General features: G+C 42.2%; 4 protein-coding genes and 1 long non-coding RNA gene across 6 annotated transcripts in view; 4 read left to right on the forward strand and 1 right to left on the reverse strand.

Moving 5' to 3' along the window:
* Positions 1–25,267: 25,267 nt before the first annotated feature.
* si:dkey-33m11.6 (uncharacterized protein LOC555986 homolog) lies at positions 25,268–27,141 on the forward strand. The gene is made up of 2 exons (XM_034166991.1): positions 25,268–25,858; positions 26,412–27,141. Exons 1-2 carry the CDS (start codon positions 25,690–25,692, stop codon positions 26,483–26,485), a joined length of 243 nt encoding a protein of 80 aa, XP_034022882.1. The 5' UTR covers positions 25,268–25,689; the 3' UTR covers positions 26,486–27,141.
* A 13,133-nt stretch (positions 27,142–40,274) lies between these two features.
* On the forward strand, positions 40,275–47,755 carry LOC117507960. Its single transcript, XR_004559908.1, has 3 exons — positions 40,275–40,680; positions 44,897–44,899; positions 47,744–47,755. It is a non-coding gene; the product is annotated as an uncharacterized LOC117507960 (long non-coding RNA).
* A 46,749-nt stretch (positions 47,756–94,504) lies between these two features.
* On the forward strand, positions 94,505–147,006 carry LOC117507183 (ATP-dependent RNA helicase DDX19B). 2 transcript variants are annotated; one of them, XM_034166992.1, is made up of 12 exons: positions 94,505–94,692; positions 95,049–95,088; positions 101,778–101,870; positions 101,998–102,133; positions 104,557–104,649; positions 114,619–114,721; positions 116,124–116,238; positions 121,166–121,343; positions 122,185–122,422; positions 122,622–122,784; positions 143,207–143,398; positions 146,512–147,006. In XM_034166992.1, exons 1-12 carry the CDS (start codon positions 94,636–94,638, stop codon positions 146,571–146,573), a joined length of 1,470 nt encoding a protein of 489 aa, XP_034022883.1. In that variant the 5' UTR covers positions 94,505–94,635; the 3' UTR covers positions 146,574–147,006. The 2 variants fall into 2 exon arrangements, with proteins under 2 accessions (XP_034022883.1, XP_034022884.1); XM_034166993.1 differs by having other exon boundaries at positions 101,778–101,864.
* Positions 147,007–157,204: 10,198 nt separating this feature from the next.
* On the reverse strand, positions 157,205–215,341 carry pusl1 (pseudouridine synthase like 1). The gene is made up of 8 exons (XM_034166994.1): positions 215,104–215,341; positions 212,182–212,248; positions 191,553–191,740; positions 181,065–181,214; positions 174,232–174,402; positions 163,364–163,418; positions 162,963–163,125; positions 157,205–157,643 (listed from the first exon to the last, which is right to left on the reverse strand). The coding sequence occupies exons 1-8, from the start codon at positions 215,157–215,159 to the stop codon at positions 157,579–157,581; spliced, it is 915 nt and encodes a 304-aa protein (XP_034022885.1). The 5' UTR covers positions 215,160–215,341; the 3' UTR covers positions 157,205–157,578.
* Positions 215,342–230,960: 15,619 nt separating this feature from the next.
* Positions 230,961–288,358, forward strand: part of acap3b (ArfGAP with coiled-coil, ankyrin repeat and PH domains 3b) — a 202,674-nt gene continuing 145,276 nt past the window's right edge. Inside the window, 1 exon segment of the mRNA XM_034166998.1 lies at positions 230,961–231,201. Within this exon segment, the coding sequence (XP_034022889.1) occupies positions 231,155–231,201 (47 nt within the window). The 5' untranslated portion in view covers positions 230,961–231,154.

Consider the following 288,358-nt stretch of genomic DNA (forward strand, 5'->3'; position numbering starts at 1 on the left):
GGTGGGTGCATAACGCGTGTATCAGGCAGATTTGGGCCATGTCCAAGTCCATTTCACTATAGGTGTTGCATTAAAATGAACACAAAGCTGGGCATTGTGTACAAGGGGCTTTGATTTATTTTGTATCTTAGTCATGGGTATTGTTTTTTATGGCCATAACATAAATTCAACCAGAGTAGCACCTGTTGCTGCGTTTCAGGCACAAATGTGTCAAGTGCTTGTGGCATTGTGGTTAAGGTGCACTCACTAAGAAGACGCATTCTGGTGAGGAACTAGATCTGCATGGACAGAGCACGTGGAATCAGCTGTAAAAATGCTGGATGTTGCTTTGACAGTTGGATTAACAAAAAAGTGAATATTGCATTTGTTGCATCCACTCAGTGTGACACGTGTTATCTGACCAGTGTCCATGGCTATGCACTTGCATGCAAATTTATTTTATTTTATTACAATTGTTTCAAAAATAAAAGAAATGTATACTCACCAAACGTACCGCAAGACAATATGAAGTTTTAAAAAAGTCGACCCTTCCGTATAAGACAATAAAAAGGTGCTTTTGTAAGAGATGCCAACTGACGTAAATCCACAAATTACTGTTTACACCGCTATATCCATCCCGGCGCGCGCAATACATGCTGGGATAGTGTCTTCTCTCTTACGTCACAGCAACGTCCCAGATGTGATGACAGTTTTGCGGAGGGCCAAATTTTAGATGTAAATTTATCATTTTTTAAACAAAGATTTTTCCGTTGAATGACAGATATGGGCTTGGAGATTTACTTTACTACATTCAGAAGGATCTTATGTGTAAATCTAAGTCATTTTTGGTCCAAAGATCTAACTGCATTTATTTCAAAGCAGGTCTACTTGTTTAATCAACCATATCATAGTGTTCAATCAGCTATCTCATGGTGTTAAATCAAGCTGATCAATTCTAGAGTTCATTGATTTAACACTATGATAGAGATTAATTTACATTAGGCCCTAATGTCAATTCATCTCTATTATACTGTTAATTCCCTGATGATTAGTGAGTTGATTTAACACTGTTTGCAGTAGGACGATATGTACTCAATGCAGAGAACATTTTACTCTGGAAAATTTGCCCTCTATTTTTCAACTTAGACAAAATGCAGTTTTTGTGGGGTGATACAATTTTGTCAAGTCAAGCCTGGGAGCATACACTGCCAGAACTGTCAGAACTGCCACCACAGAACTGGTCTGCATCCTGAATGGCAACCATCCAGGCAGACAACCATCCATCCCCACCTCCCCAAAGTAACCTTCTATCTCCTGCAGGTAGGTCTACTCCAGCCACTGGGATTCTCAAGACTGGGGCACCTGCGTGCTGGATCATGCACAGAGAAATGTGCAAGATGACCAAAATGTCAAAAGGTGATATTCCTCATCCTCAGTCAAATCACAACATAAATGGCACCAAGGCTCTTCATAAGGATAAGGTCTAAACCTGCCCACCCCCTGCGCAAGCACAATGGCAACAGTGATCAGGAAAAATTCCCTCTGGTGTTGTTGTTTATTTTTTTATTTATTGTAGAAAGAAACCTCAAGCAGACCAGGCTCAGACGGGTGACCATCTGTGTTGGCCACACTACCAATAACCATCAAAAAATCAAGTAAAGCAAAACCAAGAATTGTCACTTGTGTAAAGACAGAGGTGATAGAACTAAGCATCTAGGTACTTATAAAGTCCAGTGGTCATATTAACCATTTGTCAAACAATTAAGCGGGAACACATTTTAGTCTCTATATTTTGCAATATGCCATCAACTTGATTTGAAATTTACTTTCTGCAAAATAGGACTGATTGTTCTTGAGGGCAGGTGGTCCTTCTATTTTACACAAAAATCCCCACCCCATCAATCCCGACCCCATTATCTGAAATCCACATAGACTAAAGAGATGTATACACACACACACACACACCTGGATAGATTCATTTTAATAATCTGAACCATAACATGACAGACATAGCTGTACCTGAAGTAAGGTTCAAACTGTATGTCACACTCTTACTCAGACAGTGAGTTTCTTGTCATTGTCTCAGTGGCCTCAACAGCAAGCTCAGTGCATCCGCTAACTTGAAGTGATTTTATTTAGTGAGCAGATGGTCCCAGCAGATGTCTAAAAACAAACATCCATCCTTCTATGGATAGGTAAACGTCAGAAAGATGTTGACCAATCATGACGTAAAGTAAACCTGTATACAGGCCACAAGGAAGTCAGATATCACACGGACACGGTCGAGATGCCTGACCTCAGCTCTGCATCACTATGTGGGTATTTGTGTGCATGTGGTGTGTGATCTCATCTCAGTGTCACAGCGGAGCACTGCGGAGTATGCAGTCGACTCTGGCTGGGACTCCGCGGCGCTGCAAAGTGTATTTGTTAACGGTCTATCGGAGGCATTAAAGGACGAACTGGAGGTCCGTGATTCACCAGAATTACTGGACCAATTCATCTCATTAGCTATCCGTATTGATAACCGGCTGAGGGGGCATCGGCGAGAGAAAAGTCGGAAGGCTGACCGGAGTGCTGCCGCTCGGATCCCTCCGCGGTCTGGACCGGGCCCTTCTTTCCCAAGCTCCACTGCTGTGTCTATTCCCAGACCTCCAGCTCCCCCTGCTGATGAGCCTATGTAGCTCGGCAGGGCCAAATTATTACCACAGGAGCGCCAGTGGAGACTGGAGGCTGGGGAATGTTTATATTGTGCTGCCACTGGCCACATCCGCAGTTCTTGTCCCGTGCGGCCAAAAACCAACGCTCATCCTTAGACTCCGGGCTAAGGATGAGCCAGATAACATTCACGGGTGTTCAATCCGGACGCACCCAAATCCCGGGTACTCTTTTGTTTAATGACCGTTCTTTATCTATTCCTGCACTATTTGACACTGGGGCAGAAGGGAATTTTTTGGATTGCAAGGTTGTAATCAATTCTTGCATCCCGGTGGTGGCATTGGACACGCCCCTTTCAGTGCATGCTTTAGACGGCACTCCCCTTCCTGCTATAACACATCAAACCGAACCGGTCACTCTAGTGGTATCTGGGAACCACCGTGAGACAATCCAGTTCTTTGTGTTTTCTTCCATGTCCCCCCTGGTTTTAGGTCATTCTTGGGTTATCAAACACAATCCCCGGATTGATTGGCCGACGGGGTCTGTCATACAGTGGAGCGAGGCCTGCCACCGTGAGTGTCTTCGATCATCCATTCCGCCCAGTGTTAAGGTCAGGGAGGAGGTCACTTCACCTCCTGATCTATCTGTAGTCCCCATAGAGTATCACGATCTTGCTGAGGTGTTCAGCAAGGATCGTGCTCTGTCACTCCCCCCGCACCGTCCTTATGACTGTGCCATTGACTTACTTCCGGGCGCCAAGTATCCAGTCAGTCGACTCTACAATCTGTCGCACCCGGAACATGAGGCAATGGAGACCTATATCCAGGACTCCTTGTCTGCTGGGCTGATACGTCACTCGTCGTCCCCTCTGGGGGCAGGCTTCTTTTTTGTCGGGAAGAAGGATGGTACTCTGCACCCCTGCATTGACTTCCCGGGGTTGTATGCCATAACGGTCCACAATTGGTACCCACTCCCCCTTTCAGATTCTGCATTCAGTCCCCTGCAGGGGGCCTCAATTCTTTCCAAATTAGACCTCAGAAACGCCTATCACCTGGTCCGGGTCAGGGACAGTGATGACTGGAAGACTGCCTTCAACACTCCTGTCGGACATTTTGAATATCTGGTCATGCCTTTCGGTCTCACAAACGCTCCCGCCACCTTCCAAGCTCTAGTCAATGATGTCCTTCGGGACTTCCTCAACCGGTTTGTTTTCGTCTATCTTGACGATATCCTCATTTTTCTCCAACTCTCTGTGAACACATCAAGCACGTGCGCTTAGTACTCCAGCGGTTGTTGGAGAACCGGTTGTTTGTGAAGGCCCAGAAATGTGAATTCCATCAGTCAACTATTCCTTCCTTGGCTTCATTATTTCTCCCAACTCAGTTAAGCCAGATCCCAGTAAAGTCACAGCTGTAACTCAATGGCCAGTTCCGACATCCCGAAAACAGTTACAACAGTTTCTTGGTTTTGCTCATTTCTATCACAGATTCATTCGAAACTTCAGTATTGTTGCCTCACCTCTCACAGCACTCACTTTCCCTAAGGTCCCGTTTCAGTGGTCCGCCTCAGCTGACAGAGCCTTCCGGGACCTTAAACACTGGTTCTCCACAGCACCTATCTTGCTCCATCCTGATCCAGACGCCAGTTTGTTGTGGAGGTTGATGCCTCCAATTCCGGTATTGGTGCTGTCCTGTCTCAGCGGTCCACCACAGACAACAAACTCCATCCTTGTGCTTTCTTCTACTGCCGGCTGACCCCTGCGGAGAGGAACTATGATGTTGGGAACCAGGAACTTCTGGCAGTGAAGGAGGCTCTGGCAGAATGGAGACACTGGCTGGAGGGGCCGCAGTTCCATTCACTGTTTGGACAGACCACAAAAAACTGGAATACATAAAAACAGCCAAACGTCTCAATTCCTGTCAGTCCAGGTGGTCCTTGTTTTTTGAAAGCTTCAACTTCAACCTTATCTACCGACCCAGAACCAAGAATGGAAAACCTGATGCCTTATCCCGCCAGTTCGAACTAACAGATCCCCCCTCCACGTCGGACCCAATCCTGCCTCGTTCCATGGTCGTGGGGGGCCCTTACCTGGGATGTTGAGAGAGTCATCCGGGAGACTTTGGACAGACATCCAGATCCTGGAGGAGGACCTCCCGGGTGGCTTTTTGTTCCGCCAGAAGCTCGATTGGAAGTCCTCACCTTCTGCCATGCATCTAAGCTCGCCTACCATCCTAGGGTTTCCCGAACTATAGACCTGGTACGTCGTCGCTTCTGGTGGCCCTCAGTCCAGGCAGACGTGTGTGCCTACGTTCAAGTTTGTACCATCTGTGCCAGGGGCAAGTCTCTTCATCGTCCACCTGCTGGGTTTCTTCAACCGCTTACCATGCTAAGCCGCCCCTGGTCCCACGTCTGCCTGGACTTTGTCACAGGACTACCTCCGTCCCAGGGTAACACCGTGGTCCTCATGATCGTGGATCGGTTTTCCAAGGCGGCACACTTTGTGGCTCTGCCGGTGATTCCAACGGCCCAGGAGACTGCTGACCTCCTAGTCCACCACGTGGTGCGGTTGCATGGCATACCCTCGGATGTGGTGTCGGAAAGAGGTCCCCAATTCACCTCTCAGGTCTGGAGGAGCTTCTGTGTGGCACTTGGGGCCTCGGTAAGCCTTTCCTCCGGTTACCATCCACAGAGCAATGGTCAGGTGGAACGGGCCAACCAGGACCTGGAATCCACCCTGAGGTGTGTCTCATCCTCCCACCCGACTGAATGGAGCACCCACCTTCCTTGGATTAAATACACTCACAATTTTCAGGTCTCCTCAGCTACTGGACTTACTCCGTTCGAAGTGTCACTTGGCTATCAACCTCCCCTGTTCCCTCTACAGGAAGCGGACATAGCGGTACCATCAGTTCAGGCCCACCTCAGGCGTTGCAGTTGGGTGTGGAGGACAGCCCGTTCCACCCTTCTGCGGGCTAAGGAGAGGATGGAACGTCATGCCAACCATCACCACGCCCTGGCCCCTGTCTACCAGCCCGGGCAGGAGGTGTGGCTCTCTTCGCGGGACATTCCTCTACAGACTGAGTCCCCCAAGCTCACTCCTCGCTACATTGGTCCATTTGTGGTTGATCGGGTGGTCAACCCTACCTCTGTGCATCTCCGTCTGCCTTGTTCCCTGCAGATCCACCCGGTCTTCCACGTGTCCCAACTCAAGCCTGTCTGCTCCAGTCCACTGTGTCCACCAGCTCCACTGCCTCATCCTGCCCAGATTGTCGACGGTCATCCAGCCTGGACAGTCAACAAGATCTTGGATGTTCATCGGCGCGGTTGGTGTTTCCAATATCTGGTGGACTGGGAGGGTAATGGGCCTGAAGAATGCTCCTGGGTCAAGCAGAGCCTCATCTTGGACCCTTCCCTCCTCTGGAACTTCTACCGGGAGCATCCTGATCGGCCCGGTAGGTCGCCTGGGGGCTCCCATTGAGGGGGGGGGGGGGGGGTACTGTTGTGTGTCGCCCTGGTTCCTGCTCCTCTGCTCTCTCTCTCTCTCTCTCTCTCTCTCTCTCTCTCTCTCTCTCTCTCTCTCTCTCACTTCCAGGTGGCATTCCTTGTGGAGCTGATGAGCACACCTGTCTGCAATCAACCTGCCTCCATAAAAACCCTGGTCCAACGGCTCATCGGCGCCAGAAACTCAGTATTCACGACTTGTGACACCGCTCTCCTTCAGCTCCACTGGGGGGCCACCTGGACCATGGATAATGCAAAATTCCACACCTTGGAACTCCACCTGCACACCGGATCCACTTGGGTTGCGACCACCGGTTTCCACCGCAACGCAGGCCGGGTCTCCACTCTGCTAACCTCCAAAACTGTACTCACCATTCACACTGCATTTGTTCTTGTACAGTCTTTGTACAATAGATCTGGTTTTCTTTATCCATTCAGCCTCCCTGCTTTGGAGTCTAACCCAGGTGTTTGGGGATCAAATCCATAACATATATCACAATATAAGACACACATTACATAGCTGGTTTTCAGGATTATAGTCTGTATATGTATCAGCATATATAATAATTTTTGAAGAAATCTTTATAATCAGTGTTTTTCATTATATTCTAAGTTGATTCACTGTGCCCCATGAATTAGAGTCCGGGGCACAGTGAATCAAAAATTTTTAAATCAATTTTAAACACCTGTAAATTACACTTGGGGAGACATAAATAACACAGCCTTATAAATAATAACTTTCTGTATTAAATCCACAATAGAATGACCTAAACCTATGCATTATGTGTTTATGCTGCCACAAAACATTTCTGATCCACTGTGCCCCGACTTCCCCTAAACATGTTTACAGCGTGGTACAAAAGCAGCCAGTCCACTCTGTGTAAGCCTGAGCCCGTCTCAGAAACTAAGCAGTGTGGGGCCTGGGGATGGGAGACCTCTTTGGAACACCAGGGGCTGTGTGTGTTTCTCCAGGTAAAACTAGAGTTGCATCAGGAAGGCAGTAAATCTTGTGCCAAATACCAATGCGGATCTTGCTGTATCCGCTGTGGCGACCCCAAACAAATAGGGGGAGCCGAAAGGACAACAACAGCCTGGTGCAAAAAATGATTAAGGTCTCTACAAATTGTTTCTGCCTCCATGACAACTGTATAGGGGTGATTTTTTTTTCCAATTTCTTTTTTAAAGACATTTTAAGCCATAATATATTGTAAATTTGGAGGCGTGGTAACTTTGAGTGACAACGGCTAAGACCAGCAATCCCTCTTGTCTTCAGCTCATTGTCCGCTTGAATCGGCTGGTAGTGGAGACTGTGTGTGTGTCATTTGGCAGTATTTTATTACAAACACCTGGAATAATATGGCTTGTTGTGCAATGAAATGTCCTAACAGATCACTGCAGATGTCTCTGTTGCAGTATTTCCTCTCAGTGAAACGCTTGTTGGATTTAATATTGTATGCTAATAGTGTTAGCACTTTCAGCAGCTGTCGATAGCATCACCCGTTAGCTCCACTTAATGCATGATTACTAAGAAAATACCTGGCTCATAGCTTTTAATGTCTACAACAAATTATACCAATGGAAGAACCACCGTGCATTCCACAACAATATGAGTTAATAAAAACCTGAACCGACATTAGGTGGCTCAGCGATCCCAGCAGTCATTGGGCAAGAGGTGGGATACACCCTGGACAGGTCACCAGTCTACTGCACAGCTGACACACATAGACAAACAGACACAGTGTGTACTTGAAACATACTATGCCAGTCTCGTGTGCAAACCATGTCAGAATAGTATCTTTGTTTCTGCAAGTTTGTATTTTTAGCAGCATTGACTTGTTTACAACACCTGTTTCTTGTTTGTCACATTCTGAATTTTCTGGGACTGCATTTGCCCAGATTTGAAACCAAAAATAGTTGCCTCTAGGGACTAGTGTCTACACATAAGTATCAATGGACCATATGCCAATTTACTAAATTCTGAAAGTTAGAAAAGGAAATCAGAAAAGCTATCTGGGACCTCAGAAAGCCCATCTGCAATTATTGCTTGATCTCCAAAATCAGTCTATGCAAGCGAAATTATGTTCAGTATGAGTGTTGTCATTAGTGCCACTTCGAAAATTAAATTCATGATAAGTAATTTATCCTAAACAATGATCTGTTGTTTTTTCAAACTTATGCAAAAACAAATCTTGAGAAAAAAATACAGTATGCGATAGTCAATAATTACTAAGAGCCTGTTCTTTCATATTTATGAATACATTTTACCACATTGGAGTTGTTGTTTTTTTTTTAAATGAGAACTCAACCTATCATTCTTTTTGAATTCTACACATGTGGTGATACCTTTTTTACACCAGGATGTTAATAAAATCAATGCTGGCTATTCTCAGAATCAAGTACTTATAGCCACAGTTTCAAATTGTAAAAGTCAAATGGTGTCCACTTTATGGTCTTCTCAAAACATTAAAATTACTGTTCTGGATGCTCAGAATGCATCTGAGCTTATCTAGAAACCGTTGGCTTCTGCGGGCCTCGCACTTTGTCCCTCCCAATTTCCAGTTCTAAATTGCGCCCTTGGTAAATGTGATTTATTTGTTTTTTGTTTTATTTTTAATAAATTTGCAAAACTCTCATAAAAACGTTTTTTACATTGTCATTATGGGATATTTTGTGTAGAATTTTGAGGGGGAAAAATTAATTTAATCCATTTTGGAACAAGGCTGTAACATAAAAAAATGTGAGAAAAAGGGCAGCACTGTGAATACTTTCTGGATGCACGGTAGCTAACTATTTCCAACATCATTTCTTTTTACATGTCAGCCCAGCCATCAAACACAGACTAAGACAAGCATTTATATGGTACATGGCACAATATTTACCTCCTGTGCTTGGAAAGGGAACTTGCCTGCCGCTGGTGACTTTCTCTCCAGCATTTAAAAGACATGCATGATGTTCAGGGAAAGACAGGAATGAACTCAAGATCAAAATATTTAAAGCAGAAAATATTTTAATTTGTAATGACCCCCCCCCCCCACACACACACACACACACACACTTGCACCCAGCAGGGCTATTCATCAGTTACCATTATTTAAAAAAAACATAAACACAAAAGAAATTAATTAATTAATTTTCAGGTTTTGTTTTTGTTTCTCGCAACATATCCTTTGTTGCTCATTTTCATTCCTTGAACCAGTTCAAAGCCTCGGTGCTTAGTGCAACATTACTACTTAATAGTAGCAACATAAAACTAACAAGAGGTGCTGTATATACATTGTATCATATATTGCAAAACAGTTTCAGTGCATTCTTTTTTTCTTTTTTTTTTTACATATTGGCATATACCCTTGGTGCACAATAAATACATTTCGCTGGCACCTCTCCCCAGGCAGGACACAGGGGTGGGTGAAGGCAAGGTGTGTCGGGTGTCTGGGTGGGGCTACAACAATGTGGGTAGAAGCCAGGCTCCCTTCACTTTGAGGACGTCACTGTGCCCACTGTTTCCACTGCATGGTCATTTTGTCATCTCTTCACTGGCTTCCTGTCCCTGTGAGATCTTAAGGTTCTGCTACTAACCTATAAAATTATTCACGGACTGGCACCTCCCTACCTAGCTGACCTAATTAAACCTTACGTACAGCCCCGGCTTTGCATTCTCAAGGTGCAGGTCATAGAGCTTTCTCTTATCGTGTCCCTGTTCTGTGGAATGATCTCCCTATGTCAATAAAACAGTCAGATTTTGTAGAGACTTTCAAGTCCAGACTTAAGACGCACTTATTTTTCCTCTCATATGGCTTGCATACTGGCATAGTATGTTTCTATGCTTTTTCTCTTTTAATTAATTTTATTAGGAAATGGAGCGTGCCGCGGTCTCAACTTTATCTAAATTCTGGGTCTTTTAGTGAAGCTTAGGGCGAGTTGCTGGCGATCACCTTAGTATTTCTTCTGTTTTTCTTGTTGCTTAATGCTGACAAATTATGCTGTATTTGTTGCCTTTCCGATTCTTGATTCTGCTTTTTTCTTTTCTCTCTGTTTAAGGTGCAGCTCCATCCAGAGATGGGTGTGGTATCTGTTCCAGAAACCGTCCTGTGCACTGGTAACATTTCCTGTATTTTCATTTTGTGAATTGTTTTGTAATTTGTGTCTATATCATGGCCCAAGCAGAGGGTCACCCCTTTGAGTCTGGTCTGCTTGAGGTTTCTTCCTCAGAGGGAGTTTTTCCTTACCACTGTTGCTCTGGGGGTTAGTAAGGTTGGACCTTACTTGTGTGAAGCGCCTTGGGGCAACTCTGTTGTGATTTGGCGCTATATAAATGAAAATAAATTGAAATTGATGGTGCACCGGCAGGGAGTCGTTCAACGGAAACATCACCTCAAATATGATCTGTGCTGGCCACAGTGCTGGTGGAAAGGATGCATGCAAGGTACAGATGAGGAAAAAATGCTTCACATGCGTCCTTTTATTTATGTTAAGCATTTACTTTGAACAGCTTTAGCTGCAAGGTTAGACGGTGGTGTGCATTTAGTGTTCCCCAAACTGCCTTCAAGTGATAAACAAGAATAATTGATCCTCAAAATGTCATGAAGTCCATTTTGAAATAATAATAAATTCCCTGGGTGCCGGCCTTTGATTGCAGGCGTATAACAAATAGCACAAGATTATCATCTCTCCATCAGCTCACATTAGAACAAAACAATAACATATGGGATGACAGAGAATTCATCATGTCACTGTTGGCTCAGCCATTTGCTTTTATTAAGCAGAGCTGGTGGACCACCCTTAAGACTTTGATTTTACAAAGGTGCAAAAAAGCAAATGTGAGCCAGCATCATTTCTGAAAACTTTACAGTCATTTAATTTATTTTTGGTTATTTCTATCATAAAATTATTATTTATTTATCTCAAACCTGAGTGTGAGAAAAACATTCCCATTCAGTGTGTAATATAGAATGTCTTGGCTTAGGTCCTACAGAGCTGAATGATTAATTAAAAAAAAAAAAATATATATATATATTCATTGGGGCTGGTGTTTATATTGTTTTTGAATCATATATTAAATAAAGCTGATGAAATTTTCTACTTTTCACTATTATTGTTCAGAGGTTTTTCTACTGAAACCCAAGTCTTTTTTCTAACTACCAGGCCTACTGACTAATGGGCCTTCTAAAAATAAGGTGGGCACCATGTTTTCCTGGTTTGTACACACACTTTAGCCATTCCTGAGTTCCAGGTAGTTTTTATCCTTTGTTCCTTGGTTTTGGACTTTGTTACTTTGTGGTTTCCCTTTTAGTTTGGTATTTAGTAATGGTGTGTTTTAGTTTCTACCCCCCCCCACAACCGAGTTCTTTGTGGTTTGTGTAACTCTGTCTCTGTCAGTTCCTGTGTGTGTGTGTGTCTTTGTCACCTGTTCTCCCTCACAGCTGTTTCACATCCCAAATCACACCACCTGTCACTTGTCTAGTCGTCTGTCACAATTTAGTACTTCACTGTTCCCCCTTGCCTGCGACCTGATCCCAAATAAGCAGTTGAAGGTGTGTGTGTGTATGTGGTGTGCGCGCACGCATGCATGTGTTTGTGTGTGCACGTGCGCACCCCCCTCCCCCTTGTGTTTGTTGGATTATTTTGATTGCTACACTTTGATTCCTGCTGTTTGGCACCTGTGCTCCTGTGGCACCTCTGCCTGCTGTATATATCGGTAGTGTTGGTGAGATGAAGCTTCATAGAGCGTTGAAGCTTTCCAGCAAATTGGTTCACAAAAGGGTTCATTTTTAGAGGCTTCGTGTGCACATATTACCTGATGGCCAAAGTGTGTAAAACAGACAGCTGTGATCTTAATGGACATGTTGCACAGAATTCATAACAACTAAGATTTAGACTGTTAGTGACCATCCGATGATACACCAGGATTACTTTGTGAACTTCTGTGACCGATCTAAGGCATACAGCATTCCCAACAAACAGCTACGGAGACTCCCGAAAACAGAGTACTCGTGAGTACTTGTTTTTTTCTGAGTGTTTTTGACAGCATTTACGTAGCTTTGAGGAAATGTCACAACGCAATGTTGAATGGAATGTAGCTGCTAACATTAAGAATGGAGCCGCAGATTAATTGCAAAGTTTACATAAGTGTGATGTCGCGTTATGATGACTTGTTTTGAAGTGATAACTTAATTTTGATGCAGTCACAGTAAAAGCAGCAGCTGCTCTCCACTGTGAGAAGACTTAGTGTGCGTATATGTCCACCATGAACGCAGCCTGTTAAAAACAGTCTCTGCTAGAGGCTCAACTTTGTGCATGCTTATAAGTGCTGTCGTCAACATAACTGAAAAATCTAAGAAATACATCTGTGTTATCAGGCAGCCTGATAAACAGTGGAAAGTCCCGCATGCACATTCATGGTGGTAGCTATAATGGTGTTAAGGGCCCCTTCACACATAACACAATTGAGGCAGAATAGTGCACAAAGGAGGAGTAAATGGCACTCGTGGGAACTCGAACACCTCGTACAGCAGTCGCCACATTTGGGCACAACACATGCACTCTATAGTCGCATGCCGTTGGTGCCTGAAACCCAGTTGAACGGTGGGCATGATGAGGTTGCACTGCCATCTGATCATGTTTTTTCACTCTTTTCGGCCAGTTTCTGCTTCTTTTGCCCAACAGAGAACAGACTCCACACACATCGAGATCCAAAATCCAACAAACTCTCTCAAAGTAAAATAAAATTAACCAAGCCTACCAGCTCCACTGATGACCACAAAATACAAAAGGAAAAAACAGAACAGGGCACTCATCCACTTGTAGAATGATTTCCAAGATTAAATATGTAAAGTCCACACCATCAAAGACGTTGTCACACAAGGATCATGCACAATAGCCAACCAGAGAATAATGTCCAGGTCCACACCATCAAAGACATTGTCACACACGGATCACACACAATTGCCAGCCGGAGAATAATGTCCAGGTTGTCACCATCAAAAAAGTCGGGACTGGCACTGTCACACATGGATGATACACGCTCGCCAGCCGGAGAACCATGTCCAGGTTCACGCCAACCTCCTGTGGACAGATGTCCTCCATGGTTCTGCTGTGTTTAAGCCCACCTCTGTGCATAAGGGCTGACCATGGCCACCAGCATGAGAAGTTTTCCCATTGAGGTCCTGATTTAGAAGAAGAAGAAAAAGGATAATCCCAGCTGGTGTGGACAAGTGTGTCCAGCCCACTGACCATGAGCCACAGCTGCTGGACTCTCTTGGCCAATTCCAAAAGCAGCCCTCTCTCTGATCATCTCCGTTTTCATGGTGTGCTTCCATGGTAGCTCTGCCATCAGCTCCTCACAAAGTTCTCCCATGATTCTGGCACATTAGATAGAAAGCCCATTATCCCTTGAAAATAACATATTCCAACTTTTTCTAATGTAACAAATACTGTTATGTGTCGGACGCAGCTCGGAGAACCGACCAGCGTTTGAAGGACCCAGTATGAAATAAGCAGAGCACGGTACAAAGGCTAACTGAATTTAATACATAACAGTGATCAAAAGAATAATAAAAGGTGCGGTCTGGCGTGGTGCGCTCCCAGCAGCGCTAATGGTCCGGAGCCAGAAGCTGTTTCGGACCCAAGGACCCCGCCGACACCCCCCAGGTGGCCGCAACAACCGAGTCTGTGAAAGAAGGAACCATTATGTGAGTCCACACTCTACACACAGAACACTTAAAGGTGTACAAACAGCAAACACTTCCTGGCTTGATTACTGATCAGCTTCCAACCTGCAGGCATGGAACATCTCGTTCACAAATCACCACCGCAGTGGAAGCTGATACATGACTAACATACAGCTCAATACAATAAGGTGTGAGGGACACCACATTTACTGACTGTATAACTGTTAGTCACAAAATCCAACGTACCTCAGGAAGTGTGCTGACGAGCGTGAGACCTCACCCTCTCCTCTTTCACAGACCGTGCATCAAACCTGGACATTCTCAGCGTCCGCTGCTGATGAGATGGCTCCCAAGACGACGATCTCACCCATCTGGTCACAAGGTCGAGTCTCTGGCAAATGCACACTGTGCACTTCAGTCTTAAATGCCAACATACTCCAATCCCTCCAGATGCACCTCAGCTGTGAGTCCTGACGAGTCGCAGGTAATCAGGGTGAAGTCCTAACAGCCTCAGCAACACAGCCACTCAGTCCCAAATGCACGCCACCTGGGAGGAAACACAAAAGGCAAACAAACCAGCAGCCAGGCCCCCCCAGCCATACAACAAAATACATCTGCATGTTCAGGCAGCCTGTAAAAACAGTGTTGTTGTGACTTTCCACATGCGCATTCATTGCGGCAGTAAAATAGCATCTTGCAACACAGAGCAGAGTCAGCACACAATAGGATCCAAAATCCAACAGACTCTCAAAAAATTAAGAGTTTCGGGGTGAAGTGTATTGCCACCACTTTCAAATGAAAGCAAAGAAGTTTCATTAACGAATGTGGCAGGGTTCGTTTCACTCTGTCTGTCTTGGGATGTTTCTGCGTTTGCTAAAATGTATGTCACACGCTGAGAAATGGCAAGAAATGCCAAGTAAGACATTTTCCGGAAATGCACCTCTGACTCGTCGAGCAAGAGGGATAATTAGCAATAAGAAATATCAGCAACTACTAATTATACTTTGATGTTGTATTGCTGACTGGGACATGCGTGCAACATGTTCTTTAATCATCCAATTTATGATGCTCTGTATTTTGTGTCAGTTGTGGCTGTTGGGAGTGACTCTAAATAATGAAAAGAATTTTGACCATATAATTTGTTTATATCAATATAATGTATTTTCTAGTGAGTATATTATGATGATCCTATATCATGTACTTTTATAATAAACTGAAATTGTTTTGTGCACGTGTCCTATGTGTGTAAACCAATCATTTGGTCAAAATTGTCTTGTGGTATACTCATATAATATAATGGATATACACTAAAAGTCGTCTAAACCATCATCATATAAACCGGACATTCGCACTCATCAGACAAAAGCAAAAGTCCCAATGCTTTTATATGGTTTTCTCTGTAATAAACACTGTATATACAGAATTTTGCATAATGGATTTTTAGGGCAGTACAGTGGCTTAGTGGTTAGCACTGTTGCCTCACAGTGAGAAGGTCGTGTGTTCAATACCCAGGGCCTTTCTGTGTGGAGTTTGCATGTTTTCCCCATGTTTGCGTGGGTTTCCTCTGGGTGCTCCGGTTTCCTCCCACATCCAAAGACATGCGGGTTAGTTGGCAATTGAGAAATTGTCCTTTAGAAATTGTCCTTAGGTGTGCGTGTGGGTGTGTCTGTGTTTGTTTGTCTGTTTGTGGCCCTGTGACAGACTGGTGTCCTGTCCTGGGTGTACCCCGCCTCACGCCCTATGACTGCTGGGATAGGATCCAGCCCCCCGCGACCCTTGATTGGACTAAGCGGTAGAAGATGGATGGATTTTTGTTCACATAGGATAAAGTGTCCCATCCCATCGCAATGTATTTCCACTTAAAAAAACCCTCTGCATATACTGGACAGAGCAGTCTGGACATGCCCAATAATACTCACTCATCTTCAACCGCTTATCGGGGTTCAGGTCGCGGGGCAACAGCTCCAGCAGGGGACCCCAGACTTCCCTTTCCCGTGCCACATTGACCACCTCTGACTTGTGATCCCGAGGTGTTCCCAGGCATGTGTGGAGATATAATCTCTCCACCTAATCCTTTCTAAACTGGGGTCTCCTGCCAGATGGACGTGCCTAGAACACCTCCCTTGGGAGGCACCTAGGTGGCATCCTTACCAGATGCCCGAACCACCTCAGCTGGCTCCTTTCAATGCGAAGGAGCAGCGACTCTACTCCGAGCTCCCCACGGATGACCGAACGTCTTACCCTATCTCTAAGGGAGACACCAGCCACCCTCCTGAGGAAACCCATTTTGGTCACTTGTACCCGCGATCTAGTTGTTTCGGCCATGACCCAACACTCATGACCATAGGTGAGAGTAGGAATGAAGATTGACCAGTAGATTGAGAGCTTCGCCTTTTGGATCAGCTCCCTTTTTGTCACAACAGCATACCAGAGCGAATACAATACCACCCCTGCTGCACCGATTCTCCAGCAAATCTCACGCTCCATTGTCCCCTCACTCACAAGACCCCGAGGTACTTGAACTCCTTCACTTGGGACAAGGCCGTATTCTCTACCCGGAGTAGGCAATCCATCAGTTTCCTGCTGAGGACCATGGCCTCAGATTTAGAGGTGCTGATCCTCATCCCTGCCGCTTCACACTTGACTGTGAACCGATCCAGTGAGTGTTGGAGGTTACCAGCCGATGAAGCCAACAGGACCACATCATCTGCAAAAAGCAGTGATGACACCCTGAGCCCACCAAACTGGAAACCCTCCTCCCCCTGACTACGCCTCGATATCCTGTCCATGAATATCACAAACAGGATTGGTGACAAGGCGCAGCCCTGGTGGAGGCCAACCTCCACCGGAAATGAGTCCGACTTACTGCCGAGCACCCGAACACAGCTCTCGCTTTGCGAGTACAGAGATTGGATGGCCCTGAGAAGGGACCCCCAGTAATAGAGGTATGAAATGCCATTCAGCCCTGACACTCATCGATTTGAGTACAGTCGGTACCATATTTCTGTGATGAAAAGACCAGGCATTTATTTTTTTCAAACCGTACTCAGACACAGACGTAAACGAGGTAGGGCGTAATTAAAGGCTGGTGATTATTAATAAAATACTGCTTGCTTCCACTGTAATATGGTGTTTTAATATGGTGTGACGCTACGCGTGCTCTGATTGGCTGATTATCAGATATTTTCCCATATCCAGACCGGTTACCATGACAATCAGTCCACAACGTGTATTTTAGCCAGGAAGCTAAAAACACAATTAGAAAAATGAAGCCAGACATGACATACTCAGACATACTGTTGTGTGGGCCGCCAGAAGATGAGGTACTGCTGGCCCACCACCAGAGGGCGCCCTGCCTGAAGTGCGGGCTTCAGGCACGAGAGGGCGCTGCCGCCTACAGGAACAGCCGAGGTGACAGCTGTCACTCATCAACTATGACAGCTGTCACCGATCATCTGCATCTCACCTGGGATAAAAGCAGGATGACACCTCCACCACATTGCTGAGATATCGACTTCTGCGAGAGGTAACATTCTCAGCCTTAATCTGTGCCGTACTGCACTGTGTGTTTCTGATCTTTGTACAGGAGGTTTCAGTCGTTTGTGTCAGCGGGAAGCTGAGCTGGTCGGTAACGGCAGGGTGACGGATCGCACCCTTCACGATCAGTGAGACAAGTGACTGTTCAGGTTCTGTAAAAGACTGTGTTCATATTTTCGGAGGTAGAGGTGGAATTCCCACCATTATTGTTACGGGGTGTACACACACCCACACTTGACTGTCTTTGTTCTCCGCCAGCAGTACCAGATCCGACACGCTGAGACGGTGGCCACCTGGGGACTTCGGGACTTGGCGGCTCCAGTATCCCTCGGGTTCGGTGGCGGTGGAAATCGTGTGGTTCCGGTTCGTCTCCAGACGGGCGTTTCCTATCGTCGAGCCTGCCCACACGACACCTTCATTAATTGACTTGTATTCATTCTGTAATCTGCTGTGTGTGGTTGTGACATTCACAACAGTAAAGTGTTCTAATTTAACTCCCTCTATTGTCCGTTCATTTACGCCCCCTGTTGTGGGTCCGTGTCACTACACTTTCCCAACACATACTCCATAAATATCTAAACAGCATCTGAAAAAACACAGATTTAAAGCATCTCTTAGCAAGTTCTTCATGGACATGAAGTGAACAGGTCTGACTACGAGCCGTCAGCAGCTTTCATATTCAGGTGATTCTGTAAGTTTGCATAGCCTTATAATAAACAAATGATTAACCTCGCTTGCTCGGTCTGTACGGGGATATCAGACCTCCGTGTTTTTTGCAAAAACCTCACTAACACTCAGTTCGTACTGACAACACGTTGGTCTGATATTTCCCCGTACAGACCGAGCAAGCAAAGTTAATAATCCTTTAAATTTTCACACATATCCCTGGGTGTGACAAACCAAAGAGCTTTAGATCACAACCCTCTGCGAGCTTGTGAACCCTCCCCACAGCCTGACATGCACCTGCTCAATCAGAGACCACAAAAGGCTGTGATTTGTTACGTTTCCACTTTCACTCCTTCCTCTCCTGTCGTATTTTAAAAGTTTTTGCAGTGTGCCCGCTGTTTACATTTCAATCATGGATCAATTACATTTTGCAGAGAAGTCCACAAATATGACCAACTTCACAACACAAAGTCAGAAAAACACACTCAAATGACTTGTAATTCATGGAGGAAATTGTACTTACCCTTGGTTTGGAGGTTGATGATTTTATAAAAAAAGGAGGAGCATGTTGATAGACAGATTAATCCAGACAAAGCTGCTGTTCAAACTGCAATAAGGCAGGATGGAGAACTTTAAAAAGTCACGTGCATGTCTACATCTTTGCATGGCCACAGAGCTGGAGAAGCATAAGTCAGGCTTTAGGATTTTAAGGTACCAGTCCACAGCAGACTTAGAAAAAGAGTTGCTTGTCCAAATGTAATCTTTTTAATGAACATAGTGCCCAGCGCTTGTTTACGGCAGGTGTTTATTTTTTTCAGACGAAGTTTTGACCTGGTCATTAAATGAGGCAAGTCCAGATTCAAGGTCAGGTTTTTAATCAAGGAAATGTGTAAGCCTAATTGGAGCTGGGGATTCCCCGTAGATCATTCGGCGCCGCCTGACTGTAATAATCCGTTACATACATCTAAAATGGAGTGGTCATGTAGTACAGATGTCTGATGAACGCCTCCCCAAACAAACCTTCAGTTCCCAACTCATGGACGGCAAGCGTTCAAGAGGAGGCCAGAAGAAACATTTCAAAGACATCTTGAAAGCAAACCTCAAGAAATGCAACACTGGTTTCACAAACTGGGAGGAAATAGCAAGAAACAGACCTCTCTGGAGAACCACCATCAGAGAAGGAATGGTGACCTTTGAGTCCAAAACATCCACATAGTTGGAAGAAAAAGAAAACAACGTAAAGAGTGCCAACAAATACCTCAACATGCATTTCCTCCTGGAACCACATGCCCGCACTGCCACCGATCCTTCCAAGCTAGGATTGGCCTTATCATTCACCTATAGACCCATTAGTGACAATATCCGAAGACTGTCATCCTTGACCCAGAGGGACTGCCACGATGACAACGACGTACATCTAGCAGATTTTGTCTGTTTCATATGTTTAACAGATTTTGTCCATTTTATACATATAACGGATTTTGATTGTAACAGACAAAATTCGCTGGTCCACCTGAATCCATTGTATGCCAGTTTTACTGTATACATGTGTGGTGTCATTCTGGAAAAAGGCATCGGTTTAAAGGACATGTCACACCGAAATAATAACAATTAATATTTAGGCTGTTAGTGACCATCCGATGATCCATCGGGATTACTTTGTGCACTTCCATGACCGGTTGCAAAGTGTACTCTGAAATGTGCACTTTTACTTTATTGGGGGGGGGGGCGGGGGTCTGGGGGGTAAGAAAACCAGTCAGTATCTGGTGTGACCACCAACTGCCTCATGCAGTCCAATACATCTTCTTCACATAGAGTTGATCAGCAGATAGATGCCATCAAATGTTAGCATTTGCTCACTCAAGTCAGTTACAACGACGAACTGCAGTCAGGTCAAGACCCTAATGAGGGCGACGAGCATGCAGATGAGCTTCCCTGAGATGGTTTTTGACAATTTGTGCAGAAATCCTTTGATTCTGTAAACTGACTGTTGCAGCAGCTGTCCAGGTGGCTGGTCTCAGATGATCTTGGAGGTGAACATATTGGATGTGCAGGTCCTGGGCTGGTGTGGTTACACATGGTCTGCGGTTGTGAGGCCGGTTGGATATACTGCCAAATACTCTGAAATGCCTTTATAAATGGCTTAGGGTAGAGAAATGAACATTCAATTCACGGCCAACAGCTCTGGTGGACATTCCTGCAGTCAGCATGCCAATTGCACTCTCCATCAAAACTTGCGACATCTGTGGTATTGTGCGGTGTGATAAAACTGAACATTTCAGAACGGCCTTTTATTGTGGCCAGCCTAAGGCACACCTGCATATCATGCTGTCTCATCAGGATCTTGATATGCCACACCTGTAAGGTGGGATGGATTATTTCAGAAAAGGAGAAGTGCTCACTAACACAGATTCAGACAGATTTGTGAACAGTATTTGAGAGAAATAGGTCTTTTGTGCATGTAGAAAATGTTTTAGCACTGGGAGCAAAAACAAAAGTGTTGCGTTTATATTTTTGTTCAGTGTATAAATCTGTGTCATCATGTTGCCTGTGAAAAACAGTGTCACAGAGACATTCCACATCCAAGTACAAAGCAGCATGTGTGTTTAATCACCACAGCCACGAGGCTTCATAACATCATCGATAACATCATAGATAACGTCACAAGTCTGAAATGATACAAGCCTCGAAATGCGCATCGCGGAAACACTCGCTGGATTACTCAACCCATGCTGCGAAGCATGGAGGAAGACAGCATAATGTCATTGTTGCGTGATTGTCATGGCAACAGCTGCACCATTTCCCAGTTGGTGAATGTGTGTGTTTCACACATGCTTTCACATGGTTGGGGAGTTAGCAACAGAAATGGAGAGTTTTCTTTTGGAAATTGAGCTACCAGTACCAGGATAATTTTGGTTGTGAGACGTTAGCAAACAGCATGTCATCACGATCATGTTATTTTTGTTTTCTTGCAGTAAGAGAGTTTGTTAGTGAGTTTTTGAGGCAAATGGGCTTCAGACATGCCCCAGCAGACAGCCCGAGGCAAGTGAACACCTGGACATTCAGAACCAGGCTGGAAGAGGAGCAGGAAGGAGTTGAACAGAGAGAGAGCGTCTCATCGGTCAGGCCTTTGGGTGACGCAAAGGATGTGAGCAGAGATGCACAGCCCATAACAGACCGTAACAGTGGCAGAGAGCGGCAGCATTTGGAGGAACGGTGCTTAATCAGACATGTCTCACAAAAACAATGCACAAAGGATATTATTATTATTATTGTTTTTCCTTTACACGAGGAACTGTGGCAATGGTACCAACCCCTACATGCTCCAGGGATCGGTAAGGTTAGACCTTACCTGTGTGAAGTGCCTTGAGGCAACTTTGTTGTGATTTGGCACTATATAAATGAAAATAAATTAAAATTGAAATTGACAGTAACTTCAGCTTATGAACCAGTGAAGACAAGTGTCGTGGGCCACCTCAGTGAAAAAAGGTACGTTATTGAGGAACGAATAAAAAATGTACGGCATGAAATGGTGGACGATTCTCATTTCTTGCCTGCAGCAACAGAGAAGTACGGAAGCGTATTGCATTAACTGGATAAAAAAAAAATGGACCGCTGATCTCGTAATTACGAGAAGATCTCATAATTACAAGATCAGGATCTCGTAATTACGAGATCAGGCTATTTTTATTTATTTATTGTGTGTGTGTGTGTGTAATCGCTTCTGTACAATGTGCTTCTGTAGCGGCTGAACTCTGCGTTGTGTTGTTTTGACTTCGCCATTTGCTCCCCTCGGGACGCAAACTCACAATCTCCGGCATGGGAGTCAGACTCTCTAACCAGACGGCTAAAAAGCAGGGCTCTGGCCTTGTGACCAGAGAATCCTTTTGAGCTGTTGGGAGTGAGTTTTTATTAACTACATCTGCACAGCAACACTGGCCCCTGTTATAGTTCCGTACTTTCAGTCCCTCAGTAAAGACAAGCGTGAGAATTCCCGAGTCATAATTGAAAATCTGCCAATTTGTAACCTCCAACACTGCACTGTGATCCACACCACAGTGTATTCTAAATGTGGATTTCCCCCTAAACTATTCCTGGATGAATGAAACTCCTCCAGTGAGGCGGGGCACGGGACCCACAGACTGGCATGCACCCGAATGGGAGTGAGCCCCGCTTTGTCCATCAGTGGTCGGTGGGGCTGTGTGAGTGAAAGCTAGAAGATGTCCCGTGGTCCTCCCTGGACATTCATCCAGGAGCACTTCAGGGAAAAATCCACACTTTGTGTGTGATTGCAGTGTGTTATCATCAGCTGAGCTCAGCCCGCTTCTTTACTGAGGGACTGGAAGAACAGAAGTATATACATAAAACAATTTAGACACCTGATCTTTTCTCACAATTACAAGATCCTGATCTCGTAATTACAAGAGCTTTTCTCATAATTATGAGATCTTTTCTCGTAATTACGAGATGAGTGGTCTTTTTTTTTTTTTTATCCAGTGAATGCAATATGCTTCCGCAGAGAAGAGTCCCGGTTAGCGACTTTAATCAGCAGAAAGCTGAGTCATAATTGGTATCTTTAAATGGCCTTGACAGAGGTTGATGAATAAACTGTAGACCCGCTGCTTTTGATTAGAGATTTGGCTTCTAATTCTGCACGTCTGAACGAAAGCTTGAAATCTGAGTTGTACTTTTCAAACTTGTACTACACTACATTTGTTTTATGAGTGAGAGCGTCTAACCCATTAAATGTGAGTGGCGTTTTTACAAACAGGCGACAGTGTTACTTTGTGCTTCGCACAAAATTGTTGTCAATTGCTTTAGGCCCTAATTTTTTTAATTGGCTGTACATGCAGTGACACAGCTCCATATCAATTGAACTGCTACAAAACAGAGAAGTTTGTTGTGTTTTCACTCACTAAAAAATGGAAACTGCTTTGCTATGCGGGTCACTTGACCAATGTCCCAGGTGTCTGACTTAATGTATCGACACAACGTAACATCACTACATATTCCTCCATGTTTGTTGACTGGACTTCAGTGTCTGGTAAATAAATTGCCTTTTTCTTTACATCTTGTGTGGTCACTGTCTGAAAATTTGCGTACCATCTGATACCGTTCATAACAAGTCAATGTATGCTTGTTCTTTGAGAAACAGCAGACAGCTCACACCTTGGAGGAGGATGAGTTTGTCTGACTCTCTGGAAGGTTCCAAACCTCTCAATGGGCACTCTGTGTCTGGTCCTGATAAGAATGCTGATGTTGAGAAAAGGTTCACTCAAACGTTTCCACAGTTTAACTCCACAGATATTTCCATAGATTAACTCCACAACACTTTGACTTACTATTGGTGGTTTGGTCTTGGCCAAGGAAAGGGCATCAACACCAGGTGTCACCATCTGAAAAATGTTTCTGCTTGATAGCTTGACATCAATTTCAAACGTGGTATGTATTTGTCTTATAGAGGGGAAGACCATTGATTAATATAATTTTTTTTTCTGTTTTTTGCACTTCTCTAATATGACACTTCTAATTCTCAAATTGTTGACTTATGTTACCAGCACTTTTTGTTGACATTATATACTACCATAATTTGTAATAAATTAAGTCAAAGTGTACTGTGACCATTTTTTTGTAACCAGGTTTCTATAACAACTTTGATTAAAATACCATTATTTCCAAAGGCCAAGTTAATTTTCTTAAACCACTAAAGGAATAAAAAATAAAATAAAAAATTTGAATCCAATTATCATAAATAAATAAAAAAAACAACAACACATTTTTAAGTAGTTGACGTGTTTATGGCCGTCTTGTGAAAACTAATCCTGGTAAACTCATGGTCCACACAGGCTCCTGAATACAACTGACATTGAACTGAAGTTAATTGTACTGCAGGCGAAAATGTCTGATTTCTTCCCCTTTTATGTCCTTGTCTGTGAAGTGATATAAGTTCCTCAGAGAATGTCTATTTCAAGATTTAATACCTGCCCCCTTTATGTAGAGCAGTTTTAGAGCATAATCCTTTTGTGTAGCAGAAGACTTTATGTAAACATCACAGGCAGTTGTGGAGCAAGTCTTTAAATAGCAATGTCACAATGAAAAAAGAATCCTGCTTTCAAAATTTTACTTGAGTACAGACAAATGCATTTAAAGTATTGGCAAATGCCTGCACTATGAAACAGACAAGTGTCCAATTTCTTATTTATTAGTATTACTGATGCATTATTGTAACCCAGAATTTAAGTGTTACTTTGTGAAAAATCAGTTTTAACTACTTTTAACAGTGGGAATTCATCCTAATCTAAGAATTCCAGTTATTTGAAAGAAAAATCCCTGCTTAAACTGAATTTAGGATCAAAACAGCTCATCGTGGACTTTAACTGGGTGTCCAAATGGGAACTCTTGCTTGCTCTTTGAGGCATGCTCACTGGGCTGATCTGTCCAGAGGTGTCCTCATACCTACTCTTGGAAGAGGCAGCAGCTTTTTTTCCCATTTAAAGTACAGGCACTCTTAGAGTCATTTCTTAGAGTCCCAGAAATATTTGCTTTTTGACGTGCATCATGTCCATTTGTGTGAGGTGTTTTGTTGCCTACAAATTTCAGTGTTTGTTTGTAAGACACCTGGTATAGTGGTTACAAACAAATGTGTAATATTACCCCTTTAATAGTATTGATGAACTATTGCAATGTGGTGCTATAGTTTTACTACCTTTGCTATAGTTTATAACAACTATTATCATCATCATCCACACAGGAACCGATTTTATTCAAAAACCTGTAACTAAAATACAGAACCATAGGGTCTCTGGTACTTTTATCTCAAATATCCAACATGCATAAAAAAAATGTTGGAGATGTGCGCCATGGGTATAAAAAAAACCCACGGCACTATGAGAACGCTGCCATCGTCTGGTGAGCTCCGAGTCTGTCGATGCGCCGCAATTCAACAAACCGCAGAAGCCGTCAAACCTTCAGGCTGCTTTGAAGGTTTGACGTCTCCAACTCGTCCAGGTTGCGGCGCGCATGCACCTGATCTTCCCAAAGATCATCTGATCGAACTGTCGATTATGTGCCATCGCTGAGCGTCAAATCGCCGCGTCGTCTGATTGCGCTCAGATCGCGGAGACCGGAGCAGCGTTTGCGCACCACCGCTCCAGCTGGAAGCTTCTTCTTCCAGCTGCGCCAGAGAAGCTCCGCGCAGCTCCCTTGCCAGGTCTCCCCGGGATCCGTGTTTTGCATCGTTCCTCAATTTGCATTTCTTCCTCAGATTTTCCGTGCGACGGGGTTCAGCCGCTTGAAACCAGCGGGCGCTCCACTGCTGTACTGTGCGTGAGCCTCCATTTCCAAAGCAGCGCGCGCAGAGAGAGAAAGAGAGAGAGAGAAGAGAGAGAGGCAGGGAGAAAATAAAGAAAGAAAAACACTTCTGGAAATTCAGAATCATGTTACCGAAGCTCCGCGAACGAGGAAACTGAGGACATTTTTTTTTATTTAATCTCATCTGTGTTGCTGCACGCGCGGAGGCAGACACGTGTCTTCGGGGTAAACAGAAAGGGCTCGAGATCGTCTCATCGCTACTTCCCTTCCTCCCTTTTCCCTCCCTTTTTGTTGGTTTTTAAACAACAAACACCGAGCTTGGCGACCAGCTCGTCTCCATTCGTGCGCCTTGGTGATAAAGACGCATTTGGAGATGTCGGAAGTGTTGCCTTTCAACGAGGAAAAAATGAGTCATTATGGAAACGAGGGCGACGAGGGACATCTTTCCTTCACCTGTCGTCTTCAAGACACCAACAACTTCTTCAACGGCTCACAGAACAAACGCCCGCCGAAACTCGGACAGATCGGCAGGAGCAAACGGGGTAATTATGAAGCCGTTTTCCCTTTGTGTGGTGTTGAACGCGCACACGGGGGAACGTAATGAAAAGATTGCCTCCACCGCTGTCTTGGCATGATCTTCAGTAGAGAGCTAAAGGTGGCACGAATAGCCTGTTCATGCATGCGTGTAGGATGTGTAGGGTTTTAAATATTCCATTGGCATTGCAACACGAGTTGGATGCGCAGTGCACACAGTTAAATACCGTCTGAACGCTGCACAAGAGTTGGACTGGATGTTTCCTGCACCTCAGAATGGCTTGATAAGAGATGATGTACCACTATAGGATTTGTGCTTGTCATTCTTGAAATTGAGCTTGATATGCAGGCATACATTATGTGCACACATCATGCATGGCAGGATTTAAATCTGCAAGAAGACCCAATATGCACACGTATTTTTCATGTTTTTTAATGCTTTCATGCATGCACTCGCTCCCAGTGCTTGATGTCGATGAATTTTCAAGACGCCATACCCAGATGACCCCCCCCCCCATTGCATCCACCCCCATCATTAACTCTCTCCCCTATCATCCACAGTTGTGATTGACGATGAGAATGGCGATGATGAAGCACTGAAAAATGGAACAGAGAAGACTTCAGCAGAGGCTTAGAGCGAGCGGCTCGCCGCCCCCTCTGAAAAGACACTGTCAAAAAATTTTTTTGTTTTGTTGTTTTTTAATGGCGATATTTACCAGTTTTAATCCAAAGACACTGTATATAAGCACTTTCTCTCATGTGGCAGCAAGCAGCACCTCCACACCCTCCTCCTCTCCAAGTCAGTCATAGCCATCCAGGTGACACGCACTGGCAGTGACGGGAGACGGCAGCGAAAGAGACCCCCAAAGGTGGACACTCCCCACCCACCGAATACACACCTACGTAAACATGCACACAGACACGATCACAAAGATTTTGCCATAAATCCTAAAGTTGGGGGTGGGGTGGAGAGGAAGGATGTGATGCTGTCGAATCGCAGAAATCAGGGACAGGATGCAGAAATCTTACTGAAAACGTAAAGCACACGCTCGTCCTGTAATCTTCTCAAACATCATTCTTTCTTGCTCTTCATTTTGATTGAAGGCGAACCGAATTTGTAAATACGGGAACAGTAGCCCTTATTTTCTTGCACAAAGTGGGAAGCAGTAAACAGGTTTGTATTCTGTATTGATGACTATTTATTGATCCTTTGGAATATGTCTTTTACAGCGATTTAAGACGAGAGGGTAGTGTTTTTGTACGCAGGGAAAACTTTGAGCAAATGAGCGGTTATGTTTGTTGTTTACGTTAAATAGTGTTGGCTCAGTGTTGCCTGAGGGTTATTTATTTTATTTAATTTTTTTCCGTTTTTTTACTTTGCATTTATATACAGCGTACTTCCCACCTGTTTGTAAGCTTCCCAGGCTTTCACCTGGATTGGTTGATACTGTAACTTGACTGTACACACCTTATTGATTAACTATTTATATCACATTGTACATTATCGTCTGTGCCAAATTCCACAAGGGATAATACTCTAAGCGGACAATTTGTTCTGTTCTCTCGCTCTCTCTCTCTCTTTCTCTCTCTCTCTCTCTCTCTCAATTTATACATTTACTCATATGACCGAGTTGATTTATTGATTTGCCATTTTTAGGGCTCTTTCTTGAAAACACTGAAATACCAACTCATGCATGGCAAATATGAAATCATGCATGCACAACAGAAGCTCTGAAACTTGTGTATTCTTCAAGCACCTCGTATACAGCTTTGAATGACAAACCTCGAGAAAACAATCTTAAATCTGCGTCGTACTGTACGATTCACTGATTTGTACAGCGGCCTAATATCTTGTAATAAAGACAATGACAAAGTGTGTTTCAGTGTTTTGTGTTACAGTAAGAAATTATGTCAAATTTTTTTCACAGTTTAAATCTTTTGTTTCAAGAGAATAAGATATAACTTGGTCGGCTTTGCTCATGTTGCATATCCATATTTTTTTCTTTGATTCTTATTGGATTCACTATTTGTCTGCCAAGGCAGGCCAAGCCAGTACTCTCCAATGTGAGAGAGAGTAACATGTTATTCCTCAGAAACATCTGATATGGAAGCAGGCAGAAATGTAAAGGCAGATGAGCAAGTATTTGCATCCGCATTTTGTCTGAATTTGCTTACAGAAGAACAGAGGCACTCAGCCCGGATGGCTGCATGACAATCTGTAGCCTCGGAGGACTCCTGTGTATCTCGGGTGACACTTTAGGTACCTTAAGGCCGCTTCTTCCAGATTGCCATAAGTTTGCACGTGCAATCTCAACTCCCCTCTTTAATGAAGTCCTGAGTTTAATTCTATTGGCAGGGATGTAAATGGTGCAGGGGGCACCGAAGCATGAGGAACACTGATGAGACGTGACATTTCCAGCTCTGCCGTGGTGACTAAATGATTCATGTTCTGTGATGAGCCTCTGTCAACGTGCACCATCTTAAACCCGAACTGCCAGAATGAGTGCTTTGAATGCATATATGCCACAAATACAAGCGCACTGTGCTTGTTTCAGCTCCGACTGCGGGCTAGAATAACATATTCCTCGTCTCTCTCCTTTCCCAGCCTTGACAGACATGAAAGAGGGAGCCTGGGCCGGGTACCATGGTAACAGATGCACCTTACGCTCAATGCGTGCTGCGGTGGGTTTGGTGCAGAATAGTCTTCCTTGAGCCTCAGCTTGATACCATCACTGTCTTTAATGGAATGTTCTCCACTCTGTTATCTCTTGACCTCCTATTCACTCAGCGGCGTGACTGCATTATCGTGCCAAAATAGTCCCTTCTTCCAAGACGGCAGTCAACCATGACGACGGCGCCTGCTGCAGTAACAGCCTGTCCCCACATGTACGGTAATAGCCTACTGTACATTACATTTAGGGAGTCAGGGTTTAAGATTTTCATCCAGTGAAAGCGTGATGCCATTGGACCAGGCTCAATGCAGGATTACATGGGAAACTGAGAAAAATCATGAAGAAATGTGATTCTGATATTGTGAGGCTCATGTTGTTTTGGGTTTCTTGAGGATATTTCAGATGTGTGGAATGTGTTTTAACAGCTCATAAGCTATGGGGTCACATTAGTGCCAAAAGGCACTGTCGCGATAACTCAGAGGAAAACTGCACCCCAAGTGAAGGAAAAGGTGGTGCAAGTGAAGAGGAATATGTGATCAGTGCACTAAACAACCACAAGAACCACTCCGCTCTCTCGAAGTTGATTTCTGTTCACACAAAGTGGATTTCTGCTCTCTCGCACAAAAGTTTTGGCATAATGGGGGAGGGAACCAGAGTCGGTACTGGCTCTGCTGTGATTGGTCATTTGTGAAGAGTGGAATTTGATTGACAGCCCTCCTTTCAGAAAGCCCAGGAAAGTGAACTCCAAGTCCCGGAAGAAGACGACATCACCACTTCATTTTCAAACTCCACTGCTAAGCAGCAATTTTTTTCAACTGGGTTAACCTGGATTGAATTTGACTATTTGCAATGAATGAAAATAGTGGCTTTAGTAGAGTTTCGTTTCGGCAGACAAGGATGAATTCCTTGCATGAAAATAGGCTAAAGGGGTTAAAGAGAGATATGACAAAACATTGAAATTTGTAAAAGCCCAAAGGTTCCCAAACCTACACTGTATATAATTGACCTTCGACTATGACCTTTGGCAAAAGCAGCAATTTTGATTTTAACTTGAGCCAGATTACCCAAACATAATTTTTTTAAAATAGCATCATACCATCTGAAGTTGAATTTACAGTCAAACCTTCAAAAAAGTTGTACAGAAATGAATGGATTATGAATTATAGCACATTTCAGACCATTTCCCATCAACCATCAACTTTACCAAACTCAAGTTGCTGGTATTGGTTTTGTACACGTAACTTTTCCAGCATTTCCAAAGGTCAGGTCTGGGAATGCGTGCTGGTGCTATACATCTCCACATGGCTGAACTACCAACCCGGTCTCATGGCAGTTCATGGCGGCATTACAAAAAGTATATTAGTCTATGGGTTCATGATGGGGACACGAAAATGGGGTGCTGTTTGTGTTGGGGGAGAGGGAACAATTTCATTTCATGACGGTGTCATGAAATCTTGGGTGATGGGGGGATTAGTGGAGGGTAGACACTAACGCTATGGTTAGAGTTAGGAGAAGTGGAAGATTATAAATAGCAAAATTAAAAAAAAACATTTCACGAAAATCAGGTGCTTCTTGTGGTGGGGCATGAAAAAATACGTGAGAGTGGGCTGGAACTTCCGTGGGTCCTGGATGGCAACCATCTAAATCAACAGTTGGTCCATCCCTACTTCCCAAAAATAGCCATCTACAGTTGTGGTCAGAAGTTTACATACACCCATCAAGGGCACAAATGTCATGTTAATTTGAACAGTTCTTTTGCCAGGGGGGAATGATTGTACAGCATACATCATTAATGACTTTAAAAAAGAAGAATTGGATGTACAAGTGTTCCAGTGATGCAGGACAAAACACTTGCTACTTTTTATTTATTTATTTATTGTTCCATAATGGGCATAAAAAATAAAAAGAAGCCAAAAGGACATAATTTTACTGACATTACAATTGAGATGACTGTGTCAGGATTTGGGTTTTGTTTGCTTTTATTTCTTTGCTTTGGTTTGTTTGTTCAGTTACTTTTTATTTAGTCTCTTGCTGGGGTTTTTCCTGTTTGGGTCTGTCTGACCCTTTCTCTCTTGTCTGTCTCTGCTGACTCTTGGTGGTGGGTGTTTCCCTCTGGCCACACCCTCTTTCTGGAGCATTCCACACACACCTGCTCTCAATCTGCACCTCATCACTTGGGCGCTTATACGAGGTCTGTCAATAAAGTATAGGTCTTTTTTATTTTTTTCAAAAACTATATGGATTTCATTCATATGTTTTTACGTCAGACATGCTTGAACCCTCGAGCGCATGCATGAGTTTTTCCACGCCTGTCGGTGACGTCATTCGCCTGTGAGCACTCCTTGTGGGAGGAGTCGTCCAGCCCCTCGTCAGAATTCCTTTGTCTGAGAAGTTGCTGAGAGACTGGCGCTTTGTTTGATCAAAATTTTTTCTAAACCTGTGAGACACATCGAAGTGGACACGGTTCGAAAAATTAAGCTGGTTTTCGGTGAAAATTTTAACGGCTGATGAGAGATTTTGAGGTGATACTGTCGCTTTAAGGACTTCCAACACAGCGGGACGTCGCGCAGCGCTCCGAGGCGCCGTCGTCAGCCTGTTTCAATAGAGCCTGAAATGTGGAGGTTTTCAGCTTGAAAACTGACACTGTTGGTCAGAAGCTCAGCAAGCTTCTGGCTGCAGCTACTGTGAAAGCACATAATTTTGTTTTAGCATTTTATTTGAAATATCTGTAATAATGTGGATTGTTGTGTGGTTATTTCTCTGAATGGATTAAATTCAATTCATTGTATGTATACAGTGACCAATCACAATAATGCTGCCTCAAGGCTCTTCACACGGGTGAGGTCTAACGTTACGGACCATACGATTTTTGTGCACAGGTATTTGCATCAAGTTAAGCTGTTGTGTGATGTAATTATGGATGTTAATGGTGTTTGCATTCGTAGCTGCTGTTGGTAGCTTCGTGAAATTAGGTCGTTAATCCAGGATTACTGAATTTTTAATGCCAACACAAAGGAAAACCATTATGAGAACCACCACTCCCCCACCAAAAAATATGATTTAATAAATGACAGGTGTGTGCTTTTCCAAATCATGTTTAATCAACTGAATTTGCCCCAGCTGGACTCCAATTAAGCTGCAGAAACATCTCAAGGATGATCAGTAGAAACAGGATGTACCTGAGCTCAATTTTGAGCTTCATGATAAAAGCTGTGAATACTTATGTACATGTGATTTCTTAGGTTTTTGTTATTATTATTTTTAATAAATTTGCAAAAAGCAATAAAAAAAACAGTTTTCACATGGTCATTATGTGGTAGAGTCTCCGATTCTACCAGGCCAACTGTACTCCGATCTCTACTAGTACAGTTTCTGATAGAAGATTCTACTAGTAGAATTCTGTATGTATATACAAGGTTGGGGTGGATTACTTTGAAAGAATACATGTGGATTACATGTATATATGTACATACATTTGGATTACTTGTACTCTGATTACTTTTAGATTACATTTCAAAGTAATCCTACCCAACCCTGTGTGTGTGTATATATATATCCATCCATCCATTTTCTTCCGCTTTATCTGGAGTCGGGTCGCGGGGGCAGCAGCTCAAGCAAAGCCGGCCAGACCTCCCGATCCACACACACCTCCCCCAGCTCCTCCGGGAAAACCCCAAGGCGTTCCCAAGCCAGCCGAGAGATGTAGTCCCTCCAGCGTATCCTGGGTCTTCCCCGGGGCCTCCTCCCAGTGAGACGTGCCCGGAACACCTCTCCAGCGAGGCGTCCAGGGGGCATCTGGAAAAGATGCCCGAGCCACCTCAACTGACTCCTTTCGACGTGTAGGAGCAGCGGCTCGACTCCGAGCTCCTCCCGAGTGACTGAGCTCCTCACCCTATCTCTAAGGGAGCACCCAGCCACCCTGCGGAGGAAACTCATCTCGGCCGCTTGTACTCGCGATCTCGTTCTTTCGGTCATAAGCCAAATCTCATGACCATAGGTGAGGATCGGAACGTAGATCGATCGGTAAATCGAGAGCTTTGCCCCCCTACTCAGCTCTCTCTTCACCACGACGGTCCGATACAGCGACCGCATCACTGCAGATGCTGCACCGATCCGTCTATCGATCTCACACTCCATTCGTCCCTCACTCGTGAACGAGACCCCGAGATACTTAAACTCCTCCACTTGAGGCAAGGACACTTCACAGACCTGAAGAGGGCAAAGCACCTTTTTCCAGTCCAGAACCATGGCCTCGGATTTGGAGGTGCTGATTTTCATCCTGGATGCTTCACACTCGGCTGCAAACTGCCCCAGTGCACGCTGAAGGTCCTGATTTGACGAAGCCAACAGAACCACATCGTCCGCAAACAGCAGAGATGAGATTTTGTGGTTCCCAAACCAGACCCCCTCTACACCCTGGCTGTGCCTAGAAATTCTGTCCATAAAAATAATGAACAGAACCGGTGACAAAGGGCAGCCCTGGCGGAGGCCAACGTGCACTGGAAACAGGTTTGACTTACTACCGGCAATGCGAACCAAGCTCCTGCTGCGGCCATAGAGGGACCGGATAGCCCTTAGCAAAGGACCCCGGACCCCATACTCCCGGAGCACTCCCCACAGGGTGCCCCAAGGGACACGGTCGAATGCCTTCTCCAGATCCACAAAACACATGTGGACTGGTTGGGCGAACTCCCATGAACCCTCAAGCACCCGATGGAGCGTGTAGAGCTGGTCCAGTGTGCCGCGACCAGGACAAAAACCACACTGCTCCTCCTGAATCTGAGGTTCGACCATCGGTCGAATTCTCCTCTCCAGTACTCTGGAATAGACCTTACAGGGGAGGCTGAGGAGTGTGATCCCCCTATAGTTGGAACACACCCTCTGGTCCCCCTTCTTAAACAGAGGGAGCACCACCCCGGTCTGCCAATCCAGAGGCACTGTCCCCGATCGCCACGCGATGTTGCAGAGGCGTGTCCGCCAAGACAGTCCCACAACATACAGAGACTTAAGGTACTCAGGACGGATTTCATCCACCCCAGAAGCCTTGCCACCGAGGAGCTTTCTAACCACCTTGGTGACTTCGGCCTGGGTAATGGATGAGTCTGCCTCTGAGTCCCCAGTCTCTGCTTCCTCTTTGGAAGACATGACGATCGGATTGAGGAGATCCTCGAAGTACTCCTTCCACCGCCCGACAACATCCCCAGTCAGGGTCAACAGCTCCCCACCCGCACTGTAAACAGTGCTTGTGGAGAGCTGCTTCCGCCTCCTGAGGCGTTGGACAGTTTGCCAGAATCTCTTCGAGGCCGACCAATAGTCCTCCTCCATGGCCTCCCCGAACTCCTCCCAGACCTGAGTTTTTGCCTCTGTGACTGCACGGGCTGCGGCACGCTTGGCCTGTCGGTACCTGTCAGCTGCCTCTGGGATCCCACCTACCAACAAAGATAAGTAGGACTCCTTCTTCAGCTTGACGGCATCCCTTACTTCCAGTGTCCACCACCGGGTTCGGGGATTGCCGTCGCGACAGGCACCAGAGACCTTGTGACCACAATTATGAGCGGCCGCATCGACAATGGAGGTGGAGAACATGGTCCACTTGGACTCCATGTCTCCAACCTCCCCCGGGATCTGGGAGAAGCTCTCCCGGAGGTGAGAGTTGAAGACCTCGCTGACAGAGGGTTCCGCCAGTCGTTCCCAGCAGACCCTCACGATACGTTTGGGCCTGCCAGGTCTGACCGGCTTCCTCCCCTCCCAGTGGATCCAACTCACCACCAGGTGGTGATCGGTCGACAGCTCTGCCCCTCTCTTCACTCGAGTGTACAAGACACGTGGCCAAAGGTCAGATGATACGACTACAAAGTCGATCATCGACCTCCGGCTCAGGGTGTCCTGGTGCCACGTGCACTTATGGACACCCTTGTGCTCGAACATGGTGTTCGTGATGGACAAACTGTGACTAGCACAGAAGTCCAACAACTGAACACCACTTGGGTTCAGATCGGGGAGGCCATGCTTCCCGATCACCCCCCTCCAGGTCTCACTGTCACTGCCCACGTGGGCGTTGAAATCCCCCAGGAGAACAATGGAGTCCCCAGTCGGAGTGCTATCTAGTACCCCTCCCAGGGACTCCAGGAAGGTCGGGTACTCTGCACTGCTGCTTGGCCCATAGGCCGAGACAATGGTGAGAGACCTGTCCCCAACCCGAAGGCGTAGGGACACGACCCTCTTGTTCACCGGAGTGAACTCCAACACATGGCGACTGAGCTGGGGAGCAATAAGCAATGCGACCCCAGCTCTCCGCCTCTCCCCATGGGCAACGCCAGAAAAATGAAGTGTCCAGCCCCTCTCCTGGAGTTGGGTACCAGAGCCCAAGCTGTGAGTGGAGGTGAGCCCGACTATCTTTAGTTGGTATCTCTCAACCTCCCACACAAGCTCAGGATCCTTCCCCCACAGCGTGGTGACATTCCACGTCCCAACAGCCAGGGGCTGTGAGCATGGACCGGGCCGCCGGGCCACCCGCCCTAGACCGCCACCCAATCCTCTCTGCACCCGACCCCCATGGCCCCCTCTGCAGGTGGTGAACCCACAGGAGGATATATATATATATATATATATATATCCTCCTGAAAACAAATGAATCAATAAATAAATGGTAAATCCCAGCTCCCATTAAAAGCAGATATCCATGCTTGGAATTTAAAGTTGCACATCCACACACCACATGCACAATTCAAAGTACAGAACTGTGTACATCCATGATCCATGTGCACAATCTAAAATATATGACCATCTATGTCCACGCTTCCTATGCACAATCCAAAATATAAAACCGTTCTTGTCCATACTCAACATGCACAGGCCAAATCTTAGAACTGTGCATGTCTATGCTCCATGTGGACAATCCAAATTATACAGTGCAACTGGAAAATATTCACAGTGCTTCACTTTTTCCACATTTTCTTATGTTACAGCCTTTTTCTAAAATTAATGAAATAATTTTTTTTACCTCAAAATTCTACACACAATACCCTATAATGACAATGTGAAAAGTTTTTTTTTTAGGTTTTTGCAAGTTTATTAAAACAAACAAACAGAAACAAATAATCACATATACATAAGTATTCACAGTCTTTGCCATGAAGCTAAAAACTGAGCTCAGATGAATCCTGTTTCCACTGATCATTCTTGAGATGTTTCTACAGCTTAATTGGCGCTGAATGGACATGATTTGGAAAGGCACACCTATCTACATATGAGGTGTCACAGTTGACAGTGTATGTCAGAGCACAAACCAAGCATGAAGTCAAACCTCTGAGACAGGATTGTCTTGAGACGCAGATCTCTGGAGAGATCTGAAAATAGCTGTGCTACAACACTCCCCATCCAAACTGATGGAGCTTGAGAGGTGCTGCAAAGAGGAATGGAAAAAAATTGCCCAAAGGTTGGTGCGTCAAGCTTGTGGCATCATATTCAAGAAGACTTGTAGGCCAGTCAATCTAGCTCATTTAAGGTGTGAACATTGAAAAAATTGCAGCAGAATTTATTTTGGCAGGATATGGACCATAACATATTAAAAATTTACAAAAATAATTTTGGTAGAAATAGGTCAACGATGGTCAACTTTAAAGATGGGCACATGTTCTTGCCAACCCAGTGTTGCTTAGTTTTGTCTGATAATTCTTCAATGTAAAGCAAGATACCAAGATAAAACCCCCTTTGTTCTGATGAAATAAACACAGGCTACACTGTGATATCCTTCTTTTTTTCAAGTTTTTCATTCTGGATGACTTACAGTATAGTGCATATTACACCCATGAATTGTGTGTGTTTTTTTTTTTGTTTTTTTGTTTGGCACTGCGCTTCACAACTATCCTGTGATTAAAAATTCTAAATAATTTTGGTAATTATCAGTTGCGGCCCACCTGGAATAAAATTAAACTTCCTAAATAAAGTCAAATGCAAGTTCTAAAGTGAAAAATCTCCTTCTATAGGGAATTTAAAAAAATATATATCCATAGTGTACAATTTGACATACTTGCTATAATGAACTGATCACTAATCAGTCTTTACCCATCCATTAATGTTTGATCAGTGATTTCCAGTTATGTTTTTACCTCTAGTAATAATCGTTTAAAATGAATATTTAATACCCTCATACATTTATCACAGTCAAAAGTATCAGAGGAAGTAGAATGTGAAGTGCTGCATGCTCTTTCCAGTAGGTCACTAAGGTAAGTTGCATTTCATTTCTCCTCATTGAGTTATTAACCTTTTAGCACCTCATAGTTCAGTCCAGCTGGTGGTGCCATCTCAGCCAGTTGAAACAAAGCATGCTTAACTTCAAAGAGCTAGAGTCTATGGAGGTCAGCGCCCCGACTGCAAATGTCGATATTCTGTGGGAAATGTCACTCATTCTTCATCCATCCAGGCCAGCATGGTCCGACATGATGCAATCAGTGCACAAAGGTTCTATCCTGGAAAATCCACAATCCTCTTCCTACCAATAATAGACATGGACCCAAGTAATCCAATTTGTGCCTATTCGACACTATGCTACATCAGTGACCAAACAAAGCAAGACAGTGTGACTCCTGTCGTTAACATTTGACCAGCCCTTTTAGTACAAGGCAACAGCCATACTAGAAAAGGAACCCCAGTTTGAGTTCTTTGAAAGCTGTCATTCTGAGAATTTGTGGATTCCCCATTCAGATGAGCTTCTTGGGGTCAATAGGTCATCTCATGGCTGGCTCTGGCTTGCATATGCAGAGAACACTGTTAGGCATATGCTTGGTGGTAAGGCCACAGCAAGAGCCTTTCGAGGACATCTGATAGTATATGCAGCGCTGAGTGCAATTCTATTTGCCAGTGCATACAGTATTTCATTGCCAAGACAGGAGGAAGGTCAAGATGCAATCTCTGATTCAGATAATAAAATCTTGAATGACGATTTGATGGAAGCACAAAGGCCATTGAAGGATCTGCTCAAAGGCAGTACGGAGTCCGTTCATGATGTCTTGTCCTCTCAAGCCTTCTCAAGACTTGATGCAAGAATGGAAGGAATAAAGGCTGTATTACTGACCAGAGGACAGCGACACTTTGGATACAGCACATGGACATGGTTAAGGTTCTCATGAGATTCGTCAAAGTGATCGCTACTGGGGTGGCCTTGTAACAGATCTTGTGATTAACAAGTGCACATGAGGAGTGCAAAGACATGTGGAGGGCTCACCCGAGGAAGAGGCATGGATGAAATTCAACGGTTCGTGTGGACACTCAATGCCAGCATGCTCAGAAGTCAAATTTGCAATGCAGGAAATGACTGGTGGCCGATTCTGCACAAGTGGAATGCCTTATGCATCAGACGGTTTAGAGACAGGGTTGCTAAGAGCTCAAAATATGTAGAAGCCAAGTCCTTACCCCCCACACAGACAGCCACCAAATTTCACAGCCTCCAGGAGTTTTATCAAGTTCTGGAGTGGAAGGGTGAAAACCAGCTGAAACCAGAGGAATGAGGATAGAACATCAAGGGCAATCAGTTGCAGCCACTCAGTACCGATCTCCCACCTGCCCCAACAAAGCTCTTGGCTGTGATAAAGTGTAACTGAAAGTCTGGTTGCAACACCGCAAAATGTTCCTGCAAGAAACATTCAATTGATTGTTCATCCTTGTGTGGTGACTGCAAAGGCATGACTTGCAGCAGTTCTCCCCAGGCAGACTTGGAGGAGTCAGACAGTGAAGAATCGATAGAATAGCTTGCAATCAGTGCACCTCGGCATGCAGAAGGCTCAAAGGCAGATACTTCGCATTGCATCTTAATTTTTTCCAAATGCATTTGATTCATACACATTTAGACTTGGTTTACACATTGCATTTTGATCCTGTCCAAGGTACAGAAGGTACCGTAATTCCTAGAGCGCACCTGAATATAAGCCGCACCCACCAATTTTAAAAAGAGAAAACAATTGTACATAAATAGGCCGCATTTGTCTATAAGTCGCAGGTCTCCGCATTGTAACTTGAGATATTTACACAGAAAGATGTTAGACAGAAAGATTTTTTAACTTTTAATTAAATACGTACCGTAAATGCTTTTTTCCCTTAAGAAGTTACATATAAATATTGACGGGAATGTCATCCAGCGCGCAGGATGTTGTGCGGCGTCTCTGCTGCACACGGAGAACTGAGTAATTTTAACTTTTTTTTTTCTTTGTGGATCATGGAGTCTGTGGGAAATGAGATGTTAATGAGGTGCTGTGACTTTTTCAACTTGTGGTGCAAAGACATAGACCCGGTGGGGGGGGGGGTCCGCTGACTGATCTGACAGAGCAACTCTAGCGCAAAGTGCCAGAGAAGGACTTTTCTTCAGCCACAACAAGGAATTAAAGTATGATGAATCCACTAAAACGAACAGGTAAGACCTTATATTTACTCAGCCCAGTCTCCCGTCACAAAATTATTAAAATTTTCATGACGGGGTTTGTTTTAAACTCACTATTACTAACCCTATTCCTACCCCCAACCATAACCCTACTCTTTCCCCTAACCCTAACCATAACCACCCCCAAAATCTATAAAATACTTATGCTTATGAGATTCAAATCCAAAGGTCTTTTACAGCAAACACTGGTATTAAACTGGATAAACCACTACAAGAAATAAAGAGCATTTGTCTTGTCAAAGAATGGAAACGTATGAAAACCAAGAAAATCTATCATGTTCAGATATATTATGCTTCAATTAAAACATGATATGCTTAAATTAAAAAAAGCTTATAAGAATTCTGTAACCATAGCAAATACTGATATAAAGTTGGTTTCATTGTAATTACTGCCTAACTGTTAATGATTTTTCAAAGATTTGTTGGATAGCGAGATATGGACAGCTGGCTGACATTGCCCCACTTCCACCAACTTGATTTTGGTAAACTTTTGATATATCATTGAAGAGGTACCCCTGAACAATATCCAAGTGCAAAAAATTCTGTTACAATTTCTTCTATGTTAAACCCTAGATTGACTGGCCTATTGAGGTTGTAATTGCTGCCAAAAGTGCATCAACAAAGTATTGAGAAAAGGCTGTGAATACTTATGTGCATGCGATTTCTTTTTTTTTTTTTTTTTTATTAATTTGCAAAAATTACCCCCCCCCCCCCCCCCCCCAAAAAAAAAAAAGAAATTGTGAGTAGAATTTTGAGGGGGAAAAAAATTTACTCCATTTTGGAATAAGGCTGAAACATTACAAAATGTGGAAAAAGGTGAAGCGCTGTGAATACTTTCCAGATGCACCATAGCAAAGTGCACATCTCCACTCCAGGTGCACAATCAAATTTATGACTGCACGTCAATACTCTGTGTGCACAGTCCAAATTATTGCCGGTTTGGAGAAATGAGCAGTGACGATGTGTGAGCTGAGATTTATCAGATCGCATCTTTTGTCAGTCTGCTTGAATTCCTCTTTGGTGTTATTTTTCTTGCACGTGTCTTTAACAAATATTTTCTTGGTGTCAGAGTGAGACTGCACCTCCCTCGTCCTTGACAGTCTCATTGTGCATGCTGTGAAAGCTTAAATCCAGAAAGAGAGGAGGGGTTTTGTTTAGCGTGAATTAACCCATTCTACCGCTCATCCTGGTAACATCTCAAACACGTGCTTCCAGGTATGTGTACAGATGAGTCTCATATGTTATCTGTTACACAAAGCCTCATAACAAAATACATTGCTGAATCATGCTGTAATCACAGTGATGCAGCAGATGCTGCTTACCTCAGCATGATGAGAGAAGATGAATTTCAACCACGTATCTGGGATGGGAGTCCCTAAAGCTGCTGAGCAGGGGCTTAAAATGCTATTTTATAATGAATGCATTTTTACACTGAATCATCTGCTCTTTGAATCGCGGTTTACTTCTGTCTTGAGGACTAATAAAAGGTAAATCACTGATAATTTGAAAGGAGGTGGGAAGGAGACAAGATCTGGACAGCTGTTTAGTTACATAAGATGGTGTACAAGTGGAGATGAGGAAGAAGAGGAGCAACGTGAAGATGAGCAAGAAATCTACAGAGGAATGAGGGAGAAGAGAGCATCCACGGGTCATTGCAAAGACACAGCTGGAGCTCAGGTTCGACACCCTTGCTTCCCCCGTCCATGGCAAAATATACCACACAGTGAAAGACGAAGTAAGCAGTCTTGAGCTAAATAAATCCATTGCTTCAGAATGTTATACGAGGTCTGTGAGAAAAGTATCCGACCTTTTTATTTTATGCAAAAAATATATGGATTTGATTCATATGTTTTTACGCCAGCCAAACTTGAACCTTCGTGCGCATGCGTGAGTTTTTCCACGCCTGTCGGTTGCGTCATTCGCCTGTGGGCAGGCTTTGAGTGAGCACTGGTCCACCCCTCTCATCGTTGTTTCATTGCGAGGAAATGGCGTAATGATTTGGGCTTTTTTTCCATCAGAATTTTTTCAGAAACTGTTAGAGACAGGCAGCTGGAAACCATTCGAAAAATTTATCTGGCTTTCGGGGAAAATTTTACGGGCTTCACAGAGATTAAGGACTGTTACTACAGCTTTAAGGACGCTCCACAATGGCGCATGGCGCGCTGCGCTCCGAGCCGCCATCGAGAGGCAGAAACCACCACATCTTTTCTAAACGGATGGCTGTGTGGAGCCGTGACCGTCGTGTGCAATTTCTCTGGTTATCACAAGAGCTGGACATCAGCCATTTTCCGGCAGATTTCACTTTTAACAAGAGATTTTGTCATGGAAAGCCGCGCGGAGGCTTTGCGCGTCACGACTGATTTGCTGATGAAGCGAGACAAAGAAACACCTCAGTTTCGGAGTATTAGAGGACAAGTTGGGACATGCCTATCTCGGCTTTCAGTGCTTACCAGTCGAGTGAGTATAAGAGAAATTGTGGAGAGCTGGGCTTGAAAATGTTCAGGAAATGATTCATTGTTTTGACAAGCTCAAAGCATTACATAAAACAATTATTTCAGAAAATGATTAATTATTTTCTCATAGCAGGAAGTAAACACTTCCTTCAGAAATTATTGTGTCTCTGTAGTATGAGCATTGGACAACCAATCTGTAGACCAGGGTTTGACTCCAGGTGCATACACTTCATTTTACTTGTCTATGACTTTGGAAAACACATTTCATCTGCATTGTCCCAGTCCATCAACCTGTAAATGGCTCCTGGCCTTAGCCTGAGATGGACCGGTGTCTAGTGTAGACTCTCCTCTGCTTCATGCTATGGTATCCAGGGTATACAGGATTAGGTCCCGCCTGATGAACCTCAAGGACGTTGGTCTCTCTCTGTTTGTCTCACTCAAAAATAATTCACCGCTTTAAAATACTTACTTCAGAGACTGCTTCATCGCCTCAACGCCTTCATATAAGGAAAAGGGGTTGGCAGAAAAGGAATTTAGACAGCAGAAGTCATGAAAAAAGCAGACAGTAGTACAACAAGATGTGGCAAAGGGTTAGGGCCCCTTCACACATAACACGATTGAAGTCGACTAGCGCACAAAGGAGGAATTGCATGCCATTTGTGAAAAATTGTAGCTGCCTCCAATGTCTTGTACACGTGTCGCTACAACTATTTGAGCACACCAGCATCTGGCAGGTGTCGGCCAAATTCCAGGTGACACACAAACATCTAACACTGCTCGTTTGACACTTAGAAAATGTGCGGCCATTCACACTATCATCACAAAAACAGCAGACAATCACTGTTGAGCTGGATGTGAAATTTGGCAAAGTGCCCCATGACTATGGAGTTGCAAAAAGCCACACACATGGTGCATGTGTCTGGCATGTGTGCGTGTGTGTTGTTCCCCCCTTCCCTGCTAAACACATGTGGCGTATGTAATGCCCCCCCCACTCCCCCTACACATGTGGGGGGGAGCGGGGGGAACACTAAAGGAGAAAACAACTTATAAAGATGAGCCAGAAAGAGGCACTAAGTACTACACTCCATCCTACATCTACAGGAGTTGTTATACATACGTAGTTACTAAACCTCACTCCCCAACAGCCCAAAAGAATTCTCTGGTCACAAGGTCAAAGCCCTGGGTTTTAGCCTTTAGTCTGACTTCCATGCCGAGGATCGTGAGTTCATGTCCCGAGGGGAGCGAATGGGCGGAGTCATAACAACACAATGCAGAGTACATCCGCTACAGTGGTGCCATGTACTCGGATGGGAGTGAGCTTAGGGGGGTGAGTGTAACAGAAGCCAGCAGGAGTTGCTGTACATATGTACTTAGTAAACCTCACTTCCCAACAGCTCAAAAGAATTCTCTGGTCACAAGGCCAGAGCCCTGGGTTTTAGTCTTCTGGTTAGAGAGCCCAACATACATACCGAGGATCATGAGTTCACGTCTTGAGGGGAGCGAATGGGCGGAGTCATAACAACACAATGCAGAGAACATTTGCTACATACATACGCAATTACATAACAAATAACAAAAAATAATGATCACGTAAGAGAGAGTGACACGTTGGTGTGTGTGCTGGACAGACGGGGGTGTGTCCGCCAACTGTAGCTGCTGTTGAGATCTCTGGTTTTGGACATCCCAGCTGGGGAACACGTACCGTATTTGGACGGACGTGACCTAACAACTGTCCACTGTGACGCGCGTGTGTCTACTTGCTATCCTCACGTGGACATACATAAAAGTGGCATGTATTTTTTCCCCACAGCAGCTGCGCGATGTGGTTACACATGCTCCAGCTCCTTGCACTGTGTTCCCGCTGTGAAGGTTTCATGCATGCTCATGCAAAAAAACCGTCACAGTGGGATTGTTCACTCCTGGTGACCACATGTCCCTTCCGACGTCAGCTCGATGTTTTCATGGTTTACTCATATGAGCTGTGATGCCGTGTTTTGCCCTGATTTGTACTTATTCGTACTATGTGTGAAGGGGCCCTAAGGAAAGGTCATATAACAAGCTGCATGTAAAGTTGAACACTAAAGGAGAAAACAACTTATAAAGATGAACCAGAAAGAGGTACTGAGCTGGTAAGGATGTGCAGGAGATTAGTCTGATAAATTTAAAAAAACGCAGATGGAAATGTGTTAACTAGATAGATAGATAGCTTTTATTATCATTGTCATTACAACAACGAGATTTCCGCACTCACATTCCACAGACAAACAGCAATTAATCCACAATTATTACTTGTTTACTGTAATATTGGCACACATCAGAATTAGGACAACACATATACATTTGACATTGTTTATGTGCACTAAACTTGAAACAGTCCATTTTTCAAATTGAGGCGATGTGAGTGTGTTGGTAGAGTCGCGCCGCCTGCCAGCTTGAGAGGAACGGGGGCCTGCCACGGGGGGCAGGAAGAGAGGTAAAAGGAGTAACTGGAGCATGCTTCAGTCCATGTGTAAGTCAGTTATTGTCTTTGTGGGTTGAGATAAGAATGGAGCTGAATAATCTCACCAAGGCCTGAATAAATTCCTCTGGAGGTAAACAGTGGGCAGTTGACCTTGAGGCTAGATAAGCCTGAAGTGTTGTAGCTGAGGAGTGAAAAACACTTTTTAACAGTCCCACTTGAACAACCAAATCCCAATTATGAATTAAGAATATTCCCAATTATGAATTAAGGATGTTCACCGGCCTCCGAAACCTTCAGCTTCAACTGCAAGGCACGCATCAGCTCCAAGGTGTCATCCAATTTGCGTCTGAGTTCAAGAGTCAACACAGTCTGAGAATGCACTGCCTTGCCAACCTCGTTAATCAGGATGGACAAGTGAGGGCCCGTGCTTCTTGATGCCACCGTCTTGCCAATTTTCCGGTAGATCAGGGCAGCACATAAGCCAAAAAGTTCCAGCCCTGCTGCTATGAGACCAAAAATGAATAAATCCTCAACATCCTCAATGGAGAAAGGCACCAAGCATGCAACACGCCAAGACCCCCAGGAGTCGAGGACATAGCCCGCAGGATACGTTCCATCTGGGCAGGTAGGATCCCCCGGTCCTGACCTTCTTGTAGAAAAAATGGTATCAATAGCATTCAGAGACCAGCTGATCAATTCCATGGTTAATCCAATAGTAGTCCAATAGATCCAGAATCCAATATAGTTTTGAGGAATTCACAGTCTGGTGAAGTAGGGACTTGAAGGTTAAAGGCAGAGAGATAAGGGAGAGTGGAGGAGATGCGACTGCCCTCGTTGGAGTCCCAAGCTGTTTTAGTAGGCAAAGTGTTTTGATAATGTGGAGAGAATACTTTGAGTAGCTGGTGAATGAAGAAAATGAGAGGAAGAGATGGTTAGATGATGTGGAAAAGTAAACCAGGAAGTGCAACAGATTAGTAGGGATGACGTAAAGGCAGCTATAAAGAGGATGGAGAGTGGAAAGGCAGTTAGTCCAGATGACAAACCACTGGAGACATGACAATGTTTAGGAGATGGCAGTGGAGAACCAGAATGTTTAATAATATCTTGGAAAATAACAGGATGGCTAATGAGTGGAGAAGAGTAATGTTCCAGATTTAAAAAAAAAAAAAAAGTGATATACAGATGATATACACAGCTTTAGTAAAGACAGAAGCATAAAGTTAATCAGCCAAGACATGGAGTTATTGGAAAGAGCAGTGAAGCTAAGCTTAGAAAAGAGGTGAAGATTTTCAAGGAATATTGTTTCATGCTTAGAAAGAGCACTATACATGCAATGTTTGCTCTAAGAGTGCTGATGGAGAAATCTAGAGAAGGCCAGAAGGAGTTGTGTGATGTGGTTGTGGATTTAGAGAAATATCATGACAGGGTGCCCAGAGAAGAGTTGTGGTATTGTATGAGGAAGTCTGGAGTGGCAGAAACATCTGGTGCAGGATATGTGCAAGAACAGTGTGACAGCAGTAAGATGCACAGTAGGAATGACGAATGTGTTCAAGGTGGAGGTTATATTACATTAAGGATCAGCTCTGACAGCTTTTTTGTTTGCAATGGTGATTGACAGGTTGATGGATGAGATCATGATCTGTAGTGAGAAGTTAGAGTAGGCTGAGACTAGCTTGGAGAGATGAAGATGCTGTTGAGAGATGGAGTCCATGTGTGTGAATGAGGGGAACCTGGTGGAATCGTGCAGTTACAAGGAGTACAGGTGATAAAGGTAGATGAGTTTAAATACTTGGGTTCCACTGTCTAAAGTGTAATGGAGAGTGTGGTGGAGAGGTGGATAAGAAAGTGTAGGCAGGGTGAGGTGGGTGGAGAAAGGTGGCCAGCTGTGATGTTTGACAAAAGGGAATTTACAAGAGTGAAAGTGGAAGTTTAAAAGACCGCAGTGAGACCAGCTATGTTAGACGGACAAGGGTAGTGTGAACAAAAAGACAGGAAACAGAGCTGGAGATGTGTACTCTTCTTTGGGAGTGACAAGGATGGACATTTTTAGGAATGAGTGTATCAGAGGGACACCACAGGTGGGATGCTTTGGAGACAAAGTCAGAGAGATGAGATTGAGATGGTTTGGGCATTTACAGAGAGACCCATCGAGAAGGATGCTGAGGATGGAGGCACCAGACAGGAGAAGAGGGAAACCAAAGAGGAGGTTTATGGATGTGGTGAGGGAGGACATGCAGGTGGTTGATGTGACAGATGAAGATGCAGAGGACAGGGTTGAGCTGGAGACGGATGATCTGCTGCATTGACCCCAAAAAGGAGAAGCCAAGAGAAGAAGAAGTTCTATCCTCATAACAGTAAGTGAAGTTGTTTCAGAAAATGATTTTGATGTGCCCAACTCACTAAATTAAGCCATTGCATTAAAAAACAACAATTGTTCTGTCACCTTCAAATTGAGTGCTTCCACTCTTGACTTGGCTCACCTTCAAATTCCTCAATGAAACAACTGTTTCAGAAAATTATTCATGATTTTACATGTCATGGACAGGATTTCAGTTTGCAGTCGGGGTGTCCAGTTTGGTGACCACAGAATTGCATCTCTACTTTTTGTGGATGATGTGGTTCTATTGGTTTCATGAGACAGTGACATTCGATGCACACTGGGGAGGTTTGAGGCCAACAGTGAAGTGACTGGAATGAGGACCAGCACTTTCAAATCTGAGACGTTGGTCCTTTGTCGATAAAAGGTGGATGGTCCCCAATGGGTCATGGGAGAGCTATTGTCTCAAATGGAGGCGTTCAAGTATCTCAGGATCTTGTTCATGAGTGGGCGTAAGACGGAGTGTGACATGTTGATTTCATACTCCATCCAGATGGATTGGGGTTGCATCTAAGGTCCTACAGATGCTGTACTTGACCACTGGAACTGAGCTAGAAGGCTAGATTCTTGGTTGACCTAATGTCCAAAAGAAAGAGATCATTGATACAAACCATTCCCCCATCAGTTATATGAGCTTACTCTCAGGGGCAGAATGGAGTCCATTTTTTGAGTTGTGTTTTGTATATGGGGTCAAGGTCAAGGTCAAAATGAAGGTCAAAGTTCAAAATAACACACTTTAATGTAAATTCACTGGGAATTTAGATAGTAGATAGGCATATTTCAATGAGAAAATGGCAAACAGCCTTAAACAGTACACAATAAACAGTGGTTGTCACAATCCTCATTATTCCTCAATGCTCCTCTTCATCGTCATTGTCATCTACACCTAGCTCCTCTTCATTGTCTTCGGTGTCCATCTGATTTTTTGTGAATTGACTACAACTTGCAACGCTTCCCTCACACTTTAAATAGTTTGTGCATGAAAGTCCTGCATGGAAGCAGCTGCAACGTGCCCCACTGCATGCCTTGTCCTCTGCACTGCAGCTGCAGCTCACTACATCCAGGAGCGCTTGGGGAGCAACTGGCACTGTTGATATGGTCACTATGATGGTTGAGCCTTTGATACGCCAACTCAAAGTTGCACAGGTAGCAACCAGTGTAAGTCAACTCTCCTGACTATATAGAACACATTTCCATGAAAACATTTTGAGTAATTAACACTGCAGGGTCCCATATAGGACATATAGGGTTAGCAAACCGACTAGAGGTAGAGGGGTTGGCCAAGGACAGGGAAGTGATGAGCTGTTTTATCTGCTGCAGAAAATGAGTGAATGAATGCATTCATTCATTATTCGTTAATGAATTTCATATGTCCAACCAAGGGTGTAGCACCAAATTCTGGGCCCTATAGGTACTAGCCATCTTGAAGCCCCCCCACTGTTATGTTCTCTTTTATTAATGGAAACACCAAATTTCTAATGCGTAGTCAAACCAGTTCTAAATCATGTATGCCTTAGATCACACCTGGGAGTCAGAGCCCTTTTTAAAGTTGGGGGAGCATTATTGAGTTGGGGGGCCTGGAGGACCAAATTGCACCATGTTCTAGAAAAATGGTGCAGTTTGGTGCATTCCCGTGTATGTTAACAGACATATACCCCAGTGTTAACTTGACTACAAATTAGGATTAGGGTTACCTATACAAGATCTACAGTCACAGAAAAATATCTAATTTAACACAATTTTCCAAAATAAGTAATTAAATAAAAGTAAGTGTAATTCATGGCTTAACAGTGTGTAATTCCCTTTGTGAAGGAAAAAAATACATAATACAATATTCTATAATCAAAACATTAAAGAACAGATTATTCATCTTATAGTCAATGTTATTCATTAAACGCAGTCAATATTAATAACAGACTTTCAGAATATTACTTCCTTAACCTACAACTTGTAAAGTAAAGTAAGTCCCTTCGGCTGCTCCCTTGTTTTGCACTCGGGGTCGCCACAGCAAATCCAAGGTGGATCTGCATGTTGAACTGGCACAGGTTTTATGCCAGATGCCCTTCCTGACGCAACTCCACATTGCATGAAGAAATGTGGCAAGGGGTGAAACCAAGCACACTAACCACTTGGCCACCACCCCGTGGACTGTGTGTCCAGTGGGGAGAGAGGAGAGATGAGCAGAGCTGCGGCTGCTTGGTGACATTCATTTAGATTATGTTTTAGTTATTTCGCCACCAAAACCGGCATGGTTTTATCGTGTATTTCCCTTTTAAACTGTGAAGTTTGTATGTCCTCAGTGCTGATATTAACAAGTTTCCAGCATGCGCGTTAAGCTAGTTTTCAAGCTCACCTCTCTTCTAAAAGAATTTGGTTTTCAGCTGCCTTCTCTCATTTAGTTTTCTTTCCCTGCCCTTTTCTCCCTTCTTTTTTGAAATCCGGACTTTGATTTTTTTTTTTTTTTTTTAGGAAAGACATGTCTTATTTCAGCCTAAACTCCTCTCCTCATGCTGTCAGATCACGTTTGGGATGTGTGTGTGTGTGTGTGTGTGTGTGTGTGTGTGTGTGTGTGTGTGTGTGTGTGTGTGTGTGTGTGTGTGTGTGTGTGTGTGTGTGTGTGTGTGTGTGTGTGTGTGTGTGTGTGTGTGTGTGGCAGCGTACCGCCTGTGGGCCTGGACCAAACCATTGTACTGTGCAGGGGTGGGAAGGGCCCTCAGAGATCTTTCAATATTATTGTTGGAGCAGAATTATGTTTCGCATCATTTATACATGCATTCTAATTATAATCTTTTACAACATGAATTGTATGGACATTAACCCTCTGGGGTCTGAGGGCATTTTTTTGGACAGTTCACTCACCTGGCATAAATGTTTTATTATTGCTGTTAACAGCTCTCCCTGCATCCCACAATCAAGTTTTATGTCTCTTTTTTTCAGGACAATCCATGCTTTCAGAATATATATATGTTTTTGTTGTGTTTTATAAGTGTAATAAAGGTTTACAATCAAAAATAAGCAAGGAAAAAATAAAGCGAAAAATAATTTTCCACACACATTTATTCAAAACACACAGCAAACTATAATAAACAACTGTTTTGACACTTTATAAAGGTAATTTGAGGTCTTGTGTGAAAGTTTGTACACAAATGCACATTTTGAACAATATATACAAAATGGACTATGTGTTTTGTTATTTTGATATGGTAAACAGTGCTTTACGCAGAGAAAGCAACATGGTTATCCAGTAACATTCACATGCAAACTGGTGGAGCATCCTGATAGTTATACACTCTTTGTTTGAGCACGTGAGATTGTCATCAGAGGCTCACCGTCTGTTCCTGCTTTCGCTGATCACTGTGCGTAATGGCGCAGGGTGCACTGAGTATGTGCTAATAGTATGTACTCATTGGAGCACCCAGGGGGCTATTCAAATGGGCCAACTAGTAACACATCACTCCTGAAAATGACCTTTGGCTTTTCACGTGAGGTTAATCTGCCCTACGATTGGATTTTGGAAAACCACGTGCCGGTGAACCAATTCCGATTGGACACTCACATTGCGCACGTCATCACACAGCTTCTGTGAGGAGTACAAAGATGGCCGATGGCTGGCTCGAAAGTCGAGAGTTAACTTTTCAGCAGAAAGAAAGTAAGTTTCTATCTCATATCATTAAAAGTTATTTATAATTTAGTAAAGCTTGGTCTTAGCCGTCATATACGATGGTGTCGACCCCAGAGGTTTAATAACATGCAACACAAAAATGTATTTAATGCTCTGGGCCCTGGGTACATAGTATCCTTTACACACACCCCCCCCCCCCCCCCCACCCCAGTCCGACGCACCTGTGTCCAACACACTAAATCTTAAGTAATAATAAATTGTTTTGATCCACTTGAAACATTAAATGTTACATTTTTAATAAAATGTTTTATTTTACCACGCTCAAACCAAAAAAAACCCCCCAAAAACAATAAAATAAAATCAGAAAATAATCATTTCAACAGGCAAAAAACACCAACTTCAGCAAAGTGATTCATTGTTTGACACATATGAAACACCAAATAATTCTGAAAATACCTTTGAATTGCTTCAGATAAGGATTCACTGTTGCAAAACATTTGACCACAGTGACTCACACTGTGGGAAACCATGCCCTCAAAGCTCCTTGTTGTCTGCACACACGCGCGCACACACACATACACACCCAACAGCTGCTCCTGAATTGCTGTTCGATGTGACCTTTGTGCCGTTAGCAGGGGAAATACCTCACCTACGACTCTTTGGGAAAATCACCTCTTCTTTTTGTTCGACTTGACACAGTATAATTGCATCACAAGCACATCAATGCAACATGTTTGTTTTATTGTCACGCATGTGCAGACTTGTGCATGTTGTGTGTATTTGTGAATACTCTGGGAAAGTGTGCAGGGGTCAAACCCATCATGCCTTCCTTTACTGAGTGAGAGGAGAAAAATTAACACTTGAATGATTTACATTTTGCCCCTGTACCCTCCACACACACACACACACACACACACACACACACACACACACACACACACACACACACACACACACACACACACACACACACACACACACACACACACACACACACACACACACACACACACGTGCGCACACACAACACACAAACACAAATACATAAGTAATACCACAAAATCTGCTATGAGGGGAAAGTTTACTTTGGCTGCAGCTAAATCGTCGCTGCAGATGACGTCAATCTTTCAAGTGAGTTCCCTCTCAGATCCTGCTCCACCTTTTGTTCATCCCTGCCGAATCCCATCCAAAATCTGTGAATAGGCACATTTACTTGCATGCGTATTTCTGCAAAATGGAGATATGAAGTGTGGACAGGGAGATAGAAATGAACAGATATGCAACAACAAAAGATGAGGACCAACATTAAACGGGAGAAGAGCTCGAGGAGGGAGGAAGGACGGCAGATTGGGCAGGAAGCAGGAGAGCAAGGAAAGGTGATGATGAGATAAGAGTGAGAGATAGCCAGGAGAGGAGGGGAAAAAGAGAGGGATAAACAAAGTGAGAGTAGAGGAAGAGAGAGAGAGAGGCTCAATATGATGAAATAAATGCTGGGGAGAAACAGTTCAGACCCACCACATGGTTACTATAGCAACCACTCTCCAGTCTCTCTCTCTCTCTCTCTCTCTCTCTCTCTCTCTCTCTTTCTCTCTCTCTCTCTTTCTCTCTCTGCTTTGTTGCTGCTGTGGAGGGAAACCACGGCTGAGAGACAGCTTGTTCCATTTTGGTGCAGTGGCATCGTAAAGCCTCGTAGCCACACTTGCCTAAATACTTCTGCAGGATGGTGCTTTTTTTTACGCTGATTTTGTGTCACGTAGCTGAAATTTGTACAAAAACCCCACATGTTATCAAATGCAGTGTTCCTTCCAATGGTATATTCCGCAGCAAACGATTACAGGGCGGTGCACCAGCACAGGTCATGAACAGTCCAAATAAACACGTTTACCTATAACCTTGCCTTGTACACAGGCGTTTTTCCAGAGCGTTCAATGCACTGTGAAGCATGCAAACGAATGTTCTCCTCAAGCTCTGCAGCCTCAGTTACAAACACAAAATGGGCATTGAATGCCACCATCCTGATCATATTTGCCACTATTAAAAACCCCATACATGATCATGCATGCTAGTGAAAGCACGTGCACACATATACACACACACATTCAAAGTGGGATGCACAACAAAGGAAAGTACTCGTGGGCCCCCAAGCTAATCTCATGCATGGAGATCATTTTCTAAAACAGAACAAAATGGTGGGCCATCTCTCTGTGGCAGAGTGGGCCTCTGCAGGGGCCCCGGGGCGGGATGGCATGTAACTGTGTACGTGTGCCTCCTGAATAAAAGATGCTGACCTATATGGAAATCTGCCATTGGTTACTCAATGTGGCCTGCAGTTGTGATTGGCTCATACCCAAACACAAAATATGACTATGTAATCAATGAAGAACAGAAGTGGTTTTGTATGAATGTGTGTTGTTTGATTTTCATATGCAAACTATAATGCATGCAATGAATATTTTCATTTCTCAGAAAGCATCACATACAAGCAACACACATGCTACAGCCCTAGCACATACAATAACCTTTAAATAGGAAGTTTATAATTTGATAAGGATGCACATTCCTGAGTGGTCCAGCAGGTGGCAGTGTTCAGCACGTGATGTCTTCCTTTCTATACAGACTCCTGAACAACGTTCCAAAACATTGGTGTTTCAAAATATTTTGCATCAGTGTTTCCAGTTTTTTGTGAGTAATTTGCAGTACTGTTGAAAACCTTTGGTATCATCCTCATTCATATGCTCTATTCATTATTAATTCCGGTTCTACTTTCCAGTTCTGTTGTGTATTTCATCACATTATGTTTATGTGAGGATTATGTTTCTCCCTACAGTTTGTAGTTCAGCTTAATGAAGGTGGTCACTCATCCAGAAGGTGGCACACGTCTATGGGGTATCACATTGGCTTTTTCAATTGATCTGGTGTGTCAAAATTCACTCCATCTTAAAAAACTATATTCTTGTTATATGTCCTTTTAGATTGCAACCGTACAAGATGATAGCATTGATTGATTTTGACTTGTTGTTTACACAAGCTGGCTGGGATGGACAAATTCACCTGCACATTCTCTCACTAACATCTACATTTTTCTATACAAACCCTCTGCTGTTACCATTGTTGGAAACATTGTTTCAAGGGGTCAAGTTGTGCTCATTTTCAGAAAGCATCTTAAAAACAATAAAATATTAACCCCCTGGGGCCGATGCCGTCATATACGATGGCTAAGACCAAGCTTTACTAAATTATAAATAACTGTTTAATGATATGAGATAGAAACTTACTTTTTTTTGCTGAAAAGTTAACTCCGCGGACTTTCGAGCCAGCCATCGGCCATCTTTGTATTCCTCATAGAAGCTGTGTGATGACGTGCGCAATGTGAGTGTCCAATTGGAATTGGTTCACCGTCACATGGTTTTCCAAAATCCAATCGTAGGGCAGATTCATCTCACATGAAAAGCCAAAGATTGTTTTCAGGAGTGATATGTTATTAGTTGGCCTGTTTGAATAGCCCCCTGGGTGCTCCAATGAGTACATACTATTGGGTCCAATGTGCCCTGCGCCATTATGCACAGCGATCAGTGAAATCAGATGGAGCAGATGGAGAGCCTCTGATGACAATCTCACATGCTCAAACAAAGAGTGTGTAACTATCAGAATTGCTCCACTAGTTTGCATGTGAATGTTACTAGATAACTCTGTTGCTTTCTGTTTATGATATGTTTAAATACGTTTCCATTAAGTGTATTTTCAATTCGCTTAAGGAAAAAAATATACAGCGAGGGACTGTCGCATTAATGTAAAATAAGCCTTTTTAAGCTTAAATTTTACTCATTACAGGAGAATTTCTACATGTGCTTATGGTTTAAAGCTGTCTAACATGTAATCCTGACAGATGTATATGAAACTGCAAAATATTGATTGATCACAATTTTGCACGATACTGCCCCTTTAATGTGTCACACTTGTGTTAATATACTCACTGAACATTGTGCCTGTACGTATCACAGTCTTGTGTTGTCCTCTCCCAGGCCCACGTTTAATAAGAATCCCTTTTATTTAACCCCCAGGGTTTTATCCTGCATACATTTTCAAAGCAGGAGAGGCATTTTTAAGTTGTTCCATCATCAGCTACCATTACACAGCTCAGTGATGCAGACTCGATTCATGCAATGTGCCAGTGCTGCGCCACATGGGACTAAACATAGTACATATGTCTGCAGGTCTGTGAGCATGAATGAGCCTCGCTGAAAGGGTGTTTTGTATCAACACTGTACTGAGCCCTCCTACATTATTGATATGCAATCTGACTGCCTGCCATCAATAAATTATTAAGGAATTGAAAATTGTTGAGCCGAGACTTGACAGCTTTGAATGTGTTTGGCTTTGGTAGATGAATGAACACAGCTGCGTGGCTCATCGATGACTGCAGAAATCCAAACTGCATTATTGAGTCCAAAACCTGCTTAATCTGCCTCTTAATTTTCTAAAGACTTGCGGCTGTTTAGCACCGACCACGTGTTACATAACAATCCAGCTGTTTATTGAGTGAGCTGGAAGGGGGTTGAAGGTGGTGGTGGGGTGGGGGTGTGAGTGCTGGGTTTTCCCTGGAGAAGGAGTGGAGGCTGGAATCAGGTGCTTACACATGTCTGTCTATGTCTGTCGAAAAATGTGTTAAATCCTGGATAGTCCCACGTCTTCATATTTTCCACATTGGTCAGTGCTGGTCAGAATAATTTGACTGAGAAGATGATCCATCCTCCCTGTCATCCAATGGAGTTTGCACTTGTCTCTCTAAATCAAAAGCACACATTTCTTTTCGTCTGGCGATCGTTAAATATTCCTCGTGGCAACTGTGTCATTATAGGGCAGCACAGTCTCATTTGAACCCTACGTCATATCTCGGGATTTGACCACTTATGGTGACAGCCGTTCCCGTTGCGCAATATACAGTAGTGTTCAGAATAATAGTAGTGCTATGTGACTAAAAAGATTAATCCAGGTTTTGAGTATATTTCTTATTGTTACATGGGAAACAAGGTACCAGTAGATTCTCACAAATCCAACAAGACCAAGCATTCATGATATGCACACTCTTAAGGCTATGAAATTGGGCTATTAGTAAAAAAAGTAGAAAAGGGGGTGTTCACAATAATAGTCGCATCTGCTGTTGACGCCACAAACTCAAAACTGTTATGTTCAAACTGCTTTTTTAGCAATCCTGTGAATCACTAAATTAGTATTTAGTTGTATAACCACAGTTTTTCATGATTTCTTCACATCTACAAGGCATTAACTTTGTTGGTTTGGAACCAAGATTTTGCTCGTTTACTAGTGTTCATGGGGTCATTGTCTTGTTGAAACACCCATTTCAAGGGCATGTCCTTTTCAGCATAAGACCTCTTCAAGTATTTTGACATATCCAAACTGATCCATGATACCTGGTATGTGATATATAGGCCCAACACCATAGTAGGAGAAACATGCCCATATCATGATGCTTGCACCACCATGCTTCACTGTCTTCACTGTGAACTGTGGCTTGAATTCAGAGTTTGGGGGTCGTCTCACAAACTGTCTGCGGCCCTTGGACCCAAAAAGAACAATTTTACTCTCATCAGTCACAAAATATTACTCCATTTCTCTTTAGGCTAGTTGATGTGTTCTTTGGCAAATTGTAACCTCTTCTGCACATGTCTTTTATTTAACAGAGGGACTTTGCAGGGGCGTCTGGCAAATAAATTAGCTTCACACAGGCGTCTTCTAACTGTCACAGCACTTACAGGTAACTCCAGACTGTCTTTGATCATCCTGGAGCTGATCAATGGGTGAGCCTTTGCCATTGTGGTTATTCTTCTATCCATTTTGATGGTTGTTTTCCATTTTCTTCCACGGGTCTCTGGTTTTTTTTGTCCATTTTAAAGCATTGGAGATCATTGTAGATGAACAGCCTATAATATTTTGCACCTGCGTATAAGTTTTCCCCTCTCCAATCAACTTTTTAATCACACTACGCTGTTCTTCTGAACAATGTCTTGAACGTCCCATTTTCCTCAGGCTGTCAAAGAGAAAAGCATGTTCAACAGATGCTGGCTTCATCCTTAAATAGGGGACACCTGATTCACACCTATTTGTTCCACACAATTGACAAACTCACTGACTGAATGCCACACTACTATTATTGTGAACACCCCCTTTTCTACTTTTTTTTTTACTAATAGCCCAATTCCATAGCCTTAAGAGTGTGCATATCATGAATGCTTGGTCTTGTTGGATTTGTGAGAATCTACTGGTACCTTGTTTCCCATGTAACAATAAGAAATATACTCAAAACCTGGATTAATCTTTTTAGTCACATAGCACTACTATTATTCAAATCAAATCAAATCAAATCAATTTTATTTATATAGCGCCAAATCACAACAAACAGTTGCCCCAAGGCGCTTCATATTGTAAGGCAAAAGCCATACAATAATTACAGAAAAACCCCAACGGTCAAAACAACCCCCTATGAGCAAGCACTTGGCGACAGTGGGAAGGAAAAATTATTCTGAACACTACTGTATACACAGCATAACTTCAGATTGGAAAATGGTGTACTGTTTTGTTTTAGGCTGCAATCACAGAAGCGGTCACAAAAAGTGCAGTTTTTTCAGTTCCAAGTGGAGAAATGAAGACGAGGTGAGTGGAAGACGTCGTGTCAGTAAGTGTTAGCCTACACAGCTAACCAGAGCAGCTGCGTTCTCTCACCTGCAAAACCGCCTCAACATGTTTGAGCTCAGGGTCATAAACAAACCGCAACACATGTCCATTGCATCTTGACTTTTTCTTTGTATTTTCACTTTCTTTGCATGTAATTTGCCCAAAATTTCAAAGAAAGTGCACTGTTTTTGTCCCGGCCCTCAAACAAGACTGCGCTGTCCAATAGAAGCATTTAAATGTCATGTCAATCCCATGTGTCATTGGCACCCATTCACCTACCACTACACCTGCATCCTGTTTCAAGGCATGGGGTAGGGTGAAAATATTCCCCCAAGAACATCACAACTATACCGTTATATATCATCATGCATCATATAAAAAAGATAAAAAAGGAAACATACACTCAACAAAAATATAAACGCAACACTTTTGGTTTTGCTCCCATTTTGTATGAGATGAACTCAAAGATCTAAAACTTTTTCAACATACACAATATCACCATTTCCCTCAAATATTGTTCACAAACCAGTCTAAATCTGTGATAGTGAGCACTTCTCCTTTGCTGAGATAATCCATCCCACCTCACAGGTGTGCCATATCAAGATGCTGATTAGACACCATGATTAGTGCACAGGTGTGCCTTAGACTGCCCACAATAAAAGGCCACTCTGAAAGGTGCAGTTTTATCACACAGCACAATGCCACAGATGTCGCAAGATTTGAGGGAGCGTGCAGTTGGCATGCTGACAGCAGGAATGTCAACCAGAGCTGTTGCTCGTGTATTGAATGTTCATTTCTCTACCATAAGCCGTCTCCAAAGGCGTTTCAGAGAATTTGGCAGTACATCCAACCAGCCTCACAACCGCAGACCACGTGTAACCACACCAGCCCAGGACCTCCACATCCAGCATGTTCACCTCCAAGATTGTCTGAGACCAGCCACTCAGACAGCTGCTGAAACAATCGGTTTGCATAACCAAAGAATTTCTGCACAAACTGTCAGAAACTGTCTCAGGGAAGCTCATCTGCATGCTCGTCGTCCTCATCGGGGTCTCGACCTGACTCCAGTTTGTCGTCGTAACCGACTTGAGTGGGCAAATGCTCACATTCGCTGGCGTTTGGCACATTGGAGAGGTGTTCTCTTCACGGATGAATCCCGGTTCACACTGTCCAGGGCAGATGGCAGACAACGTGTGTGGCGTTGTGTGGGTGAGCGGTTTTCTGATGTCAATGTTGTGGATCGAGTGGCCCATGGTGGCGGTGGGGTTATGGTATGGGCAGGCCTCTGTTATGGACGAAGAACACAGGTGCATTTTATTGATGGCATTTTGAATGCACAGAGATACCGTGACAAGATCCTGAGACCCATTGTTGTGCCATACATCCAAGAACATCACCTCATGTTGCAGCAGGATAATGCACGGCCCCATGTTGCAAGGATCTGTACACAATTCTTGGAAGCTGAAAATGTCCCAGTTCTTGCATGGCCAGCATACTCACCGGACATGTCACCCATTGAGCATGTTTGGGATGCTCTGGACCAGTGTATATGACAGCGTATACCAGTTCCTGCCAATATGCAGCAGTATGGCACAGCCATTGAAGAGGAGTGGACCAACATTCCACAGGCCACAATTGACAACCTGATCAACTCTATGCGAAGGAGATGTGTTGCACTGCATGAGGCAAATGGTGGTCACACCAGATACTGACTGGTATCCCCCCCAATAAAACAAAACTGCACCTTTCAGAGTGGCCTTTTATTGTGGACAGTCTAAGGCACACCTGTGCACTAATCATGGTGTCTAATCAGCATCTTGGTATGGCACACCTGTGAGGTGGGATGGATTATCTCAGCAAAGGAGAAGTGCTCACTATCACAGATTTAGACTGGTTTGTGAACAATATTTGAGGGAAATGGTGATATTGCATATGTGGAAAAAGTTTTAGATCTTTGAGTTCATCTCATACAAAATGGGAGCAAAACCAAAAGTGTTGCGTTTATATTTTTTTGAGTGTACATGTAAAAATTTGGAGCTGTCATGCAAATCAGCAATAATGATGTAATGTTAATGTTACCAAACTTAATGATTTTTTTAAACTTGTTTTTCTGGGGGAAAAATGAGGGGTGGGGGGTGAAAATAAGATATACGGGCACATTGTTATTTAAAATCCTTATTACCCGCCCCAACAAAGTTTGAGGAGGTTACAGTGAGGCAAAACAGTATTTGACCCACTATCGATTTTGCAAGTTTTCCCACCTACAAAGAATGGAGAGGTCTGTAATTTTATCATAGGTACACTTCAACCGTGAGGGACAGAATCTAAAAAAAAAAAAAAAAAAAAAAAACTCAGAAAATCACATTGTTTGAATTTTAAATAATGATTTGCATATTTAAATCTAAATCCAGCACTTTTCCCCTCAGTGTGTGCAACATGTACAGTGGGGCAAAAAAGTATTTAGTCAGCCCCTGATTGTGCAATTTCTCCTTCTTAGAAAGATGAGAGAGGTCTGTAATTTTCATCATAGGTACACTTCAATTATGAGAGACAAAATAAGAAACATTTCCAGGAAATCACATTTTAAAAGAATTTCTTTGTAAATTATGCTGGAAAAATAAGTATTTGGTCAATAACAAAAATTCAACTCAGTACTTTCTAACATAATCTTTGTTGGCAATGACAGAGGTCAAACGTTTCCTGTAAGTCTTCACCAGGTTTGCACACGCTGTAGTTGGTATTTTGGCCCATTCCTCCATGCCGATCTCCTCTAGAGCAGTGATGTTTTGGGCTGTCGCTGGGCACGGACTTTCAACTCCCTCAACAAATTTTCTATGGGGTTGAGGTCTGGAGACTGGCTCGGCCACTCCAGGACGTTGAAATGCTTTTTACGGAGCCACTCCTTTGTTACCTGAGCAGTGTGTTTGGGATCATTGTCATGCTAGAAGATCCAGCCATGTTGCATCTTCAGTCTTCTCACTGATGGAAGGAGGTTTTGACTTAAAATGTCACGATACATGGCCACGTTCATTCTTCCCTTAACACGGATCAGTCGTCCTGTCCCCTTTGCATAAAAACAACCCCAAAGCATGATGTTTCCACCCCCATGCTTCACAGTAGATATGGTGTTCTTGGAATGCAACTCAGCATTCTTCTTCCTCCAAACACGAAAATGTTTGGAGGAAGAAGAATGAAAAGAAATGTTCTATTTTGGCTTCATCTGACCACATGATATTCTCCGAATCCTGTTCTGGATCATCCATATGCTCTCTGGCAAACTTCAGATGAGCCTGGACACATACTGGCTTATGCAGGGGGACACGCCTGGCACTGCAGGATTTGAGTCCCTCTCTGCTTGGGTGTGTAGCCTTTGTTACTTTGGTCCCAGCTCTCTGCAGGTCATTCATCAGGTCCCTCCGTGTAGTTCTGGTATTTTTGTTCACCGTTCTCATGATCATTTTGATCCCATGGGGTGACATCTCGTGTGGAGCCCCAGATCGAGGGAGATTATCAATGGTCTTCTATGTCTACCATTTTCTTACAATTGCTCCCACAGTTGATTTATTCACACCAACCTGCTTGACTATTGTAGATTCACTCTTCCCAGCCTGGTGCACATCTACAATTTTGTTCCTGGTGTCCTTCGACAGCTCTTTGGTCTTGGCCATGGTTGAGTTTGGAGTCTGACTGAGGCTGTGGATAGATGTCTTTTATACAGATAACGAGTTCCAACAGGTGCCATTAATACAGGTAACAGGTGGATGACAGAAGAGCTTCTTAAAGAAGAAGTTACAGGTCTGTGAGAGCCAGAAATCTTGCTTGTTTGTGGGTGACCAAATACTTATTTTCCACCATAATTTACAAATAAATTCTTTAAAAATCCTACAATGTGATTTCCTGGAATTTTTTCTTATTTTGTCTCTCACAGTTGAAGTGTACCTATGAAGAAAATTACAGGCCTCTCTCATCTTTCTAATTAGGAGAACTTGCACAATCAGGGACTGACTAAATACTTTTTTACCCCACTGTATGTTACACATAAGTAAATGTAACAGTCAGCCAAATTCCTTTTTTTGAGTGAAGCCACTCCTGAACCAGAGACAATGTCAGAAGCATCTGACCTGAGCTCAGGAGAAAAAGAACTGGACTGTTGATCAGTGATCCGATGTCCTCTTTTGAGAAGAATTTCATGTGGAAATTTAATGTGAAATGCAAGAATTTTGCATTTCATTTGGAAATCAAAGTCCCAATGTCTGGAGGAAGAGTGCAGAGGTACAGAATCCAAGTTGCTTGAATTCTAGTGTGAAGTTTCCCCAATCAGTGATGATCTGTCATGTCACCTGCTGTGTCATCCACCATGTTTTATAAGTGCAAAGTCAACACAGCTGTCCACCAGGAGATGAGCACTTCATGCATCTGTCTGCAGACAACATTTATGGAGATGTTGATTTCCTTTTCCAACAGGAACTGGCACCTGCCCACATTGATAAAACTACTAGTAAGTGGTTTGTTGACCATAGTATTACTAGACTTGATTGCCCAGTCAGCTGGCCTGACCTGAACCCCACAGAGAATCTATGGTGTATTGTCAAGATGAAGATGAGATACACCAGACCCAACAACATAGATGAGCTATAAGGTGCTATCAAAGCATCCTGGGCTTTGATAACACCTCAGCACTGCTACGGGCTGATCGCCTACACACCACATAATTCATTCAAAAGGAGCCCCAACCAATTACTGAGGCACAAATGAACATATTTTTCAGATGTTTGACAGTTCTGTGTTTTAAATCCTTTCTTTAGACAGATCTCACAAAATATTCTAACAATTTGAGATAGCCATTTTGTATTTATTGGAGTTGTAGGCTTCAATTATCAAAATAAAAATTTTGGAGAAATGAGCTATTTTAGCTAACCGATAAACATTGGCTGCTGTGCTGCAATGCACCATGGGAGTTCGGGCTTTTGAGGTTTTAAATGTTGTTATTGTAGTTTATGTCAGTTTAACAGTGCTGTTAGTGTTCTTGATTCATTGTGTTTTTGTAGCTCAATTGGTTTAGTGAATTTAGATAAGTCTCATGTTGCTCTTACCATGAGTGACTTAAGTTTCCTGTTGGTACCATGAGTGAAATGTTTAGTGGTTTTAATGTCTTCAGCCACTATCTTTGTTTGTCCAGTTAAAACCACCTGCTTATAGCAGCTGTGCGTGTGTGCATGCAGGGGTGTCGGAGCGGGGGAGTAAAGGGTACTATGTGCCCAGAGCATGGAGGCGGGGGGCAAAAAAACTGGCATTAAATACATTTTAGTGTCGCATGTTATTACTGTCCATACAATTCATGTTGTAAAAGAATATAATTAGAATGAATGTGTAAATGTTGCAAAACATAATTCTGCTCTAACAGTAATATTGAAAGATCTCTGAGGGCCCTTCCCACCCTGCACAGTTGTACAATGGTTTAGTCCAGGCACACAGGTGGCACACTGCCACACACACACACACACACACACACACATCCCAAACGGGAAAGAGGAGGTGTTTAGTAGTGCTGAACCAACTAATCAATTAAATCGATTATTAAAATAGTTGTCAACTAATTTAGTCATCAATTAGTTGTTAAATAACTTTGTTTTACTGCAAATGTTTTGTTTCTTCCATATAAAACAACTGTTTCTGCAGCGCAGCTTTACTTTGAATCTTGAACCAATTGAAGCAGTGATTCGTAGATCAAAGCAGTGCTTCGATCGGGTGCTTTGTTGATTCAGTGTTTTATTTCGCTTAATCTTAATTTTTCCCTACTAAAACCCCAAAGAGCACATGTCTGTGAGTAATATTGACCTTTTTATGTTAATGTGTCTTGTTATGGTCTTCTGAAACAGTTGATAGATGTATTTTATAACTTAAAAACGGGACCGACGCTAACGTGTTAGCATGTCTATGGCGTTTTCATTCTTAAAGTTAGCATTAAGCTTTTGCAGCTGTCAGCACATTTGTTTTCTGTATAATCATTCATGGCTCAGCGTTTGTTGTCGTAAAAGAGTCAAATGTAATACAAATTGTAATATTTTATTCATCCATTCCATCCATCCATTTTCTTCCGCTTTATCCGGAGTCGGGTCGCGGGGGCAGCAGCTCAAGCAAAGCCGCCCAGACCTCCCGATCCACACACACCTCCCCCAGCTCCTCTGGCAGCCCAAGGCAGCCGAGAGATGTAGTCCCTCCAGCGTGTCCTGGGTCTTCCCTGGGCCTCCTCCCAATGGGATGTACCCGGAACACCTCTCCAGCGAGGCGTCCAGGGGGCATCCGGAAAAGATGCCCAAGCCACCTCAACTGACTCCTTTCGATGTGGAGGAGCAGCGGCTCGACTCCGAGCCCCTCCCGAGTGACGGAGCTCTATGAATATGAATATTTTATTCATTTATTTCTATATCAATAATAACACTATGTAACAAATTTTTATTTTTGTTTTGTTCCTGGGTACACAGTGTGTTTTCCGAACCTGTTATGCCTTCAATAAATAGAAAATAGCTGTTATTCCACAGAAACTTTGCTTCTGAGATCAGGACAATGATATTTTGAAATTTGTCTGTTTTCAAGAATATTCTCGATTCGCCTTCACTACTACTGAGTAGTCTTCTAGAATATTCTTCAACTGCTAGAACTGTCCAGAATTTTCTAGAAGTTTCCAGAATTATCTAGAAATTTCAAGAAAATTTTAGAACTTTCTAGAACGTTAAAAAAATAAAATTAAAGTTTGTGCTGAATGTAGTCATTTTTCCATAGACTTTAGACATAAGCAGTTGAAATATAATACATTGAAGCCAGGAACAAAAATTGTGTTACACAGTGTAATGATAGCAACAACAACAATAATAGTAATAATAATAACTAATAATGCCACAATACAGTTTTAGAGAAACATACTAAAAGAATCTGATAAAACAAAACAGAAAAGATTAAACCAACTAACAATGAAAATAAATAAATAAATAAATAACTGTTTCCTGTGAACACCTAGTGACTCTTAATCCTCCACTTCATCCCTGTTTTATTTAAGTTTAATGACAATTTGTTTTGGTCAAACCACATCTAAGTTGTGTTTTTACACAAGAAAAAAAATAAAATGCAGTAAACTGCACATTTGTGTCTTTTTTCATGAAAATATGTTTTTAAAGATCACATATTACACTTTAGTCAGGCCTTTAAAATAGTTTTGTGGACTCTTGCTGTAATATGTTGTCAGTGGTTGAGATAGTTTCTGTAGGCATCTAAAAATGCTCATAATCGTGTTAAACCTGACTATTGAACAACTGAAGTCGTACATCAAGCAAGAATGGGTAAGAATTCCACCTACAAAGCTTCAACAATTAGTGTCCTCAGTTCCCAAATGCTTATTGAGTGTTGTTAGAAGGAAAGGTGATGTAACACAGTGATAAACATACCACTGTCCCAGCTTTTTTAAAACGGGTTGCAGGCATCCATTTCAAAATGAGCAAATATTTGCACAAAAACAATAAAGTTTATCAGTTTGAGCATTAAATATCTTGTCTTTGTGGTGTATTCAATTAAATATAAGCTGTTGAGGATTTGCAAATCATTGTATTCTGTTTTTATTTACATTTTACACAACGTCCCAACTTCAGTGGAACTGAGGTTGTATTTCCACGTGAGGACAGCAGGCAGAGACACGCACCTCATGGAGGTATGTTGTCAGTTCATGTGCTTCCAAACACGGAATGTGTTCTCAAGCTGGGATGTCTAGGAGCAGAGATCTTTACAGTCGTGGCTGTGAGCAGACACCCCCCTTGTCCCTTCAGCGTGTAGACCAATGTGTCACTCTCTGTGTTACGTGGTCATTCATTTTCGTTATTTGTTATGCAATTGCATATGTCGGTATTGTGGTAATTATTTATATATCTGTCCTGGTGGTGGTTTCTGTGTTTGTCATTGTGCACTGAGCCTTCATCCAGCTGTCAGTGTGCTGTGATTCGCTGACAGGCCCCTCCCCGTGCTGAGTGCGATCAGACCTCGCTGTCTGGCCCCCATGTGATCAGATCTGTACATACATATAAGCATTTTATGCAAGTGTGCCCCCCGGCATGCCAGATGTGTTGGGGTGGGTGGGTGTGACACACGCACACACGTGCGAGACACATGCACCACATGTGTGTGGCTTTTTGCAACTCCACAGTTGTGGGGCACTTAGACAAAATTTCACATCCAGCTTGACAGTGATTGTCTGCTGACTGTTTTTGTGATGCTAGTGCAAATGGCCACACATTTTCTAAGTGCCAAGCGAGTGGTGTTAGATGTTTGTGTGCGTCAACTGGAATTTCTCCGACACCTGCTGTGAGAGGGTTTGATGGGCTCACACAGCGCACACTCTGTCTTTCAGCCGCTGGTGTGTGCAAATAGTTGTAGCAACAGGTGTACGAGGCAGCTATGATTGTACACGTATTACACACGATTCCTGCTTCATGTGCACTTCATGTGCAATTGGACCACATTCACATTATGTGTGAAGGGCCCGTTAACATTGTCAGTCAACAAAGCGATCTCCACTCTCGCTTTAGATTGCAGCAAGTACCAGCACTTCTCACACTCATCGCTTGTACATAATTACCTGCATGGAGAGTGAACATAACATTAAGCTAATTAATATACTATAATAATCAGTATGTGAATGAGTTACATTCATACATTTTTAAGCTGTGTAACAATTTATTAAATTTTTCTGAGTTTCACCATCATTGTAGCAGGAGGAGTATTCTCCGTCTTTCCCCTGATAGCCATTTGGTTCATCCAGTCCTCGCTAGGGGCGCACTTTAAAAGGAGTAGTACCTTAGTGGGTGTGCCCCTTCCTGGTTTGGTATGGCATTGGGCAGGCGTTCTTAGCCGCTCCACTTTCACCACCTGGTTGTTTGCCTCACTCCCGGTGCAGGTATGTAGCAGTGCTGTGCTGCGTATCAACCTTATTGTTTTGGTGCTTGTTGTTAATAATTTAATTCTGCAGCACGTCATCATGCAGCGAGCGGCCAGCCTCCTCCTGTGTGCTATCTGGGTACGCGCCTCGTTTTCTGCAGTTTAGAGGACAGGAAATCTGTGCTATCGTGTTGTGGGGAAACGTAATCTGCAGGTCGTTACGATGGCGTCAGCAGCTGTGGCGCTCCTCCCCCCCCTTCCTTCCTGTGACCAAGTGGTTTTCTTATTGATTCCTGGGGTGGACGGCGGCTCGGGATTGGCTGCATAGGACCGCTGCTGCTTTGCCGTATTTGGTTTTAGTGTGTGTTCTCTGACCGTGCTAACGTTAGCATACCTCCGGGTGGCTAACTCAGAGACCCGCAATGTATAACCAGGTCTCTTTGTGTAGTAGCCCTGGCGGGTGTTCGGACCAGAGTTTATTAATTTTATTTTATCTTTTCTCTTTTAACTGTATGTGTGTTTTCTTTTAATATTAGCTGATATGTTTTTCTTGTGCCTAGTTGTTTGTGGTTAATTTTAAATACTTTTTTTGTGAGCCATGTTTCATTTGAGGGATTGTCTTGATTTCTTTTATTATTTGTTTTTCAGTTGTTGGGCGACTGTGGTGGTGTAGGGCCCCAGGGTGTTGGATCCCTTGATTTTGGTGTGTTGTGCTTCACCCATCCTGCCGGATTGGACTCTCACAGTGTGATTGTGGTGTGTGTGTCACGTGTGACTGGGGTGCTTATCTTTTTCTTTAGGGACCATCACTGCTGGTGCCTCCTTCTCACCGGTAAGCCCTCGTTGTTGGTCAATCCCTCAATGTTTTGCGAGCATGTGTTAATTATGTTTAACCACAATACAATTTGTCCATTTTTAAATATTTGGAAATAAAACTGTAAATTATTGTAATTGGGGTCACGTCTCTGCTTGTCTTTCTTACCCTAGTTTGAGAATCTCTTTTTTTTGTTGGTGACCTGTACGGGTCGCCACAATCTGGCGTCACAAACAGGATTATCAGAAGGTGGGAGCAGAGACTTGTGTTCCTCAGTTTGTGTTTTTTTGTTTTGTTTAGTATTGTTTTGAGGAAAAGCAGCAGTGGGTTCACAATCGGTGAAGTATCACCATTTTTTTTTCCTCTCTCTTTTTGGTTAAGTTGTAGCCATGGAGGAACAGTTGTAGGAATTAAGAGAGTTAGTCGCTCAGTTGAAGGCAGATAATGAGGGGTTGCGACAGGAGCAGTTCGGTCGAGGGAAGAGTGGGAAGATCCAGATGAAATCATTGCAGTGTTGCAGGAGTTGTATGGTTGTTGTGATTCTTATGTTGCTCTGCAGGAAGCGTTCTTCTCCCGATGACAACAAGAAGGGGAAACGTTGCAAGAGTTTTCGTTAGCATTGATGCGTCTAATGGTGTCTGTTAAATGGCGGACTCCGGGCGACATGCCTAATGCTGACGTTCTGCTCCGCGATCAATTTGTAGAGCATGTTAGTGATGGCTCCCTCCGCCGGGAGTTGAAACAATATGTGCGCAGGCAGCCTACTGCTACATTGCTTGAGGTTCGGGGTGAGGCAATTCGGTGGGAATGGGAGGGCCTGCCTGGGGGTTCTCGGGGTCATAGTTCTTCTGTCCCTTCACTGCTTGGCTTTCAGTATGGCGTCAACGGTGGCCCCACAGTTGATCCATCTTATGGGTCCGAGCTAACTGAGATGAGGGAGATGCTCAGACTCCAGCAGGAGCAGCTTAATCAGCTCACCCAGAGCATCTCCCAGTTACGCAGCTCTCGTCAGCGTAGTCGCTCCCATCGTGGCCCTCTTATCTGTAATAGATGTCAGCAACCCGATCACTTTGCTAGGGAGTGTGATGGGGTTCGTGTAGCCTCAGGCACTTGGTTTTCTCCTGCTGCATGGACGACCAGCCGGCAGGCCCATTCTGTTGAACCGGCGGAAAACTAGTTCCTGCCGAACTGCAGAGCCACAGTTCGGAGGATGTAGCCACAGGTTCAAAGTTTGCCGTCGGCAATTCTGAAGTTGCTAAACTGGTGTCATCTTGTCCCCATTTAGCTGTGAGCATGGGTGAAGTCAGTGTCTCTTGCTTAGTGGATACTGGCTCTATGGTCTCTACAATCTCCTTCAATATTTTAAGCCATGGGGTGAGGAGAGGCTTCAGTCTTGCCAATGGCTTCAACTCAGAGCAGCCAATGGCCTGGCTATCCCCTATATTGGTAATTTGGAGCTTCCAGTTGAGCTTTGTGGCAAGCTGATGCCGCAGTGTGCGGTCCTTGTGGTCCAGGATCCTCCTGGTAGTGTATCAGTGCCAGCTCCCGGTGTTTTGGGGATGAACATCTTACGCAAGTGCTACCAGGAGCTGTTTGGCCAACATGGCCCTGCATTGTTTGATTTGCCATCTGTGTTTGAGGCCCCCGAAGCAGTTGTGCAGGCGCTACATTCATACCATCAGGCTAGTGTGCCAACCTGTTGGTCTGCCTCTGGTGAGGTCAAGGTGTGTGGCGGGAGGATGTGGCGAATTCCTGGTGGGGTAATGCGGATTGTTGCAGCAACCTGTTCTGGACATTACTCAGGTACTGCTGCATTGTTAGAGCCTTTGGAATCTGGTCTCCCTGCTGGACTACTTGCCTCACCAGCTCTGGTTCGGGTCGTGGGGACAGCCTACATTCCTATAGTGAATGTAGGTTCTACCGAGGCACTGCTTTATCCTCGTATAGTAGTTGGCAGCCTAACTGAGGTAGACGTTGTGAGTCTCCCTGCTGGGGTCACAGAAGTACCATCTAACGTGGCCACAGTCTCATCTCAGTTGGCTTCCACTTCTGTTCTTGAGCAGATTGCCTCCCTTCCCTTGGCTTCCTTGTCTGCTGAAGATCAGTGTATGGTCAGAGCTCTCCTCATAAAGTATGCTTCTGTATTCGCTGCTCATGATGGTGACCTTGGTTGTACCAACTTGATCACCCATGACATCCCTTTGTTGGATGATGCTCCCGTTCGGCAGCGTTACAGGCGTATTCCTCCCTCTGAATATGAGGTAGTAAAAGCACACATAAACCAATTGCTGGAGGCTCAGGTGATTCGGGAGAGCAGCAGTCCATATGCTTCCCCCATTCTCCTTGTTAAAAAGAAGGATGGCAGCCTCTGTATGTGTGTGGACTACAGGCAGTTGAACAGTAAAACCAGGAAGGATGCTTTCCCTCTGCCTCATATTGAGGAGTCTTTGGATGCTCTGACCGGGGCTCGCTGGTTTTCGACTATGGACCTTGCTAGTGGGTATAATCAGGTTCCGGTTGCAGAGGGAGATCGAGCCAAAACGGCGTTTTGTACACCATTCGGCTTGTTTGAGTGGAATCGTATGCCCTTCAGGCTCTGTAATGCTCCGAGCACCTTCCAGAGATTGATGCAGAGGCTTTTTGGTGATCAACAATGCCAGTCATTGCTGCTTTACCTGGATAATATTGTGGTCTTCTCTTCTACTGTTGATCAACACCTGCAAAGGTTGGAGGTGGTGCTCGGGCGGTTACAGCGAGAGGGCCTTAAAGCAAGCTTTCCAAATGCTCCTTTTTCAGAGGGAAGTGTGTTATTTGGGGCATGTGATTTCTGATAGGGGTGTTGCTACAGACCCTAGTAAGGTCGAAGTGGTGGCTAATTGGCCGCCTCCCACCACAATTTCCGAACTGCGGTCATTTCTGGGTTTTGCCAGCTATTACCGCTGGTTTGTGGAAGGCTTTGCCAAGTTGGCAGCACCCTTACACAGATTGGTGGCTGGGCTGGGAGGAAAAAGGTCTAGAAATAGATCACATACCGTGGTTGAGCACTGGTCTGATGAGTGTCATCAGAGTTTTGAGTCATTGAAGACCAAACTCACCACTGCGCCTGTGCTGGCTTACGCCGACTTTTCCCTTCCTTTCATCTTGGAGGTTGACGCAAGCTATGGCGGGTTGGGGGCAGTACTGTCACAGCAGCAGAATGGCCAGATTAGGCCGATCGCTTATGCCAGCAGAGGTCTACGGCCCTTTACAGCAGATATTGCAGCCTAGTGCAGCGGAAGCAATTCAGGGTGCTGTTGTGGCTCTGCCTCATTATGCTCCCCAGGATCTCTCCCAACTTCAACAGGCCGACCCGGTTATTCAAGAACTTTTGGCTTTTTGGGTGCAGAAGTGGCGTCCAACTTATGTGGAGTGCAAACAACTCTCCCACCCTGCCTTGGTTCTGCTTCATCAGTGGGACCGCTTGGTGGAGAAGGGGGGCATGTTGTATCAGCGGGCCTTCCGCCCTGATGGTACCGAGGGGGTGTTGCAGTTGATGTTGCCTGCAGCATTAAAAGAAGAGGTACTAACTGAAGTACACCAGAGACATGACCATCAGGGTGTTGAAAGGACCTTGGAGTTACTGTGTTTACGCTGTTACTGGCCAGGCATGTCCGCTGACGTGGCGCAGTGGTGCCAGTCCTGTGATAGGTGCCAGGTTGCCAAAAACACTCAACCAGCCGCTCTTAGCTTTATGGGGCACCTGCTTGCATCTCGGCCAAATGAGATCTTGGCCATGGATTTTACGGTACTGGAACCTACTGCTACGGGTCTTGAGAACGTCCTCGTCATGATGGATGTCTTTAGTAAATACACTCTGGCCATTCCTACCCATGACCAACGTGCATCTACTGTGGCACAAGTGTTGATCACAGAATGGTTTTGTAAGTTTGGGGTTCCCGCTCATATTCACTCTGATCAGGGTTGTAATTTTGAGAGGTTACTGATCCAGCAGCTTTGCAGTCTTTATGGCGTTGAAAAGTCCCGTACAATGCCATATCACCCAGCTGGCAACGGGCAGTGTGAGCGGTTTAATCGAACCCTCCACAACCTGCTGCATACTTTGCCTGCCTCTCGGAAACATGAGTGGCTCTCCTGCCTACCGCAACTCCTTTATTCGTATAACACCACCCCCCATCAGTCAACAGGTGAATCTCCATTCTTCTTAATGTTTAGACAAGAGCCTAGGCTCCCAGTTGACTTTTTGTTGGGCCGTGTCCAAAGTCCAGTTCGTGGTGGTGTTTCGGAATGGATTCAGGAGCACCAAGCCCGGTTGCGGATGGCAATTGAGGGTGCCAGAGAGAAGTTGAGGTTGGTAACAGAGCGTCGAGGAAACAACTACAATCGACGGGTCCAGGATGTTCCTCTGCACGAGGGGCAGTTGGTGTTGTTGCGGGACTGTAGTGCAAAGGGCCGTAATAAAATTCAGGATTTTTGGAGTTCGGTTTTGTATCTGGTTCTGAAAGCACCAAACGACGGGGGCTCTGTGTATACTATTGCCCCTGCGGAAGATCACTCCAAAATTAAAACGGTCCACAGAACCCTGTTGAAGGCGGCGGCTGGAGTTGGTACCCCTGCGGACCCTGGTCCCCTTTCTCCCGAAGGAGAACTTCTGGAAGAGGAACCCTCAGAAAGTGATTTGTTTGTGGTGACTCGTGAAACTTGTCATGGGACTCCTAGTCGCATGGTGGCAGTGATTCCAAGCACCTCACCGTTGCGGGGTGGTGCAGTTCCTCTAGGGCAGGTGTTAGTTTCTCCTGCCTCTGAGGTGACTGATTTGCCGCCTGCACCTTTGGCAAGTTCACAAACCGCTCCTTTGAATGCCAGTGGGGGAGTAGTTAGGCGAACTGCATGGCCAGCACTCCAATAGGTACCACCTGCCTAGGCCCGTGGGCCAGGTGGTGGATGGAGTGGTGGGTGGTTCTGGCCCGGTGTCCAATGCGATGATTGCACTTTTCAGACCTTGGGACTAGTTTAGGTGGAATCGATGCATCGTCGGGGCGACGATGAAAAAGGCGGGGGTAGAATGTAGCAGGAGGAGTATTCTCCATCTTTCCCCTGACAGCCATTTGGTTCATCCAATCCTCACTAGGGGCGCACTTTAAAAGGAGTAGTACCTTAGTGGGTGTGCCCCTTCCTGGTTTGATATGGCATTGGGCAGGCGTTCTTAGCCGCTCCACTTTCACCACCTGGTTGTTTGCCTCACTCCCGGTGCAGGTATGTAGCAGTGCTGTGCTGCGTATCAACCTTATTGTCTTGGTGCTTGTTGTTAATGATTTAATTCTGCAGCACGTCATCATGCAGCGAGCGGCCAGCCTCCTCCTGTGTGCTATCTGGGTACGCGCCTCGTTTTCTGCAGTTTAGCGGACAGTAAATCTGTGCTATCATGTTGTGGGGAAACTTAATCTGCAGGTCGTTACGGTGGCGTCAGCAGCTGTGGTGCCCCCCCCCTGTGACCAAGTGGTTTTCTTATTGATTCCTGGGGTGGACGGCGGCTCGGGATTGGCTGCATAGGACCGCTGCTGCTTTGCCGTATTTGGTTTTAGTGTGTGTTCTCTGACTGTACTAATGTTAGCATACCTCCGGGTGGCTAACTCAGACACCCGCAATATATAACCAGGTCTCTTTGTGTAGGAGCCCTGGTGGGTGTTCGGACCAGAGTTTATTAATTTTATTTTATCTTTTCTCTTTTAACTGTATGTATGTTTTCTTTTAATATTAGCTGATATGTTTTTCTTGTGCCTAGTTGTTTGTGGTTAATTTTAAATACTTTTTTTTTGTGAGCCATGTTTCATTTTAGGGATTGTCTTGATTTCTTTTATTATTTGTTTTTCAGTTGTTGGGCGACCGTGGTGGTGTGGGGCCCAGGGTGTTGGATCCCTTGATTTTGGTGTGTTGTGCTTCACCCACCCTGCCGGATTGGACTCTCACAGTGTGATTGTGGTGTGTGTGTCACGTGTGACTGGGGTGCTTATCTTTTTCTTTAGGGACCATCACTGCTGGTGCCTCCTTCTCACCGGTAAGCCCTCGCTGTCGGTCAGTCCCTCAATGTTTTGCGAGCATGTGTTAATTATGTTTAAAGTAGATCTGCATTGAAATAAATGTGGTCAGATTTCAGAAAGAAATAGCTGATATGTATTTATAAGACCCTTGTGAATGCAGTAAAGTAAATCTGTAAGCCCAAATTTGTAATTCAGCGGAGAAATCTTCGTTTAAAAATGACAAATTTGCAGCTAAAATTTAGCCCTCTGTGAAAACAGTTTGTACAGCCGTATCATTTCCATGACGTCAGGGACAAGACGACGCGCTCCCGCCTTCAGTCCGATCCCGTATTGAAATTGATTTTATCTGTTAGTAATGTTACTTATACACGTCCTGGTTTCAACATCCAAAAGTAAGCTGCAATGAATGTGAGATACAGATGTGTGCTCAGATCAGCAACGACATCGACAGCGGGCGCCGTTCTTCCTCTCCTGCTCTCTGCCTCCGCTGCACTTATTAAGTCTGCGGGCTCGTTATCGAGCTCGTTAACCGCCGACGCGGGCCACTCACACCGCCCGTGTCTGCTTTGCAGCCGGTGTTGTGTCAGATTCAGCGCACAACACCGGCATCACCTCTCTGTCTACTGAATGGAGCTGCAGCACACTTGGCACAAGTCCTGAGATTACGCTCGCTGTTTTAATGCAAAGCGGCCGGTACACCTGTTGCTGCAAGGACAGACTTCTTGCTGCAAAATCCACAGCACCGCACGTCTCAGCAATCGGAGCCCCAGAGCTCCATGGACGCTGAGAGAGGTTTATATATTTTTAATGACTGGGATTCTTTGCGGGTCTCGCCTCCATATCCCGCGATGGTACCAGAGGCAAAAGACAGTAGATTTTCATTGCGACACCACTCAATCAAACGGGCGTATGAAAAAGCCCCCCAAAATAATTTTCAAGCACAAATAAAAGAAATGTGTACTCACCAAACGTGCCGCAAGACAATATGAAGTTTGAAAAAAAGTAGATCCTTCCGTATAAGACAAGAAAAAGGTGCAGATGCAAACTGACGTAAATCCACAAATTACAATTGGCGCAATGCATGCTGGGAGAGGGTCTTGTCCGTGACATCTCGGCAGCGTCCATGATTAGAGGGACAATTTGCGGAGGGCTAAATGTTAGCTGTAAATTTGTCATTTTCAAATGAAGATTTCTCCGTTGAATGACAGATCTGGGCTTGCAGATTTACTTTACTACATTCAGAAGGATCTCATGTGTAAATGTAAGTCATTTTTTGTTCAAAAAATCTGACTGCATTTTTTTCGATGCAGGTCTCCTTTAACCACAATATAATTTGTCCATTTTTAAATATTTGGAAATAAAACTGTAAATTATTGTAATTGGGGTCACGTCTCTGCTTGTCTTTCTTATCCTAGTTTGAGAATCTCTTTTTTTTTGTTGGTGACCTGTAGGGGTTGCCACATCATGACAAATGATTTTCACGATTACACATTTTTTAATGCAGTTTAGATTGGATGATCTGTTGATTTTACTGTCCATTCATAACTAGGAGCGCGGAGCATATTTGTTTTTTCTCCTTCTCTTTTTGTGACAACCAATCACAGGTCTTAGAAGACTGTGTCATACCTAGCAACGGGGTCAACCACACCTCCTCACAAAGATAAAAGTTTCTGTCCACTCCTTGCTCAGAGTTGCTCTCAGACACTTTCTGGATCACTCTTAGGCTAAAGATATCTTTAGGGTAAGTTGGGAGCTCTCTGAGAGGACTCTGAGATTTTGTCAATACAGGCCAGGGATTTTCCCAATTTTCAAAGATTTTTCCTGACTTTGTCCTATGACCTCAAAAATATCCTATGAGGATATGAAGCTTCAATTAAAAAAAAAATCAGAATGATATATGAAAAATTGTGGGCTCCAGGCTGTTCACAAACAAACAAACAAACGAACATGGGGGGAAAACATAACCTCCTCCAACTTTGTTGGTGGCGATAAAACTGAGAGTGATTGAAGCACTTTTGATTGCAATATAATGCAGAATGTACACCAAATGGGCTTTTCAATATTAAATGCAAATGTCCACGAAATCCATAATCCAGATCAGATCCGGATCAAACTTTGTCAGGCGATAGTGAGCGCCAGTCTGCACCTTACTTTGAAAAATAAGAGTGTTTGGGGAACATTGAATTAATCTGGATCAGATCAGAACTTTGTTTTTTGATAGAGATATGAATTTTTGAAAATTTGTTCAAGGTTAAAGCTAGAAATTTTTCCAATTTTCCAAGATTTTTCCTGACTTTGACCTTTGACCTGTGACCTTGAAAATGGAATCAGTTCTTGCCTACCAGGTTATGAATCTTCAGTAAAAATTTCATCACGATCTATGAAAAATTGTGTACTCCAGGCTGTTCACAAACAAACAAAACAAACAGAGAAACATACAGAGAAATGGTGTGAAACATATCCTCCTCCAACTTTGTTGGTGTAGATAATAAATAAATACAAGGTGATTTATTTATAAACTGCAAATGCAAACTGTGTGTTTTAAAGAGGAACAATGGGCCACACACTTGACTTACCGATATACAAATATCCCATATCCATCCATTTTCTGTACTCAATCCAATCAAGGGTCACAGGGAGATTGAAGCCTATCCCAGCAGTCATAGGGCAAGGGGCGTGGTACACACCAGTCTATCGCAGGGCCACATATAGACAGACAAACACATTCATGCATACACACACACACACACACACACACACACACACACACACACACACACACACACACACACACACACACACACACACACACACACACACACATGGTCAAGTTACCAGTCCACCTAACCAACATGTTTATGGAAGTGGGAGGAAAGAGCACCCGGAGGGAACCCACACAAACCCTGGGAGAACATGCAAATCCCACATACTGTAGAAAGGCCCAGACGGAAAGTGATTCCAGGACCTTTTTGCTGTGAGGCAACAGTGCTAACCACTAATTCACTGTGCCGCTCCCATAGTCATCAGCTTTTCATTATTTTTAAAAAGTTTAAATGTGTCATACATGATTTTTTTTTATCACCTGTCTAAAACAAATGCATAATTTTAAGGTGAAAGGTGACCACACATTCCACAAATTTATGTTCATTTGGAAATATTACTGTTTGCAATTTCTAATCATTTCCCAAAGCTTTTAGTATCAGTAAACATGTTAAAATGTTTGTGAGTGCACATGATTCACTGCTATTAGACTAATGACATAAACGGTTGTTACTCACTAGAATTAAAAAAAGAAGAACAACTGTTAAATAAGCTGCTACTCTGATGATTCATACATATTAGTCATCATTAAAGTGAATATTGAAATTTTCCTGACAGGAGTTATTTATTTGTGATGTGTTCAGAAAACAAGCTGTTTGTGCATAAAATGCAGAATAAACAGCAACAGTGACAGAAGTTTTAAGAAGATTACACATGTACTGTACAGTAAATGTATTTTAGGAATAAAAGTTATGCCACTGAGCCACAAGAAGGGAAACAACACTTTCAGGATGATGCACTGAAGTTATTTTACAGTCTGTGACTGATATTACTGTTCTTATTTTAATCAGGCAGCTGCTTGTAAAACAGGCCTATAAAACATGAGCTGGAGCCCCAAGTCTGACAACAACAAAGCCATTCCCTCCACATTGAAATTCCTTGGTGATGTCCACTCTGCACCAGCAGCCTCTTGAGCTAAACCTCAGGAATACCAACCAGCTGTTCAGCCTCATACCCCTCTCTTTCCTTTATTTTTACCTTCCATAATCCTTTCTTTCTCCATTACACCCTCCCTGTTTGACAGAAAACAAGTGCTGCATCACATTTGAATTTTGGCATGAACGTGGTTCTTCTTTCTCAATTGTTAAAGATGCACGGAGTGTACAGTGCTTGCAAAAGATCACGGTATGAATCTCAATGACTCGAATGGAGAAGTAAATGGGAAGTGTGGTGAGAATGTGTGTTTCATCTCTTGTTCCCCTTAGTCTTTGTCTGTCTCTCATCTACAGTGAGGAAAATAATTATTTGAACACCCTGCAATTTTGCAAGTTCTCCCACTTAGAAATCATGGAGGGGTCTGAAATTTTCATCTTCAGTGCATGTCAACTGTGAGAGACATAATCTAATAAAAATCCGGAAATCACAATGTATGATTTTTTAATAATTTATTTGTATGTTACTGCTGCAAATAAGTAATTCAGCACCTGTGAAAATCAATGTTAATATTTGGTACAGTAGTCTTTGTTTGCAATTACAGAGGTCAAACGTTTCCTGTAGTTCTTGACCAGGTTTTCACACACTGCAGCAGGGATTTTGGTCCACTCCTCCATGCAGATCTTCTCCAAATCTTTCAGGTTTGGAGTTTCAGCTCCCTCCAAATATTTTCTATTGAGTTCAGGTCTGGAGACTGGCCAGGCCACTCCAGGACCTTGAAATGCTTCTTACGGAGCCCCTCCTTAGTTGCCCTGGCTGTGTGTTTGGGGTCATTGTCATGCTGGAAGACCCAGCCATGACCCATCTTCAGTGCTCTTACTGAGGGAAGGAGGTTGTTTGCCAAAATCTCGCAATACATGACTCCATCCATCCTCCCTTCAAAAAGGTGCAGTCGTCCTTTGCAGAAGAGCACCTCTAGAGTATGATGTTTCCACCCCCATGCTTCACGGTTGGGATGGTTTTCTTGGGGTTGTTCTCATCCTCTAAACATGGTAAGTGGAGTTGATTCCAAAAAGCTCTATTCTGGTCTCATCTGACCACATGACCTTCTCACATGCCTCCTCTGGATCATCCAGATGGTCACTGGTGAACTTCAAACGGGCCTGGACATGTGCTGGCTTGAGCAGGGGGACCTTGCTGCCCTGCAGGATTTTAAACCATGACAGCATCATGTGTTACTAATGTAATCTTTGTGACTGTGGTCCCAACTCTCTTCAGGTCATTGACCAGGTCCTCCTGTGTAGTTCTGAGCTTTCTCAGAATCATCCTTACCCCACAAAGTGAGATCTTGCATGGAATCCCAGACCGAGGGAGATTGACAGTCATCTTGTGTTTCTTCCACTTTCTAATAAATAATCATAACAGTTGTTGTCTTCTACCAAGCTGCTTGCCTGTTGTCCTGTAGTCCATCCCAGCCTTGTGCAGGTCTACAGTTTTGTCCCTGGTGTCTTTAGACAGCTCTTTGGTCTTGGCTATGGTGGACAGGTTGGAGTGTGATTGATTGAGTGTGTGAACAGGTGTCTTTTATACAGGTAACAAGTTCAAACAGGTGCAATTAATACAGGTAAAGAGTGCAGAATAAGAGGGCTTCTTAAAGAAAAACTAACAGGTCTGTGTGGGCCAGAATTCTTGCTGGTTGGTAGGGGATCAAATACTTATTTGCAGTAGTAACATACAAATAAATTATTAAAAAATCATACATTGTGATTTCTAGATTTTTTTTTTTTTTAAGATTATGTCTCTCACAGTGGACGTGCACTTAAGGTGAAAATTTCAGACCCCTCCATGATTTCTAAGTGGGAGAACTTGCAAAATCGCAGGGTGTTCAAATACTTATTTTCCTCACTGTATGTGACTCAAGCATCGGCATTTACCAGATGTGTTTCCCTTTGATTCTGATTAATTAGGCTGAGGTGATGGTGAGTGAATTCTGACGTGACGAAGCAAGAAAGGGAAGACAGACACTCCAAGTGCTGCCTCCCATTACACTCAGTGTTAACAAACATGGAACAACATTCTTCTAGGTTGTTGAAAGATCCCACAAAAAAAGAAAACAAAAGTGTATTGGGCCATGTTTTCCTTGACCTTTGACTCCAAAAATCTAATCACCTCTAGATATATATCCAAATAATATTCTCACCAGGTTTGAAGGAAATCCATTAAGCCAGTTTTGAGTTATCTTGTTCACAGACAGACACACCAGTGAAAACAATACCCTACTCACTGCTTCATCGAACCGCAGGGTAAAAAGCTTTGTGCTAGGAATGTGATGTAATGAATTACAAACTGGTGGCAAAGAATATGACGTAGTTCTAGAACAGTTACTTCTGAACCATTTTCAAAACCTCATTGTAGGGTCTCTTTCATGGTAGAGAAACTGTTTGCTGAAAGGGTGAGCAATTGCAGATCAATTGCACATAAGCTTTCCGGGACATGGCCTGTCATTGCAAACAGAGCCACATATAAATTAAAAGAACACTCTTCCATGTTTAAAGCAGCACAGTGCTTAATACTTACAGAAAATGCAGCAAACTGTGGGCTAAGGTCTACACTCTACTGTGAATTAGTCATTGACATGAAAGCCTTTCAGCTTTCAGTGTTTTATACAGTGCCCTCCAAAAGTATTGGGCCGCTTGATATTTCACATATTTTAGTTTGTTTATACCATTTCAAATACAAATAGTAAATCAGGCTTCTCAATATGAAATTTCTAAAATTATCTTCTTAAACTAAAACTCAAAGAAAATCTCTACAAATTGACATAAATAAATTATAAAAGCCAAGATGATGGGTTGCATAAGTAATGGAACGCTTTGGTATAACAGCTGTACATAATCTGTTTTACTGCTAGTTTTCTTCAGATAAGTCAGGGGATGGATACATGAACATTTCCAAGTCTGAATATGTCTTGGACTTTATTTTTATCATGAGGAAATACAAACATTATGGCACTCTATGGTAAATCTGTGTGGAGTAGACAGTTCTCAAAAACTGAGTGACTGTGCAAGAAGGAGAAGAGTGAGGAAAGCCACCAAGACACCCAGACAACCCAGAAGAAATTATAGGCTTCTGTGACTGTGATTGGAGAAATTGTGCACAGTGCATGTTTTGCATTTTGTATCACCACTTATGATGACCTCTATACCTATCTTCCTCTATATTACTTGATGTAAGCTTAGATTTGATGTTTTGATGAAAGAAAATCCATAGATGTTGACACTGTGTCACTTGGTATGCTGTTGCAAATTGTACATAATGCTAAAAATACTACTTTTCTTTTTGATCCATTACAAACTAAACTATTTAAAGGAATAACATCAAAACAGCGAAACTGACGTTCTCTCAACACAAAACAGCTGTTTTGGACAAGGAGCCAAAACAACTTTAGGAAGTGGAGAAAGTAGTCCAGAAGTAAACCATTTACAAAAACCAAGACAAGTTACATGATTGTAGTCAGTTTCATAAATGTTCTGAACAATTCTAGGAAAATTAATGAATTTGTAAAGAACAATGAAGTAATGTCAGAAAAAAAACTGATGTCACAGTAGCAAAACTTCTTTTGACAGGTCTTTTTTCCAGTTAATTGTGGAATTTTTTTGTTAATTTACTGTCTTATCTATAAATTGTTTAGGTGCTTGTTATCATGTACACACTATTAATTTTATTATTATTATTATTATTGTTGTTGTTGTTGCTGTTGTTTTATTTTATTATTACTTCTATTTTGTCATTTGATTTTTAAATGGACCACAACGGAAATAAGTTTTTTTCACTTTCTTGTGTCATCCATGTATTTTTAGCGTATTTACATACATTTATTTATATTATGTACACATTTTTCATGAGCTGAACTCAAAGATCTAAAACATTTTCTATATACCCAAAGACCTATTTCTCGCAAATATTGTTCACAAATCTGTCTAAATCTTTGTGTTAGTGAGCACTGTCTGTCAAACTCCCTGAAATGTCAAATTCCCTGAAACGCCTTTGGAGATGGCTTATTGTAGAGAAATGAACATTCAGTTCATGGGCAACAGCTCTGGTGGACATTCCTGCAGTCAGCATGCCAATTGCATGCTCCCTCAAAATTTGCATCATCTGCGGCATTGTGCTGTGTGATAAAACTGAACATTTTAGAGTGGCCTTTTATTGCAGCCAGCTTAAGGCACACCTGTGCAATAATCATGCTGTCTAATCAGCATCTTGATATGCCACACCTGTGAGGTGGGATGGATTATCTCAGCAAAAGAGAAGTGCTCACTAACATTGATTTAGACAGATTTCTGAACAATATTTGAGAGAAATAGGTATTTTGTGGATATAGAAAATGCTTTAGATATTCAAGTTCAGCTCATGAAAAAGTGGAGCAAAAACAAAAGTGTTGCATTTATATTTGTTCAGTGTACTTACATTAAATTTACTAACTAAAATCAAACATGCACTCACACTTGTAATATAAAGATGATTTAGTGCCCCCTGCTGGAATGGTGTGTGAGTCCAGAATGTAGTTAGCAACGTCCATTGTTCACTGTTGTTAATTAATATCCATAGTTTCTACAAAAATATTAGTCCTATCAACGTTCCGTTTTGCCAGCATTCATCCTTGACCCAAAATACATAAGCATACCAAACAGCAAATGTCAGCTGCCCTCAGTTTCTTTGTGATCGAAGTTACACGCACGCATGCAAACATGCACAGAGCTTTTTGTCTTTTCCTCATTCTGCCGTAAGCGGGTGCTTGTATTTTTAGACAGGTAGAAACAGAGATGTGGCAGAAGACACCAAACACAATATACTTTTCAGTCATGGTACCTGCAACATGAAACTTAACTCACTTATGGTAATGGCAACATGAGACTTATCTAAACTGACTAAACCAATTGAACTACAACAACAGAATAAATGATGACACTAATAATACTGTTAACTAACATGAACCACAATAACAGAATTTAAAACCCCAAACTCCCAAAGTGCACTGCAGTGCAACGTCCATTGTTTACTGGTTAGCTAAAATTGCCAATTTCTCCAAAAATATTTGTCCTATCATCTTTCCATTTTTGCAGCATTCATCTTTGACACAAAATACATAAGCTCTCCCCGGTTTTTGCATGCTCAAACCCATACACACGCAAGCATGCACACAGAGGACACTTGGCTATTATATAAATGTGTGGTTTACATTCATAAGTCATAGTAAATATGTTGATAAATGTATTTGTTGGTAAATGTGTAAATGTGTTGGTAAATGTGTGACTTTAGAAGCATGTGCATCCGAGCCGGATGTCCAGCCAGTGTTTTCTTGTCTGTGCGCCATCCTTTAACTAGGACTGGCTGTTTTCCCAGCTGAAGAACAAGCCCACCACCTAGTGGTAGCTTAAGTAAACAAACATATGGTTACGTTTATAGGCTACTGTACAGAGTTTATAGTTTGTTAAATATATTTGTTTTAATCCAGGAGTGTGGAGTTGTTCTGCCTACTACAAAAAACTCTTTCACATTTGTAAATTAAATATGAATCCACTCTAACAGTTTGGAGCCAGTATGAAATAAACATGGTTGTGTGTTAGTAAAAGGATTCATTTTGGACAGACCTGATCAAATCTCAAGGTCATACAGAACCATATTTTATGATATCACTGATTCAAAAAGAATACATTGACATGACTTGGTGTCCAAAATGTAAGGTGTGTGCGTTACACTGCAAGTGTCCATTCTAGTGAGAGACACATACAACCAAGACTGCTGGATACCACCTTCATCTCCTGCCAAACAGTGATGCTTGCACATTTTCTGTGGCTACCTGGAGTACTGCCAACCCTCACGGCACCAAGCAGCACAATGCCACCAGGTTGTGAGCCTTATAATGCAGGCCACATCACTCAAACATAAAACTGAAGCCTCCTTCTGAGACTTTGACCAAATCCAGGTTGACACTATCTCAAGGAACACCCACTAGACCTAGATGTCAAGGGAAGTCAGTCATGGATTGCCCAAGAAAGGCACAGCAGCCAGTCTGCACTGGCAACACAACATACTGTTAGATGTTAGATCATCCATACATGCCATGTTGATATCTTATGTAGTTACGACATGGCTGCTCCATTTATCTAAAGATTTCAGAGGACACTCTGGGCCTTTTTAACCCCGGGGGATTAAAACTATCACTCAGGCTGAGTTGTGATGTTTTTGACACAGAGTGAAATGTTACTGTGGCTCAGTCCTCTTCCAAGATCATCAGCCACATCCCAGAAATTTCAGTGATTCTTCATTGTTAACAAATTGGGCCATTTCTGTATGTTGTCCGTGGAATCACCTTTCACCCAGAGAACCAAGGTCCAACCTGCTGTGTTAGTCTGGTTTCTAAATGCTGACGTTACATCACATCTTCTGATAAATGCATGAAGAGTTTGAGGAAATTGTGCACTACGTGCATAAATATTGACAGTACTGTACATTTATGTACACGAAGAACTCTTTCATGATGTCTGACAGTGTTTCTTCAGTTTCACACACACAAAATATCCTTTTCCATTGTGACTGCTCTACTTTGATATTGCTCTGTTCTGTCATCATTGGTGTTTGAAAGGAGTCCTTATGTGGCAATACAAAGGCTTGCGGGCTGTCTTTTCCAAATTCTCTGGAGACCTCAAACCTTAGTTTTACTCTTTCAGTTGCTATGGATACCTCTTGCAAGGCAGCTGATTGGATGCAGCAATAAACTCGGATCTTTCAAGCTTTTGACAAACACCTCTAAAGTGTTGATGTAAAAGTCTCCTCGTGTCCTCTTTCTGACACAAAATGGTCTCACGTGCTTGCATACACCCACCAGAATAAGCTGGACTGACACACAAACAAACAGTGACACTGAACGGTGGACGGCAGCGTAACAGAGATCAATGTCATCTCCTTCAGCACAATCCCAAACCACTGTCATCATCTATCTGTCTATCCCGGTGGAAGAAGGGAAGTGTGTGAAATCAATTGTGCATTCATTAAGGAGCAGGCAGCCAAAGCAGTCACACTTCAGAGGTGACCCAGAGTCCAACTCTGTGGTCCTTGGTGGAGGCCAGCTCTGGTTAATAACCTGGATCCACTTAAGGACTTGACAGGGCTACAAAGTTTGCTTGATAAAAACAACATTGTGACAGCACTGCTGGCTACAGTATGAGTGGAGCAAGACAAAAGGATGAAAACAAGTAAGACAATGACAAAGAAATGTTTTCAGCTGGAATTCTTATTTTAGTACTGTGGACGAGCCCTCCCAGATGTCACATTGCGACATTAATGACTTCTCATTTTGGCAGCAGATGGTGCAATAGATGATCCAATGATTGCTATAAGATTAGTGAAAAGGCCATAAAAACTGGCTGTGACAATGACACACCATGATGGTATGTGCTGCCAAAAGTTAAAAATGTTCAACTTTTCTAAGGACAAATGAAATTTTGATTTACCTTCACTGACAGCCAAAGACATGGTGATTTTCCACCTACCCTGAATGATATTATATAGATGTGAATACTGCCATGTACCACGGTCCTGACCAAGCAGCCAACAACCAGAAGCAGTGACCTTGTTCTGGAACAAAGTGTACAGTGTTTTGATTTACTAACAATGTGAAGTCTTTTATTTCATGATTTGGACTTTTGAACCAATTGTGGGACGTTTCAGCCACATCTGATACCAGTACTCAGCTTATTGGTCTCTCCAGACTGAATTGCCACAGCTTTTAATCCATGAGCCAGGTGAGAATTTGGTACTACATGAGGGCAACAAACAAAACCTGCTTTATTTTAGTTGTCCACCCATAAACACTCTGTACACCTTTCCAGTAGTTACATTTTTTACATTTTTATGTGGACTTTCCATATCCACAGCTTAAATTTTCCACAGTTGATATAAAATTGTAATCACAATATAAATAAACACAAATCTTTCCTGTGATTTGTCAGACATGCATATATATATATATATATATATATATATATATATATATATATATATATATATATATATATATATACACACACGAGATCTGTCCAAAAAGTAACGGACCTTTTTATTTTTTGCAAAAACCATATGGATTTGAATCACGTGTGATTGCATCAGCCAAGCTTGAACCTTCGTGCGCATGCGTGAGTTTTTTCACGCCTGTCGGTTGCGTCATTCGCCTGTGAGCAGGCTTTGTGGAAGGAGTGGTCCAGCCCCCTCGTCAGATTTTCATTGTCTAAGAAGTTGCTGAGAGACTGGCGCTGTGCTTCATGAAAATTTTTTCAAGAACTGTGAGGCACATCCGAGTGGAGACCATTCGAGAAATTCAGCTGTGTTTTTCTTTTTCCACAGGAAAAACACCTCCGTGTTGATAACCACTTGTAAAATCCAGGCGGCTTTTGGTGGCTTTCAGTTGAGTGAGTATCTGAGAAATTGTTTAACAGCAGGGCATGTTCCAACTTGTCCTTAAGGCTTCCAACGGAGGTGCTTTTCCTGTGGCGGGCGCACCGCGCCGCCTGCGAGCCGACGTGCCAATCCGTCCGCACGTCTTTCATTAAAAAAAATCTCCTTTAACAGTGGAATGTCCGGATAAACTGCTGATTCCGACCTCTTCTGAAAGTTCTCTGTTCTCTCACGACGTCCTGGGTCAACAGAGGCTTAAATTTTGAGGTTTTCAGCTTGAAATAGGATGACGATGTCGCCTCAGAGCGCTGCGTGACGTCCCGCTCCGTGGGAAGTCCTTACAGCGATAGAAACAATCCAAAATCTCTCATCAGCCGTTAAAATTTTCACCAAAAACCAGCTGAATTTCTCGAATGGTGTCCACTCGGATGTGCCTCACAGTTTTTGAAAAAATTTTGATCAAGCACAGCGCCAGTCTCTCAGCAACTTCTCAGACAAAGGAATTCCGACGAGGGGGCTGGACCACTCCTTCCACAAGGCGTGCTCACAGGCCAATGACATCACCTACAGGCGTGAAAAAACTCTCGCGTGCCCACGAGGGTTCAAGCTTGGCTGATGTAATCACACGTGATTCAAATCCATATGGTTTTTTAAAAAATAATAAGGTCGGATACTTTTCTCACATACCTCGTAGATGGCTTTCAGCGACGATTTTATGGGGATTACACAGATTAAGGAGTGCTCCAGCCGGTTTAAAGACCGCCCACAGCGAAGGAACTCCTCCGCGACGTGCGGAGTTCCTCCGCACTTCTGTCTCAATGTGCCGAAAAGTGCTGATGTCCACGTCTTCCACAATTCCTGTGCTAGTCAGCACTTTTTTGGCACATTGAGACAGACGTGCGGAGGAATTCGCGCGTTGGGATGGAGCCGCATGGCGCAAAGCAAGGCCGTGATGAAGCCTCACAGGACATGTTCTGGCATGTCCAGCTCATCCACAATTTCTCGGATAGTCACACGACTGAAAAGCCACCGAAAGCCGTCTGAAAGCCATCTGAAAGCCGTCCTGTGAGACCAACACTGAGGTGCTTTTGTCCCGCGCCATTTGCTGCTCTGTGGCACATTCCTCCGCTCCTCTTTCTATGACAAAAACTCCTGTAACAGTGGAATGTGGCGAAAAAGTGCTGATGTTCACGTCTTCTGCCATTTCTGTGGAAGTCAGACGACGTCCCGGATCAACACAGCCTTCACTTTGGAAATGATCTGGTCGTTTCAGCCTGTTGATCGCCGCTCGGAGTGCAGCGCGCTCTCAGCCGCTGTGGGTGGTCTTTAAACTCCTTAATTTGTGTGATCCCCATAAAATCGTCCCTGAAAGCCACCTGAATTTTCCGAATGGTGTCCACCTGGAGGTCTCTCACAGTTTCTGGAAAAATTTGATGCAGCAAAGCTCCAAATCGTTCAGACATTTTACTCGCAATAAAAATCTGACGAGGGGGGTGGACCACTGCTCACACAAAGCCTGCTCACAGGCGAATGACGCAACCGACAGGCGTGAAAAAACTCATGCATGCGCACGAAGGTTCAAGCTTGGCTGATGCAATCACACGTGATTCAAATCCATATGGTTTTTGCAAAAAATCAAAAGGTCGGATAGTTTTCTAACAGACCTCATATACAACCCCTGGCAATAATTATGGAATCACCGGCCTCGGAGGATGTTCATTCAGTTGTTTAATTTTGTAGAAAAAAAGCAGATCACAGACATGACACAAACCTAAAGTCATTTCAAATGGCAACTTTCTGGCTTTAAGAAACACTATAAGAAATCAGGAAAAATAAATGTGGCAGTCAGTAACGGTTACTTTTTTAGACCAAGCAGAGGGAAAAAAATATGGACTCACTCAATTCTGAGAAATAAATTATGGAATCGCCCTGTAAATTTTCATCCCCAAAACTAACACCTGCATCAAATCAGATCTGCTCGTTAGTCTGCATCTAAAAAGGAGTGATCACACCTTGGAGAGCTGTTGCATCAAGTGGACTGACATGAATCATGGCTCCAACACGAAAGATGTCAATTGAAACAAAGGAGAGGATTATCAAACTCTTAAAAGAGGGTAAATCAATCAATCAATCAACTTTTTTCTTATATAGCGCCAAATCACAACAAACAGTTACGCAATGTTGCAAAAGATGCTGGTTGTTCACAGTCAGCTGTGTCTAAACTCTGGACCAAATACAAACAACATGGGAAGGTTGTTAAAGGCAAACATACTGGTAGACCAAGGAAGACATCAAAGTGTCAAGACAGAAAACTTAAAGCAATATGTCTCAAAAATGGAAAATGCTCAGCAAAACAAATGAGGAACGAATGGGAGGAAACTGGAGTCAACATCTGTGACCGAACTGTAAGAAACCGCCTAAAGGAAATGGGATTTAATACAGAAAAGCTAAACGAAAGCCATCGTTAACACCTAAACAGAAAAAAACAAGGTTACAATGGGCTAAGTAAAAGCAATCGTGGACTGTGGATGACTGGATGAAAGTCATATTCAGTGATGAATCTCGAATCTGCATTGGGCAAGGTGATGATGCTGGAACTTTTGTTTGGTGCCATTCCAATGAGATTTATAAAGATGACTGCCTGAAGAGAACATGTAAATTTCCACAGTCACTGATGATATGGGGCTGCATGTCAGGTAAAGGCACTGGGGAGATGGCTGTCATTACATCATCAATAAATGCACAAGTTTACGTTGATATTTTGGACACTTTTCTTATCCCATCAATTGAAAGGATGTTTGGGGATGATGAAATCATTTTTCAAGATGATAATGCATCTTGCCATAGAGCAAAAATTGTGAAAACATTCCTTGCAAAAAGACACATAGGGTCAGTGTCATGGCCTGCAAATAGTCCGGATCTTAATCCAATTGAAAATCTTTGGTGGAAGTTGAAGAAAATGGTCCATGACAAGGCTCCAACCTGCAAAGCTGATCTGGCAACAGCAATCAGAGAAAGTTGGAGCCAGATTGATAAAGAGTACTGTTTGTCACTCATTAAGTCCATGCCTCAGAGACTGCAAGTTGTTATAAAAGCCAGAGGTGGTGCAACAAAATACTAGTGATGTGTTGGAGCGTTCTTTTGTTTTTCATGATTCCATAATTTTTTCCTCAGAACTGAGTGATTCCATATTTTTTTCCCTCTGCTTGGTCTAAAAAAGTAACCGTTACTGACTGCCACAATTTTTTTTCCTGATTTCTTATAGTGTTTCTTAAAGCCAGAAAGTTGCCATTTGAAATGACTTTAGTTTTGTCTCATGTCTGTGATCTGCTTTTTTTCTACAAAATTAAACAACTGAATGAACATCCTCCAAGGCCGGTACACACACAGACACACTCATCTTCAATCGCTTAGTTCAATCAAAGGTCACAGGGGGCTGGAGCCTATCCCAGCAGTCATAGAGCACGAGGCGGGGTACACCCAGGACAGGACACCAGTCTGTCACAGGGCCACAAACAGACACATTCACACCCACTTGCACACCTATCGACAATTTAAAGATTCCAGTCCACCTAACCCGCATAGCTGAGTTACCTGTTCTATGCACAGGTAATAAAGAAGAATTTTAGCCTTGTCATTGTATATTTCATGTCACTTTAGTTAAGGTGTAGTAAGTTACATTGCATTGTGTGTATGTTGTCATCATTAATTTTAATAAAAGGTGATTAATTTTGATAAAAGGTGATAGCATGTCATATCACTGCAATGCTCTGGCATGATGTACACAGCAGGTACAATTTAATTGAAAAAAACGTGTCTTAAGTTGCAGGTTGTGATCTAATATATGAGGTTGACCGTGTGTGTGTTTGCACATGTACAGCCATTTGCTGAAAGTCCTGCTATACGGAACCATAATGCAATTGAATATCCTTTATTGTGTATTGTTGTATTGGGTATTTGGATGTTTTCTTGCTGAAAAAGTCTGGATGGGGTAGCCCTTCTATTTAAAGTGTGAAGCCACATTATGTGTGGTGCAAATATTTGCCGGATCACTTTGCCCGGTTCTGGATCACGACACTCTGTGTCACTTTGGGGGCATTCCTGGCATCTGGCTGGAGCCCTTCTGCAGAATGATACACACTGTGCCCGAGAATGTGTTTTGGACACAAAATGATAGAAATTATACTTATTAAATGAGAATTTACTTAGTTTTGAAAGGCACTGTTATACGTTTTTACAAGCAAAAAAATGAAGTGTTTTTAAATACCTTCAAACCTGCATTATTTGGTCCATATATGGTCAGTAAAAAGTTGCTAAATTGAAATACGTTTATTGAGATTCTATATTATTTCTGAAAAAGCATAAATGTGCTGTGTTGCAAGAGCTCTCATAACAAAAGAACTTATTTCTCTATAGTACTACACTGTATATAACTGGAAACAGCATGTATCCACCATTCAACCTCCATGAACAAAATAATGCTTAATGATAATAATGCTAAGCTTTTAACTCAGTGAAATGGGTCAGGATAGCACAAGATGCCCCAACTTGCTATCATTTCGCACCTTATATTGTTAGAGATGGAGAGCAAAGGAGGGTTTTAAATGTGTGGAGGTGAGATTTCTCCCGAATTAAAAAGTAAAAAAATCGACAAGAGGGTGGGTGACTCCTCACTGAAAGACTGCCCACAGGCGAATGACGTAACCGACATGCGTGAAAAAACTCTTGCATGCCCACGAGGGTTCAAGCATGTCTGATGTAATCACATGTGATTCAAATCCATATGGTTTTTGAAAAAAATAATAAGGTCGGATACTTTTCTAATAGACCTCGTACAGAGAAGGCCAGAAAGAGTTACATTGTGTGTTTTGTGGACTTCGAAAAAGCTTATGACAGGGTGCCAAGAGAAGAGCTGTGGTATTGTATGAGGAAGTCTGGAGTGGCAGAGAAGTATGTTAGGGTAGTGCAGGACATGTACAAGAATAGTGTGACAGCAGTGAGATGCGCAGTCAGGTGGAGGTGGGATTACACCAAGGATCAGTTCTGAGCCCTTTCTTGTTTGCAGTGGTTATGGACAGGTTGACGGATGAGATCAGACAGGAGTCCCCATGGACTATGATGTTTGCAGATGACATTGTGATCTGTAATGAGAGTAGAGAGCAAGTTGAGTCTAGTCTGGAGAGGTGGAGATATGCTTTGGAGAGAAGGGGAATGAAAGTCAGTAGAAGCAACACTGAGTACATGTGTGTGAATGGGAGGGACCCCAGTGGAATAGTGCGGGTTACAAGGAGTAGAAATGGTGAAAGTAGATGAGTTTAAATATTTGGGGTCAACTGTTCAGCGTAATGGAGAGTGTGGTAGAGAGGTGAAGAAGAGAGTGCAGGCAGGGTGGAGTGGGTGGAGAAAGGTGGCAGGAGTGATTTGCGACCGAAGAATATCAGCAAGAGTGAAGGGGAAAGTTTACAAGACAGTAGTAAGACCAGCTATGTTGTACGGCTTAGAGACGGTGGCACTAACAAAAAGACAGGAAGCAGAGCTGGAGGTGGCAGAGCTGAAAATGTTGAGATTCTCTTTGGGAGTAACAAGAATGGACAAGATTAGGAATGAACATATCAGAGGGACAGCTCAGGTGGGACAGTTTGGAGACAAAGTCAGAGAGGCGCGATTGAGATGGTTTGGACATGTGCAGAGGAGGGACCCAGGGTATACAGGGAGAAGGATGCTGAGGATGGAGCCACCAGGCAGGAGGAGAAGAGGGAGGCCAAAGAGGAGGTTTATGGATGTGTAGAAGGAGGACATGCAGGTGGTTGGTGTGACAGAGGAAGATACAGAGGACAGGGTGAGATGGAAACGATTGATCTGCTGTGGCGACCCCTAACGGGAACAGCCGAAAGACAAAGAAGAAGAAGAAGAAGAAGTGAGATACATATTTGGAATGCCCTGTTCAAATTTGGTGACAATCCATTAAATTTGGTTTCTGTTATTGTTGATTGAATAAATTACATTTTTGTAAGGTAACCTCTTTTTTTCCATTGCCTAATCAGAACATCTAGTTTGTCGAAACAATGCTATTTACTGCTTTTTATATAGGAATGATGAAATTATTGTTGTGCAGATTTCCACCAGTATTGTTGTGTGGGCCGCTGAAGAGGAGGTACTGCTGGCCCACCACCACAAGATGGCGCCCTGCTTGAAGTGCGGGCTTCAGGCACGAGAGGGCGTCGGAGCAACCAGGAGTGACAGCTGTCACTCATCATCCGTACCAGCTGTCACTCATCCACTACTCATCACCACCACCATAAAGGCCGGACTGCAACTCCACCTCCCCGCCGAGAAATCAGCTACCATTCAGGTACTTTTCTCTGCTGACTCAAAACGTTGAGTAATAATCTGAACTTCTTTTGCAGCCGTTATCCTGTGGTGTTTGCCTTATCTGTGGGATTGGCGTTTGGTGTGATCAGCGACGGCTTCGCTTCACACTCCAATCAGATAAGTGGTTATACAGGAGCTGCACGAGTGTGTGATTGGAGGTGGAGGCTCTCCCTCCTTTACTGAACACTGACTGTGGGATTACTGAGTGTGCGAACTCACACTCATCAGGACTGTCTCTGTTTTCTACCAGCAGTACCGGGTCTGACTGCTGAAGACAGCGGCCACCTGGGGCGCAGGGCTTGGCGGCTCCGGTGTTCTTCAGCTCCGTTGGTGGTGGAAGCTGTGTGGGGATCCAGCTCTTCTCTCGCCAGGCGTCTTCTATCGTCGAGCCTGCCCACACGTCACCTGGTGTATGATTGACAGTCCACCATATTGTTATTGTCTGTACGTCGTTGTGCGATTCACAACATTAAATTGCTACTTTTGGCTTATCCATTGTCCGTTCATTACCACCCCTGTTGTGGGTCCGTGTCACGTCACTTTCACAACAAGTATACCTCTACATAAGCCAAAGACAACCTAAAATTAAAGCTGAAAATTAAAATTACACCAAAATTAAGATTTGTATCTAACTACTGCTCTATGTGATTACACTACTACTGCTATAATAAGTGTATCTATATAGATGACTAGATATAATATTTATACTCTTGCATTCCTCTGTTAAGGTGATAACATTTTTTTTTTTTACATTTTTTGTAAAATATTTCCTCTGTGTGGTCCCAGTCTTGCACTGTTGGAACATACAATAATAGACCAACACCAGCATAAGAATTCAAAAAATAAACCCATGGACAAATACGTAGTGTCTAGTGGCACATAGCAAGAGAAGGGATTGAATAGTCACCCCCCCACTCTTTTTTAAAATTTGGCCAAATTAGTGGCCAATAACTCACATGGCCCAAAAGATAAGAAAAGAACAGACAGACATGGTTGGAACTATATATACGGAACTACTGTCTTTAGCGCGGACATTCTACCCGGTCCCATTATTACGTGCAATGATTCTGTCGATTCTCCTGGCGGTTTTCAACAAAGCTTTTTGAGCAGGTAAACCTTTTGAAGAACTGGGAAACACTTTTCTGGAAGAACAGTCTGCAAGAAACTAAACAAGTCTAGCTGACCTGACTCAACCTACTTGAATGCCATGATCCACATAACGTGACTCATGATTTTCGCCGACTACGAAGCAGGTTTCAAAAAGTTCACCAGCTCGAAGCATTTAACTTTATTTTGTTCGGCGCCATCTACTGACTGATACCTGGTATTGCAAGGGCTTCCCAAACCTTTAAAAATGACTGAACGAATATTGTCAGTCATTATTCAACCTTTATACATCAAAATCAATTTTCTGAAATTGACATGCACTGACTCACTAACTACCTTCTCCCGTGGAAAGGTGTACCGAGTGTTAATAAGTCATCTATTGGCTATACATAAGCAAATACCCAGCAACATTCGTGATACAAGTGTCATATTTGAGATCGAGAGCTCTTTCACAAGGGAGACCTGGACAACTATAAAGTTTCCAATTCACCTACCACAGTAACTTGGAAATTAAACCAAAATATCTATTAATAGTTTAGAATTTCAGCTTTAGTTTAAAAAAATGTTTTAATCTTTTAGGAAGTAAAAGTACTCCTGTTTATATACAGTCCTGTATGTTTTTTGGAGTCCATAAGTAATTGGGAAAACTGAACATAAGGATTACTGTTAACACAAACCTTCACTTTTACAGACGCCTTTCTGTAGACAAGTCAGGAAATGTAAGTCCCTCCGGCTGCTCTCTTGTTTTCACTCAGGGTTACCACAGAAAATCCAAGGTGAATGTTGAATTGGCACATGTTTTACGCCGGATGCCCTACGCAACCCCAAATTACATGGTGGCAGAGGTGGGGTTTTGAACCGGGAACCTTCCTCACTGAAACCACTGAAACCACTTGGATATATGAAATTTACAGCAAACAAACTGAATTGTATTGTAAAAAAAAACACACACAAAAAGACCATTATTACAGTGGGGGAAATAAGTATTTGATCCACTGTCAGTTTTGCAGGTTTTCCCACCTACAAAGAAAGGAGAGGTCTATCATTTTTATCTTAGGTACACGTCAACTGTGAGAGACAGAATCTAAAAGAAAAATCCAGAAAATCATATTATATGATTTTTAAATAATTAATTTGCATGAACTTAAGTTAGTCCATGCAAGGGCATAGCTTATGTACAGCTAGCTACACGTTAGTTACTGTGCTTTGCTTATTCAGTGATACAGACATTGTTTATAATGTAGCAATGTATGTGTATACATGCTGGATGGATTTCAGAATGGCTATCTTATAGACTGTCATATATTTCCTGTACATTTATGTACATTTTCATGTACATTTTGATTAAGCTGAAAACTGAAGATTACCAATAAAGAGGGCACTTGTTTTCCCATCAGGCCTCTTTGTTAGATGTTGGTACCAGGTTTAATTTGAAGTTCCAATGAAGACCTTTCATTTGAGACCAACAAAACAAAAATCAAAAGATGCCCACATGCCCAAAAGGGGGCGCCAAAGGAACATATTTGGTAAAAATAGCCGGAAAAGGGTTAATTTTGGGCAAAATCTGAGGACATTGTGGTGTTGTTATTTACATCCCAAGGAAGCCTAACATTAGTACTACCAACATGCCAAACACCATTTTTTATATGACAAGGCAAATATGGTTAAATGTCAAAGTCAGCACACTTTCGGAACATTATTTGGTAATTAATGGCGTGGCCCCCAGGGGGTTAATTTCTTCAACTGGACATTTTACATAAACTTTAAGACAGAATAAACAAATTTTGAAAATATCAAGTTAATATCTTTTCTAGTTTTTGATTTATGGCCAATAAACATGGTCACAAACGGAACACAGAGGGTTCACACAGACACGCCCCCTTTTTAAAACCTCCATAGAATCTAAAGAAACAAAATATTGAGCTGTCGCCAAGACCATTCTTCTTCTCTTAGCATGAGCTACAAAATATATCAAAACCAGGCAATTCTAAAACCATAAAACTGGGATCTTTGGTGATTTCATATGGGATGACCCTTTGGTAAGGGGCAGTAAACTACATAAAGAGCCGGGAGAAATTACATGACACTTACTTTAACACAGATGTGATCTTTCAAAAGTATAAGTTGACATTCACACTTCCCTTGACACATGCGTTCAGTAAATAATTATAATTTTATAGTTTTGGTGTCTATGAATGGCCTTTTTTTGTCTATGAATTTTGCACATCGTATCTATAAATTACCACCAGATACCCAAAATAACTCTGAAAGCTTCTGGGGCTGTGATAGGAGAAACTGTACAACTTTATAAAATAAATATATATAAATATATAAATAGTACAACTTTTATCTGTTGCGTCCCCTGTTAAATTTTCCAATTTTTAAAGAAAATTCTTCTGTATGGCAAGTCAAGCTTTATAATTTATGCTAAAGAAAGGTCAACAAGTCAACTACCATTAAAAATATAAAACGTTTTTACAGGGTTTCTCCCCCACGACGCCGTAAAGGTTCGTTTAGCGGTGGTCACGTGGGTTTTGCGCGAGCGTGTTTTCACTAGTTCAGAGACTGGTGACACTGTGTCGAGCAGCATCGATCAGACTGTTTATGTTAGAGTTGCTGCTTCATTTATTACGAGAAGTTATACACCAGTAAAGTTGAACTCTCCCACAATGGCTACAGACTCTTGGGCCCAGGCAGTGGACGAGCAAGAAGCCGCGGCAGAATCGGTAACATGAACTTACTCAGCGTTAGCTAGCGTTTTGTGTTAGCATGTGTGCAGTGTACATTGGCCTTTTTTAAACGTTGCGCTGTTAACGATATTTGGCCGTTGGACCTTCGTTAATACATTGGCCCGTTATATTTACTTAAGGTACGATATGTTTCCGGAGGATTAAATTAGTTGTGATAGCTGTTTGGTTTGGAGACTAAAGTGCCGGCTGGCCATGAGTTAGCTGGAGGTGCTGCCTGCTTTAGCAGTTAGCTCGCCAGCATGCTACTGCTTCAGTAAGCTCCAAAATGGCGTCACTCACTGATAAATCTTGTCACTTCAAACAGTTCTGTAAATCTTTTGTACTCGTTACAGATCAGTAGCCTTCACATAAAAGACGAGCCAAAGGAAAAGGGTGAGTACTTAAACTTGTAACAAGCAATACTGCGAATATATTTATTAATGTTAAAGTATAATTAATATTTTAGTATTAAAATGTGTAGGCACTGGCTACAGGTAAGGGAGATGGAATGCCATTGATTTGCCAATCATCATTGCGTGACAACCCCCGTGCTGTCAGATTGGTTAACCCCAGCATTAACTCTGTGGTGTTATTGTACTCTGAACACCGGGGGAAAGAGATTAGTTCCGATTCAGGAAAAGTGCAACAGAACAGCCAATCATATTGGATTTACAAGTTGCAAACTTGCTGTTCCGAAGCCCACGTGGTAAGGTACTTCACACACTGTCGGTTTTTAATGCAGTTGTGCCTGCGGGATCGAAGGTCACTGGCATTGGTTTTCGGCCTTGCCGCTTACATGTAAAGAGCTCCAGATTCTCTGAATCTTCTGATTATATTATGGACTGTAGATGGTGGAATCCCAAAATTCCTTGCAGTTGAACATTGAGAAATGTTGTTCTTAACCTGTTTATGCCCAGATTTTTATTTTTATAAGTGGAAAAAGTTGCATTAGTACCTTTTTGAGATTTATTTTTTTTGTGAGTTGAAAATGACAGCGATACACTTCAGCAACAATTGTTGCCAGTGGGGCAAAATGGTTTGAACTGTTGGACAATTTTTTTTCACGCAGTTGTTCACAAAGTGGTCATCCTTTCCCATCTTTGCTTATGAACGGCTGAGCCTTTTGGGGATGCTCCTTTTAAACCCAATCATGACATTCATCTGTTTCCAGTTAACCTGTTCACCTGTGGAATGTTCCAAACAGGTGTTCTTTGAGTATTCATCAACTTTCCCAGTCTTTTGTTGCCCCGTCCCAGCTTTTTTGAAATGTGTTGCAGGCATCTATTTCAAAATGAGCAAATATTTACACAAAAAAGTCTGTCAGTTTGAACATTAAATATCTTGTCTTTGCAGTGTGTTCAGTTGAATATAGGTTGAAGAGGAATTGCAAATCATTGCATTCTGTTTTATTTACATTTCACACAACATCCCAACTTCATTGGAATTGGGGTTGTACAATGTTGTCACGCATATTAGTCAGAGCACAACATAGTGTCACAATTTTATCAGTACTTGATACTGAAGACTGCTTAGCTTCGTTTTGCAAACTGTATAATTCTCACAGAATACTCTTCAGTATCCATTCAATTTCTATACAGCCTTACTTCAATTAAGGGTCAGTCACGGGGGTGGGGGTTTGCTGGAGCCTATCTTAGCAGTCATAGGTTGTTGTAGACAGGGTACACCCCAAACAGGATGCCAGTCTGTCGCAGGGCCATATATAGACAAACGCATTCTTGCTTGCGCACACACACCTATGGGCAATTTAAAGTTTCAAATCCATGTAACCTGCATGCCTTTGGATGCGAGGAGAAGCCGGAGCACCTGGAGGGAACCCACGCAAACATGGGGAGAACATACAAACTCCACACAGAAAGACCCCAGGTGGGAAGCGATCCCATGACCTTCTTGCTGTGAGGCAACAGTAGGGATGGGTATCGAGAAACGGTTCTTTTTGGGTATTAAGAAATGATTCGATCCACCAACATCAGTAACCTTTTTACTTAACGATTCCCTTAACGGTCCTTCAGAGTGGCCATTGTTTTGGGGGGTGTTTTTCAGGAAATTTATAATTTCTCTACATTAATTACAGACCCTGCAGCGGGTCTGTAATCAACTTTTCTGCAGCGCGGCTTTGCTTTGAACCTTGAACCAATCGAAGCAGTGCTTCGATCATTGCTTTGTTGATTAATTTTTTCTTTCACTTTCCCCCGCTAAAACCCTAAAGAGCATATGGCTGTGAATATTATTTACCTCTTATGTTAAACCGACCTGTTATGGTCTTATGAAACAGTTGATAGATGTATTTTATTACTTAAAAATGGGACCTATATTAACACATTAGCATGTCTATGGCATTTTCAATGTTAAAATTAGCATTAAGCAGTTGCAGCTGTCAAGCGTTTGTTGTAAAAGAGTCAAATGTATTACAAATACAAACAAAACATTTTTAAAATTTATTTTTGTTTATATATTAATAATAGCATGCACAACAATAATAGTAATAATAACTAATCTAATAATTATATACAATTTTAGTGAAAGAGACAAAGAACCTGAATAAAAACAACAGAAACTAGGACTGCAAGCAGTCATATATGGGCCCTCGTTCCGTGTAACCGCCTACCCAGGCCGACGCGTCCCCTTGTGACCAGATGTGGGCATGTGCGTACAGGGGCAACCACTCATCCCACAGTTCAAATTTCAAGCAAATCACACAATGCATGAAGGAGTTATGACATGTTGATGGTTCATCCACTAGGGGGCACTCAGAGCACAAACAGAGGGGGCACGTGTGTTGAGGGGCCAACTGTGATCACACGTGAAGTTTCAAGTCAATCAGGCAAAGCATGAAGGAGTTATGACTTGATGCTCCATGGCGAAGGGCCAAAATGGCGGTGCCATAGCGGCCACACCTTTCAACATAGAGAAAAGCTTTCGATAACTTTTGATCAGTATCATCTGTGGATACTGTGAAAGGAATTTGAAGTGCATTGGACAAAATTCCTAGGAGGAGTTTGTTCAAAAACAATGTGTGGAAATCACGCCAAAATGAGAAGAAAATTCAAAATGGCAGACTTCCTGTTTGGAGTAGACACATGGTGCAATAGATTTTTTTTTTTTGTACGTCTAAGCAAGTCACACGTGTACCAATTTTCTTCTCCCTACTCCAAAAAAACCCCTATGGGGAGGGGTTTTTGAAAGTTTCAAGGGGGCGCTATTGAGGCATTTTGCCTCGCCCATGGGTGAAGCCCCTATGAATTGTAAGAGGTTGTCGTGCTTGACCTGTGTATCAATTTTCATGACGATATGACAAAATTAAAGCCGTCAAAAGGAAGAACGTGATTTCATGGCGAAGGGTTGATATTCGGCACGCTACCACACGGACGCCGTTACTCGTAACTTCACGGTGATCATCGCCTACGTTCACCAACTTGTTCTGCATGTTTTAGAAGTGGAATGAAGTTGATTGGATTAACTATGTTACGTCAGGACCTGTTTAAGTATAATGTTCCATGGCGAAGGGTCAAAATGGTGGCGCCATAGCGGCCACACCCTTCAACATAGAGAAAAGCTTTCGATAACTTTTGATCAGTATCGTCTCTGGATGATCTGGAAGAAATTTGAAGTGCATTGGACAAAGTCCCTAGGAGTTCGTTCAAATACAATGCGTGGAAATCATGGCAAAATGACAAGAAAATTCAAAATGGCCGACTTCCTGTTTGGAGTAGACCAATGGTGCAAGAGACTTTTTTTGTACGTCTATGCAAGTCACACGTGTACCAGTTTTCATCTCCCTACTCCAAAAAAAACCCCTATAGGGAGGGGTTTTTGAAAGATTCAAGGGGGCGCTATTGAGGCATTTTGCCCCGCCCATGGGCAATGCCCCTATGAATTGTAAGAGGTAGTTGTGCTTGACCTGTGTATCAATTTTCATGACAATATGACAAAATTAAAGCCATCAAAAGGAAGAACCTAATTTCATGGGGAAGGGGCGAAATTCACCACACCGCCACACGGACACTGTTGCTCGTAACTTCACGGCACTCATCGCCTATGTTCACCAACTTGTTCTGCATGTTTTAGAAGTGGAATGACATTGATTGGTTTAACTATGTGACATCAGGACCTGTTAAAGTAAAAATAGGACATTTTCTGTTACCACCGGAGGGCGCTATGGCGGAGGTGGGAAGTTAATAAATGCAGACATCAGGGCGGAGCTGTCATCATGTCCAGCAAGTTTGAAGGATCTACGATGAAGTATGTGGGCGTGACAGCTGTTCGAAGTGAAACAGCGTGCTCCGAAAAGCTTGCCAAAGTTTGATGAACCCTAGCAGCCACGCCTTTTGACCTAATTACATTCTTTTGATAACTTGTGATCACCATGGGGTCATGATAATGTTGACCAAATTTGAAGACGATCGGATGAAATCCCTAGGACGAGTTCGTTCAAATGTAAGTAGTGGAAATGGGCAAAAATGTCAAAAATTAGCTCAAAATCGAAACTTAAAATCAAAATGGCTGACTTCCTGTTGACATTTCACTATGACGGTAACAGACTTTTTTTTGTGCGTCCCAGCATGGTAAATATGTGTACCGAATTTCGTGAGGCTACGACGAAAAAACCCCTATGCGGAGGGTTTTTTGAACATTTCTAGGGGGCGCTATTTCGCGATTTCGCTGCGACCTTGTGCGCGACACCCAAAATATCGAATTTTGGATCCGGCCGGACGACTTTGCAAAGTTTTAGTTTTTGAGCATGGGAAGAGGCCGAAATTTGGATTTCAAAAGTGGCAAGAATAATAATAATAATACTAATAATAATAAACAGCGCAATTACAATAGAGTCCTCGTAGGACGTTGTCCTACTCGGGCCCGAAATATAAAACCAACTAACAATGAACATACATAAATACATACATACAGAAATAAATAACTGTTTCCTGTGAAGACCTAGTGACTCTTACACCTCCTTTTCATCCCTGTCTTATTTAAGTTTAATGACAGTTTGTTTCGGTCAAGCCATATTTTCAATGTGTTAATTTCTTCAGTGATTTCCTCCAGAACTATTTGCCAAGCTAGAAAACTGCTGCATCCTAGTAAGAGCAGAATACTACTGGAATGAATTTGAATAAGGAAAGTTGGGTTTTTTTCCTTACTAAAATGGATGCTGCACTCACTGCAGTTTGTCTGGAATGGCCCCAGATTGCATTTCAGAGCTTCTAGAATTCAAACATTTTCGTGCACGTGGTGTTGGGGGGTAATTTTGGGTTTCAGCTTTTTTTGTTTTTCACCACTTTCATCCCTGAATATGTGAAATCGTGAGTCACTTTTGTGTGGATTAAAGTTACCAACTGGGACTCCTGTCTTGTTGCGAGAAAGAAACGAGAATCGTCCTCCGTTCTGTTCACACAGCTCCAAATGCTGCATGGTTCTCTGATGAGTCAGGTTAGAACGATAGAGTCCAGTCGGAATTAATAACTTCAAAGTGAAACGCCGTTTTGTTTATTTTTATTTATGTCCAGAGATCAAGGATACAGTGACCAATTTCATGTTTATTTACTTTAAGACTCAATGAAATACATAGAAAACCTGTAAAGCCTACTTTTAGTACAAAATTCACAAGAGGTATCGATAAGGGAATCAATAAGGAATCGGATCGATAAGTAGAATCGATAATGGCATCGATATTGATTAAAATCTTATCAATACCCATCCCTAGGCAACAGTGCTAACCACTAAGCCACCATACTGTCACTCTTTAGTATGGTGTATTTTTTTCAAGCATATCCATAATGAGCTGAGCTCATTTTGCGCTGAGCACCCGGTGTTGCCCAAATAAATGTCCCATATATTCCAAGTTTTTCTTTAATTAGATGCATACCTGTTATGAGGTGAGTTGAGCACGCATAAGTGTGAATAGATTTTGGTTCTCACAACTTGAGCTGAACTTAGTCATTTTTCAGACTGGCCGATGAAAGAACCACTTTTTTTTTTTGTGTGTGTGTGAACAGGATCTTCAGATAGGGTGTAAATTTTCCTTTTCGGGCGTCTTCTGTTGTTTGCGTAACAGTGAATAACAAAACAACTCTTTGGCATCCCGAAGATTCCTGATTTCGTACAATTTTGCTCGTCAAAGATTAAAAATAAACAGGTAAACCTCCTGCAGCTGCACTGCTTGTGCATCTTTGTTTTCCCCAACCACAATATACCCATCATTTGTTTACCTCCATAATGTGCTTCGTGACATCATGCCAGCTTCGAGGATAGACAGCATTTATTGATCTGGTTTTGGCAGTATGGTGCCATGCACACTGAGCAGTCAGCAGAATTACCTTTTCATAAATTTTTACTTGTATGTAGTGTTTGGTGGCAGGTTTTAGGCAATAAATTTATCTGGTGGGTCTTTGTTTGACGTTTGTCTCAGTATGGCTGTGGGTCACAAAGGCTTGGCAGTCCCTCTCCCAAGATGAGTGATGAAATTATGGTGGAAAGAAGCTTGATGTCCCAAGCCATAAGTTAGCTGCAGGCACTGTGGTTTCCTGAAGTGATGTACTGGAAATGCATTTCGCTCTGATCTTGAAATTTTCAACTTCCAACTTGCAGTGGAACACAACATATCCCTATTTCCATGAGACCTGAAATTCTCCCTGCACCTCCTGTGTATGGAAACATTTGTTGTAGCTCTGTACTTCTCATATTGTACTTGTAGAATTCATGGCTTGGAATGCGTCCTCCATACCTGTAGCCACCTTGTATTATTTAATATTATCATTTTGTGGTACTGTGGAATAGTGGTTAACAACCTTGCCAAACAGTTAGAAATTCCAGCAATTCCTGGTTCCTTTCTGTGTGGGATCTGCATGTTTGTCAGTGTTTCATTGGGATTCCTCCAGGTACTCCAGTTTCCATACATCAGAACATTCCACTCCATCAAAACATGCTCATTAGCTGTGTGACTTGATGTGAAACTCAGATAACTGAAACATATGAGGAATCTGATGTAAATACACTCAGTCTGTTTCTTGTCAGTATGCTGTGGTCAGAATATCCTGAATAAAGATATTCAATTATTATTTTAGCCACTTCTGTGATCACGACAGACTTGGGCACTGCAGCTGTGACATCAGAAGTTGGAGGAAGCAAGGCTTCAGAAGAGGATGAAAAAGGTGATGGAGTGTGTCTGTTGCATTAATGAAATCTATGCGCTTTATTTCAATGGATGAATGGTGTCGTTTGTTTTCTTTGTGACACCTGCTTCCCCTGTGACTTCCATTACTAAAATATAATTTGTTTTTCCAGAGGACAAAGCGGCCCAGTCATTGTTGAATAAACTGATTCGGAGTAATCTTGTCGACAATACTAATCAAGTGGAGGTTCTCCAGAAGGATCCGAACTCCCCACTTTACTCTGTCAAGTCATTTGAGGAGTTACACCTGTGAGTTTTTAGTCTGTCTGTCTCATGCTTTGTATGACTGTAGAGCAGTGGTTTTCAAACTGGGGGGCGCCAGAGTTCTTTGATTGCAGACCCTGCACTGGGTCTGTAATTAACCGCTTCTGCAGTGGCTGTTTTTGAATCTAGAACCAACGAAGCAGTGCTCCGACCCACTGCTTCATTGCGACCCATTGCTTCGCCACTTTAAAGAAGCGGCATGTCCACTTCTTAACCCCTCTCAAAGCCATTTAAAATGTCAGTTTTGTGCGGATTAAAGTCACTAACTGGGGCTCTTGTTGCAGGCAAGAAAAAAGAATCGGCCTCCGTTCTGTTCGCACAGCTCCAAACGCTGCTCCGCTCTCTGCCGAGTCAAGTTAGAGCCCGACCGGAATTAATAACTTCAACGCGAATCGCTGTGTTAAATCAAATTACACCTTTTCCCAAATGATTGTAACACAGACAGCAAACTACAACAGACTAAAAAGTTTTTTCCTCCCAAAATGAGACGTCCTGCGTTCTTTATGAATTACATTGATGTTGACTTGCAGCACAGCTGGTTGCAAGAGCTCAGCTCAGAGGTATGGAGTGATGTTCATGCCATTAATGTCTGAAAAGAAATGCTTTTGACAGAAACTACAGATTTTGTTTTATGTCCAGAGATCAAGGATCCAGTGACCAATTTCATATTTATATACTTTAAGGTTCAATAAAATGTTGACATAGAAAACCTGTAAAGCCTACTTTTAGTACACAGAAAATTCACAGGAGGTATTGATAAGGGAATTGAGAAGGAATCGGATCCATAAACGGAATCAATAATGGCATTGATATCGATCAAATCTTATCAATACCTACCCCTGAAGTTGAATTAATATTATTTATGTTAAAATGTGTTAGTTATGTCAAAGACATTTAATAACAGAGATGTTGAAGTGTTTCAAAAAATATGTTTAAACTATGACAAAAGGTAAAAATAGAAGAATAGTTCTTTAAATACACATTTAAAATGTTTGAAAAGGGTGTAAATTGTGTGAAAGAATAGAAAGTTGTTTAAAATGTTTACAAAGGCTGTAAAAGGTGTAAAAGCATAGGCAGTTCCTTAAAAATGCACAAATACTTTAAAAATGTGTTTTAAGATGTGTAAAAGAAACACACAAAGATGTTGAAATTGTGTGTATGTGTGTCGGGGGAGTGCAGCTATTCATTTGTACTCTAACGGGGGACCTTGAAAACCCCTGCAGTAGAATATAGGGTGTCTCAAAAAAATGTACCCAAAAGTATTTTGACAGCACAGAAAAAAGTCAGTAATATCAGACATTTTCTGCATAACCATGTGGCCGAAGTATGTAATTTTTCTCCCCAATGCAGTTTTTAGTTCAGCCTTCCATTTTTTAAAAATGTTTTAACCCTTTATCTTTTACACCACATGATCAGTGTAACCTCCTCATCTGAAGTTTCCTAAGAAACAAATCATCTGTCTCCAGTTTTCTGGAAAACCACCCATCAGATTCAAGTCTCCTTGCCACTTGCTGGGGAGTTAGTTTGCTCCGAGACTGTGGAAAGAGATGCAAGTCAGCCCTTAGGATGAGTTGAACAGAACTCAACAATTTTTGTTCTCTGAATTAGGGTCGACTGTGGCATTTTTCCTGAACTTTAATGTCTTGCAAACAAACTTTAGGGTTCCTGAAATGAGAAAAACACCATTATTTCCCAGTAAAACCCTTTCCTGGTATTCATATTTCAGAGTACTTTTGGGTACTTTTTTTTTTTTTTTTTTTTTTTTGGGACACCCTATATGTTGTGAGAAATGTGTTCAGTAGACTTCTTTCAAGGATGAAACCTCTACACAATAAATAATGTTGCTCTTCTGTACAACTAGGATATCTTTGCTAGTGATCAACAGATAAAGATTTATTTCTTTGAATTGTTACAGTGTATCAGTAAAAGGGGTGGTGACCAAACAGTTAAATGTGCTTGTTTCCAGTGTGGAAGGTTCCCTGTTCAAGGCTACCTCTGCCCTTTCTCCATGTAATGTGGTGTTGCGTCAGGAACGACATCCAGTGTAAAACCTGGACCACCTTAATTTTCCTGATGCAACTGTAAATAACATGGATAATGTGCACAGGTGTTCTTGAACCGGCAACCTTCTGCTTTGGAAGTAAACAAGAATGAAACTTTGGACTGACTTTGCACGCTGTGTGTACATGGAGTGGGACACAACCCAAATGTACTTGTGCGGTAGTGTGTGAGCTGTAGATTATCAAGATATGGCCCAAAGTGTGGTGGTGGGATTTGTTGTATCAGTTATCGAAGGGTGTGTGCGTGCAACCCCACCAAAATGTCTGTATTTGGAAAAAGTGTCGCATGGCACTTATGACTTAATTCACACGGCAAAAGGTGTGACATCTATTTTTATGTGTTCACAGAAAACCTCAACTTCTTCAGGGGGTATATGGCATGGGTTTCAATCGACCATCTAAAATTCAGGAGACTGCCTTACCCATGATGCTGGCTGAACCGTGAGTTCTTTTCTTAAGCATACATGTTTTTGAGACTCTGAATGTGGCTTAAATCCTCGTGTGTCTATTGCTTTCAAAAATCTCAACTTTTAAGTGTTAAGATTTAAATATAATTACTTACTTGATTGTAATTCTTTTTATTTAATTCTTCTGCATGCTGTCATGAAAGTGGGCATGATTCAACATTGACTTGTCAGCTTACCAGCCTAGAGCAAAGAAACAAAAAATAAATAAATCCCCTCCCCCCCTTCCAAAATCAGTTATGTCTGGTTTTAATTTGGGAATATAATCTTTTTTTTTTCCCCAATTCAGCTTATTTGTACAGCACCATTTACCAAGTACCTGTAAGGCACTTCACATGAGTAAGGGTTGGAGCTTAACCCTTTTTTTTTTTTTTCTCTTGAACATAGTGAATATTAAGTGATAAAAGAATTCCGGTGTTTGAGGGGAAAATGTGGAAATTAGCAAAATCAAGCATAGATTGAAGCAAATTGTTGTCAGAGTTGTTCCTGTTGGCCATTTTGATGTTTACTGGCCCTGGCAGCCAATCGCAAGGCTTGGGTCAAAGCAGTGCACAATGCTAACCTCCCATTAGTTGGCGTGCCATATAACTAGTGATGAAAGTTTCTGGGTTATTTTTGTTTTCCTGGCGTGCATCAGATTTAATCTGTGGTTTTATTTCATGATGTTAGTGTCTGTAAAATTGTTTGGAAACGTCTCACTTTTTAACGTCCGGATCCAAGACCAAAGAATTAATGTTGTCACAGTGGCCTTTTATTGTGGCCAGCCTAAGGCACACCTGTGTAATAATCATGCTGTGTAATCAGCATCTCGATATGCCACACCTGTGCCGTGGGATGGATTATTTCTGCGAAGAAGTGCTCACTAACACAGATTTAGACCGATTTAACAATATTTGAGAGAAATAGGTTTTTTTGTGTATATAGAAAATCTATTAGATCTTTGATTTCTCGTTTAGCTCACGAGAAATGGGAGCAAAAGTGTTGCCTTTATATTTTTGTTCATTATACGTTTATTGATGCTGTCCATTGATTGGCTGAAAAACTGAAAGCTGCAATCCTCATGCGAACAGTTTAAACTTTCAAATATTAAAACCATTCACACGGAGTAAATATAAAGTCTTAATCTTACATGTTTGTTTCCATTGGATTCATCATCACAGCCTGATGAAAACGTATCCACATAAAATGTCCTTTTTTTTTCTTTTCTTTTTTTTTTTTTTTTGGAAAACATCTGAATATACTTTAATTCTTTGTCGTGGTGAAGAAGCATAGCAATTTAAAGCAAGTCCCTCTGTGGCTTTTCTGCTCCGGGTGCGTTTTTCAGCCTGAACCAGAAGATGCCATCTCTTTGTGCCACAGGAAGACACAACTTATTTTAAAAGTTGAAAAAGTTACAGCACTTCATTCATTCACATCAGCATTTACCACAAACTTCATTTGACTCTTCAGCAGTCTGCACACAATGAGATTAAATCTCATGATCTACCATGACAAAAAAAAAAAGTTAAATTACTCTGTTTTACCTCCGTGTGGAAGAGTCGGGGCCGCATGACAGCGTATGGACACTTGATAACGTGCTTATCAATATTAAATATTCCACCTGCCAAACAAAAGTGTACTGCCGGTGGTAGAAACACAAACCAAGCCAGACTTAACTGTTCTGACACATATCATACCATGCAGTATCATCATACTGGCAGGGACCACTCAGTGAAAACGGGGCTGTTCAGCATACGCTAGCTAAATTGTTGAGGCGTGACAGGGCCCTAACTCTTTGAGCTTATGTCATGTTTCAAAATCTGTCCGGGAAGAATTTACTTCAAATTTTTCTCATGCAAACTCGAGCCTGCTAAGTCTGCATTTTATGGGTCTTCTGGACACAGGTTTCTGAAGTATTGGGATGAAAAAAATCAGAAACATAATGGCAGGTTTCACAATTTTGACAAAGGGGACACCCTCTTGTCATGACGGCATAAAGAACAAGTATAAATGCCAGTAGTTAGAGGAAAAAGACAAGAATGCATATATACGAGGTCTATTAGAGAAGTATCTGACCTTATTATTTTTTTCAAAAACCATATGGCTTTGAATCACGTATGATTGCGTCAGACAAGCTTGAACCCTCGTGCGCATGCGTGACTTTTTCCACGCCTGTCGGTTGCGTCATTCGCCTGTGAGCAGGCTTTGAGTGAGGAGTGGTCCAGCCCCCTCGGCGGATTTTCATTGTCAGGAAATGGCGGAATGATTTGGGCTTTTTTCCATCAGAATTTTTTCAGAAACTGTTAGAGACTGGCAGCTGGAAACCATTCGAAAAATTTATCTGGCTTTCGGGGAAAATTTTTACGGGCTTCACAGAGAAGAAGGACTGCTACTACAGCTTGAAGGACGGATTTAACGACACTCGGCGCGTCGCGCTCCGTGCCGCCATCGAGAGTCACAAACCACCGGATCATTTCTAAACGGATGGCTCTGTGGATCCGAGACCGTCGTGTGCACTTTCTCTGGTTATCACAAGAGCTGGACATCAGCCATTTGGAAATGGATGGATGGAATGGAAAAAAAAAAAATGGATGGATGGGAAAAAAAGCCCAAATCATTCCGCCATTTCCTGACAGTGAAAATCCGCCGAGGGGGTGGACCACTGCTCACAGGCGAATGATGCAACCGACAGGCACGGAAAAACTCACGCATGCGCACGAGGGTTCAAGCTTGTCTGACGCAATCACACGTGATTCAAATCCATATGGGTTTTGAAAAAATAATAAGGTCGGATACTTTTCTAATAGACCTCGTGTGTATATGTGTGTGTGTGTGTGTATGTATATGTGTGTGTGTGTATGTATATGTGTATTAGGGGTGTCGGAAAAAATCGATTCACATTTATTCCGATTCTGAATCGATCCAAAATGTCCAAGAATCGATTTAAAAAGCATTTTTTTTAAACATTTTCTTGCTTACTCGCTGCGTGTACTGTTTGTCAGGCAACGGCTTCTGTACTACAGCCTCCCTGCGAGGGGGGTGGTCTGGCGTGCTTCAGACACTCTTGAGCTGCAGAGTTCAGTGGCTGTAGCTTAGCATGGCGGACGAAGAGCTAATTCAAATTCAGATGTCTTTGCTGAAGGCAAATGTTTGGGCGCATTTTGGATTTTATTATTTGCTGCGTAAGAAGGAGCTTGATATGACTTATGCAGTGTGCAAAATGAAAGTCAAGTACTTCGGAAACACTTCAACTCCGAAGCCCACATGCTACGCTATGACCCGGAACTAAAAGGAGCGGAGCAGCGGTATCTGCTGACTACTGACCAGCGCTTCGCTAAACTGCCAGCCAACTCCAAACGCGCAAAGCAGATAAGTAAATTTACATCTGGAATCACTTGATTAACCTTGTAAAGCTGCATTTTCTTAAACATAAACATTTTTAAGTAATATAACTATTTCTCAGAGCTCTTTGAATCGAATCGTCACCCCAAGAATCGGAATCGAATTGAATTGTGAGTTGTTGAGCGATTCACATCCCTAATATATACGAGGTCTGTTAGAAAAGTATCCGACCTTTTTATTTTTTTCAAAAACTATATGGATTTGAATCACGTGTGATTGCATCAGCCAAGCTTGAACCTTCGTGCGCATGCGTGAGTTTTTTCACGCCTGTCGGTTGTGTCATTTGCCTGTGAGCAGTGGTCCACCCTCTCGTCGTTTTTTTATTGCAAATAAATGTCTGAACAGTTTGGAGCTTTGCTGCATCAATTTTTTTTCCAGAAACTGTGAGAGACCTCCAGGTGGACACCGTTCGGAAAATAATATGGCTTTCAGGGACGATTTTGTTGGGATTACACAGATTAAGGAGTGTTATTGCTGCTTTAAGGATGGCCCACAGCGTCTGAGAGCACGCCGCGCTCCTAGCGCTGATCGACAGGCTCAAACCCCACTGAAACAACCAGATCATTTCCAACGTGAAGGCTTTGTTGATCCGGGACGTCATCTGACTTTCACAAAAATGCAGGAGACGTGGACATCAGCTCTTTTTCGGCACATTCCAATGTTACAGGAGTTTTTTTCATGGAAAGAAAAGTGGAGGATTGCGCCACCGTGCCGCTCATGGCGCGGGACAAAACCACCTCCGTGTTGGTCTCACAGGACGGCTTTCAGGTGGCTTTCAGACGGCTTCTGGTTGCTTTTCAGTCGTGTGATTATCCGAGAAATTGAGCATGAGCTGGACATGCCCCAACATGTCCTGTGAGGCTTCATCATGGTGTTGCTTTGCGCCATGCGGTTCCATCGCGATGCGCGGAACTCCTCCGCTTTTCTTTCCATGAAAAAAACTCCTGTAACAGTGGAATGTGCCGTTCATTTCTAAACTGGACGCTGTCTTGATCCAGTATGTCATCTGACTAGCACAGGAATTGCTGAAGACGTGGACTTAAGCACTTTTTCGGCACATTGAGACAGACGTGCAGAGGAGTTCCGCGCGTCGCGGTGGAGCCGCATGGCTCAAAGCAATGCGGTGATGAAGCCTCACAGGACATGTTGGGGCATGTCCAGCTCATGTTCAATTTCTCGTATAGTCACACAACTGAAAAGCAACCAGAAGCCGTCTGAAAGCCATCTCAAAGCCGTCCTGTGAGACCAACACGGAGGTGGTTTTGTCCCGCGCCATGAGCGGCAATCCTCCGCTTTTCTTTCCATGAAAAAAAACTCCTGTAACAGTGGAATGTGCCGAAAAAGTGCTGATGTCCACGTCTCCTGCCTTTTTGTGAAAGTCAGACGACGTCCCGGATCAACAAAGCCTTCACGCTGGAAATGATCTGGTTGTTTCAGCGGGGTTTGAGCCTGTCGATCGGCGTTCGGAGCGCTCTCAGGCGCTGTGGGCCGTCCTTAAAATGGCAGTAACACTTCTTAATCTGTGTAATCCCCACAAAATCGTCCCTGAAAGCCATATTAATTTTCCGAACGGTGTCCACCTGGAGGTCTCTCACAGTTTCTGGAAACAAATTGATGTAGCAAAGCTCCAAATCGTTCAGACATTTATTCGCAATAAAAAAACGACGAGAGGGGTGGACCACTGCTCACACAAAGCCTGCTCACAGGCGAATGACGCAACCGACAGGCATGAAAAAACTCACGCATGCGCACGAAGGTTCAAGCTTGGCTCATGCAATCACATGTGATTCAAATCCATATGGTTTTTGAAAAAAAATAAAAAGGTCGGATACTTTTCTAACAGACCTCGCATGTATGTATGCATTCTTGTCAAATTCCCTTTCTTACCGTGATCACTCCAGACAGGGAGAGGAATCTCCAGGCCCCAAGGCCAACCCAAACACACCTGCACACTCAGCCAGGGGCGTGGACAGGGAACAGCTTTGGTGTGTGTGCACTCAATTCCACAATCAGTGGGATGCACAAACAGAAGGCGCCTGGATTCATGCGCATGCACACCTCGATACTTCTGAATTTTTTTGTGCTTACACCAGCCTCTGGGTTGTGGTGTACACCATGTTTCTGTAGGAAATCCATGCAAGTCTTTGTACATGACTCTCCGATATCTGGTGGGCACCAGTCCGAAGGGCACCCACCAAATACCATGCAGCACCACCACTGGATGCACTTAAGCATCCACTTTTCAAGCACCACATGGTATACCCTTCAAAGTGGCACCCACCACATTCCTGGTCACCTCCGTCAGACAAAGGGGTCTGGGCCCTTGGTCTATATGGGCATAAATGTAACAAGAATGATTGTTGCATAATATGACCTAAAGCATAGTGTTAAAGCACTTGCAGCCACAGCATAACTATATATATATATACATATACACTAAGCTACTATATATGCTCTCAGCTACTAAGAAGCTGATTTTGACTTTAAACACCGCCGAAGCTTCTGATGGAACCAACGGAGATCATAAACCCAAACAGCCAATGAGCCAGCGCTTCTTTGTGTGCTCTGCTCCCTGCTGTAGGAGAATGTCATTTACCCTGACAGGATACAGTGATGCTGCGATGAGGCAGAGGTCTTGAAATGGAAAGCAGGTTTGAATTATGGTTTTGCGTTAAAAATAAAATGATTCCGGATAGAATAACTACATTAATGTAAATGTACAAAGTGATATATAACATATCTGTTAATTTTAAAATAATGTACTAATTCTGAAGATTTGAACATTAACACACCAAAGGGATTATGGGTAAACTAAGCCTCCGCTCATACTGATTGCTTGATTCATTCATTCTATGTAAAAACCAACACAAGTGAATCAATGTAATGTGTTGGTGTTTACAAATAAATTTGCTTTTGTAAAATGTCATTTTTTTCATTTGTATTAAAAAAAAAAAAAAAAAGAAGAAATTTTCAAGATCCCGCTAGACAGAGCCTAAGCGCACGCATGATGACATCACAACTCTATCTGGTTAGGGAGACAAGGTTTCTTTCAATAACAAGAACTGTCAAACTTTCTAGTGTGTTGGAATTGTGTGGCGATAGGAATCCCCTTTTGAATGCTTGAATAATGATGTCAGTCGCACAAAGAAATCAAATAATAGTGAAAACATGTTCGGTGCGGTGTTGTAACAGATCAATCAGTTGCTCTGTGAGGCGTCATAACATCAAGCCTGGCTCACATGGCAAGATAATTAGGCAGGTATCGGACCCGATCTTCCACTTCCGACAATCTTAAGGACGCCACGACAATCGTGATGACGCTGAATATAATCTTATCCAATATTCCTGCTGTGTGTGGTTTGTAAGAGCGCTCTTATCTGCTCAGAAGGACGTGAGGAGCTAAATGTGGCATGCAGCCATTCAGAAAGCGAGGTGCATGACCTTTGAATGTTCGTGTGTGAAATCTGTTTGTGTGTGTTTTTACAGCTAAACCTGTGAGATCTATGATTTGTTTTTATCTCCATGCGTGGGGTCTCTCAGTTTTGGAAACCTACAGATAATTTTAAAATCCTGCGGTCGACAACACTGTGATATAACCAGTTGCCAGTAGATGGCAGTGTTCTATGCATTTTGACGCCGGGTATATCACACGGCCTGAATCACAATTTCGGCTTTTAGAAAAGCAATCTCGGCTTCTTGTGGTATTTTTACATAAAACAAACACAATAACAACGTCTATAAACCCATAAAATATATTCACGAGAGTTTTAGGCACAATATTCAAAGAGTTTAATGCTGTTGTTCGTGTGGAGCCTGATCAGAGTGTCTCAAATGCATTTCTCCTGTTCTGAACTTTTACCCATAATGCACTGCGCACACACACCATGTCCACACCACAACCTTCAAAATTAGTGCATTACTTTAAAACTAAAACATTTATCTGATATTTTCACTTTAAATTTCAGGCGTGACATTAATTTAAATAACTTGTCCGAAATTAGTTTGGTTAAAATTCTAACCATAAGTTAAAACTGTATGCCTCTGGATGACTTGGGTGCTATTGCCAGCGTATTAGTATGGAGTCAAAAGAAATTAGTTTTTTTTTTTTTATTCTGGAACCAGCTCTTCTCTGTTTGTAGAGGATAGAACTGCGCATCTATTACAAAAAACTACATCTGCAAAAATGTTAGCAGTCTAAAAATTATCGGACCAAAACCTATCGGAAGATAATTTGTCAGATGATGGTTTTATATATACACACACACACACACACACTAGCTCATTCACCTGTTCTGCGCACGGGTAATCGAGAAGAATTTTAGCCATGTCATTGTATATTTCATGTCACTTTATTTAAGGTGTAGAAAGTTGCATTGCGTTGTATGTATGTTGTCATTCATTTTCATAGAACAATTTGCGACATTCATGAGACTCAAGTGAATGATGATAAAAGGTGATAGCATGTCACATCACTGCAATGCTGTGGGATATGTAATGTTTTTAGTGTCTCTGCAGATGTTTCCCCAGTTCTATTACATTTCATCCGTTTAGCACTTGGGGTTTTTTGACCTAATGCCCCTCACTTCTTGGGAGGCATATCAACAGTCTGCATGCTGTACACAGCGGGTATATTTTAAGTAAAAGAATGTGGCTTAACTCGCACACTGGCCCATTCGGATTCTACTTAGTCCACCCTAGCCAGCCGCTACCACATAGTAAGTAAAGTGTGATGCTTACTACCTGACCTGAGTACCATGTCAACTGTGTAAAATAAGGGCTCCAGTGAGCATGTTGTGATTCTAATGTAAGGCTGACCATGTGTGTGTTTGCATATGTGCACTTTGAATATAAGGGCCCTAGTAATCTCCCCCTTTGCCCCAGTTACCATAGCAAGTTTGGTGTCGATTACTTTATTAATGTGGCTGTGCATAGTGAACACACGCGCACTGTCAGCTTTGTGTGTGTGTGTGTGTGTGTGTGTGTGTGTGTGTGTGTGTGTGTGTGTGTGTGTGTGTGTGTGTGTCTTCCTATGTCAGGAAAACAGACCAAGGAGGTAAAAAGATATTTATATTATAAGACAACAAATGTTGGCATAATGTACTTTTTATATTTGTTAGGTCAGGGTCTAGCCACATAAGAAATGGTTTTGCTTGAGCCCTCACCTCTATTTTTACATGAAATGAAAAAGTGAATAAATGAATTTAGTATCTTTCAATATAAGCAGTATTTGTATTTTAAATGTAAGAAAGTGTATTTCAATTGATTACTTTGAATATTATCAGTTATCAAGTTGTTCACAATGAAAATGGCTTTATACACCCTTCAGAAAACCATACACCCTGTGTTATGGAGGCAGTGAGAGCAATCGCGGTAATGCTGACTGGCGTCACGTACAATTCTTTCCGCCGTTCAATTCTTTCTGCCTCACTTAGGAAACAGCGCTTGGAACTTTAGGTGGATGGATGATGAAAGAAGCAAAACACCTTTGCAATTTACGTCAATATTTTGATGAATTTTTGATGATTTCTTCATTTACAGCAGCTTCATGAAACAAATGTACTCGAATGATTATCAGCACGACGGTGAGCTTACAGGCTAACCTCTGCTAACACTAGAAGACAGTTGCCAGTTATGGCTTCTGAAACAAGGGAGAAAAAAAAAGAAACCACAGTTCAGCTGAAGCAATAGTGGACGTACGTGACACCGGTGGGAAATACACACGTGGAACAAGAGGTGAAGCTCTTAACAGACAGAATATTTTACGTCCACTATTGCTTCAGCTGAACGGTGCTGTTTCTTCTTTTTTTTTCTTCCGTACTAATAATCATTCGAGTACATTTATTTAATGTAGCTGCTGTAAATGAAGAAATTCATCAAAATATCGACATAAATTGCGAAGGTGTTTTGCTTCTTTCATCATCCATCCACCTCAGGTTCCAAGCGCTGTTTTCTCAGCGAGGTGGAAAGAATTGTACGTGACACCTGACTGGCTGATTATACTCGGGTGGTATGAAAAATATTACCCGTCCACAGCAGTATGTCATTCTGTTTGAATTGTCATTTCCTTTACTGTGGACTTTTCTTAGCCACAATGTTTTTTTTTTTATTGATGACAGGTAGCACAATACAAGTTGTGTGAAAAAAACTTGTCTCTGGTGTGGAAAAATTGAACTAACCTAACAATTTTTTTTTTTTTTTTAGATTTTTTTTTTTTTTTTTGGCTGGGTAAATAGACCTGAAATTGCACCAGAATGCATCTGAGATTTCAAATATTTCTGTGGGAGAATCCCCAGATCCCTCACCAGGAGCTTTGGGCCTCTGACCCTTGCCAAAAAGTTTTTTTTTTGTTATTTTTTTCTTTGTGGCCCACTTTCATGACTGATTTTTCTAAAGTGCTTCATAAGTACATTTAATTTGAACGTCACAAAGCACAATACAAAGGGGACACTAAAACACAGCATTTCTCAAAGCTGTTGTCTGGTTTTGTGAAGGTCTAATTTAACCAGTATGTGGTACTAGGTAGACATTGACCCAATGCCTGCACTCTTATGCTCCATTTCTCTAGTGCACAGAATCTCATTGCCCAGTCGCAGTCAGGAACGGGGAAAACGGCAGCCTTTGTTCTGGCTATGCTCAGCCACGTAGATCCTAACCACAACTATCCTCAGGTATGATTTTGATGTTCCTTTGCTGGAACTTGTGTCTATTTATTTATTTGGTTTAAGGGAAATGTTAAAGGCCATATCACACTCCAATCAACAATATCTTAAAAAAAATACACCAGATTATGAATAATTACTTGCAACTCTTTAACTTGTGTGATTCCTGATATAGCTGATAAAAATAAAATTAGCCACAGTCTCAAAAATACACACAGATTCAGAGCTGTTTTTAACCATAAAAGTGAAGTAACATAAGGTGCTGAGAATTACATGCCTGAAGGTCACTCCACCTGCGTTCAGGTACAGTCTACTTCATGATTTACTCCAGTTCACACAGTCAATCTGAGTTGTTTTTTTTGTCCCCAAATGTAATATGGTTTTAATAGCACTTTAATGTGGTTTTTAATATGGCTCCATCAGCTTATCGGGTGGAGAGGTTTGTGTGTCCCTTTGAACCTGAGTGCTGTGTTGTCTGGAGCCTTGACAGTGCATGTCAGAGCACAAACTAAGCATGAAGTCAAAGGAATTGTATTTGGGATTACCTTAACATCTGTTTATCCAGAAGTATTAAAATAATGTGTAGGTTAAAGCTGTTCTATGATGGTTGATCACTTGATCAACTTTGAAAGGCAAATGCCTGTCTACATATAAGGTCCCACAGTTGACAGTGCACATCAGAGCACAAACCAAGCATGAAGTCAAAGGAATTGTCTTTAGACCTCTGAGACAGGATTGTCTTGAGGTACAAATCTGGGGAGGGATACAGAAACATTTCTGCTGCTTTGAATGTACCAATGAGCACAGTACCCTCCGTCAACTATAAGTGGAGGAAGTTCGGATCCACCAGGACTCTTTGTAGAGCTGTGTGCACATTTAAACTGAGTGATCGGGGGAGAAGGGCTTTTGTCAGGGAGGTGACCAAGAGCCCGATGGTCACTCTGTCAGAGCTCCAGCATTCCTTTGTGGAGAGAGTAGAACCTTCCAGAAGGACAAACATCTGAGCTCTGATTATATGCCCAGACCTGCGAAATGCATATCAAAGTGACACCACTTGTGGTTAGTATGTTCCCTGTTTTGCATGTGGTAACACGCCAAGGTGTGCACATTGGTGTTTCCTGTCAGGACCCCTGCATGGGTAATGGGAAATGTTTGTTCCTGCTATGCATATGACAAACTGTCTCAGCCCCTGTGATGTTTTCCTGTTAGGGCTCCTGTGCAGTTAATGGGCGGGGACAGGCTGTGATAAAAGCTTTTGAATTGTGTGAAAGAAAAACACGCCGTTGCGTTGTCGAAATGGGAAATTGTTCCTTTTTTTTTTTTTCATCTCACAATTTCCAACATGCACTGTATGTTAGACTTTTCCTTCTTTGTAGATTTACACCATTCTCATTACCTTCTTCTTTTTTAGTGCCTGTGTGTGTCACCCACATATGAGTTGGCACTTCAAACTGGTAAAGTTATAGAGCAGATGGGCAAATATTACCCTGAGGTGAAGCTCATTTATGCTATCAGAGGGAATAAGTGTAAGTCATCTTCATTTTCTAAATTGTTAATTTTTATTTCTTGAGATTTTCACATTTTGTTGTCTCTTTGATTACACTACACAAGCTTTTCCAATGATGAAATAAAGCCTTGGTCCCACCAAATAAAGCCATGAATAATGAGCCACGTATAGATTTGTCAGTGACTATTCGAATAATGAGCCATGTATAAATCTATCACGTATCAACTACAAAGGAGCCTTTATGTGCCTCACATGTGCCAGGTATCAGCCTCTGAGTCGCAACTGACCTGTCATTTGAGCCCTGTCCAGCCTCGAATGGCTCGTGACGCTGCATATGATCCACGTCAAGCCACATGATCCATGTAGCGCCATGTAAAACGACGTTGGTGCACGTTTAGGCATGGGTTTGGTCCAACCCTCCACCCTTGGTCCCTTTTTAAAGTGTGAGTTTTCAATTCACAGCATCCATTCGAGATGTCACATTTTTTTAAACGCATTCCAAAAAAAGACATTCCATTTTGGCATGAATGTCACTCCATCCCTCTGATCTGAGCTCAGCCTGCTGCTGCACATCAGCACAGGACGTCTCATTTTGGGAGGAAAAAAATATTTTGATCAATTGCAGTTTGTATTACAACGTTTGGAAAGAGGTGTCATTTGATTTAAACAGTGTTTCGCTTTGAAGTTATTTATTCCGACTGAACTCGGTTTTTCTCCCAACAAGACAGGAGCCCCCCCCCCCCCCCCCCCCCCCCCACACACACACACACACCACCCGCATGAAAATGTTTGAATTCTAGGAGCTCTGAAATGCAATCTGGGGCTATTCCAGACAATAAACTGCAGTGAGTGCAGCATCCATTTTGGTGAGAAAAAACCCAACTTTCCTTATTCAAATTCATTCCAGTAGTGTTCTGCTCTTACTAGGATGCAGCAGTTTTCTAGCTCGGCAGATAGTTCTGGAGGAAATCACTGAAGAAATGAACACATTGAAAATATGGTTTGACCGAAACAAATTGTCATTAAACTTAAATAAAACAAGGGATGAAGTGGAGATGTAAGAGTCACTAGGTCTTCACAGGACATGGTTATTTCTATATTTATTTATGTTCATTGTTAGTTGGTTTTATCTTTCTGTTGTGTTTTATCAGGTTCTTTTTGTCTTTCTCTAAAATTGTATTATAGCATTATTAATTACTATTAATGCTGTTGTTGTTGCAGTTACCATTATTATTAATATATAAATAAAAATAAATGTAAAAAATATTACAATTTTTAATACATTAGTCTCTTTTATGACAGCAAATGCTGAGCCATTAATTATTATGCAGAAAACAAATGCATGCAAACGTGCTGAGATACAAACACCTTAATGCTAACTTCAACATTGAAAAAGCCATAGACATGCTAATGTTTTAGCATCTGTCCCATTTTTAAGTTATAAAATACATCCATCAACTGTTTCAGAAGAGGTCAGTTTAACATAAAAAAGGTAAATATTACTCAGACATATCTTCTTTAGGGTTTTAACGGGGAAAATTTTAAGATAAAGCGAAATAAAACAAAGAACCAATGAAGCAGCAGATCGAAGCATTGCTTCAAGGTTCAAAGCTGCGCTACTGAAAGGGTTGTTTACTGACCCACTGCAGGGTCTGTAATCAACGTAGAGAAATGATCATTTTCCAAACAAACACCCCCAAAACAACGGCCACTCTCAAGGACCGATAAGGGAATCGTGAATCAAAAAGGCTTTTGATGTCGGTGGATCGAATCATTTCTTAACAATACCCGAAAAGAACCGGTTCTCGATACCCATCCCTAGTCCAGTCGGTGTGCACATCCGTGAGCCAGGCTGCAGTTCACCTGTGTTCGAGTCATTAAATGCGCTTCTTCTCACTGGAATTATTTCTTCTGTGGCATAGTCATTTTGACATCAGTGATCCAACTTTTAACTTTGTGTTCATCCGTTACTGTCTGCAAAATCACACTTTTGCATGCTCGCGTTCTGCATAAATGCTTTTCTTGAGTGCCATTCATTGCGCCAGTGTGCACACAGCGGCACTCAGGGTTCTAGCTAGCGCAGACTTGCGTTACGGCCCGTTACGCTATAATTTGGGACCATTACGCTTAATTTCAATGCAGCGTAACGGGTCTGTAATCAACCGTTTGACTCCAGTTTGAAGTGTGAATCAATGAAACAATGCTTCCATTCAATGGCTCATGGCTCTTTGATTCGCTGCTCTTCAGAAGTAGTAAGTCCACTTCTTAACCCTTCTCAAAGCCATTAAAATATCATGAGTCACTTTTGTGTGTATTAAAGTCACTAACTGGGACTCTTGTCTTGTTGTAGTCAACAAACGAGAATCCTCCGTTCCGTTGGCACAGCGCCAAATGCTGTGCGGCTCTCTACTGAGACAGTCTGCTCGGAATTAATAACTTCAAAACGAATTGCCGCTTTTAATAGAATGACACCTCTTTACAAACGTTGCAATACAGACGAGAAACTACAATCGACTAAAACATTTTTTCCTCCCAAAATGAGACGTCTTGCATTCTTTATGAACCTGATGTGCAGCACAGCTGCAAGAACTCAGCTCATAGGTATGGAAAGACATTCATGCCAATAATAATGTCTGAAAGGAAATGCTTTTGACAAAAACTAACAGATTTTATTTCTGTTCATGTCCTGAGATCAAGGATCCACCATGTAGAGTTTATTATGTCCAGCGTTTAAGGATCCAGTAACCAATTTCATATTTATTTACTTTAAGACTCAGTAAAATGTTGTTCAATTTACCGTATTTTCCGTACTATTATTTGCACCGGAGTATAAGTCACACCAGCCACTTTATCCATTGTAAAGAAAAATAAACCATAATTAAATCGCACTGGAATATAAGTCGCATGGACATACAGGTATGTTAACATGAAAAGTTCAGATGATAATACTGTGACGGCTACAGTTTTCGGATGCATATTTCACCAGTCGCAACTTGTAATCTGCAGAGTATGATTTTCTTTTTGGTGGCATTTTTTCAGGCCTTCTCCGTTGTCTTGTTAAGTTATCAGTAATGTTGAAATTTTTATTTTTCTATGGTAGTCAGAAGCTGCAGGAACAGTCACACAAGCCTTGAGTGCCCTCTCGTGAGCTGCATTTTACCTACAGATATGTTTGTATTTTGTGGACCACATTGCAAGCCGAACCATAACCCGCACCATCGCTGAACGGTTCTTTTCTAACATATTACCCGCTGTGGACCATAGTACACACCAGGTGTCTGCTGCCGATGTTCGTGCAGCACCTACCTGCACAGCTCATGACCTCCCTGTGGTGTGGATGCCAGCTCCTTCCAAGTGCAGACACTAATCCTCCGCCGTCGCTTACCCATTGCTCCCACGCAGCTCTCAGCGTCAACTTAAACACTCTGCTCACACTGATATCCAAAGGTTGAAGCTGTTTTGTTAGCCTTCCCGGAGTAACAGCAAGCACCGTGTTCATCTGCTTCACACGCTGTTTCACAATCATTGTGTGGGTGAGGTGAGGAATACGCGTCCAATGTTCTGTTCTCTGATTGGTTATCACGACCAACGTGACCTATAGGGCGGCCACCATACTACAGTGCCCATGATGCATTGTATTTCCGTTTCCGGTGGCCATTTTAAAACATAGAGCGACTCTGTAACGTAAAATTGTTTTATTACGGTAAATTAATTGAGAATCTACTGGTATATTTTTCATTTATAAGTCGCTCTGGAGTATAGGTCGCACCCCCGGCCAAAACATGTAAAAAAAGTGCGACTTATAGTTCGAAAAATACGGTAATCAGTTTATAAAGCGCCAAATTACAACAAAAGCCGTCTCAAGGTGCCTCATGCAGAACAGTTCAACATAAAAAATTTAAATAAATAAATACGGAAAAATAAAAAAATTCAAATACCTAATTAAAAACAGAAGTAAAACAGTAAAACATAGCAAAAAAAAACTATTCGTAAGAAAGAGAATAAAAATAACTCAGAATGATATTGCCCACTCAAACTTCCCCAGCTTTCTGGACACGATGAAGGGACTTGGGCTGTCGTACCTGGCTTTTCCCCTTTTGGGTACCCCTAGAATGGCCAATTTTTAGCTTAAATTTTCAAAAGCTCCCCTCCCCTCGGTCGCTTTGCTCTCTCCACATTACCACTAAGCTAAAATTTTATCCTAGTTAGAACCCTGGCGGCACTCATTTGATCCATTATAGAAAGATGTTAAATCTGTCATAAACATACTTTTACAACTGCTTATAAAGAAGGAATGAACATGCAACTGTTTTACCAAGCTATTAGAATAAAAACATTAGAAATGACCTTTTTACGCTGTTTCAAATATGTTCTCCACTTCATGGAGCAGGAGAGAGGGTTAAAAAGGGTCCACTTGTAACGGTCCTCTGATTCCTGAAGCGATTAGAGGTGTTTTCAGCATCCAAACTCTGACAGAAAATGATTAATCCGCTACAAAATAATAATTTTATATGCAGCGTCCAGTGCACAAAGCAGGTGGGATTGTCACGACGAAGTGCGCGAGAGGGCGGAGCCAAAATAGCCTGTCCAGTCCTCGTAGCCACCAGTTGCTAGGATAATGGCCTTTTAACAGCCACGTCCTCACTACAAACATGCTTCTAAAATCCTTGTTTGTCCTTGTAGTACCCCGTACACGAACTGTCCCACACTTTTTTTTTGTTTGCTAAATTTTGAACTTCTTGAAATTAGCACCATGCTCAGAGATAAGCCTCGTTAGCCAAATAATCTGCCTCTAAGAGCCACTGTTCTCCCACCATTGTTGAATAACTGGACTCACACCAGGAAAAAAAAAAGCTACGTGGCTCATTCATCGTTCATTATTCAGTAGGACCGGGGCTTCTGGCCATTTGTAAATTTGTTTTTTTTTTTCCCTCCCCTTTCCCCAGTGCAGAAGGGAATGAAACTGCAGGAACATATAGTTATTGGTACGCCTGGTACCATGCTGGACTGGTGCTGCAAGTTCAAATTCATAGACCCCAAGAAGATTAAAGTATTTGTGCTGGATGAAGCTGACGTCATGATCGCCACGCAGGGTCATCAGGACCAGAGTATCCGTATTCAAAGGTCAGAATAACATCAGCACTGCAAACAATCCTTTTCACACATTTGATTCACAAGTGATTGAATAATTATTACAATCTTCAAAATATTCGGGAAAAACAGATCAAACCATGTCGTGTTGAATTTTGCATGGTGAAATGCATGGATTCACCCAGACCAATAACAAAATGTGGAGGAAACTAAATGCAAGGAGGCCAAAAGAATGCACAGGGCATAAAAATTAAACCTTTAATTCAGCATGGAGTTACAGCATATGCATAAGTTAGTACATTTGTGGCTGTTTGATGTACCACACTGTCACTGCAGATTTTGGCAACATTCATCTAAAGGTGACACAACCATTCCTACCATTCCTGTGAGAACATAGAAGGCAGCTTAACAAGAACTTATTGCTGACATGGCTGTCATCAACAAAATATGACTGATACTGTGTTCAGGCATGGGCCAGTTAGAGATTTTGACAGTTTAGCAACTGTAGGCAGAAATACAATGGTACGTGGTATTGGCTGTTGTATACCTATCTCCATGGATGCCTTATTTAATTGTATTGTAATATAATGAGGTAGTATAAAACAGGCATGTGGAAATTTATGGATTTCCAATGATTGCGGATGATGCTGTTCTTCTGCTTGATAATGACAATGGAGGTGGAGTGTGAGCACGCAGGATTTTTCATCCTGAAATGTAGCACTTGTAACATCTAGTGGTAGAGAAATCATTCATAGCACCTTAGTGTGTGTGCGTGTGAGAGAGAGACACATATATGCAGCTTCATATTTTCACCATTTTACCCATTCCTAAAATACAAACCGTTGGTCTTTCACTCTCTTCTCTGATGATTTAGGTTGCTGCCTAAAAACTGCCAGATGTTGCTGTTTTCAGCCACCTTTGAAGAGTCTGTTTGGAGCTTTGCAGAGAGAATTGTTCCCGACCCCAATATCATTAAGCTGAAGAGAGAAGAGGAGACTCTGGACACTATCAAACAGTATTATGTGTTGTGCAACAGCAAAGAGGAGAAGTTTCATGCCCTGTGCAACATTTACGGAGCCATCACAATCGCTCAGGCCATGATTTTCTGCCATGTAAGTTTGCTATGTGGGGGTATTCGGCCAGGAATTTTCTTTTTCTGTTTTCTTTCCTTCCAGTTCATCCAGGCATTCTGTAAACCTTTCATATTTACTTGTTGGCCTGGCCCTGACCTCTCACAATTATGACTGGAAGAGTATGCATTTTCTGATTGCCTTTCTGTTTAACCCTGTATGTATGTATTGTGTCCTCAAGACGAGGAAGACTGCAGGTTGGCTGGCAGGGGAGCTGTCCAGAGAAGGCCATCAGGTGGCATTGCTGAGTGGAGAGATGCAAGTGGAGCAAAGGGCTGCTGTTATAGAGCGCTTCAGAGAAGGAAAAGAGAAAGTCCTAGTCACCACAAATGTTTGTGCAAGAGGTAAGCACTCTCCTAATAGCATGTTGTCATATAACTTTCATATCAGTTTTCATGTACAGTTCAAAATAATAGCAGTGTCAGCATTTTTCTTTTATGACCTTTATTGCACCTTTACAGATTGCCCTGGCAGGTTGAAGGCAGCAAATGTACATGTTGGTTGTAGTGCATTTCTCTTTTAAAATCTGAGTAAAATGGGTCATTCGAGCCTTCTTCAGAAGAACGGCGTACGTTGATAAAAAAGTTGATTGAAACATATAAAGAAGTGCAGACAATGATAGGCTGGTCAGCTGAAATTACCTTAGATGCTTTAAAATGGCAACCAAAACCAGAAAGACATGGAAGAAAACTGAAAACAGTCACTCAGATTTGGGATTGGCCAATACCGTTAAGGGCTGATAACGATTATGGACAAGGTTCAGAGGTCGAGGCCGATAATTGCCTGCAGTAAAAAGTCTTAACAGAAAATGTTCTTTAGATGTTTTGCAGCATATGCTTAATTCACACAACCTTTCAACATGATCTTCACACAAAGTGCAAGGAGCTAAAACTAACATTATTATGAAGTTGAATGAATACATATAGCTAACACAGCTCCAGCTTGCACACTGCCTTCAAGGATGAAAAATGTCCGCTTTTTTGGCAGATTTCTGTTTTTTTTTTTTTTTTCCTTCTTCTTAAGTCACCTGGGTCTTTTTTGAGATTGTGTTCTCCAGGAACCATTCAGTATTTTTTCATCAGGCACCTTGTTGGGCAAAGGGGTTCTCAGAGACGTTGGTGCACTCAGTCCCTTTTAGATTGATGACTGTCTGCGTTTGTGATAAAGGTGGGTTATAATGGTCCGTTAACGATCGTTAATTTGTTCTTAATACATATGACAAACTGTAAAGGTACCCTGACACTTGCATGACTTTGATCTGCGCACTTGCACACACTTCGTGACAGTCCCACCCGCTGTGTTCCCAGCTGGATGCTGATGCTTTGATCCACTGGACGCTGCATATATGGGGAAAAAATTTTTTTTTGTCGCGGCTTAACCATTTTCTCTGAGTTGGCTGTTGAAAACACCTGTAATTGCTTCTGGAATCACCGAAGACCGTTTCATTTCCCATCCCCCCCCCCCCCGCTTAAGTGGAGAACGCATTGCCACAGTCCAAAATGATTTGTGATGTTTATATTGTCTCTGCTTTGAGACAGCACAGCCTTTTTTGTGATCACTGTAACACACAAACAGGGCATCCGTTTTCCGGATCCCAGCAGTCGCACTAATGTATCGCTTCAACATTCGGACAGGACACAGGGAACCTGAGACAGATAATCCTGGATCAGAATGCGGGGCATACACAGCCAAGGAAACTGACTGGTTAACGTGAAAGTTTGAAATTCTCTTGGGTAAGAAGGATGGCTTAGGCCACTGCGTAACTCCAGATCCATCAGAATTCCATTGCAAACAGTCCTCAGCGACTAACAGGGCATGGAGCTCTCTGACCCGCTTAGCCGAAGATAGTGCAGGTAGAAAGGCAGTCTTCACTGACACCCATTTAAAATAAGCACTTTCAACTGGTTCGAAAGGGGATAAGCTTAAACTCTCCAGGATTAGTGAAATGTCCCAAGAAGGTATGCATGCAAGCCTTGGAGACTGCAAACGTAGAGCACCTTTGAAAAAACGACACACTAAGAAATGTGAACCCACTGACTGGCCGTCAACGTAGACATGCCCGGCAGAGATTGCAGCAACATAAACCTTCAAGGTAGCAACAGAAAGTCCTTTCTCCAGCAGTTTTTGTAACTATTTGAGTAGAATAGGCACAGGAAAATGCTCCGCGTCTAGCTTTTGGTTCTCTCACCACTACGCAAACAGCTTCCATCTGTTGGCATACAAAGCCCTGGTAGAAGCAGCACGTGAGTTAAGGATAGTCTGAACAACAGCCCGGTCACAAGAACTTAACAAGGAGTCCGGCCCTTCAACGGCCACACATGCAGTCTAAGGCGTTCTGGGTGAGAGTGCCAAATTCTCCCCTGTAGCTGTGACAACAAATCCTTCCTCTCCGGGAGAGCCCAAGGTTCCCACTCGAGGAGTTTGTAAATCACGGGAAACCAGATCCTCCCCGGCCAGAACGGAGCAACCAGCACCACCCTGTGGCTGCTCTGGTCTATCCTGTGCAGTGTCGACATTAGCAGTGGGAGAGGAGGGAAGGCATAAAGGAGGCAGTCCGGCCACGGGTGAGCCAATGCATCCTGCCCCAGCTGGCTGTCTGGTTCCAAGAGAGAGTACCACCGTGGGCAATGTGTCGAGGTGCTTGAAGCGAAGAGGTCCACTTCCGCTAGATCATCTGGACCACAATCGGGTTCAGTCTCCACTCTCCCGGTGGTGGTTTCTGTCTGGAGAGTAAATCCGCAGCACTGTTGTGTACGCCGGGCTGATGAACTGCTCTGACACTTTGAAGGCGAGGCAATGCCCATAGGAGAAGCCTCCGACCTTCTGCCAATGAGTGATTGGACCTGGTGCCCCCCTGATGGTTTATGTGGTAGACTGTAGATGTGTTGTCCGACCGGACAAGAACATGTCTTCCTCTCAGGGCCGGGAGGAAATGCTTGAGAGCCAGTCGCACAGCGCGAAGCTCCAGCACATTTATGTGTTGAAGTTTCTCATGAGGACTCCAGACACCCCTCACCATCCTGTGATTCCACACAGCCCCCCAACCTTTGAGTGATGCATCTGTAACAACCACCTCTCGACGAGAAGGGACGGAGCCTAGAGGGACACCCTTGCAGATGAAGTCCACTTTCCCCCAGGGTCTGAGGTGCAGAAGGCACTGGTTGGAGAGTCGTACAATCCTGTGCTGCTGCATCTTTGAGTTGAGGCCTAGGTTGTTAATCCAAGTCTGTCGGGGACGCAAGAACAGAAGCCCCAAAGGTACCACTAGCGACATTGCAATCAGTTTGCCAATCAACCGGAGCAGCAAACCAAAAGGCAGTGTCACAGCCCGTTGAATGTGTGAGACAAAACAAATTACATCGTCCACTCTCTGTGGGGATGGTGATGCAGTCATAGTTGGGGAGTTGATGGCAATGCCTATAAATGTCGTTTGTTGACTGGGAACAAGAGAACTCTTTGCAAAATTCACTGAGTCCTAACTGAGAGACATGGTTCAGTAGAAGAGCTGTGTCATGCGCCTGCTCCTGAGTCGGAATGCAGACAAGCCAATTGTCTAAGTAGGGTAGAATTCTTAATCCATGAGCTTGCAGTGGGGCTAATGCTGCAGCCATACATCATGTAAATGTACGAGGGGCGAGAGAGAGGCCGAAAGGAAGCACCCTGAACTGGTATGCCTGACCCTCAAAAGCAAAGCGGAGAAACTGCCTGTGACGAGGCGCCACTGGCACATGGAAATAGGCGTCCTTTAAGTCGACACTTGTGAACCAGTCTCCTGGTGTGATAGCTTGAAGGACGTCTACTATGCGGAGCATGTGAAACTGCAGCATCTTGAGATAATGATTCAGACGTCGGAGATCAAGGATAGAACGAAAGCTGCCATCCTTCTTTGGAACAAGGGAGGAAATTGAATAGAACCCCCTGAGCTGGTCTGAACTGTGAACTGGCTCTATGGCTCCCTTCTCCAGGAGTTCCAAAATCTCCCGCTGTAGGGTGGCAGACTGCACCGGGTCGGAAACAACAGTCATCCTCACACCATTGAACTTTGGAGGACAACATCTGAACTGAATTCTGTAACCCTCGAACAAGGTTGAAATGACCCATGGGTCTTGAACTTGAGCCTCCCAGTGGCTGAGATGATTTAGAGAAAAATGGCTGGGGGCCAAACGTTGGCAGTCAGGCCCGACCACCTCTGCCTCGCATCCCTGAGGACCTCTGGGTGCGATTACTGGAAGCTCTGAGAAACCGTTCAGTTCTCGGAGGTCTGCCCGTAGGCTCCCGAAAGGCAGGCCACTGGGAGAGCTAGCCCTCAACTGCGAAGGCACGTGTAGCTCTGGGAGCAGGCGGGAGCCTGGATGTAGAGTGAAAAGCTGTAGCACGTCTGACTGGCTGAGGCCTGGAAGGCCGACGTAGGTCAACAAACTGTCGCCGAGATTTACTAGCCTCAACAGCACGCTCCAAAGTTTGTTGGGCCACAGGTCCAAATACTTGGCCTGGAAGAACCGGCAGTGAACAGAGTGTACTTTTGCAGGATTCGGACAGTGGGGACTGCGCAAGCCACATCTGACGTCTAGTGATGGTAAGGGTTGACATCAGTCTGCCAAGCTCTCTGGACATATAAGCAAAAGTTTGGAGTGAGGCATCGCTAAGACTTTCAGTAGCATCATCAACCTCTGCTTCCCTCAAAGACTCTTGAGAGGGCAAGGGCTAAATGTGACAGTGAGTTGCCTAGGCGACCAATGCGAGCAGCTGTGTCATAGTTTGTCAAGTGACCTTACACTGATGTCATGGGCAGTGGACATCCGGCCGAGCAGCATCAACCGGAGCCACAACCAGGTTTGCAATAATGCTGTCAACGGCGGGCATACGGTTCAGACCATACTGCGCCGAATCACACACAGAGCTCTGCAGTCCTGCGATAGATGGGTCAATGATTTGGGGTCTGCCCAACATTGGTGGAGCTCCTCGATATATGGTTACGAAACTGGAATGTTGAACTCGGGTTTCTGAGTGACTTTGAAAAAGGTACTTGAAGTGGTGGTTTCCGCAGGGGGATTGTTGACCCCAAGCCTGGATGAAGCCAATTGAACAGCTTGCTTGACAAAGGATAGTCCAGGTCCGGTTTGCGGCAGTGACTCTGCCTCAGAGGTGTGAGAGCCCACTAATGAATGGCTTGGAGAGAGACCCCTCTCATCCTGATCCTCCACACAGTTTGTGTCACTTGTTATGTACAAGGAATCAGTAGCAGCAATAGACATGACATCTTCCTGCTGAGTAACTACATTGGTCTGATCAGCCTCAGTATGGACAACAGGAACTGTTACGGCGTCCCTAGGATGTTGATTCCGAAGCAAACACTTAATCTGAGCAAACTCAGAAGTCAACGTTTCGACCTTTTCGGCCAAAGCATGGTCATGAGTAACCTTCTTAGCAGAAGGTCCCTGCATGTGGGTGTTTACGGTGCACAGCCGTAGACTTGACATGAGGCACGGAGAGTGAAGCACTCACAGCGTAAAAACTAATACAAGGCACGGAGTGTGAAGCACTCACAGTCCAAGTGCTAAGTCGCTTACAGCAACGACAACACTAGCTGCTAGCGGAGCTGTTGAACTTAGCAAAATGGCGGCAGCGCAGACGGAAGTACTTCAAGGAGTGCGAGGAATGCGAGAATGTAGAAAAGAAGCGAGCGCTGGGTGCGCCTGGCATATAAAGATAACCAGTGACGTCACCCAGGTCACATCCATTGGCGTGACTTTGTTGGTATATATTCTTGATCTCTCTGTGCTTGCGCACATGTAGTTATCCAAGTGCTAAAGCACCGCCCTCTGGCGTTTAGGAGGAATGAAATAGAACTGCACATTTGTGTGTTTTTTTTTTCATGAAAATATCTTATTAAAGATCACATATTACACTTTAGTCAGGCCTTTAAAATACTTTGGTGGACTCCTGCTGTAATATGTTGTCAGTGGTTGAGATACGGATGGAGTGGTTGAGGACGGATGGCGCGTGAGATCGATAGACGGATCGGTGCAGCATCTGCAGTGATGTGGTCGCTGTATCAGACCGTAGTGGTGAAGAGAGCTGAGTAGGGGGGCAAAGCTCTCGATTTACCGATCGATCTACGTTCCGATCCTCACCTATGGTCATGAGATTTGGCTCATGACCGAAAGAATGAGATCGTGAGTACAAGCAGCCGAGATGAATTTACTCTGCAGGGTGGCTGGGCGCTCCCTTAGAGATAGGGTGAGGAGTTCGGTCACTCGGGAGGAGCTCGGAGTCGAGCCGCTGGTCCTCCACATCGAAAGGAGTCACTTGAGGTGGCTCGGGCATCTTTTCCGGATGCCCCCTGGACGCTTCGCTGGAGAGGTGTTCCGGGCACGTCCCATTGGGAGGAGACCCCGGGGAAGACCCAGGACATGCTGGAGGGACTACATCTCTCGGCTGGCTTGGGAACGCCTTGGGGTTCCCCCGGAGGAGCTGGGGGAGGTGTGTGTGGATTGGGAGGTCTGGGCGGCTTTGCTTGAGCTGCTGCCCCCGCGACCCGACTCCGGATAAAGCGAAAGAAAATGGATGGATGGTTGAGATAGTTGCTGTAGGCATCTAAAAATGCTCATAATCGGCTTAAACCTGATGGAAATCTCTTTGTGGTGTGTCGGTGATGTATGTATGTGCAAAATAAAACAAAACACTATTCCAAATATGTTTTTGACAAGAATATAACATCATAACTTTGTTACAAGGTCAAACGTTGATGTTGCGTGATAAAGGTCTTTTAATAATAACTCAAAGAAATAATGGCAAAACTCACATGTAAGTAAAAAAAAAAAAAAAAGATTAATCGAAAAAATAATCGACCGATTAATCGATTACTAAAATAATCGTTAGTTGCAGCCCTAGTTTGTTTTACGAGTGAGCATTTTATCTATTAAATGTGCAAAGCCAGTTTTGAGTTTCTCAGTGTGCATGCGTTTTCAAAACGGGTGACAGTGTTACTTTTTGCACAGCAAAACAATGTTGCCAGTTGCTTTAGGCCTTAATTTTGTATTTTATTGACTGTACAGCCAGCAACACAGCACCCTTTTGGCACATTTACTGGAATAGAACTGATCGAAATACCACAGAAGACAAAGAATTTTTACTTGACAGTTTGAAGCTAGTTTTCTCTGTTTCAGAGTGCTTCATACCCATTAAAATTCAGTAGAATATACAAAATTTGACATGCTCTTTTTAAAAAATTCAGGAAAGCACCCCCAGACCCCCCATAATCAATAATGTGCTTTTACTTCACAGTTTGAAGTGAGTTTCATTTGTTTGAGGGCTTCATACCCATGAAAATTCACCAGAAGATACAAAATTTGACTTGGTATTTTAAAAAATTTCTGGGGGAGATCCCCCAGACCCCCCCCCCCCCCCCAATCAGTATTGTGTTTTTACTTAACAGTTTGAAGTGAGTTTTCTTTGTTTCGGGGGGCTTCATATCCATTAAAATTCACCAGAATATACAAAATTTGACTTGCTCTTTAAAAAAAAAAAAAAAAAAAATCCTGGGGGAGATCCCCCAGACCCCCCCCCCATAATCAATACTGTTATTACTTCACAGTTTGAAGTAGGACTGGGCGATTTGGCCTAAAAAATCGCAGATTTTTACAGAAAAAATTAGATTTTCGATTTATTTATTCCCCCCCCCCTACTTTTTAAAAGAAAACAATTAGTACAAATGACAGAGATACCTCAAAACAAGTTTTGCTTTTATTCTATCAAAAACTTAAAACTAACCCCTACTTACCTCCTGGAATTGAAGCGCCAGCTGTTCTTTTGATTTAAAAATACTGTTGGGTAAATGATTCCACCAGAGTAAGCTGGTTTTTAGTGGGAGTTTGCGCTCCTGTTCCCCTCATAAAGTGTAGCATTTCTCCCATGCATCTGGATTCCTCTGTTTTAGATACTGGAATAAGTTTGTTGTGCGGCTGCATTTTGTTGTGATGGGCTTTCAGGGTTCGCCTCAGAAATTTTTAGTATAGCAGTGCTGTTGGAAATTATCACCCGAGGCGGCGCGTTGTGAGTCATTTTGACTGGTTTTATATGCATTGAAAGCAAGAATAATAGACAAAAAGACACTTGTTATAATATCAAAATTATTTTTTGCATGTTTCTGTCTAAATTAATAAAATAACATTGAAAAGTTTAAAAACACATTAATATTTGATGGACATATCATTTGCTCTCCTCTTTAAAAATGACACACTGTACCTTTAATCCAGTCAGACAGGCAGTGTTTTTCTGTCATGTTGACAGTTTAGTTTTTTCTTTTTAACATTTCTGAGTGGGATTGCATACTTTTTAAAAAACAATATAACCCCTAATTGCCTTGTTTGTACAAGAGCTAAACCTGGACTGATTGTCAAATCAGAATAAAATTTATTGCAAAGTAAGTTCTCACAAGTAATTTGATCTGGTGTCATTGGTGCATAAACAATAATAAAAAAGAAGACACTTCTGTAAGAAGTAAATTTTGCTCTCATAAAGATGAAATCCTGGATGGAAAAACTTTCTGAATCAGTTTTTCACACTTTACTGTTTCACTGAACTGTGTGGTGAAGATGATCATTGATTAAAATTGCTTCACTGTGTTTTTTTTGTTTTTGTTTTTAGTGTGGAGCCTCTGGTCACACTCTCTCTCTCTCTCGTTGTGGGGGAACGAGAGAGTCTGCACTCTAGCACCGTCTTTGCGGCTTATTTGAGCAAACTTTGGAAACATGAAAGCTTTCATCTGTAAAATAAAGCCTTAATAGCTATGTAGGTAGAAGGAGCTGTTTTTGTTGAAAGACTTTGACGGCGTTTTTGTTCTCTCACTCTGAGCTGCAGCGCTGTGACTCTGCTCTGCTCGGCTGGCTACCGGTGGACTTGCAGACAGCAGTCCGATCAGCACAAACAGAGTGGCTGGATTAAACAAAAATACAACAGCACTACGCCGTTGTTCCATGGTCTGGGGAGAACCGTGTCTTTAGACAAACTTTGCAGCGTCCAGTCACTTGTTCCATGTCTGTCATAGCAATCTCAAACCACTGACGAAACTCGCTCTCCATTAGCGGTTAGCCATCTTTGTTATTGTGTGAAGGAAATGGGACGGGGAGGGAGGAGCTACAGAAGGTCCTGGGGACAAAAAGGTGCGCCGCTGCAAGAGGAGAAAAAAACTCGAATTTTTTATTTTTAAAATCGTCCACAACAAATAATTAATAGATATCAATATATCGCCCAGGCCTAGTTTGAAGTGAGTTTTATTTGTTTCAGAGGGCTTCATACCATTAAAATTCACCAGCATACACAAAACTTTACTTGCTCTTATGAAAATGTTCTGGGGGAGCACCCCCAGACCCCCCGAATCAAGACTACACCCCGCCTCCCACCACCCTTTTATGTACCTTTATGTTCAGGTTTTGCATTCTTTTTATGCTTTGTCTCTCTATCCTTAGAGGCTATTTAAAATAGATTTGTATAATGTGTTTGTTGTATTTATTGAGGAAAAAAGTGGGTGCCCCCACTACGCCACATTTTAGGGAATTGCTGGCATTGATTTTTGCCACAAAAAAAAAACTTCAGTCAGATGAAAATTTATTGCTTTAACCCATGATTTATTCAACCGTCATTGGAGAATGGTGGCTCTGGGAGGCTCTTAGAAGCAGTATCTTCAGTTAGAGGCTCGTCTCTGACCGTGGCTCTAATTTCAAAATGTACCAAATTTGGCAACAACAGCGTAGGGCGGTTTGTGTACGAGTTACTACGATGACTAACAAGGATTATAGAGGCATGTTTGTGGTGCGGACGACGCTGCTAAAAGCCCATTGTCCAAGCACCTGGCAGCTATGAGGGACCAGAGAGGCTACTTTTGGAGTGGCTGCCCTCTTGTGCACACAGGTCCACCTGCTCTGTGCACCGGACCCTGTATATAAAATAATAATTTTGTAGGGGATTAATCATTTTCTGTCAAACGTTGGATGTTGAAAACACCTCTAATCGCTGGCCTGTTTATCGCATACCGGGGATCATGGGTCAATTTGAATACATCAAAATACTTGGCGGTCATGTTGCGTTATGCCAAAGAGGAAATGTGCTTGATATTGGACAACCCCAAACACACCAGCAAGCAAGCAGCATCTTGGTTCCGGACCAACAAGATTGAAGTTATGCAGTGGCCAACCCAATCCCGTGACCTTAATCCAATTGAAAACTTGTGAGCTGACATCAAAAATGTCATTTCTGAGGCGAAGAAATAGCTTGGGACTCCGAAGAGGGCGGTCGCATCGCCTCCACTCTTCCTTATCTCTCTTCTCTGCCTTTGACCTTCAATAATAATAATAATAATTTATTAATTTATAAAGCGCCAAATCACGAGTAATCGCCTCAAGGTGCTTCACAACATTTAAAAGCAGAATAAAATGAAATAAGATTAAAACACAATAAAAAAAAATTTAACCATAAAAAGGTAAAAGAAATAAAATAAATACAACGAATAAAAAAAAAATATAAAATACTAATGATAAAACAGGGAGAACAAATGTGTCTTCAGCCTGGCTTTAAAAGTCTCCACAGAGTCCGACTGTTGTATCAGCACAGGCAGATCATTCCACTGAGCTGGGGCGCGGTGATAAAAAGCTCTGTAACCCGCTGACTTTTTCTTCACCCTCGGGACACACAATAGTCCTGCACTCTGTGAACGCAGAACCCTAGCCGGCACATAGGACTCAACCAGGCCGGCCAGATAGGAGGGTGCCAGTCCATGAACAGTTTTATAGGCCAATAGTAATACTTTAAAATCCGATCTCAGAGAGACTGGAAGCCAGTGAAGGGATGCCAGAACCGGCGTAATATGGTCAAACCTTCTGCTTTGTGTCAGAAGTCTGGCAGCAGCATTTTGAACCAGTTGAAGACCCCTGATGCTGGACTGTGGTAAACCAGAAAACAAAGCATTACAATAGTCCAATCTAGAAGAAACAAAAGCATGAATCAGAGTCTCAGCATCAGCCATAGACAGGATGGGACGAATCTTTGCTATATTTCTTAAATGAAAGAAGGCAATCCTTGTAATGTCCCTAATGTGGAGGTCAAAGGACAGCGTAGGCTCAAAAATGACCCCAATGTTCCTCACTTTCAGTATGATGTATAACACATGAACCTAGGCTAAGCGCTAGCTGATCAAATTGATGTCCATGTCTTGCTGGACCAAGAACCATCATTTCAGTCTTATCAGAGTTCAAAAGTAGAAAGTTGTTAGACATCCAACTTCTCACTGCTGCGAGACAGTCCTGTAAAGATTTTATGTGGACAGTATTTCCAGCAGCTATCGGCATATACAACTGAGTGTCATCAGCATAGCAATGAAAAGCAACCCCAAAACGCCGCAAAATGTTCCCAAGAGGTGCCATATACAGGGAAAAAAGCAGGGGGGACCCAGAACGGATCCCTGCGGAACCCCGAACTTCATGCCCCTAAAATCAGAGGTAGTGTCGCTGCACAAAACACAGTGGGAACGACCAGACAGATAAGACGTCAACCACGCAAGAGCAGTTCCAGTAATCCCGAAACAGTTTTCCAGCCTATCAAGTAGAATATGATGATCAGTGGTGTCAAAGGCAGCACTGAGATCCAGCAACACCAATACTGTAGTAGTATCCGAGTCCATTGCTCGCAGAAGATCATTAACTACTTTAATAAGTGCTGTTTCTGTGGAGTGATGTTTTCTAAAAGCAGACTGCAGTGGCTCAAAAAGGTCATTCTCAGTAAGATACAAACCCTGGCAGAAATTATGGAATCACCGGCCTCGGAGGATGTTCATTCAGTTGTTTAATTTTGTAGAAAAAAAGCAGATCACAGACATGACACAAAACTAAAGTCATTTCAAATGGCAACTTTCTGGCTTTAAGAAACACTATATGAAATCAGGAAAAAAAATTGTGGCAGACAGTAACGGTTACTTTTTTAGACCAAGCAGAGGGAAAAAAATATGGACTCACTCAATTCTGAGGAATAAATTATGGAATCACCCTGTAAATTTTCATCCCCAGAACTAACACCTGTATCAAATCAGATCTGCTCGTTAGTCTGCATCTAAAAAGGAGTGATCACACCTTGGAGAGCTGTTGCACCAAGTGGACTGACAAACCATGGCTCCAACACGAGAGATGTGGACCAAATACAAACAACATGGGAATGTTGTTAAAGGCAAACATACTGGTAGACCAAGGAAGACATCAAAGCGTCAAGACAGAAAACTTAAAGCAATATGTCTCAAAAATGGAAAATGCACAACAAAACAAATGAGGAACGAATGGAAGGAAACTGGAGTCAAAGTCTGTGACCGAACTGTAAGAAACCGCCTAAAGGAAATGGGATTTACATACAGAAAAGCTAGGGAAAAAAATATGGAATCACTCAATTCTGAGGAAAAAATTAAATTTTCATCCCCAAAACTAACACCTGCATCAAATCAGATCTGCTCATTAGTCTGCATCTAAAAAGGAGTGATCACACCTTGGAGAGCTGTTGCACCAAGTGGACTGACATGAATCATGGCTCCAACATCAGAGATGCAAATTGAAACAAAGGAGAGGATTATCAAACTCTTAAAAGAGGGTAAATCATCACGCAGTGTTGCAAAAGATGTTGGTTGTTCACAGTCAGCTGTGTCTAAACTCTGGACCAAATACAAACAACATGGGAAGGTTGTTAAAGGCAAACATACTGATAGACCAATGAAGACATCAAAGCATCAAGACAGAAAACTTAAAGCAGTATGTCTCAAAAATCGAAAATGCACAACAAAACAAATGAGGAACAAATGGGAGGAAACTGGAGTCAACGTCTGTGACCGAACTCTAAGAAACCGCCTAAAGGAAATGGGATTTACATACAAAAAAGCTAAACGAAAGCCATCATTAACACCTAAACAGAAAAAAAACAAGGTTACAATGGGCTAAGGAAAAGCAGCCGTGGACTGTGGATGACTGGATGAAAGTCATATTCAGTGATGAATCTCGAATCTGCATTGGGCAAGGTGATGATGCTGGAACTTTTGTTTGGTGCCATTCCAATGAGATTTATAAAGATGACTGCCAGAAGAGAACATGTAAATTTCCACAGTCATTGATGATATGGGGCTGCATGTCAGGTAAAGGCACTGGGGAGATGGCTGTCATTACATCATCAATAAATGCACAAGTTTACGTTGATATTTTGGACACTTTTCTTATCCCATCAATTGAAAGGATGTTTGGGGATGATGAAATCACTTTTCAAGATGATAATGCATCTTGCCATAGAGCAAAAACTGTGAAAACATTCCTTGCAAAAAGACACATAGGGTCAATGTCATGGCCTGCAAATAGTCCGGATCTTAATCCAATTGAAAATCTTTGGTGGAAGTTGAAGAAAATGGTCCATGACAAGGCTCCAACCTGCAAAGATGATCTGGCAACAGCAATCAGAGAAAGTTGGAGCCAGATTGATGAAGAGTACTGTTTGTCACTCATTAAGTCCATGCCTCAGAGACTGCAAGCTGTTATAAAAGCCAGATGTGGTGCAACAAAATACTAGTGATGTGTTGGAGCGTTCTTTTGTTTTTCATGATTCCATAATTTTTTCCTCAGAATTGAGTGATTCCATATTTTTTTTCCCTCTGCTTGGTCTAATAAAGTAACTGTTACTAACTGCCACAATTTTTTTTCTTGATTTCTTACAGTGTTTCTTAAAGCCAGAAAGTTGCCATTTGAAATGAGTTTAGTTTTGTGTCATGTCTGTGATCTGCTTTTTTTTTTTCTACAAAATTAAACAACTGAATGAACATCCTCCGAGGCCGGTGATTCCATAATTTTTGCCAGGGGTTGTAGTCCACAGGTGAAACCACCTTTTCCAGAATTTTAGAGCAGAATGATAGATTTGATATTGGCCTATAATTTTTCAATACACCAGGATCAAGATTAGATTTCTTGAGTAGTGGTTTAACCACTGCAGATTTAAAACAATTTGGAACAGATCCAGAGTTTAGAGAAAGATTAACAATTTCCAGCACAGTCGGCCCAAGAATGGGCCAAAGATCCTTAAACAATTTTGTTGGTATAGGATCGAATAAACAAGTTGTGCTTTTAGTAGACATCACAAGTTTCGTCAGCACACCTATTGAGATAATATCAAATTCTGTGATTCTAGGTAGCACCTCAGTGGTAGTCCCCAGCTCAGTAGCTGGATACAATGACTGGACCAAAGTATGCTGAGATGTGCTCAACCTAATATCTTCTATTTTCTTTTCGAAATAGTCCAGAAAGTCCTGTGCTGAAAAAGGAGAGTGACCAACAGGTGGCTGTCCATGAATAAGAAATGCCACTGTATCAAACAAAAACTTTGAATTATGCTTGTTTTTGTTTATCAATTCAGAGTAATAGGCCTGCTTCATAGCCAATAAAGCATGCTTATAATCTAAAATAGCTTCACGCCATGCAAGGTGGAACACTTCTAGTTTGGAACTAGAATTTCCGTTCCAACCCTCTAGCCTTCTGCCTAAGTTCTTCTGTCTTCAAGTCCCTACTTCACCAGACTGTGAATTCCTCAAATTATATTGGATTCTGGATCTATTGGACTACTATTGGATTAACCATGGACTTGATCAGCTGGTCTCTGAAAGCTATTGACACCATTTTTTCTACAAGAAGGTCCGGACCGGGGGATCCTACCTGCCCAGATGGAACATATCCTGCGGGCTATGTCCTCGACTCCTGGAGTTCCTGGCGTGTGGCATGCTTGGCACCTTTCTCCATTGAGGACGCCGAGGATTTATTCATTTTTTGTCTCATAGTAGCAGGGCTGGTACTTTTTGGCTTATGTGCTGCCCTGAACTACTGGAAAATTGGCAAGACGGCGGCATCAAGAACCACGGCTCCTCGCTTGTCTGTCATGATTAAGGTTGGCAAGGCAGTGCATTCTCAGACTGCGATGACTCTTAAACTCAGACGCAAATTGGATGACATCTTGGAGCAGATGCGTGCCTTGCAGTTGAAGCTGAAGATTTCAGAGGACGGTGAATATTGTTAATTCATAATTGGGATTTGGTTATGCAAGTGGAACTGTTAAAAAGTGATTTCACTGCTGTGACAATAACATTACAAGCTTATCAAGCCTGGAGGTAAATTGCCCTACTGTCTCCTCCAGAGGGATTTGTTTTGGCCTGGGGAACATTGGCTGTTTCTTATCTCATCTCACAAAGACAAACTTTTTCACAGGACTGAAGCATGTTCCATTCCCTTCTCCCACCCCCTCCCTCCCTATCAACACCTCCCCTCTCTGGCACCCGCCAGTGTCATTCCTTCCCCCTTCGGCGGGTGGTGCAGTTTTCGCTGCAGCCCACGTCTCCCCCCAAGCTGTGGGCAGCACATCTCAGGGTTGCTGCGTGGCCTTCACCCACTTGCCTCAATTTGGATAATGGACTTCTTCAAACTTAGTGCACATAAACAATGTCAAATGTGTATGTGTTGCCTTTAATTCTGATGTGTGCCATTATTACGGTAAACAAGTAATAATTGTGGACTAATTGCTGTCTGAGGTAACTTAATTTACTAACTTTAATTCATTTGAAAGCTTGACTCTTAGTCTTGTCCATCCTCATTTATTTATCATCTCTTGTCCACCTGGTCGTTACTGTGAGTTTCTTTGTGATTTTTCAGACCTTTTGTCTGACTTAGTGCTTAGTTCAGATAAGATAATTATAGTGGGTGATTTTAACATCCACATAGATGCTGAGAATGACAGCCTCAACACTGCATTTAATCTATTATTAGACTCAGTTGGCTTCGCTCAAAATGTAAATGAGCACACCCACCACCTTAGCCACACTTTAGATCTTGTTCTGACATATGGCATAGAAATTGAAGACTTAACAGTATTCCCTGAAAACCCCTTTTTGTCTGATCATTTCTTAATAACATTTACTTTAATGGACTACCCAGCAGTGGGGAATAATTTCATTACATAACAGTAGAAGTCTTTCTGAAAGCGCTGTAACTAGGTTTAAGGATATGATTCCTTTATGTTCTTCAATGCCATATACCAACACAGTGCAGAGTAGCTACCTAAACTCTGTGAGTGAGATAGATTATCTCGTCAGTAGCTTTACATCCTCATGGAGCACAACTTTGGATGCTGTAGCTCCTCCGAAAAAGAGCCTTAAATCAGAAGTTCCTGACCCACAAACTCGCAGCTTAAAGCAGATAACCAGAGGAAATGGCGTCCCACTAATTTAGAAGATCTTCATTTAGCCTGGAAAAAGTCTGTTGCTCTATATAAAAGCCCTCCGTAAAACTAGGACATCTTACTAATCATCACTAATTGAAGAAAATAAGAACAACCCCAGGTTTCTTTTCAGCACTGTAGCCAGGCTGACAAAGAGTCAGAGCTCTATTGAGCCGAGTATTCCTTTAACTTTAACTAGTAATGACTTCATGACTTTCTTTGCAAATAAAATTTTAACTATTAGAGAAAAAATTATTCATAACCATCCCAAAGACATATCTTTATGTTCGACTGCTTTCAGTAATGCTGGTATTTGGTTAGACTCTTTCTCTCCGATTGTTCTGTCTGAGTTACTTTCATTAGTCACTTCCTCCAAACCATCAACATGTCTATTAGACCCCATTCCTACCAGGCTGCTCAAGGAAGCCCTACCATTAATTAATGCTTCGATCTTAAATATGATCAATCTATCTTTATTAGTTGGCTATGTACCACAGGCTTTTAAGGTGGCAGTAATTAAACCATTACTTAAAAAGCCATCACTTGACCCAGCTATCTTAGCTAATTATAGGCCAATCTCCAACCTTCCTTTTCTCTCAAAAATTCTTGAAAGGGTAGTTGTAAAACAGCTAACTGATCATCTGCAGAGGAATGGTCTATTTGAAGAGTCAGTCAGGTTTCAGAATTCATCATAGTACAGAAACAGCATTAGTGAAGGTTACAAATGATCTTCTTATGGCCTCAGACAGTGGACTCATCTCTGTGCTTGTCCTGTTAGACCTCAGTGCTGCTTTTGATACTGTTGACCATAAAATTTTATTACAGAGATTAGAGCATGCCATAGGTATTAAATGCACTGCGCTGCGGTGGTTTGAATCATATTTATCTAATAGATTACAATTTGTTCATGTAAATGGGGAGTCTTCTACACGGACTAAGGTTAATTATGGAGTTCCACAAGGTTCTGTGCTAGGACCAATTTTATTCACTTTATACATGCTTCTCTTAGGCAGTGTTATTAGAAAGCATTGCTTAAATTTTCATTGTTATGCAGATGATACCCAGCTTTGTCTATCCATGAAGCCAGAGGACACACACCAATTAGTTAAACTGCAGGAATGTCTTACAGACATTAAGACATGGATGACCTCTAATTTCCTGCTTTTAAATTCAGATAAAACTGAAGTTATTGTACTTGGCCCCACAAATCTTAGAAACATGGTGTCTAACCAGATCCTTACTCTGGATGGCATTACCCTGACCTCCAGTAATACTGTGAGAAATCTTGGAGTCATTTTTGATCAGGATATGTCCTTCAATGCGCATATTAAGCAAATATGTAGGACTGCTTTTTTGCATTTGCGCAATACATTTTTTTTTTTTTTTTTGCCTTCTTGCTCTTGGTCGGGACGGTCGCATTTTTCTCTCCTCCTCCCTCCCCAACTTTCCTGCTACTGTAGTGTGTTTTGTCTGTGAGGCTGCCAGCCCTGCTCCTCTGGAAAACGGCAAAATGGATCTGATCAAGTGGTCTCTGAACGCAATTGATACTTTTTTTTTTTTTCACAAGGCACTCGGGAGAGGAGGACCCGACCTGTCCTGCCGGGACACATGTGGCGGGTTACGTGATGGGCAGCTGGCGGAGGTGGCAAGTCGTGCCTGTACACGTTGTCTGTGGAGGACGTTGAAGATGTTTACTTATTTGGAGCTGTGGTGACCAGGTTTCTGCTGTGTGGAGCGGCCACAGCACTGGTTTACCGGAAAAGTAAGAAGGTGGAGGCGGCATTAATTGGCCCGTCCAGGCTGCCCCACATGATTGATTCGATTGGAAGGGCAGTGTCAGCTCAGTCGACGGGTGTCAACCGCACATTGGAATCCATCTCGGGGAGAATGGCTGCACTGGAAAACCGCTTTGATCGTCTGTAAGACCACATCTCTTCTCTATTCAGATGTATTGGGAGCCACTCTGAAGCTTCAGACTGTGGAATCTGCCAGGCATCTGTTAATCTGGATATCTATTTGGTTTCCAAACACCAGCTGTCCTTCAAGGCCGCTGGGATAAAATCCTCCCCCCGAAGAACACTCCTGATAGCCTCGTTCCTCGTCTCCCCCGCCTCCTTGTCTTCCGCTGCCTCCCTCCCTTCCCAGTCTTGAGATGTTGACTGTGGGACCTTGAGACTCTGGTGGACTGATTCAGGACTGGGATTCTTTTTATTATCAGGTTGTTCTAAAAGTTCCCTGAAAAGCCTTTAGTTAATTCAAAATGCTGGAGCTAGAGTACTGAGAGGGACTAGAAGGAGAGAGCATATCTCACCCATATTGGCCTCTCTTCATTGGCTTCCTGTTAATTCCAGAATAGAATTTAAAATTCTTCTTCTTACTTATAAGGTTTTGAATAATCAGGTCCCATCTTATCTTAGGGACCTCATAGTACCATATCACCCCAATAGAGCAGACTCGGACTGCAGGCTTACTTGTAGTTCCTAGGGTTTGTAAGAGTAGAATGGGAGGCAGAGCCTTCAGCTTTCAGGCTCCTCTCCTGTGGAACCAGCTCCCAATTTGGATTAGGGAGACAGACACCCTCTCTACTTTTAAGATTAAGCTTAAAACTTTCCTTTTTGAAAAAGCTTATAGTTAGGGCTGGATCAGGTGACCCTGAACCATCCCTTAGTTATGCTGCTATAGACTTAGACTGCTGGGGGGTTCCCATGATGCACCCAGTGTTTCTTTTTATTCACCTCTTTTTGCTCTGTATGCACCACTCTGCTTTTAATCATTGGTGATTGATCTCTGCTCTCTTCCACAGCATGTCTTTTTCCTGGTTCTCTCCCTCAGCCACAACCAGTCCCAGCAGAAGACTGCCCCTCCCTGAGCCTGGTTCTGCTGGAGGTTTCTTCCTGTTAAAAGGGAGTTTTCCTTCCCACTGTCGCCAAGTGCTTGCTCATAGGGGGTCGTTTTGACCATTGGGGTTTTTCTGTAATTATTGTATGGCTTTTGCCTTACAATATAAAGCGCCTTGGGGCAACTGTTTGTTGTGCTTTGGCGCTATATAAATAAAATTGATTTGATTTAACTGGAGTGTAAACATGATTTCTCCACTGTGAGATCAATAAAGTATATCTAACCCAAGAAATGTAGAGGAATTGTGGAATGTTATACAAATAATGAATGTTTGAGTTCAGTTGTATGAATATTTCATGAGGTGAAAGCTGGAACATTTCAACATACCAGCCAAAAATCACATCAGCGTTTCATGTGAACAGGTCTTCGTGCATCCAGATTACAGCGGAGTGGATTTTGTGTGTATGTTACAGCAGTTAGCTCAATCAAATCATCGTGTCATTGTCTCCCACCCCCCATGTGCGCGCACATAGGCATGCCACCGGCTCAGTCAACTGTATGTCCTCAGTGCAGTGAAAAAAATCACGTTAGAAATGAGTCCAGCTTTTTTTTTTTTTCCTCTCTCTCTCTTTCCTCTCTTCCTGCTAACAGACAGCAGAGTGGATTTGTTGTGTGTGTGTGTCACAAGAATTAGCAGTGTCAGTTAGCTCAGTCACATGTCTTGGGAGAGTCGTCGTCCCCCCTGCATGCGCATGCACGCATACAACCTGGTCGGCGCTTGTGCGTGCGTATAGTACCAAAAAAGACTATGTCCTCAGTGCAGCGAAGAAAAAAATCACGTCAGAAATGAGTCCATCTTTTTTTCTCTCTTCCTGCTACCAGGCAGCACAGTGGATTTGTTTTGTGTGTGCGCGCACAAGTATCTGTGTGCAGAGTGCAATGGTACAAACATATGGAACCAAATTTACACTCTAAATGGAACCCAGCCGCACTCAAAATGCACTACAACACAAATGGGATGAATTAATCCATGTCATGTGACTTACAAAGCACCAATCAATGACAAGGATCCACTCGCCATCATATAAATCCAATCATCCTGGGCTGGAATACTTGTTCACAGGTGACAGAAATTGGTCAAGTCCATGCAACACAGATGTGAAGCAGTTCTCAGAAACAGTGGTTATGCACCTAAATTATAGTTCAGCTATTCATAGGAAAGCTACGTCTTCAAGCATTTTTCAATTCATACAGTAATTTTTTTTTATAAAAATGCACACACAGTGAACTTGATTGTTTCTTCATGTTTTGATTTGAAATAGAATGTGCAGTGTTGCTGATGCATTTGCATGTATGTAAATAAAAGCTATTGTATGGATTTACTTTTTTTTAAACACACAGCTATTATTTTGAACGTAACTGTTTGCTCAACACTGTGCTTTACAGTGTAGATTGTTAATGAGCCACAGCATGCTGGCAAAGCAACCAAGTGCTTCTGAACGCAAGGAAATGGAAAATTCTAGAATGACCATATCACTCACCTGACCCCATCTCAAGAGAGCATGTTTTCACTTACTGTCCAAATACTTGTGTACCTGACTTGACTGTACACTACTTTTGTCATAACACTGTCTTGTCCACTTGTGTTAACTTTAGGTATTGATGTCGAGCAGGTTTCTGTGGTGATCAACTTTGACTTGCCAGTAGACAAGGATGGGAACCCAGATAATGAGACATACCTACACAGGATTGGTCGCACAGGTCGATTTGGAAAAAGAGGACTGGCTGTTAACATGGTTGATAGCAAGATGAGCATGAACATCCTGAATAGGATCCAAGAGCACTTCAGTAAGTCCGATTACAGTGACAAAAATTTCTGCGTCGTACATATCAGATCATTTGAACATGGCACATTCATTTGTTACTACCTCCGCCAACGAAGTTGGAGGATGTTATGTCTTCACTCCTGTTTCCTTGTGAAGCCTGGAGCCCACAATTTTCCATATATGTTATTAAATTTTTACTTTCATATCATAGGCAAAAACTGATTCAATTTTCAAGGTCAAAGAGCAAAGTCAGGAACAATCTTGGAAAATTGAAAAAATCTGTATACTTTAACATTGAGCGATGCTCTAGTTTTGATTGTAATCAGACCCTTCATTTCACGACCATGAGTCTTCTGCAGCGTAGTTTCCAAGAATTTGACAGTACATCCAACTGGCCTTGCAACCGAACACCACATTTAACCACACCAGCCCTGGTTTGACTTCTATTCTTTTTGAAGCTATTTCTCCTCTCAAATCACAGCCACCTTCTCTTTCCATAAATAGGTTTTGTATATTTTTTGGCAGTAAATTGTTTCTCGTTTTGTACATGATTTGTGATGTTCTAAATTTTACCAAATCTGTAAGTTTCAAGACATTTGCTTTTAGAAATAGTGGGTTGGTATGTTCTCTGTATCCCACTTTATTAATTATCCTTAATATTCTTTTCTGTAATATGCATAGTGGCTGCAGGCTGCTTTTGTAGTTATTTCCCCATACTTCCACACTGTAAGACAGATATGGTAAAAATAATGAACAGTAGAGTATGTGTAAGGCTTTGTAGTCCAGTATGTATTTTGTCTTGCCCAGAATTGCAGTGAATTTTGCCAGTTTTGAGCTGATGTTGTTTACGAGGTTTCCAGCTGATTTTGCTGTCTGTGATTACTCCAAGAAATTTATTTAGCTATACTCTTTGTGTATATTGTTTAAAATCAGGTTTATTTGAACATTTGTGGGATTTCTTCCAAACATCATCTTTGTTTTCCTCTAAATTCAATAATTTGTTTTTGTTGAACCATAATTTAACTTTATTAATTTGTCATGATCAACTCCAAAATCTGCTGCAAACCTCTCCCAGAAGAAAAAAAAAATATTTGTATCATCTGAAAACAATACAAATCTCAGTAACTTTGAAACATTACGTAATATCATTTATGTATAAAATAAACGGCTTAGGTCCTAATATTCATATCAAATCAAATAAATTTTATTTATATAGCGCCAAATCACAACATACAGCTGCCCCAAGGTGCCTTATATTGTAAGGCAAAGCCATACAATAATTACGGAAAAAACCCCAACGGTTCAAAACGACCCCTGTGAGCAAGCACTTGGCGACAGTGGGAAGGAAAACTCCCTTTTAACAGGAAGAAACCTCCAGCAGAACCAGGCTCAGGGAGGGGTAGTCTTCTGCTGGGACTGGTTGGGGCTGAGGGAGAGAACCAGGAAAAGACAGTGCTGTGGAGGGGAGCAGAGATCAGTCACTAATGATTAAATGCAGAGTGGTGCATACAGAGCAGATTGACTCTTGTGGTATCCTTGTGTGAGAATAGCCACCCAGAAAGCTGATGCAACAGTTGATTGCATAACAAGAATTTCTGCACAAACTGTCAAACTGTTTCAGGGAAGCTCATCTGGAATTGTTGTGCTCCTCATGGGCTTCTTGACCTGACTGCATATCGCAACAGAGTTGACTAAGCAAATGCTCCACCTTTTGACATGATGTAGCTTTTGGACAAGTGGAAACAAATCCTGGCTTACACTGTAGAAGAAAGAAACGACTGCTATAAGCTATGGACAGTGAACACAGGCAATTATTGATGGCAGTTTGAATGCACAGACACTGTGACGAAATCCTGACACCAATTGGGGTGTCGTTCAGTCACTGCCATCACCACCATCACCCTCATGGTTGCACCATAATGCACGGCCCCATGTGGCAAAGATCTGTGCACAATACCTGGAGATGAAAATGTCCCGGTTTTTGTGTGGGCCTGCATACTGGCCAGACATGTCACCTTTTTGAACATGTTTGAGGTGTATGGGTTCGACTTGTTGCAGTTCCTGCCAATATCAAGTACTGTTGCACATCCATGTTAGCTTCACGTTTGGGAGCTCATGGTGGTGACACATCCACCAGACTAGGGAGTTGTTTTTGGACCTGGGTGGCAACATTCCAAGCAGACATCTAGTCCATCTCAATCTCTTGAAATTATTCTATGTGCTGCAACTGTGACTGAAACGCAGCGAAGCAGAGAGCCAACGAAGCAGCGTGTTGGAGCATTGCTTCAAGCAGAGCCACTGTAACATAAAGAAATGATCGTTTTCCCCCGATGAACAGCTGCTCTGAAGGACCAATAAGGGAATCGTTAGCAAAAAGACTATTGATGTCAGTGGAGACGACTCATTTCTTAACGATTCTTGAAAAGTACTGGGTTTCAATACCCAACCCTACACCTTAGGTCACTGATTAGGCTCTCAGCCATACAGTAAGAAAGCACCAGGACCCTCATTCTCTTGCAAAGGTTTTGGCATTGCCAAACAACTCTGCTCACCAACCTCATGACCACATAAGCTCTTACTAGGCATCACTTAAACTCAGATACCCAGGACCCAGACACATGACTCACACTGCTGCGATAAGCAACAGCATGGACAAACGTTCTGCGACCGCAGTCTAAAAAACTTGATTCATTCTGTGCAAAGCAGATGTTTCATTGTCTGAGGTAACTGGCCGTCATGTACAGTAGTTCTGTGCCTAACAGCCTGTTTGTTGTTGTTTTCCTTTTTTTTTTTCTTTTTTTTTTTTGTACCCACTCTGAGGCACATCTGTTTAACAGTCATGGTAATTAATCAACATCTGTTGATATGACACCCTGTTTAATTCAGATTGATTGTTTTGTGACGTGATTATGGTGAAGTGTTAAGTAAAACAAATTTCAAGGAAACCTAACTTTGTTTGAGCATGTTAGTAACTCTAAGATCCTAAACTGAAAAGCGGGAGTGAAATAAGTTTTGTTTTTTGTTGTTTTTTTGTTCTTATGTGTTTGTAATTAGCAAGAGATTAACATAAATTAGTCCAAAACTCTAACATCCTTTGATAATTTGTTTTTGTTTTTTTTTTCTTCCTTCATACAGATAAAAAAATTGAAAAACTAGATACGGACGATTTGGAGGAAATTGAAAAAATTACCAGCTAAGGATGATGGTCTGACCACACAGGATGCTGATCCAACTTCCTTCCCCTCTCTACATGGACTTCAAGCTGAAATGTTTTATGCTTTCATTTTGTTTTAATAGTCAGAAAAAAGTACAAAACTCCAACCATGCTTATGTTACATGTGGATTGTTTTCTCTGACATTTAAAGTCTATGGACATACCCATTTCACTCTTTGTACTTCTGAATAAAGTCAAAGTATGTTGCTTTTTAATATGTTGCCACAGATGCCGGGGGGATACGACTTAATTATTAGACATAGGTGGACATGCTTTTCTGTGACTTTTTAAAATATTTTGGATATTGATAGAAATGCTATATGGTAAGTAATTTTATTGTTTATGTAAATTCTAACACTAGTAAGAACCCAAATGTGTCTGCTGCAACTAATGATCGCAGCAGTTTTTTTATATTTTTAAAATTTACGGCTCCCAAAATTTTTACAAAGGGTGACATTGGGTATGGTGCACTGAGTGTTAGTTGAAGCGATGTTACTGAGATGATGTTGGATTAAAAGGGTCTATGCAAACTATCAAAACATTCGTCATATGTCAAAAACAAATGGTGAATTAACCTCAATGTTAGCATCAGGGTGTATAGCCATTACCAATGGCTGCCAAATGATTGTAGAATATTCTTAAGTCGTTGACATTTAGGTGTTTTTTAACCACATATTCACAAGTCATTCACAGGCATGATTTTAAGTCATTATGAGGCCAGCTGTGGCACTACTGATGAGCATCAAGTGTTTGTAAAAACTTTTTTTTTAAACAATGTGACCATGTAGTTGTGATCTTTTTCACTTTGTCTCATCTTATACAGTACAATCTTTCAGTCGGGGTCCCCAGTTTGATTCCAGTTCAACTTCATTCTCCATTTGTTATGGATTAACTGAAAATTTACACAATGCCTTCCTCAAGTGCATTTTATATATATATATATATATATATATATATATATATACACCACACACGATTTTATTATAGATATTCAAAGACATTGGATTAAAATACTAACACTTGAAATTTTGATTATATTCAGTATAATGAGTGATGTGTGATTTATAGTCTGAAACCAAATGCTGAATTGACCATAGGACCTAGGCCAATGAGATGATTTCACTGTGTATGTTGAACATGGATGTATGGATACAAACATGTACTTGTGTACATATTTTAAAATGGACATAATGTGACTGGATTCTTGTTTGCAGCTTCTAAGAAGTGCAAAAACATTCCTATATGGGTCAATTTTGAGAAGATGTGGCACTTCGAACACATGGAATTGAAATCTGTTTCAGTGACAGCTGGTGTGTGTCATTGATAAATCAGTCTATTAATGGTAGCGATGGTCCGTCTGACCCTTCTACAAACCTCATCTGACTCCTGCTGGCGTTGAGAAGAATGCCTGTAGAAGTACAGTTTTATTGGACTATTTATGGACAACTTACCTGTACTTCAAATCTCAAGTGGATGCAGCCAAATTGCAAGCAGCTCACCATCTACTAGAATGGTCTGAGAACTTGGGTAAAGAAGCAGTCTACTTATGCAGTTGTATTTGGACTTTTGGATGTATACATCATAAAGGAGTGTGTGCACTTTGTTGTGTAATACCGCAGTGCAAGATCCATGGACACCCACATATAGCTATTGTGGCTAGAGAACATAACACTTGTCCACATGTATGCAGTGATTGGTAACTAATAACTGACCAATTTCTAGTTCACAAATGTATACACTCATACTTTCTATTAGGCCAGGGGTAGGCAACCTGTTCCAAAAAGAGCCATGAGGGTGCATGTTTTCTTTGCAGCCACTGACTCCACCAGGTGATTTCACTGATTAACTGATTCCATCTGCTCAAAGTGATATTAATCAGTAAAATCAGCTGGTGGAGTCAGTGGCTGCAAAGAAAACCTGCACCCTCATGGCTCTTTCTGGAACAGGTTGCCTACCCCTGTACTAGGCTTATTGGAAGGGTCTGTTGCGTAGACTTTGATATGGTCAAAGTGTGTGTGCATGTGCATACCGTATCCATGGATACAGTATACAATCAAAACCAATTAAATAACCTGCTCGCCTATCTTTTCCTGTGTGGGTATATTAAATGTCCATTTAAAGGGAACCTGTGGCCCCAAATTTCATTTACTTTATAAAAGGAAAATGCTATAAAAACAATGTTTGTGGTTTCTTTGCATGCAACAGTATATAAAGATAAGTTTTACGTAAATTTCAGGACATGGTTCTAATGTTGAAATGTGTTTTGTTCTTGTCTACACACTTTATGGTGTACTAGAACGTTGACCCATGGGGAACTACAGGTGCTAAGATGTGGTCATTTGTACTGTATACAGACTGCTGAGTTTTGGGGAAAAGCTGTTATGCAACATTTTTGATGTATTGACAGAAAATTTCTTGGCTTTTATGAAAGGTCATTGAAGGTTAAATTTTCAGTTGTGTTCAAGTTCATAAAAATGAATTTTTTTTCCCTCATCGGCAAGTATTTTCTAAGCTGCCTAACCAGTACAATATTCCATGTTAAATTACAAATAAATTTGATTACGTCTGCCAAGGATGTAATAAAATCGGTAATTTTACTGTTAGTAGGATTACGTCCAAAACCTACTCCAGAGATTTTGTTGAAATTTTCACCACAGCTGTATATTAAGCCATGAAGACTCTTAAATTTTGGAGGTGATCCAGATTCTGGATCAAGTTTCACTTTATATAAGGCCTTGAATTTATATAAACTACTTCACGGATTATCACCAAATTTGCACCACAGATATTAGGCCACGAAACATTTCATTAAATTTTTGGAGGTGATCCGTGTCCACTGACCAAATGGTACTCCCCTAAAAATCAGTCCGCCCTGCCTTCACTGCACATGCCTCATTCGGAGCATCGGCAACAGTTCACCGATTATCACCTCATTTCTGCTTAAAACTGCACTCTTAATCATCTATATCAGCGACAGATATCTGAAGGTTTTGTACAATTTTCACAAATTCAGCATTATTTCATAGTAAAAGATGAGAGACCGATCACAGGGCATAGCAGCACGTGAGTCTGACGTGCCGCTGCGCCTAAGTCATTTCGGAGCATCAGTAGCGAAAGATGCAAATATCTAGTTTCTGCTTAAAATTGACTTTAGAATGACTTAAGAAGTTTTGTCATCTGATGATTAATAATCACGTTTTTCCCTTTCATCGCTTTGGGTGTAGAGCGTCAGACTCAGTCACAGACGCATGCACAGTGAAGGCAGGGCACGCCAATTTTTAGAGGGGACCGTTCGGTCAGCGACACCAGATCCGGATTCTTACTCAGCATTTCAGTTTTAGGCTTTGAAGGATTATCAATCAATCAACTTTTTTCTTGTATAGCGCCAAATCACAACAAACAGTTGCCCCAAGGCGCTCCACATTGCAAGGCAAGGCCATACAATAATTATAATGTATAATTACATCAAAACCGCTTCACGGATTCTCAACAAATTTGCACCATATATAGATATTAGTATAGGGAAGACTCCAATGTATCTTGGAGGTGATCCAGATCCAGGCTCAGGATTTAACTTTATAGGCTTTTTAGTTTTGATTACATCAAAACTACTTCACAGAGTCTCACCAAATTTGCACCACAAATGTGTATTTTGCCATGGAAGATGACACTGAGTTTGTAGGTGATCCAGATGGCGGATGTCAGAAATCGCCGCTTGCTCTTGCATTTGCACTGTGACAGTGTTCACAATATATTTAAAAAATAATAAAAAGTTTTTGGCCTGTGTGAGACATTGTTGAGACAAAATTCTGCTGTTTTGTCCGGAGTATGAACAAGTTAATTCTGGGTTTGGGGTCACATGCATATAGAAAATGTCAGAATTTGAATCTGATTCTGGGATGTTAGAGGCTGGACAGAGATGAACAACCTCACAGGCTTTTATTTTGAAATACAGGCTCTTCTTTCAGTTTCAGTTTCAGTCAGGTTTTAGAATTCATCATAGTACAGAAACAGCATTAGTGAAGGTTACAATGATCTTCTTATGGCTTCGGACAGTGGACTTATCTCTGTGCTTGTTCTGTTGGACCTCAGTGCTGCTTTTGATACTGTTGACCATAAAATTTTATTACAGAGATTAGAGCATGTCATAGGTATTAAGGCATTGCGCTGCGGTGGTTTGAATCATATTTGTCTAATAGATTACAGTTTGTTCATGTAAATGGGGAATCTTCTTCACAGACTAAAGTTAATTATGGAGTTCCACAAGGTTCTGTGCTAGGACCAATTTATTCACTTTATACATGCTTCCCTTGGGCAGTATTATTAGACGGTATTGCTTAAATTTTCATTGGTACGCAGATGATACCCAGCTTTATCTATCCATGAAGCCAGAGGATACGCACCAATTAGCTAAACTGCAGGATTGTCTTACAGACATAAAGACATGGATGACCTCTAATTTCCTGCTTTTAAACTCAGATAAAACTGAAGTATTGTACTTGGCCCCACAAATCTTAGAAGCATGGTGTCTACCAGATCGTTACTCTGGATGGCATTTCCCTGATCTCTAGTAATACTGTGAGAAATCTTGGAGTTATTTTGATCAGGATATGTCATTCAAAGCGCATATTAAACAAATATGTGGACTGCCTTTTTGCATTTACGCAATATCTCTAAATCAGAAAGGTCTTGTCTCAGAGTGATGCGGAAAAACTAATCATGCATTTATTTCCTCTAGGCTGGACTATTGTAATTCATTATTATCAGTTGTCCTAAAAGTTCCCTAAAAAGCCTTCAGTTGTTCAGAATGCTGCAGCTAGAGTATTGACGGGGACTAGCAGGAGAGAGCATATCTCACCCGTGTTGGCCTCCCTCATTGGCTTCCTGTTAATGCTAGAAAGAATTTAAAATTCTTCTTCTTACTTATAAGGTTTTGAATAATCAGGTCCCTCTTATCTTAGGGACTCGTAGTACCATATACCCCATTAGAGCGCTTCGCTCTCAGGACTGCGGGCTTACTTGTGTTCCTAGGTTTGTAAGAGTAGAATGGGAGGCAGAGCCTTCAGCTTTCAGGCTCCTCTCCTGTGGAACCAGCTCCCATTCAGATCAGGGAGACAGATACCCTCTCTACTTTTAAGATTAGGCTTAAAACTTTCCTTTTCGCTAAGGCTTATAGTTAGGGCTGGATCGGGTGACCCTGGACCATCCCTTGGTTAGGTTGCTTTAGACGGAGACTGTGTTTCATAATTATTGTATGGCCTTGCCTTGCAATGTGGAGCGCCTTGGGGCAACTGTTTGTTGTGATTTGGCGCTATACAAGAAAAAAGTTGATTGATTGATTGATTCTTAAGGAAGTGTGACAATAAACAGACTTGTTTTCAATAATTACTGCTTCCTCAAAAAATATTGGTCTGATCACATTGCTGTTTTCATCACTTGAATTCTCATTAAAAAAAAAAATACAGAAGTATGCTAAAGGACAAAAGTCAGCTCTTTCTGGATTTCAACTTATGTTCTGGATACACAACACAGCAGCCACTTCTCTTTTATTATATGTACTACAAACAGTATCAGATGGCCGATAAGTCTCAAGAATCAAACATTGGGGGAAAGACCGTCAACTTCAGCTAATATGTCCAGAAATAAATAAAATACATTTTATATAATCAGATAAAATGTCCAAAGCAACAACAAACCGCCAACATTTTACACAAGTTGGGGATGCATACATGAAAATTATCTTGTAAAGTTTCACAGGCATCTGGCTGGAGAAAAGGCACAGTGCAACTTCACAGCAGAGTCGAGCATTCAAGAACTTTTAACACAAGAAAAATCTAGATTCAAGTCTACCATGAAATTGCTGCTGAAACTTGACATCACATGAAGAAAATTAATGTTCTGCTCCATTATGAAACTATACGAGGTCTGTCCAAAAAGTATCAGACCTTGTATTTTTGCAAAAACCATATGGATTTGAATCACGTGTGATTGCATGAGCCAAGCTGAACCTTCGTGCGCATGCGTGAGTTTTTTCACGCCTGTCGGTTGCGTCATTCGCCTGTGAGCAGGCTTTGTGTGAGCAGTGGTCCACACCCTCTCGTCGGATTTTTATTTGCGAATAAATGTCTGATTCCTCCGCACGTCTGTCTCAATGTGCCGAAAAAGTGCTGATGTCCACGTCTTCCGCAATTCCTGTGCTAGTCAGACGACATACCGGATCAAGACAGCGTCCAGTTAGAAATGAACAGCACATTCCACTGTTACAGGAGTTTTTGGTCATGGAAAGAGGAGCGGAGGAATTCCGCGCGTCGCGGCAGAGCCACATGGTGCAAAGCAACGCGGTGATGAACCTCACAGGACATGTTGGGCATGTCCAGCTCATGCACAATTTCTCGGATACTCACACAACTGAAAAGCAACCGGAAGCCGTCTGAAAACCATCTGAAAGCCGTCCTGTGAGACCACACGGAGGTGGTTTTGTCCCGCGCCATGAGCGGCACGGTGGTGCAATCCTCCACTTCTCTTTCCATGAAAAAAAACTCCAACAGTAGATGGTGCCGAAAAAGTCTTGATGTCCACGCCTTCTGCCTTTTTTGTGAAAGTCAGACGACGTCCCGGATCAACAAAGCCTTCACGTTGGAAATGATCTGGTTGTTGCAGCAGGGTTTGAGCCTGTCGATCGGCACTCGGAGCGCGCAGCGCTCTCAGACGCTTTGGGGCGGTCTTTAAACCGGCTGGAGCACTCCTTAATCTGGTGTAATCCCCATAAAATCGCGCTGAAAGCAATCTAAATTTTCCGAATGGTGTCCACCTGGAGGTCTCTCACAGTTTCTGGAAAAATTTGATGCAGCAAAGCTCCAAATCGTTCACACATTTATTCGCAATAAAAATCCGACGAGACGGGTGGACCACTGCTCACACAAAGCCTGCTCACAGGCGAATGACGCAACCGACAGGCGTGAAAAAACTCACCGCATGTGCACGAAGGTTCAAGCTTGGCTAATGCAATCACACGTGATTCAAATCCATATGGTTTTTGCAAAAAATAAAAAGGTCCGATATTTTTTGGACAGACCTCGCATATCTGGTACCACAACAGGTAAAAGTTGCATATTTGTCCATATCTCCCAATCAGTACTGGTCATGTTGTTGGTGTCATGGTGGCTTTCCCTCACTAGTCTCTTGTTGGTTCCTCAGTAACTCAGTATTTTGAGAAGTACTCAAGTCAGATTTTACCATACAGTGTGTACTATTTATGACTGATGAAAATAAGGTCCACGAAAATCAGCGACTTGACATGTTCATGTATCCATTACGAGTTTGCCTTAAAAAAAAACAACAACAAAAGTACTGATCAACTGTCAACTAACAGAGGCCCAGTGGAAGACCCAGGACATGCTGGAGGGGTTATATTTCCCAACTGGTTTAAGAATGCCCCGGGATCCCCCGAGAAGAAATGCAGGACTTGGCTGGGGATATGGAAGTATGGATGAGCTGCTTGGTCAGTTGCCACCACGTCCAGGACCCAGGTAAGCACCAAAAAAAATAAATGAATCAAAAGACACTGTCATGCAAGCATTTCTATCCATTTTCTATCCATCCATCCATCCATCCATCCATCTTCTTCCGCTTTATCCGGAGTCGGGTCGCAGGGGCAGCAGCTCAAGCAAAGCCGCCCAGACCTCCCGATCCACACACACCTCCTCCAGCTCCTCCGGGGGAACCCCAAGGCGTTCCCAAGCCAGCCGAGAGATGTAGTCCCCTCCAGCGTGTCCTGGGTCTTCCACGGGGCCTCCTCCCAGTGGGAGCTGCCTGGAACACCTCTCAGCGAGGAGTCCAGGGGGCATCCGGAAAAGATGCCCGAGCCACCTCACCTGACTCCTTTCGACGTGGAGGCGCAGCGGCTCGACTCCGAGCTCCTCCCAAGTGACCGAGCTCCTCACCCTATCTCTAAGGGAGCGCCCAGCCACCCTGCGGAGGAACTCATCTCGGCCTCTTGTACTCGCGATCTCGTTCTTTCGGTCATGAGCCAAATCTCATGACCATAGGTGAGGATCGGAACGTAGATCGATCGGTAAATTGAGAGCTTTGCCCCCGTACTCAGCTCTCTCTTCAACCACGACGGTCCGATACAGCAACCGCATCACTGCAGATGCTGCACCGATCCGTTATCGATCTCACGCTCCATCCGTCCATCACTTGTGAAACAAGACCCCGAGATACTTAAACTCCTCCACTTGAGGCAAGGACACTCCACCCGACCTGAAGAGGGCAAAGCACCTTTTTCCGGTCGAGAACCATGGCCTCAGATTGGAGGTACTGATTCTCATCCCGGACGCTTCACACTCAGCTGCAAACCGCCCCAGTGCACACTGAAGGTCCTGATTTGACGAAGCCAACAGAACCACATCGTCCGCAAACAGCAGAGACGAGATTCTGTGGTTCCCAACCAGACCCCCTCTACACCCTGGCTACGCCTAGAAATTCTGTCCAAAAAATAATGAACAGAACCGGTGACAAAGGGCAGCCCTGGCGGGAGGCCACGTGCACGGAAACAGGTTTGACTTACTACCGGCAATGCGAACCAAGCTCCTGCTGCGGTTGTACAGGACCCGATAGTCTTAGCAAAGGACCCCCGGACCCCGTACTCCCGGAGCACTCCCCACAGGGTGTGCCGAGGGACACGGTCGAATGCCTTCTCCAGATCCACAAAACACATGTGGACTTGTTGGGAAAACTCCCATGAACCCTCGAGCACCCGATGGAGCGTGTAGAGCTGGTCAGTGTGCCGCGGACCAGTACGAAAACCACACTGCTCCTCCTGAATCCGAGGTTCGAGCATCGGTTGAATTCTCCTCTCCAGTACTCTGGAATAGACCTTACCGGGGAGGCTGAGGAGTGTGATCCCCCTATAGTTGGAACACACCCTCCGGTCCCCCTCTTAAACAGAGGGACCACCACTCCGGTCCTGCCAATCCAGAGGCACTGTCCCCGATCGCCACGCGATGTTGCAGAGGCGTGTCAGCCAAGACAGCCCCATAACATCCAGAGACTTAAGGTACTCAGGACAGATTTCATCCACCCCAGGAGCCATGCCACCGAGGAGCTTTCTAACCACCTCGGTGACTTCAGCCTGGGTAATGGACGAGTCTGCCTCCAAGTCCCCAGTCTGCTTCCTCTTTGGATGACGTGACAATGGGATTGAGGAGATCCTCGAAGTACTCCTTCCACCGCCCGACAACATCCCCAGTCAGGGTCAACAGCTCCCCACCCGGACCGTAAACAGTGCTGGTGGAGAGCTGCTTGCGCCTCCTGAGGCGTCGGACGGTTTGCCAGAATCTCTTCGAGGCCGACCGATAGTCCTCCTCCATAGCCTCCCCGACCTCCTCCCAGACCCGAGTTTTTGCCTCTGCGACCGGCACGGGCTGCGGCACGCTTGGCCTGCCGGTACCTGTCAGCTGGCCTCTGGGGTCCCACCTACCAACAAAGATAAATAGGACTCCTTCAGCTTGATGGCATCCCTTACTTCCGGTGTCCACCACCGGGTTCGGGGATTGCCGCCGCGACTGGCAACCAGAGACCTTGCGACCACAGCTACGAGCAGCGCATCTACAATGGAGGTGAGAAACTGGTCCACTCGGACTCCATGTCCTCCAACCTCCCCCGGGATCTGGGAAGCTCTCCCGGAGGTGGAGTTTAAGACCTCGCTGACAGAGGGTTCCGCCAGTTTTCCCAGCGACCCTCCTATATGTTTGGGCCTGCCAGGTTTACCCGGCTGCCTACCCTCCAGTGGATCCAACTCACCACCAGGTGGTGATCAGTCGACAGCTCTGCCCCTCTCTTCATTCGAGTGTCCGAGACACGTGGCCGAAGGTCAGACGATACGACTACAAAGTCGATCATCGACGTCCGGCTCAGGGTGTCCTGGTGCCACGTGCACTTATGGACACCCTTGTGCTCCAAACATGGTGTTCGTGATGGACAAACTGTGACTAGCACAGAAGTCCAACAACTGAACACCACTCCGGGTTCAGATCAGGGAGGCGTGCTTCCCGATCACCCCCTCCAGGTCTCACTGTCGCCGCCCACGTGGGCGTTGAAATCCCCCAGGAGAACAATGGAGTCCCCAGTCGGAGCGCTATCTAGTACCCCTCCCAGGGACTTCAGGAAGGTCGGGTACTCTGCACTGCTGCTCGGCCCATAGGCCGAGACAACGGTGAGAGGCCTGTCCCCGACCCGAAGGCGTAGGGACGCGACCCTCTCGTTCACCGGAGTGAACTCCAACACTTGGCGACTGAGCTGGGGAGCAATAAGCAATGCGACCCCAGCTCTCCGCCTCTCCCCGTGGGCGACGCCAGAAAAATGAAGCGTCCAGCACCTCTCCAGGAGTTGGGTACCAGAGCCCAAGCTGTGCGTGGAGGTGAGCCCGACTATCTCTAGTCGTTATCTCTCAACCTCCCGCACAAGCTCAGGCTCCTTCCCCCCTAGCGAGGTGACATTCCATGTCCCAACAGCCAGGGGCTGTGAGCATGGACCGGGCTGCCGGGCCACCCGCCCTCGACCGCCACCCAATACTCTCTGCACCCGACCCCCATGGCCCCCTCTGCAGGTGGTGAACCCACAGGAGTACTATCCATTTTAGTACTTAGATATATACAATTATTTTTTGTTTGTTATTCACTAAGTTTTGGACATTTTATTAAATGTTCTGAATATACAAAATTTATCTGCATTTATTTCTAATCAGATTTTTAATTCTGTATTTAACATTCAGAAGTACAATTCATTCTGACCAGCACTGTAGACAATAAAAGAACACTGCATAAGGTTAAAGAACAACCTCCTGGATTGTTGAAAATACTCATTTCTCCTTTAAACGTATTTGAATGTTTGTCACTGCTGATGTCAGTTACACTATCACCAAGAATTATTTGGTGACATCCACAGACCTCCCATGATAACTGAAAGTACAGTATTTCAAGCAGCACTCAATCTTCTAAGTTTCCACTGGAGGTGAGCTGATCCTCTGAGGACTGTTGTGAAAGCTGCAAGTCTGTGAAGACAGATGAGAAGATGTAGTGACCCTGAGATACCCACATACATTCAGAAGGAAACACGAAAATACAACCCCTGGCAAAAATTATGGAATCACCGGCCTCGGAGGATGTTCATTCATTGTTTAATTTTGTAGAAAAAAAGCAGATCACAGACATGACACAAAACTAAAGTCATTTCAAATGGCAACTTTCTGGCTTTAAGAAACACTATAAGAAATCAGGAAAAAAATTGTGGCAGTCAGTAATGGTTACTTTTTTTTAGACCAAGCAGAGGGGCAAAATATGGAATCACTCAATTCTGAGGAAAAAATTATGGAATCATGAAAAACAAAGAACGCTCCAACACATCACTAGTATTTTGTTGCACACCTCTGGTTTTATAACAGCTTGCAGTCCTCTGAGGCATGGACTTAATGAGTGACAAACTACTCTTCATCAATCTGGCTCCAACATTCTCTGAATGCTGTTGCCAGATCAGCTTTGCAGGTGGAGCCTTGTCATGGACCATTTTCTTCAACTTCCACCAAAGAGTTTCAATTGGATTAAGATCTGGACTATTTGCAGGCCATGACATTGACCCTATGTGTCTTTTTGCAAGGAATGTTTTCACAGTTTTTGCTCTATGGCAAGATGCATTATCATCTTGAAAAATGATTTCATCATCCCCAAACATCATTTCAATTGATGGGATAAGAAAAGTGTCCAAAATATCAACGTGAACATGTGCATTTATTGGTGAGGTGATGACAGCCATCTCCCCAGTGCCTTTACCTGACATGCAGCCCCATATCATCAATGACTGTGGAAATTTACATGTTCTCTTCAGGCAGTCATCTTTATAAATCTCATTGGAACGGCACCAACAAAAGTTCCAGCATCATCACCTTGCCCAATTCAGATTCGATGATTCATCACTGAATATGACTTTCAGCCAGTCATCCACAGTCCACGACTGCTTTTCCTTAGCCCATTGTAACCTTTTTTTTTCTGTTTAGGTGTTAATGATGGCTTTTCGTTTAGCTTTTCTGTATGTAAATCCCATTCCCTTTAGGCGGTTTCCTTACAGTTCGGTCACAGACTGTGACTCCAGTTTCCTCCCGATTCGTTCCTCATTTGTTTTGTTGTGCATTTTCGATTTTAAGACATATTTGCTTTTAAGTTTTCTGTCTTGACGCTTTGATGTCTTCCTTGGTCTACCAGTATGTTTGCCTTTAACAACCTTCCCATGTTGTTTGTATTTGGTCGCAGAGTTTAGACACAGCTGACTGTGAACAACCAACATCTTTTGCAACATTGCGTGATGATTTACCCTCTTTTAAGAGTTTGATAATCCTCTCCTTTGTTTCAATTGACATCTCTCGTGTTGCCAGCCATGATTCATGTCAGTCCACTTGGTGCAAAGCTCTCCAAGGTGTGATCACTCCTTTTTAGATGCAGACTACGAGCAGATGTGATTTGATGCAGGTGTTAGTTTTGGGGATGAAAATTTACAGGGTGATTCATAAGTTATTCCTCAGAATTGAGTGAGTCATATTTTTTCCCTCTGCTTGGTCTAAAAAAGTAACCGTTACTGACTGCCACAATTTTTTTCCTGATTTCTTATAGTGTTTCTTAAAGCCAGAAAGTTGCCATTTGAAATGACTTTAGTTTTGTGTCATGTCTGTGATCTGCTTTTTTTCTACAAAATTAAACAACTGAATGAACATCCTCTGAGGCCGGTGATTCCATAATTATTGCCAAGGGTTGTAAGCACAAAAACAACCATTTCTGCCACAGCTGTAGAGAAACTGACATTGTCTACACTTGCTACCTCTGCATCCTATGCATTTCATTTCAGTTTTAGGTTGCACACAGATTCTACAGTTTTGAAAGGGCACAACTGTACCTATTACATCTGCAACTGTGCTTTTCAAACTCTACATCTTAGTGCTGTCTTTGATATGTTTGATTCTGTCTCTGAAGAAGAGGACTTCAGTCACAGGTGTCACTGTGTAATGTAATTAATGTTTGAACTTGCAAACAGAACTTTCATGGTTAAATTCTCCCATGCAGAGAGCCACAGGGCTCCATCCTCGGCCCACTTTGCTTATCCATCTGCATTTTTCTATTTTACACCAAGTCTGTTAGTCACAGTTAGGCTGAAAACACCCAACTCCATCTTTTAAATTAAGTCATCCAACAAATTTATGCTTTAATACCAACCTTAAACACACATCTCAAAATTTCCTCCAATGTATTAAAGCCAAACATAAAGATCTCATCCCTCTGCTCTGACTCCAGATCTCCAAGAAATTAGTTCAAATGTCTACCTTTGTTAAACCCGATACCAACAACTTTTTTTTAAAAACTGTCTTCAGGTTTGACCAATCAGTGGATCTTTCATACCCAGTTTTGTTTAGCATGGGAGCCTTAAAGACTTTTGTTGTTGTTTTTATCTTTTGGTTTTTGTTTTTTTTTTTTGGGGGGGGGGGGGGGTTGTCGTCATACATACATTTACTGCCTCATATCTGGATTACTGCTCGTCTGTACCTGTAGGAATAAATGAACGTTCTTAGCCATCAATCATTCCATGTTTTTGTCCACACTCTGCAGCTTTCGGCTGACTTAAAGAAATCCCATGCCCTTGTCGCAGACCAAACAGTCCACCACTAAAAATCGGTCCGCCTTTTGTATCTGCACATGCGTCATTTCGAACCACAGCAGCAAGTCTGAGATGGAGTCTCTTTACCCAAAGCAATCAAATGGATTAATGTGATTATTAGCCATCAGATGATAAAGCAAAACCTCTTAAATCACTCTAAACTCAGCATTACAATAGTCCAATCTTGAGAAACAATACATGTATCAAAGTCTTAGCATCAGCCATAGACCGGATGAGAGAAAACTTTGCTACATTTCGCCAAATGGAAGAAGTAGTCCTCATAATGTCTCTAATGTGGAGGTCAAAAGACAACGTCGGACTTGAAGATGTTTATATTAAGACCAGGGGTGTCCAAGAAGGTTGTATCTAGATTATAACGTGTTAGTTTTCTTTTTTAAAAAAGAAATATCCTACATTGTATAAAACCTGTTGGCCTCAATAAAGATAAAATAATAATAATAATAATAATAATAATACAAAAAAGACTAGGGGTGTCACAGATCACAAAAGCCACGGTTCAGATCAGATACATTTTTTAAGCCACAGATCGGATCATTTTTGGATTCAAAAAAAAGAAAGAAAAAAGAAACACTACTTTGCTTTTCTTTTTAAAATTAACTTGAGTAATGATAATAAGGAACGTCTGTCTGTGGTACTAAATGAAGACAAGATGTTAAATGTTTTACAAAATATTTTTTAAAAACTTATTTTAAATTGCAATATGAACTATATAAGTGAATTAAAAAATAGTCTCTCTCAGAAATAGCCAGGATGAGAGGTGGGGTACACCCTGGACTCTTGACACCAGCCTATTTTGGCCAATGTCAATGAATTGAGATTGTCAAAGCTGTTTCTAGCATAGTACATGCTAACGTGTTCAGTAGACCTAGAAAGTATTCACAGCGCTTAACTTTTTCCACATTTTGTTATCTTACAGCCCTATCCAAAATGGGATGAAATTCATTTTATTTACTCTAAATTCTACACACAATACCCCATAATGACTCCATACTTTTTTTTGAGAATTTTGCAAATTTATTAAAAATGAAAAATTAAGAAATCACATGGTCATAAGTATTCACACCCTTTGTCATGAAGCTATAACTTGAACTCAGGTGTATTCTGTTTCCACTGGTCATCTTTGAGATGTTTCTACAGCTTAATTGGAGTCCACCTGGGGCAAATTCAGTTGATTGGACATGATTTGGAAAGGCACATGCCTGTCTACATATAAGGTCCCATAGTTGACAGTGCATGTCAGAGCACAAACCAAGGATGATGTCAAAGGAATTGTCTCTAGACCTCTGAGACAGGACTGACTTGAGGCACAAATCTGGGAAAGGGTACAGAAACATTTCTGCTGATTTGACAGTCCCAATGAGCACAGTGGCCTCCATCATCCATAAATGGAAGAAGTTCAGATCCACCAGGACTCTTCCTAGAGTTGGCCGCTCATCTAAACTGAGGGATCAGGGAAGAAGAGGCTTAGTCAGGGAGGTGACCAAGAACCCAATGGTCACTCTGTCAGAGCTCCAGCATCACTCTGTGGAGAGAGAACCTTCCAGAAGGACAACCATCTCTGCAGCAATCCACCAATCAGGCCTGTATGGCAGAGTAGCCAGACAGAAGCCACTCCTTAGTAAAAGGCACATGGCAGCCCACCTGGAGTTTGCTAAAAGGTACCTGAAGGACTCCGAGACCATGAAAAACAAAATTCTCTAGTCTGATGAGACAAAGACTGAACTCTTTGATGTGAATGCCAGGCATCATGTTTGGAGGAAACCAGGCACCATCCCTACAGTGAAGCATGGTGGTGGCAGCATCATGCTGTGGGGATGTCTATCAGCAGCAGGAACTGTGAATCTAGTCAGGATTGAGGGAAAGATGAATGCAGCAATGTACAGAATTCCTGGATGAAAACCTGCTCCAGAGCCGCTCTTCCTCAGACTGGGTGATGGTTCATCTTTCAGCAGTGCAATGACAATGACAAAGCGCACAGACAAGATATCAAAGGAGTGGCTTCAGGACAACTCTGTGAATGTCCTTGAGTGGCCTAGCCAGAGCCCAGACCTGAATCAGATTGAACATCTCTGGAAGGATCTGAAAATGGCTGTGCACCGACGCTCCCCATCCAACCTGATGGAGCTTGAGAGGTGCTGCAAAGAGGAATGGGGCAAAACTGCCCAAAGATAGGCACACAAAGCTTGTGGCATCATATTCAAGAAGACTTGAGGCTGGAATTGCTGCCAAAGGTGCATCAACAAAGTACTGAGCAAAGGGTGTGAATACTTACGTACGTGACTTCTTGCTTTTTTCTTTTTTTTTTATTTGCCAAAATTCCCCCAAAAAACTCCACTTTTTCATGCTGTTATTATGGTGTTTTGTGACTAGAATTTTGAAGAAAAAAATTACTCCATTTTGACATAAAGTTGTAACATAAAATGTGGAAAAAGTGAAGTGCTGTGAATACTTCCTGGATGCACAGTACTATTATCTTTCGTTTAATCGCATCAAGTCATAGTTTTCAAGTTCAATTGTGCTACAGTGTTTGGGTTTTGTTTATTCATTTCTCACCATCACAGAAGGTATGTCAGTGTAGCAGTTTATTTTAGACTTTTGTGAGGTTTGTTTTAGTATGACACCTTAGAGCAGATATTTTCTTTCAGCCACTCACCTGACTCTCTGTACTCCACCCGGGTGAGGAAGAGACCACGAGGTGGTGCAGTCATCCACGAGGGGTACATCATAGAGTCCCGAGCGTCCAGTAGCGACTTCAGTTGTGGCACTGAGTATGTTTGCAGACCAACTGCCACAATGGCCCCCACCATTCTACGCACCTGGAAAGACATTTTCCACTTTATGCCAAGGGTAACACTTTACAGGTGGGGAAAAAGACCACACAACAAAATAATCTGTATACAACATTTAAACCTTAAGCACAACATAGATTTTCAAACTATAAGCAACAGGTGGCAGTATTTTTTCAGATTTAACTGTAACACAAACCTACACAAACCAGAAACCTACACACACTGCAAGTTGTTGTTTTAAAAAACAGACAATAAAATAATGAACCTGCTTATAGAGAAAGGATCGGCTTTTAAACGTCAGCTCCCAAAAAGGAACATCTCTGGAAGAGAGAGAGAGAGATAAATGTTTTTTGTTTTGTTTTTTTTAAACCAAGCAAATAAAGCAGATGAATCCATCATAAATCCAAACATAAATCCTAACATGTATTTATTTCAAATTTATTTGAAATACAAATGATGATATTGGCAGATGTAACCAGTTTTGGAGGGCAATTAAAAAAAAAAAAAGCCTGCTCCTGTCTTATATCCTATCTGATCTTTATTATTTCTCTTTTGCTCGCAGACAGAGCTGCAAGCTTATGTGCCATTCATCTTAATTCCAGACATCAGATAGAGCTGAGGATTCTCCTCATGCACAAATTAGTTTAAATGTCACACGCTATATGTGGCCTCACAGCTCCGGCCCAATATCATTATATGCAATGTCATAGACAATATCAGTCTACTCCCCCCCCCACACACACACACACACACACATTCAGCTCTGGTCTTTTCCTGGCGCAGCATTCATATCACAGCAGACATTTTTCAAGGCTGATCAACCTTAACTTTTGGGGAGGAATGGGTGAACTGGGCAGAAAGGCACATTTTAAGAAGTGGGTCAAATGCAAATTTGACTCAGCACTTGTCTGATTACATGTGACATGCGAGACGTACAGAGACAGACTAACACAGCGGTGATGTGAGCGCTGGGTGAGGGAAACTTACGAATGGAAGAGATTGAGTCATGTTTCACCATCACACACATCTGTCAGACTGTCTACTCTGTGCCCAACATCTTCAGTAGACAGACAGAAACACGGGCGCGCGAACACATTTTGCTATACTTACGAGGACGCTCACCAACAACCACTTTTTTGTTTACCCTCATCAAAAACTGTAACAATCATAACTATGTGCCAAAATAAACCAATACACAATTCTATCCTTCATGTACCACGTAAAAATTATTTTCTTTGGCTCTACTATAATTTTCCCTCCGGGTGCTCCAGCTTCCTCCCTCATTCAAAGACATTGGGGTTGTGCAACAAGAATTATGCCAAAACCTTGTTGATGGCTACCAATTCCAATGAAGTTGGGACGTTGTGTAAAATGTAAATAAAACCAGAATACAATCATTTGCAAATCCTCTTCAACCTAAATTCAACTGAATACACCACAAAGACAAGATTTTTAATGTTCAAACTGATAAACTTTATTGTTTTTGTGCAAATATTAGCTCATTTTGAAATGGATGCCTGTAACACATTTCAAAAAACCTGGGACAGTGGCATGTTTACCACTGTGTTACATCACCTTTCCTTCTAACAACACTCAATAAGCATTTGGGAACTGAGGACACTAACTGTGAGTGTCATGACTGGGGATAAAAGGAACATCCCCAAAAGGCTCAGCCGTTCACAAGCAAAGATGGGGCGAGGATCACTACTTTGTGAACAACTGCGTGAAAAAATGGAGATGTATGTCAATGAACATTTGACAAAGAAAAATGCAGACACAGCAAGACAAGCCAGAATCCTTCGGAAACAAAAGAAAATACAAGCAACCTGGACAAGGAATTGTAAAGTGTGGATCAAATTAAATGGAACTCCAGAGGAAGAGAAAGTCATGATGGTAAGGGAGCTTTCTGACTTGGATAACTTTAAGTAGTGGTTCCCTTGGGAAGAAAATGTTTCCAAATGACTTTTTATCATTTACATTGAGTGACCTTACTTTTTTGACTTACTTTTCCTTTTTTTCTTGTTATGGGGCAAACTCCAACAAATCATCTTTCAGGTTTATGTCACGCAATTAGACTTCACCCAGCTCCATTTTTCTGTCTGTGGATTGTAATTATTATATGATGTCAATGAACCTTTTTCAATTTACCTCTGCACAGGAGCTCAATTTGAACATTTTAGATTATACTGAATATAGATTTCATAATATTGACCATAATATTGACCCGGATTGTTTTTTCTCAATAACATTATTCATCTTGTAAATATTTTACCGAGGAACAATTTAAGGCTTATTCTTTGACAAATAGGACATTTTCAGTTATACACTTTTATAGTAGGAGTCTCTCTATGAACATTCCAAAAATTCAGGACTGTTTAAAAATATCTAACAAAGATTTTTCAGTTATTGCAATTACTGAGACATGGTTAAAAGATGACCAAGAGCTTGAGGGATATGATTTTTCACCATAAATAGGATGAATAAATGGGGCAGGGGCATTGCACTTTATGTTAGATCAAATCAGCAGTGTGAAATTGTTAAAAAATATGTCATTTTCCTTGGAAAATGTTATGGAATGTGTTACAGTTGAAATTAAATGTGAAAAAGCAAAAAAATATAATTATAAGCTAAATGGTAAATGGACTGCATTTATATAGCGCTTTTCCATCTGCATCAGACGCTCAAAGTGCTTTACAATTTACTTGTATGTCAGGGTGCTGCCATACAAGGCGCTCACTACACACTGGGAGCAATAGAGGATTAAAGGCCTTGCCCAAGGGCCCTTAGTGATTTTCCAGTCAGGCAGGGATTTGAACCCATGATCTTCTGGACTCAAGCCCAACACCTTAACCACTAGACCATCACCTCTCCTGTGTTTATAGAGCTCCTAGTTCAAACATTAATATTTTTGAGGATAAACCGATGGAAGTGTATACCACACTTAAAAGCAATAAGCTTCTATTTGTTTGCAAAGACTTCAATATAGATTTTTTAAATCCACAGTCAATCACAAATAATGGAATTCATAAATTCTGTATTTTGTGTGGGACTGTATCCAATAATTACACATCCAAGCAGGGTAACTATGAACACAGCAACAGTTATTGATAATATATTAACAAACGTTACTGTAGGGAACTTAATGGGTGGATTACTTCTTAGTGATGTCAGTGATCATTTGCCAGTTTTTGCTGCCTTTAATTCATCAACAGATAAAAATGTTCATCATGAAACTAGTAATTTAATAAGGAAAATAACTGATGCAACTATTGAAATCTTAGAATGGACTTAATGCATCAAAACTGGTATGACATTTATATTGAGGACATAGACAAATCATATGAATCATTTACCTCTATTATTTCCAGTTTATATGATAACACGGCTCATTTGTGCCTAAAGTTGGTAACGAACAAATGGAGATCACAAAGGGGCTACTGAATGAGTGTAAAAAGAAACATTTATTGTATAAGCAATTTATAAAATTCAGAAACTAAGGGTGCTGAAAGTAAACGTAAGATATACAGAAACAAATAACTAACATTATGAGATCTTGTAACAAGCATATTATAGTGATTTATTAGAAAAAATAAAGCCAATATGAAAGGAACTTTCAGCTTTTGAATGAAATCATCAAAAACAAAAAAGTTGTTAAAGACTATCCAGCTTATTTTTACACAACTACAGATACAATCATTAAGGAAAGACAGAATAGAACTACCTCACTGGCTTTAACTGACTTTTTTGAACAAATAACAAATGCAGTTGAGAATAAGCAGTACACAGTATGAGTTTTCTTTGATTTACAGAAAGCTTTTGAAACCATAGACCATACCTTACTATTGGATCAATTGCAGAAGTATGGTATCAGGGGACTGGCCCATGACTGGATAGGTATCTATCTACAAAACAGGTATCAGTGTGTCCATATTGGGGGGATAAACTCAGAATTTTTGAAGATTACATGTGGTGTGCCTCAAGGTTCAGTCCTTGGTCCATTGTTGTTTCTTTTATATATTAATGATGTTTGATTTCTAAATCCCTGAATTGTATTTTATTTCCTGATGTGTTTTATTATGTATTTTATTTGATGATGTATGACTGTGTTCTATAGTGGGGACCATTTGGGACAGCTTTTGGACATGGTGGAGAAGGAATTGCAGAAATTTAAACAATGGTTCGATTTAAATAAAATATCACTTCATCTTGGTAAAACAAAGTGTATTATATTTGGAAATAAGCCCAGTAATTTAAGTAGAAATGTATTATTACAGGATGCTGAAACTGAAATTGTAACTGAAACAAAATTTCTTGGAGTTATCATTGATGATAAATTAAGATGGAAAACACACATAAATTATATTAAATCCAAATGTCAAAAGCCATTGCAATCCTGTATAAAGCCCAAGATTCCTCCCTCAATAGTCATTAATCACGTTACATTATTCATTAATAGTTCCACATATGACATAATGTGTTGAGGTTTGGGGAACACTTGTAAAACAATCACTAATTCAATATTTTTATTGTAAAAGAAAACCATAAGAATTATCAGTATTATACCTTACTGTGAACTGACAAACCCACTATTTATTTGTTTGAATATTCTGAAATTCAGGGACATAGTTGATTATATTACAATACAAACCATGTATAAAGCAAAAACAAACTTCTAACTCAACATGTCCAAAATCTGTTTAAAATGAAGGACTCCAGTTATAATTTGAGAGGAACATTATTATTTGATAAATTAAATACTCAAACTACTGTAAAAAGTCAGTGTGTTTCTGTAAAAGGTGTAAACATTTGGAACATCTGTCCTGAACATATAAATTACGCTCCACTCTTGTCAAGCAACCCAGTCCAGTCGAAGACTCAAGCTTCTCTACTATGGAAACCACCTGGACAACTGAGAGCCTACACAGAAGCTTTAAAAGACTTTATAAAGAGAATATAATCTCTCGTTACAGTATGGACAATTAAGTTTATTGATTTGGTATTATTTCCTTTGGATTGTGCATTACATATATATATATATATATATATATATAGGTATGAAGTAAAAGGGGTGGGTGTATATAAGCTTTTGCTTCTGCCTACACCCTTTCAGCCACATGTGTTACTGTAAAATCCTTTATTTTTTTGATATGGAGTTTGTGTGCTGAATAAATCATTCATTCATTCAAAATAGTCCAACAGTTTAAGAACAATGTTTCTCATGTTCAACTGCAAGGAATTTAGGGATTCCATCATCTACAGTCCATAATATAATCAGAAGATTCAGAGAATCTGGAGAACTTTCTACATGTAAGCAGCAAGGCTGAAAACCTTGAATGCTCATGACCTTCGATCCCTCAGGTGACACTGCATTAAAAATCGACATTGTGTAAAGGATCTTACTGCGTGGGCTCAGGAACACTTCAGAAAACCATTGTCAGTTAACACAGTTCATCTCTACTTCTACAAGTGCAAGTTAAAACTCTACCATGGAAAGCGAAAGCTATACATCAACAACATCCAGAAATGCCGCCGCCTTCTCTGGGCCCGAGCTCATTTGAAATGTCAATCAATCAATCAATTTTATTTATATAGCGCCAATCACAACAAACAGTTGCCCCAAGGCGCTTTATATTGTAAGGCAAGGCCATACAATAATTACGTAAAAACCCCAACGGTCAAAACGACCCCCTGTGAGCAAGCACTTGGCGACAGTGGGAAGGAAAAACTCCCTTTTAACAGGAAGAAACCTCCAGCAGAACCAGGCTCAGGGAGGGGCAGTCTTCTGCTGGGACTGGTTGGGGCTGAGGGAGAGAACCAGGAAAAAGACATGCTGTGGAGGGGAGCAGAGATCAATCACTAATGATTAAATGCAGATGTACAGACGCAAAGTGGAAAAGTGTGCTGTGGTCTGATCAGTCTACATTTCAAATTGTTTTTGGAAATACTGGATGTCGTGTCCTCCGGACAAAAAAGGAAAATGACTACTGTTACCAGCATAAAGTTCAAAAGCCAGGGTGGGTGATTATCCTGGCTTTATTTTCTTTCTTATGTGTGAATGCAGTCTTCCACTCTGAGTTGTACCGCTCACAGTCCAGGTACGTCTATTCATTTTGTCACATTGAACATAACAGGCATGGGAGGTCCCACTAAAAGATCTCTGGTGTTCAGTCACCTTAAATGACTCAACTTTGAGATTTTTTTTTTTTCGTTTGTTTTCTAAAAGGAGACCCACCTTAGATTGAAAGACCATCACAGACTCAAATTTCCATGGGTTGAAGAGGTGTACTATTCCACTGATGTATAAGAAGGTGCTATTAGTAAATGTTTAGGCACCTAATTTTGATGATACTGCATTTGCCAATAAATACTCAATTCTTAATTTTAGGAGGTGACGTAACCTGTGTTTTAGGCCCAGTGTTAGCTCGTTCTAATCCCCGATCTTCCTCTTTATTAGCCATGTCTAAGTCTTTTGCTGAGTTTATGGCTACAATGTCTTGGTGGATCCTTGGAGATGTCACAATCCTTTTGTTAAGACGTTTTCCTTTTCTCTCCAGCGCATCAATCTCTCAAGGATTATTTTTTCACAGATTATCTCAACTCACAGGTTGTTTCATTTGACTGCTCAAGTATTCCTATATCTGATCATGTGCCACTCTCTCTGGATATTGAGCTATCCACATATAGTGAGGCAAATAAGTATTTGATCCAGTGGCAATTTCGCAAGTTTTCCCACCTACAAAGAATGGACAGGTCTGTAAATTTATCTTAGTACACTTCAACTGTGAGAGACAGAATCTAAAAAAAAAAAACAAAATCTGAAAATCACATTGTATGATTTTTAAATAATTTCCATTTTATTGCATGAATTAAGTATTTGATCACCTAACAATGCACAAGAATTCTGGCTCTCACAGACCTAATCTGCACTCTTTACCTGTATTAACTGCACCTGTTTGAACACCTTACCTGTATAAAAGACACCTGTCCACACACTCAATCAATCACACTCCAACCTGTCCACCATGGCCAAGACCAAAGAGCTGTCTAAGGACACCAGGGACAAAATTGTAGACCTGCACAAGGCTGGGATGGGCTACAGGACAAAAGGCAAGCAGCTTGGTGAGAAGGCAGCAACTGTTGGCATAATTATAAGAAAATGGAAGAAACACAAGATGACTGTCAATCTTCCTCGGTCTGGGGCTCCATGCAAGTTCTCGCCTCATGGGGTAAAGATGATTCTGAGAAAGCCCAGAACTACATGGGAGGACCTGGTCAATGACCTGAAGAAAGCTGGGACCACAGTTGCATTAGTAACACACGACGTCGTCATGGTTTAAAATCCTGCAGGGGACGCAATGTCCTCCTGCTCAAGCCAGCACATGTCCAGGCCTATTTGAAGTTCACCAGTGGCCATCTGGATGATACAGAGGAGGCATGGGAGAAGGTATTGTGGTCATATGAGACCAAAATTTAGCTATCTGGCATCAACTCCACTCGCCGTGTTTGGAGGATGAGAGCAACCCCAAGAACACTGTCCCAACCGTGAAGCATAGGGGTGGAAACATCATTTTTGGGGGTGCTTTTCTGCAAAGGGGACAGGACAACTGCACCGTATTCAAGGGAGGATGGATGGGGTCATGTGTCGTGAGATTTTGGCAACAACCTCCTTCCCTCACTTGGTCAAGAACGAGAGGAAACATCTGACCTCTGTAACTGCAAACAAAAGTTCTGTACAAGTGCAGGATCCTGATACAGGATCCAGATCATTTCATTCAATCAAGATGTCAGATCAAGGTGACAGAGTTTTAGCTTCCCTAGCAAGAAGATTTCTACAACTTGAGTCTCATACTGAAGTTGTGAGACATCAAGAAGTTAGTGAAGAGGACACTCATGACTTAACAGAAAGACATAAGAACATTCCATAATTTACATATCTACATGATTTATCTGCATTATTTGTTCTACATGACTCGTGTATGATTATTCTTTAACTATTTTGATGATTACATAGATCAGACCTACTGTGTTATGCTATTCATTATTAGAACAATGCTGGATGAACATTGTTGGTGTAGTGAGTAAATGAGTTGTTATTAAATAGAGTTGACAATAATTATATGGTTCTTGTTCTTTATTTTTGTTGTAATATGAGATAAATATCTTATTGCATGTCTGTTTATGTATCACGCCCTTCGTATCTGTATCAGCCCAAGTCTGAAGGACTGCTGCCGCTGCTCCTTCACACTGAAAGGAACCAGCTGAGGTGGTTCAGGCATCTGGTAAGGATGCCCCCTGGACGCCTCCCTAGGGAGGTGGTGTTCCAGGCACGTCGACAAGGTAGAGAGATTATATCTCCACACTGGCCTGGGAACGCCTCGGGATCCCCCAGTCAGAGGTGGTCAATATGGCCCAGGAAAGGGAAGTCTGGGGTCCCGTGCTGGAGCTGTTGCCCCCGTGACCCGATCCCGAATAAGCAGTTGAAGATGAGTGATGAGTGAGTGTGTATAACAACACGATTTCTGAAATATTCCATCTTTAAGTAACACCTTCTTCTCTTTCTCTCTTTTTAAACGTTAGAGTGTTTGTTGAAAGCTGGTAGCCTACATCATGGGTTAAAGCAATACATTTTCATGTGACTGAAATTTTTTCCTGGCAAAAATCAATGTCAGCAATTCCCTAAAATGTGGCATAGTGGGAGCACACACTCTTTTTTTCCTCAATAAATACAATAAACATTATACAGTATACAAATCTATTCTAAATAGCCTCTAAGGAGAGACAGACAAAGCATAAAAAGAATGCAAAACCTGAGCATAAAGGTACATAAAAGGATGGTGGGGGCGGGGTGTAGTCTTGATTCTGGGGAGTCTGGGGGATCTCCCCCAGAACATTTTTAAAAGCGCAAGTCAAATTTTGTATATTCTGGTGAATTTTAATGGGTATGAAGCCCTCTGAAACAACAAAAACTCACTTCAAACTGTTAAGTAAAAACACAGTATTGATTATGGGGGTCTGGGGGATCTCACCAAGAAAATTTTTAAAACAGCAAGTCAAATTTTGTATATTCTAGTGAATTTTAATGGGTATGAAGCCCTCTAAAACAAAGAAAACTTACTTCAAACTGTCAAGTAAAAATTCTTTGTCTTCTGTAGTATTTTGATCCGTTCCATTCCGGTAAATGCGCCAAAAGGGTGCAGTGTTGCTGGGTGTACAGTCAATAAAATACCAAATTAGGGCTTAAAGCAATTGAACATATTGTTCTGCTGTGCACAAAGTAACACCGTCAGCCGTTTTGAAAACACATGCGCACAGAGAAATTCAAAACTGGCTTATTCACATTTAATCCTTCCCACTGTCGCCAAGTGCTTGCTCACAGGGGGTCGTTTTGACCGTTGGGGTTTTTCTGTAATTATTGTATGGCTTTTGCCTTACAATATAAAGCGCCTTGGGGCAACTGTTTGTTGTGATTTGGCGCTATATAAATAAAATTGATTTGATTTTAATCGGTAAAATGCTCTCACTTGTAAAACAAACTAGGGCTGCAACTAACGATTATTTTAGTAATCGATTAATCGGTTGATTATTTTTTCAATTAATCTTTTTTTTTTTTTTTTTTTTTACTTACATGGGAGTTTTGCCATTATTTCTTTAAGGCCTTTATCACGCAAACATCAACGTTTGACCTTGTAACAAAGTTATGATGTTATATTCTCGTCAAAAACATACCTGGAGTAGTGGTTTGTTTTATTTTGCACATACATCACCAACACATCACAAAGAGATTTCCATCAGGTTTAACCCAATTATGAGCATTTTTAGATGCCTACAGCAACTATCTCAACCACTGACAACATATTACAGCAAGAGTCCACAAAAGTTTTTTAAAGGCCTGACTAGTGTAATATGTGGTCTTTAATAAGATATTTTCATGAAAAAAGACACAAATGTGCAATTTACTGCATTTAATTTTTTTCTTATGTAAAAACACAGCTTAGATATGGTTTGACCACAACAAATTGTCATTAAACTTAAAACAGGGATGAAGTGGAGGTGTAAGAGTCACTAGGTGTTCACAGGAAACAGTTATTTCTATATTTATTTATTTTCATTGTTAGTTGATTTTATCTTTTCTATTTTGTTTTATCAGGTTCTTTTTGTCTGTTTCTCTAAAACAGTAAGTAAGTCCCTTCGGCTGCTCCCTTGTTTGCACTCGGGGTCGCCACAGCAAATCCATGGTGGATCTGCATGTTGAATTGGCACAGGTTTTACACCGGATGCCCTTCCTGACGCAACTCCACATTACATGGAGATATGTGGCAGGGGTGGGATTTGAATCCGGAACCTTCTGCAATGAAACCAAGTGCATTAACCACTTGGCCACCACCCCTGCTGTTTCTCTAAAACTGTATTGTGGAATTATTAGTTATTATTACTATTATTGTTGTTGCTATTATTATTATTAATATATACATAAAAACAAATAAATAAAATATTACAATTTGTAATACATTTGACTCTTTTACAGCTTAATGCTAACTTTAACACTGAAAACGCCACAGACATGCTAACGCGTTAGCATCAGTCCTATTTTTAAGTTATAAAATACATCTATCAACTGTTTCAGAAGACCATAACAGGTCGGTTTAACATAAAAATGTAAAATATTACTCACAGATATATGCTCTTTAGGGTTTTAGCGGGGAAAAATTATGATAAAACTAAATAAAACAAAGAACCGAAGCAGCAGATTGAAGCACTGCTTCATTGCTTCAAAGCAAAGCCACACCCTGCTCTATTTGGGGAAGGTCTGCCAATGTTCCCATGAAGACAGGGAGGAGAAGGACCGTGGCTCATGGCAAGCAGTAAACAGAGCGGAGAGGAATGAAAATTCATACAGTCCCTTCCTCTGCGGTGCTGCGCCATCCACGCTGACATTGCTGCTGCTTTGATGAGCGCAGAATGGGATGTTGCTTTGACAATGAGAGTATCATATTTCGGTCCCAAAACATGCATGACACCATGTGTGCGCGTGTATGTGTGGTTAAATTTTCCAAATGATGGAAATTTGTCGTGGTGATGGAGAACTTTAACCCATGGCCTACATAAGATGCCAAATTCCAACATTAAGTCTACCTGTGGAAGTGTATGCGTGCAAAGGAGCTTCCTGGCTGTAAGCTCACCACATCCATTGTCTTAACAGGGCTTTTCAAAGCCATTTTAGAATCAGGTGCCCTGAAACTGCTGAAGTCATGAGTCCCAAGCAGCAGGGCGGCAGCCTCGTGCATGGCTCCAAAATCGAGCTTCCTGATGAGAAACAGAAAGAGGAATTTTTGCAAACTGTTATGGTCCATGTTCTGGTGTTCTGATTCTACATTTATACTTATTCATCATCTTCTCTTCGTGTACATCAATGTGTCCTATGTGATAAATATTTCTCGCACATTAGTCCATAGTTGCCACCATGTTGTTTACTTCTAGTGTTTTCTTTCCGTCTTCCCTTAGTGCATGTTTCCTGTTAGTCATTCTTTACGCTTACTTTGGCATATGCTCTCTGTCTACTTCCTATTTATAGGCTTTCAGATTCAAGTGCATTTTGGTTTCCTCTCTAATTGTTTCAAACACTATTTAACATCCACAATTCCTTCACTCAAGTGCCAGTTTGTCTGGCTCTAATGCCTGCTTTCACGCATTCCTTTCTCATATTTGATTTACACTTGATGACTAAGGACACCTCCCATTGACAATTTTTGGCTCTGATTCCAAAATTGAGGGAATCAGGCCCAATTTTTTTAAAACAACAGGCAAAATTTGTATTACATACTATTTCATAGCCACATTTCTCTATGTAATGTGGAGTTGCATCAGGAAGTACATCCGGTGTAAAACTTATGCCAACTCAACATGCAGCCCCACCTTAGATCTGCTGTGGTGACCCCGAGTGAAAAGGGAGAAGCGGAAGGGACTTACTTTTTTACTGTTTTATATCCACTTACATGCGAGTGTAACCGATCATTGCCAATCACCTGAATATGTACGATTCCCATTAAATTCTTCCACAGGAGTCGGACTGTGGCTGCCTACTGCTCCTAGTGATTGGACTGTGTCTACAACCCCTGGCAAAAATTATGGAATCACCAGCCTCGGAGGCTGTTCATTCACTTGTTTAATTTTGTAGAAAAAAGCAGATCACAGACATGACACAAAACTAAAGTCATTTCAAATGGCAACTTGTCTCAGAGTGATGCTGAAAACTAATTCATGCATTTATTTCCTCTAGGCTGGACTACTGTAATTTATTATTATCAGGTTGTCCTAAAAGTTCCCTGAAAAGCCTTCAGTTAATTCAAATTGCTGCAGCTAGAGTACTGACAGGGACTAGAAGGAGAGAGCAAATCTCATCCATATTGGCCTCTCTTCATTGGCTTCCTGTTAATTCTAGAATAGAATTTAAAATTCTTCTTCTTACTTATAAGGTTTTGAATAATCAGGTCCCATCTTATCTTAGGGACCTCGTAGTACCATATCACCCCAATAGAGCGCTTCGCTCTCAGACTGCAGGCTTACTTGTAGTTCCTAGGGTTTGTAAGAGTAGAATGGGAGGCAGAGCCTTCAGCTTTCAGGCTCCTCTCCTGTAGAACCAGCTCCCAATTCAGATCAGGGAGACAGACACCCTCTCTACTTTTAAGATTAGGCTTAAAACTTTCCTTTTTGCTAAAGCTTATAGTTAGGGCTGGATCAGGTGACCCTGAACCATCCCTTAGTTATGCTGCTATAGACTTAGACTGCTGGGGGGTTCCCATGATGCACCCAGTGTTTCTTTTTATTCACCTCTTTTTGCTCTGTATGCACCACTCTGCTTTTAATCATTGGTGATTGATCTCTGCTCTCTTCCACAGCATGTCTTTTTCCTGGTTCTCTCCCTCAGCCCCAACCAGTCCCAGCAGAAGACTGCCCCTCCCTGAGCCTGGTTCTGCTGGAGGTTTCTTCCTGTTAAAAGGGAGTTTTTCCTTCCCACTGTTGCCAAGTGCTTGCTCACAGGGGGTCGTTTTGACCGTTGGGGTTTTTCCGTAATTATTGTATGGCCTTGCCTTACAATATAAAGCACCTTGGGGCAACTGTTTGTTGTGATGTGGCGCTATATAAATAAAATTCATTTGATTTGAACTTTCTGGCTTTAAGAAACACTATGAGAAATCAGGAAAAAAAATTTTGGCAGTCAGGAATCACTCAATTCTGAGGAAAAAATTATGGAATCATGAAAAACAAAAGAATGCTCCAACACATCACTAGTATTTTGTTGCACCACCTCTGGCTTTTATAACAGCTTGCAGTCTCTGAGGCATGGACTTAATGAGTGACAAACAGTACTCTTCATCAATCTGGCTCCAACTTTCTCTGATAACTGTTGCCAGATCAGCTTTGCAGGTTGGAGCCTTGTCATGGACCATTTTCTTCAACTTCCACCAAAGATTTTCAATTGGATTAAGATCCGGACTATTTGCAGGCCATGACATTGACCCTATGTGTCTTTTTGCAAGGAATGTTTTCACAGTTTGTACTCTATGGCAAGATGCATTATCATCTTGAAAAATGATTTCATCATCCCCAAACATCCTTTCAATTGATGGGATAAGAAAAGTGTCCAAAATATCAACATAAACTTGTGCATTTATTGATGATGTAATGACAGCCATCTCCCCAGTGCCTTTACCTGACATGCAGCCCCATATCATCAATGACTGTGTAAAATTTACATGTTCTCTTCAGGCAGTCATCTTTATAAATCTCATTGGAACGGCACCAAACAAAAGTTCCAGCATCATCACCTTGCCCAATTCAGATTCGAGATTCATCACTGAATATGACTTTCATCCAGTCATCCACAGTCCACGACTGCTTTTCCTTAGCCCACTGTAACCTTGTTTTTTTCTGTTTAGGTGTTAATGATGGCTTTCGTTTAGCTTTTCTGTATGTAAATCCCATTTCCTTTAGGCGGTTTCTTACAGTTCGGTCACAGACGTTGACTCCAGTTTCCTTCCATTCGTTCCTCATTTGTTTTGTTGTGCATTTTCGATTTTTGAGACATATTGCTTTAAGTTTTCTGTCTTGACGCTTTGATGTCTTCCTTGGTCTACCAGTATGTTTGCCTTTAACAACATTCCCATGTTGTTTGTATTTGGTCCACATCTCTCGTGTTGGAGCCATGATTCATGTCAGTCCACTTGGTGCAACAGCTCTCCAAGGTGTGATCACTCCTTTTTAGATGCAGACTAACGAGCAGATCTGATTTGATACAGGTGTTAGTTTTGGGGATGAAAATTTACAGGGTGATTCCATAATTTATTCCTCAGAATTGAGTGAGTCCATATTTTTTTCCCTCTGCTTGGTCTAAAAAAGTAACCGTTACTGTCTGCCACAATTTTTTTTCCTGATTTCATATAGTGTTTCTTAAAGCCAGAAAGTTGCCATTTGAAATGACTTTAGTTTTGTGTCATGTCTGTGATCTGCTTTTTTTCTACAAAATTAAACAACTGAATGAACATCCTCCGAGGCCGGTGATTCCATAATTTTTGCCAGGGGTTGTAGTTGTAATTAGGATGGGTTAAATGTAGAAGACAAATTTTGTTGTATGTATGTACAATGACAATAAAGGCTCTATTCTATTCTAAATGATTTGTGCATGCACTGTGACATGAGCAATCATTTCCCCCAAAAGCAAAAAAAAAAAAAACGCAAATCAGTCTTCTGTTGAAGAGATGCTTTTCATGGGTTCCATGTTGTGGAAGCTCAGAAGAGGCTTCTGCACATTGTACCTGATTGACCACTTTCACTAACTTTTACACATTATACCAATGTTCACTAAGATTATTCATGGTTTGTGAATCACGGTTTATGCCCATATCATCAATTTTTTATGTTTAAAACTTTTACTGCTCACAATGTTTTAAATAATGGGGTTTTAAATAATAACATTTAAAACCCCAAACCCCAATGGTGTATTGCAGCTCAACATCCATTGTTTTTTGGTTAATCAAAATTGCTAATTTCTCCAAAAGGTTTAGTCATATCAACTTTCCATTTTCACAGTGTTCATCCTTGACCCAAAATACATAAGCATACCAAAAGGCAAATATCCGCTCTGCCCGGTTTTTGTGTGATTAAATTTTTATGCGCCGTGAGGCGGGGCATATAGCATCCGGGTTGTCCATCCATCCGTCCTTCCGTCTGTCGGGCCGCAATTCGTTCGCCGCAACATAGCTCGGCACCTATTGCTCGCAGAAACTTCATATTTTGTGGGTACATGCCTTGGAGGAGTACTTCGCATGGGTTCGAAGGCCGGGGACCTTGACCTACTTTTCAAGGTCACCAATGGTCACAACTGTCAAATCCTTCACCACAACACTGCTTAGCACCCACTGCTCGCAGAAACTTCATATTTGGTCAGTACATGCTTTGGAGGAGTACTTTGCATGGGTTTGAAGGTCGGTGGCCTTTACTACTTTTCAAGGTCACCAATGGTCACAACTGGCAAATCCTTTGCCGCAACGTAGCTCAGCACCTATTGCTCACGCTCACAGAAACTTCATATTTGATGGGTACATGCCTTGGAGGAGTACTTCGCATGGGTTCGAAGGTCGGTGGCCTTGACCTACTTTTCAAGGTCACCAATGGTCACAATTGTGAAATCCTTTGCCTGAAATTTGTTCGCCACAATGTACCTCGGCACCTATTGATTGCAAAAACTTCATATTTGGTGGGTACATGCCTTAGAGGAGTACTTCGCATGGGTTTGAAAGCTGGTGACCTTGACCTACTTTAAAAAATTACCAATAGTTGCATTTGTTTGAAGGCTACAGACTTTTTATGGTCCCTATGCCACATCCTCTAAATAAATAAAATGTCAATCTCCAATTTTCCACTGTGTATCCCAGTTTACATCAAACACATGAGGGTTCAACCAAATACCTACCCCACACAAGTACATATTACTGCACTTTACATGGAAAATAGTACTGCGCGCGGGGCATTTCGTGACGAATGTCTCTAGTTTCAGTTTATTTTCATTTATATAGCGCCAAATCACAACAATGTTGCCTCAAGGCGCTTCACACAAGTAAAGACTAACTTTACCAACTCCCAGTGATGAAAGCCATACACACGCACACACATGCACAAAGACGTCACTTGGCTATTATAATATACATAACAGTAATAATAATTAATAAGTCCCTTCGGCTACTCCTTTGTTTATTGCACTCGGGGTCACCACAGCAAGTCTGAGGTGGATCTGCATGTTGAATTGGCACAAGTTTTACATCTGACGCCATTCCTGACGCAACTCCACATTACATGGAGGAATGTGGCAGGGGTGGGGTTTGAACTGGGAACCTTCCACACTGAAACCAAGTGCACTAACCACTTGGCCACCACCCCCTCCTAGTAATAATAATAATGATAATAATAATAGTGTGTATCTGACAACAAGAACCTAAACCATTTATAAATACATTAAGACAGTGACTTAACATTAAAAATTATGGAATTAACAGAAAAGGGTAGAGTTCTTCCTCTAAAAACTGTTGAGGATTAAGGTTCTAAAAACATTCTGGACTCACACACCATTCCAAGTCATTATACAAACTTTGCATAATTTATTACCACTCTTGAAAAATGTCAGCTACCTATTTTATAAACACTACCCAATCTAGAGGCCGTGGATCCCCACAGGTAACACGTTAGTGTGTATATATACAGGGTGGGCCAATAAAATGTTACCGCTTTTTGATTGTACATGAGTTTTTGAAATGAGAACTTATTCGAAAATTTTATTTGCAGACTTGTAACAGAAGCATCAAATTAACATTTGATACCAAAGGTTTCCCACTTTGTCTCTTGTTTTCCACACAGTTCAATAATTGATGACATGTTCAATCCACGCTCCTCTTCTTTGGATTACAGCTGCAACACGAACACTGACGTTTGTGATGACATTGCTACACATCTCAAGAGGGATTCTCTGAATTTTTTTCATTTTCAGGAATTATATTCCTGAAAATGAAAAAGAAATCTTTGTTATTTTGGAAATTGTACGAATTAAAAAAGTGGTAACATTTTATTGGCCCACCCTGTATGTGTGTGTGTGTATATAAACAATGGTAGATTTCATTATCCAGCACACCACTTTCCACTAAACAAAATAATGTGCTGCACAAACATGCCAGTCTCATTTTTAATTATGCAAAAAATACATTTGTTGCACATTGCATATGTTGCACTTAATGCTCTAATGATTTTCATCTTTTTTTTCACTTGCTCCAAAGAAATAAGATTTCATGAGTAACTCTGCATTAAAAAAAGTTAATATTACAATTTATGTGCAGTGGAAAAGATGTAGGAGAATGATGAAGATGGAGCAGAGGATCAAAATTAAAACAGACTGATGCTGCTGAGGAGCGATGCTCAGTGGGCGGCAGGATGAGATGGATGCTCAAATATAGAAAAAAAAGCAAGGCAGATGGAAAGAGAATAAAACAGGAACATGCGTGGGTGTTGTGAATCTGTATTAAGCCTGCATCTTATCTTGTCTTACTCTACTGCCCCCCCACAAAAAAAATTACTTTGAAAGGAGGAAAATGCTCACACAGCACAAAAGAACATCATTGCTCTGTCTTTACGTACATTGCAATGGTTTGTTTCACAATGTCTGCACAATTAAAACACTGTTTGACTGGCCCTAATTTGCAGCTCTCAAATGGCCTGTGTGGTTATTTGGTTCCTCAAGGCTCAGCACACACTGATTGTGTGTGTGTCTTCCTCCTTGTGCTGATCTATGGTGTTTTATTTAAAGAAAGAAATCAAGAAGCACATACGCCACACACACTTGTCAGTGCAGACGACTGCTGGGTAATGATGTGAGGGGTGGTGAACAGTGGGAGGAGGATGCGTGTGCCGAGATGATGACTCACAGACTGTGGAGGTTCCAGCACAGATCTCTTTCTGTGACAGGCAGCAGAGTGGGGTGGGAGATTCCCAGAGCGAGGCGGTAGACGTAGGTGCGAGACTGGGCACGGAATCGAGCATGGAAATCATCTGGAACACGTTGAGCACGGGTGACCCTGGATTTTTTTTTTTTTTTTTAAGGGAAATAGACGGGGGTGGATCAGTGGAAAGACTGACATGGCCTCAGGTCTGAACAGCCTGAAAATTGAATTGTGCATCTAAATTCTTATGCACTTATTTCTTTTTATAGCACTCATAAATACAACAGCTGAGTAGCCTACGTTCATCCTCAGCTCTGCTGTATAATCTGAATAAAAGAGGAATAAGTTCTTTAATATAATCAGAAAAAAATGATATAAAATCTTTGAATTCTGGTGAAAATTTAGGGGAAGAAAGCCAACAGCAGGAACCTAAACCATCCTCCTTTCTCTCGTCTTGGGGTAAGGATATTCTAATTAGATCTCTGGCTATGCGCACACCACTACAAAATACCACCCCAAATCAGAAAAAGTTGGGACAGTATGGAAAATGAAAGAAAAAAAATATACAGTGATAATTACATTTACTGTGACTTCTCTTTCATTTCACAATATGAACCATACATATTAAATGTTTTGTGTCGTCAACTTCGTTTCACTTGTTAATATACAATACATCCATTCCTGCAATGGGGCAGCGCAGTGTTGTTTGAACCCCTGCGTGATATCGCGGGATTTGACCACTTCCAGGAACAGCCTGCCAGTGCACAACACAAACACAGCATCACTTCACACAGAAAAATGATGTTCCGTTTTATTTTCACTGCAATTACTAAAGCAGTGGTGAAAAGTGCAGTTCTTTTCGGTTCACAGTGGAGACGGGAAGACAAGGCAAATGGGAGAAGTTGTGTCGGTAAGTTTTAGTGAAATTTAATGTGAATTATGATAATGGGGCTGTCCCTGGAAGTACAATTTTTGCGTCACATGCTCTTTCATTTAACCCCTTCATCGCCCACCCTCAAATGAGACTACGGTGCCCAATTCAAGTCCATAATGCAATCCAAAAAAGGAGACATTTAGGGCTAGTAATGAGATTTTAAAAAATAATGGTGCTCTTTCAAACAGGTGAAGTCAACAGGTGATTGCAATCACGATTTGGTACAAAAGCAGTATCCGCAAAAGGCTAAGGATCTTCAGTTTGTCAGCAAATATGTAAGAAAATGTTTGAAATGTTTTGAAGCACTGTTCCTCAAAGAAAGATTGAAAGGGATTGGAATATTTCTCAATCTACAGGACATAATATCATTATATGATTCAAGTAATCTGAAGGAATTTTAGTGCGTAAAGGGCAGGGTGCAATACTAAGATGAACACCTGTAATTTCTGATCACTCAGAAAGCACTGCATCAAGGACCATCATTCATTAATAGTTGATATAACCACATGGACAAGGGATTACTTTAGAAAACCTTTGTCAAACACTACACCATAGAGTTACATTCACAAGTGCCACTTAAAACTTTACTGTGCAAAAACACATTTTATGGTAACCTTGTCCAGAAGTGGTGTTGATTTCTCTGGGCTCTGAGGCATCTAGGTTAAATTACCACACAATGTAAATGTGCACTGACGTCAGTGGAATTAATATTCCAGATCTGTTTTTTTTTATACGTAATAAGAATGGATGCCGTGTGCTGAGGACCAAAGACAAAAAGAACCATCCACTTGGTTATCAGCAATTTCAAAAACCACGGTCTGTCACAGTATGAGGGTATGTGAGTGTCCTTGGCAAATAAATGCCAGTTATACTTCTGTCATGGCAGCATTAATGCAGAAACACATACTGACATTTTGACTCTTAAAGTCTTTTTTCTTGTTTGGTTCTTGTAAAATGTTGTAAGTCAGTATTATCCCACTAGCTGATTGTCTGGGCAGGGGGAAGATGAAAAACTGTCCAGTGGTTCAGCATGTGGCACGAGATTCCCCAGTCCCAGTTCCAGAAACAGCACCTCAGGCAGAGACAAATAGAGCAGAAACCGTTGGCTGGAACAGTACCTAAGGCATCAGTTCCCAGCAGTAAACCAACAGAGGAGCACAGAGGGTACCAAAGTGGTCATCGGCAGCTAGCCCTTTGCTTGACAACAGACCAAAAGTATAGATAAAGTGAGGCTGAGACCTGTTCAATTGTTAACACAATTTAAAAGGAGAGGAAAACTGGTTTGTTACTATGCAAGTACACTAGTCATAGGGAAAACAAATGAGTCTTTAATCAAGACGTGACTGATTCCAGAGAATCAGGCTGTTTTATCTCAGCAGGCATATCGTTTTGCATAACATGCGCACAGTAAGAGAAAGCTCCGGCCTGCTGACTTCTTTTTAACCTTAGGGACACATAATAATCCTGTGTCCTAAGAACGCAGAACCCAGACTGGTATGTAGGTTTAACTGGGTCGGCCAGATAGGGACACTCAAGTCAGTCAAGGATTTTGAAAGTTCCTAACAAAACCTTAAAATTAGATCTCACAGATAAAGGAAGCCAGTGAAGGAAGGCCAGAATTGGAGCAAAATGTCAAACTTTCTGCTTCTAAACAAAGTTCAAACAACAGCATTTAGAACCAGTTAAGACTTCTAATATGGTAAACCAGAGAATAGGATATTGTAGAAATCCAATCTAGAAGCGATAAAAACATGGTTCACAGTCTCTGCATCAGCCGTAGACAGGACAGGATGAAACCTTGCAATATTACTGAGGTCAAAGAAAACAGTTCTGTAATGTGTATGTCAAAGGAAAGTATAGAATCAAAGATTACCCCAAGGTTTTTCACTGTGCCACTGGGCCAATAAAATGTTACCACTTTTTGATCGTACACCAGTTTTTGAAATGAGAACTTATTCAAATTTTATTTACAGACTTGTAACAGAAGCATCAAATTAACATTTGATACCAAAGGTTTCCCACATTCTCTCTTGTTTTCCACACAGTTCAATAATTGATGACATGTTCAATCCACATTCCTCTTCTTTGGATTACAGCTGCAACACGCACATTGAAGTTTGTGATGACACTGCCACACATCTCAAGAGGGATTCTCCGAATTTCCTTTTCATCCCTCTGCTTCTGTTACAAGTCTGTAAATAAAATTTTCAAATAAATTCTCATTTCAAAAACTTGTGTACGATCAAAAAGTGGTAACATTTTATTGGCCCACCCTGTATAACACAGGAGTCTAGGGTTAGCATTAGATGGTCAAACTGATGCCTGGTCTTGCAGGACCAAAGACCGTAATCTTGGTCTTGTACGAATTTAAAAGAAAGACATTGCTCAGCATCCAGTTTTTCACTGAAACCAGGGAATCCCCTAAAGTCTTAGTGTGCGTGATATTACCTGCAGATATCAGCATGTACAACTGACTGTCATCAGTTTAACAGTGAAAAGTAATCCCAAAAGTTGCAGCACCTGCCTGTGATGCTATATAGAAGGAGATAAGCAAGGGGTCTAAAACAGACCATTGTGGAACTCCATATTTCATTGGAACAAGATTTAAAATGATGCTATTTTACAGGACACACTGAAAGCAACTCGTTAAGTAGGATGTCAACCACAGAAGGACATTACCTGCAATCCCAAAGTGGTTCTCAAGCCTATCCAGGAGTATACAATCATCCACCAAGTCAACCGCAGGGCTGAGATCTAACAATAGTAGCACCATAGTGGAGAAAAAGTCCATTGCAAGCAGGAGGTCATTCATCACTGAAAAAAGCGCTATTTCCATGGAACAGTGTATTCCAAAAGCAGACTACAGTGCCTCAAAGAGGTTATTCTCAGTAAGATGGCCATATGCTACGGTGAAGCCACTTTTTCAAGGATTTTTGAGCATAAGATAGGTTCAATATCTGTCTATAGTTTTTCAGCAAACCCAAGTCCAGGTTAGGTTTCTTAAGAATTGGATTAATAACTGCAGAGTTAAAACATTTAAGAACGGGACCCAAGGCTAATGACAGGTGAATAATTATCAACACAGTCAGCCCAAGTGTAGCCCACAGGTCCTTAAACACTTTAGTCAGTAGCGTGTAAGCAAGACAGGTTTGCACTTTTAGCGGAAGGTTCAAGTTTCATCAGCATACCCAGAAGAACAGTATCAAATTCAGTAAGTCTCGGCATACTATCAGAGATGGCACCCGCATTAGTAGCAGGCTCTAGTGATAGAACTAGAGCATGCTGAGATTGTTGTGAAAGTGTAATGACACGGACCTACAACAGGGGGCGTAAATGAACGGACAACAGATGAGCCAAAAATACAACACTTTACTGTTGTGAAGCGTGCACAACGAAATACAGACAAATACAGAATTTGGACAGAGTCAAATGTACTAAGGTGACGTGTGGGCAGGCTCGAGGATAGAAGACGTCCGTCCAGAGAAGAGCCGGATCCCACACGATTTCCACTGCCACCGAACCCAGAGAATACTGGAGCCGCCAAGTTCCGAGTCCCCAGGTGGCCACCGTCTCCGGCTGTCGGATCTGGTACTGCTAGCAGGAAGCAGAAACAGTTATGTGTGGGTGTGTGTACACCCAGCAAATACAAGCAGCGACAGTTTCTTAATGGTGGGTAAGACACCTCCACCTCCAAAACAGGAACACAATAACGAGTACAGTAGCACCTACTGAATACGGCTGAGAATATACCTCCAAAGGCAAACGATATCTCGGCAGCGGGGTGGAGATGTCTTCCTGCTTATATGGAGTGGCTGACGAGTTGATGATTGGTGACAGCTATCAGGAGTTAATGAGTGACAGCTGTCACTCTCGGCTGTCCTGTGAGGCGGCAGCGCCCTCTCGTGCCTGAAGCCCGCACTCCAGGCAGGGCGCCCTCTGAATGGTGGGCCAGCAGTACCTCCTCTTCAGCGGCCCACACAACAGAGATACTGTATACCTGACCTGATGTCATCTATTTTTTCTTCAAAATAAACTAAGAATCCTGAGCAGTAAGTGCAGAGTGGCTTGCAAGTGACTGTCCTTGAATACGTTTAGCCACAGTGTCAGACAAGAACTCTGAATTATGTGTTGGGGTTTGGTTCTTTTGGTTCATCTGGTTAAATGTCCTGAGTCCAGATCCAGATCACCTCTCCTCTCTGCAAACCAACACCTGCTGTTACGCTTCTAAATAAAACAAAGGCTCTTTAAAGAGCAACTATTTTATTATTTTAAAAAGCTGTTTCCTTTTATATGCCAACATTAAATGAATGAATCATTGAACATGTCTACAAAGTCAAAGTTCAGTCAAAGACATTTACACAGGCAGAAGAAGCTCTGCCCCTATTATGCATAATTTTAAAACATTCACAATCACGAGTCAAATTCATATTTTAGAAATTACTTGTCCTGATCACAACATTAAAAGCAATCACATACTGTGAGGATGTAATTAAAATTTGAAATGACTCAAATAAAAAAATTATTTCATTGTGAGGTTTATATCACACTGAGAAATCCTAATTAACAAACACACTGAAGTTCCTAAATGTTTCAAATTTGCAGTGATTAAACCATTATTTAAGAAATCTAATATTGACCCTACTGTATTGAAAAACTATAGGCCAATATCAAATCTATCATTTTGCTCTAAAATTCTGGCAAAAGTGGTTTCACGGCAGCTCGTGGACCACCTAACTGAGAATAATCTTTTTGAGCCACTGCAGTCTGCTTTTAGAAAAATATCATTCCACAGAGACAGCTCTCACGAACGTGGTGAATGATCTTCTGCTTGCAATGGATTCAGACACCACTACGGTTCCAATGCTGTTAGGTCTCAGTGCTGCGTTTCATACCATGGATCATCATATTCTACTCGATAGAGTGGAGAATCGTTTTGGGATTAGTGGGAGTCCCCTTGTGTGGTTGACGTCATACCTGACCAGTCGCTCTCACTGTGTTTTGTACAATAATACTACCTCTAACCTTAGTGACATGAAATTTTGGGTTCCACAGGGGTCCGTCTTAGGATCTCTGCTTTTCTCCCTTTATACAGCACCCCTTGGGCACATATTGCGGTGGTTTGGGACTACCTTTCACTGAAATACTTAGAAGATTGCCTTGCATCAGTGAGAAGCTTGATGTCTAGCAACTTTCTACTTTTAAACTCCGATAAGACTGAAATGATGGTTCTTGGTCCAGTGAGACAATGGCATCAATTTGACCAGCTAACACTTAGCCTAGGCTCATGTGTCATGCATCACACTGACAAAGTGCGGAACCTTGGGGTAATTTTTGATCCTAAATTGTCCTTTGATCTCCACATTAGAGATATTACGAGGGCTGCTTTCTTCCACCTGTGAAATATAGTGAAGAATCATCCCATCCTGTCTATGGCTGATGCTGAGACCCTGATTCATGTGTTTGTCTCTTCTCGAATGGACTACTGCAATGTTCTATTTTCTGGTTTACCGAAGTCCAGCATTACGGGTTTCCAATTGGTTCAAAATGCTGCTGCCAGACTTTTGACATGAAGCAGAAAGTTTGACCACATTACACCCATTCTGGCATCTCTTCACTGGCTTCCTGTCCCTGTGAGATCAGATTTTAAGGTTCTGCTACAAGCCTATAAAACTGTTCACCGAGTGGCACCTCCCTACCTAGCTGACCTAATTAAACCCTACATACCGGCCCGGGTTTTGCGTTTTCAGGGTGCACGACTACTTTTTGTCCCTAGGGTGAATAAAAACTCTTTTGGTCACAGAGCTTTCTCTTATCGTGCCCCTGTTCTGTGGAATGATCTCCCTGCATCAATAAAACAGTCAGATTCTGTCGAGACTACAGTCAGATTCTGTTGAGACTTTCAAGTCCAGCATTAAGACACATTTATTTTCTCTGTTGTATGCCTAACATACTGGCATAGTATGTTGCTACGCTTTTTACTTTTTTAAATTAATTTTATTAGGAAATGGAGTGGGCCGCAGCCTCAATTTTATTTATTTATATTCTGGGTTTTAATGGCCCAATCACACAGCACACGATGATTCCTGAATGAAGGGAAAAAGTCACAAATCAATGAGAAAAGGTGGACAAAAGAGCTTTATCACAGAATAGCCTGTGAAGCAAGAGTGCAAAAGGGACGAAAGAGGAACTAAACAAAACTGAAGCTAACGATCTTGACGCTTTTAAACGAAATGTGCCTGAAGCCACAGCTGGAGCAGTGTGTGTCTGCATCTCTGAGGGCTATGAGCGCTATGAGCTCCATCCCAGCGCCGAGTCCTGGAGAAACTGCAAACAGAAGCTGTGGAGATCTGTGTGCACATCAGTGGATCATCTGCTCTCGTTCCTCGTCCCGAACAAAAGAGGGATCATCTCCTTCATCATCAGAATCCTCACTGTCTGTCGACACACTGCATGCTCCGTTTTGCTCCAATTTAAAAAAAAAAAAAAAAAAACTGTGGTGTGCTGTGGTCACTGCTGTATCACTGTATTACGTTACTAAGCCATATATATATATATATATATATATTAGATTTAGAACAGAAAACTGTCAAAACAGGGAATAGATATAAGTGTAAAGATGACTGAATATATCAGAGCAGTAAATTTATCAATGTGAACACACATTGACTCCCCATGTGCGATTATTCCAAGAGCTGCAGCTGATCCACAACATGAATTCTGCCTTACAGAACAGCTCTTTATATAATCTTTTGAATTATCTACTTGTTGCCACATGTACATAAGGGCTGGATTGTCATTCCTACACTCATATTGTTATATTTAATAAAAAAATAATAAGCACACACAGGGGCTGCAGCTGTCGCTGCGTTGATGTACCGTCAGAAATTACACAACTTTTTTGTTGTTTCAAATTTAGCAGTTGCTTGTGGCAAAATAATTAACTGTATCAACACAAAAGATTAATTCTGGCCTATATAAGGTACCTGAGCCCATTGAGGCTGACTTTTCCCTGTAATTTCTGATGGTACATGAATGCAGCAGCAGTAGCAGCGCTCACAAACCGGCTTCTGCACTGTGTGAAAACATTCAGCCGGTCGAACGAAGTCAAACTAAACAATAACGTTACAATAACTAAACAAACGATTTAAAAATGTCAAGAATGACAGCAAAAGGAAACATGGACGAATTGAGGTTTTCGTTGCCCTTCGTTTAAATTTTTCAACAGTTTAAAAATCCTGACGAAGCGCCAGCTGCAGGAACGAAGTTGCGCAAAGGTTAAATGATGCCAACAAAAGTCCAGATTTCTTGTTTGTCAGGGCTTTGCTGCCCTTCATTAAGTGCCGTTTGACTGGGCCATTAGAGAAGCTTAGGGCTAGTGGACGGCGATCACCTTAGTATTTCTTTTGTTCTTCTTGTTGCTTAATGTTGACAAATTATACTGTATTTTTGTCTTTCTGATGTGTGATTGTTTTTTTCTCTATGTTTGAGGTGCAGCTCCACACAGAGATGGGTGTGGTGTCTGTTTCTGAAACTCTCCTGTCCTGTGCACTGGTAACATTTCCTGTATATTAGTTTTATGAATTGTTTTGTAATTTGTGTTGGTAGCATAGCCCAAGAATGTAAACATGTAGCATGCTGTGCACACCCAGAATCCACAAAGATTTCTTTAAAAGTTCAGTTTTGTGAAAAATAGTGATTTTACATGAGAGGAAGCGATGTGTGGCGCAATTTTCAACCTGACTGAAACTGCACCAGAATGGTCAAGACCTGACCGGACAATGGCATTCAGCGACAGATCAAAGGGTCTGGAACACTGATAAACACTGTAAAAGGGGTACACTCAGTCAGAAAAAAAAAAAAACTCTCCTTTTCCCGTTTGGCAGTGTGTCGCCCAAATCGCCCTTATGAACAACCCGCCCCTGTTTGCAGATAAGATGGTGGTGAATTCCCCAGTAGGGTGAAGGCTGGCTGGTATCAGCAAGCCACAGTGACTCCAGAAAGAGGGCCAGTTATCAATAAATCTAAATCCTTGCTGCCTATACAACTTCACCAGCCCCCTATTTAATGATGTCAGCCTGCTATATACCTTATCATTCCCCCAAGAGGGGAAGGGACCAAAGAGAACTCTTCAATGCCAACACATCTTTCTAGCAAGATCACAGGTCCTCTGTATGTACATGTTTGTGACCTCAAATTGTCGCATCCTAAAGCACTGACGCTGACATGAATAACAATGTGACTATATCTAGTGTCATGTTCCTCAATCTGTCTGTCCTTATGTGATGTCAGCACCCGAAGATGAGAGACAATGTCTGATGTTCTGGCCCTAGGTATACATTTAACATCAGCTGGCATGTCTAGTCTAACTTTGCGGGTGATGGAATCCCCATCACTCGCGCATGCCGTTTCAGCCTGGGGATGGAGGTTGCCTGTAAGCTGGGAGGGCTATCAACAGGCATCAGTAGAGCAGAAAAATGGTTCACAGTCAGTATAGGTGAATGTGAATCAGGCACCACAACTGGACAGCAAGCTTTACAGGCTTTTTTTTCCATCTCCCCATACTCTGTAGCAGGCATGCAAGCCACCCAGACACTAAGCTCGTCTAGTGTGCCTATAACATCTAACTCCACAGAACAAAGAAGTTACTCTAGCTTATGGACACAACCACAGATATAATAGATAGGCAAGTGTTAAATGCATGCTCTGCGCTTGTAATGACTGTCGATTCTCATCAAGTAATAAACTGTAACTGCTTGTCACCTTCATTTGTGGCTAATCTGACCACAGCGTTACTCTAATGGGGGGGGGGGGTCCTCTGTAAGCAAGAGGAAATCAACCACCACAGCAAGAAATTCTTGCTTATATTTCGTGGAAATCACTGCATGATTGCTCTGTAAGAAGGGTAAATCACGTGTACCGCCTACCAGAAACAGAGTTGGAGTGTATTTTAAGCAAAGGAGAATGAAGTGTTTTTAAAATGAGCACCATGGCAGCACTGAGTGCTGCCTGTGATTGCTTCATCCTTATGAAACAGAGCAAGACTGAAGCGCTGTCAGATATACAAAATGTACTATTTCATAGAAAAAAATGTACCAGGTGAACTGACAAGTGTATTTCTGCAGAATATTTCTAACACATATGCTGATCAAATAAATGTAACGTGCACCTGCCCTACTGAAACAGCGGTGGCAACCCACCACCACAAAATGTACGAGTATAATGAGGAAACACTACAATAAGAACTTTTTTGTTTTTACTTTTTGATTTGAAAAACTGGTTTCCACAATTCAATAAAATGCCATGTTGGAAGTAATCCTGACCCGCTGCTCTAATTCCAATTTACACATTCTGATATATGAAAACAATGGTAAGTACGATAAAACACAAATCAATTCTCTAACCTGTGTTTCAATAGGTGAATTAAAATGAAAACCACCTATTATACAGTGTTGTACTAGTAGTTCATGAAGTAGTCCAGTTTTTTTTTCCAACACCAAATTATTGTGGTCAAATGACTTTGAAGAGCACAGCAGACTTACTGGATTTGCTCTGATGCAAGATGGTAATTAAGAGCCTCTACAAGAATCTCTTCAGTAAACAGGGGCTTGTCATTCCCACACTGGAGGTCAAAGTGGGCAGTGTTACAGATAGCATGGACACCTTTGTCTGTTCTGCTGGAGACTCTCAGAAAAAGGGGGGTTACTGGTTTCAGCCTCATTATGGCTTCCTGCAGACAGACAGAAACTTGAGTTCTGTGACCAAGACCACAAAATCATAACCCTTCATACTGTCCACTGTCATACTCATTGCTTTAATGGTGGTAGTATTTTTTTGTGATTAAATACATGAAGTGAGAAATGGTCAAACTCTGTACATTAATTGACAAATATGATGTATTCAAAAACAAAAAATCCAGTTATTCCAGCTTGAAGACATCAGACCAGAATTTTTTCCATGATGCACATCTTCCTATGATGAGTGATCATTGTTTGAAGTTTCATTGAAATATACCAAAAGCATTAGTAGGCATGGCTCTTACAAGACTCATGGACAGATGGGCTGACATGCAGATGAACAGAGCAATTCCCAGTGATGGGCAGAGCTAACATTAAATTAAGTTTGATATGCAACCCCAATTTCAATGAAGTTGGGACGTTGTGAAAAATGTAAATAAAAACAGAATACAATGATTTGCAAATCCTATTCAACCTATATTCAATTGAATACACCACAAAGACAAGATATTTAATGTTCAAACTGATAAACTTTATTGTTTTTGTGCAAATATTTGCTCATTTTGAAATGGATGTCTGCAACATGTTTCAAAAAAGCTGGGACAGTGGTATGTTTACCACTGTGTTACATCACCTTTCCTTCTAACAACACTGAATAAACATTTGGGGACTGAGGACACTAATTGTTGAAGCTTTGTAGGCGGAATTCTTTCCCATTCTTGCTTGATGTACGACTTCAGTTGTTCAACAGTCCGTGGTCTCTGTTGTCGTATTTTGTGCTTCATAATGCACCACACATTTTCAATGGGTGACAGGTTTGGCCTGCAGGCAGGCCAGTCTAGTACCTGTACTCTTTTACTATGAAGCCACACTGTTGCAACACGTGCAGAATGTGGCTTGGCATTTTCTTGCTGAAATAAACACGGACGTCCCTGAAAAAGACATTGCTTGGATGGCAGCATCTGTTGCTCCAAAACCTGGATGTACCTTTCAACACTGATGGTGCCATCACAGATGTGTAAGTTGCCCATGCCATGGGCACTAACACACCCCCATACCATCACAGATGCTGGCTTTTGAACTTTGCGCTGGTAACAATCTGGATGGTCTTTTTCCTCTTTTGTCCGGTGGACACAACGTCCATGATTTCCAAAAAGAATCTGAAATGTGGACTCATCAGACCACAGCAGACTTTTCCACTTTGCGTCTGTCCATTTCAAATGAGCTCGGGCGGCAGCGTTTCTGGATGTTGTTGATGTATGGCTTTCACTTTGCATGGGAGTTTTAACTTGCACTTGTAGATGTAGCGACGAACTGTGTTAACTGACAATGGTTTTCTGAAGTGTTCCTGAGCCCACGCGGCAAGATCCTTTACACAATGATCTTGGTTTTTAATGCATTGCCGCCTAAGGGGTCGAATGTCACAGGCACAGGTTATTACCTAGATTTACAGAATTTGATAGTATCTCACAAGGCATGCTGACGAAACTCGTAATGTCAACAAAAACCACAACCTGTTTATTTGATCCTATATCAAACAAAACTGTTTAAGGACCTGTGGCCCACTCTTGGGCCGACTGTGGTGGAACTGATTACTCTTTCTTTAACTTCTGGATCTGTTCCTAAATGTTTTGTTGGGAAAGTGTAGGGACACGGACCCACAACAGGGGGCGCAAATGAACGGACAATGGAGGAAGTCAAATAACAATGCTTTACTGTTGTGAAACACGCACAACAAACACAACCGATTACAATGTCAAAGAATAAGCCGAATTCCAACGGTGTCGTGTGGGCAGGCTCGAAGATAGGAGACGTCTGTCCAAGTCGAACCGGAACCACCCGATTTCCTCCGCCACCGAACCCCGGGAATACTGGAGCCGCCAAGTCCCGAACTCCCAGGTGGCCACTGCCTCCGCTCGTCGGATCCGGTACTGCTGGCGAGGAACAGAAACAGTCAGATGTGGGTGCGTCTGCACCGAGCAGCACGTAGGGTAGAAACACCACCTCCACCTCTCGTCAGAAAAATACTGTAGTGTAGGAATGTGAGTACTTATCCAATAAAGTCCAATACAGTCTCCAGCTGTCCTACACACAAGCAACAAAGTATTACTGTCAAGACGATAATACAATTGGCTGAGTACGTTACCTCCTTGGTAGAGCGATATCTCGGCAAAGAGGTGGAGATGACGTCTTGCTGATATACTGATGCTGATCAGATGAGTGGTGACAGCTGTCATAGGTGATGAGCGTCAGCCGTCACCCCGGCTACTCCTGTTAGGCGGCAGCGCCCTCTGGTGCCTGGAGCCCGCACTCCAGGCAGGGTGCCCTCTGGTGGTGGTGGGCCAGCAGTACCTCCTCTTCTGGCGGCCCACACAACATGTTTCAAATCTGCAGTGATTAAACCATTACTTAAGTAACTGCCGGTAATCTCGTCCACATAAAATCCTTAGAAGATTGCCTTGCAGCAGTAAGAAGTTCGATGTCTAGAAACTTCCTACTTTTAAACTCTGATAAGACTGAAATGATGGTTCTTGGTCCAGTGAGACATCTGCATTAATTTGACCAGTTAACACTCAGCCTAGGTTTGTGTGTCATACATCACACTGACAAAGTGAGGAACCTTGGGGTAATTTTTGATCCTACGTTGTCCTTTGGCCTCCACATTAGAAATATTACCAGGACTGCTTTCTTCCACCTGTGAAATATAGCGAAGATTTGTCCCATCCTGTCTATGGCTGATGCTGAGACCCTGATCCATGCATTCATCTCTTCTAGATTGGACTACTGCAATGTTCTATTTTCTGGTTTACCGCGGTCTAGCATTTGGGCTCTCCAAATGGTTCAAAATGCTGAGCCAGACTTTTGACACGATGCAGAAAGTTTAACCATATTACACCCATTTTGGCATCCCTTCACTGGCTTCCTGTCCCAGTGAGATCAGATTTTAAAGTTCTGCTACTAGTCTATAAAATTGTTCATGGACTGGCACCTCCCTACCTAGCTGACCTAATTAAACCTTACGTACCGGCCTGAGCTTTGTGTTTTCAGGGTGCAGGACTACTTTGTGTCCCAAGGGTGAATAAGAAGTCTGCGGGTCACAGAGCTTTCTCTTATTGTGCCCCTGTTCTGTGGAATGATCTCCCTGCATCAATAAAACAGTCAGATTCTGTGGAGACTTTCAAGTCCAGACTTAAGACGCCCTTCTTTTCCCTTTCGTATGGCTAGTATACTGGTACAGTTTTGTTTTATGCTTTTTACCCTTTTAATTCATTTTATTAGGAAACGGAGCGTGCCGCAGCCTCAACTTTACCTAAATTCTGGGTCTTTCAGTGAAGCTTAGGGCTAGTGGCCAGCGATCACCTTAGGATTTCTTCTGTTTTTCTTGTTGATTAATGCTGGCAAATTATACAGTATTTCTTGTCTTTCTGATGCCTGATTCTGTTTTTTCTCTCTGTTTAATGTGCAGCTCCATCCAGAGATGGGAGTTGTATTGGTGTTGGCGACCATCCTGTCCTGTGCACCAACAGCATTTCATGTATATTCGTCCATGAATTGTTCTGTGAATTGTAATGCAATTTATGTTTGTAGCATGGCCCAAGCAGAGGGTCACCCCTTTCTGTCTGGTCTGCTTGAGGTTTCTTCCTCAGAGAGAGTTTTTCCTTACCACTTTTGCTCTGGGGGTTAGTAAGGTCTTACCTGTGTAAAGCGCTTTGAGGCAGCTCTGTTGTGATTTGGTGCTATATAAATGAAAATAAATTGAAATTGAAAAATTGAAATTGAATTGAAAATTGGTTTTCAGCCTTGCCGCTTACGTGTACAAAGTTCTCCAGATTCTCTGAATCTTCTGATTATATTATGCACTGTAGATGATGGAATCCCTAAATTCCTTGCAATTGAACATTGAGAAACATTGTTCTTAAACTGTTGGACTATTTTTTTCATGCAGTTGTCCACAAAGTGGTGATCCTCACCCTATCTTTGCTTGTGAACGGCTGAGACTTTTGGGGATGCTCCTTTTATACCCAATCATGACACTCACCTTTTCCAATTGGGTGCTCTTTGAGCATTCATCAACTTTCCCAGTTTTTTGTTGCCCCGTCCCAACTTTTTTGAAATGTGTTGCAGGTATTCATTTCAAAATGAGCAAATATTTGCACAAAAACTACAAAGTTTATCAGTTTGAACATTAAATATCTTGTCTTTGTGGTGTATTCAATTGAATATAGGTTGAAGAGGATTTGCAAATCATTGTATTCTGTTATTATTTACATTTTACACAACATCCCAACTTCAGTGGAATTGGGGTTGTATACACACACACACAAGTCAAACTTACTTTGAGCTACATGGGGTAGTACCAGTGTGAAGCCTGGATAAATGAGTAGGGATATGCTAGGGAAGGGCATCCCACGTAAATCTTGCCAATCAAAACATACAGCTCACAAATTTCCATAATGGATAGGTCAAGACCGGACTGCCGCGGTTACTGTTGTTCAACAGAGTGCCAGCAAAAATTGGAGAAGTTCCACAGAACATGTCTGTAGGCTGCGTTAGAGGAGGAAAGGTAAAACAGAGAGTCAGAAGTTTGAATGCTGGCAGTATGACTGGTAAAAGGCGGGGGGGGGGGGGGGCTGGCTGGCTGATATGATGTAGAGGAGAAAGGTAGAAATACTGCATGTACAAGAGACCAAGTGGAATGGAAGTGAGGTCAGAAGCATCAGAGGTGGGTTCAAACTGTTCTACCTTGGTGTGGAAGGGAGGAAAAAATGATGTAGGGGTAATTCTGAAGGAAGAGTATATTAACCGTGTGCTGAAGGTGAAGTGAGTGTCTGACATGGTGACAGTGAAAATGCAAAATGAATGGGTAATGATAAATGTCATCAGTGCTTATGCCCAGCAAGTGGGTTGTGACACAGAGGTGAACGGATATTTCTGAAGTGAGTTAGATTGGGTGGCATAGAGAGTGTATCAAAGGAAGGAGTGGTGACTGGAGTGGACATTAATGTATGTCAGTGTTTTCTTTACAATATGATAAGACTGGTGGGCCTCCAGGCTAACAAGAGCCTTTATTTGCCAAGTATCCACAAGAATACAACCAATTTGACTTCAGTTTGAGCTGCACTCTCTCTGTATGGCATATATGAATATACATGATACACTGAATAATTCACAGTAAAAATGTGCAATATGAAAAAAAAAATGAATCTGTCATTCCTACCGCACATCTCGCCGCTGTCACACTGTCCTTGTATATATCTGGCACCACCCTCACATACTTCTCTGCCACTCCAGTCTTCCTCATACAATGCTACAACTCTTCTCTTGACACAGTGTTGTAAGCTTTCTCTAAGTCCACAAACACACAATGCTACCCCTTCTGGCCTGCTCCATATATCTCCAATAGTATTCTCAGAGCAAACACTGCATGTGTGGTGCTCTTTCTCTGCATGAAACCATATTTCTGCTCACAGATCACCTGTTTTCTAAGCCTAGTGTCTACTCTCTCATATCTTCATGCTCTGGCTGATCAACTTACAAACGTTTCCATGCCTTCAATGGAATGTCACACACACACACACACACACACACACACACACACACACACACACACACACACACACACACACACCACACACACACACACACACACACACACACACACACACACACACACACACAAAAACACAGAAAAGGCAGTTGGTCCAGATGACCAGCTGCCTTTTCACTCTTATCTACCACAAAGCTGCCCTCACTTCATCCTTAGTAATCCCAGAGACTTCTTGATTTACTCTCTCCACATCATCCAGCCTTTCCTCTCTCTCATTTTTGCATTCATCAGCTCCTCAAAATATTCCCTCCACCTTCTCAACACACTCTCCTCGCTTGTCACAGCACATTACTATCTGTATCCTTTTATCACGCTAACCTGCTGCACATCCTTTCCAGCTTGGTCCGTTTGTCTGGCCAATCAATACAAGTCCTTTTCTCCTTCCTTAGTGTTTAACTTAATATAAAGCTTGCTGTAGGCCGTTTCCTTTGCCTTTCCCATTTCTTTTTTCACCTTACACGTTTCCTTGTACTGCTGTCTACTTTCTTCATCTCGCTGACTATCCCACTTCTTTTTTGCCAACCCTTGGCATGTACTATCTGAGCTGTGTCCCTCATCACACCTGCAGTACTTTTCCAGTTGTCCACAATTGCTTCCCCTCCATTCAGCGCCTGTTTCACCTCCTCTCTGAATTTCACATTTCCTCCTTCAGCCTCCACCATCTTATGCTTTGTTGAACTCTCACTCTCTTCCACATATTCATTTCTAAAGTCATCCAACAAACCACCAGCTGATGCCATCTAGCTACATTCACCCCTGCGACCACCTTATAGTCTCCACTTTCTTTAACCCTCTGGGGCCGACGCTTACGGCTAAGACCAAGCTTTACTAAATTCTAAATAACTTTTAATGATATGAGATAGAAACTTACTTTTTTTTTTTGCTGAAAAGTTAACTCCGCGGACTTTCAAGCCAGCCATCGGCCATCTTTGTACTCCTCATAGAAGCTGTTTGATGACGTGCGCAATGTGAGTGTCCAATCGAAATTGGTTCACCGTCACATGGTTTTCCAAAATCCAATCGTAGGGCAGATTTACCTCATGTGAAAAGCCAAAGATTGTTTTCAGGAGTGATATGTTACTATTTGGCCCGTTTGAATAACCCCCTGGGTGCTCCAATGAGTACATACTATTCCAATGTGCCCTGCGCCATTACGCACAGCGAAAGTGAAAGCAGACAGAGCAGACGGAGAGCCTCTGACGACAATCTCACATGCTTATACAAAGAGTGTGTAACTATCAGGATTGCTCCACTAGTTTGCATGTAAATATTACTAGATACCTCTGTTGCTTTCTGGGCGTAAAGCACTGTTTACCATATCAAAATAACAAAATGCATACACCATTTTGTATATATTGTTCAAAATGTGCATTTGTGTTTATTGTTTGAACCTTTTTGTTGTACATTCTTTCACACAAGACCTCAAATTACCTTTATGAAGTGTCAAAACAGTTGTTTATTATAGTTTGCTGTGTGTTTTGAATAAATGTGTGTGGAAAAAACTATTTTTCGCTTTATTTTTTCCTTTCTTATTTCTGATTGTAAACCTTTATTACACTTATAAAACACAACAAAAACATATATATTCTGAAAGTACAGGTTGTCCTGAAAAAAGAGACATAAAACTTGATTGTGGGATGCAGGGAGAACTGATAACAGCAATAATAAAACATTTATACCAGGCAAGTGAACTGTCCAAAAAATGCCCTCGGACCCCAGAGGGTTAAAGTAGACCTGCACTGAAATAAATGTGATCAGATCTCAGAAAGAAATAGCTGATATGTATTTACGTATAAGACCCTTATGAATGCAGTAAAGTAAATCTGCAAGCCCAAATTTATAATTCAGCGGAGAAATCTTCATTTAAAAATGACAAATTTGCAGCTAAAATTTGGCCCTCGGCGAAAACTGTTTGTACATCCGGGACATTGCAGTGACGTTCGGCAGAAGATGGAGCGTTCCCGCCTTCAGTCCGATCCCGCATTGAAATTGATTTTATCTGTTAGTAATGTTACTGTTATACACATCCTGGTTTCAGCATCCAAAAGAAAGCTGCAATGAATGTGAGCTACAGCTCTGCATGCTCAGATCAGCGGCGACATCGACAGCGGGCGACGTTCTTCCCTGACGCCTCACTCTCTGCCTCTGATGCGCTTACTGAGTCTGCGTGCTCGATAAATGCCGAAGCGGGCCACTCACATCGCCCCCGTGTCTGCTGTGCAGCCGCATCACCTCTCTGCCTACTGAATGGAGGTGCAGCGCAGCAGCCAACTTGGCAAAAGTCCAGAGAATACGCTCGCTGTTTTGATGCGGAGCGGCCGGTGACACCTGCTGCTGCAAGGACAGACTTTCCGCAGCGCCGCACGTCTCAGTAATCGGAGTCGCAGAGCTCCGTGGCCGCTGAGAGAGGTTTATATCTTTTTAATGACTTGGATTCTTTGCGGGTCCCACCTCCATACCCCGTGACGGTAACACCGGAGGCGAAAGACAGTAGATTTTCAATGCGACACCACTCAATCAAACGGGCGTATGAAAAAGTCCCCCAAAATCATTTTCAAGCACAAATAAAAGAAATGTGTACTCACCAAATGTGCCGCAAGACAATATGAAGTTTAAAAAAAGTAGATCCTTCCGTATAAGACAAGAAAAAGGTGCAGATGCAAACTGACGTAAATCCACAAATTACAGTTGGCGCGCGCAATGCATGCTGGGATAGGGTCTTTTCCCTGACGTCTCGGCAGCGTCCCGGATGTGATGACAGTTTTGCGGAGGGCTAAATTTTAGCTGTAAATTTGTCATTTTTAAATGAAGATTTCTCCGTTGAATGACAGATCTGGGCTTGCAGATTTACTTTACTACATTCAGAAGGATCTTATGTGTAAATGTAAGTCATTTTTTGGTCCAAAGATCTGACTGCATTTATTTCAATGCAGGTCTACTTTAAGGTTGCATGTCTTACAAAGAATGTAGTCCACCTGGGTGCACCTACCCCCATGTCACCCTGTCACCCTCCGTTTCTTTAAGTACTCACAACAGTCATTTTGATCCTTTTTCCAAAATCTACTATCATTTGCTCTTCCACATTCCTTTCTTCAATACCATATCTACCCATGACTTCCTCATCACCTCTGTTCCCTTCACCAATATGCCCACTGAAGTCTGCTTCAATCACCACTCTTTCATGCTTGTGTACCCTTACCAAAAAATCGTACTTATAAGTATATAAAAAGTAAACTAGAAGTATACTTGAAACATACTTGCATATACTACTTTTTGGTAAGGGTACACTCTAAACCACCTCATCTAACTCACTCCAGAAATCTTTCAAAGTCATCTCACAACCTACCTGTGGGGCATGCACACAGATTACATTCATTATCACATATTCATTTTCCAACTTCACACTCATCACCCTATGAGACACTGTCTTAGCCAACACATACTTGACATACTCTTCCTTTAAAATGATCCCAGTACCATTTCTATTCCCATCCACACCATGATACAACAACTTGAACCCACCACTGATGAACCTGGCCTTATTTCCCTTTCACAAGTTGCACACATCATATCAGCCAACTTTCTCCATTTATCAGTCATACTGCCAACATTCAAAGTCCTGACTTTAACTTCCATGCTTCTAGTCTTCCTCCTCTCCTTCTGGCCATGTTCGCCTCCTCCTCTTGTTCTTCTTCACCCAGCAGTAGCTCAATTTCTGCTGGCACCCTGTTGGGCATAGCAGCGGTGGTGGTCGTCATTAATTCGGTGTCACCAACTGAACGATCCCCCCTAAAAAAAAAAATTGGGCTGCCCTTCACTGCGCATGCGTCATTTCAGAGCTCAGCAGCAGCATTTCTGAGCGTCACCTCGTTTCTGCTTAAAACTGCATTCCAGTCATCATCTGTCTCAGCAACAGATATATCAAGCTTTTGTACAACAATCATTTACACATACAGTGGTCCCTCGTTTATTGCAGGAGTTATGTTCTAAAAATAAGCGAAATCCACAGAATAGTCAGCGTTATTTTTTACAATTATTATAGATATTTTAAGGCATGAAAAACCCCTCACTACACATTTTATACACTTTTCTCAAACAGGCATTAACATTTTCTCACTTTTCTTTCCTGTGTAAACACTCTCAAAGTTCAAACCTTAGTAGAAAAATAAGACCAACCTGTTTTCAGGCCCAAACATTTGTTTGAGAAATAAAAATAGAATGTTTTCCTATAAATAATTATGACGGCTTTTAGAACTAACAAATTGAATTTATCGATTAACCTACGAGGCTGGACACATAAGAAATTATTAATAGTGACTGACCAGTATTTCACAGTTCCTCTGATCGTGCCTCGTCGTCCTGGGCCGCTGCACTGTCGCGTCTTTTTCCACTGAGTGACACCTCGGTGCAGGTGTCTTTTTCCGAGTGAAGAACACAGAACTTTATGGGTAGTTGTTGGCGCTCTTTTTTTCTTCTGGGCAAGAAGATTCTTATAAACAGACACGCAGAACACAATGCGCGTGCTCTGCATTCGCGGTGCCGCGAAAGGCGTGCTTGATGAGGACGCAGAACACAATGCGCTGTTTCTAAAAATAAAAAAAAAATTAAAAAAGCATGCAAAATTGGACTAAAAAAATCTGTGAACCCTGCGAGGCCGTGAAAGGTGAACTGCGTTATAGCAGTGGTGTACAGTGAGAAAAATAAGTACGAGGTCTGTTAGAAAAGTATCAGACCTTTTTATTTTTTCAAAAACCTGATGGATTTGAATCACGTGTGCTTGCATGAGCCAACCTTGAACCTTCGTGCGCATGCGTGAATTTTTTCACGCCTGTCGATTGCGTCATTTGCTTGTAAGCAGCCTTTGTGTGAGGATGGGTGTAGTCTCTCGTCGGATTTTCTTTGAAAGGAAAATGGCGGAACAACTGGAGCAGCGCGACTGCATCAAATTATGCCAGAAACTGGGCGACAGCCAGGTGGAAACCATTCAGATTATTCAGACGGCTTTTGGTGAAGATGCTATGAGCATCACACAGATTAAGGACTGGTACAACCGGTTTAAAGATGTCCGCACAACGGTGGAGAGCGAGCCACGTTCCGGTCGGCCATCAACTTACTGAAATGACCAGATCATTTCCAAAGTGAACACTGTGGTGATGCGGGACCCTCGTGTTGACTATCCAAGAAACTGCGGAAGAGGTGGACATCAGCACTTTTTCGGCACATTCCACTGTGACGGAAGATTTGGCCATGAAACGAGTTGCAGCGAAATTCATGCAGATGGCTTTGGCACGAAGCTGCTGACGGAGCAAAAGCGCCACCGTGTTGAATTCTCACATGATATGCTGGACTCCGAAAAATGATGCCCACCTCTTCCACCATTCGGAAGATTCAGATGACTTTCGGTGGCTTTTCAGTCGTGTGACTATCCGAGAAATTGTGGAAGAGGTGAGCATGTCACAACATGTCCTGTGAGACTTCAACACGGTGGCGCTTTTGCTTTGTCAGCTTCGTACCGAAGCCATCAGCATGAATTTCGCTGCAACTCTTTTCATGGCCAAATTTTCTGTCACAGTGGAAAAAAAAGTGCTGATGTCCACCTCTTCTGCAATTTTTTGGACAGTCACACGACGGTCCCGCATCACCACAGCGTTCACTTTGGAAATGATCCGGTCATTTCAGCATGTTGATGGACGACCGGTGCGTGGCTCGCTCTCCACCATTGTGCGGCCGTCTTTAAACCGGTTGTACCGCTCCTTAATCTCTGTGATGCCCATAGGATCGTCACCAAAAGCTGTCTGAATAATCCAAATGGTTTCCACCTGGGTGTCGCCCAGTTTCTGGCATAATTTGATGCAGATGCTGTGCTCCAGTCATTCCGTCTTTTTCCTTGTAATGAAAAAACGCTAAGCGCACAGCAAACATCCCACACAAAGGCTGCTTACCAGGAAATGACGCAATCGACAGGCGTGAAAAAATTCACGCATGCACACGAAGGTTCAAGGTTGGCTCATGGAAGCACACGTGATTCAAATCCATCAGGTTTTTGAAAAAAATAAAAAGGTCTGATACTTTTCTAACAGACCTCGTAGTTGAACACCCTGCGATTTTGCAAGTTCTCCCACTTAGAAATCATGGAGGAGTCTGAAATTTTCATCTTAGGTGCATGTCCACTGTGAGAGACAAACTAAAAAAAATCCGGAAATCACAATGTATGATTTTTTTTTTTTTGTTTTTTATTCTTCATTTTCAAAGAGTGGAAAACAAAACAGAGGGAGTCAATTACAGATTGGATCATTACAAGAGTCCACTCTTATTTTTCTGAAAAAGAATAATAAAGAAAGAACAAAGAAAGAACACAACAAAATGAGAGAGAAGACCATCGCATGTTGTACAAAATTAATAAAGCCAACCATTAAAATGAGTGAAAGAGACACAGAATAAGAGTTAGACACCATTACATAAAAAGGATGCAGTTCTGTTTTAGTCTCTCAAGCACCGGTTACTTCCGTGAAATCTGGGTGGAGAGGTTTAACAAATTGGACCCACTGTTTCCATAGTTTGATAAAAACTTTCTTTTTAAGTCTAATTGCAAATGTAACTGATTCCATGACATAAATCCCATTCACAATATTTATCCACTCTGACACTGTAGGGGGCTCAGGCAGGAGCCAGCGTTTTGTTATTGCTTTTTTGGCTGCTGTTATTAAAACCATAAAAAGATATTTATTAAAAGATTGTCTAAAATGAATCTCAGTCTTTCCCAGAAATAAAAGAGGAAATTGCAATAATATATTTTCACTAAAAATGGATATTAAAACATCCTGAATTTCAACCCAGTAGGATTTCAGTTTTGGACATTCCCAAAATATATGCCAGTGACCTGCCTTCTGCTCCCCACAGCGTCTCCAACATTCTGCTGTCCCTCCATCAAAATGTGCCTTTTGCTTTGGAGTAACAAAAAAATGCATAAGACACTTCCAGCTAAATTCACGCCATTTATGAGAATTGGTACACCTCCATTGCAATTCACATATATCAAGCCAATCATCATCTGTTATTGAAAGAGAACCCTCTCCTTCCCATTTATCCCTAATATATTTTGTGGAGTGACTCGTTTTTGACAGTAGACCTTTGTAAAGTGTTCCTCTTGCTCCTTTAATCTAATTATTTTTATACGCCTTCAAGAAAATGACTAACATTGGATCGTTAATGTCGGTTTTATTAATAATATTCTGTTGAAAGCAGTCTCGTAGTTGGAGGTACCAAAAAAAGTCAGTGTTGTAATTGAAATTCTCCCTTTAAACTGTCAAAAGCCTTCATTTTTCCGTTATGAGTAAGTGAGTAAAAGGTTGTAATACCCTTAGAGATCCACTGTTTAAAAGTATTGTCCAACATATTGGGTTTGAAGTTGGGATCAGTCGCACACAAGTGGATTATCTGAATTTTATCTAGTTTAAACAATTCTTTTACTTTTCCCCATATTTTTAATTGAGTTGCAATCCATGTTTTTATTAGCCAATATTGTCTGGATTGGAGGTTCTGTTATTGACAATTCAATATCTTTCCATCTAGCCTTAAATCTTGATGAGCACGTTAGTAAGTGGTTTAATCTGAGCGGCAAAAAAGTATCCTTTAAAATATGGTAAAGCGAATCCTCCCTCTCTTTTTGATAGCTATAGTGTTTTATATTTAATACGTGGCTTTTTACCCTGCCAAATAAATCTGGAAATTATTTTATCAATTTCTGAAAATTCTTTCTGGGTAATTTCCACTGGGAGTGCATGAAATAAAAAAAGAAAACGTGGAAGCATATTCATCTTTATAGCATCAATTCTATGACTAAAACTAAGAAAAGAAATAGCATTCCATCTTGTTAAATCTTCTTTCATTTTGGACATTAGAGGGGTATAATTAATTTCTTTGAGAACTGAAAGGTCTTTTGGTAAGAGGATACCCAAATACTTTATAGATTGCAGTTCCCATTTTAATGGGAATTTTTCACAGAGATGTTTAGGTGGAGAATAATTAAGTGTTAAAACTTGGGTCTTTTGTATATTCAATTTATATCCCGAGTAATTTCCAAATTTCAGCAGAATGTTCATTAGTTCCGGAAGAGTAACACTGGGTTCAGAGAGATATACCAATACATCATCTGCATATAACACAACTTTTTGTTCCTGGTCACCAATAGTAATTCCTCTTATTTTCTCTGATTGTCTGATGCATTGAGCGAGTGGTTCAATATATAGTGAGAATAATAGCGGTGATACCGGACAGCCTTGGCGCGAGCCACGCTGTAGTGTGATAGACTCCGTGAAGTGTCCATTAATTTTAACCCGGGCCGAGGGTTTATCATACAGTGTGCGAATTACTTGAATAAAATTATTATGTATCCCTAATCGTTCCAGAACTTTATACAAAAACGCCCAACTAACTGAGTCAAACGCCTTCTCAGCGTCGAGGCTCACCAAAAGAGCCTCTATATTGTTTTGATGGATGTGGTGCATGATATGTAGGGACCGTCTAATGTTATCGTGAGTTTGACGTTGTGAATAAAACCCGTCTGATCCGTATGTATGAGATGTGGAAGCATCTTCTCCAGATGTTTAGCTAGAATAGTCGTGAACATTTTATAGTCAATGTTAAGTACAGAAATAGGCCTGTATGAACCACATTTTAATTTGTCTTTACCCTCTTTGGGGATAACTGAAATAACCGCCTCCTTCCAGGATGGTGGTGTTTTTGAATTTTTAAAAACTGAATTACAGGCTTTTAAAAGGCTAGGGGTCAGTTCCTTACGAAATACCTTGTACCAATCTGAGGGGAAACCTTCTGGGCCAGGTGTCTTATTGGCTTTTGACCTAGAGATGGCACTGTTTAGTTCTTTCTCTGTTATTTCTGCTGTCAATATACTAGTGTGCTCTTCAGATAAAGTAGGTAAATTAAGGGAATTTAGAAATTCCTCAATTTGTGAATCTGTCCCTAAAGGTAGTTGTGTATATAGGCTTTTATAAAATTTCTCAAATGCTTTTTGTATTTCTTCTTGTTTATGCAATAGAAGACCAGAGTCTGAATATTTTATTTTATATATTGTATTATCTGCCCTTTCTTTTTGTAGCCTTCTAGCAAGGATTTTTGATGCCATAGGGCCCGCTTCATAATATTTTTGTTTCACAAAAACTAACTTTTTTCAATTTCCTGAGTATATAATAAGTTTATTTCATTTCTTGTTTTTTTAATCTCTTCTAATATACCTGGGGATTGTTTCTTTTTATGCTCAATTTCTAACTCTTAATTTTTTATCCAAGTTTAGATGTTTTAATTGTTTTTTCTTTTTATTGTGGGGGCACCAGGATATAATTTCCCCCCGAATTACTGCTTTCAAGGCATCCCAAACTATAGTTGAATCTACGTCCCCAGTATCATAAATTTCTAAAAACTGTTTTATCTCCTTTCTCATGTTAGCCACAAATAATGCATTATTCAAAGTACTTGTATTAAATCTCCAAAGTGTATTATGCAAAGTTTTATCAATCTGTATTGTACAACTGACTGGAGCGTGAGCAGATAATTCGACTGAGCCTATATCACAACTAATTCTATGATGGCCCCTCTTAAAGATAAAAAATAATCTATACGCAAGTATGTGTCATGAGGATGTGAATAAAAAGTATAATCACGACCCGAAGGGTAATAATCTCTCCAAAGATCAATTATTCCAAATTCAAACAGCAAATTGTTTACTTTTTTAGACAATATTAGACAACAGCTGAGATTTTAGATGAATCTAAATTGGAATTAAGATGTAGGTTCAAATCGCCACCACTGATTATTATTCCTGGAGCACCAATTATCAAATCAAAGACCTTCCTATAAAAAGAGAAATTACTTCCAGGGGAGGCATAAATATTACAAAAACTTATCATCACATCATTGATCTTACCGGAAACTACTATATAGCTTCCATCTTTATCAGTTTCTTCAGACACGTAATCGAAAGGTATTTTCTGTGAAATTAATATCGCCACCCCTCTTCTTCGGCTGTTTTTATAAGATGAAAAATATATTCTTGTGTAACCCATTCTTTTTAATTTTTCGTGTTCTACTGTAGAAAGATGAGTTTCTTGTAACATTACAATTTGGGAATTATCTTTTTTTTACTTTTGATAGTATTTTAGTCCTTTTAATTGGATTTGAGATCCCTTTAACATTAAATGTAACTATTCTAATATCTTGTATGTTCATGGTGTCTTATCTAAAATTAAATAAAATAAAAACCTATAGAGATAACATTTACTTTCATTTAAATTAAAATGGTGCACAAGCGGACTCTCTCCCATTGAACAAACAACAAAAGAGCCTGGAACAAATTGAACAATTACACCAAAAATAAAAAAGGTCCTTCCAAGGTAGGGGCTAATGTAAATAAGCCCTGTATGGTCCCGCGGTGTTAAGGACCAATTAGGGGAGGATCTCACCTCGTGTGTGAGGGAGAGCCCTAATGATGGCTTCTTGCTAGAGAAATATTTTTCGGCCCACATAAAGATTCAGTCCCGACTATCTGAATATCTAGTAAATCAAAACAGTACAAAAACAGCAAGTTCTGCAATATAACAGAGGAAAAAAAAAACTGTCAACCATCATACATATAAAAAGTGCGGATAAACCCACCAAATATAAAAAATTAAGGATACCATTAAGCGTCCACTTCTCTCCTAAACACCTGAAGTCTTTCCTTGAGGCGGGCGTGATGACTCTCTTGTGTAGACTCTCCGTGGTCCTGGCCTCTGTGCTGTCCGCGTGCTTTGCGCCATGTAGATTGCAGCTCCACCTCCCCTTGGTCCGTTGTAGTCGTTGTTTTCAACACAGTGACTGGGCGCCCTCATGCGGCCATGTCTTGGGTTGCTCCAACTGCGTCCTTATATAGCCGTGTAGCATCTCAGTAGAAAACCTTCAACTTTGCCAGGTATGGAGTTTGAAACGTTATCTGGTGCTCTTTAAGAATCTTTTTCGCCTCCTTGTATTCGTTCCGCTTCTTGAACACATCAATGGGATAGTCGTGATCCAAAAAAAAACGAACACCGTCACAAAAGATTTCCTTTATTCGCCAGGATCTTCGTAAAATTTCTTCTTTGATCCTATAGCTCCCAAATTTTACGATGATAGATCTGGGCTTCGCTTGGCCATTAGGTTTCGCTGTTAAAGCTCGGTGTGCTCTTTCTATTCCCAATTGTTGATCAGAGGGGAAATCAAGCTTGTTTTTCAACAGGTTATTTAGAAAAGTCACCATGTCCGAGCCCTCTTTGTTTTCCGCTATGCCATATATCCTAACATTATCCCTGCAGGCGCGACCCTCCTGTTCAATCTGTTTAGCTTCAAGTATAGCTTGGCGGTCGGATAGCCGCTTGATTAGCATCGATGCAGCCTGCAACACCGTCTCTACTTCTTCAACACGCCCCTCTGCTTCTTCCACTCTGTTGTTAACCCTAGTTAGTTCAGATTTTATATCCGAGTATTGTTCATTATTCTCCTTTCTGAAGTCCCTCAATTCTCTCAGAATATTATGCATAGTGGAGTCTGGAGGGCTTACGCTCTCCGCAGCTAGCATTAGCTCCTCTGGACTGCTTTGGTCATCGGTATGCCTCACTTCTTCTTCCATCGAATTTGCCATTTTCTTACGTCTAGTAGTTGCCCCCTTGACCATCTTCTAGAATAAGCCTCAAAGTTGGCATAAGAGTAGCGTTAGGGGGGGTTATTTTCACCAAAACCGTCAGGAGCTCACGTCTCAAGCAGCCATTACTTCCCCAGCGGAACCGGAAGTCCATGTATGATTTTTTTAATGTATATTACTGCTGCAAATAAGTATTTGAACACCTACCAACAAGCAAGAATTCTGGCCCACACAGACCTGTTAATTTTTCTTTAAGAAGCCCTCTTATTCTGCACTCTTTACCTGTATTAATTGCACCTGTTTGAACTTGTTACCTTTATAAAAGACACCTGCTCACACACTCAATCAATCACACTCCAACCTGTCCAACACAGCCAAGACCAAAAAGCTGTCTAAGGACACCAGGGACAAAACTGTAGACCTGCACAAGGCTGGGATGGACTACAGGACAACAGGCAAGCAGCTTGGTAGAAGACAACAACTGTTATGATTATTTATTAGAAAGTGGAAGAAACACAAGATGACTGTCAATCTCCCTCGGTCTGGGATTCCATGCAAGATCTCACTTTGTGGGGTAAGGATGATTCTGAGAAAGCTCAGAACTACACAGGAGGACCTGGTCAATGACCTGAAGAGAGCTGGGACCACAGTCACAAAGATTACATTAGTAACATATGATGCTGTCATGGTTTAAAATCCCGCAGGGCAGCAAGGTACCCCTGCTCAAGCCAGCACATGTCCAGGCCCGTTTGAAGGTCACCAGTAACCATCTGGATGATCCAGAGGACGCATGGGAGAAGGTCATGTGGTCAGATGAGACCAGAATAGAGCTTTTTGGAATCAACTCCACTTACCATGTTTAGAGGATGAGACCAACCCCAAGAAAACCATACCAACCGTGAAGCATGGGGGTGGAAACATCATACTCTGGGGGTGCTCTTCTGCAAAGGGGACAGGACGACTGCACCGTATTGAAGGGAGGATGGATGGGGTCATGTATTGCAAGATTTTGGCAAACAACCTCCTTCCCTCAGTAAGCGCACTGATGATGGGTCATGGCTGGGTCTTCCAGCATGACAATGACCCCAAACACATAGCCAGGGCAACTATGAAGGGGCTCCGTAAGAAGCATTTCAAGGTCCTGGAGTGGCCTGGCCAGTCTCCAGACCTGAACTCAATAGAAAATCTTTGGAGGGAGCTAAAACTCCAAACCTGAAAGCTCTAGAGAAGATCTGTATGAAGGAGTGGACCAAAATCCCTGCTGCAGTGTGTGCAAACCTGGTGAAAAACTACAGGAAACGTTTGACCTCTGTAACTGCAAACAAAGGCTACTGTACCAAATATTAACATTGATTTTCACAGGTGTTCAAATACTTATTTGCAGCAGTCACATACAAATAAATTATAAAAAAAAGAAATCATACATTGTGATTTCCGTTTTTTTTTTGTTTTTTTTTAGATTATGTCTCTCACAGTGGACGTGCACCTAAGATGAAAATTTCAGACCCCTCCATGATTTCTAAGTGGGAGAACTTGCAAAATCGCAGGGTGTTCAAATACTTATTTTCCTCACTGTAAATTCAGCATTATTTCATAATAAAAGATGGGGGAAGCGATCAGAGTACAGCAGCTGCACATCAGACTCTGACATGCAGCTGCGCTTATGTCATTTCAGAGCGTCAGTTGAGATGAGATGAGATATACTTTATTGATCTCACAGTGGAGAAATTATGTTTACACTCCAGTTACCTCAGACAGCAATTAGTCCACAATTATTACTTGTTTACCGTAATAATGACACACATCTGAATTAAGGACAGCACATACACATTTGACATTGTTTATGCGCACTAAATTTGAAGAAGTCCATTATCCGAATTGAGGCAAGTGGGTGAAGGTCGCACAGCAACCCTGAGTTGCGCCACCGTCAGCTTGGGGGGGGGAACGGGGACCAGCAGCAGCTAAAACCACGCTGCCCCTGCAGAAGGGAAGGGGGGTGACATAAGCAGAAGCCAGAGTGGGGGGGGGATGATGGGGGGAAGGAGGGGGGTGGGGAGAGGGAGTGGAGCATGCTTCAGTCCTATGAAAAACAGTTTATTGTCTTTGTGGGTTGAGATAAGAAAGGAGCCAAATAATCACCAAGGCCTGAAGACATTCCTCTGGAGGAAAACAGTTGGGCAATTTGTCCTTCAGGCTTGATAAGCCTGCCGTGTTGTGGTTTGAGCAGTGAAAAACACTTGTTACAGTTCCACTTGAACAACCAAATCCCAATTATGAATTAAGAATATTCCCCGGCCTCCAAAATCTTAAACTTCATCTGCAAGGCACGCATCTGCTCCAAGATGTCATCCAATTTGCATCTGAGTTCAAGAGTCATTGCAGTCTGAGACTGCAACATCCTGCCAACCCGCCGTCTTGCCAATTTTCCGATAGATCAGGGCAGCACATGAGCCAGAAAGTACAAGCTCTGCTACCATAAGACCAAATATGAATAAATCCTTGACGTCCTCAACGGAGAAAGGCACCAAGCATGCAATATGCCAAGACCCCCAGGAGTCGAGAACATAGCCCGCAGGATACGTTCCATCTGGGCAGGTAGGATAAGGGAGAGTGGAGGAGATGCGACAGCCCTCGTCGGAGTCCCAAGCTGATAAGTTGTGACTCAGTGATTAACGTTTCTGCTTAAAACTGACTTTAGAATGATTTAAGAGGTTTTACTTTGTCATCTGATGGTTAATAATCACATTATCCCCTTTGATCGCTTTGGGCGTAGACAGTCAGTCTCAGATGTGCTGCTGTGGTCCAAAATGGCGCATGCGCAGTGAAGGCAGGGCAGACCAATTTTTAGGAGGGCTGTTCAGTCTGTGACACCAGATCTTGACTAATCCAGTATGTAAATTTGATTTGTACTCTGCATGGTTGTGTTAGCTTGTTTTAAGCTGGATGCCATTCCTGATGCAACCCACCTCATTTATCCGGGCTTGGGCCTGGCACACAGAATGTACTGGCTGCACACCCCATGTGGCTGGGCTAACAAACAATACATTACAAATGAGAAGGTGCATAAAGAAAAATACTTCTGGTCTGACATCTTCAAGAACAGCTGACTGTACTGTTTAACTGATGATGTGTTTTGAAATTGAAGTTAAACTTACCTCCAAGTGGTCCTGAATACCTTTCTTCCCCATTTGAAGTTGATCTGGAGGCACTTTGGCTGCACCACTACAGAAACATTTTTTGTTACTGTTATTATTATCATGGTATCCATTTGTCCATGTCATAAGGATGTAATTCATCAAGGATGTAACTACTAATTTTTACGCGAGTTCTGGTCATGCATGCACATCTCCACAATTTTAGACTTGGAACATTTACATTGCAAAATGACACAGTGTAATGTAAACCCTGTGTATAATTTTCAAAACCAGTTACAATTCATCCATCTATTTTCCATACAGCTTACTCCAATTAAGGGTCACAGGGGGCAGGAGCTTATCCCAGCAGAGGGTTTGAGGCAGGGTACACCCTGGACAGGACATCAGTCTGTCGCAGGGCAGTCACAATCTAGCTGGTCAAAATTATTACTATGGTGCACAAATTTTTGTGACACGACACCATGCCAGAACCCTTGAGATGTGCATGTGCAACAGGAACTCGTGTAAGAACAGCCTGTAGGTGGTTCTTTTACAGTTCCATAAAAGGAGCCGCTGTGTTAAGCAAGCACTGTATCGCCACAGCCGAAAAAGGCTGTCAACCAAAGAGGAAAGCATTAACCTAAAATCTACATTTAAGACAAAAGCTTATTGTTGATCACCTGAACGTTCTCATCGGCAAATGTTCAAACCATCTCAGTCTTGCCTAAATTTGTTTCTAAGCCATCCAACTTGTGCTGTCCCTCTGATAGGTTCATTGCTAATCCTATCCATCCTTGACACTCCCAAAGAAAACCACAGCACCTCCAGCTCTGCCTTCTGTCTTTTTGTTAGTGCAGCCATCTCTAAGCTGTACAACATACCTGGTCTTACTAGTCTTAAAAAAATAGTTTTTACAGGAGCATAGCAAAAAATAGGTAAACAAGCAGAATACAATTATACAAGAAAGGAGATAGATATGGAAAACCAACACACACACAGACACCTATATATACACAGTATATATATATATATATATATATATATATATATATATATATATATATACACACACACACACACACACACACACACACAACCCCAATTCCAATGAAGTTGGGACGTGTAAAATGTAAATAAAAACAGAATACAATGATTTGCAAATCCTCTTCAACCTATATTCAATTGAATACACCACAAAGACAAGATATTTAATGTTCAAACTGATAAACTTTATTCTTTTTGTGCAAATATTTGCTCATTTTGAAATGGACAGAAAATGGACAAAAAAGTTGGGACAGCAGCAACAAAAGACTGGGAAAGTTGATGAATGATCAAAGAACACCTGTTTGGAACATTCCACGGGTGAACAGGTTAATTGGAAACACGTGAGGGTATAAAAGGAGCATCCCCAAAAGTCTCAGCCGTTCACAAGCAAAGATGGGGCAAGGATCACCACTTTCTGAACAACTGTGTCTAAAAAATAGTCTAACAGTTTAAGAACAATGTTTCTTAACATTCAATTGCAAGGAATTTAGGTATTCCATCATCTACTGTCCATAATATAATCACAAGATTCAGAGAATCTGGACTTTCTACACGTAAGCGGCAAGGCTGAAAACGAACAATGAATGCCCGTGACCTTCAATCTCTCAGGTGGCACTGCATTAAGAACTGACCATTGTGTAAAGGATCTTACTGCGTGGGCTCAGGAACACTTCAGAAAACCATTGTCAGTTAACAGTTCGTTGCTACATCTACAAGTGCAAGTTAAAACTCTACCATCAATCTACATCAACAACATCCAGAAATGCCACCGCCTTCTCTGGGCCCGCGCTCATTTGAAAAGGACAGATGCAAAGTGGAAAAGTGTGCTGTGGTCTGATGAGTCCACATTTCAAATTGTTTTTGGAAATCATGGATGTCGTGTCCTCTGGACAAAAGAGGAAAAAGACCATCCAGACTGTTACCAGGCAAAGTTCAAAAGCCAGCATCTGTGATGGTATGGGGGTGTGTTAGTGCCCATGGTATGGGCAACTTGCACATCTGTGATGGCACCATCAATGCTGAAAGGTACATCCAGGTTTTGGAGCAACACATGCTGCCATCCAAGCAATGTCCTTTTCATGTCTTGCTTATTTCAGCAAGACAATTCCAAGCTACATTCTGCACGTGTTACAACAGTGTGGCTTCGTAGTAAAAGAGTGCAGGTACTAGACTGGCCTGCCTGCAGTCCAAACCTGTCACCCATTGAAAATGTGTGGCGCATTATGAAGCGCAAAATACGACAACAGAGACCCCGGACTGTTGAACAACTGAAGTTGTACATCAAGTAAGAATGGGAAAGAATTCCACCTACAAAGCTTTAACAAAGTGTCCTCAGTTCCCAAACGCTTATTGAGTGTTGTTAGAAGAAAAGGTGATGTAACACAGTGGTAAACATACCACTGTCCCAGCTTTTTTGAAAGGTGTTGCAGGCATCCATTTCAAAATGAGCAAATATTTGCACAAAAACAATAAGGTTTATCAGTTTGAACATTGAATATCTTGGGTTTGTGGTGTATTCAATTGAATATAGGTTGAAGAGGATTTGCAAATCATTGTATTCTGTTTTTATTTACATTTTACACAACATCCCAACTTCATTGGAATTTCAACAGACAAGCAATAGAGCCTGAGCATGTTTTCATCAGGCGGCCAGTTGTGGAAGTACGGCTTCCCACCTTTGGATTTGCCACTTCGCCAGAAGTGACATGTACCTGCGCCATCCCGTAGATTTTTGTATTATTATTTTTATTACAGCTATGTACAGATAGACTGTCTGCTGTACTAACTTGTGTACTATGAAATTCAAAAGCTTTTTCAGTGTGCCATTCTACGATTTTTAATGGCCCCCATGTGACTGACCACCCCCAAAATATTTCTGCAGGCGCCCCTGTAGCCTACCTGTATTTTGTTCCAATGTACTGGAAAAAGATAAGAAAACGTGCGCGGTTGTGCATATCTTCTTCAAATTTCTGTGACTCTTTTTAGTCATACTGCTTCCGTTTTCATGTGTTACACTGAGAAAACATATTTTGGTTTTAACTCGAGGTCAACTAGTAGCAGTCTGTGCACGTGCACAGCGACACAGGAAGTACTTCCCTCAGTATTTGTAGTTCGAAAGTAAAGACTACACGTTACTTTGACAAACCAACTCGCCAAAATACACCAAACCCAAAATAAAAGGACCTAAACGAAAGCGCTTTTCTCTTTTCCTCTTTGAAAGTTAATCTTGTCACAAGTAGCTGCAGTGCTTTTGTTGGCGCTTTTTGATTCCGTCTTGTCGAATCTAGTGACGTCAGAGTTCACGAGTAGGAATTTTTTCCGTTTTTTCAAACAACTTTATTTGTAAATTTGTAATCAATGTCTACACACACGCACAAACAAACCTTGGTCAGATGCAGAGAAAGGCGCCTGACCCTAATCTGCATGCTTTGACAAGGTGCAGATGACTGCGCCAGGAAATGTCGACAAAAGCTTGTCCAGTTCTGGAATAAGATTCTTTAGTCAGATTAAACAAAAATTAATTTGTCCAAGAATGATGGGAAGTGAATAACTCATGGTGCATCAGTCCCTCCTGGCCATCTGTGTTTTTTCGATGTCTAACAAAGTCCCATACAGCCTCTTTTCTGTCACACACAGACAGCAGACTGAGGTGACTGCCATCCCTCCTGCAGTGAGGGTCTCCCTGTCTTTTTTGACAGGATGAAAGTACTGCGTTCACATCTCCTTCTGCCACCATACAGATGAGATGACTGACTGCTCACGCCAACCGGAAGGGTTGTGGTACTCAATGCCGCACATGACCTGAGGGATTCTCACATTTGCTCTCTTTGAGAAGTCATAAAAAACAACTCATACCACAGTAACTGTATGTTGTAACATTTTTGTGGTTTTGACACAATTACTTTTTCCAAATCAAGGTCTACCTTGAAACCAGAAACCACACCATGCTGAGATTAAGTGGACCAAAAATGAACATTCACTGGTTTTTAGTTTAGTCCTCTCCCTCTTTGAGAACCTGACTGGTTTGACTTCTTTTCCCTGTTCATGTCTGTTGTTGGACAAGGCACTTTAGCTACATTGTTTCAGTCCACGGCTCTGTAAACAGCTTCCAGTCTTGCTAAACTGCGATGGACTGATGTCCCATCCAGGGAGAGTTGGAGATTGTCGTCTGCTTCACACTCCAGAATAAACACCAGCACCAATGGACCCGAGGATTTGTATAGGACTTACTTCTAGTTCATTCATCTCTGGAAAGGTGGACCTACTGTGTCTCCATTCCTGACTGACTAACCAATAAATATAACATTCACAGCCATCTGTTCAATAAAAATTGTTTTCATAAGTTTAGAATGAGCCATCATGTACAGTGCATCCTATTCACAGCACTTCACTTTTTCCATATTTTGATGTGTTACCGCCTTATAGCAAAATGAAATAAATCAATTTTTTCACTCAAAATTCTACTCACACCACCCCATAATGACAACATGAAAAAAGTTGTTTTTTTTTATTTTTGCTAAATTCAAATGGAAAATTAGCAATGCTCCTATATCTCCTTTTCAGTCCCATTCATGTTTATATATATGCATATGTATATGTGTATGTGTATAGGTACGAGGTCTGTGATGAAAAAAGCGGTCCTTTTTTTTTTTTTTTTCAAAAAATAAATGGATTTGATTCATATGTTTTTACGTCAGACATGCTTGAACCCTCGTACGCATGTGTGAGTTTTTTCACGCCTGTCGGTGATGTCATTCGCCTGTGGGCAGGCCTTGAGTGAGGAGTGCTCCACCCCGCCCGTCGGAATGTCTTTGTCTGAATAGCCGCTGCGGACGGCGCGCATTGCTTTATCAACATTTTTTCTGGACCTGTGAGGGATATCCGAGTGGACACTATTGGAGAAATTAAGCTGGTTTTTGGTGAAAAGTTTAATGGCTGATGAGAGATTATGGGGTGTTTCTGTCGCTGTAAGGACTTCCCACGGAGCAGGACGTCGCGCAGCGTTTCCAGGCACCGTCGTCGGCCTGTTTCGACCTGAAAACATTCTAATTTAAGGCTTAATTCACCCAGGACGTCGTGAGAGAACAGAGAAGATTCAGAAGAGGCCGGCATGAGGACTTTATGCGGATATTCCACTGTTTAAAGACATTTTGTAATGAAAGATGTGCGCGCAAATTCGCCTAGTCGTTTCCGTGACGACTCGGCGAATCTGTGTGCTCTGCGACAGGAAAAACACCTCCGTGTTGAAAACCATTTGTAAAATTCAGGCGGCTTTTGATGGCTTTCAACAAGTGAGTAACTGAGAAATTGTTTAACAGCTTGGGCATGTTCCAACTTCCCCGTTAAGGTTTCCAACGGAGGTGTTTTTCCTGTCGCGACCCCCCGCGACTCTGCCTGCACGTTCTTTCACTACAAAATGTCCGTTAACAATGGAATGTCTGAATAAACTCCTCATGCCGACTTCTTCTGCAAGTTCTCTGTTCTCTGATGACTTCCTGGGTCAACAAAGCCTGAAATGTAGAAGTTTTCAACTTGAAACGGCGAGACGCTGCCGCCTCGAAGCACAGATCGCCGTCAGGCGCCATGGGCCGTCCTTAAAGCGACACTACCAGACCAAAATCTCTCATCAGCCGTTAAAATTTTTACCAAAAACCAGCTGAATTTATCGAATGGTGTCCACTCAGTTGTGCCTTACAGTTTTGAAAAAATTTTGATCAACAAAGCAGCAGTCTCTGAGCCATTCATAAAAAATGAAAAAACGATGAGAAGGTGGGCGACTCCTCACTCAAAGACTGCCCACAGGCGAATGACGTAACCGACAGACGTGAAAAAACTCTCGCATGCCCACGAGGGTTCAAGCATGTCTGATGTAATCACACGTGATTCAAATCCATATGGTTTTTGAAAAAAATAATAAGGTCCGTTACTTTTATCACAGACCTCGTATGTATGTGCATATGTGTATGCGTGTATGGGTGTATATGTATGTGTATGTATATATATATATATATATATATATATATATACATATTCTATTTTTACCTCATTTCTTATGTCTTGTACTGTTACAAGTACTATTATTATTGCTTATCCTCGCACACGCTGTTTGATGAACATTTTCCTCTACTTGCACCCACCTTATGTCTTTTTTAAGAGCTGACGTAACATGTGAATTTCTCCTCTGTGAGATCAATAAAGTTTATCTTTATCTTTACAAATTTCAGCATGATGTTGCCACCACCATGCTTCACTGTAGGGATGGTGCCTGGTTTCCTCCAAACATGATGCCTGGCATTCAGGCCAAAGAGTTCAATCTTTGTCTCATCTGATAGGGGAATTTTGTTTCTCATGGTTTGAGAGTCCTTCAGGTACCTTCAGGGTGCATAACTGCAGCGGCTTTGGGAATGAAGCTGTGATAAAAGTTCACCATTCCCAAGAACTCATCCCATACCGTGACTGGTTGTGAAAGGTTAAGACTGCATCCACCTTAGATGGGAGTGACACAGCACCATTCTTGGTGATTCTGTGTCCCAGGAAGTCGATGGTGGTCAAACCAACCTGGCACTTAGCTGGGTTGATGATGAGCCCATGCAGGCTGAGGCGTTCAAACAGTATCCACAGGTGGGGGACAAGTGTTTCATTTGGGAAGAACTGGCCACAAGGATCTCATCCAGGTATACAAACAGGAAAGGCAGGCCACGTAGCACAGAGTCCATGAGGCGCTGGAAGGACTGGGTGGCATTCTTAAGGCCACATGGCATTCTCAGCAACTCAAACAGTCCAAAAGGGGTGATCACTGATGTTTTGGGGATGTCCAGTGGCTGGACAGCTAGTTGGTGGTATTCACAGGCAAGATCCACCTTCGGGAAAATGACCGTACCCACCAAGTACACTGAAAAATGTATGTGGGGTGCTGGGTAGTGGTTCAGTGCTGTGGCATTGTTAACTTGGCGGTAATTACTGTAAGGGTGCCACCTGCCGCAGAGCTTTGGAACCATGTGAAGGGATGACGCCCATAGGCTCTTGAAGCGATGGATAATGCCAGTGTTCCATGTTGTCGAACTCAGCTTTGGCAATGATGAGCTTGGCTGGGTCGAGACACTTCGTCTGGGAGTACACAGGCGGGCCAGTGGTGGTGATATGGTGTTCTACTCCGTGCTTGGTGGCAGAGGAGAAAAACCAGAGAAGACCAGAGAATTTTGTCTCTCAATGTCTGAGAGTCCTTCAGGTGCCTTTTGGCAAAGTCTAGGTGGGTTGCCATGTGCCTTTTATAGTCAGTCAGAAACAGAAGCCACTCCTGTGGCTCTACCATACAGGCCTGATTGGTAAATTGTTGCAGAGATGTTGTCCTTCTGGAAGGTCCTTCTCTCTTCACAGAGAAATACAGGAGCTCTGACAGAATGACCATTGGGTTCTTGGTCTCCTCCCTTATTAAGGCCCTTCTCCCCCGATCGCTCAGTTTAGATGGGCGGCCAGCTCTATGAACTCTGACCTTTAGTTTTTCTGTAGATTTTTTATTGGATTCAAGTCAGGTGATTAGCTGGGCCATTCTGGCAGCTTTATTTTCATTCTCTGAAACCAGTTGAGAGTTTCCTTGGCTGTGTGTTTGGGATCATTGTCTTGCTGAAATGTCCAACTTTGTTTCACATCTTCATCACCCTGGTAGATGGCAGTAATTTCTTTTTAATCAAAAATGTCTCATTTTTTCATTCATCCTTCTTTCAATTATATGACGTTTGCTAGTGCCATGTGCTGAATAACAGCCCCGCACCATGATGTTCCCATCTCCAAACTTCAGTGTTGGTATGGTGCTTTTGGGCTGATGTACAGTGCCATTTGACCTCCAAACATAGTGTGCATTATGGCATCCAAAGAGTTCAATTTTGGTCTCATCTGATCAGAGTATATTCTCCCAGTATTTCACAGGCTTGTCTAAATGTTGGCAGCAAACTTTAAAGAGCTTCACTATGCTTTTTCTTCAGCAATAAAGTCTTGCATGGTGAGCGTGCATACAGGCCATGGGATTGAATACATTACTTATTGTTTTCTTTGAAACCATTGTACCTGCTAATTTCAGGTCTTTCTGAAGTAGTCCTTGGCTCTTGGACAACTCTTCTGATAATTCTTTTCACTTTCACTTTCCTATGTCCGAAATCTTGTGATGAGTACCTGGGCATGGCTGGTTTATGGTGAAATTATGTTCTTTCCACTTCCAGATTATGGCCCCAGTAGTGCTCAGTGGAGCATTCAGAAGTTTAGAAATCCTTCTGTAACCAGTGGCATCAGTATGTTTTGCAACAATAAGGTTGTGAAGCTCTTGAGAGAGAGCTCTTTGCTTTTACCCATCACGAGATGTTTCTTGTGTGACACCTTGATAATGAATTTTTATGGGCCATCAGCTGGGACTGAACCAGCTGATATTAATTTGCACTAACAAGGGACAGGATTGCTTTGTAATTACTGTTAGATTTCAGCTGGTGTCTTGGCTTTCAATGTCTTTTTGCACATCCTCTTCTTCACATGTTAAATATTTTTTTCCCTGTGTTATTTCACGTTATTACACATAATTTATGGACATCTATGGTTTGATATATTTGTATGTGTGGATTACTTGAGTTGTTATCAACATTGTGTGGTGTTCCTGTCCCAGGTCAGTTTCTCCTCTATGTTCTATGTCTATGAAAAGTCTGTGTCTATGAATGGCCCATAAACCATGGGACCTGGGACAGGAACACCACACATTTGGTAAAGAAGGCACAGCAAAGAATCCACTTTCTGAGAACTGTCAAAAAAAAAAAACATAAAACAGAGATTGCTCATGTCTTTTGATTGCTCTGCTTTACCACGGAGAGCACCCTGACATACTGCCTCTGTATGTGGTTTACCAGCTGCATGGTGGCAAAGAGCTCCAGAGGGTTACGAAAATGGCAGAGAAGATCATTGGGTGCCCTCTACCCACACTGGAGTACGTTCACGCTCTTACTGTCTCAGGAGAGACAACACCCTCCTAAAAAAGGACTCATTAAACCATAGAAACTCTCTGTTTGAACTCCTGCCATCAGGCAGACAGTACAGGGCCATTAAAGCAAGTACAAATAGATTGAAAAACAGTTTCTACCCAACCGTAGAGCTTTGAATGCCACAGGAACCAAATAGCCATGTCAAATGCCACACTTGCATGCAATATTTGTTTTTGTGAAATATCCACAATTTTGTATACTTTTCTTTTTTTAATATGCAATCACTTTTTGCTACTACAGCTTTATTATTTTTTTTTAATTTGCGCTCTGGACATACCTCTTTCATTAGGTTAAATTTTATGTTTATTTTTCTTTTCTTCTCCAGACCTTTAAAGTCTGTACATGGTTTACTCAGATTTACATTTGCAATGAAAGGCTTGCACCTTACCTTTCGTTGTACTTTGTTACAATGACAATAAAGTATCTGTATCTGTATCTGTATCAGGTGAAAATTTAATATCAATAGCACCTTTAAAAATATATTTACTGAGAATAATGGTGACTTGTTCAGTTCTTATTTTACCCACTGTCTTCAGTCTTGACTTAAAAGATTCAACTGAATCAAACTGTCTTATCTATGCTGGCAGGCTGTTCCATAAAAGAGGTGCAAAATATGAGGACGCTTGTTGGCGTGTTGTCCTTTGCCCTTGAAACACATAACAGTCCTGTATTCTGAGAACAGAGAGCACCCGCAAGTACAAAGGATCTTACAAGATCTACCGAGTAGGAGGGTGGTAGTTCGTTTAAAATTTTATATGTTAACAATAAAACTTTAAAACTCTGATGGTCTGACCTCACATTAACTGGAAGCCAATGAAACGATGCTGAGATTGGGGTAATGTGAACAAATTTTGTCTTTATGGTAAGACCTCTCACAGCAGCATTTTAAACCAACTGAAGAAAATACTACAATACAATAAATACTGTATTAAGAAATATACACATGGAAAGTCCAATCCTAACCATAGCTTAGGCTTAAAACTTTCCTTTTTGCTAAAGCTTATAGTTAGGGCTGGATCAGGTGACCCTGAACCATCCCTTAGTTATGCTGCTATAGACTTAGACTGCTGGGGGGTTTCCATGATGCACTGAGTGTTTCTTTCTGTTTTTGCTCTTTATGCACCACTCTGCATTTAATCATTAGTGATTGATCTCTGCTCCCCTCCACAGCATGTCTTTTTCCTGGTTCTCTCCCTCAGCCCCAACCAGTCCCAGCAGAAGACTGCCCCTCCCTGAGCCTGGTTCTGCTGGAGGTTTCTTCCTGTTAAAAGGGAGTTTTTCCTTCCCACTGTCGCCAAGTGCTTGCTTACAGGGGGTCGTTTTGACCGTTGGGGTTTTTACGTAATTATTGTATGGCCTTGCCTTACAATATAAAGCGCCTTGGGGCAACTGTTGTGATTTGGCGCTATATAAATAAAATTGATTGATTGATTGATTGAAAATAAATGTAATATTCTAATTAATATATTTGCTCTGTGTAGCCAAGTTAGCGACTTTGTCACTAGATTTACCAACATTGTGACCTTCCTCGATCTCACGCTCCATCCATCCCTCACTCATGAGCAAGACCCCAAGATACTTAAACTCCTCCACTTGAGGCAAGGACACTCCACCGACCTGAAGAGGGCAAGCCACCTTTTTCTTATCGACAACCATGGCCTCGGATTTGGAGGTGCTGATTTTGATCCAGGACGCTTCACACTCGGCTGCAAACCGCCCCAGTGCACGCTGAAGGTCCTGATTTGATGAAGCCAACAGAACCACATCGTCCACAAACAGCAGAGATGAGATGCTGTGGTTCTCAAACTGTACCTCCTCTACACCCTGGCTGCGCCTATAAATTCTGTCCATAAAGATAATGAACAGAACCGGTGACAAAGGGCAGCCCTGGTGGAGGCCAACGTGCACTGGAAACAGGTTTGACTTACTACCGGCAATGCAAACCAAGCTCCTGCTGTGGTCGTACAGGGACTGGATAGCCCTTAGCAAAGGACCCCGGACCCTGTACTCCCAGAGCACCCCCCACAGGGTGCCCTGAGGGACACGGTCGAACGCCTTCTCCAGATCCACAAAGCACATGTGGACTGGTTGGCCGAACTCCCATGAACCCTCGAGCACCCGATGGAGTGTGTAGAGCTGGTCCAGTGTGCCGCGACCAGGACGAAAACCACACTGCTCCTCCTGAATCCGAGGTTCGACTATCCGTCAAATTCTCTTCTCCAGTACTCTGGAATAGACCTTACCGGGGAGGCTGAGGAGTGTGATCCCCCTGTAGTTGGAACACACCCTCCAGTCCCCCTTCTTAAACAGAGGGACCAAAAAAGTGGGGGTGTGTTGCTCATCCCCACGTTACAACCAAAAAAAAAAAAAAAAATACAACCAATAAATAAACTAGAGCAAAGCACTCACAGAGTGCAGACTTCCAACTCCACAAAATTTTATCTTGGAAAAAAAAAAATTCAAGGTCAAAGTCCTGTTAGAAGTGATTTTTCATAAGCTAAAGATGTGGTCAAATGTCAGGAGTATTGAGTTCATGCACTTGAATTAAAAGGGGTTTTTTTGGTGTCACTTTTCCCCCCAACTTTTTCAGTTTCTGAATTCTTTTTCAGATCATTTTCACAGCACATTGATGATCTTTGCTATGTACAATTTGCTTTTTGACACTTGGTTTCTGACTGACTATAAGATAGACAAATAGGCATAAAACTGGAACCTCCATCCAATTTTGGTAGTGTAGGTAAATCCGTAACAGAAAAATGAGTGACTGAGGCACTTTTGATTGAGATATAGTAATGCAAAATGTACAACAAATGGTCTTTTCAATATTAAATTCAAATGTCCACAAGATCCACAATCTGGATCAGATTCAGATCAAATTGTCAGGCGATAGTGACTGCCAGTCTGCACCTCACTTTATACACTTATATACAAATATGAGAGTGATATTAAGATATGCAAACTATACATTAAATGGGGATGCCAATGGCCATAAAATCTGTAATCTGGATCAGATTCGGATCAAACTTTGTCAGTCGATAAAGGATGCTATTGTTAGGATTGGACTTTTTGGAGTGTTTTGTGGGGTATTGATGACTTTTGTTTTTGGTTTGGGGTTTGTTGTTGGGAAAGTGTAGTGACATGGACCCACAACAGGGGGCGTAAATGAACGGACAATGGAAATGCCAAAATATAACAATTTAATGTGAAAATGTGCACAATGGAATACAGATACTACTTTTAGGTAACAGTCAATTGAACAGCAGGTGACATGTAGGTAGGCTCGAGGACAGGAGACGCCTGTCCAGAGAAGAGCCGGGCCCCACACGATTTCCACTGCCAACGGAGACCTGCAACACACCGGAGCCGCCAAGTCCTGAGTCCCCAGGTGGCCACTGCCTCCAGCTGTCGTATCGGGTACTGCTGGCAGGAAGCACAAACAGGTTATGTGGGTGTGTGAACACCCAGCAACAGTCAGTAAACTCACAGTTCCTTTCCTGAGGGAATAATCCACCACTCCCAGGTAGCAGGAAAACTGAATACGTGCAGTGCCTAATGTAATACTCAGGAAATTTAGGAGTGGAAACACCAGCTCCTCCAAATTCCCACAAAACCAGCTCCAAGCTGTAAGTATTCAGAAGGTTAACTGCAAAGAGTTCAGAAGCAAATATGTGCGTACGGCACAGAGACAGCTGAGAGGTTTACCTGTCGGGTAAGCTGATTTCTCAGCAGGGTTGTGATGTCTCTGCCAGGCTTTTATGGTGGTCGGTGATGAATGAGTGGTGACAGCTGTCAGCTCCAGGCTCCTGGTGCTCCTGGAGGTGACTGCGCCCTCTGGTGCCTGAAGCCCACCTTCAGGCAGGGCGCCCTCTGGTGTTGGACCAGCAGTACCTCCTCTTCTGGTGGCCCCACACAACAGGACCCCCCCTCAACGGGCGCCTCCTGGTGCCCGACCAGGCTTGTCGGGATGTCGGTGGTAGAAGTCGGCCAGGAGGGCCAGGTCCAGGATGAAGCTCCTCTTTACCCAGGAGCGCTCTTCGGGTCCATAACCCTCCCAGTCCACCTGATACTGGAACCCCCGGCCCTTTCGACGGACGTCCAGGAGCCGGCGTACTGTCCACGCGGGCTCCCCGTCGATGATCCGGACAGGAGGCGGCGCCGGTCCGGGGGTGCAGAGGGATGAGGTGTGGTGAAGCTTGATCCGGGAGACATGGAAGACAGGATGTATCTGCAGTGAAGCTGGCAGCTTCAGCTTTACTGTGGCAGGGCTGAGGACCTGGAGGATGGTAAATGGTCCGATGTAACGGTCCTTGAGTTTTTGGAACTCGACCTGGAGTGGAATGTCTTTGGTGGAAAGCCACACCTCCTGCCCGGGCTGGTATGCAGGGGCCAGGGTACGCCGGCGGTCTGCATGGTCCTTGGCCCTTGTCCGGGCTTTAAGCAGGGCAGAGTGGGCAGTGCGCCACACCCGACGGCACTTCCTGAGATGGGCCTGGACCGAGGGGGCCCCGACCTCTCCCTCCACGACTGGGAACAATGGGGGCTGGTACCCCAAACACACCTCGAACGGGGAGAGGCCGGTCGCTGATGATATCTGGCTGTTGTGTGCGTACTCGATCCAGGCCAGATGGTGACTCCAGGCCGTCGGGTGCGCGGAGATTACACAGCGGAGGGCCTGTTCCAATTCTTGGTTGGCCCGCTCTGCCTGTCCATTGGTTTGCGGGTGGTACCCGGACTAAAGGCTCATGGTGGCCCCCAGTTCCCTAAAGAAACTCCTCCAGACTTGCGAGGAGAACTGGGGACCATGATCCGATATGATGTTCGTCGGGATACCATGCAGACGCACGACGTGGTGGACCAGGAGGTCTGCAGTGTCCTGGGCCGTCGGGAGCTTCGGGAGGGCCACAAAGTGGGCCGCCTTGGAGAACCGGTCCACTATCGTCAGGATGGTGGTCATACCCTGGGACGCAGGGAGACCCGTGACAAAGTCCAGGCTTATGTGGGACCAGGGGCGACGAGGCACAGGCAGCGGCTGGAGGAGTCCTTGTTCCTTTTTATGAACTGCCTTGCCCCTGGCACAGGTGGTGCAGGCCTGGACGTATTCCTGGACGTCGGCTTCCATCGACGCCCACCAGAAGCGCTGCCGGACCACTGCCACAGTTCTTCGCACCCCTGGGTGGCAGGAGAGCTTGGAACCATGAAAGAACTCCAAGACTGCAGCTCTGGCCTCTGGTGGGACGTACAGCTTGTTCTTAGGTCCATCGCTGGGGTCCAGGTGTTGTGTCAGGGCCTCCCGTACGGTCTTCTCCACGTCCCAGGTGAAGGTTGCGACGACAGTGGACTTGGGGATGATGGTGTCAGGTGGATCCGACAGCTCTGGCCTGACTTCCTCTTCATGCACCCGGGACAGTGCATCGGACCGTTGGTTTTTGGTCCCGGGGCGATACGTGATTTGGAAGTCAAACCGACCGAAGAACAATGACCAATGGGCTTGCCTGGGGTTCAGACGCTTAACGGTCCAGATGTATTCCAGGTTCTGATGGTCCGTGAAAACCGTGAAAGGTACCGCAGCTCCCTCCAACAGGTGTCTCCACTCCTCAAGGGCCTCTTTCACCGCCAGAAGTTCCCGATTACCGACGTCATAGTTCCTTTCAGCCGGGGTCAACCTGCGGGAAAAATAGGCACAAGGATGGAGAACCTTGTCAGACTCCCCACTCTGGGACAGCACGGCTCCTATCCCTGAGTCAGAGGCATCCACTTCAACTATAAACTGGCGATTGAGATCGGGCTGCACCAGAATTGGTGCAGTCAAGAACCGGTGTTTCAACTCCCTAAACGCGGCTTCGCACCGATCCGACCAGGTGAAGGGGACTTTAATGGAGGTTAGGGCCATCAGGGGCTAACTACCTGGCTATAGCCCTTTATGAACCTCCAGTAAAAATTTGCAAAGCCGAGGAACTGCTGCAGTTTCCTACGGCTTGTTGGTTGGGGCCAATCTCTCACCGCCGCAACCTTGGCTGGATCAGGGGCGATGGAGTTGGAGGAGATTATGAACCCCAGGAAGGACAAAGAAGTGCGGTGGAACTCGCACTTCTCGCCCTTCACAAACAACCGGTTCTCCAACAACCGCTGCAGGACCTGACGTACATGCTTCACATGAGTCTCAGGATCCGGGGAGAAGATGAGAATATCGTCTAGGTATACGAAGACGAACCGATGCAGGAAGTCCCGCAAGACGTCATTAACCAAGGCTTGGAACATCACGGGCGCATTGGTGAGGCCGAACGGCATGACCAGGTACTCAAAGTGACCTAACGGTGTGTTAAATGCCGTCTTCCACTCGTCTCCCTTCCGGATCCGAACCAGGTGATATGCATTCCTAAGATCCAACTTTGTAAAAATTTGGGCTCCATGCAAGGGCGTGAACACTGAATCTAACAGAGGTAACGGGTATCAGTTGCGAACCGTGATTTCGTTCAGCCCTCTGTAGTCAATGCATGGACGGAGTCCGCCATCTTTCTTGCCCACAAAAAAGAAACCAGCACCCATCGGGGAGGTGGAGTTCCGGATCAATCCGCCAGCTGAAGAGTCCCGGATGTAGGTCTCCATTGATTCGCGCTCAGGACGTGAAAGGTTGTACAGCCTGCTGGATAGGTACTCAACGCCCGGGATCAAATCAATGGCACAATCGTACGGACGGTGCGGGGGCAGCGTGAGTGCCAGATCTTTTCTGAAGACGTCAGCAAGATCGTGGTACTCAGCTGGCACCGCCGTCAGATTGGGGGGGGGACTTGAACCTCCTCTTTAGCGGTCACACCGGGTGGAACAGAGGATCCTAAACACTCCCGGTGGCAGGTTTCGCTCCATTGAGCCACAACCCCAGACGGCCAATCAATCCGGGGATTGTGTTTTATCATCCATGGATAACCCAAAATTACTCGGGAGGTAGAAGGTGTTACAAAAAACACAATCTCCTCCCTGTGATTTCCAGACACAACCAATGTTACGGGCTGTGTCTGGTGTGTAATTAGTGGAAGAGGAGTGCCATCTAGTGCCCATACTTTCAATGGTGAAGGGAGGGCCACTAGAGGGAGCCCCACTTCCTTTGCCCATCTGCTGTCCAGCAGATTCCCTTCCGACCCCGTGTCCACAAGTGCTGGGGCGTGAAGGGTTAAATCCCCACTCAGGATCGTGACTGGGATTCGTGCAGATTTGCGTGCACTCCCCGCTTGCGTGTTGTAATCTACCCTTAGCCCAGTCTCTAAGGGCGAGGGTTGTTGTTTTGACCGTTTGGGGCAGTTTTTCTGCGTGTGCTCGGTTGAGCTGCAGTGAAAACACTCCCCACGGGCCAGCCTCCTTTGTCTCTGATCTGATTTTCTTTTGGCCCTGCTCGTTTCCCGAGCAACGTCAGCAGGGGGAGCTGTCGTCACGTGGAGTGCCCTGGCTTTGGAACGTGGGGAAGAAGGCTCCCTTTCGGACCTGGGAGGGAGAGGGTCGGCTCATGCCTGACCACACCCTTCGTCTCGCTCCCATCGGCGTTCTGCTAATCGGTTGTCTAACCGTATTACCAGGTCGATAAGCCCGTCTAGATCCCACGGCTCGTCCTTTGCCACCAGGTGCTCCTTATGGACCAGAGACAGTCCGTTTACAAAGGCGGCGCGGAGCGCAACAGTATTCCAGCCGGCTCTCGCTGCCGCGATGCGGAAGTCCACCTGCGCGGTGAGAGCCTCCATCCTCCGATTGAGTATAACGCTCTGCTTGGTTACTAAATCCAACCGAGCAGTGAAGGCGATTAAGATCTGCTGCAGCTCTCCTAAGAGTGTTTTCAGTCACACTGTTTTCAGTCAAAACCTAAATATCTCCTTGGACCAAATGAATGCCATTCTGACCAAAAAATAAAGGAAAATTCTTTTTGACTGAATAAGTGTCTGGACTGGTCTGGACAGATATTCAGACAGATATTTGCAATTTCAGTCCAATTTCCTACATTATGCATCTCTGTGGATCCACTGGATGTCATTCATATCCAAATAAATAAATAAAAATTGTCAAATAAGTAACTGGTAACTGAATAAGTGTCTGGACAGATATTCAGACAGATATTTGCAATTTCAGCCCGATTTGTAGTTGTAACCCAATTTCTTTCAGTTAAAACCTATATTAATCAGCTCCTTGGACCAAATTAATGTCATTCTGACCAAAAAATAAAGGATTCCCCCCCCCACAGATATTCAGACAGATATTTGCATTTTCAGTCCGATTTCCTCTATTATGCATCTCTGTGGATCTACTGGATGTCATTCATACCAAAAATAAATAAATAAATAAAAATTGCAGAATAAGTGTCTCAATAAGTAACTAGTAACCGGTAACCAACTTCAATCAAAAATTTTTTGTCGAAAAAGGAGTTTAAGTATCTCGGGGTCTTGTTCATGAGTGAGGGACGGATGGAGCCTGAGATCGATAGACGGATCGGTGCAGCATCTGCAGTGATGCAGTCGCTGTGTCGGGCCGTCGTGGTGAAGAGAGAGCTGAGTAGGGGGGCAAAGCTCTCGATTTACCGATCGATCTATGTTCCGATCCTCACCTATGGTCATGAGATTTGGCTCATGACCGAAAGAACGAGATCGCAGGTACAAGCGGCCGAGATGAGTTTCCTCCGCAGGGTGGCTGGGCACTCCCTTAGAGATAGGGTGAGGAGCTCGGTCACTCTGGAGGAGCTCGGAGTCGAGCCGTTGCTCCTCCACGTCGAAAGGAGTCAGTTGAGGTGGCTTGGGCATCTTTTCCGGATGCCCCCTGGACGCCTCGCTGGAGAGGTCTTCCGGGCACATCCCATTGGGAGGAGGCCCCGGGGAAGACCCAGGACATGCTGGAAGGATTACATCTCTCGGCTGGCTTGGGAACGCCTTGGGGTTCCCCGGGAGGAGCTGGGGGAGGTGTGTGTGGATCAGGAGGTCTGGGCGGCTTTGCTTGAGCTGCTGCCCCCGTGACCCGACTCCAGGATAAAGCGGAAGAAAATGGATGGATGGATGGTGTCTGAATAAGTAACTAGTAAGTGGTAACCAACTTCACTCTGGTATCAACAAGGCCTACAGATCCCTCAGAGCAGAGTCAAAACCAGGAAATGATTCTTCAGCATCAGAGTACTGCAGGCTTAACTTGGAACAACCTGTCATTGCAATTCATTGACCAGAATTCCATTAATAATTTTAAAAATAGTCTTGACAAATACACCAAGACGTGTTAACACGAACCGTGAATCATGTGGGTGGATAAATAATGTGGTACATTTTTTTCAAAACAATTGGAGTATTTTTCAGTTTTCATTTTGAAAAATGGTTGCCATAGGTGAGATCTTGAAAATTCATGATTGCCCAATATCCAGTTTTATTTGGAATGCCTTTGGCTTTAAGTGTACCAAATTCTATGCTTTTATCACAAAATGGACAGTTTTATGGAAATTTTAGCTAAGCTGCACGCACCACTTTGGGGAGAACGCAAAACATTATCCATACTGGATTTCAGCCTGTCATCCAACTTCCTTTCTAAGTTGATTGCAATTGTCCAGCCTATTTGTCGAATTGTACTTATTTTTTTGTCCAGCATTCATTTGTGTTGTTCTGGAGGTGTCATACCGTCGCTGGGGACTAGTGGGCGCTGTCCTCTTTCAGGCTCCGCGAACCAGCCTCGCCTGTCTTCAGCTCTCCAGCAGCAGTGCTGTCGTAGTAAATCCGCCCGCGGTTCTCTCTCTCTCTCTCTCTGCTGCTGCTCCTCACATTTCGTGTCACGGTGTCACCGGCAGAGAGAGGCGACAGGCTGCTGCGCGCCAGGGGACACCGGTGAGCCTGCGCACGGTACAAACCACACTGCCGCTTGGCGGTGACATCAGCGGACTGAAAAAGGAATACAGCAGAAAATAAAGACCCACAAAAATGACGGTGGACTTTGAAGAATGTATTAAAGATTCCCCCCGATTCAGGTAAGGCCGATCCTTATCAGGCACATAACAGCGGTGCGCAAGAAAAATGGCACACCTTTTTACGCACGATTTTGTCTGCGGGTGGAAGCGGTTCTGCTCTGCATTGGTCGCCGCACCAAACGGGGTGAATGTGGATCCATGTGGATCTGAATGCCTGATGGTGCTCGTATCGTCCTTTTGAAAATTGTGTTCATTTTGCTCATGTCTTGAATCACATAATCTTCAGTATTTTACGCGCGTGGTGTCTTTTCTTTGACATAAATTGTGGTACTGAAAGGATTGCGCGTTAGCGTGCTCGTTTTGTGAAAGAGGGAGATTCATTGCCACGCTCAAAGGATATCCCCCCCCCCATTGGACCCATACTGTGCTTCAACAAATGGTGTGCGACATTTAGGAGCCGGAGACTCCTCCTGTGCGGATGCATAACAGGTGGTGCTCCTTAAGTGTGAGTGGATGTTGCTGTGTGGCACACAGGTTTCTGTTGCTCCGCAGGTCTGTGGCAGACATACGCGTCCTTTCACCAGCAGCAGTAGCCTGGCAGGGACAGGACCACAGTCTCTCTGCAGGGATAGAGCTCTTATCTCGGGCGTGGATCCAGCTGTTCCCGCCTCCGCCTGTCGGTTTCTCCTGTGTATGAGCATCTAGGCCCGGTGGCTGCACACATGGTGTGATTTACTCACAGCGAGAGGATTGTGTTTATTTTTCTACATCTGTACAATTTGCATTCAGATTTCTGTTAATTTGTTCCTTTTGTCTTTCTGCAAAGCACACGTTCTTATGTTTGCTGAATGTTGCACATTTTCACAACCCTGTGTCAGTAAATAGACAACGGTAAGAAGGACAGAGTGAAAGAGAATGTCATTTTACTAAAGTGATGGATGGCTCAGACAGAAGGTCACATGCAGAGGTGAAGAAATAGAACACAAGCAGATGTTTCCTTTTATTTGCCAACTTAATTTTCCCGTGGATTGATTATTTGGGAAATTCCTTTGCCAGTAAGAGAAGTTGTGGTTAGGTTCCTTATTATACTCCCTTATGAGCAGCATACAGTCAGGTCCATAAGTATTTGGATACTGCCAATGTTTGTGTTATTTTGCCTCTGTACCCCACCATAAGTCAGTTCCCTGCTGTGCGTCACTGTGTCCACCAGGCAGCAGAACCATGCTGGATGGCGATGACACAATCAGACAGTGTGTCCACACCAACCTCTTTTGAATGTTGCAGTCAGATGAAATGTAGGTGTCTCCAGCTACTGGGGCCCTTCATACTTAAGCACACTCAGAGAAATGCACCACACTGGATGCACAATTATGTACTTGAAATTAAAAACCAAGATGTGCATGTGGTATAGACTTTCAGCTTTAATTCAAGGGATTTAACAAAATGGTCAAATTAACCATTTAGGAATTACAGCAGTTTATCTCACAGGGCAGCCAATGGACTAAATGTTGCTATGTGTGAGGAATCAGTCAGTCATGCGACGTTTCACTTGTCAGCTGGCTAAATGAAGTTGTACTGGCCTGGTTGTCACCAACTTTGATATAGACATTACACTTGGTGACACCATAAAGCCTGTTGCTTTTTGGGGTCAAAAGTCACTGAAGCATATTTTGTAAAAATCCCGTGATCCTGTAAAACAGTCAGATTCTGTAGAGACCGTCAAGTCCAGACTTAAGACACACTTATTTTCCCTTTCATATGGCTAGCATACTGGCGTAGTATGTTACTATGCTTTTTACTCTGTTAAATTTTATTAGGAAACAGAGCAGGTCGTAGCCTCAACTTTATCTAAATTCTGGGTCTGTTAGTGAAGCTTAGGGCTATTGGCTGGCGATCTTCTGTTTTTCTTGTTGCTTCATGCTGACAAATTACACTGTATTTGTCATCTGTCTGATGCCTGATTCTGTTTTTCTATGTCCCGTGCGGCACTTGCGCCATGAGGCGGGGCATATAGCATCCGGGTTGTCCGTCCGTCCTTCCATCTGTCCGTTTGTCTGGCTGCAATTCGTTCGCCGCAACGTAGCTCGGCACCTATTGCTCGCAAAAACTTCATATTTGGTGGGTACATGCCTTGGAGGAGTACTTTGCATGGGTTCGAAGGCCAGTGACCTTGACCTACTTTTCAAGGTCACCAGTGGTCACAATTTTCAAATCCTTCGCCGCAATGTAGCTGCGCACCTATTGCTCGCAGAAACTTCATATTTGATGGGTACATGCCTTGGAGGAGTACTTCACATGGGTTCGAAGGCCAGTGACCTTGACCTACTTTTGAAGGTCACCAATGGTCACAACTGTCATATCCTTTGCCACAACACTGCTCGGCACCCATTGCTCGCAGAAACTTCATATTTGGTGGGTACATGCTTTGGAGGAGTACTTTGCATGGGTTTGAAGGCTGGTGACCTTGACCTACTTTCCAAGGTCACCAATAGTCACAACTGCCAAATCCTTTGCCACAACGTAGCTCAGCACCTATTGCTCATAGAAACTTCATATTTGATGGGTACATGCCTTGGAGGAGTACTTTGCATGGGTTCAAAGGTCAGTGGCCTTGACCTACTTTTCAAGGTCACCAATGGTCACAACTGTCAAATCCTTCGCCTGAAATTTGTTTGCCGCAATGTACCTCGGCACCTATTGCTTGCAAAAACTTCATATTTGGTGGGTACATGCCTTGTAGGAGTACTTCGCATGGGTTTGAAGGCCAGTGTTCTTGACCTACTTTTAAAAAATTACCAATAGTTGCATTTGTTCGAAGGCTACCGACTTTTTATGGTCACTGTTGGCCACTTCCTCTAAATAAATATAATGACAATCTCAGCCAAATACCAACCCCACACATGTACATATTACTGCACTTTGCATGGAAAATAGTACTGTGTGCGGGGCATTTTGTGACGAATGTCTCTAGTTTCTCGCTGTTTGAGGTGTGGCTCCATCCAGAGATGGATGTGGTGTCTGTTTCTGAAACCCTCCTGTCCTGTGCACTGGCAACATCTCCTGTACATTCATTTTGTGAATTGTTTTGTAATTTGTTGCTGTAGCATGGACTTGTAAGCTTATCAGCATTTGTCCAGGGCGCCACAGGTCAGTGTACAGTATGCATTTGTTATTTAATGTCACTCAGTTTTCAGAGGTCATAAGTAATTGGAGAAAATGAATATCAGGATTATTGTTCATACAAATAATCACTTCTTCAGCCAGGTTTCCTTAGCATCAGAGTGGGTGGCGCTGCATGATAGGAGGTGGATTACAACTACAGAGACTGGGTTTGATTCCATGTGTGCATTACAGGCTCCCTGTGTCCTTGGCCAAGACACTTCTGCATCATCTCCACCCATCCAGCTGTAAATGGCTACCTGTCTTAACTAATGTTTGATAGACTGGTATCCTGTCTAGGATGGAAGTGTAGATACCACAGTATCTGTAGACAAGCACCAGGGTGATGGGCTGCAGGGCCTGTACAGAACTTACTTTGATTTCTTTTTCTTTCTTCAATCAGGGAATTAACACAAACATTTTCAAGCCACTGAATATGTATTGGACTTCATTTACATTGATCATTAAGAAATACAAACAGAATTGTACTGTATGTTTCTACACTGTAGAGTGCTTGCATGGACTGGATGTTTGGTAGGGTCCCTTTAAGTTGTAGTTGGCTTTCCGATAGAAATAACTGCAAAATGTCAAACTCGTGGGATAATCACCAACCCTGCCCATCCTGTAGGGCACTGCCCACCATCTGCAATGTCAGTATAATCTGGATCAAAATTTTGAACTGTTCAAAATTTCAGTGCCGATAGAAATCATTGGGAACCCAGCTGTGCCATCGGCAAGCTTGTGGTAAATTAAATGGGCCATCTGCAATGTCCCGGAGACCCTGCTGCAAGCTGATGGCATTAGATTTGTACCAAACACTGATGCAGGTCTGTACCTGATCTGTTATCGTAAAGCTCACAGCGGCAGTGTGGTAAGCAGGTGGTGAAATATTCCATCCCATGAATAGGTTTCACCAGTGGTGCGGTCACTGCCAGCTTCAGCTCTGCCCCTTTTTGTGGCTTTGGATGCTTCCTGATTTCTGTCAGGAGCCCACCTGGAAACTGATGGGAACGAATGGGAAGAGCTGTTTGGCGACATGAATACCTTTGCAGGAGAGTTAATGTCCAGTTTAGTGTCTTACTGTTTTCTATCTCTTGCTGTATGGTCTTGAGATCTGGACATTAGCATTGCCTCTTCAAAGGATCCTTGGAGTGACTGTGTGTCAAATGAACAGTTACTTTGGGAGATCCAAAGGAGTTACTTCTGGGGTGAGAGAACATCAGCTACAACATTTGCCCATGATCCAGCATGCAGGTGCCTCAGTGTTGAGGCCCCCAGCAAATGGAGAAGGCAAATTGGCTGCCCATGTACAACCTTGGTGGAGGAGGCGGCTGACTACTTTTGACAGGCAGAATAGACCCATTGTCTGCCATCCAGGTTCCAAAGCACTTTCATGGTATGGTGGATGCAGTGATGTGAGGAACTAAAATGTGTGATCTGTCCTATCACTAATATTTACAGGATTTTTTTTCAAGAATCCTGTGGTTTATTTGCAACGATGTGTTCCCAATTTATTTTCATAAATAGGCTTGTTGGGAATGCTGTAGAGAAACAAGTGGTGTCAGCAGAAAAACAGACACTGGTCATTACATTGCACAGTTCCAGAGGAATATTTATGTGGACCTTCATATTAGCAACAGTGTCATCACTTTCAGTTTAATGCCTTGCTAAAGTCTTTTTAAGGCTTACCATACTGTAAACTAAACCCTACTTGAGATTAGATCCTTGGGGCATGTCAGCACATCCCTTTGCAGTAACATTTTAATGTTCATTTCTGTAGTGTTGTGCGAATTAGTCAGACAGTAAAGACTCTCTCTCTCTTCCCACGCTCTTAAAGGGAATGGTATTCTGCATGTTTTTCTCCTTCCTGTTGCCTCAATCTTAAAAAACAGAACTAAGAGGAGAGACGTCCTTCTCTGTCTCACCACACAGCTCAGACACACCTTCACTGCAGGTTGTAACGTGTTATCATTGTGCACCTGGTTGGATGTACATGTTGTAATTAAGTAACATGTTTTGTTGTTAGTCTTGTCTTTCTCACTGCTTATTATTCTGAGTTGATTTTCTCTGCAGACCTATTCTGCAGTTACTTGTTGCTTTCACATTGTAACAAAGCCTGTGATGAAGCCTATGCACATGCATTTTGTTGGGCGTGCCATATGGCTGGAATCTGGTTCCCTGGAAACACATCTCAGTCTGATCTTTGCCATCATGTCACATTTGAATTCGTCCTGTCTCATGTTAGTAGAGGGTCTCATGGCATCATTTTTATGGGAGAACGGTGATAGTTTAGTCTAAAATGAAACATTAGTAAACATTAGTTCATATTTCTAGGGGTCCAAATCTGGCGGGGCTGGGGACAGCGGTTGCAAAGCAACGTTGCTGCATTGTTTGTTTGTGGACTTAAAGAAAGCTAATGAGTGACAAGAGAAGAGTTTGTGGTATTGGGAGGTGCAGGATATATCCAAGGACGGCCACCACGCTGAGTCTGGTCTGCTTCAGGTTTCTTGCTGTCATCAAATTCCTGAGCAGTTTTTTTTCCCCTGACCATTGTGGCCAATGTGCTTGGTCAAGGAGTGGAACAGATTAAAGGTGCCTTGACACTTGCACAAGTTTGATTTGATTGGCATTAGGGCTGAAACAATTAGTCGAGTAATGCGATTACAAAAAATGTTGAATGAATGAACAGTAATTTTAATGTTTTGAGAAGACCATAAAGTGGACACCATTTGACTTATACAATTTGAAACTGTGGATATAAGTACTTTATTCTGAGAATAGCCAGCATTGATTTTTATTAACATCCTGGTGTAAATAAGGTATCACCACATGTGTAGAACTCAAAATGAATGATAGGTTGAGTTCTCATTAAAAAAAAAAAACTGCAATGTGGTAAAATGTATTCATAAATATGAAAGAACAGGCTCTTAATAATTATTTACTATCGCATACTGTATTTTTTTCTCAACATTTGTTTTTGCATAATTTTGAAAAAACAACAGATCATAAGTTTAGGCTAAAATAATTATGAATTTAATTTTCAAAGTGGCACTAATGACAACACTCATACTGAACATAATTTCACTTGCACAGACTGATTTTGGAGATCAATCAGTAATTGCAGATGGGCTTTCTGAGGTCCCAGATAGCTTTTCTGATTTCCTTTTCTAACTTTCAGAATTTACTAAATTAGCATATGGTCCATTGATACTTATGTGTAGACACTAGTCCCTAGAGGCAACTATTTTTGGTTTCAAATCTGGGCAAATGCAGTCCCAGAAAATTCCGAATGTGACAAACAAGAAACAGGTGTTGTAAACAAGTCAATGCTGCTAAAAATACAAACTTGCAGAAACAAAGATAGTATTCTGACATGGTTTTGCACATAAGACTGGCATAGCATGTTTCAAGTACACACATATATGTCAGAAGGTGGGGGGGACATACCATATTCTGTCCCCCCTGGTTGAAAAGGTGGGGGGACATTTCCCCCCTATCCCCCACCAAATTGCGCCCATGACAATGATCGTCTAAAATAGCTTACTGCACATTTAAAGAGAAGCAGTGTGTTTGTCTGTTTTTTTTTGTTGTTTTTTTTAAAACACAGTTTCGTCTGCTGCCTGCTCTATGCTCTACATGGGGAGTGGCTATTCGCGTGGTGGATGGTGGATGCCGCTCTCTGCCTGGTGTGAGCGCCTCAGCACTGCCCTCACAGTTCTGTCCTCGGTCACACTGACAGTCTCTGAAAGAAGTCCACTCTCCCTTCTGTGTTTTGCTCAGACTTGCACAGAGTGTTTCGCTTTTTAATTTTTGCTTTTTTGGGCAACACAAAAAAACTGACTGCGAGACTTGCATGTTCAACCTGATTTTGATGAGATGTTAGCTCTATAATAAACATACTTTTACAAATACATTATCTAACTAATGAGAAGGAATTAAAATGCATCCGTTTTACCAATCCATTACAATACGAGGTCTTTCCAAAAAGTAACGGACCTTTTTATTTTTTCAAAAACTATATGGCTTTGAATCACATGTGATTGCATCAGCCAAGCTTGAACCTTCGTGCGCATGCATGAGTTTTTTCACGCCTGTCGGTTGCGTCATTCGCCTGTGGGCAGGGTTTGAGTGAGCACTGGTCCACCCCCCTCATCGGATTTTTATTGTCAGTGAAATGGCTGAGACTGCCGCTTTGCTCCATAAAATTTTTTTCAGAAACTGTTAGAGACAGCCAGTTGGAAACCATTCGAAAGATTCAGATGGATTTCGGTGAAGATTCTGTCGGCGTCACACAGATTAAGGAGTGTTAAAACCTTTTTAAAGACGGCCCACAGCGGTGGAGGGTGCGCGGCGCACCGAGCGGCCATCGACAGGCTGGAACGACCAGATCATTTCTAAACTGAACGCTGTGTTGATCCGGGACATCATGTGACTAAAGCCTCGGTCCCACCGAGTGAAGGAGTGAAGAAGGAGCCACGCACCCTGTTTTTTTTTGTTTCGTGAGCTATCGTGGCAGTATAGTGGCTCAGAGTGGCTCTTAGAGGCATTATCTTCAGTTAACGAGGCTCCTCTGAGCGTCGCGCTAATTTCAAGATGTTTAAAATTTGGCAACAGCTTGGCGCAGTTTGTGTTCGCGTTACTGCGACGGCTTAGAGTGATGTGTGGTGCTTACGAGTCTGCAAAAAGTCCATTATCCGTGCGCCTGGCACCTTCGCAGGACCTGAGAGGCTATTTTTGGAGCAGCTCCTCCTCTTGCGCACACAGTTGCACCTGCTCTGTGTGCTGGACTCTATATATTTTGTAGTGGAGTAATCATTTTCTGCCAAACCTTGGATGTTGAAAACACTTCTAATCACTTCTGGCATCACAGAGGACTGTTTCATCTGGACACTTTTTTCCTCTCTTTCCTGCTCCATGTGGGATGTATTTTGAGCAGCTTAAGGTAATTATTTTTAATGTTTTTTATAGCTTGATAAAACAGTTCCTTGCTATAAAAGTATGTCTGTATGTTGATGTCTGTTGTATGTAAAAGTATGTTGATTTAATATCTTGTTAATGGATCACTGTGTGTGCGCACCGAGGCAGGACCTGAGAGGCTATTTTTGGAGCGGGTCTCCTTTGCGCACCAAATTCCACCTGCTCTGTGCGCTGGACTCTATATAAAATAATTATTTTGTAGCGGATTAATCATTTTCTGTCAAACCTTGGATGCCGAAAATACCTGTAATCAGTTCTGGAATTAATGTATCACATGAGCTCCGCTGTGTGTGCGCACTGAGGCAGTAGTGACTCCTCATCACGCTTCAAACGAGCATTTAGGCAGAACGCCAGCTCACAAAAGAGTGATCTTTCAGTCAATATTGATTTTGACAATATTGAGTCAATATATAAAGCCAGGGAAAAAAATAAAGCCAGCAAGCCACGGAGAGAAAGGAAGCCAGAAAGAGCAGAGAGGCGGCTGTCCATGAAAGGACAACAGCAGCGCACGTGCAAAAGAGCGATTTTGCAGAAATAAACGGACAAACATAAAGTTTTGTGTGTTTTAAAGCCGCAAAGCCGCTCACTAGAGGCTGCTACGTGGCACATGCGGGGTACAGAGAGGCACATAGTGGCACCTTCATAGTGGATACGTGTTAAGATGAAAACGTGGGTCATTCTTCAGCCTTCATTATTCGGTGGGACAGAGGCTTTACCACAGAAATGGCAAGAGAGCTGGACGAAATCCTCCGCACGTCTTTCATTACAAAATCTCCTGTAACAGTGGAATGTGCCGCAAAAGTGCTATGTCCAGCTCTCTTGCCATTTCTGTGGTATTCACACGATGTCCCGGATCAACACAGCATTCAGTTTAGAAATGATCTGGTCGATCCAGCCTGTCGATGGCCGCTCGGTGCGCTGCGTGCCCTCCGCCGCTGTGGGCTGTCTTTAAAAAGGTTTTAACACTCCTTAATCCGTGTGACGCCGACAGAATCTTCACCGAAATCCATCTGAATCTTTCACATGGTTTCCAACTGCCTGTCTCTAACAGTTTCTGAAAAAATTTTTATGGAGCAAAGCGGCAGTCTCTCAGCCATTTCACTGACAATAAAAATCCGACGAGGGGAGTGGACCAGTGCTCACTCAAAGCCTGCCCACGGGCGAATGACGCAACCGACAGGCGTGAAAAAACTCACGCATGCGCACGAAGGTTCAAGCTTGGCTGATGCAGTCACACGTGATTCAAATCCATATAGTTTTTGAAAAAAATAAAAAGGTCCGTTACTTTTTGGACAGACCTCGTATATATTCTAAACAATTATCTTTGAGACTATTCCAAATGCGTTGTTATCCGTGCGACGCCCCATGAGCCAACCTGTAGCTGTAGATAATTTCTGTGTGATTCTGGGAGTGATGAGAGATGGTTTCATCATCAAGTTCTGAGAGCAAATGCATCATATGCTACAAATTAATTATTTTATATAATGTGGTGTCAAACGGGACAAAGCGTGACCTCTGGTGGCACAAAGCAGGTTGCATTGGCATGACGAATTGCACAGCAGTGTGGGGATGAAATTCACGCGTCAAGGTGCCCTAAACCTTATTCACATGAAACACCTCGAAGTGACTGATGCTGTGATTGTTGTATTTGGAAAAATATTCAACTTAATCCATTGCCAAATCACATCTGACCTTTACATCTACCATAAAGAGAATATTTCTTTGTGGTTTTGCTGTTTGGTAGAACACTTGGTTGAGCAGATATGTGTCATGCTCTTGTCTGAGCTTATGTCTGGGTGTGTCCCATGTCTGTGTCCACTTTGCCCTTCACTGTTCAATTGTCTGGCCCCAGTCCCCGTCTTCTGTTATGCTTTGAATTATGATTCAGTTATCTGTTGTGCTTTAGCCATGTGCTGAGCTCTGTTTTAGTTTCCGTTCCACCCTTTAGGTTTCTTATTGATCCCTTCTCAGTTCTTACCTTTGTTTATCTGGTTTTGTTACTTTGTTACTTTCATGTGGGGGGATTATTTAATGTGTGAATTTTGCAGGGTTTTTTTTTGTGTTTGTCTTTGGGTTCATCTCTCATTCCGATTCAGTCTGCTTTGTGTTTGTCTTTGGGTTTATCTCTCATTCCGATTCAGTCTGCTTTGTGTTTGTCTAACTGCACTCTCTTGCGTCCTGTCTTCCCTCATCTTTGATTTGTCTGAAAATGCCCCCTTCCTGAATGTTCTCCACACCTGCTGCTAGACTGCTGGGGGGTTCCCATGATGCACTGTTTCGTTCTCTTTTTGCTCTGTATGCACCACTCTGCATTTAATCATTAGTGATCGATCTCTGCTCCCCTCCACAGCATGTCTTTTTCCTGGTTCTCTCCCTCAGCCCCAACCAGTCCCAGCAGAAGACTGCCCCTCCCTGAGCCTGGTTCTGCTGGAGGTTTCTTCCTGTTAAAAGGGAGTTTTTCCTTCCCACTGTAGCCAAGTGCTTGCTCACAGGGGGTCGTTTTGACCGTTGGGGTTTTACATAATTATTGTATGGCCTTGCCTTACAATATAAAGCGCCTTGGGGCAACTGTTTGTTGTGATTTGGCGCTATATAAAAAAAATTGATTGATTGATTGATTGACCTGTGGAGAACACCTCATTACCCTAATCATCACTTGTTATTTAAGTCTTGTGTGTTTTGTCTATCGCTGCCAGTTCATTGAACTTAGTGTCTGTTCCAGCCTTATTGCCATACATCTTTTTTTTTTTTTTTGTCGTGTATGACCTTGCTCCGTTTTTTTGACCTCGCTCTTGTCTCTGCCATTGAACTCTGTCGATCTGGGATCATGAACCTTGCTTATTTTTTTTTTTTTTTACCACAACTCTGCCTCAGGTCTGTCTGTCACCTTTGCATCTCTGACTGTCATTCTGTGTACTGACCCTTTGCCTGTTTATAAGATAAAGCCTTTTGATAAATCCAACTCTTGTGTCCATGAGTCAGCATTTGTGTCCACATCCTGTTTGTGCCACAACACCCCAGAGCCTGACAATGTGAAGGTAAATTTGATTTTCGTGGTCTCCGCAGGGTGGACCCCGCTCTCGCTCGGGCGGTCTCCTGATCATGGGCTTTTGTGTTTGGGGTGGGGTCCGGGTTGAGGGGTGGGGGAGGTTTGGAGAGCCCTGTTAGCTGCGTTGGGGGGGCCTGGCTGTCGGGGGCCTTGTACGCTTCCTGGCCCCGGGGTTGGGCCTCGCCTCTTGTCTGGGGGCTGAGCCCCGCCTTCGTATGGCTCGGTGGACCCTACTTTGTGCTTTGGATTCGGTTGTGATGGCTCCTTTGCCCCCCATCCTTGCCGCCGCTCGCTCCCGCCTTCGGGGGCTGTGGCCCTGGTGGTGTGGTTCTGGGGCTCTCCCTATTGGTGTGCCTTTGCCGGCGCCCTGTGTGCTTCCCTTGGGTATGGGGCTGCTCCCTGTGCCTCTGTGGGGAGGGGTGGTGTTGGGCCGCTCCCCTGTTGGTTTGCTGTGCTGCCCGGTGGCTCTGGGGACTGCCTTTCCTGGCCCCTGTGCCCTTCCGCTGCCCTTTTTCTTCTGGTTCCCCTGGGGCCCTGTGTCCTGGACCCATTTCCATTGTTGCTCGCAGCCGGTCGCGTGGCTTCTGACGTGCCGGAGTGGTCCATGTCATATGGCAAGGTTCTGTACTCTTTTACTTGGCCCAACACACCAGCCACAGTAGTGATCAGATATTTAGCTGTGATCTGGGTCTCTGTGTGTGGATGGTTGCGTGTTTGTGGCCGTCACCACAATTCGGTTTTTGGGTGCTGTTAAGGGGATTAACACTATGGTGTTCTAGATTAGGGTATGGATGCTCACTAATTAGACAACAGACTGTTGCTGTCACTGTTTGTTCATGTGTGGTTGTTTGTCATGGTATGTTGTATTGTTGGGGCCCCGTCTCCTCGGTCTCTCACGTCACAGTTACTGTTTTCACCACTTGTCTCTCATTCTTGTCTGTCTGTGTTATTTTGGTGGTCGGTCCTTCCTAATAGAAGCTGTTGGTTGGCTTTGAGTAGGATGTTGTAGGCTGATTGGGAAGGGCGGATGGGGGTCACACACACCCCACATTCACTCATGCACTACATGCCTTCTGTCTTGCAAGAATAAATTATACGAGGTCTATTAGAAAAGTATCCGACCTTATTATTTTTTCAAAAACCATATGGATTTGAATCACGTGTGATTACATCAGACATGCTTGAACCCTCGTGGGCATGCGAGAGTTTTTTCACGCCTGTCTGTTACGTCATTCGCCTGTGGGCAGTCTTTGAGTGAGGAGTCGTCCACCCGCTCGTCGATTTTTTTCATTGTTTATGAATGGCTCAGAGACTGTTGCTTTGTTTGATAAAAATTTTTTCAAAACTGTAAGGCACAACTGAGTGGACACCATTCAATAAATTCAGCTGGTTTTCGGTAAAAATTTTAACGGCTGATGAGAGATTTTGGTCTGGTAGTGTCGCTTTAAGGACGGTCCACGGCGCCTGACGGCGATCTGCGCTTCGAGGCGGCAGCGTCTCGCCGTTTCAAGTTGAAAACTTCCACATTTCAGGCTCTGTTGACGCAGTAAGTCGTCAGAGAACAGAGAACTTTCAGAAGAAGTCGGCATGAGGAGTTTATTCGGACATTCCATTGTTAACGGTCATTTTGTAATGAAAGAACGTGCGGGCAGAGTTGCATGTCGGGCTGGACCCGACCGCGGGGGGTCGCGGCAGGAAAAACACCTCCGTTGGAAATCTTAACGGGCAAGTTGGAACATGCCCAAGCTGTTAAACAATTTCTCAGTTACTCACTTGTTGAAAGCCATTAAAAGCCGCCTGAATTCTACAAATGGTTTTCAACACGGAGGTGTTTTTCCTGTTGCGGCGCACACAGATTTGCCGAGTCGTCACGGAAACGACTCGACGAATTTGCGCGTACGTCCTTCATTAAAAAAATGTCCTTAAACAGTGGAATGTCCGCATAAATTCCTCATGCCGGCCTCTTCTGAATCTTCTCTGTTCTCTCACGATGTCCTGGGTGAATTAAGCCTTAAATTAGGATGTTTTAAGCTCGAAACAGGCCGACGACAGCGCCTGGAAGCGCTGCAGGACGTCCCGCTCCGTGGGAAGTCCTTACACCGACAGAAACACCCCATAATCTCTCATCAGCCGTTAAACTTTTCACAGAAAACCATCTTAATTTCTCGAATAGTGTCCACTCGGATATTCCTCACAGGTCCAGAAAAAATTTTGATAAAGCAACGCGCGCCGTCTCGAGCAGCGTGTGAAACAAAGGAATTCAGCCGAGAGGGTGGGACCACATCTCACTCAAGGCCTGCCCACAGGGAAATGACGTCACGCATGCGCACGAGGGTTCAAGCATGATTGGTGTAATCGCATGTCATTCAAATCCATATAGTTAAAAAAAATAAAATAAAAGGGTCGGTTTATTATCTAAGAGACCTCGTATATGAGTATTAATGTTCATAAATGGTTCTGCCAGTGTGGCACTTACCATTACTACATATGCAGACAGGGAAAAAAAAAAATTCGATTTTTGAATATTGACAAATACAGATTGCATTACACTACAGTTACCTGTACGCAGAGCACCCCATGCACATGGTAGGAGGAACAGCTGTAATTCAGTGGATACACTGAAAAACTACCGATGTCTCATTTAAAGTTGGCCCATTTGCTGGCAAAGTTGGTGTGACAACACCATCAGTGTGGCTTTGCAGTCAGGCCCATATCTTACAGCTGCATCGTTACGAGTTACATAGGACTTGCGGGGGCTTGGGAGGCGGACCGCAAAGGGGGCTTAAACCCAGTGTATACCTCCTGGCAGGTCTAATTATTATTAGAAAAGCAGCAGTGGCCTTTGAAACACATGACTTCAAAATCTGCACATATGTTGAGAGACAGAAAAGCAATAAAGGCTTATTTATGTTCCACTTGCAGATGTAAATCTGGCCTCGCATTTATAATGTTGTAACTGTTACTGCTCATATTTTTGCATGTCCTTTATATAGGCATGGATGTTATAATGTTTAAACCACAAAAAGAATCAAAAGTGTAGGAAGTGGAGTTGATGGAGGTGGTCTGTATGGCCATTAAATGCTTCAACGCAAGATTTTATATATACGTACAATTATTGTATGTGTATTTGTATCGATCCATCACATCATTGCCTGCACCAAGCAACTGCTTGGTGCAGGCAATAGTACAGACAATATGTGGTGTAAAAAAAAAAAAAAAAAAAATGCAGTGCAGAACCAAATTTCACAAGTTCTTTCAGGGCACCTGATTTGGACACACTTGTTGACATGGCGATTAGACGCTAACAACTCATAGCAGCTAGAGATGACTCGTCTGCTTCTTTTAAATCAACCGCATAGGAAAACATTTGGGTTCCCAGTTAGGGAATTGGGCAAGCATTTAGCAGTTACTGTATAGGATAGGTCACTTACAATCATCCGTCACTTTTCTGTTGTCACCACAGTCGCTAACAAATGTTCTCTCACTCTCTCTCTCGTTCATCCATTTCATACATGCACACTGCCCTTTCACTTGGAATACTATGTACGTATGTATGTATGTATGTATAGTCTTTTAGCACATGTTGTAGTGATTTGGTAGCACTTGCGAGGATATTAAGCTAACAGCACCATGTCTCCACTGTATACGTATGACGTGTGTCTCATATAATCTCATAATAAAATGGAAAACTAATAGCAGCTGTTAGCTCTGGCAGGGTTTCTCAGGTTGTGCTTTACATCAGCTGCTCTTGTCTCGTTCTGTTTTTTTTTTTTTTTCTCAACCTTTGCCCACACACATCCACGCGACTTCCAGACAGGTTGCGTGAGTTAGCCAGATTGAAACGTTGACGAGGCTGACAGGAAGGATAACATTAATCTTGTGAAGGCGTATTCTACAAAAAAACTGTATTACAGTCCATTTAATAAATGCAAAACATTTGTTATAAAACTCATTGCATCACATTTCAAAGCATGGTCTAATCAGACACATTAAAAAACATGAATCTCGCTGAAATTATTAATTGATGATGCATTACAGAATCAGTGTGTGCAATGACTAATTTAGAAATGATTTTCATCCTAATGTATTAATTTAAATCAAAACTTTTGTCATGTGGATTCTCATTTGTCATCCCAAAGAATAAACAGTTTCCAAATCATAAGCGTAAAACATTTTTTCTTCATGAATTTTTTTTTCTTCTCCTTTTTTGTTGGCAGCTGTATATATTCCGAGCAGGCAACTTAAGTTATTATTCAATAAATCAAACATTTTTTAATGAATTTAAAATAGATTCAAGAACATATTTAGGTCACTTTTTATAATTTTGCTGAATCTGTGTAGATCTGAGGAACAAGCTGTCCAAGTAATTTTTTGTTATCTTGGGTTGCCCACATGTTCTGTTTTGGTGTGTGTCTGCTCTGTGGTTATCATGGGCACAAACGTGAGTGACAGGCGGGTTTGTTAGGACACAAATGCGAGGCTCACACAAATAGCTCTGGTTGTAGAAAGACTTTAGTGGTGAGGATAGCAGTGATTGGTACACAGGAAGGCAGTCCAAAAAACACAGCAGCAGTACAACAATCATCAGGCTTAGGCAAGGTCTGAACAAATGGGCAGGAGTTCGAGAACACAATGAGGCAGGCAGGACTATGAAAAACAAAATCAAGAGCTGGAGAGAAAGCACAAGGCGCATCAATCTGGCAAGGAACAAACAACCAGTGAGCTTAAATAACCCCAGGTGACAATCAGAAAATCCAGAGCAGGTGTGCATGGAAAGCACCAGAAAACTAGGTAGGTAGGGGGGGGGGGGGGGGAAGAGAGAGAGAGAGAGAGAGAGAGAGAGAGAGAGAGAGAGAGAGAGAGAGAGAGAGAGAGAGAGAGAGAGAGAGAGAGAGAGGAGAGAGAGAGAGAGAGAGAGAGAGAGAGAGAGAGAGAGAGAGAGAGGAGAGAGAGAGAGAGAGAGAGAGAGAGAGAGAGAGAGAGAGAGAGAGAGAGAGAGAGAGGAGAGAGAGAGAGAGAGAGGAGAGAGAGAGAGAGGAGAGAGAGAGAGAGAGAGAGAGAGAGAGAGAGAGAGAGAGAGAGAGAGAGAGAGAGAGAGGCAAAGCATGAACAAATGGGCAAAAAACAAAACGGAAAACCAGACATAATATCAAACCCTAACAGTGAGACACTACAGGTAAAAAAAAAAAAAAAAATGTATTTGTTGAAAGAGCAACCTCTTACACACCTCCTTTCCGGAGTGAACTTGAAATAGGATCACGAATATTTATACATTTTTCTCATTATCAGTTGATCTGTTCTTCTTAAAATTGATGTTTTTGATTTGATTAGCTTCACAAGTATCACGAATGATTCCTTTTGTTCAGCCAACTACCAGCAAAAGTGTCCAGTGACATAAAACACAGGAAACCACAAATCTGTGCATATTAGAAATAGATATCTCGGCAAACATGCCGACAGTGGCCCAACATGGGTTTATTGTGAACAGTGTGGGCAAAGGCACATCCACAGTAACCCTGTGTGTATTTTGCATGTGTTAGCTCATATGAGCCTCATAGCAAAATATTCTTTTGGGATTTCAACTGGTTTTGATTTTTTTTTTTTTGAGGGGGCTCATAGATGGGCTGCTTTCAAAAACCCACAAGGAGATACTTTGGACAAGTCTTGCGCTTTCAAGGGTCAAATGTGGGTCAAATGTGTTACAACCCATACCCATACAGGGCCCACACATTTCATTAGAGTTATTTGAAATATCTGTCAGTAGTATCCCTAAAGAGCCATTAATAAATTACATGTCTTTTTGATTTGGTCATTTACAGGATGATAGGATTTATTATGTTTGAGTTATTGCAAGGATATGTTATAGGAGTAGATGTTTTATGGGTTATATACAGTAACTTTAACTGTATGAGCACTGCATAAAAATTCACAAAACATACATTCTGAGATCTAATGGCACTAAACATTTCACACTGAAATTAGAAAGAGTTCCACAGACATTGAAGAAATCATACTATATTTAAATACTTTTGAACAAGTTATCAAATGTCAGGCTGAAGGGAAACCTGAAACCATTGCGTTCTCTTTGGATTTCTCTTAATTTTCAACAACAGTCCTACATTTCTTTCAGTGTTTGTAGTGAATACTTTATCATTGAGGTTTTTGCATACATGAGGTGCACTTAGTTCTCATGATGCCAGATAATTCAAGGCCAGGATATGCAGAACATCAAAGTAGTTAACGCTGTGATTACAGTATAAATATTAATTCTCTGATTGCTAGCATGAGAGAGACTGTCCGGAGTCTTTGTGCTGTTGTGTAGTTAATGGTGCAAGGATCATCCTTTGAATAAAATCACAAACCAGCTAGCATGGTGACATTGACTGGGCTAGCTATGTAGTAGAGTGGCACTATGCAGATAGTAAAATAACACACATGAAGCTTGTTATTATTGCAAACTATATCCATTTTCTTTTCGAACAGTTAATGCCTTGGTTGGAGAGAATTTTATAAAGTTATTGCTATGCTAATGTACCTTTGGATGCTCTTGTGGTCTCTGATACCTGAATTCTTTAAACTCTGGATTCTGTGCACCTGTGTAATAATCTAAATGCCCCTTTTCTGCACATCTTATGCTTTGCCTGAGATAATAAATTCATGGTGGCTGTCTGCTTGTGAAATATGTAAATGTGTAGTGTTGATGGAGGGAAGTCAGCTTTGCTGTTGTTAGGGGTAACTGGTAATTGCAGCAGTCATGGCAACTACCTCTTCCTCATTTGAATAGAGTGTCCTTAAATCTAAACAACCTGAAGTGGAGCAAGTGATTTTGTGCTAGGACTATAGGCTAAGGTAACCAGATGTCCCCCTTTTTGCGTATTTTAAAAATGTGTGTTTTAAACACGCATTTCAAAACTGAAGCTTGACTGTCAATAGCAATGCCCAAAATCATCTCAATTTGGGTCACAAAGTGGAACATTTGGTCACCCTATCATAGACTGTGTATATATAGGTATGGTCGGACATCCGGGTCCCTGATGCGCGCACACATAGCAACACGCATAGTAACCAGCGAGCCGCTGAAAACAAACCGCTGTCGCACTCATTTAGTACTTGATGTCCATCGTGCACCCGTAGAGGGAACCCACGTAAAGATGGGGAGAACATGCAAACTCCACACAGAAAGACCACAGGTAGGAATCAATCCCATGATCTTCTTGCTGTGAGCCAACAGTGCTAAACACTAAGCTACTGTGCTGCCCGGAAGTAGGGACATTCATTTATTTTTAGTATTCTGCTTAAATTTTGTGTGTCATTGGAAAAAACACTTAACACAGGCTAAAAACTATTTATGAATAGAATTTCATGCGGTGAAAAATAAACATGCATAAAAATGAGCACAGAGGAGGAGGGAACCAGCCAGTGCTATTAATAGCTATACATCTATGTGAGCCAATCAGAAGTTCTCAGTGCAACGAGCTCTCAACCAATGAAATGGAGTAACTCGCTGCTGACCTCCTGGTGTGTGTTTGCTAATGCAGCGACAGCGTATCACAGAAATGCCAAACTCTTCCCTGTCATCTTTTTGACACAGTTTCATAGAAAACCTTATTTAGAGCCACACATCACCCTCTGAGTGTAACCACAAACAAATCCTCTCCACAGGTTCCATCTTTTGGTAGTTGCTTGGCATTCCAGTGCTTTCACGTGAAGTTGCAAAGTTAAAAAGGTCAGGATGCTCATTCCAGTCACTCTTTCTCAGGAGATGATTGAGTAAAAACCACCCTTCTTGCCCAAAATGTGTATCTGCTTACTCTCTACATATGGAGGTTTTGCAGCCACATTAGAGCTTTTTTTTTGGGGGGGGGGGGGAGCTTTGTTTTGAGAATTAAGTTTTATTCTAAACCCCTCTTGACTCCCATCTGTATTTATCCACAAACACTAAAACAGTCTGCAAATCTTGAGGGATTTGTTCCCTCAGCAATAGGTTTTTCTTTGAAGGTATAAGGTCAAGTAATTTATTTATGCTAGGCTTAGTCCCACATACAGAGCAGATTTATTTAACATCAATTTAATGACTCTGTGGTCAAAATCAACTTGTTTCTGGAAACGATTTCAGTGGCTACACAGGTTTATAGCAATTAACTTGTTAACAGGTACAGTTGATGGTGGTGTTCCAAACATTTAAAACTTAAACGCTTAAAACTGGGATTACAGGAAAAAAAAAATCTTTTGACTGAAATTACTTTTACAGCCAAATCATAAGCTATTCATCTACCTTTTTATAGAAACCCTTTAGTGATCATGTCCTAGGATTTAAGGTAAAAGAAGGTGGAGACAGTTAAGAAATCAGCAAATTGTTCTCCTGCTGAACATTATATTTCACTCAATAACCATTGCTCTTCTTTTCTAATGCAACATCATATTATAAAAAGTCTTTAACCTACACATATTAAATATTTCAGGATAAACACATTTCAAGAGGACAGCTTTTCTTGAGCTTTTACTACATTTAAGGTTGTGACCGATCCAATCCAGTATCTGTATCGGCTTCTGATACTGTTAGATAATAGCTGTGCTAATTCTTTATGTTAGCTATTAAGTATTTGTGTTATTTGTTTGGAAGTTCTGAGAAATATGTTAAGTTTTACTCTATCATCTGTCCAAGTTTCAGATACAGGGAGAGCTCCCCTGTTGGTGAGAGCCAGTAATGTTAGAAATATGAGACTAAACCACACCCATGTTAACACCCACAAGGTATAAAAAGTGTTGTATGTCCAAGTTTCAGATACAGGGAGAGCTCCCCTGTTGATGAGAGCCAGTAACATTAGAAATATGAGACTAAACCACACCCATGTTAACACCCACAAGGTATAAAAAGTGTTGTATGACTCATTTTAGGGGCCTTTCACAAGATGGACCCTGTCTGCGAGGGTCCCAGGCCTGGTTTCTTACGCGACCTTGAATAAACTCAAAATGAGGAATACAATGGTTTGGTTTTTGGTAAGGGGCAGAATTTTACATAAAAAGAACCAGGTAGAAATAACAATACCAACATAATTCAAGTATCGGAAAATGCCGATCCAACCTGCTGCATTTTCTGATACCGGAGAGAAGCCACGTCTGTGAAACCTCTTAATTGATGCTGCATGGTCTCTGCTCCGTTTACTGCTCAGCGTGAGGAGGGGAAGGTTTCTGAGCTGAAGCCAAGCTGTTTCTTCCGTGTTCTAAACCACGGGTAGCAGCAAATTTCTGCCTGGCTCTCGGGTTCAAATTGTCTGTGCCGCCGAGCATGGATTTTTCCAAAAAAAATGAAGTGAATTGTTGCTGAAAGAAATCAGCTACTTCAGCATCCCGAGGCTGTGAAGCGCCATGAAACATCAGCTCAGAGCGCAGCAGTCAGGAGCAGAGCTGAACAGAGCTTCTCGTTCTCTCTGCTGAATGTGTAAAAAAAAAAAAAAAAACTCAGTCAAAATCTTTCAGTATTAATCCAGAGTTCATCGCGTGAGCGTTGCTGATGATACATTAGAAATTTATGGTTTATTTTACAGTTGAAAGGGTTTGTGTTTCCAAAACATTCCAAATTGGCTCAGCAGGAAAATGGTGAGCGAGCGAGAGACGGAGACAGAGAGACAGAGAGCCAGCGAGAGAGAACTTAATTTTTACTGTAACACTTGCTTTGACAATGTAAACATGCTTCCCATGTTAATAAAGCTCCACTGAAATTGAGAAGGAGAGAGGGAGAGCTCTGTCTTTTCTCTTTTTAGTGTATAAAAATAAGTCTATAAAAGTCTATAAAAAAGTACTTAATTCTTTCACCAAACTATCAAGTCTAGGTTTGCATCTTAGATGTGCCTTCTGGCAAATTGTAGCTGAACTTTCAGGTCTCCTTTTTAAGAAAATCCTCCTCTAAATACTTCATCATGAAGCTGTATAACTGGGGATACAAAATATTCTCATATAAAGCCAACAATAATGATCCATCCATCCATCCATTTTCTTCCGCTTTATCCCGAGTCGGGTCGCGGGGGCAGCAGCTCAAGCAAAGCCACCCAGACCTCCCGATCCACACACACCTCCCCCAGCTCCTCCGGGGGAAGCCCAAGGCGTTCCCAAGCCAGCCGAGAGATGTAGTCCCTCCAGCGTGTCCTGGGTCTTCCCCGGGGCCTCCTCCCAATGGGACGTGCCCGGAACACCTCTCCAGCGAGGCGTCCAGGGGGCATCCGTAAAAGATGCCTGAGCCACCTCAACTGACTCCTTTTGACGTGGAGGAGCAGTGGCTCGACTCCGAGCTCCTCCCGAGTGACCGAGCTCCTCACCCTATCTCTAAGGGAGCGCCCAGCCACCCTGCGGAGGAAACTCATCTCGGCCGCTTGTACTCGCGATCTCGTATTGGAATAGTATCGTATCGGTAGTTATCCAAATTCAGCTATCGGGATCGGATTGGAAGTGAAAAAAAGTTGATTGGTGCATCCCCAGGCATAGTCCAATGTGCACACTATTACGCCAGTACCTCCTTGCCGAGAAGCCAACAGGGAAGAGGCCACATTGCTTTGGTAGATTAAAGCTTGACTTGTTCAAAGAGGGCAATGAAATGAAATTGATAGAATAAGACAACTAGGACTTATTAGATTCACAAATCTTGTTGGCAGGAATAATTTTTCAGAGCAAATTCTTCCAACCGCATATAGCAAAATTCAACCCAGAATATATTGCATTATTGGCAGTTTTTTTTTTTTTTTAAGCAGATCAGCGCACTGCCACTAGCAGCGACTATTATTGCATGCGCTTTATTTTGTAATTATCTTTGTGTTGTGTTGTCTCCATGTCTGCCATCTCTGAGCAGTGTGAAAACTTCAGGAATATGACAGTTCCACCACTGGAAAAAAATTGTCTCACTGTAAGGGGTGTTCCCAGCAGTGGAAAACTATGCTGTTTGAAAGTGAGTCTTGCGGAGAAAGCCACATGACTGTATCCAGTTTTATAGAAGTGTGACCATGAAAAGTTGGAGACAAAGTGACAGCGGATGGCTGAGTTCATGATCTCAGCGGGAGAGCTGTGACATGGACACAGAACTTGAAACAGCTACCAGCTCTTCATCTTAGCAATGTTAACTGCTTATCTGTGGATGGACAACTGAAAGGATCAAGCAACACACACACACACATGTGATGATGGCTCTCAGACCATCATGTGGAACTTGGAAATATCAAGAAAAATAATGACCTTGTTTATCTACAACGTTGTGTGAAAACAGAGCAGCCAGACAGCAGAACGATATTCTACGTGGCTGCTGTGTGTGAACACAGGAGAAGTAAAATCACTGGGATGCGCCTGTGTTTCAGGATATTAGATTAGATTACATAGAACTTTACTGATCCCTTGGGAAGACTCCTTCAGGGAAATTAAGGTTCCAGCAGCATTGTATAGCAGCACACAGGGTAAGAAGCACACAGAGTATCAAAAGTGAAAGTAAAAACAGTTTACAAATATAAATGCCAGACATACTGGTTTACTGGCTACTACTGTTCCTCTCATTCCCGTCCTCTGTCTTCCTGTTCCTGGATATGTATTTATTACTATTTTGTTTGTGGTTGTCCAATCTTTTTTTTTTTTGTCTGAATACACCGTGGGTTACAAAGGAGCCAGAGCTGGAAATATGTTGGTCGAGAAATGGAATAAAAATAAGTGATGTTCAGGAGCAGGGAACATGTTCAATGCACAAAACATTCTCATCCATCCAATTACATGCTCTAAATACTGAGAGGACCACTGCCTCTTATTTAGGGGATCTCCACCACCTGTAGACAGACTGCTGGATCCCCTAAGCCAAAAAAAATTCCAAGCCCTTACACTCAACCCAAATGACTGCTCATCCAGTCATCTCCTTCCATCTGGTTTTTCACAGATTGTCCTGTAGCCCATCCCAAGCTTGCATAGAGACGGCCGTTCAATCAGTCAGTCACCTGATAACACTTTTTGATATGTTACAGACTTAATTCACCAAATCAACCATTCTCATTTGCTTTATGTATGCAAATATTTGATTGATCACTGTAGAGTAAACCATCATATCTGTTTTAGGCAAATGCAAAGTCAAGTGCAAAAAAATTCTGCATAGTCCATTTCCAAGTAAAGAAACAGTTAAAATGTTGTGCACAAAACAAAACATGCTTGAATTCTCCCCTAACCCTAACGATAACCCACAGTGAAAATAAAAACAAGCTCTAACATATCTTCCAAAAACATCAAATCAAAGTTTTGGGCACACTCCAATTCAGTTTAATGGAAAAGGAGGAAACAGAAACCACTTACAGTTTCCATATCAGCCTAATTCAGAACTGGGAAACATATTTTTAAAGTTCCAATTATGTGCTATATAGAGTTTGGGAACATAGGACATGGGGTGGGAACATAGGAATTTGGAAATATGGGACCTTGGGAGCATAGGACTCTGTCAACTTGGGACTCTGGGAATGGCTCCATAGGGCTCCATTTTGGTTTTTTTACCTCTTCCAGGGCAACAACACTTCCCTTCTTACTTGTCAGCCTGCGGCAAGTATAGCAAAGGAATGTAATAGGAAGGAATGCACTTCCCCTAAGTCAGGTGAAGCCAACTGCAGGGAAGTAAAGTTAACGTGCATGCAACCAGATAGGTATCAACTTTTTGACGGTGTGGGGGTTAGAGACAAATCAGAGGGTCCTTGTACTCGGCTTCTCCTCCCGTTTGTGAATAAATCACAAATTTTATTGGTCTGAGTGCTGGTCTTTACCTTTGGTGGATGGAGATACTGGAATCAGCAGACCACAAAACAGATGATGGAAGGAAGTGATGTCAGGCAAACTGAGAACACGGTGTTATCTCTCTGCAGCTGTAATATCTATGACACATGGTCATATGTTATGTCACTGCGTTCTGGATCAAAAAGATGCAGAAAATGTTTTTTTTTTATGCAGATTGGTTTTTTTTGGGGGGGGGGGGTTGATGATGCCATTTTATTCCATGGTATTTTACAAAATATCTGCATATTTGGAAAAAGATTTTCTGCTTTAACTTTTTAGTTGGACTATTAGGAGGATTATTCACAAACTAATGAAGTTACTTTTATGAAAGAATGTAAAAATCTGGATCTTTCCTTGAATAGATGCCACAGCATTTTGCTGTTCATCTGCATAAAGGGTACAGGAAAAAATATGATGGCATTTTAAAAATTACAACAAGGGAGGCATATCAAGCAATCAATTTTTTTTATATAGCGCCAAATCACAACAAACAGTTGCCCCAAGGCGCTTTATATTGTAAGGCAAGGCCATACAATAATTATGTAAAACCCCAACGGTCAAAACGACCCCCTGTGAGCAAGCACTTGGCTACAGTGGGAAGGAAAAACTCCCTTTTAACAGGAAGAAACCTCCAGCAGAACCAGGCTCAGGGAGGGGCAGTCTTCTGCTGGGACTGGTTGGGGCTGAGGGAGAGAACCAGGAAAAAGACATGCTGTGGAGGGGAGCAGAGATCGATCACTAATGATTAAATGCAGAGTGGTGCATACAGAGCAAAAAGAGAAATGTGTGCTTTAGTGAGTTCCCATTTGGTAGTTTGCTGTGGTGTCTTTCTTTCCAGTGGAGTGTTTGTTTCATCTCTGTGTGTGTGTTTACTGACCATAGGAAACTGCAAAATGTTGCTGCAGTTTTTAATTTGTGGTCAGCATCAGTGCCAGTCAAGGTGTACTAAGAGTGCCGCAGGCTGGGATTTTACAGAGTGAACATGTCACAATATGCCCGGGAATGTACAGAGAAAAATATTTTATGATGTGGAACACATTCTTTAAAAGTGATTCACCTTTGAGATACTTTCGCCAAATGTTTGGGCATGGTCGACGGTGAGGGTTACAGCCATGGGCTGCAACAGGGGGGCGCTAAGGGGCACTATAGCTCCCCCTGGGTTAACCATAGCACCCCCAAGAAAATAATGGCTCATTAACTTATTCTTTTCATTTAATTTCATCCCATGTTTTTAAGACCTTGTCTGCACTGAAACTGAACTTTCCACATACAATCTTTTTCTGTCATTTTCAAAAAGTGTTTGAACTTTACAAAGCAGCACACAGAGTAAATAAAGTATTTTAATTTAACCATGTTGCATGGATTAATAATCACATCTGAAATCTGTTATAAAATACACACACACCCCTTCAGCCCCTTGGTATTTCACGCATTTTAATTTGGATTTGGAGGGTTTTCTTAAAAAAAAGACCTGAAAGTTCACCTACAATTTGCCAGAAGGTACATCTGAGATACAAGCCTAGATTTGATGTTTTAGTGAAAGAAGACCCTCCTCTGTACCACTTCATCATGAAGCTGTATAACTGGGGATACAAAACGCAGAATTTGCACAATTTCTTCAGTCACAGCCACAGAAGCCTGTAACTTCTTCTGGGTTGTCTGGGTGTCTTGGTGGCTTTCCTCACTCTTCTCCTCCTTGCACAGTCAGTTTTTGAGAACTGTCTACTCCACACAGATTTACCATAGAGTGCCATATTGTTTGTATTTCTTCATAACTCATCTAAATAAAGTTCAAGACACAGTGACTTGGAAATGTTCATGTATCCATCCCCTGACTTGTCTGAAGAAAACTGGCAATTAAACTGATTATTTACAGACATTATACCAAAGGGGCTGATTACTTATGCAACCCATCATCTTGGCTTTTATATTTTTAATTAATTTATATCAAGTTGTAGAGATTTGTTTTCAGTTTGAGTCTAAGGAAGTTAATTTTAGAGATTTTTATATTGAGAAGCCTGATTTACTTTTTGTATTTGAAACACTATAAACAAGTTAAAATGCGTGAAAAACCAAGGGGCTGAATACTTTTGCAAGCCACTGTGTGTGTGTTAGGGGTGTCACGATTCTCCAAATCCTCGATTTTATTTTATTTTCGATTTTAGGGTCGATTCGATTCTCAATTTTCTTTTTCTTACAACAGAGAGACCTATGCCAGTTTTAGATTAGTCAATGATCAGTCATTGGTTTGATTCATCAAAGGTGGGCTTGGTATAAGTGATACTTTTTGTAATACATCACATTAGGCACTAATGGTAAAATTTTAATAATTTAATTAAGATATAATGTAACAATCTTCTCAGTCAAGTGGAACAACAAAAACAAACATAACAATAATAACAAAAATTAGAGGTCACAGAGGGTAGCTGCCATCTAGTGGCTTTTTTTGGTAGCAGCAGTGTGCGCTATTAAAATAGCAATGTGCAACATAAAATAATAAAAAAATACAGTAACAGTCATGTGCAAAGTAATAAAACTATCCATATAGGGTGCAAAACACCCTATATGCGGTGACAATCCAGCTGCATTTGAGGCATTGAAAATGTTTTTGGCATTATCAGTGGTCACAGGGATGGTTGTATTTTGTTTATCCAGTTTCCATTCTAATACTGCTTCCTTTAGCACTTCTGCCAAATTATCACTTGTGTGTCATTCATAGATAGGGCGAGTTTGAAGTACTGGACTTTCAATCTCCCAATCATTATTGACGTAGTGTGCTGTCACTGTAATGTTGCTTTTGAGGTCCAGCCATCCGTTGTTATGGCATCTAACTCCGCAGTGCTTAGACCCCTCAAAACTTTTTCTTTAGCATCAACAATTAGCAAAAACAAGGGCAACAGTTTGGTTGTAAGATGTGATCTGCTGGGAATACTGTAGCGTGGCTCAAGTACGCTAATTAAATGTTTAAACCCAGCGTTTTCCACCACTGAATAAGGCTGCAGGTCTGCTGCTATGAATAGCCCTATAGTGTTAGTTATTGCTTTAGTGCGAGCTGAGGTCTGTGCAAGTTTCATTACAAACAAAGAGTCAATAGTTGGCTGGACCAATGGTGATGTTTTTCCAGCCAAATCAACATTTTTGTGATGACGGCGAATGTGTCCAGCCATGTTTATTGTGTTTCCCGTAGCCGGGTAAGGCACACACGTGTAGCACATTTTACACACTGTTGTCTTCTTGTTGACAACACGAACACTGTCGACATAACTCACCGCGAACGCAAAATATTTCCATACTGCTGATTTAAGAGAAGCAGGAGCGGCTTCCAGCTCCAGTAAGGCGTCCTTATCTGCACTTGCCATGGTGACATACTCTGCAGGTTAGCAAACTAGCGGTGTTGGCTACAGTGTACTGCGTCGCGTGCGTGCTTGCATAGCTTAGGGGGCGGGATCTTTGATCCCCTTTTTGACTTTGAGGCTCGAGACCATGACGTAATTTCGATCGATTTCGATGAAATATCGAAATCGTGACACCCCTAGTGTGTGTGTGTGTATATATATATATATATATATATATATATATATATATATATATGTATATATATATATTAGGGCTGTGCAATGAACTGAATTTCGATCGCGATATCGATATTTTTATCAAACGACCTCCAAACTCGTATAATTGAGTGAAATGATTTAAGGGCCTTTCATCAGGCCAATCCGTCAACGTGTCCCAAGACGCATGACGTCAGACGCGTCGCTTCGGAAGCGGCAAGGGGGCAGAGATTGCGGCTACGTCACACTCTGGCTGTTTCTGCAACCTGAAAAAAGTTCAGCGATCGCCTTCTTGAATTTGCGTCGCCTGAACCACAAAAAAAGCTTTAAACTCAGCAGAATAACGATTCTCCCATCACCCTGCTGGAAGAAACTTTTTTTCAGCTACTTTTCGGAGTGACGGCGACCGAGGGAGGACTGACGACTTGGTGGGATATCAATCGAACCATGACAGCGGGCCGACCTGCACGGAGAAGTCGGCCTTCAGGCATCATTCCTGTGCAGATCGAGGCAGGCAGCCGGGGTGATGGAGCAAACCCACTCAGTCTGAAATCTCCCACTTTTTGGATATATGCAAAGTCCCAGTTTGCCCAACGGAGTTTAGTTCTGCAGCTTTATCGAGGTGAGAATAATGTAAAAATAAAACGTGATGTTTACTGAACTACTCTGAAGGTTTAATGATCAGCTAACGTTAGCTTAGCCTTTTAGCACAGTTGATCTGAGTGAACACTTAATTTGTAAATGGTTCAGTCTTTTTTATTTTTACCAAATAAAGCTACAGCTTTTTTCAGACACCACAAAAGCTTAACTTTAAATAATTTATTTTTTCGGGCATTTTTTTTCCATCGTTTTTCCCCATTTTTTTCCTTTTTTATATATAAACTGTTTAGTGTTTCTTTATATTTAAAGAAATATTTTTATTTGTCCCAATTAGGAACATTTGCTGTGCAGACAACCAAACTTCCATTGATGAGCTGAACACCACAAAGTCCAGTCGAAAGAAAACATCTCTGCTCTTCAAAATAGGACAAAAGTGTCTTCAGCAACACCACCAGAGTTCAAAGCTGCAGAAGTGACCTTCATCTGGTCCCGAGAATCACCTGCTTCTAAATAAAAGGCTCTTTCAACAGCAACTATTTTATCATTTTTAAAAAAGCTGTTTCATTTTATATTTTAACAATAAATGAATGGATCATTAAAAATGTCCATGAATCAAAGTCAAAAGACATTTGCACAAGTAGAAGCTCTTCACTTATTGTGCTCAAATTCAGATTTTAGAAATGACTCTGTCCTGATAACATTAAAGGCAATTACATATTTTGGCGAAATTACAAGTTGAAATGACCATTAAAAAAATTCATCATGATTCATGAGGTTTATGTCACAGAAATCCTACTTTACAATCACACTGCAGTCATTGTTAAATGATTTCCTGTTGCATTTATAATAAACATTTGTATTTATGCACAGTGTTTTTCTGGTTGAAATGAGATAAATAATCTACCAGACTTAAAAAAATGTACAAATTTCCATGTTATTTTATCTAAAAATAAATGTCCGAGGTTCCTTATGTTAAACAAGCAATTATCTAATCTGAAATAACAGGTGGTTTTAATTTACAGATGAAAGGTTTCTAAAGAACCATTTATTGATTTATTTAGCTATTTTAATTACAAGTGTTCTAAACTTTTTTTTAAACAGTAATCAGAAATTCTGAGGTAAACAAACAGCAAAAAACAGAAAAGTGCTCCATAAATGAGCAGTCCTGTGACACGTCTAACAATTTTTTTTTTTTTTTTTTTTTTAGAGTGAGAGAAATGCTGAATAAATGCATTGTGTAACTAAAAAAAAATAATTTGAATAATCATGATTTTCAGTATTTACCCAAATAATCGTGATGCTGATTTTTTCCCATAATCAATATATATATATATATATATATATATATATATATATATATATATATATATATATATATATATATATATATATATATATATATATATATATATAGTGAGGCAAATAAGTATTTATCCACTGTCAATTTTGCAATGTTTCCCACCTACAAAGAATGGAGAGGTCTGTAATTTTTATCGTAGGTACACTCCAACTGTGAGAGACAAAATCTAAAAAGAAAAAAATCAGAAAGTCACATTGTATGATTTTTAAATAATTAATTTGCATTTTATTTCATGAAATAAGTATTTGGTGCAATAGAAAAACAGACCTTAATATTTGGTACAGAAACCATTGTTTGCAGTTACAGGTCAGATGTTTCTTGTAGTTCTTGACCAAGTTTTCACACACTGCAGCAGGGATTTTGGTCCACTCCTCCATACAGATCTTCTCCAGATCTTTCAGGTTTGGAGTTTCAGCTCCCTCCAAAGATTTTCTATTGAGTTCAGGTCTGGAGACTGATAGGCCACTCCAGGACTTTGAAATGCTTCTTATAGAGCCACTCCTTAGCTGTCCTGGATGTGTGTTTCAGGCAAAGAGGTCATATATGAGTACTAGAGTCCGCACTCCCAGTGCTGCACACTAAACGAAAATGGATAGCGACATGACGTCTCCTAACCGGGCAAAATATTGAAGTACCCGGATGCTAATGAATTTTCAATGGGGATTCGTGACTGAACACACAAAATGCTCGCAAAATACATGTTAAAATGCCATTTTGACTTGGATATGGAGCCAGTAAAATTAATTTACATTAAATTATGTCAGAAAAGTATTAAACGTACTCTGACACACACACACACACACACACACATTACCAAATATTAATGTTGAAATTTAGATGGATCTGATCAAGCTGCTGAGCTGAGGCGTCCTGCTGCAGCAGCTGCAGTGTTCAACGCAGAGCGGCTCCTAAAACCATTACAATACATTTATATATATACATACATATATATATTTTACACAATTATCCCTTATTGACCGACTTTCATTCATGAAGTCAGTGGTGTGTGTGTGCACATCTGTGTGGGTGTGACTGTGAGCAGCACAGCGTGGATCATTATAATCTCATTTTATTCTATTTTAAGGTGCAAATTTAAAAAAAAATCCCCAGTCTTGTTGAACAGTTTTAATCACTAACGACAAGTATTTTAACTAGACATTGGTCTAGCAGTGGAAAATATCAACTAGACACAAGTGAAGAGTTAATGGTCCGTGTCATCGGGCGACACAGGTACGGCAGGAGACATACAGCTGTTTATCATCCAAATATCACAGACAAAGTGACAAGAAGAACCAAAAGCACTTACTTATGGAAGGAAATATTGTCTCCCTTCTTCCTCCATTTGTGACTTTGCCAACATGCGCAGCTTTCCGGCATATTTCACCTGTTTCTTGATGAGACTAATTGAACTTCTATGCACGCTTGTCCAGAATTAAAATGGCGATCACGCCTCCTTATCGGCACACGGCTCAGTGCAAGTGCGGCCTCTAGTTCTCATATATAACCTCTTTGGTTTCAGGTCATTGTCATGCTGGACGACTTAGCCACAACCCATCTTCAATGCTCTTACTGAGGGAAGGGGGTTGTTTGCCAAAATCTCACGGTACATGAGCCCATCCATCCTCCCTTCAGTACGGTGTAGTCATTATGTTTCCTTTGCAGAAAAGCACCCCCCAAAAATGATATTTCCACCCCCATGCTGTCTTGTCGCCTACCTGCTGTCTCGTTGGACCTCGTAACATCCTTCATCAGCTCATAAACATGATAACTAAACATGACAGATGGTGCAAACTATGCTTTTTAAAATGCCATTAACTCAACCAATAATTAGCATAATTTTTTACCAAAATTGGAGCAGCTTTAACTTTCACCTTCTGTGTTCAGGCCAGCATACGGATTGGTCACAAGGGAGCATCGTTCCTGCATGTGGACCGTTCTGCTCATTCCACAGTACATAAGATTTTCTGATGCTGAGCTGCACGTGCAGCTGGATGACCCATATATGAAATAGGATTATCAGTCAACTCACTGATTAAATCAACTGGACAACCAACACACTTGATCAGAGCTCACACACTGTCAGCCTACACATCCGCACTACTACTTCCTTCCTATTTATCGTTATCTACGGGGTAATGTAGATTTATTTTGGGATTTCAGTTTATGACACTTGTAGATGAGATATTTAATGACAGAGGGTTTTTGTGCTAGCTGGAAATATCATTTTGCCAATTGTGTTTCATAGACATTATAAATATGACCTTTAATCTTTAAGACCTGTGCATGGTTCAAGTTGAGGTCATAAACATCAGTGTAGTTTAAAATGTGCTGTCATTTTGCAGGATGAAAATCTGATTTGGTTATAAATTTAACTTGAGTACACATTTAGGCTTTATACAGGCGGCCACTACTACTACTACTAATCATAATGATAATGTGGGCAGCATGATGACTTAGTGGTTACTCCTGCTGCCTCACAGCAAGAAGGTCATGGGATCGATTCCCATCTGTGGCTTTTCTGTGTGGAGTTTGCATGTTCTCTTCACGTTTGCGTGGGTTCCCTCCGGGTGCTCTGGCTTCCTCCCACATCCAAAGACGGGCAGGTTAGGTAAATTGGAAACTTTAAATTGTCCGTAGGTGTGTGTGCGGATGTGAATGTGTTTGTCTGTTTGTGGCCCTGTGACAGACTGGCATCCTGTCCAGGGTGTACCCCGCCTCATGCCCTGTGTCTGCTGGGATAGGCTCCAGCCCCCTGTGACCCTTAACTGGAGTAAGTGGTTGAAGATGAGTGATTCCTGGGAAAGCCCTGTATAAATCACATTATTATTACTCTCACTCACTCAAAGGACTAAACTATGTCCAATAATTAAAGAATGAATGGCCAAAATAAAAGTATACTAAAACTCAAAACAAAAATCCCAAATTAAAGAGCAGGTAATAATAACAAATAAATAAAAATCTAATGGACTTGCATCATTATTATTATTATTGCAGTGTTTATAGTGGGCCAGCAATATATGGGCATCTGCATCTAATATGTTGCCCATCACACATTTATTTGTCGATCTTGCTTATTTTTGGAATTTTGGACTCTGAAGGGAGCGGTGTGTTCAGGCCTCTCTCTCTTTCTCTCTCGCTCGCTCTCTCTCTCTCACCTCTTTATCCATTTTTGTCATGATGTAGTCAGAATCAGTGCTGCCAACATGGGCTTCATATCTCTCTATAGATAATCTATTGGTGATGTCATGCAGGGTTTGTTCGGATCCACCAGGACTCTTCCTAGAGCTGGCTGCCCATCTAAACTAAGCGATCGGGGAGAAGGGCCTTAGTCATAGAGGTTAACCTGATGGTCAGTCTGTCAGAGCTCGAGCATTCCTCTGTGGAGAGAGGAGCTTCCAGAAGGACAACCAGCTCTGCAGCAATCCACCAATCAGGCCTGTATGGTAGAGTGGCCAGACAGAAGCCACTCCTTAGTAAAAGGCACATGGCAGCCTGCCTGGAGTTTGCCAAAAGGCACCTGAAGGACACTCAGATCATGAGAAACAAAATTCTCTGACAAAGATTGAATTCTTTGGTGTGAATGCCAGGCTTCATGTTTGGAGGAAACAAGGCACCATCCCTACAGTGAAGCATGATGGTGGCAGCATCATGCTGTGGGGATGTTTTTCAGCAGCAGGAACTTGGGCACTAGTCAGGATTGAGAGAAAGATTAATCCAGCAATGTACAGAGACATCCTGGATGAAAACCTGCTCCAGAGTGCTCTTGACCTCAGACTGGGGTGACAGTTCATTTTTCAGCAAGACAGTGACCCGAAGCACGCAGCCAAGATATCAACGGAGTGGCTTCAGGACATCTCTGTGAATGTCCTTGAGTGGCCCAGCCAGAGTCCAGACCTGAATCTGATTGAACATCTCTGGAGAGATCTGAAAATGACTGTGCACCGACGCTCCCCATCTAACTTGATGGAGCTTGAGGTGCTGCAAACAGGAATGGGCAAAACTGCCCAAGCATAGGTGCACCAAGCATGTGGCATCAAATTCAAGAAGACTAGAACTGTAATTGCTGCCAAAGGTGCATCAGCAAAGTATTGAGCAAAGGGTGTGAATACTTATGTACACGTGATTTCTTACTTTTTTGTTTTTAATAAATTTGCAAAGATTTCAAAAATAATGTTTATGTTGTCATTATGGGGTGTTGAGTAGAATTTTGAGCTAAAAAAAATTTACTCAGTTTTGGAAAAAGACTTAGAAAATTCAGGCAAAAATGAACAGTGTGACCCTTGTGATGGAATGTAAGTACCTATATGCGGTAGGGAGAAATGTGGAACTTTGGAGATGTTTAACATTACATCTCAAATTAGAGCCTGACTGATATGGATTTTTTTGATGCCGATAATGATATTTGGATGAAAAAATGCCGATAATTGATAAATCGGCTGATTTGCCGATAGCCAATAAATCAGCTGATAGTGAATCTGAATGTTTCAACCTCTTAGCAGTAAACAAAAGTTTTTCATGCTAAAAATAAGGTCTTCACAATGCGGGCTTAATAAAATGCGTGACTGACACAATGAAGCACATTTGACACATTACTACATAAACTGAGTTAATCAAACTGAGTTGAACTGAAACGAAAGAAATGTGGGGTGAATGTAATCACGAAGTTATTACAAACAACCGTATAAACTTACTTGTATGCTTTTGTCAGCCGATCAGTGCAGTGTGATGGCGAACTAGGGGGGCCGGTGATGAACACATTTAAGCAGGGGTGTAAGCAGAGCTCAGTTGAATGGAGTCAGAGCCCCCATCTACTGGACAAACCATGCAAGGACATTTTACACTGCAGACACAAACAGTTCAGTAACTGTTCTGTTTATGAGAAATTATCAGCGTTCTATCGGCAAAATTTTGGCCGATAGTGAGTACTTTGAAAAGGGCTTATATCGGCCGATAATATCGGCCGGGCTCTAACTCAAATCCATTTAACAAGAAATTAAAAACTGCTTTTGCACAATATGGTCTCTTTAATGGTTATCTTCTACCATCCAGTAGAGATCTACATGACAATCTGGCACCAGTTTTGCACTGGATGTCTTTCCAGTTGGAGACGCACCGTGATCAGTTGTGCACAGAGTGGAATACCTGCCGTTATCTTGCTGTATTTGGTCAAATTTTATTTTCCAGTGTGTTCCTTGAAAGTTAAAACCTGGATTAAAACTCATAGTTTTTACAGTTACAGTTTTTGATGATTAACAAATCTGTGGCTTTGTTTAAGTAATTGTTTAGGCTTAAATGAATCAGCAGCACAAAATCCACCTGGTTACACAACAGGATCACATTTTAATCATATTTTCATGACCTTCAGATTATATCTTCATGTGAAAATGACTTTATAACAAGTTACAGCTGAAAGAAATGTCTTTTAACAGGTGTTTTGACTCGTGCAGCGCAGCAGAACAGGTTGAAAATGGAGATGTCAGCCTTCATCCATCACCCCAGCTGCACCTCTGCTGAGGTGATGCCAGCTCAGCGGATGCCCTGAAATGATTGATTTCCAAATCAGTTGATGTTTGGTGCTGTTTTGTAGGCTTTATTTTTTTCATTTGTGTTACTGGTCGGAGTTGTTGCCCTGGCAGGCTGCCTGTTTGTTATAGGAAAACACTGACAAACGCATTTCATTTTTTTAGGGTGGACATCAAAATGAGTTTAGAATAACAGCAGGGTCTTCTGTCCAAACTGTATACATCCTGTGTGACTCATGTCCAACTCTGGGACAAGCCTTATCTATCCCTCAGGCACCAACAAGGACACAATCCTTCTGTTGTTTGTCTTCGTTTCTGGCAAAATCAGAGTTTAGTCAGAGAAATCTCTGCCTCTGACTTCAGTATGATTAACAGATGACTTCTAGTTAAAAAAAAAAAACAGTCATAAGGAAATCAACTATATCAGCTACACAATGTGACAATACTTTTGTTGCTGAACCCTCAGCACTGTGTAAAAAACAAACAAACAAACCAAAAAAAAAAACAGTGTTGAAAGATAAATGTGACAGATGGATGTATGCACAGACTGTGTACGATTCTGTTTCACCTGTCCCAGCTGATTGGCTTGTGAGGCATTAAAAGATGAAGACATACGTATTGAGGCTTAGTCATTCTGGAGTAAAATAATTATCAGGTCTTTAAAAAATGGCCAGGAAAAAAATAAAATAAAATCTAACTCTGACTGATTTCAGCATCTGAATACAAACGAAAAATAAAGATATAATGATAATACTAACAATAATAATTGTACTGCAAAATGCAAAAATGTTCCAATCAAGCAATTTTTAAAAAGTATTAATGTAATACAAATAATAAAATGGTATGGAATAAAGTAACAAAATTTAAAGATTCCAAACATTAACATAATGATTTAGTCCATTTCTTCATTTTATTTCTTTTTAAATAAAATATGTTTTAGATACTTGTAGATATCATGTTGGGCTCTTGGAAGTTATAATGCACATTTTTAAAACAATTTTTTGATTGATTAATTAATAGAAATGCTACATCCCTTGTTAACAATCATAATTGATAATGAAAACAGTCCTGATGGACAGTGTGCATGTTGCAGTGCAGTGCTTTGTTGTCCTGGTAATAAATGCAGTGTTTTACCGCAGATCATGAGTTACATGCTGGCCGGCATCCAGGAAGCAAAGCATGCTTAAAACTGCAGAGGAAAAAGAAGACAGCTGTCTTTTAAAATGCTACAGGGACACTATTCGGACATGTTGTCCCTGAGGTGACAAAGGAAATGGTGGTACGGTTTGCTCTGGCATATAATCTTCTCATGCACCGAATGGGGAGCACAGCCTTTTAGGGTTTTTTTTGTTTGTTTTTTTTTTCTGTGCATGCGGTGCACGTGCTATGCGGTGCACGTGTTCTAGCTTTGATCCGACTTTCACTGCTTTTGTTTTTGCTCCATTCTCAGTTCTTTTCTTATATTTGTTGTATTATTTTCCAGTTCTGTGTTTTGTTTGATCTTCCTTCTCACTGTCCTGATCTGTCTCCCATCGTCCACCCACATTCTCAGGGACGTCTGTGACAGAGGAAACTAAACAGGCTTCAGTCCAAAATTTAGACAACTTACTGTTGAGTTCCACTTTCATAAATGAGCACGTAGACATTTTTATTTTTAGGGCGTTTGATTGAGGGAGGTGATGGTCTAGTGGTTAAGTGTTGGACTTGAGACCAGAGGATCCTCTGTTCAAATCCCAGCCTGGCTGGAAAATCACTAAGGGCCCTTGGCCAAGGTCCTTAATCCCCAGTTGCTCCCGGTGTGTAGTGAGCGCCTTGTATGGCAGCAACCTGACATCGGGGTGAATGTGAGTCATTATTGTAAAGTGCTTTGAGCGTTTGATGCAGTTGGAAAAGCGCTATATAAATGCAGTCCATTTACCATTTACTGTACTTGATCCTCTGTAATTATTGTAGGGCTGAAACGATTAGTTGAGTAACTTGAATTATTCGATTGCAAAAAATCTTTGAGGCAAATTCTGTGCCTCAAAGATTTTGTGTGAATGAGTTGGGGGGGGGGTTCTAAGATGAGTGGGGGTCTGAGGGACTAAGTGATTGTATGAAACGAAAAAGAGGGTGTGTGTGTGTGTGTGTGAGAGAGAGAGCTGCCAAACAGTCATCCAGAAAACTTTTCTCCAAATCCTCACACCTTGTCCCAGGTTACGACAGTCGTCCCGCTCCAAACTATTCAGTGAAGCAGTTGGTACATTTTTTTTTTCTCAGTTCTGAGTGCAATGTGTGACCACATGCCTCCATTAAAAAAAAAAAAAAAAAAAAAAGCAGTCAAAACTCAAACAGACTTGACTCCATTTGTAAGAAGTGAGGCTGGGAGCTGGTTTTAGTCAGTGTTGTGCTGCTTCTTTTCCACCTACCAAACTCCGAGCCACCAATGTGAGCGCAGCCAGTGTGCGGCAGTTTGTGGTCACTCCTTTATCCCAGGTTCCCCTCACCTCCCAAAAACTGTGTCCTAAAATTCTTCAACTTACTCCAGCTAAATTCATGGAGACAACAAAATAAATAACCCAAATGTTGGTGGGGTTTTTGTTTCTGCCAAAAACAACTGCACTTTGATAAATCCAGGGTGAAAATTCTATCAACCCCGCCTCAAGCCATTAAATTTGGCGATGCTGATTGGCCAAACATTTATTTTTTTTTTAGCAGCCACACACAATTGGTCATTTTGCTGCACTTCAAGGGGCTCTTTGAGTAATCACCTAACAAGAGAAATGATACGCTCTGTCAGTGAAAATGTTGAGTCATTTGGTGGAAATGTTTTAATAATTCAGATTACATGTAGGCACATACTATTAAGTAAAACTGACATTGATAATACTTTTTTAAAAAAATATTTTAAAATTTTTCTCCTCCACAACTGGGAGGGCAGTGCCCGAGCGCCCTTTATGGACCAGCTGCCACTGATGTGATGGTGCCTTTATAGCAATGTGTGTGCAGTCAATAGCTCCAATTACATTAGGGAAACCAGCTCTCGCTGCAAATTGCACTTCAGTGTTAGAATGTGATGTACCTGGATGACCTTCGAATGATTGGCACACGCCTGACCGTTCGACCAGCTCGCTATGTGATTTTTAATAATCAAATTGCGTTCCACACAGGTGGCGTGGCTGGGCTCAAGGTTGACTAGCATATGCCTGACTGATAGACCAGCTCCCGCCGGAATGCCCCTGTTGTCAGGAAGCCCAGCATGGTCAGCACCTGTGTGGGCACAGACAACCCGTGGCTCCTCACTGTATTGTGCTCTGAGCTGGCTACAGTTCTGCGCACAACTCCAGTAACACTGACTTTCATAAGTGTGTCTCTGGTGTGCACATTATTCTGATGACTTCATGTTTTCACACTATTAACGGTTCCCAGCATCACCTCTATGTGTCTGCAGTGGAACAATAGCTGTGGAAATGTGCATACACCAGCCATGATTTTGGCGTGGTGCACTGCACATTTCCAAAGCTATTTCACATCTGAACATTGTGCATACGCGGCCTTTGTGCATGAGGCTCCTGGACACAGAGAGAGAAAAATGTGAGCGATTTAGGAGAGTTGTCAACAGTTTCTGTCGCAGGTTGCTCAAGAATACAGTTGTGGATTTTGTGTGTCGGGAGTTGCAGTCACAAATATGAGTCTTTTGTGAAATGCACAGATGCACATGTGTACGAGGGTGGCAACAGTTTTGTGTGAATTTATAAGCCTGTCTTTCTTTTTACCATCAACTGCATGATGCTTTTTGGTAATGAGGACAGACGATGTCTGTTGCAAAGCATGCATGTCTGTGGTATTCACTCACAAGTGTTTCCAAGTATGCTATGGATAGAATTGGCTGCATATTAATACCTTTATACTCGGGCTGCAGCTATTGATTATTTTAGTAATAGAGTATTCTATTGATTATTCTAGCGATTAATCAGTAATCAGATAAAAAGTACTTTTGCATTTTTAAACAACATCAATAGTCCAGTGCTCTCCCTAAGCAATGGCACAATGTCGCAGCGCCCCCACGCAGATTGTCAAATTTAGTGTATCCCTTTCTGTTTTCCTGTGTAATTATTTATTTTTTCACGTCTTTACAAGTTTTGGATGTTTCCCGATGTCAGGAGCTCAGCACTCCTGACACTGGACCGTAAGCGCAGGCGGTTGGTGTAATCCTCAGTCAGTCAGGCTGCACATGAACATGAGCACAGCCTGTGAAAAACTGGTCTCCGGAGTGCAGCTTTTCCACAAAACCCACACTGATAAATCCATTCTGCACCCTGTCAATGAAAAATTGACTTAAAGTACACAGAGCTGAGCGCAGCCAGCGGACCAAACAGTGTGTTTTTTAAAAATAGATGAACACACTGCATCACTTTAAATATGCAGTAAGTTATTTCAGATGATCAGCATGAACCGTCTTTCTCTAAAAAGGCTTTATTTTACTATGTGTGTTGCGTTGGAAAGCTGTAGCTTTTGGTGCTACATTGATGAGCTCTTACATGGCTTATGTGCATGTTCTAGTCTTCTGTTTTTTTTTCTGAGGACATTACAGCACCACATACAGACCTGGCATATGTACTACAACGTTAAACGGAGGTTCAATGCACAGAATTTGACTTGAACATTTTTTTAAATCGAATTATTCGAGTTACTCGACTAACGTTTCAGCCCTACTTTATACAGTGATTTATTGACGCATGACGCATTCATCCTTGATCCAAAATACATAAACATACAAAATGGCTAATGTCAGCTCTTCCCAACACAAGCGTATGCATAAAAGGAGTTTTCTGCTGTTTGTGTCCTGAATGTAGGTGTGTAAAAAGTTGCATTTAATAAATACTTTGTGTCTTTGTCTCATGTACTTTGTTTTGCATACTAAATAGTCCACAGATCTGAACGCAGATTAAAAAAAAAAAAAAAAAAATCAGTGTGTCTGTTATTGTATGTTTGGTGCGCTTCACAGGGATCACTTTCCAAATTTCAGCAACAGAGCTGTTCCTTTCTTTTTCTTTTCACACCCCACTGCTGCTCATTATCAGTGTTTTCACCTCTGACCCCATTGTACCAGTTTCCAATATGTACACCTCTGAGACACACTTCTTTTAAACCAGTTGCCAAATTTTAGTGTCATAGGACACTAAACATGTTCAAAATGTGTGCATTTTGAACATGTTCAGAATATACTCTGCAACTGATTTTCACACTGCCCCATATTGGTGACAGATTGTTTGATCAATAAGCAGACAGGCACACTTAATAATGGCCATCCAACCTTGAGGACAGCAGAATTCTGACTCTTGTCCCTATCACATCTTTATAACATCATAAGACAAGAATATTGGAAACAAAACAAACAAAAACCTCTCTCACAAATGAGTAAGAGATAACAGAAACATTTTGAAGGAGGTCAGAATTTAACAGCAAGTAGTGGTTTACGCTGGCACAAGATTTAAAAAAAAAAAAAATCCTGTATCTTTATTTTGTGTCAGCCACATGGGTTGTGCAGCCAGTAAACTCTAACCCTAAGCCTAACTCAGCAGCATGTTGGACTCAACTAAAAATCTGTGGTTTTAGACTTGCAGCATTTTGCATCTAAACTATTCATTTGTAATTGATTAATTGCAGCTTATTGACAGAGGCTTGCTGTGTATTTGGTCATCCATGAGCTATGATTGCTCAGTCCAAACACACCTGCTGTGCCAAAAACACAAGTGTGACTGAGGTGCTAATGATCTGTTGAGATATGAGCAGAGACCAAACAATGATTGCTCCTTCAGAACTGATGAAGTCCCTGCTCCCATTCTCAGTTCTTTACATGATCCAGTCTGATGTTTGTGGAATTTGTTGTACACAAATGAAAACATTTCCAATTGCCATGTCAGCAGTCTTTCACTTTCTGGATCCATCATTCCTACAAAGTCACACATTTGCACTCTCCCGCATGCAGAAGTATTTCCTTACATTTTATGCCATGGATTGGCCATCATATGGAAGTGGGAAACTCGCAACAGCTGTTGCACACTTAGTCTTTTTTAACAGACAATATGTCTTGGAACAGGAAGGAAGGATGCTCAGTATGCCAGTGCTTCGGTATGTGGGAGTGTGACCCTGAACTGAATCAGATCCCTTTGCAGTGCATGTGTCACTGTAAAGGAGACAGATGTGTCTGTGGGAATACGGAGGTTGTGTAAGAGGGGCTTTTGGCAGGAGAGACGGGTAATTAAGTTTCATTTGTGTGTGGGGAAAAGTGTCAAAGTTTGTTGGTGACTGCAATTTATGGTTTATTTTGGATAGCAGAGAAATTAATGGACAGTTCATTAAGAGTACAGATGTAAAATTGCATGAAATTGCAGAAGGACTCTTTTGTGTTGGTGCAGCACTGTTTGTCTTACCATATCTTTTCCTTCTATATATCCATTTTTCAATGACAACTAGGCCTATATGCTGACGACTGGGAAGGTGGTGGCCCAAGGGCCAAGGATGTCGGTTTGGGCCAGAGGGTCATGGGTTCAATTTCTAGAAGAGTGGCAAATTAGTAAGGTACCCTTCAATCAATCAATTTTATTTATATAGCGCCAAATCACAACAAACAGTTGCCCCAAGGCGCTTTATATTGTGAGGCAAGGCCATACAATAATTACATAAAAACCCCAACGGTCAAAACGACCCCCTGTGAGCAAGCACTTGGCGACAGTGGGAAGGGAAAAACTCCCTTTTAACAGGAAGAAACCTCCAGCAGAACAAGGCTCAGGGAGGGGCAGTCTTCTGCTGGGACTGGTTGGGGCTGAGGGAGAGAACCAGGAAAAAGACATGCTGTGGAGGGGAGCAGAGATCAATCACTAATGATTAAATGCAGAGTGGTGCATACAGAACAAAAAGAAAGAAACACTCAGTGCATCATGGGAACCCCCCAGCAGTCTAAGTCTATAGCAGCATAACTAAGGGATGGTTCAGGGTCACCTGATCCAGCCCTAACTATAAGCTTTAGCAAAAAGGAAAGTTTTAAGCCTAATCTTAAAAGTAGAGAGGGTGTCTGTCTCCCTGATCCGAATTGGGAGCTGGTTCCACAGGAGAGGAGCCTGAAAGCTGAAGGCTCTGCCTCCCATTCTACTCTTACAAACCCTAGGAACTACAAGTAAGCCTGCAGTCTGAGAGCGAAGCGCTCTATTGGGGTGATATGGTACTATGAGGTCCCTAAGATAAGATGGGACCTGATTATTCAAAACCTTATAAGTAAGAAGAAGAATTTTAAATTCTATTCTAGAATTAACAGGAAGCCAATGAAGAAAGGCCAATATGGGTGAGATATGCTCTCTCCTTCTAGGCCCCGTTAGTACTCTAGCTGCAGCATTTTGAATTAACTGAAGGCTTTTCAGGGAACTTTTAGGACAACCTGATAATGAATTACAATAGTCCAGCCTAGAGGAAATAAATGCATGAATTAGTTTTTCAGCATCACTCTGAGACAAGACCTTTCTAATTTTAGAGATATTGCGTAAATGCAAAAAAGCAGTCCTACATATTTGTTTAATATGCGCTTTGAATGACATATCCTGATCAAAAATGACTCCAAGATTTCTCACAGTATTACTAGAGGTCAGGGTAATGCCATCCAGAGTAAGGATCTGGTTAGACACCATGTTTCTAAGATTTGTGGGGCCAAGTACAATAACTTCAGTTTTATCTGAGTTTAAAAGCAGGAAATTAGAGGTCATCCATGTCTTTATGTCTGTAAGACAATCCTGCAGTTTAGCTAATTGGTGTGTGTCCTCTGGCTTCATGGATAGATAAAGCTGGGTATCATCTGCGTAACAATGAAAATTTAAGCAATGCCGTCTAATAATACTGCCTAAGGGAAGCATGTATAAAGTGAATAAAATTGGTCCTAGCACAGAACCTTGTGGAACTCCATAATTAACCTTAGTCTGTGAAGAAGATTCCCCATTTACATGAACAAATTGTAATCTATTAGATAAATATGATTCAAACCACAGCAGCGCAGTGCCTTTAATACCTATGGCATGCTCTAATCTCTGTAATAAAATTTTATGGTCAGCAGTATCAAAAGCAGCACTGAGGTCTAACAGAACAAGCACAGAGATGAGTCCACTGTCTGAGGCCATAAGAAGATCATTTGTAACCTTCACTAATGCTGTTTCTGTACTATGTTGAATTCTAAAATCTGACTGAAACTCTTCAAATAGACCATTCCTCTGCAGATGATCAGTTAGCTGTTTTACAACTACCCTTTCAAGAATTACCCTTGAGCAAGGTCTTTATTCTCCAAGTTGCACCTGGTGTGCAGATAAGCTCCTTGTGTGTGTGTGTGTTTGTGGTATAATTGAAAAGCACTTTGTCTGCATTCGGTGGAGAAGTTTGACAGAAGTGCAGTCCATTTACTTTTAGCAACTGTTGATGTTATTGCAGTTGTTGCTGCACTCACCCACACATCTACAAAAAGTAAAAATGGCCTAAATATTTGTACCAGGTTGTGTAGATGGTCATCTGATAATAAATGTCAAAGGAAATCCCTAGATGCCTGATAGTGAACTTTTATAACTGTGCCATCAGTAGTGTGCTGACATATGGGTTGTTAGTGTGGTTCTCCAGCTGCACTAAGGCTGATCAGCAGGGATTTCAGCGGGTGGTGAAAATAGCGGGGAGAATCATAGGGACGACTCTCCCAGAGATTAACACTATTTATCCCACTCCCTGTCTTAATAGGGTGCGTAATATCAGCACCATCCTGCTTATCACTTTTTCCATCTGTTGCCTTCAGCGAGAAGGTAGTGGGCCGTAAAGGCTAGAACATCTAGACTGGCCAATAGCCTGTATCCTCAAGCTGTCAGATTATTGAACACTGCCCTCCCCCCCTCTCTGCCTCCCTCCCACGGACTATAACTATATCAATTGCATTGAGTTCAGAATCAATTGTAGTAGCACTGAACTTGTTTTGCATTGTTGCACATTGTTATTTATTTATTTGGAAATTGCCCTCTTCCCCCCTATGTCCTTCCTTCCATGGATTATAGCCATCAATTAATAGTATTGAACTGGTTTCTGCATTGCAGTGTCACCGTTTTTATATTTATTTATTTGGTCTGTTCTTATCCTTTAATGCATTTTATATTTGTCAAATGTCACTGTACAGATGTTATAAATGTTACATGGGGTATTTAGGGGTTATTTATTGCACTGGTTGCTCTTTTTAACTATGCATGTGGATGCTCCAGACGTAATTTCATTGTTCTTTGTGGCAGTGACAACAAATGCTTGAAATGAAAGCAAAGGAAAAGGAGATGAATGTATAAGCCTGTTTTGAATTTATGACAGTCAATGCAGAACTAAGTTGCATGAGTCGCCAAGTTGAGTCCTGCTCTTTGAGAGAGGCACAAGAAACAGTCTGAAATATGAAGTTAAACATAGAAGACCAAAACCAGGCCCCATGTTTTATTGCCAAGATCAGATCACATTGTGTTACTGAGAGGTTGTAACCAAGAGGTGCGTGATCAGTTGCTGACTGTGTCATCCACAAGGTGAGGAGGGACCTCTGTTAGGTTTTTGGCACTGATAGGTTGCTCTTAGGTGAATGAAAGTGTTCATGGATCACCGTTTCCTCCTGGAAACTCTGACTGTAGTGTCAGCAGGAGGTTTGTTTTGCTGATTTTCATCCAGCACTGCCAACGATAATAGTCTGTTCTACAAACCTCATTTTCCTCTGGCACACAGCTTGTCCAAAGCAGCAGCTATTCTCACACATCGAGTGTACATACAGAACAAACACCATCAACCTGTTATCCAGGGACCAGTTTGTGGTGGCAAGGGACAGAGTAGCCTAGGCACCCCTCTGCAGAGCCTTATGGACAATTCCAAAGCATTCCTGGTCTATACTCCCACCACCATGTTCTGGTTTATTCAATGTTCAAGAAGCGTCCTAGTCCTCAGCCGGCTTGTTTCACTGCAATGTAGCATTGGTTCTACTCTGAGCTCCTGCTGGATGTCAGCACTCCTCATGCTGCCCCCTGCATGTCAGCCCAGCAACCTCATGATCACTTGTATCCTTGTTCTTTCACTGACCTGAATCCTACAACCTCTGGCAAAAATTATGGAATCACCGGCCTCAGAGGATGTTCATTCAGTTGTTTAATTTTGTAGAAAAAAAGCAGATCACAGACATGACACAAAACTAAAGTCATTTCAAATGGCAACTTTCTGGCTTTAAGAAACACTATAAGAAATCAAGAAAAAAAGATTGTGGCAGTCAGTAACGGTTACTTTTTTAGACCAAGCAGAGGAAAAAATTATGGAATCACCCTGTAAATTTTCATCCCCCAAATTAACACCTGCATCAAATCAGATCTGCTCATTGACATTGACCCTATGCCATGACATTGACCCTTTGTGTCTTTTTGCAAGGAATGTTTTTGCAGTTTTTGCTCTATGGCAAGATGCATTATCATCTTGAAAAATGATTTCATCATCCCCAAACATCCTTTCAATTGTCCAAAATATCAACGTAAACTTGTGCATTTATTGATGATGTAATGACAGCCATCTCCCCAGTGCCTTTACCTGACATGCAGCCCCATATCATCAATGACTGGAAATTTACATGTTCTCTTCAGGCAGTCATCTTTATAAATCTCATTGGAAAGGCACCAAACAAAGGTTCCAGCATCATCACCTTGCCCAATGCAGATTCGAGATTCATCACTGAATATGACTTTCATCCAGTCATCCACAGTCCACAATTGCTTTTCCTTAGCCCATTGTAACCTTGTTTTTTTCTGTTTAGGTGTTAATGATGGCTTTTGTTTAGCTTTTCTGTATGTAAATCCCATTTCCTTTAGGCGGTTTCTTACAGTTCAGTCAGACGTTGACTCCAGTTTCCTCCCATTCGTTCATTTGTTTTGTTGTACATTTTTCGATTTTTGAGACATATTGCTTTAAGTTTTCTGTATTGACGCTTTGATGTCTTCCTTGGTCTACCAGTATGTTTGCCTTTAACAACCTTCCCATGTTTGTATTTGGTCCAGAGTTTAGACACAGCTGACTGAACAACCAACATCTTTTGCAACATTGCGTGATGATTTACTCTCTTTTAAGAGTTTGATAATCTTCTCCTTTGTTTCAATTGACTCCATATTTGATTCCAATTGATTCCATATTTTTTTCCTCTTCTTGGTCTAAAAAAGTAACCATTACTGACTGCCACAATCTTTTTTTCTTGATTTCTTATAGTGTTTCTTAAAGCCAGAAAGTTGCCATTTGAAATGACTTTAGTTTTGTGTCATGTCTGTGATCTGCTTTTTTTCTACAAAATTAAACAACTGAATGAACATCCTCCGAGGCCGGTGATTCCATAATTTTTGCCAGGGGTTGTATTATCCCAGCTTCCCAGCTTCTTTCTGCCCATATTATCTATGATCTAAAATATAAGAAATTTATCCTCTGCAGTTTGGGGGCTGTGTGGGGAGCTTGTGGCATTGACACAATTTTGCCCTACAGTGGCTTGCAAAAGTATTCAGCCCCTTGGTATTTCACACATTTTAATTTGTTTATGGCATTTCAAATACAAAAAGTACATCAGGCTTCTCAATGTAAATATTTCTAAAATTATCTTCCTTAGACTCAAACTGAAAGTAAATCTCTACAACTTGATATAAATTCATTAAAAATATAAAAGCCAAGATGATGGGTTGCATAAGTAATCAGCACCTTTGGTATAATGTCTGTAAATAATCAGTTTAATTGCCGGTCTTCTTCAGACAAGTCAGGGGATGGATACATGAACATTTCCAAGTCACTGAATATGTCTTGAACTTTATTTACATCAGTTATGAAGAAAAACAAACAGTATGGCACTATGGTAAATCTGTGTGGAGTAGACAGTTCTCAAAGACTGACTGTGCAAGAAGAAGAAGAGTGAAGAAAGACACCCAGACGACATTACAGGCTTCTGTGGCTGTGATTGGGGAAATTGTGCACAGTGCATGTTTTGCATTTTGTATCCCCAGTTATACAGCTTCATGATGAAGTGGTTTAGAGGAGGATTTTATTAAAAAGAAGACCTGAAAGTTCAGCTACAATTTGCCAGACGGTTCATCTGAGATGCAAGCCTAGATTTAATGTTTTGGTGAAAGAAAACCCTCCTGTATACCATGTGAAATACCAAAGGGCTGAATACTTTTGCAAGCCACTGTATCATTCACATTCCCACACATCTATTTTTATCTTTTACACTCCACATGTAGGTATGGAAACCAGTGCCATAGCTTCTGTTGTCCATTGCAATTATCAGGCTACTTTGCAAAGTGCGACGGTAACGTTTAGTCGTGTTATGCTTAATGGCTGATTTGTCATCTATATGGAAATTCCTGACTAGAAAACATGAAATTTCAGCTAGATTTTACAAAAAGGGAGACTGTAGCCTAGATTTGATCAGTTTTATTGTATAAAAATCCTTTGTCCCATTCCAACATGCAGCTGTGACTGCCGCTGCAAAAGTCAAGAGTTGCACTATACACTATGCATAACTTCTTCGATCACAACCACAGAAGCCCGTAATTCTTTCAGAGATGTGGTGGGTGTCTTAATGACTGACCTCACTAGCCTCCTTCTTGCACGGTCATTCAGTTGTTAAGTGCCTACTCCAGATAGATTTACCATACAGTACCATACTGTTTGTATATCTCATTGATTGATGTGAATGAGGTCCAAGACACACACACACTGTTGTGTGGGCCGCTGAAGAGGAGGTACTGCTGGCCCACCACCACCAGAGGGCGCCCTGCCTGGAGTGCGGGCTCCAGGCACCGGAGGGCGCTGCCGCCTCACAGAAGCAGCCAGGGTGACAGCTGTCACCCATCACCTGAGACAGCTGATTCCAATCAACAGGGAGGTATATCAGCAGGACGGCATCTCCACCTCATTGCTGAGATATTGCCCTATCAAAGAGGTAACAATCTCCGCCCAAACGTGCTATTAATTACAGTTGTAATTCTTGTTGATTGTTTGTAGGATAGCTGACTACTGGACAACTTTTGGATAAGTACTCACCTTCCTACATTCCTTTATTGTTGTTGACGAGAGGTGGAGGTGGAATCTCCACCCTCCGTGTTGCTGGGTGCAGCCGCACCCACACCTGACTGTTTCTGTTCCTTGCCAGCAGTACCGGATCAGACGAGCGGAGGCAGTGGCCACCTGGGAGTTCGGGACTTGGCGGCTCCAGTATTCCCGGGGTTCGGTGGCAGAGGAAATCGGGTTGGTTCTCGTTCGACTTGGACAGACGTCTCCTATCGTCGAGCCTGCCCACACGACACCGTTGTAATTGGACTCAATTTCAATATTGTAATCGGCTGTGTTTGTTGTGCCTGTTTCACAACAGTAAAAACAGTGTTATTTGACTCCTCCATTGTCCGTTCATTTGCGCCCCCTGTTGTGGGTCCGTGTTCCAACACTTTCACAACACACACAGCGATTTTGGAAGTGTTAATGTATCCATCCTCTGACGTGTAAAGAAAGCCTGGTGTGAAAGTGATGATTAACTGTAAATTCATCAAAGGGAGCTGTGTCCAGAATATTTTTTATATCATCTATATTTTTTATTTTATGATATAAAGGCAGTTTGTTTTGTTGCTTGTTTTCAACAACTTTGGAATTTAAAAAAAATCCTTTTATACAAAATGGGTTTGTTTACAGAAATCCAGTGCATCCAGAAACTATGGAATGACTTCAGGTGACTGTGAATTTGGTTCAGGGAATGGAGTTTAGTGTTTTAGCAATTCAGGTAAACTGTAAAAAAAGGAAAAAAGAAAAGCCAACACAGACATGCATAATACAAACTGAATTTCACTGCCACATCAATTAACATTGACCACCACCAGTGCTGTGGTCCAACAGGGTGCTGGCTGAAATTGGGCTAATTGGGGTAAAATTGTTGTTTTATGGTGTGGATGGGAAGAGAAATGGTGCTCATTTTAAAGAAAGTATGTTCATAGTGTGTTTGAGGTTAAGTAAGTGTCTGACAGGGTGAGGAGTGTAATGTAAATCCCTTGAGGGGGGAGTTTGAACCGAGAACCCTCCGCACTGAGTTGGAAGTTGAAGGGGTGATGATGAATGCCATGAGTGCATATTCCTCACAGGTAGGTTGTGAGATGGAGAAAGAAGATTTCTGGGGTAAGTTAGATGAAGTGGTGGAGAGTTTGTCCAAGCATGAAAAAGTGATGAAAGGAGGGGATGACAGTGGGCATGTTGGTGAAGGGAACAGAGGTGATGAGGAACTAGTGGGTAGATATGGTATCAAAGACGAGTATGTGGAAGAGCAGATGATAGTAGATTTTGCAAAAAAGGCTGAAAATGGCTGTTGTGAATACCTACTTTAATAAAAATAGGAGCACAGGGTGACATACAAGAGTGGATCAAGGTCCACACAGATGGGCTACATTCTTTGTAGGCGATGCAACCTAAAAGAAATTGGAGACTACAAGGTGGTGGTAGGGGAGATTATAGCTAGACAGCATTGGATGGTGGTTTGTAGGATGACAACTCAAAGGATCAGCTGTTTGAAGCTGAAGGAGAAAATGTGAAATGTTGTGAGCAGTTGAGACAGACAACTGGAAACGTACTGCAAATCTGGTGAGGGAAAGAGCTTGGAAAGTGCTGGGTGTGACATCTGGACAGTTGAAGGAAGAGTAGGAGACTTTTCGTGGAACGTATGTTCAGGAAAGCATAAGGAGAAAACGGTTGGTGAAAATGAACTGAAATAGTCAGATGAAGAAAGTAGACAGGAGTACAAGGAGATGGCGTAAGGCAAAAAGAGAATTGGCAAAAGGTAAGGAAAAGGCCTATAGCAAGCTATGCATGAAGTTAAATGCTAAGGAAGGAGGAAAGGTCTTGCACCAATTGGCCAGATAAAGGGACTGAGCTGGAAAGGGTGTGCAGCAGGTTGGGGTGATAGACATTACAACTGGGATGCATTTGTAATGTGCTGACAAGTGAGGAGAGTGTGTCGAAAAGGTGGAGGGAATATTTTGAGGAGCTGACGAACGAAGAAAATGAGACCGCGAAAAGGCTGGATGATGCAGGGAGCATAAATTAAGGAATGAAAGGGATTAGTAAGGATGAAGTGAGGGCAGCTATGAAGAGTGGAAAGGCAGTTGGTCCTGATGTCACTGCAGTGGAGGCATAGCAAAGGTTGCAGTGGACTTCCTAATCAGAATGTTTTATAAAATCGTGGAAAAAGGGACTATGCCCAAGGAGTGCAGAAGTTTACTGTTTTAGATTTTTATGAACAAGGGTGATTTGCAGAGTGATGAAGTTAATCAGCCACAGCATGAAGTTATGGGAAAGAGTCGTGCAAGCTAGGCTTAGAAAACAGGTGACGATCTGTGAGCAGCAATATGCTTTCATGCTGAGATAGAGCACTACATATGCAATGTTTTACTCTGAGAATACTGATGGAGAAGTATAGAGAAGGCCAGAAGACATTATACGTATGTAGGGAATAACCCTGTTGTGTCTGATTTGTGGACATTCAAGCTGGTTATACGGTCGCAAATTGAGCTTTAAAAAAAAGAGTATTTGTGATCGTATAACAGGATGAATGCCTGCAAATCAGACACAATGGGATTATTCCCATTCTAATCCAATTCCATTTTTTGCACGGTTTATTTTTCTGTAGGTAATTCGATCTGCGAGGCTTACTGTGAGGCAACGTTGCTCCAACAGAGGTCAGGGTGCGGAGTAATCCATTAAATGTGAAAATCCATCAAATCCATCAAATGAGCGGTAATTCTGTGTCAGAACCCACATCAGTACTTTCATATGGTAGCTTAAATTCACCCATTTTGGCAGCATTGTCGGTACGCGTCTTTCTCTCGCTCTCAGCTAACAGCGCCATTATGACCTCCGCGTAGAAGTGGATGCAGCCGGTGTTCTGTCAAATTGTGTGTCTCGTCACAAATCGACAGTTTCGCATCCCGACAATATTGCTCATGCACAGTCGCGCGGAGGGCTGGCCTGTTGATGGGAATGACATCTCATCAGAACACCAGTCAGGGCATGGAGTAATACATCCAACTGTGAAACGGTCGAATATTTTGCCACCGTTACCCCCATATGAAACGGTCTGAAGCCTCACACGATTAACCAATTAGATTTGCGGAAAAAATGCAATTGGATTAGAATGTGTGTTTGTGGATTTAGATAAAGCTTATGACAGGGTGCCAAAAGAAGAGCTGTGGTATTGGATTGGTTTTGGAAAATTTGGAGTGGCAGAGAAGTACAGTATGTGAGGGTGGTGCAGGATATGTACAAGGACAGCATGATAGCAGTGAGATGTGCTGTATGAATGACGGATTCATTCAAGGTGGAGGAGGGATTACATAAAAAAATCAGCTCAGTCCTTTCTTGTTCACTAGGGTGATAGACAGATTGATGGGCAAGATCAAACAGGAGTCTCCATGGGCTATGATGTTTGCTGATGACATTGTGATTTGTGGTGAGAGTAGAAAGTAGATTGAGACTAGCCTAGAGACACTGAGGCATGCTCTAGAGAGAAGGGAAATCGAAGTCGGAGGAGGACTGAGTGAGTACGTGTGTGAATGGAAGGGTGCTCGGTGGAATAGTGCGGTTACAAGGAGTAGAGATGGTTAAAGTAGATAAGTTTAAATACTTGGAGCCAACTATCTAAAGTAATGGAGAGTGTGGTAGAGATGTGAAGAAGCGAGTGCAGGCAGGGTGGAGTGGGTGGAGAAAGGTGGCAGGAGTGATTTGTGACTGAAGAACACCTGCAAAAGTGAAGGGGAAAGTTTACAAGACAGTAGTGAGACCTGGTTTGCTGTACGGCTTCGGAGATGGTGGCACTAACAAAGACAGGAGGCAGAGCTGAAGATGTTGTGATTTTCTTTGGGAAAGATGAGGATGGACATAGAGGGGCAGCACTGGTATAATGGTTTGGAGACAAATTCAGAGAGGCGAGATTGAGATGGTTTGGACATGTGCAGAGGAGGGACCAAGGGTATATAGGGAGAAGGATGCTGAGTATGGAGCCACCAGGCAGTCCAAAGAGGAGGTTTATGGAGGTGCCCAGGGAAGACATGCAGGTGGTTGGGGTGACAGAGGAAGATCCAAAGGACAGGATGAGATGGAACTCATTGATTTGCTATTGCGACCCCTAATGGGAACAGCCAAAGAAAAAGATTATATATATGGACTTTTTTCACATTTCATGCACAATCTCTGGTTTCATTCTTGTTCTGTTTGTTACAGTTGCCCTGTACAGCTCATCACAGACATTGTGAAATTTGAGAATACATTTTATTCTGATACAGCTCTTCAAACAAGTAAAATTCTGATACTTGACCTGATTGTAGTCTGTCTTTGCATCCAATGTGCCATTTAACCCATATTTCCACTGGTTTGCACATTAATGCTGAACTGACCGCCTTTGTGCTCCTCAAATAAAGTAATGCAAGTATTTTGTGAATACTCAGCATGTGTATTTGCAGTGACTTATGGATTTGCTTAAAGTGTGTGTAAGTGCATTTTAGAGCTAGAACAAAAGATCTTATCTGGCCAGACATTCTTTGGCACATGATTCGTGCTCTGCACTTTGTTAATGGGAGACCTGGCCTCTTATGCTCAGCGAAGGCTGCAGATGCCTGATTTAGCTTTTTCTAAACTACCGGTGTATGTTGAGAATTAAAAAATAAAACAGGCTGCCTGGCATTCAATGTTAAATACAAAATTCAGCATATATGCACAGTATCAAAAGCACTACAACCTTTTACGATGTTCTTCCTGGAATTAGTTTCATTTTTTATAAATGGCGTTGATCAAATAAAAGTAAAACTAAAATAAAACATTTTAGACAATAATATTAACTAATATGAATATGTCGTGGACATGAATGAGCAAAGCTCTTCTGCACCTCACCATGTCATTTAGTTCTGGGGATGGGTATTGATAAGATTTTATTGGTATCGATACCATTATTGATTCCGTTTATCGATCCGATGCCTTATCTATTCCCTTATTGATATCTCTTGTGAATTTTCTGTGTACTAAAAGTAGGCTTTACAAGTTTTCTATGTCAACAGCATTTTGAGTCTTAAAGTAGATAAATATAAAATTGGTCACTGGATCCTTGATCTCTGGACATAAAAATAAACAAAATCTGTAGTTTTTGTCAAAAGGATTTCCTTTCAGACATTAATGGCATGAATGTCTTTCCATACCTCTGAGCTGAGCTCAGCCGGCTGCAGGATCAATGTAATTCATAATGAATGCAGGACGTCTCATTTTGGGAGAAAAAGAACCTTTTAGTCGATTTTTCTGTGTAGGCTCTCAGTTGTCCAGGTGGTTTCCATAGTAGAGAAGCTTGAATCTTAGACTGGACTGAGTCGATTGTATTTTATTGTTTGCATTACATTTGGAAAGAGGTGTCATTTTCTTTAAAATAGCAATTCGCTTTGAAGATATTAATTCTGGCCAGACTCTAACTTGACTCGGCAGAGAGCCGCGCAGCGTTTGGAGCTGTGCAAATGGAACAGAGGAAGATTCTCGTTTCTTGCCTGCAAGAAGACAAGAGTCCCAGTTAGTGACTTTAATCTGCACAAAAGTGACTCATGATTGACATTTTTTTAAATGGGTTTGAGAGGGGTTAAGAAGCGGACTTTCCGCTTCTGAAAACCATTGAAGCAGAGAACCAATGAAGCAGCGGATTGGAGCACTTCTTTGGTGGTTCAAGCTTTAAAGTGGAGCCGTTGCAGAAGCGGTTGATTACAGAGCCGCTGCAGGGTCTGTAATCAATGTAGAGAAATGATCATTTTCCCGACAAACACCCTCAAAAACAGTGGCCGCTCTGAAGGACTGATAAAGGAATCGTTAAACAAAAAGGCTATTGATGTCAGTGGATCAAATCATTTTGTGCCATTTCCAGTTTGCAGCTTCCTCTACCATTGGTTTGTGCCTCTTTATGGCTTTTTACAACAGTGTTTTGGCTTTTTCTCCACTGGGCAAATTTTTTGTGCCATTGTGCCTTTGTCTACCATAGAGTTTCGTGCCAATGCACAGCGCTTAGCTCGTATTACACAAATAATGAATGTTTGAGTTCAATGGTATGAATATTGATAGCGATAATGACTAATATATATCCTTGTCATTTGATATTTTATTCATTTATAAACAGAAAAGGTACTTACATTTTGGTGTTTCACAGTGCTTAACAGTCCCACACAAGCTTTAAATTGGAGTCTAAAATTGCGATGATGCAGTCAGTGATGCGGTGCGCTGACTTTGTATATTTCCCCCCCAAAAAAAAGAAATGGAAAAAAGACTTCATGTCGTTCCTCAGTCCAGCCAAAAATCACGTCAGAAATTGTCCAGCTTTTCAACCTAACAGCTCTTAATGTCATGATTCACAGGTAGTCAGGGCTCAGCAGGTGGTAGGGAGCAAAATGCAGACACACAGGCAGGTGGTGGATTAAGAAAAAGGCTTTAGCAATAAATCAGGCAGGGTCTGGTACACAGAATGGCAGTCAGCGTTGCAGAGGTACAGGCAGGTGATAAGCAGAGGCGTCGTCAGAAAACAGGCGGGGTTCAATAACACAGCAAACGACGTAACAAGGGCAAAGACAAAATTGTGAGAGCAAAAAACTGTGACAAGAGGCCAGGACAAAGATAACAAAATCAACGAGCAAGCAAAGGAAAAGAAAACATGCAGGGCTTAAATACACTGAGTTAATTAGGAGGTGATATGGAGCAGGTGTGGTGTGCAGGCAGGAGGAGGGTGTGGACTAACAGGAGAGGCTGTGAGACAAGAGAAGGCTGTGACAGGTGGACAAGGAGGTGACATACAAAACTGGGCGTGGCCAACTGAGCTGAGAAGGTGATGGGCAAGAGAGTGGAGTGATCTGAGGACGTGACTGTGATCCAAAAGAAACTGGATGTGAAAATATAAGACAGAGACAAAGGAGTGCAGTGACAAGATGGACATAGAAACTAGACATGAACAGAATCAGGTTGGAGAGCAAGAAAATCCAAAAGCTAAAACCAGAATAGAACTGACTAACCAGAAAGTAAAGGATGAAGACTAAACTAGAACAGAACTCAATAAGTGGCTGAAGTGTAATGAACAGAAAACAAGCTGTGAAAAAAACAGTAATGAACCAAAATCAAAGACGGTGGTTCAAAGACTAAACTAAACCAGAACGGAACTCAAGATGTGGCTATGGTGTGATGAACAGAAAATAAGCAGCTGTGACAAAAGTGAAATAATCAGACTCAAAAAAGCAGACAAAAGGAAAATCAATAAAAAAACTGACAACAAACATGATGGGTGAGGACCGAGCAGGGGTAAGACCTGACACTTAATGCCTCAAGATGGCTTACAGCGTAGTGGATTTGTTTTGTTTTTGTGCGTTAGAAGAATTAGCAGCGTAAATTAGTTCCTTCAAATCATCATCCGCCAGCAAAACAAACTCCGCTATGTTTAGCTAAACGCTGCCCCCTGTGGTGTGAGCATGCACGGTGATTGGTGTGTGCAATAGCACATTTCATATAGCACCAAAATTGCATGCTAAAAAAAGAATTATTCCATGGTCAGTGAATGAATGAATGAATGAATTTATTTAGCAACAGCCCCCTGTGACAAAAAGGGTAAGGGCAGAAACAAAGCTTCTAAATACCCACCCCTTATACCATAAAAATAAGAAATGTATACACACATATACAGTATACATGCATGCACACATGAACACAATTTCATATATATATATATATATATATATATGAAATTGTGTTCATGTGTACACACACACACACACCCATGATGACAAATAATCAAAAAATCATGCAAAATTAGTCAATGAACTCAAATTTACAAAACCCAACTCGACAAACAATGGCACACAAACCCGAAAGCAATAACAAAAATTGATAAACCTAAGTCTTCAAAATATAACAAGCAATTTTATTACTCTTGTAATGCCTTTTAAAGCTAATGAAAGTATCAAGTACTTTAATATTGTTAGGACAGTTATTCCAGATGTCAACACTTTTATCAGAAACCCAGTGACTTTTTGCAGTAGTTTGATTCCTTAATTTCTCAAAAAATAATATTACTCTCAAATTATAAATGAAGTCCCTCAGTATAAACAGATCCTGGACATGTTGTGGCAATAGTTTATTTTTAACTTTATACATAATGTGTATTTCATTTCATTTCATTTCCATTTATTTGTACAAGGACACCATACAATTACATTATGCTCATCAAGCAGAGATGTTTGTACCAGATTGTAGCTGCAACAGCTGATTTCCATCTGTAGTCCTTGAGGGTCAGGGGAATACACATAGGGCTATTAAATACATCACAAACAAACCTAGAAAATGTATAATACTAAATTCATAAAATAAATACGTCATACGTCATGATGTAATCAACCAAATCCCAAAATTTTAGAATATGTAAACAGGCAAATAATGGATTAGTTGGCTCACAATATGATTTACTCACTCAATCATCTTCAACCTCAGTAGGCCATATATGGAACGAGCAATGAATGATATAAAATCGTTAATGAGCATTGGGAAATGAAATCTTGTGCATTATGCAAGATTGCAGTGGCTTTTGACATTTTAGATTTAACAAAATTAATATGTTTTCCAGTTCACTTTATCATCAATAACAACACGAAGAAATTTAGTTGTCGTTGTCCATTCAGCTGCTCCCGTTGTGTTTGGGGTTGCCACAGCAGATACAGCCCAGTCCGCATTCGTATTTAGCACAAGTTTTATGCCGGGTGCCCTTCCTGACTCAGCTCCAGTGTAACCTGGAGAAACACATACAGCTGCTGGTGTTCCAAAGAGGTCTCCCATCCAAGTACTAACCAGGTACTGCACTGCTTAGCTTCTGAGATCTGACGGGATCAGGCTGACACAGAGCAGATCAGCTGCATAACACCAAGAAATTTAGTATCGGTTACAATTTCAACATCATTTAGTGAAAAATTTCTGCAGAAATTCCTGGACTTGTTTCCAAATACGACACACTTAGTTTTACCAAAGTGAAGCGACACTTTGTTTGAATCAAACCATTGGTTAAACTTCTGTAACTCTTTCTCTATCATGTCCAAGGTCTGTTCCCAGATGATCCCCACTACAAAACACCATCGTATCATCAGCAAACAAA

The sequence above is a fragment of the Thalassophryne amazonica genome, chromosome 3, assembly GCF_902500255.1.
Source record: "Thalassophryne amazonica chromosome 3, fThaAma1.1, whole genome shotgun sequence".
NCBI lineage: Eukaryota > Metazoa > Chordata > Actinopteri > Batrachoidiformes > Batrachoididae > Thalassophryne > Thalassophryne amazonica.

Excerpts from the sequence above, each read along its gene's own strand:
- si:dkey-33m11.6 (XM_034166991.1), top strand. The coding sequence starts at position 25,690 with ATGTCGGAAGTGTTGCCTTTCAACGAGGAAAAAATGAGTCATTATGGA. Across the intron at positions 25,859-26,411 it reads GATCGGCAGGAGCAAACGGG|TTGTGATTGACGATGAGAAT; the intron begins GTAATTATGAAG and ends TATCATCCACAG.
- LOC117507183 (XM_034166992.1), top strand. The coding sequence starts at position 94,636 with ATGGCTACAGACTCTTGGGCCCAGGCAGTGGACGAGCAAGAAGCCGCG. Across the intron at positions 102,134-104,556 it reads TCATTTGAGGAGTTACACCT|AAAACCTCAACTTCTTCAGG; the intron begins GTGAGTTTTTAG and ends ATGTGTTCACAG. Across the intron at positions 116,239-121,165 it reads TGCTATCAGAGGGAATAAGT|TGCAGAAGGGAATGAAACTG; the intron begins GTAAGTCATCTT and ends CCCTTTCCCCAG.
- pusl1 (XM_034166994.1), bottom strand. The coding sequence starts at position 215,159 with ATGCACAACCGCGCACGTTTTCTTATCTTTTTCCAGTACATTGGAACA. Across the intron at positions 212,249-215,103 it reads TACATTGGAACAAAATACAG|TGGTGCAGCCAAAGTGCCTC; the intron begins GTAGGCTACAGG and ends ATGTTTCTGTAG. Across the intron at positions 157,644-162,962 it reads GGTGGAGTACAGAGAGTCAG|ACTTGCAGCTTTCACAACAG; the intron begins GTGAGTGGCTGA and ends CTGTCTTCACAG.